Here is a 287726-nt window from a genome sequence, read left to right as displayed (position 1 = left end):
GTAAATGTGTCTTGAATTGACGAATTGTGCAGATGAAATTTGAATGTCTCTAATGAAGGGGCGTGAAGAACCAATGATCAAGTTCTCTAAAACAGGTCAATCTCTCGAGGTGAATCTCGTGAACCTGTAATTGGCATGCCTATATAAAGGGCAAAACACAGATTTACAATTGTTGAACAACCAGGAAATGAACGTGGTCAAGAGCCAAGAATAAGAATAAGGATGCATGCTGGAAGGGTAAGGAGGCAAAATAGAGGAAGAGGAAGAAGAGGCCAGAGACATAGACACATTTCTGATGACATTAGAGCCACTATTGTGGACCATGTTGTCAATCATGGCCTCACAATGGCTGGGGCGGGTCAGAGGGTACAGCCAAATATTGGGAGATCAACTGTTTCTTCAATCATTCAAACATTTCGTCGAGAGAACAGCTCTGTAATCCATCAGTGTGGACTGTGCTGTTATAGTGTATATACATTCTGTAACACACAAACGTGTAAATATATCTGAAATGTATTAGTGTATTTTTTCCACACAGGACTGAAAGATTACCTCGTAGGGGTGGCAGAGGAATCCTTTTTACACCTCAGCAGGAGGAGGCTATTTGCACCACGGTCAGAGCAAACAATGCCATTAGGCTAAGGGAAATACAGGGGGCCATTGTAGAAGACAACAATGTATTTAGAAACATCCAGTCTGTTAGCATCTCAACTATTGACAGGGTATTGAAAAGACACCACATGACCATGAAACAGCTGTACCGCGTACCATTTGAAAGGAATGGGGACAGAGTGAAGGAGCTACGGTACCAGTATGTACAGGTAAAACTAATTTACATAAACTTATATTGACTTATATATATTACAGTATGTGTGACCTAAACACATTTGCTATAGCTTTAGGAAAATAACACGCAATATGTGTGTACATTTGATATAACTGTATCTTGTGAAATGAAATGAAAATGCATAACTAATTGGGTATCTTCTGGGTTGTAGCGTATAATGGAATTGGAGTCAAGTGAACCACCTTACACCTTCATATACGTGGATAAGGCAGGCTTCAGTCTGAACAGAAGCAGAAGATGTGGTCGAAATGTCATCGGCCACAGAACTACTGTTGACTTGCCAGGCCAGCGGGGAGGAAATATCACTATGTGTGCTGCTATTTCAGAGCAGGGTGTGCTAACTCATATTCCCCTTATAGGTCCATACAACACACAGCATCTCCTCACCTTCCTAGAGACCCTCTATAGGGCTCTCATCCCTGATGATGAGAGGGGTCCATTTCAAGATGATTTGCCAAAATATGTGATACTTTGGGATAATGTGAGTTTTCATCACTCAAACATCATCAGGCAATGGTTTTTGACCCATAACAGAATGTTGATGCAATTCCTCCCACCCTGTTCCCCATTCCTTAACCCAATTGAGGGGTTTTATTCAGCATGGAGATGGAAGGTCTATGATTGCCAGCCACATACTCAGATGACCCTTCTGGATGCCATGGGTGCAGCATGTGAGGATATCACAGTGGAAGCCTGCAGAGGCTGGATTAGATATTCCAGAAGATTTTTTCCACGCTGTATTGCAAGGGATGATATCTGTTGTGATGTGGATGAAAACCTGTGGCCTGACAGACTGGGACGTCAGGGGGTATAGACAGACAACGGCATGCACAGGTGTTTCCTATGTTTACCTTTTGTAATTTTATATTTTTCCCCATTGTGCTTTTGTGTCCTTTTCTTTTCTATCACAACGACATTATATGATGTTATATTGTAATTCTTTTTTTTTCAGTCCACTAGTAAAGTACAATAAAAGTGTGAATCCTGTTCGGTCTCTTACAATCAATATCCCACATACAGTAATGTGTAAATTTGTGCAGTTGAAATTCATAGATCCCATACAGAAGAAATTCAGCCTTTTGCATTGTCACTCACTGTAATCCAAACCATAGTTTATATCAGGAAATCCTGAAACTGTCATTCTGACAACATGACTAAACATTTTGACTATACCGTATATAAACAATGACAAAAGGACTTGTCATTCTGATGGCGATGACATTTTCACTGACACAAAAACTTACTTTTGAGAGAATACCTAAGGATTTTGAGTAAAATACATGCTTTTGCAAGAAATCCAATGTGTTGTGCTGTTTGTACAAATTGTTTTGAGAATGCACTTACTGGTTTGCAAATATTAAGGATGATTCGAGAAATGCTCCAAAGCAACTGAGAAAAACTGTAATACTTTCCAGAAAAAACAGTTGTATATAATCTGATTCTCGTCTTCTGCCCCCTGGGGGTTGATCCATGCTCTGCAGTCAATAGCAGGCAACCAATAATTACTTATCCTGCAAGCAATAATTACTTAATATGAAGCAACCAATAATTACTTAATATTTTATATAGAATCTTTGAAAATATGTGCATCAAATATGATACAGCAGGTATTTAAGGTAATTTATCTCAATCATTAATGTACTGCATTTTATGATACAGTCTGTATTATTCCTACTGCACTGCCAAAAACATTGTTTTTATTATTTAATTAAACTAATTAAAAATTGCAACATTGAGTCCATATTAGTCGAATATTAGGATATTTCTATGTAAGTTTTTTTTACATGTACCCCAATCTTGCTATTGATTGTATTTTGTTGTGTTCATTAAAAAAAAACAAAAAAAAACAACAATAAATCGGTATATATCTGTACCAAAAAATTGTGTAAAAAGTTTTTGGTATTTTGTTTAAAGGCCCAGTAAATGCTTTAATTCCCAAAATATAGAATCTTCTGTATGTATTTTACAGGGTTAAATAAATAAGTAACAAATCAAATGAACAAAGATTCACAGTTATCTATGAGTATACATTTAGTAAAAAAATATAAATTTTCATCCTCTTTTTCTCATTCTTCTTCTTATAATAATAATAATAATAATAATAATAATAATAATAATAATAATAATAATAGTCTGCTGTTGGTCTTTCAGCCATACCAAAGTCCCGTGATCTGTCTGAGTGTGGTGTGGATGATGTAAGTTGTACCATGATGCTTAAATTCAGTTGCAGAAGTTTAACATGCAGTGGTCTGAGTTAGGCTCAGCGTGAACTGTGCAGATTCAAAGAAGGTGTATGCAGACTGCATTGTGAATGGACTTTCAAAGGCATGTAAAACTGCAATAATGAGGATCTTTGTAAGAAAGATAAAAATATTAGGTAGTGCACAGAAGTTGAAAAGACCAGAACAGAAATTTGGAGAAACAACATAAAGAGCAAGCACAAAAAGAGGAATTTAGCTTCCTTTGGCTGCTTTTGATGTGTATACAGCAAAGACATTTGCAGTGGAGGAGTTTAAAGTAATTTTGAAATTTAGGAAAGAAGATGAGCAAATAAGTCTTAGCCCAATAACATTGCTCAGGGAACTTAAAAGAAAAATAAGAGACATGGAAATGGCCAAGGTACTGAGGGACGGGAGCTTATTGATAATATGTAAATCTGAAGAACAGAAAAATAAAGCCATGCAAATTGAAAATATTTAAAAGTGGTGTCATTGTGGAGGACAACACAGAGTAACATACAATGGTTGTAAAGTTAGAAAGAAAGCTGTGGAAATCCAGCAAGAGAGAGCTGTCAACAAAATAAGCTATGCAGAAGCAGTGAAAAGGACCCAAATAAAGTGGGAAGAAATAACATTAAAAAAAAAATTTTTTTTTGTAGTGGGAGCAGGTAAATGAAAGGTTTGAAGCAGAAGGGAAGCTGTTGATAAAACAAGTTGTGGATTTTATAATGGAACACAAGAAGTGTAATAGCAAATGGGCAAGAATTTAGAGGATGTTTTAAGAAACTAAGAGTAAACCCAGATGTGAATCAAATTGAAGCTTTTTTGTTGCTGTCCCAGGTGCTAAATTCATGTCACAGCCAATTTACATTTACTAAAATGTTTGTCAGGACTGGGGCTCGAATCCCTCTCAGTGCAACTGAATGAAATTCTTTCAGCTGAGTGAAAAAATTGCTGTAATTCTACAAAAATTGCTGCACACAACTTTGTAAACTATAAGCACAAAGACAGCGTGCAGTTCATGAAAGACTTTATGTAAACACACATTTATGAATAATATATAATGAATTCTGTAAAGAGAGACACACAACACCAAAGAAATTGTTGATGAATTTATTTATTTGACATTTTAAACACTAAAGAGCAGGTAATATAAAAAAAAGCAATAGTGAAAAAAAACACACCAGAGACTGTACTTATACAGATATTATTGCAAACTTTAAACACTAATTAACTTAATACACATTAAAATAAAGACAGAATATATACAAAATATAGCTAAAAATATATAGCAAATATGTCTAAAAAATATAAACCAAATATATCTAAATAAGTTAGGTAATTACTACAAATGAACATACATTTACAACAGAACATTTATTTTTGTTTTCATTTTTCTGCCACCCATCAATGTCTTTCAATTTCATAAAAGGAAGACGTCTGAAATTCCTTCCAAGTCATTTCTTTTTCCATCCCCTAATGTTGATAAATGGAAAACAATTTTATAGGACATTATATATATTTCCCAGGAATTCCAGGGAAGTCTTTGTGTACATGGACTGTTTGGACCCTGCTTTAGTTCCATTCTACAAAACATACAAAGGTGTCCAACATGGGGAGCTTCAGGTCTCTAGAGCCCTTTGTGTCCACATACTGAGTTTAGACATGCATTCTTCAATTTTACTCCATACATTTAAGTTTTCACTGCTAATCATATTTTTTTTTGATAATTTGAGCCCAGTTTGTTACAGTTTTATTTATACCACCCTCTAGTGGCTAAAGTTATGATTGAACTTTAACAGACCTATTTATAATCCAAGCAAAGATTAAATTGAAAGTTTTACTCAGAATATTAAGCACATTAGTCAGATATGCAGCATTATATATATTTAGCTAGTGAAGCCATGTGAGCTTCTGATTCCTGAACTTTCTACCCACATCACTACCCTCATCTCTATTCCGTATTTTAATAAAAGTGCATTTACTGTATATCCTAGTTGTTCCCATGATCAACACTTGTGATTTGCTCAGCCAAACTGCAGAATACCTTGCTACACATCACAAACCCCACTTTAAGACCCAGTCAATTACTCATGCTTCCTCATGGGTTATACACCGATCAGGCATAACATTATGAGCAGTGAGAGGTGAAGTGAATGACACTGAAAATCTCCTCATCATGGCACCTGTTAGTGGGTGGGATATATTCGGCAGCAAGTGAACATTTCGTCCTCAAAGTTGATGTGTTAGAAGCAGAAAAAATGGACAAGCGTAAGGATTTGAGCGAGTTTGATGAAGGGCCAAATTGTGCTGGTTAGACAACTGGATCAGAGCATCTCCAAAACTGCAGCTCTTGTGGGGTGTTCCCGGCCTGCAGTGGTCAGTATCTATCAAAAGTGGTCCAAAGAAGGAACAGTGGTGAAACGGAGACAGAGTCATGGGCGGCTAAGGCTCATTGATGCATGTGGGAAGTGAGGGCTGGCCCGTGTGATCTGATCCAACAGACGAGCTACTGTTGCTCAAATTGCTGAAGAAGTTAATGCTGGTTCTGATAGAAAGGTGTCAGAATACACAGTGCATCATGGGTCAGGGCTGTTTCGGCAGTAAAAGGGGGACCAACCCAATATTGGGCAGGTGATCATAATGTTATGCCTGGTCGGTGTACACATGTGCAGTGATCTACATGATGTTGAATTAACAACTACATGCATCCAGAAGGACACAAATGAACTCTTAAGTGCTCACAGTCTCAAAATTATCTGGTCAGTTATAAATATATAATTATATATCATCATATAATTAATTTTTGTTTTCAGTGTTTGAGATTTAGAGTTCATACATTTGCATATACAGGCCTTTTTTTCATTTGTTTCAACATATAACCATTAATTTTAAGCTTGGTCTGCTGACATCTCCAGGTAGTATTGCAAAATATACATGTGTGGGTGTGTGTGTGATTGTTTTAGTGCTGAAAAGAAGCTGTTGGTATGATTGGAACTGAGTAAATATTAGTTTTCCTGATAACGAAAAACAAAGCACAGGGAATAACTAGCTTGGCAGAAACATAATGCAGCGCTTGACTGTGAGGCTTGAGACCACAGACAGCCTTATGGAGTGCTAGATCTAATGTGCTATGAAGTGCAACTGTTTGTGTGCTGTAGTATGGTATGTGAAAAATGAGGGATTGAGACTAAAAACGGCTTAAAAGTCATAAGTCATTTTGAAATATCTGGCTCATGATTGGATAAAAGTTTGCATTCCAGGCGAATAAATAGATAAATCTCAATACGGCTGCAACAATATACATGCACTCAGGCACACCTAGCTTATCTGGCATGCCCATTCTATCATATAAACCTAGCATATAGGTGCAGTTTGTAGGTGTACCCCGTCGACCCTCTCTAGCTTGGAAAAGAACCACAGAAGAACTACTGCTAACCACATACACTTTATTGCCAAAAGTTTTGGTACACCCCTTCAAATCATTGAATTCAGGTGTTGTTTTTCAGGGGTTGGGCTCGGCCCCTTAGTTCCAGTGAAAGGAGCTCTTAATGCTTCAGCATACCAAGACATTTTGGACAGTTTCATGCTCCCAACTTTGTGGGAACAGTTTGGGGATGGTCCCTCCCTGACTACGAGCCAGACCTTCCCGTCCAACGTCAGTGCCTGACCTCACAAATGCGCTTCTAGTGGAATGGTCAAAGATTCCCATAAACACACTCCTAAACCTTGTGGAAAGCCTTCCCAGAAGAGTTAAAGCTGTTACACCTGCAAAAGGGTGGGCCAACTCCATATTACATTCATGTGCATGTAAAGGCAGACGTCCCAGTTTTGGAATGGCTCACGCTCTAATTCATCCCAAAGGTGTTCTGAGGTTGAGGTCAGGACTCAGGACTGTGCAGGTCAGTCAAGTTCCTCCACACTAAACTCCCTCATCCATGGCTTTATGGATGTTGCTTTGTGCACCGGTGCGCAGTCATGTTGGAACAGGAAGGGGTCATCCCCAAACTGTTCCCACAAAGTTGGTAGCATGAAATTGTCCAATATGTCTTGGTATGCTGAAGCATTAAGAGTTCCTTTCACTGTAACTAAGGGGCTGAGACCACCTCCTGAAAAACAACACCTGAATTCAATGATTTGGAGGGGTGTCAGCAATATAGTGTATATTTCACACTCAAGTCTGAGAAAACGGTCACACAAACAGACAGACTATGTTCAAAATTCACGTTTTTTAAAATTTGTTAATGAATGACATCTTGTTTGCTTTTTTTTGTTAAATAATTTAATACAGTGGAACATCTAGAAAATTTAGATCCAGTGATCACTAAAAGTAGTCCCTGTTAACACTCAGGTAATGTTATAGCTCTCTAACCAGCCTTAAGAAAAGTTTTATGTGCTCTAGAGACTTTGCTGAAAACCTGTTGACTGCTTAAAGCACTGAGACTCAACATTCCGGCCATAAATCTCGAACAGACCTTGCCTTACAGAAAACTTACACCAAGCTCATTCTTCTCCTTCATTATGACATTACGTGCGGCGTCCTCCGCGTAGCCCCCCCGTGAAAGAGCCGTTACTATGGAAACGACGACGTATTAGAAACGCGCGCAGTAATATTTTTACATCTGTGATTTGAATTACAGCCGGGACTATTATCGGGAGCCTCTGTAATACAAATTAAACAAAACAATCTGACCAATCAGAATCGAGAATTCAACAGCCATGTAAATAAACAAGAACTCTCTTTCCATAAATCCGCCCCCGCTAAAAAAAAAAAAAAAAAAAGCGCCCTTATTAATTGGTCTGTGCTTGTGATTGACAGGTGAGAGAGCCAATCGTATTGCAGGGAGGCGTCAGTGGAATTTCAAACCTCAGGAAAAAGGAAAAGAAGAGAAAAAGTTTCCGAAGTGCCGGTAACAGCCTGTCACTCACTCCTAACCTCCATCCCTGAGAGCCAGCTTGTGGTTGTCATGTGTGGGCGAGATTTTCCACCGCGCTCCTAGGATTTCGGTGTAATATCCACATGTTTGGTTCATTGTTTTATTTTAAACACGACTAATTTAATCAGGAGGACGGCTCCGCTTGAAGCTGGGGAACTTATTTTTGGCTGCCTGCTTGCGTTTGAAGTTCTTTTTGCCCTGTTCACGCGCACACACACGCACGAGAGAGAGAGAGAGAGAGAAAGAGAAAGAGAGATGGCGGGTGTGACACTTCAGGTAAGAATGATTAAAATGATTTGGGTGTCAGGAGGGAAATAAAACAAACCTTTTACAAGGAGGATAAACTTGTTCATTTGCTTAAATGGAAAGCTAACAGGTTAGCAGGCTAGGTAAGGTTAAGGTTAGCTCACTTAGCGTGGGTTAAACCCTCTGAACCACTGTTAGTCATTAACGCTAATAAAATGAATAATTCACTAATTATATATATATATATATATATATATATATATATATATATATATATATATATATATATATAATTAACGCTAATAAAATGAATAATTCACTAATTATATATATATATATATATATATATATATATATATATATATATATATATATATATATATATATACTTATGGAACGATTTTACTTAATTGTACATACTATTCTAAATAAAATGTATTGTAAAAATGTTGTTATTATCTAAACAAAACAGTGGAGGATTGTGACTCCTGGATTGTGTATTTTACACTGTTTTAATTCTTTAATATTTCTATTAATTTTCTTTTGTACCTTTTGGAGGTTATCCAGGTGAACATGTTTAGTAATATCACCTGGGTTCTAGATGATTTTCTCTTCACCCCAGGACTCAAAAACAAAACCCCCCCACTTATAAAGGATAATTAATAAATCATATTTCCCCAGTATTCCCAGTTGCATTTAAGAGAAGCACACATTCTGAATGTACGCCTGTAAATCACTGTGTTTTTCCTTTGCGCCGTCACTCAGTTGTCATTTCTAGGATTGTTGTATTTGTCCAGATCTAGTCTTCGGTACGAGGTTTCAGGTTAAACAGGTTTCACCAGAACTGGCTTCCTCTTGTATGGACTGTTTTTGTTTTTTTGTTTTTTTTAAACTTCCTAACCTTTTCCCTTGACCCTGGTATCAGATATACTAAGCTTTGTTTCTATAAAACATTTAAACATAAAATTTATTTATGCTTCAGCCACTTTTGCTCTTGCATTTTCTGTTATTACAGGAGTTCACATGAGGAATTAACTCGTGTTATTTTTTTTTTCATGACATACGCCTTATCAACACGCCCCACAATATACAATACACATTATATACACAGGATCAGATGTGTTATAGGTCACTTCAGATGTGTTGAAGCTCTCCAATGATTTAAAAAGACCTACACCAATCAGGCATAAGATTATGTTAGTGTTTGGGATATATTAGGCAGCAAGTGAACATTTTGTGCTCAAAGTTGATGTGTTAGAAGCAGGAAAAATGGACAAGCGTAAGGATTTGAGCGAGTTTGATGAAGGGCCAAATTGTGATGGCTAGACGACTGGATCAGAACATCTCCAAAACTGCAGCTCTTGTGGGGTGTTCCCGGTCTGCAGTGGTCAGTATCTATCAAAAGTGGTCCAAGGAAGGAACAGTGGTGAAATGGAGACAGGGTGATGTGCAGTCAAGGCTCATTGATGCACATGGGGAGCAAAGGCTGACCCGTGTGATCCGAATGGGGAATACATGGCACCAAGATGCACTATGGGAAGCCGGCAGAGGCAGTGTCATGCTTGTGTCATGTTCTGCTGGGAAACCTCTAGCAGAGTCCATGTCTTGATGAGTCAGGGCTGTTTTGGTAATAAAGGGGGGACCAACACAATATTATGCAGGTGGTCATAATGTTATGTATACATCATCACCAAAGATTTTAAAATTCTGTTAAAAAATACCTAATATCTCTTTTGAGTAACCAGTAAATTAAAAATATTGCTCTCTGCTTAACACAAGCTGATGTTCCATTGATTTGCTCACCTTTCTGCCCCATTTAGCTCCACAGAGTTTATGATTGCACCTAGTGATTCAAAATACAAACAACAAGAAGCACTAATAGAGACACATAAGGACAGGAATATGCCCCACTCTGCCTCATGCTCATTATATTAACATTTTCGGTAAAGGAGGAGCAGCAGACAGGGCTGCTAGAGCCAATTTTTTTTTTTTTTTTTTTTTGGTTTGTTTTTTACTTTTCACACCAAATTGGTTAGGTTTCATAATATTCTGTTTCTGCAAATATCTTGTTATAGCGAATAATGAGAATGAAATCTAATGAATTTCCTTAAGAAAGTAGAAATTAGGTACTGCAAAGATTGAGAGAGGGAAAGGAGGATTATGGAGCGGATAATGCACATACATCTGAAATGCGTTGTTTCACATGCAAAGGCTTGGAAAAAGAAGGAAAAGGAGTGACTCCCTTTTCCAGAGCATAAATTCCAATGCCTTTGTGCTAGTTTCAGGTTATTTGTATGGATTATGAGCTGTAGGTGGGGGTTGATATTTTGCATAAAGTATGGCAAACCTGGTTAATGATTCTTAGCTCTTCTGTGTGTGTGTGTGTGTGTGCGCACCTCGGTGGTCACAAGAAACATACCTGCCTTTGAAAAAAGGATAAAAATCTGCTTGTCTAAAGCTGCTCTAAACAAGTTGCTAGACTATACACTGGCTGTCGGTGTGGTTGTTTATCTTCAACCGGTTCACACACAAAAAATTCATTCATTCAATTCACACATATCAGTGTGATAAGGCTCTCGCCGTTCTTTTGTTTGAAGCAGTTTTCATAGTTATATTTCATGTTGTGGAACGTCTGCAGAACAAGTTAATTCCTGTTATCAGTTACCCGTTTCCTCACCATCCTCTTTTCTCCCCTCTCTCTTAAAGTCACATTACTGGGAACCCTCAAGTCCTCTGTACTAAACACTTTCCTGAGTAAGAAAACTTCACTGTTTCAAAGTGCTTTTGCTGGGACGACCTTTAAAATGTTCCATAAATGTTTAAGAAAAATAAAAATTAAATGGGAAATTCTCTTCCCTAATTTCGTCTTGCAAAGTCCCACCCGCTGGCTAACTCTCTCCATAGTGCAACTACTACCAGACAGGGAGGTTGAGGGCTTACAGCTGCTTCCTCTGAGACAGCTCTGCATCTTTTCAAAGTGATAACCGCCCGCTTTCACACACATGAGCTCACAGATGCCCACAGTTGGCAGGTGACACTGCTTTGATTGACAGAAGAGAGACCCATGCCATTCGTTTCACCCAAAGAGCTAAGCAAATTATGCTGCCTTGATTCCTGACCTCAGTGGATTTAAACTTGAGATTGCCTTAAAGCCTTTTCTGTTGAACATTTTTGTTTTTATTTAAATGCAAGCATATTATCATTTTCTATTTCACATAATGTATGTACTGTATGTGGGTGTGTTTGAGTATAACTTATTAGCCAGTGATATAGGCTGTGTCTGTCATGGCACTAAGATTACTCAACTTATATATTCAGGAAGTCAAAAGTATCCAGAGTCAATGATTTTGATATCTAACACGTTCTTGTAGGCTGGCTGCTTGCGGGGTCTGCCTGAGGGCGACCTGCTTGACCCGGTGTTCCAGCAGCGGCTAGAAGACGCCCGGTCCCTGCTCAGGCAGGAGATCCAGCGAGAACTGAAGATCAAGGAGGCAGCAGAGCGGCTACGGCGTGCTGTCACCAACAAGAAGAGTGCCGCTGATGTGGAGGGTCAACTACGCGCCTCCACTCGTAAACTGGAGCAACTTCACTGGGAACTTCAGGAGCTGAATGCACGTGCCATGGCTACAGAGAGAGACCCCACCACAGGTGAGGTATTGGGTATATAATGCAATATAAACAAATTTTAAAATACATATATGCACAGCAAATATACTGAAAGGACAGTTCAATCTTACGTTCTCAATGAATGGCTCTTAGCTTAATTATTTCCTAACGGGTTCCTAAGATTTTGGGTGGCCATGACCTAATGAACACATTTGATTAACACCACCACTTAAGGAAACTGAATAAATATTGGACAAGAATATGGGGAATGTGTCATGACTGCTTTTCCCTTCCTTTTTCAGCTTGCTACCTTCAGAACCAACCGATTGTTTCTGCTTGTGCTTATTTAATGTCTGCCATGTATTTGTGGTTAAAATGACTTATCAGTATCTGCCTCAGGGAATAACAAAAGCAGTGCACTTTTATTGCTTTCATATTTCAGGGAAAGTTTTGAATGCAGAGTTATATTGATCTAATCAGAGTGTGTGTTTGCTTAGGGCACAGACATTATTCAGTTTCGACTCCCTTAGAATAGCTTTCATTGCCTGGTTTTCCACAGATCCTGCCATTTCTCCAGACCCGTGCCACTGGGAGGACTCCACGTCTCCTCTGGGCAGTCGCATCCGCACTCTGAAGAAGCAGCTCAACATGGAGCTGAAGGTGAAGCAAGGAGCCGAGAACATCATCCAGATGTATGCCAGCTGTTCAGTCAAGGTGAGGCACTAATGCCGTATTTTGTCTAGTTAGCACTTCATCATTTCGGTGTCCTGATGGAATTTGCATGCCCATGCTCACGCTTCAGGTTATCATCTTAGAGGTCACTTAGTTTTGGTAAGTTAGTGGTATTTTCTGATCTGATAGACAGATGTATTTTTATGTCTCTACTGTGTGTGGTGCTAAATTACTCTAGTAACGCATGTAAATGGAGGATCTGACTTGCATTAAAGCATGTGTCAAATTAGGGTGGGGGGGATTTTATTCAAGTGTTTGAGGCCACAATAAGGGTTTCCCCAGTTACCATGGCAACAGAAAGTCCCTAAACTTTAAAAGGGAAAGTAAACTCTGGAAACCTTTCCTGTGTGTCATGTTTCAATGTAGTCCATGGCTGATGGCCAACACTGTTTTATATTTAGAATATTCATATAAATAGCAGCTGTAATCGTCCCTCTCAAGGAATCACATTTATTTTTTTGCTTTTATTTCCTTTTTGGGAAATGCATTTAAAATCTGAATGCAAATATACCGTATTATGCATTCTGCTTCTGTTTTGGATTACTATATTCTTCCTCCTCTCCTGTTTCTTAAAGGTTTCCTACCTTTTTACTACCTGTACCTGTTTTTAGATTGATGAACACATGACCTCTAGTAAAGCAGAGACTGTGCTTTGCCAGTCTGCACATTCCTGACTCCCTTTCTGTTGCTACTGCTGCCCTGTAAGTACTAAATGTTCTGGCAGACTCTGATTTATGGTTTCACTGCCATCCGGGATCCATGCAGCACTGAGTTCTGAGCCTCTGTCTCTCTCTCACACACACACTTACCTTTAACACGTACCTCCTGTCCTGGGCCTGGCGACAGCATTGGGCCATGTGACTTTGAACGAACCAATGCTGTAGCTCTCTGATGTGGGCTAGCCAAGCTGGAGAGAACAGCAGCAGCACCACCACACAGCTATATAACTCTACTGAAGAGAGGGAGAGGGTGGGAGTGAGAAGAGAAGGACTGCGAGACTGAGCTCTATAGAACAGGCACTTTGATTGAGAGAAGGGGAGTGAAAGAGAGAGAGAGAGGCAGAATGCAAGGACACTAAACCATAATAAGAAGGTGAGGAATGGCTTTTCAGCCAGTGATGCCAGATAAAATGAGAACTCAGCACCTTGGCTCAAGGCACAAACAGCCCAACAGCGTGACCGGGTACGACTAAGGGTGATAGAAGGACGCCAGGAGCAGGAGAGAAAATCCGATGGGGAGAGTGAAGGAAAAAGGAGATGCCATTCAGCAGTCTAAAAGTCCACCAAAGATGACTGATGAGCTGTTAAACTGCCTAGAAAAAGGGAGAGCGCTGTGGACGGTAGTGTTCTTTCGTATGTTTATGCAGTGTTATTTGCCTCTCAGTTTGTTCTCCGCTTTTACGTTATGCATGCTTAAGAAATTATCCAGGTACAATAGGATGATGGTGAAAAGTTAATCAAAAAAAACATTCTTTTGCTATTATGACCTCCAGACAGATGTTTTACCTCCTGCATGAAATTGCAATCTCTTCCATTCCATTCAGTCCAGAAATGCGAGCGAAATTGCATAAAAGGCATTGAAGGACATACACCGTCCATCTCATATTTCATATTGTAGCTTTATTTGCACCAGGCTTTGGATTTTGGTAAACGAAGACACTGTTCAGAACCTGCAGATGAATGTTGCATTCACTGTTTGATCATTGTTTACACTGGCTTTGCTTAAAGCTGCATTCTGTTACAGTTCAAACACTGCCCTCTATATGTAATACATCCCAAACAGTGCATGTGTCTGCCATCTGAGCTGTGCTGTTTCTTATTCTTTGCTCACTTCGGATTGATTTTATTTCACTTTTTTAATTCCAGTTAATTACGCTATGTCTTTTGTTATTTATCGTGGCTAATAAAACTTTGCAGTTGTTGGTACAGCATGTGGTTTGGTTTTCTAGACACCTGACTGGATGCAATGAATATGTTCACAGAAAATAATAGGAAGCTATAAAAGGCCACCGAACAGTAACTGATCTGTTTGTCATCATATTACTGGAGGAAGGTCATTCTCTGCTAATATTGTTCTCTCTCCTATTTACACTCCCTTTCATTGTTGCACATGTTCTTCCTCCCTCTCTCTCTCTTTCTCTGTCTGCCTGTCCAATTTCTCATCCCCTGCCTATTGACTGATTGCCTGTCTATGTCCATCTCTAGCTCTCACTTCCTGTGTCTTTATCTTACTTTTACTCATGTGCCAATCTTCCTCTCCAGGACCGAAAGATGCTGTCCACAGCCCAGCAGATGCTGCAGGATAGTAGGACCAAAATCGAGCTGCTGCGCATGCAGATTGTGAAAGTGACTCAGGCCAGAGAGGGAGAGCGTGAGGCCTCAGAAACAGAAGGTGAGCGTAGACAAAGACTTCTACCTTTCACTGTTCACTAAAATAGAAAGCCCACAAAAGGCAGTGACCGTTAAAGAGGCAGAACTTATTAAACAAAACTTGCACATGGGGAAATTTTTGTCATTCTCATCACTTGAAATCCAACAGCACTGTCAGTGAAGAAATGAATTTTTAAATGCTGAAAATGCTCTGAAGGGCTTATATCTTCTGTGTGATATCTTAAAATAGACAGATACAGATGCAGCATCATGTCCCGGGAGCAAACGGCTGTCACTCATTTTCTGTCAGCTTTTTGTATTTCACTTAATTTCCGTGATTGATTTAGCGGGTGAGTTCAAGTTACCAGCCTACGGCTTACACAGCCTCCAACAACTACAAAATACACTTCTTCCCAAATAGTGCAGAGGAACAGTGTTTTCTCTATGCATGACATATTCCATTGTAATACGGAAGGCTTGTTTCTCGTTTGACCCCTTTTTTTTTTTTGTACATAAGCTCGAATCATGTTGGATGGTGGTGTAAGCAGAACATTGTAATTTTCTTTAATCACAGGTCTATTGTGAGACGATCTTCATTGTATTGTCTGACATGGAGTATGCAAGTTCTCACACACGCTGTTATAGAATTCAGCCAAGAGTTTGTTAGGATCATCTCATACAAGGCGACAAGTAGTAATCTTAAAGACAGCTAAAATTACACGGTGTAAATAAAGCAGCCTTTGCACTCTCAGGTCGTCCTTCGGAGACCATCACCCCCCTGGAGCTGAGAATGGAGGAGCTTCGGCACCACCTGAGGATCGAGGCTGCGGTAGCTGAAGGAGCCAAGAATGTGGTGAGGCAGCTCGGAGGCCGCAGAGTTCAAGACCGCCGCGCCTTGGCTGAGGTCTGAAATTTGAAATCTTTTAATTATGTTCTGTTAAGCAGAGTTAAAATTCTTCCATGTTTTTACTCTATCATGAAGGATACTGCTTATGTAATAATCACATAGCTGTTTATAACAGTGACTGGTTGTTTTGGACCTGCAGGATATTTACTTAGAATGAATTTTGTAGTACTAGGATTAAGAGCTGCTCCTAATCCTAGGCACATTTACTTGCTAGAATTGTTAGTCTTATGAGGTTTATGTGAGTCACACACATGACATTGCATCATCAGCTTCTTGGATTCTGCAGTGTAATCATTGTTAGCATTCATAAACGCTTTGCACTGCTTTCCACACAAATTATTGCTTACTTATTCTGCAAGCCTCCTGCGGCAGGATCCCATGCTCTCATTCCCGCGGCCCGGGTTTGATTCCCCGGCAGGGTGCTAACCCTGCCACTGAAGAGTTAACTCTCAGTGCCGGTCCCAAACCCGGATTAAATGGGAGGTTTGCGTCAGGAAGGACATCCGGCATAAAACCTGTGCCAAATCTAAACATGTGGACCAAATGATTCGCTGTGGCGACCCCGAACATGGAGCAGCCGAAAGACCACCACCACCACCTTACTTATTCTGCAACCGATCTTTCCATTTGCTGAATATCATAAAGACACTTTATTACACAATTTTGTATTTTTCAAAAGTCTAGCAGTTTTTCTGTGTATCAGTATATTATAGTTTAGGTACTTGTGTGTTGTTAAAAAGTGGAAATGGTAACATGTATTTTCAGTAGGATTGTTATGTACTGTTTTTTTTTTTTTGCACAGTAAAACCTTTTTTTCTTTTTGGTGCTGCATTTAAATATATGAAATATCTGCTCAGGCTCAAGCTCGTCTGCAGGAGTCCTCTCAGAAGCTGGATCTTCTGCGTCTGTCTCTAGAGCGGAGGCTCCAGGAGCTTCCTTCAGACCACCCCAAACTGGCTGACATAAAAGAGGAGCTGACAGTGGGAACCTCACCTATTCTGGGCCTGCAAAGGGACCGTCAGCGCTCTTCACCATCTGCCTCCTCATCTTCGTTCTTCAAACCTGCCAGTCTTACAGGTCTTTTTTGTTTTCCACTGACAGAGTTCTGTCATGCATTTGAGTAGCTATCTCACTATAGGCATGCAGCTTCACATAATTCACAGAAGCTCTTGCATAATTAATCTACAAACCATCTCCATATTTAAAGATGATACAGCATCACACAGATATTCAGAACGATCACACTTGTACAAAGGAAGGCCTGATTAAAATTATTGGTGGACATTTTATTCAAGAGTATACTTAAATACACTTAAATGCTAGAAATATATTGGCCAGTTCCTTGCAGATATTGTAATGATTGTGGCTTTGTGTGTGGCTGCATTTGCTGAGCATGGTTTATGTGCGTTTGTGTAGGTCGGCTGGAAGTCAGATTAATGGGCTGTCAGGATCTGTTGGAATCTGTGCCAGGCCGCTGTCGCGTGGCCTGTGCTTCCTCCTCCCCCAGCAGCCCCTCTGAAGCCAAGTCCCTGAGAATGAGGACCGGCCTGTCCACACGCAGCACCAATGGCAAGATGACCAAACCTGATGAATTATCCAGTAGGTCCTGCTGCTTTGCTGATTAAAACCACATCAAGGCATAAACTGATCAGTTTAAGATGTATAACCACATTGGGAATATATTACTTTCTGATTCAGATTTAAATACTGTGGTATTGCAGAGTTGGTTTGTGTATTTGATGTCTAAAACAAAACAAAAAATCTTTGTGTGCAATTTTTACCCCAGCTGAAATCAGTGCAGTGTTGAAGGTGGATAATCGGATGGTTGGTCGAACAAACTGGCGGCCTGTGGGCAAAGAGGCCTGGGACCAAAGCTTCAGTATTGAACTGGAGAGGGTATGTGGCAAAAAGATTGTGTTTTGATATTTTTTTTAAATTGTAGAACTGATTAATTGACCCTCAGGCCTTCTTTTGTCTCAAATCCTGCCCAGTCATTCTTTTTCTAATTGACTCTTTGCTAAGTCTTGCTTTTGAGTCCAGCATACCAGCTGTCTCTTTTGTGTTTTCATGGTAGAAATGAATAACCCTAATCGTCTTTGGAACAGAATACATTAAACGTTTCAGGGAGGGAGAGACAAAATGGTCTCTCGTGCATTTGGAGTCAGCATTGGATTAAATAAATGTGCAATTATGATCATTTCAAGAATAATGTTTAGTGTGAATTCATCATGGCCATGTTGACAGTGATTAGACACATTCTCATGTTAAGATGTTTGCTAGAAAAATGTGTGGGTTGGGCAGTTAGTCATTGGCCAAATCTACCTGCTAGCTCTTTTGCTCTATCACGCGACAGCTAACACCTGCTTCCTCCAGCAACACACTAAGACAGCCACTGCATCTTTTTGACCTGCTGCTCATGATGCATCCCAGGGAAGCATAACACTCTTCCTCTCACACGCCTATGATTGGATGGGGAAGAGAATAATGGCAACCCTCCCACTTAGAGAGCAGGGCCAATTTATCTTGGACTTCCAGCCAAGAATGGTTGTGGCATCATCCGTATTTCAACTGATCTCTCAGTCGCAGGGTTTTTCTGTGGTGTCACTCGAGAGTGTCCACAATGTTTAATATAGATCATACACCTAATCTTCACTTGTTTCGTAGCGCTCAAGTTTTAGGCAGTTGCCTTACAACTACACCACTCGTATGAAATCTGGTTAGTTGTTTCAGTCCTGACCTCACTAATAGTGTTTAATGCAGTTTATATGGACTTTTCTACTTATTTTTTAATATGACTTTGCTAACAAAGTGTAATCAGCTCCTCAGAGCCTCACATTATCTGCTGTAATCTGTAACTTTATTCTCTATCACTAAACTCCCATTGGCCTGAGGCTAAAAAAAAAGCAACTGGCCAAGTCTACTTTCAGTTTTGGTTCCAAGATCACACAGGCCAATTCAGTAACGTCTTCAATGAATGAAAACACATTTCAACCCGAAGGAAAACATTACTCTGCTGATTCAGTTAACATTGTCCTAGCCCACTAGAGTTAAGTTGTTTCACTTGTAAGAGAATGTGTTTTTTTTTTCCAGTAACATTGTTAATGAATGTTCTGAAATGGAATACTGGAGCCAAAAGATGTGCATATTTGTGTCTCTGATTTTGTAGTCCCGTGAGCTGGAGATTGGTGTGTACTGGCGGGATTGGAGAGCTTTGTGTGCTGTGAAGTTCCTGCGCCTGGAAGACTTTCTGGATAACCAGCGGCATGGCATGTGCCTTTACCTGGAACCACAAGGCACACTGTTCACTGAGGTTGGACACTGTCGCTGAAACAAACTGCAGCTTTTGGATATTTTGTATTGCACAGGTTTTCTAGGGCAGATAAATCCGTATCCTGGGGCAAGCTGATTTTGTTTCAAGGCGTTTAGGTGACAAGTGGGCTCAAGGGCCAGAAGAACACCACTCTAACTTCAATTAACTTTCACAAAACAAATATTTTCAGATGTACCAATAAGCTGTAACTATAGCGAACAATTTCATGGTTCAATCTGGTTGTCACCACTAATTTGGTGATTTTTATTAAAGCATGTTTTGTTATCGTATACTAATCATGAGAGGATATGGTCAGTGGCTGCCCAGTCATTCTTTGCATGGAATTTATATAATTCTCTTAATCTGTTTATTTATTTATTAAAAAACATAAATTTCTCATTTGTCCATATATATATGCAGGTGAGATTCATCAACCCTGTCATTGAGCGGCATCCGAAGTTACAGCGGCAGAAACGTATATTCCCCAAAGAGAAAGGTACTTTTTATTTATACAGCATTTATTAGAGGTACAGGCTTTTTAGTCACCGTAGCTGTGGACAACTACCCATAGACTTCCAGTTTTGTTTAAACATTCATTTTGTTTCATCTCAGTACAGGAAAATGTCGACTCATTGTCTGTAGTAATCCCTTCGAGACCTTCCAACACACAGCAGCCATAAGATATTTCAGGATCGAAAGAAGAACAATAATTCCTTATTTTCCTTTTAGGTAAAAACTTCTTACGGGCTGCACAGATGAACATGAACTTTGCCACGTGGGGCCGTCTGATGATGAGTGTGTTACCACCGTGCAGCAGCAACATTACTGCAATGAGCCCCCCGCTGGCCTCCACTGACCTGCCCTCTCCACCTCCAACCCAACAGCCTGATCTCACTTCCCCTCCATCTGCAGAAAAAACCTCCACATCCACCCCTCCTCCACCTGGGTGAGTTCAGAACCCTGTTTCAAGTAAGCTGATTTGCCATCATTGTGAGTATTATTTCAGATTTTGGCACGTTGCTTTACCGTCAACGTTTAAGAACGTGCAGGTGTTGTATTTCATGCTGTATGAATACTGATCCTCTCAGTTTGTGTGATTGGCGTGAATACATTCTGCTTTTAGAGACTCTGCAGTTGTTAAACTGAATTTCAGTGAGGAGCGACCTCCCAAACCCCCTCGTCTCTATCTGACAAGGACCGAGAGCCCTGCGTCCGTGGTAAACTCGCACTCATTCATTCACTGCTATTAGGTACACTCTATAAGTAACTTGTATTTTTTTAGGTTCGCATAAGTCACTATTGTTGCATCTTTTGCCATGTTTATGTAGAACTTGAAAGGCAACCAAGCTGAAGATTGTGGAGGCAGAGCTGTGCTGCAATCCATTCCTAAGTAAGTTGGCTATCTGCAATACCTGTTGAACAGAACTCTCTCTCTGTCTCTCTCTGTCTCTCTCTGTCTGTCTCTCACATTCACACTTCTCTCTTCCCCTACACATTTCATTTCATCAAATCATCACTCTTCGGTTTTATAATGCCTTCCTTTATGTACATCTCAACTTCTCAGTTCACACACCCTAACGGTCTGTCTCCTGTCTCTATTTCAGGCAAGCACATGAGCTGCAGATGGATAATTTCATCTGTATCTCTGTCCTTGGCAGAGGCCACTTTGGAAAGGTATATCCTCCCAGCGCTCAGCTAATCTTTTCAGAGTTTAACCTGTTGTTTTCAGGAACAGTGCAATAAAGTTTTTCTGTCTGTGATTATTATAGGTGCTGTTAGCAGAGTATAAGAGCACAGGGAAGTTGTACGCCATAAAAGCCTTGAAGAAAGGGGATGTAGTGACACGTGATGAAGTTGACAGGTAACTATAAACCATGGTCCCTGTGCAATAACAGAGGTGTAGTCTCTATGGGAAACATAAATGGATTAAGAATACTATCTAGCTACAATCCTGTTAGAAAGGAAGATGCACAGTAAATTGGTACAGCTACATAAACAATACAAAACTATTGATATTTAATATAAATTGGTGCTTCTTTTTAAAGTGCATAGTGTAGAAATAAGTCTTCAGTCTTAATATGAAGTCAGAGACAGAGCTCTTCAGACATCCAGGGAGTCTTGAATCTGGATTGATAGTCAGTAGCTATGATGGAGACCTAAGTGGTACAACATGATGTAGGGCATTAGGTAAGTTTGTGATTTTATGTAATTATTAGACTAGTTCAACTTTTACCATTTTAACCACTTTAATGTTTGTATTGATGTGAGCTCTCTTCTGTTTTCTTATCAGTCTAATGTGTGAGAAGAGGATTTTTGAGACCATTAATGCATCCAGGCACCCATTTCTCGTCAACCTTCATGGCTGCTTCCAGACATGCGACCATGTGTGCTTTGTTATGGAATATTCACCTGGAGGTGACCTGATGACCCACATACACTCCAGCATCTTCACTGAACGCCAGGCCCGGTATATAATATACAAACACACTAAAACACCGGGATGCACACGTACAACTACATACTGTCTTTTTTTTTTCTAATGCATATTCAAACACATACCTAACATGTACTACATACCTGTGCATCTCACATCAATAAGGATTCTATTCTAAATAAGTACAGCTTTGATAAATATGCTTTTTTCACTTGAGCTGCATGGCTAATGGAGTGCAAACGTAATAAAAGTCTTATCCAAATTCTTTTCTGTAAATATATCCCCCGACAAAATATATCCATGTCACACAGAGTTGCTCATGTGCTTTAGGAAATTATATTACAGTATTACAAAAAATGTTAAAATAAACTAAATGTGGCCTTTAAAATGTTCTTAATAACAATTAGACTATGTATATTAACAATAAAGTAAGGGGTACACAAAACTGGGAAGGTGTTCTTTGACTTCCATTACTTTTAGTGTCTCATAGAAGTTCAGCAAAACCGAACAAGCAACCATCAGACAGCAACCACATCTTACTGGTGGAATGTACTGGAATAATATTTTTCTGCCACAAAGCAGAAAACCACTGAAAACTAAACATAGCGAGCTGAATAAAAATAAAAAAAAAAAAGTGCTAATTTTCTCACTTTCTTCACATGTGATCCTCTGAATCCTCAAGACAGCATTAAAAATAGTCCTGTTCTATCTGCGTTTACATAACCAATCTGACTTAAAGCCTTCTTTATGTTCTGGTCAGATTTTATGCTGCCTGTGTACTCCTGGGTCTCGAGTTTCTGCACCAGAACAAAATTGTTTATCGGTAAATATTCTCTTTATGGTCTTGGTTTATAAATAGAGCCTTAGTCACTTTAAAGAAATACTGAATTTCACCAAATTCTTCAACAGGGACCTGAAACTGGACAATCTGTTAATGGACGCTGATGGCTTTGTGAGAATAGCAGATTTTGGACTTTGCAAAGAAGGTAATGCCACAGCATTGGTGTAAAAAGTATTTTCCTCATGAAAGGTTACAGTAAAACCACCAGAATGTATTTATGTCACTTAACAAGAAATAATATTTAGTGTAAAAGTATGAGCAGTTCTGCAGTTCATACGGTGCCAAAAATGTCTGCCAACATATTGTGCCAAAAAACCTGTGGGTACTATTTATTGCTGTTTCTCACCTAGATTTATTTTGGTTTCATTAATGCCTTTTTTTTTTTTTTCTTTTCAAATACCTTTGCATCAACACTGATGCACATTGAACGTTGCCGTAAAGGAGAGAAAACTTCAAAAATGATCATTTTTATTCATTAATGTTTTTAGGGATTGAGTATGACTCTTGTTTCATACTTTTCAGGTATGGGCCACGGTGACCGGACATCCACCTTCTGTGGAACCCCAGAATTCTTGGCCCCTGAGGTTTTGACAGACAGCACTTATACCCGCGCTGTGGACTGGTGGGGCCTCGGCGTGCTCATCTACGAGATGCTAGTGGGAGAGGTCAGTTCAAGGCCAGCTATCTGTTTAAAAAAAAGATTTAATTTATAAAGAAGTAATGTAAATATAATTGGCTTAACACTGACCGTCCAGTTATGTGCAATCTAACTTTAGATTAGAACGTTAGCTTTAGATGAAAAACTTCCCTATAACCCCAGGGCATGTTTGCTGCATTTTTCTTCAGGAACAGTAAACGTTAATAGAGTCTTGGTGCTTTATCTCTGTTGGTAATGGAGCTGAAAATGGCATTTACAGCTTCCTCTTCCATTTCTATGTAATATGAGCAGTGCTTGGTTGAAAATGAGATTCAATGCAGCAAAATAATGCAGTTAGGAAAGTAAAGGGCCATGCGATTGGTCTAAAATTTATTAACTAATTTGCATAAAATCATTTGTTTGTTTTCCCCCTAAATATAATTGTAACAGCTTGAGAGGTTTGGAAGCAAAAACATGTGATGCGATGCAAATTGAATTACTTATCATTCCCTGTGATCATGGCTATTAAAATATACTCAATTATACGTTATTTTCATTTAGATGTGAGTTTAATTCTACAAAATAGTCAGTTTTAATGATGGCTTTAATGTGACTTTCATTGATGATTCCTACGGCACATATGTTGTCAGCTTGCCTAGATAAAATATAGCCTTTCTGATGTGCCGACAATGAAATACATAAACACTTGACAAAAATACATGACTATCTGATAGACATGATCATAACGCCAGCTATGCCTTTGTTCCCCCTTCAGTCTCCCTTCCCAGGTGATGATGAGGAGGAAGTGTTTGACAGCATAGTGAATGATGAAGTGCGTTACCCCAGGTTTCTCTCCCCTGAGTCAGTCTCTATCATTCAGAAGGTAAGTGTGCATCTCCATCTCCTCTTTTCGTAGCAACACTAAACTGAGGACAGCCTTACAGGACTGTGTTGTAGGATATCTGCTCACATGGAGCATGGAGTTAATCTATTTTACCAAACTCTCTGTGAGTGGATTCTGTAAGCATGCTGAATGGCCGAGGATTATCTAAGTCATATCTCAGGCCCTGTCTACTTTTGTAAGACTTTTGTAGCTAACTGATGTCTGAAAGGTTCACATTGACACTGCAGCACGTGTGTTTTTTGGGAATTAATGAAGGTCATCATTGCAGTCAAAAATAATGGTTATTCAGGAGAGAGATGATGGGTGTCTTATTTAAATTGTACGCTGGAAATCTTGGCTAATTTTGCAGGCTTTTTGTCCCAATGCCCAAGAAAATTCTCATTTCTGACTGGTTAGTGTTTTTTATTTTTATCAGGACACTTTTAAAGGGGATCTTCTAATTACATAAATACAGGAAGCAACACTACATCGACACCATCTCTTACTAAACTAATAAGCCATACAATATTTCATACCTGTGTATGGATGCCTTTTGTTTGATGTTAGTTATTGGTGGTGATTCTGCAGTGTTGTGTGGGTGTGTTTTCTCAGTTTGGTTGTTTCCACTAAATTTTCACACTGTTATTTAGGCCATTATAAATCATTCACGCATTCCAATCCTGACAGATCACAGGTTTCCAGAACCCCCTGACCTGCACACACCTTAATGCACTTCAGGGAAAGTGCTAAAATGTGCAGGGTGTGGGCTAATCCAAGCCCAGGTCAAGAATCTATGGAGTAGATTGTTGGATGTTGACCTATTGCAGTGTGTTGTGTGATTGCTTTGGTATTTGAGCGTCTCTGGTATTCGGTACTTTGCTGTCAGACAGGATTTATACAATGGCAAGACTGTAAATAGTGCTGTTTTTTTCCAGGGATACAGCTGATGTTTACTTACATGCTCCATTTCAAATGTTATTGCATTTGCAAAGCCCATGGCAGCGTGTCTGATGATAGCAATGAAGGCATAATATGACTTATTCTAATAGTTTATTGTTGTTGTTGTCCCCCCACCACTGCCTTAGTGGTTCAGTAAATGAATGTTTTCAGTGACATTTGCTCATCTTTCTCATAGCTGCTGCAGAAAAACCCAGAAAAACGTCTCGGTGCTGGAGAGCAGGACGCTAACGAGGTGAAAAGGCACAGGTTCTTTCAGGTGACCTTCCTGCACACTCAGTATACGCCTTTTCTAAATATGACTAATCATAAATCATGTCAGTAGACTGAGTAGTTTTGTAACTGCACAGGGAGTGGACTGGGAAGCCTTGCTGGCCAAGCGAGTGAAGCCTCCGTTCCTGCCGAGCATCAAAGCCCCGGGTGACGTGAGCAACTTTGACGAGGAGTTCACGCGCCTGAAGCCCGTGCTCACCCCTCCACACACACCCTTCTTCCTCACAGCCGAGCAGCAGGAGATCTTCGCAGATTTCGACTTCTCCTCGCTTCACTGACTGCCTGAGACTTGATGGACAAGCGGAACGCGACACATCGAGGCTCCTGTCCTAATCCTGCCTGAGCTCTTTCTTCTCATTCTTTTTCTCTACCTATGCAGTTGCGCCGAGTGAAGCTGAGTCACTGTCACAAAGTCTGTGTGCTTTTTCTGCTGCTGGCTGCACTTGAGCTACATCTGAGTTTCTTCTGATGAAAGAAAGCAGCACTTGCAGTGTAGCTATAACTCACTGCTGTCCTGCCTCCAAAATGAAAGAGAACCTGTCATCACTGTGAGCTAAGCCTTTTTCCTGTCCTGCAATGCGTTGCTACTGATTGTGTGCGTGTGCCTGCTATTACAGTAGAAGGTCCACGCTGAATTTAATTTTCACTCCTTTACTTTCAGCCTCCACAAAGCACTGGTGTGTCTGCACGTCTTTCTTAGATCCATCAACTGTTTAATCAGTTGATCCTGAACATGAGTCAACTATTACTTGTGGATCCTTCTTGGCTAGTATGAAACCCTGATCTCTAGAGCTCTGGAGTCTGCACACATGACTGCACCAGTCATTACTTGTTACATTTTTTCCTTTTTCCAATTCATTCTGTAGTCCGTGTATTCAGAAGTCTTCCAGCTCAGAGCTGTAGAGCTTTGATACACTGAGTATGTATGGATTTTTTATTTATTTTTTTTTTTTACATAATTTACACCTGAATGAAGCTTTGTATATATAACTACCAGATCTAAATGGTTATGATGACCAAATGCTTCAAAAAAGGTAAATGCAGTTTGATCTCATCTGTCAGTTGCATCAGTAGTGTATGTGAGATTTATCATAGACAGCGGAAATTTCTCTACTCGTTAATTTAATAGTTGGCATTCTCACAGGTCCAGGGTCATGGTTATTGGTGTTTCTGGTCTTAGCTCCAGATCCATAGCAACCTTGACCATGGTGAAGCAGTTACATTGAAGATGATACCTTATACAGGAAGTCTAAGGACAGCTGTCGAATCTTGAACATCTGTCTAATTTAAAAACTAAACGACTTAAAACATCGTTTCCAACTACCCTTGACTGACGGTTGCATGAAAGTGTTCTACAGTTTTGCATAAATATTTATTGACAGGATTCAGCAACTGCTGAGACTTTTGGAGTAAGAAGATTTCCTGTTTTTCTCAGCACAGATGTCTGTAGTAATGTTACACATCCAGAAGTCTGTCAGCTGAACGTCCGAAATTTTACTGAATTCAAAATCTTGCACATCCTGATAAAGGTTAAAGGTACAATAAGTTGTTTTGTTTACTGACATTACCTGCTCTCTGGCATCCAAAGTAATCAACCACAGGTAAAAATAATCACATGACTCTTCTAACACGCCATAATATTTATAATACTTAATATTTCATTAAGCAACTTTTTCTATATCGTATACATTTTGGCTAGTTGACTCTATGTTCAGTCCATTGACTCAGCATGAAGTGTGTGTGTTTTTGTGTGTGGAGCATTTACAATCTAGTTTGTTTTAAGCATCTAATGTGTTTGTGGCCTGTTGGCTCTGAAACAAGCCCTGTATCATGCTGTACTCGAAAAACTGTAAACATCCAGTAGTTGTATTTGTCTATATTTGCGTTACGTGTTTGCCGTAAGACGCTACGATGCGGAATTCTGAAGTTAATGGTTTACTACTGAACAGTGATACTGTGAGCAGAAACACTAAAGTATTTAAATGGGATTTTCCCTTTGTACATGCCAAATGAAGGAAAAAGGGAAAGAAAAAAAAAAAAAAAAAATCCAAACATGATGGAAGGGGATGAATGTATTTTCACAAATAAAATACAATAAGAGTACATTTTTGTTCAGTTTATTGAATACTGCCACTGTGACTCAGTACATCATTTTGCATGTCACAAGAACATTGCATAAGCAACCGGAATCGAAGCCGAGTCAAATCCGTCGGAATTTCCGCACAAATACCGGAACAGCCGAGTGCAAAAGTATTGGAAGTGACTCGAAAAGGAGAAATTAGTTATTGCTTGTTCCTCTGTAAGGTTTAAAAAATCTCTCTATATTGCACAGAAGACATTCTAACGGTTTTGATCTATAAAGGAGCGACCGTACAGACTGTATTGCAACCATTCGACGAAACATCATTACAAAATAGGTTAAAAACCGAAAACATTCCAAACCGTACGCATGCTCTCTCTCTCTCTCTTTTTGTTTTTTATTTTTTAAATTGCTTATTGATTAGATAGTATGAAAAGAACAGGCTATATATTTATACAAAAATAAAAGATAGGCTTGTAGTTTTCTTTTTTTTTCCGTTTTTATTATACAAACCCTGTGTGACTGCGGGTGGGATTTTTTTTTTATTATCGAAAGTTGTTTTGTGGCATCATTAAATACTTTACCTTCTTATTTTTTAAAGGATCTAATTTCCTATGGCTGAAATTGAAGAAGATTGATTGTCAATTTCTGAAACTCAAACCACAGAAACAGCAACATGTATAGAAAACCAAGCCAAACGACCCAAACACATGGAGCGTAAAGTACATCGTCTTCGGGTTCGATTTCACCCGATGTTCCAGAGGATTGCAGGAAGGAAACTGAATGATTTCACAGCTGTTCATGATGAGGAGTGTACACGAGTTTAAGTACATTTCAAATGAACTGTATTCACACCCAAAAGTGTTACAGTATTCCTGTAAAATTTTCACCGATGCCTAGAAATCTCAAGGACTCATAATACCAGCTGATTTGTTTGGCCCTAATAATATTTTGTGATTAAAAGACTGAAGAAAGTTCCTGTTATTGTGGCTATAAATCGCATCTTGACCATCCTTTTAATTTTTTTTTAATTTTATATTCAAGTTAATTAGACAAAAATTGTAGCTTATAACAGGAAAGCAAAAAAAAAAAAATCCATATCCTTTAACAGCTTCACTGTTACAAAAGCACCGACGCGGCAGATCACATCGACAAATTTATGCATTGGATCTGCCTCTGTGGGCTGTTACTATAAAAACGATAATATTAGAATAAACGCATTAACTACCGTCAGAGCCATGCTTATAGAAAACCGGTCAACACATTCTGACCAATCAGAATTGAGAAATCGTTAGTGGTGGTCTATTATGAAAAAATAATATAAGCTCATTCAAGTGTGCATACTGCAGTCATGATAGCAAAATAGTTGAAATGTGTGCGTGTAATCGTATCAGCTAGTTAATATATACAAAGATCAGGCATTACATTATGACCACCTGCCTAATATTGATTGTTGGTCCCCGTCATACACTGTGTATTCTGACACCTTTCTATCAGAACCAGCATTAACTTCTTCAGCAGTTTCAGCAACAGTAGCTCGTCTGTTGGATCGGATCACACGGGCCAGCCTTCGCTCCCCACGTGCATCAATGACCCTGTCGACGGTTCACCACTGTTCCTTCCTTGGACCACTTTTGATAGATACTGACCACTGCAGACCGGGAACACTCCACAAGAGCTGCAGTTTTGGAGATGTTCTGATCCAGTCGTCTAGCCATGACAATTTGGCCCTTCATCAAACTCACTCAAATCCTTACGCTTGTCCATTTTTCCTGCTTCTAACATCAACTTTGAGGACAAAATGTTCACTTACTGCCTAATATATCCCACCCACTAACAGGTGCCATGATGAGCAGATGTTCACTTCACCGTCACTGCTCATAATGTTATGCCTGATCGGTGTAGGCATTTAGTTATAGTAAATGTGTGAAATTTTATAACTAATATACCTGCTTGCAAATAAAACCAGTTTTTCCAAATCTACTGTTCAGCTCCAAAACAGTGCCAAACAACCTGATATTACGACTGCAGTCTGCGTCCGCTACTTTGTTCAAGTGCTTTACGTGATGCTTTTTTCTACTAAAAACATGTTTGATTTAGGGGCTATCCAGAAATCCACTAAAATGTCAATAAAAATAGATTTTGTTTTTATTAGTTTGCTAAAAACTAGAGAGGGAACTGATGCTGTACAATTTCACGAGTCATTTACCCTGTTTTTTATGGTCACATTAAGTGATATTGTGCTCGTTAGCGTCTGCTTTTATTTATTTATTTTTAATATATACAGACGTTCCTTTAGTAAAACGTGACACGAGGTAAGCGTTTAAAGAACTGTGAGTTCTGCTGTAATAAAATGACTATATATTTTTATATCTCAATTACAAGAAAACAAGCTTTAATATCATGTTTGTTTACCGACTCGGAAAAAAAATAAATGGTTATTTCTCGCATTGCTGAAGTATTCTTAACTTTAAAAGATGTTAAAAGTGCAGCTGTGACTCGATAAGAAAATTTCCCTACAGATCTATTCACAGGAAAACCAGCAACCCAAACCTCTTGATCAATTCTCGCTATAAATGAGGCTCTACATGGTTCTAACTACAGCTATGTCCATGCAGTTGAGAATCTAAAGAACTGGAGCAATAATAGGAATGTATTTGGATTGTATTTCTAACCAAGACATGATATTTTTATATACTTGGCTATGTTACCAGAAAATGTTCCAGTCACTCGCTGGGGGGATGTGGTGCTTTAAGCAGGATCGCAGTCTTGCCTGAAGTACATCTGCTCCCACACCACCGTGCTCCACACGCAGAAGAAGCTCCACAGATTGCGCAAGGTCCCGCGGTCAAAGGGATTCTCGTCGATGCCGCAGTGTTTGAGGTAGGAGATGCGGTGGCGTGACATGAACTCCCAGGTGGTGGTGTTCAGAGACACCAGGTAAAGGTGGGAGCCCAGGAGCAGCAGCACGGTCAGCGCCAGCAGCGCCACAACGCCGCACGTCACCAGCAGCACGCTGTTCGATTTCAGCCACACTGACCACGTCGCAGCGTCACTGAAGCCTGACCTAAATAAGAAGCAGAAGGTCATTCTGGTGTCTCTGATCATCTGTGTTTCATAATTATTGGTGTGGTATGAGAGAAATAAAACACTGAGACGTAGTGGAAAAGAACTACATCAAGAAACATTTTAATAGTTACTCTGAATTCAGGTGGTGTTTTTCAGGGGTTGGTCTCGGCCCCTTAGTTCCAGTGAAAGGAACTCGTAATGCTTCATCATACCAAGACATTTTGGCCAATTTCATGCTCCCAACTTTGGTGGAACAGTTTGGGGATGACCCGTTCCTGTTCCAATATGACTGCACACCAGTGCACAAAGCAAGGTCCATAAAGACATAGATGAGTGAGTTTGGTGTGGAGGAACTTGACTGGCCTGCTCAAAGTCCTGACCTCAACCTGATAGAACACCTTTGGGATGAATTAGAGCGGAGACTGAGAGCCAGACGTTCTCATCCAACATCAGTGTCTGACCTCACAATTGCACTTTTAGAGGAATTCCCATAAACACACTCCTAAACCTTGTGGAAAGCCTTCCCAGAAGAGTTGAAGCTGTTATTCCAGCAAAGGGTGGGCCAACTCCAAATTAAATCCATGTGCAGGTAAAGGCAGACATCCCAAAACTTTTGGCAATACAGAGTACGTACACTACTATATACAGCTGACATTTATTTAACATTTTATGGCAGGAGTGAGTGGAGAGTCAGACATGAGAAAGTCTTACATTTACGCCATTTGGCAGAGGCTCTTATCCAGAGTGACTTACAGAAGTACTCTGAATTAATGAATACATCGATTCTGGTTCACAAGCTCACCAGTTTAGTGACCCAAGTTAAGCTTAGTCTTGATATCAAGATGTTCTCTGACAGAGGAGAGGTTTATTAACATTTTTGGAAGGAGTATCCAGCGTCAGCGCTGTCTAACAGTCAGAGTAATGCTTTTAAGGTTTTCAGACTTGGACAAGAGATGCCAAGCATGACAAGCTGTGCTTTTTGTCGTGTTAACTTCAAGCGAGAGAGAGAAAGAGAGAAGGAGAGGCTGGTGAGGTTCAACCAGACAAAAAGTACCACGTGTGTTCATTAATAAATTTAAAAATGTCATCATAGGGAGGTTGCTGTGGTATAAGAGGAATAAAACGCTTCCGTAAATGAATCACTTTGGACATCTCACCATATAGAATAAATATAGATGTGCGTGTGATTATTTTCCCGTAACAACACGCTCTATTGTGTTGTGTTTGCTGTGATCCACACACACTCACCAGGCCATGTGTAGCCCCCAGAGCAGCACGACAAACTGCACAGCCAAGTAAAGCACAAACCAGCGATGGTTCCTCTCCCCTACACAGTTCTCAATCCACGGGCAGTGATGATCGTAGCGGCGCACGCAGTGCTGACACGTCTGGCAGTGTTTGGATCTCATTGGTTGCTGTGCGAGGAACGTGGACATTAAGAGTACAACGTGATTGGTCCTATGTGATTAAAAGAATGAGCTTCATTGGTTAGAAAGACGAATAGCACACACACACACACACACCTGCAACAGGCAATGACCACAGCGACGCTGACGGAATGGTTTGCTTTGTGGAATCATGTCCTGTTGCTCCTCAGTGACACCGAGTGTGAACTGAAACAAAGAGAGTGTTAACAACAACAACAACAACCCATAGCATCACAGTGTTGTTGTCAAACAGCATAACAAGTAGGGGAGTAAACCTCGAGCTTCTACACACTTTATACTCTTAAGGTAACGATTCAGTAGTTAATGGATACCACAGTATGATTCAGTTTGATCCAATATGCTACACATCAATTGTCTTTTTGATGATCATGGTTGTTTGACTCTTTTACCGTCTTTTAATTCAAGGCACTGACCCCATCATCTAATCATTACACCATTCTAACATGAACACGCACCAGTGGTGGACCTGGGATTTAAACTCTTCCGATCAGTAGTCCAAGGTCTTAGCCACTAATCTACCCCATCCCCACATCAAATAAATTGTGACATTTTATAAAATAAACTAACTATGGTTTTTTTTTATTCATTACATATCCAAGCCAAGACTTCTCTTGGCTGAAGCTGAAGAGTGCAGGGCTGCAACTGGACACCTACAGGCTTCCAAACGGACCGTTACAAATGCAATTACAGCTGTAAATAGGATATAGCAACCCACAAGGACTAGCCTTGAAAAGCAAAGAAGCAGCCAAGGTTTCCTGGAATTATAAAAACTAAATCTGTCATGTTAAAAATAGTGCTAATAAAAATGAGTGTAAACTTTAACCTTTAACCAAATAATCTATTGCATATAGACTCAGGTTTTAGTGGTGCATGTTTGTGCGTTCTTATAACCATGGCTTTTAATAATAATAAAAAAAAAATACCCCAGAAACGTGACTAATTTGCAAAACTGTCATACAGCAGATCTGCCTAGCTTCTTTGTTTCACGCTGTTTACACTTCTCCAGTTTCTCTAATTAGCTGTGATTATAGCTCTGATCAGCTCTGTGAAAACTCACAAGGCGTGCACAGATTCGACAGCAGGGGTGGGATCAGTTTAGGGATCTTTGTGGCTGGTGAGTTTACACTACAGCTGGAACACGGATAAAGTGAATAAAGAGTGGGTCTGCAGTCCAGCCACTGGTGCAGCTGGAGTTTTTGGAAAGAGCTTCTGACACATGAAGCAGTCATTTTGTTGTTTAGGCGGTCAGGCGCAAAGCCGTCAAATCAGATACAGTCTAGAGCAGGGCAAGCCATGATGTTCTTGTTCAGTCTTTGTATTTTAGGAATGGATGTTCTCTGGCTCACAGGCTGCTGTTGATATCATTGTAATATAACCAGGATGCTGCAGGTTTGGATCAGAAAGCAGAATAAATCTGTGTGTGTGAGAAAAACTATTAGGGTTTTACCTGTAGGTCGCAGTCATCAGCCAGAACGAACCCGGGATCCATTAGTGACACAGCAAAGTAGAGCAGCACAGAAAGCAGCACGAGCAGCACGAAGACTACCGGTAACGTGAGTCGGCCCGCTTCTTCCTCTCTACGGAGGTCTGTTTAAGAAAAAGAAGAAAAGTTAAAAACTTCTGCTTGTGGATTTAATGTTAACATGAATGAATACACAGATCAGGCATAACATTATGAGCAGTGAGAGGTGGAATGAATAACACTGATTGTCTCCTCATCATGGCTCCTGTTAGTGGGTGGGATATATTAGGCAGCAAGTGAACATTTTGTCCTCAAAGTTGATGTGTTAGAAGCAGGGAAAATGGGCAAGCGTAAGGATTTGAGCGAGTTTGACAAGGACGAAATTGTGATGGCTAGACCACTGGATCAGAACATCTCCAAAACTGCAGCTCTTGTGGGGTGTTCCCGGTCTGCAGTGGTCAGTATCTATCAAAAGTGGTCCAAGGAAGGAACAGTGGTGAACCGGTGACAGGGTCATGTGCGGCCAAGGCTCATTGATGCACATGGGGAGCGAAGGCTGGCCCGTGTGATCCGATCCAACAGACGAGCTACTGTTGCTGAAATTGCTGAAGAAGCATTAGCTGGTTCTGATAGAAAGGTGTCAGAATACACAGTGCATCATAGTGTTGTTGTGTTTTGGCAGCAAAAGGGGGACCAACTCAATATTAGGTCATAATGTTATGCCTGAACGGTGTAAATGCATATATGTAAGGGTCACTGCTGGGTTGAAGTTGTGGTCAGACAATTACCGTTGATAATCTACAATCTCTAACTGTAGCCAGGAGGTGGATTATTGATGTAAATGTGTTTATTAAAGTGGATAAAGTATAAATACACTATCTAAAACCCCAACTACACTACAGTGCCTGATGCACTCATACCAGCACCACAAGCACTACCATGTTCACCACAAAACAGCAAGTAATTGTGAAAACAATCAGTGGTTTCTTTCCACTGAGGAATTAAGTAAGTGCTTGGTAATTACTAAAGCGTGCACAGCAACAGTAAGGATACAAAGTGCACCTATACCAGATCAAATAGCCAATGTATGTAGGTTTAACTAATAAACTGGCTTCCTCACGTCTGAAGGAGCTGCATGAAGATATCCTGTTTACGGGAAGCGGACAGTTGAAGACTGATGTGGTCTTCTGCTGTTGTAGCTCATCCACCTTCATGTTGTTTGCGCATGCAGATATGTGCTTCTGCTCCTCAAGGCTGTCTATTTGTGGTGAAGGGATGTGCTAGCTTAGTGGTTAAGGTGTTGGACTACTGATCAGGGGGGTTGTGAGTTCAAATCCAGGGTTTGTGGGATGCACAAAATAAAACGTACATTAAAATGCAACAAAAAAATGGAAATGTAATGTATTTGAGCTACTATAGACTTCCTTGGAGGCTTGAATCATTCTCCTCTGTCCACTCTTATCTGCAGAACTGACCACTCCATTCATGATGTTTTGTTTTTCACAGCCCTCTGTATGACTCTACACTGCAGTGTGTGAAAATAAAAAAGATCAGCAGCTTCTCATATACTCAAACCAGCCTGTCTGACACCAAGATCCCTCATTGTGATGTCTGAATAATTGCAATAAGGAGCAGGGGGTTAAATAATATGGTTCCTAGTAAACCCATATATATACAGGTGGACTTACCGGTGTCGTGCAGGAAGAGGATCAGCGTTATAACCCATGTCAGGAAAACATGAGCGGTTCTGATGAGGAATCCTGAGCCGAACACATTTTTAAACATCCTAGCATACTTAGTCGTGCATTTCACATACCCGCTGATCACAATATTCCGCAAAAACATCGAAATAACATCACAGGTCGCACCGAATCGACGCCTGCCGAGCTATGAAAATGTACTTCCGCTTGCTTTCAGTCATGGCTCGAGCTCAGCTTTCATAAACACTGCCTCGTTCACTCCCTCACTCTAAAGCCGGATATTCGCTCCTAGGACAGACAGAATGATTAATTCCCCCTGATACATAATAAACTGATCTTATATTCAAATCCGAATGCTTTATTTATTTTTTTATTTATTTATAACGCTTCGTTTGCAGCTTCTGTGTATTATTGCTTGTTGGTATTTCCGCTCCGCTTGACTGCCGTCAAAAATCAGCGCCTCCTATTGGTCAGAATCTGTCACATGACCGCTGGGTGGTTGATAAGTAACGTTTATATTGTTATAATATAGAAATACAGGAAAGCATTAATAGAATAGATCATTTATTAAAGTTGCTTTTCAGTTGATTCCATTGATATATCAAGTAGAAGTTTCAAACGTCATGATTGTATAATAATGCATGTAAACACATGGACTATATTAAAAAATATATATCCCTTGTACAGACCAGGGGCAGACTTGATTAGTGATTAGTGAGTGTATGTGAGTGAGTGTGTGAGTGAGTGATTGAATGAGTGTGAGTGAGTGAGGTGGTGAGTGAATGAGTGTGTGAGTGAGTGAGTGTGTGAGTGAGTGAATGAGTGAGTGACAGAGTGTGAGTGAATGAGTAAATGAGTGTGAGTGAGTGATTGAATGAGTGTGTGAATGAGTAAATGAGTGTGTGAGTGAGTGTGAGTGAATGAGTAAATGAGTGTGTGAGTGAGTGACAGAGTGTGAGTGAATGAGTGTGTGAGTGAATGAGTGTGAGTGAGTGAATGAGTGAGTGACAGAGTGTGAGTGAATGAGTAAATGAGTGTGAGTGAGTGATTGAATGAGTAAATGAGTGTGTGAGTGAGTGAATGAGTAAATGAGTGTGTGAGTGAGTGAATGAGTAAATGAGTGTGTGAGTGAGTGAATGAGTGTGAGTGAATGAGTAAATGAGTGTGTGAGTGAGTGAATGAGTAAATGAGTGTGTGAGTGAGTGAATGAGTAAATGAGTGTGTGAGTGAGTGAATGAGTGAGTGACAGTGTGAGTGAATGAGTGTGTGAGTGAATGAGTGTGTGAGTGAATGAGTGAGTGACAGAGTGTGAGTGAATGAGTGAGTGACAGTGAGTGAATGAGTAAATGAGTGTGTGAGTGAGTGATTGAATGAGTAAATGAGTGCGTGAGTGAGTGAATGAGTAAATGAGTGTGTGAGTGAGTGAATGAGTAAATGAGTGTGTGAGTGAGTGAATGAGTGTGTGAGTGAATGAGTAAATGAGTGTGTGAGTGAGTGAATGAGTGTGAGTGAATGAGTAAATGAGTGTGAGTGAGTGAATGAGTGTGTGAGTGAATGAGTAAATGAGTGTGTGTGAGTGAATGAGTGTGTGAGTGAATGAGTGAATGAGTAAATGAGTGTGTGAGTGAATGAGTAAATGAGTGTGAGTGAATGAGTAAATGAGTGTGAGTGAGTGAATGAGTGTGTGAGTGAATGAGTAAATGAGTGTGTGAGTGAGTGAATGAGTGTGAGTGAATGAGTAAATGAGTGTGTGAGTGAGTGAATGAGTGTGTGAGTGAATGAGTAAATGAGTGTGTGAGTGAGTGAATGAGTGTGAGTGAATGAGTAAATGAGTGTGAGTGAGTGAATGAGTGTGAGTGAATGAGTAAATGAGTGTGTGAGTGAGTGAATGAGTGTGAGTGAATGAGTAAATGAGTGTGAGTGAGTGAATGAGTGTGAGTGAATGAGTAAATGAGTGTGAGTGAGTGAATGAGTGTGAGTGAATGAGTAAATGAGTGTGTGAGTGAATGAGTGTGTGAGTGAATGAGTAAATGAGTGTGTGAGTGAGTGAATGAGTGTGTGAGTGAATGAGTAAATGAGTGTGTGAGTGAGTGAATGAGTGTGAGTGAATGAGTAAATGAGTGTGAGTGAGTGAATGAGTGTGAGTGAATGAGTAAGAGTGTGTGTGAGTGAATGAGTGTGAGTGAATGAGTAAATGAGTGTGTGAGTGAGTGAATGAGTAAATGAGTGTGTGAGTGAGTGAATGAGTAAATGAGTGTGTGAGTGAGTGAATGAGTGTGTGAGTGAATGAGTGTGTGAGTGAGTGAATGAGTAAATGAGTGTGAGTGAGTGAATGAGTGTGAGTGAATGAGTAAGAGTGTGTGTGAGTGAATGAGTGTGAGTGAATGAGTAAATGAGTGTGAGTGAGTGAATGAGTGTGAGTGAATGAGTAAATGAGTGAGTGAGTGAGTGAGTGAATGAGTGTGTGAGTGAGTGATTGAATGAGTGTGAGTGAGTGAGGTGGTGAGTGAATGAGTGTGTGAGTGAGTGAATGAGTGAGTGACAGAGTGTGAGTGAATGAGTAAATGAGTGTGAGTGAGTGATTGAATGAGTGTGTGAATGAGTAAATGAGTGTGTGAGTGAGTGAATGAGTGTGTGAGTGAATGAGTAAATGAGTGTGTGAGTGAGTGAATGAGTGTGTGAGTGAATGAGTAAATGAGTGTGTGAGTGAGTGAATGAGTGTGAGTGAATGAGTAAATGAGTGTGTGAGTGAGTGAGTGAATGAGTGAGTGAGTGAGTGTGAGTGAATGAGTAAATGAGTGTGTGAGTGAGTGATTGAATGAGTAAATGAGTGTGAGTGAGTGAATGAGTAAATGAGTGTGTGAGTGAGTGAATGAGTAAATGAGTGTGTGAGTGAGTGAATGAGTGTGAGTGAATGAGTAAATGAGTGTGTGAGTGAGTGAATGAGTGTGAGTGAATGAGTAAATGAGTGTGTGAGTGAGTGAATGAGTGTGAGTGAATGAGTAAATGAGTGTGTGAGTGAGTGAATGAGTAAATGAGTGTGTGAGTGAGTGAATGAGTGTGAGTGAATGAGTAAATGAGTGTGTGAGTGAGTGAATGAGTGAGTGACAGTGTGAGTGAATGAGTGTGTGAGTGAATGAGTGAGTGACAGAGTGAGTGAATGAGTAAATGAGTGTGTGAGTGAGTGATTGAATGAGTAAATGAGTGTGTGAGTGAGTGAATGAGTAAATGAGTGTGAGTGAGTGAATGAGTAAATGAGTGTGTGAGTGAGTGAATGAGTGTGTGAGTGAATGAGTAAATGAGTGTGTGAGTGAGTGAATGAGTGTGTGAGTGAATGAGTAAATGAGTGTGTGAGTGAATGAGTAAATGAGTGTGTGAGTGAATGAGTGTGAGTGAATGAGTAAATGAGTGTGAGTGAGTGAATGTGTGTGAGTGAATGAGTAAATGAGTGTGTGTGAGTGAGAGTGTGTGAGTGAATGAGTAAATGAGTGTGTGTGAGTGAATGAGTGTGTGAGTGAATGAGTAAATGAGTGTGTGAGTGAGTGAATGAGTGTGTGAGTGAATGAGTAAATGAGTGTGTGAGTGAGTGAATGAGTGTGAGTGAATGAGTAAATGAGTGTGAGTGAGTGAATGAGTGTGTGAGTGAATGAGTAAATGAGTGTGTGAGTGAGTGAATGAGTGTGAGTGAATGAGTAAATGAGTGTGTGAGTGAGTAAATGAGTGTGTGAGTGAGTGAATGAGTGTGAGTGAATGAGTAAATGAGTGTGAGTGAGTGAATGAGTGTGAGTGAATGAGTAAATGAGTGTGTGAGTGAATGAGTGAGTGTGTGAGTGAGTGAATGAGTGTGAGTGAATGAGTAAATGAGTGTGTGAGTGAGTGAATGAGTGTGAGTGAATGAGTAAATGTGTGTGTGAGTGAGTGAATGAGTGTGTGAGTGAATGAGTAAATGAGTGTGAGTGAGTGAATGAGTGTGAGTGAATGAGTAAATGAGTGTGTGAGTGAATGAGTGTGAGTGAATGAGTAAATGAGTGTGAGTGAGTGAATGAGTGTGTGAGTGAATGAGTAAATGAGTGTGTGTGAGTGAATGAGTGTGAGTGAATGAGTAAATGAGTGTGTGAGTGAGTGAATGAGTGTGAGTGAATGAGTAAATGAGTGTGTGAGTGAATGAGTGTGAGTGAATGAGTAAATGAGTGTGAGTGAGTGAATGAGTGTGTGAGTGAATGAGTGTGAGTGAATGAGTAAATGAGTGTGAGTGAGTGAATGAGTAAATAAGTGTGAGTGAATGAGTGTGTGAGTGAATGAGTAAATGAGTGTGAGTGAGTGAATGAGTGTGAGTGAATGAGTAAATAAGTGTGAGTGAATGAGTGTGTGAGTGAATGAGTAAATGAGTGTGTGAGTGAGTGAATGAGTGTGTGAGTGAATGAGTGAGTGTGTGAGTGAGAGTGAGTGAGTGATTGAGTGAGTGAATGAGTAAATGAGTGAGTGAGTGATTGAGAGTGAGTGAGTGAGGTGGTGAGTGAATGAGTGTGTGAGTGAATGAGTAAATGAGTGTGTGAGTGAATGAGTAAATGAGTGTGTGAGTGAGTGAATGAGTGAGTGAGTGAGTGAATGAGTGTGTGAGTGAATGAGTAAATGAGTGAGTGAGTGAATGAGTGTGTGAGTGAGTGAGTGAATGAGTGTGTGAGTGAATGAGTAAATGAGTGAGTGAGTGAATGAGTAAGTGAGTGAGTGAGTGAATGAGTGTGTGAGTAAATGAGTAAGTGAATGAGTAGGTGAGTGTGTGAGTGAATGAGTAAATGAGTGAGTGTGTGAGTGAGTGAATGAGTGTGTGAGTGAATGAGTGTGTGAGTGAGTGAATGAGTGTGAGTGAATGAGTAAGTGTGTGAGTGAATGTGTGAATGAGTGTGAGTGAGTGAATGAATGTGTGAGTGAATGAGTGTGAGTGAGTGAATGAGTGTGTGAGTGAGTGAATTAAGAAATGTGTAAGTGTGTGAGTGAATGAATGTGTGTGAATGAGTGTGAGTGAGTGAGTGAGTGAATGAGTGTGTGTGAGTGTGAGTGAGTGAATGAGTGTGTGAGTGAATGTGTGAATGAGTGTGAGTGAGTGAATGAGTGTGAGTGAGTGAATGAGTGTGTGAGTGAGTGAATTAAGAAATGTGTGAGTAAGTGTGTGAGTGAGTGAATGAATGTGTGTGAATGAGTGTGAGTGAGTGAGTGAATGAGTGTGTGAGTGAGTGAGTGAATGAGTGTGTGTGAGTGTGAGTGAGTGAGTGAATGAGTGTGTGAGTGAGTGAGTGAATGAGTGTGTGTGAGTGTGAGTGAGTGAGTGAATGAGTGTGTGAGTGAGTGAGTGAATGAGTGTGTGTGAGTGTGAGTGAGTATGAGTGAATGAATAAATGTGTGAGTGTGTGTGAGTGAGTGAATGAGTAAGTGTGTTTATATTGTTATAATATAGAAATACAGGAAAGCATTAATGAATTGATGAAGAATAGATCATTTATTAAAGTTGCTTTTCAGTTGATTCCATTGATATATCAAGTAGAAGTTTCAAACGTCATGATTGTATAATAATGCATGTAAACACATGGACTATATTAAAAAATATATATCCCTTGTACAGACCAGGGGCAGACTTGATTAGTGATTAGTGAGTGTATGTGAGTGAGTGTGTGAGTGAGTGATTGAATGAGTGTGAGTGAGTGAGGTGGTGAGTGAATGAGTGTGTGAGTGAGTGAGTGTGTGAGTGAGTGAATGAGTGAGTGACAGAGTGTGAGTGAATGAGTAAATGAGTGTGAGTGAGTGATTGAATGAGTGTGTGAATGAGTAAATGAGTGTGTGAGTGAGTGTGAGTGAATGAGTAAATGAGTGTGTGAGTGAGTGACAGAGTGTGAGTGAATGAGTGTGTGAGTGAATGAGTGTGAGTGAGTGAATGAGTGAGTGACAGAGTGTGAGTGAATGAGTAAATGAGTGTGAGTGAGTGATTGAATGAGTAAATGAGTGTGTGAGTGAGTGAATGAGTAAATGAGTGTGTGAGTGAGTGAATGAGTAAATGAGTGTGTGAGTGAGTGAATGAGTGTGAGTGAATGAGTAAATGAGTGTGTGAGTGAGTGAATGAGTAAATGAGTGTGTGAGTGAGTGAATGAGTAAATGAGTGTGTGAGTGAGTGAATGAGTGAGTGACAGTGTGAGTGAATGAGTGTGTGAGTGAATGAGTGTGTGAGTGAATGAGTGAGTGACAGAGTGTGAGTGAATGAGTGAGTGACAGTGAGTGAATGAGTAAATGAGTGTGTGAGTGAGTGATTGAATGAGTAAATGAGTGCGTGAGTGAGTGAATGAGTAAATGAGTGTGTGAGTGAGTGAATGAGTAAATGAGTGTGTGAGTGAGTGAATGAGTGTGTGAGTGAATGAGTAAATGAGTGTGTGAGTGAGTGAATGAGTGTGAGTGAATGAGTAAATGAGTGTGAGTGAGTGAATGAGTGTGTGAGTGAATGAGTAAATGAGTGTGTGTGAGTGAATGAGTGTGTGAGTGAATGAGTAAATGAGTGTGTGAGTGAATGAGTAAATGAGTGTGAGTGAATGAGTAAATGAGTGTGAGTGAGTGAATGAGTGTGTGAGTGAATGAGTAAATGAGTGTGTGAGTGAGTGAATGAGTGTGAGTGAATGAGTAAATGAGTGTGTGAGTGAGTGAATGAGTGTGTGAGTGAATGAGTAAATGAGTGTGTGAGTGAGTGAATGAGTGTGAGTGAATGAGTAAATGAGTGTGAGTGAGTGAATGAGTGTGAGTGAATGAGTAAATGAGTGTGTGAGTGAGTGAATGAGTGTGAGTGAATGAGTGAGTGTGTGAGTGAGTGAATGAGTGTGAGTGAATGAGTAAATGAGTGTGAGTGAGTGAATGAGTGTGAGTGAATGAGTAAATGAGTGTGTGTGAGTGAATGAGTGTGTGAGTGAATGAGTAAATGAGTGTGTGAGTGAGTGAATGAGTGTGTGAGTGAATGAGTAAATGAGTGTGTGAGTGAGTGAATGAGTGTGAGTGAATGAGTAAATGAGTGTGAGTGAGTGAATGAGTGTGAGTGAATGAGTAAGAGTGTGTGTGAGTGAATGAGTGTGAGTGAATGAGTAAATGAGTGTGAGTGAGTGAATGAGTAAATGAGTGTGTGAGTGAGTGAATGAGTAAATGAGTGTGTGAGTGAGTGAATGAGTGTGTGAGTGAATGAGTGTGTGAGTGAATGAGTAAATGAGTGTGTGAGTGAGTGAATGAGTAAATGAGTGTGAGTGAGAGTGAATGAGTAAGAGTGTGTGTGAGTGAATGAGTGTGAGTGAATGAGTAAATGAGTGTGAGTGAGTGAATGAGTGTGAGTGAATGAGTAAATGAGTGTGTGAGTGAGTGAATGAGTGTGTGAGTGAGTGATTGAATGAGTGTGAGTGAGTGAGGTGGTGAGTGAATGAGTGTGTGAGTGAGTGAATGAGTGAGTGACAGAGTGTGAGTGAATGAGTAAATGAGTGTGAGTGAGTGATTGAATGAGTGTGTGAATGAGTAAATGAGTGTGTGAGTGAGTGAATGAGTGTGTGAGTGAATGAGTAAATGAGTGTGTGAGTGAGTGAATGAGTGTGTGAGTGAATGAGTAAATGAGTGTGTGAGTGAGTGAATGAGTGTGAGTGAATGAGTAAATGAGTGTGTGAGTGAGTGAGTGAATGAGTGAGTGAGTGAGTGTGAGTGAATGAGTAAATGAGTGTGTGAGTGAGTGATTGAATGAGTAAATGAGTGTGAGTGAGTGAATGAGTAAATGAGTGTGTGAGTGAGTGAATGAGTAAATGAGTGTGTGAGTGAGTGAATGAGTGTGAGTGAATGAGTAAATGAGTGTGTGAGTGAGTGAATGAGTGTGAGTGAATGAGTAAATGAGTGTGTGAGTGAGTGAATGAGTGTGAGTGAATGAGTAAATGAGTGTGTGAGTGAGTGAATGAGTAAATGAGTGTGTGAGTGAGTGAATGAGTGTGAGTGAATGAGTAAATGAGTGTGTGAGTGAGTGAATGAGTGAGTGACAGTGTGAGTGAATGAGTGTGTGAGTGAATGAGTGAGTGACAGAGTGAGTGAATGAGTAAATGAGTGTGTGAGTGAGTGATTGAATGAGTAAATGAGTGTGTGAGTGAGTGAATGAGTAAATGAGTGTGAGTGAGTGAATGAGTAAATGAGTGTGTGAGTGAGTGAATGAGTGTGTGAGTGAATGAGTAAATGAGTGTGTGAGTGAGTGAATGAGTGTGTGAGTGAATGAGTAAATGAGTGTGTGAGTGAATGAGTAAATGAGTGTGTGAGTGAATGAGTGTGAGTGAATGAGTAAATGAGTGTGAGTGAGTGAATGTGTGTGAGTGAATGAGTAAATGAGTGTGTGTGAGTGAGAGTGTGTGAGTGAATGAGTAAATGAGTGTGTGTGAGTGAATGAGTGTGTGAGTGAATGAGTAAATGAGTGTGTGAGTGAGTGAATGAGTGTGTGAGTGAATGAGTAAATGAGTGTGTGAGTGAGTGAATGAGTGTGAGTGAATGAGTAAATGAGTGTGAGTGAGTGAATGAGTGTGTGAGTGAATGAGTAAATGAGTGTGTGAGTGAGTGAATGAGTGTGAGTGAATGAGTAAATGAGTGTGTGAGTGAGTAAATGAGTGTGTGAGTGAGTGAATGAGTGTGAGTGAATGAGTAAATGAGTGTGAGTGAGTGAATGAGTGTGAGTGAATGAGTAAATGAGTGTGTGAGTGAATGAGTGAGTGTGTGAGTGAGTGAATGAGTGTGAGTGAATGAGTAAATGAGTGTGTGAATGAGTGAGTGTGTGAGTGAGTGAATGAGTGTGAGTGAATGAGTAAATGAGTGTGTGAGTGAGTGAATGAGTGTGTGAGTGAATGAGTAAATGAGTGTGAGTGAGTGAATGAGTGTGTGAGTGAATGAGTAAATGAGTGTGTGAGTGAGTGAATGAGTGTGTGAGTGAATGAGTAAATGAGTGTGTGAGTGAGTGAATGAGTGTGAGTGAATGAGTAAATGAGTGTGTGAGTGAGTGAATGAGTGTGAGTGAATGAGTAAATGAGTGTGTGAGTGAGTGAATGAGTGTGAGTGAATGAGTAAATGAGTGTGAGTGAGTGAATGAGTGTGAGTGAATGAGTAAATGAGTGTGTGTGAGTGAATGAGTGTGAGTGAATGAGTAAATGAGTGTGTGAGTGAGTGAATGAGTGTGAGTGAATGAGTAAATGTGTGTGTGAGTGAGTGAATGAGTGTGTGAGTGAATGAGTAAATGAGTGTGAGTGAGTGAATGAGTGTGAGTGAATGAGTAAATGAGTGTGTGAGTGAATGAGTGTGAGTGAATGAGTAAATGAGTGTGAGTGAGTGAATGAGTGTGTGAGTGAATGAGTAAATGAGTGTGTGTGAGTGAATGAGTGTGAGTGAATGAGTAAATGAGTGTGTGAGTGAGTGAATGAGTGTGAGTGAATGAGTAAATGAGTGTGTGAGTGAATGAGTGTGAGTGAATGAGTAAATGAGTGTGAGTGAGTGAATGAGTGTGTGAGTGAATGAGTGTGAGTGAATGAGTAAATGAGTGTGAGTGAGTGAATGAGTAAATAAGTGTGAGTGAATGAGTGTGTGAGTGAATGAGTAAATGAGTGTGTGAGTGAATGAGTGTGAGTGAATGAGTAAATGAGTGTGAGTGAGTGAATGAGTGTGTGAGTGAATGAGTGTGAGTGAATGAGTAAATGAGTGTGAGTGAGTGAATGAGTAAATAAGTGTGAGTGAATGAGTGTGTGAGTGAGTGAATGAGTGTGTGAGTGAATGAGTGAGTGTGTGAGTGAGAGTGAGTGAGTGATTGAGTGAGTGAATGAGTAAATGAGTGAGTGAGTGATTGAGAGTGTGAGTGAGTGAGGTGGTGAGTGAATGAGTGTGTGAGTGAATGAGTAAATGAGTGTGTGAGTGAATGAGTAAATGAGTGTGTGAGTGAGTGAATGAGTGAGTGAGTGAGTGAGTGAATGAGTGTGTGAGTGAATGAGTAAATGAGTGAGTGAGTGAATGAGTGTGTGAGTGAGTGAGTGAGTGAATGAGTGTGTGAGTGAATGAGTAAATGAGTGAGTGAGTGAATGATTAAGTGAGTGAGTGAGTGAATGAGTGTGTGAGTAAATGAGTAAGTGAATGAGTAGGTGAGTGTGTGAGTGAATGAGTAAATGAGTGAGTGTGTGAGTGAGTGAATGAGTGTGTGAGTGAATGAGTGTGTGAGTGAGTGAATGAGTGTGAGTGAATGAGTAAGTGTGTGAGTGAATGTGTGAATGAGTGTGAGTGAGTGAATGAATGTGTGAGTGAATGAGTGTGAGTGAGTGAATGAGTGTGTGAGTGAGTGAATTAAGAAATGTGTAAGTGTGTGAGTGAATGAATGTGTGTGAATGAGTGTGAGTGAGTGAGTGAGTGAATGAGTGTGTGTGAGTGTGAGTGAGTGAATGAGTGTGTGAGTGAATGTGTGAATGAGTGTGAGTGAGTGAATGAGTGTGAGTGAGTGAATGAGTGTGTGAGTGAGTGAATTAAGAAATGTGTGAGTAAGTGTGTGAGTGAGTGAATGAATGTGTGTGAATGAGTGTGAGTGAGTGAGTGAATGAGTGTGTGAGTGAGTGAGTGAATGAGTGTGTGTGAGTGTGAGTGAGTGAGTGAATGAGTGTGTGAGTGAGTGAGTGAATGAGTGTGTGTGAGTGTGAGTGAGTGAGTGAATGAGTGTGTGAGTGAGTGAGTGAATGAGTGTGTGTGAGTGTGAGTGAGTATGAGTGAATGAATAAATGTGTGAGTGTGTGTGAGTGAGTGAATGAGTAAGTGTGTTTATATTGTTATAATATAGAAATACAGGAAAGCATTAATGAATTGATGAAGAATAGATCATTTATTAAAGTTGCTTTTCAGTTGATTCCATTGATATATCAAGTAGAAGTTTCAAACGTCATGACTGTATAATAATGCATGTAAACACATGGACTATATTAAAAAATATATATCCCTTGTACAGACAATGTTTTATGTTTCAGTTCCCTTATTCCAAAGTGACTGGTCTGAATATAAAAAAAAGATCCTGAAAAGAAAATAACCTGATCTATTTATTTAATTCTTCACGTTGTTGTCGTCAAGCAGAAATGGAGATTTCAAGTTCTTGTGCTTGAGCAGATTCTCCAGGCCCTGAAACACAGACGTGGGGAAAATTGAGTGAGTGAGTGCATGTGTGTGTGTGTGTGTGTGAGAGAGAGAGAGAGAGAGTGTGTGTGAGTGAGTGAGTGAGTGAGTTAGTAAGTGAATGAGTGAGTGAGTGAGTGAATGAATGAGTGAGTGAATGAATGAGTGAGTGAATGAGTGAGTAAGTGTGTGAGTGAGTGAGTTAGTAAGTGAATGAGAAAGTGTGTGAGTGAGTGTGTGTGTGAGTGAGTAAGTGAATGAGTGTGTGAGTGAGTTAGTAAGTGAATGAGTGTGTGTGTGAGTGAGTTAGTAAGTGAATGAGTGTGTGTGTGAGTTAGTAAGTGAATGAGTGTGTGTGTGAGTGAGTTAGTAAGTGAATGAGAAAGTGTGTGAGTGAGTGTGTGTGAGTAAGTGAATGAGTGTGTGAGTGAGTTAGTAGGTGAATGAGTAAGTGTGTGTGTGAGTGATTTAGTAAGTGAATGAGTGAGTGAGTGAGTTAGTAAGTGAATGAGTGAGTGAGTGAGTTAGTAAGTGAATGAGTGAATGAGTAAGTGTGTGTGTGAGTGAGTTAGTAAGTGAATGAGTGAGTGAGTTAGTAAGTGAATGAGTGTGTGAGTGAGTTAGTAAGTGAATGAGTGAGTGAGTGAGTTAGTAAGTGAATGAGTGAATGAGTGTGTGTGTGAGTGAGTTAGTAAGTGAATGAGTGTGTGAGTGAGTGAGTTAGTAAGTGAATGAGTGAGTGAGTGAGTTAGTAAGTGAATGAGTGAGTGAGTGAGTTAGTAAGTGAATGAGTGAATGAGTGTGTGTGTGAGTGAGTTAGTAAGTGAATGAGTGTGTGAGTGAGTGAGTTAGTAAGTGAATGAGTGTGTGAGTGAGTTAGTAAGTGAATGAGTGTGTGAGTGAGTTAGTAAGTGAATGAGTGTGTGAGTGAGTTAGTAAGTGAATGAGTGTGTGAGTTAGTAAGTGAATGAGTGAATGAGTAAGTGTGTGTGTGAGTGAGTTAGTAAGTGAATGAGTGTGTGAGTTAGTAAGTGAATGAGTGAATGAGTAAGTGTGTGTGTGAGTGAGTTAGTAAGTGAATGAGTGTGTGAGTGAGTGAGTTAGTAAGTGAATGAGTGTGTGAGTGAGTTAGTAAGTGAATGAGTGAATGAGTAAGTGTGTGTGTGAGTGAGTTAGTAAGTGAATGAGTGAGTAAGTGAATGAGTGAGTTAGTAAGTGAATGAGTGTGTGAGTAAGTGTGTGTGTGAGTGAGTTAGTAAGTGAATGAGTGAGTGAGTGAGTTAGTAAGTGAATGAGTGAGTTAGTAAGTGAATGAGTGTGTGAGTGAGTTAGTAAGTGAATGAGTGAATGAGTAAGTGTGTGTGTGAGTGAGTTAGTAAGTGAATGAGTGAGTGAGTGAGTTAGTAAGTGAATGAGTGTGTGAGTGAGTTAGTAAGTGAATGAGTGAATGAGTAAGTGTGTGTGTGAGTGAGTTAGTAAGTGAATGAGTGAGTGAGTAAGTGTGTGTGAGTGAGTTAGTAAGTGAATGAGTGAGTGAGTTAGTAAGTGAATGAGTGTGTGAGTGAGTGAGTGAGTTAGTAAGTGAATGAGTGAGTTAGTAAGTGAATGAGTGTGTGAGTGAGTTAGTAAGTGAATGAGTGTGTGAGTGAGTTAGTAGGTGAATGAGTGAGTGAGCGAGTGAGTGAGTTAGTAAGTGAATGAGTGTGTGAGTAAGTGTGTGTGAGAGTTAGTAAGTGAATGAGTGAGTGAGTGAGTGAGTTAGTAAGTGAATGAGTGAGTTAGTAAGTGAATGAGTGTGTGAGTGAGTTAGTAAGTGAATGAGTGTGTGAGTGAGTTAGTAGGTGAATGAGTGAATGAGTAAGTGTGTGTGAGTGAGTTAGTAAGTGAATGAGTGTGTGAGTGAGTTAGTAAGTGAATGAGTAAGTGTGTGTGTGAGTGAGTTAGTAAGTGAATGAGTGTGTGAGTGAGTTAGTAGGTGAATGAGTGAATGAGTAAGTGTGTGTGTGAGTTAGTAGGTGAATGAGTGAGTTAGTAAGTGAATGAGTGTGTGAGTGAGTTAGTAAGTGAATGAGTGAGTGAGTGAGTTAGTAGGTGAATGAGTGAATGAGTAAGTGTGTGTGTGAGTGAGTTAGTAAGTGAATAAGTGAGTGAGTGAGTTAGTAAGTGAATGAGTGAGTGAGTGAGTTAGTAGGTGAATGAGTGAATGAGTAAGTGTGTGTGTGAGTGAGTTAGTAAGTGAATAAGTGAGTGAGTGAGTTAGTAAGTGAATAAGTGTGTGAGTGAGTTAGTAAGTGAATAGGTGTGAGAGTGAGTTAGTAAGTGAATGAGTGTGTGAGTGAGTTAGTAAGTGAATGTGTGTGAGTGAGTTAGTAAGTGAATGAGTGAATGAGTAAGTGAATGAGTGAGTGAGTTAGTAAGTGAATGAGTGAGTGAGTAAGTGAATGAGTGAGTGAGTTAGTAAGTGAATGAGTGTGTGAGTGAGTTAGTAAGTGAATGAGTGTGTGAGAGTTAGTAAGTGAATGAGTGAGTTAGTAAGTGAATGAGTGAATGAGTAAGTGTGTGTGTGAGTGAGTTAGTAAGTGAATGAGTGAGTGAGTAAGTGAATGAGTGAGTGTGTGTGTGAGTTAGTAGGTGAATGAGTGAGTTAGTAAGTGAATGAGTGTGTGAGTGAGTTAGTAAGTGAATGAGTGAGTGAGTGAGTTAGTAGGTGAATGAGTGAATGAGTAAGTGTGTGTGTGAGTGAGTTAGTAAGTGAATAAGTGAGTGAGTGAGTTAGTAAGTGAATGAGTGAGTGAGTGAGTTAGTAGGTGAATGAGTGAATGAGTAAGTGTGTGTGTGAGTGAGTTAGTAAGTGAATAAGTGAGTGAGTGAGTTAGTAAGTGAATAAGTGTGTGAGTGAGTTAGTAAGTGAATAGGTGTGAGAGTGAGTTAGTAAGTGAATGAGTGTGTGAGTGAGTTAGTAAGTGAATGTGTGTGAGTGAGTTAGTAAGTGAATGAGTGAATGAGTAAGTGAATGAGTGAGTGAGTTAGTAAGTGAATGAGTGAGTGAGTAAGTGAATGAGTGAGTGAGTTAGTAAGTGAATGAGTGTGTGAGTGAGTTAGTAAGTGAATGAGTGTGTGAGAGTTAGTAAGTGAATGAGTGAGTTAGTAAGTGAATGAGTGAATGAGTAAGTGTGTGTGTGAGTGAGTTAGTAAGTGAATGAGTGAGTGAGTAAGTGAATGAGTGAGTGAGTTAGTAAGTGAATGAGTGTGTGAGTAAGTGTGTGTGTGAGTGAGTTAGTAAGTGAATGAGTGAGTGAGTAAGTGAATGAGTGAGTGAGTTAGTAAGTGAATGAGTGTGTGAGTGAGTTAGTAAGTGAATGAGTGAATGAGTAAGTGTGTGTGTGAGTGAGTTAGTAAGTGAATGAGTGAGTGAGTTAGTAAGTGAATGAGTGTGTGAGTGAGTTAGTAAGTGAATGAGTGAATGAGTAAGTGTGTGTGTGAGTGAGTTAGTAAGTGAATGAGTGAGTGAGTTAGTAAGTGAATGAGTGTGTGAGTGAGTTAGTAAGTGAATGAGTGAGTTAGTAAGTGAATGAGTGAATGAGTAAGTGTGTGTGTGAGTGAGTTAGTAAGTGAATGAGTGAGTGAGTAAGTGAATGAGTGAGTGAGTTAGTAAGTGAATGAGTGTGTGAGTAAGTGTGTGTGTGAGTGAGTTAGTAAGTGAATGAGTGAGTGAGTGAGTAAGTGAATGAGTGAGTGAGTGAGTTAGTAAGTGAATGAGTGTGTGAGTAAGTGTGTGTGTGAGTGAGTTAGTAAGTGAATGAGTGAGTGAGTGAGTTAGTAAGTGAATGAGTGTGTGAGTGAGTTAGTAAGTGAATGAGTGAGTGAGTGTGTGAGTGAGTTAGTAAGTGAACGAGTGAGTGAGTGAGTTAGTAAGTGAATGAGTGTGTGAGTTAGTAAGTGAATGAGTGAATGAGTAAGTGTGAGTGAGTTAGTAAGTGAATGAGTGAATGAGTAAGTGTGTGTGTGAGTAAGTTAGTAAGTGAATGAGTGTGTGAGTTAGTAAGTGAATGAGTGAATGAGTAAGTGTGAGTGAGTTAGTAAGTGAATGAGTGAGTGAGTGAGTCTACACATTCATATCAAATGCTGTTGTTTTTTTTTTTTGTTTGTTTGTTTTTGTAGTGGCTACAGAAATTTCTAGAGTTTTGTTATAAGCTGGTTCTAATATACAGAACCACAGTGCAAAGCTTAGTACCTTATCAAACGTTACCCGGATTCATCATCATCATCAGTTTGTTACACAAACTTCAGTACAGTGGCTTCTCAATAAGACACAGGCTCAGTATAAAATAAAGGCACTGAAATGGAAATGTGCCTTAGCTTTCACTTTTGCAATTAATTTCTACTAATTACAAACATTCATCATTATACACTTACAATAAATGAATCGTAATAATGCCAGTGTTTGTGGGATGCATTCAGACTCATAGCAACATATAACAAAATAAAATGTACATTAAAATGTAACAAAACTAAATCACAGCTAATTAAACATTAGCTCTCAGGCCAAGCTTTCACTGGTGTGCAGAGCTTTCTGGTTTTGTACAAATGTCCACCACACTACTATCTCTTTTTAAAAAACACACACAAAAGAATTAAGGCACTGAAATAAGGAGATGTATTTTTCCTCACTTTCTTCGCTGCAAAAACTTAATCGAGGTCATTTTCCACCTGCAGTTGCAGCTTGTATGCTAGCATGCTAGTCAAGAGAATAGTTTTTTTTTGTTTCTGTTTTTTAACCCAAGCCAGTCTCTCCTGATTCGAGGTCATATTTAGATCATGTTTTTAGCTCATATTTAGAGGAGACGAGTGTGAGCTTGTTGAGTTTACACAAGTTCTACACCTCATTTAGTAGTAATAGGAGGAGGAGGATAGTATAAAATCTCTATCAATGTACTGGTATGTACAGATGCAGATACCGTATTCTCACACGCACAGGTTAGCCCAGGCTTCTTAGACTTTAAGAGTGTAAGAGATAAATACATGATAATGTGACATTAGTTAGTTCCTACAATGATGCCTCTGTATGTATAAACTCTTACTTCATTCATTAATACTGCTGAAATGAACAGTTCTGAAGTTGTATCAAGTGCTGTACCCTTTACTCACACATTTTCTAACACATGGTATATGGTATGCTGCAGTATAAGGCATTGTCAAGACTCAATCCCATACAGAAACAACCGACGTGTCAAAGATCTCTCACCTCTCCAAAATAAGACACAAGTGGAGAAATTTCACACACCGCTGGAGGATCACCATCCTGAGCCGCCCTGTAGATTAATAAAACACAGATCAATAATCGAACGTTTTCTTAGATTATTTTGAACTGTATTTTAAAGAACGACAGAGGTCTAGTAAAATGTTAAAATAATAAATACTTAATATATATCGTCTTATACTTCTAGACACATTTAGTTCACAATTCTTCATCTACAGGACAATATACACAGCATATTTGCTTAACATAGACGTCTCTTACAAATGCCGGTGTCCTGAACCCGTACTGCTGACTTTTCTGTTCAATTCAATTCTTTTTATTTTTTATTTGTTGTGCTTTTATTTTATAGCGCTTTTTAACAAATGGACATTCTCTCCAAATCTCCAACGAGCAAGCCAGAGGCAAGGAAAAACTCCCTAAGACATATATGAGGAAGAAACCAAAGGAACTAGACTCAAAAGGGAATCCATCCTCATCAGGGTGATGCCAGAGAGTGCGATTATGAATAATGTCCTCTCTACAACTGAATATAGTTAAGTGAAGTTGTGTAAAATGGAGCTTTGGTAGCTCCAAATTGTAACCTGGGCGGTGGAAGCTAAAGTGGTTAAGACTCTTGGTTGTTTATTGGAAGATCAGGGTTCAAGACTCAGCACTGCCAAGCTGCCACCATTGCAAGGCCCACAACCTTCTCCTGGGGTGCTGCATCATGGCTGACCCTGTGCTCTGACCCCACTGTGCAGTAATGTATATGTGACAAATAAAGGCTGCTTACTTACTTACTTAATTTTGAGCAATATACTGTATAAATATGAGCATCAGCATGATTTCTGAATGATGTGATTCTGATACTTTAAAGTGATGCTGTGATTCACTATTAAACTACAATTAATATCCTCTGGCTTTATGACGCGACACAAAGCATGTAAACAAGGAAAGAAACGAATAAGCATTTTTGGCACCTGCATTCTGAAGTGATGGGGTTGTCGTGCTCATCAAGGAACACGGCCTTGGCTTGCAATGCCCAGCGATAGTGCTGAGCCAGCAGAGAGCGCCTCACTGTGGTCGGAGTATCAACAGGCGCACCATCCGCATTTTTCAGCGGTGAGAACTCGTCCTCCCTGAGAACCTCAAACGCAACAAATTTTCTGCAACGAGAAAGGCAACGTCATGTCGTAAACCTATTTTAACGATTTTAAAAAACGACCTTAAACTTTTTTTTACTGATAACAAGGATAACAGGGATTCACTTTGAAAACTGGAAGACGTCGAAGACAAACTTCTCCATTTTTATTCCATTTGGTTTTGTCGGTTTCACAAAGTTCCCTCCTTCATCCACAAACGGCACTTTCTTGATGGCTACATGCTGCTTCAACTGGTCCTGATAATTCCTAAGAAAAAGAAAAAAAATGTTTAAATGCTAAATTAAATACTGTACAAATAATTTTAATGATGATAAAAATTGCAGGGTGATTAAACATGCTCTTGCTGTTCAGTATTCAGATTCACTCAAGCAGCACATCAACGGTGAAAATGTCGGATGTTTGGAACCATTTCAGTTTCTACGAGGGACAGTAGACAAGCGCTATTTTATCACTGTTCACGTCAAAGACGGAGAGGACTTCACCACTTTGACATGAAATCTGTCTCATGCACACTGTACAGAACAATATAACAAAAAGGAAAACCCCTGATAGCGACACAACCTGCAGTTTTTGGAAAGACAAAATCACAACACAAAAACATCTATGCAACAGTGGTAAATATAATAAAAAATAGAATTCATTGCCTTGAATGATCGACCTTTCTCTGCTGCCAAGGATAATATTGAGCTTCATCACACTGTGCTAGTCATTTTTTTCTGTCTGGTAGTATGTTGAGCTGATCATAATGGACAAACACTATACACATCTATCATTTTAATTTTTTTTTACCTGAAAAACAAAACAATATCAAAACCATTAAATAAAATGATAGGCATATACACAGTGTCACTCACAGGGCCACCTCCAATAGAAAGTCTCTGGTGAAGAAATGGTTGCAGATGTTTCCAGCATTGTACACGAGCTCTCCCCCAGGATGGCGCTGCTCTGCTGTCTCAGGCTCCAGCTCGCTGTATTCCACCACCTGGTACATGCCATCTACACGGCATACTACACCCACAGGCTCGGATGGATACGCCTTTTCTACCACCTCAGCAACACACAGGGGAGAAACAAAGGATGATGCATGGCAGAAATCCAGGAAAAACTAAATATGATGGAATATCGATCCTTAAATTATTATGAGTGCGGCATGTAGAGAAAGTATTATGGAGAACTTCTTATCGTGCTGGAGCTTGGGAAACTAGTACCTCGTCTACTGTGATAAAGACAAAGACTGGTAAGGATTTACACCACTAACTATTCCAGAGACTTGTGACAAACACATGCTCATATCTTTGAGTAAAGAAGTTGGACTATGGGCTGTATTGAGTCTCTGAAAATTGAACCATTACATTCCAGTCAGAGAGGAGGACAAGGTACTTTATTCTGTCCAACACACAAGTGCACAAGACACTGAAGAGTGTCAATATTGATACAACACCTTATAGGAGTGAGCTGAATGGTCTGGTAATAACGATCTTATTCTCAAGATAAAGACAATGGAGATGGTTGTGGACATGATTAGATTAATTCAATTCCACCCACTATTGCTGGTTGGACAGTATGAGAACAGTTACAACTTTCTGGGAATTTACACTGCTGAGGATTTATCCTGGGCCACACTGGACACATGGTGTATTTGGTAAAGAAAGGTCAACAATAGCTATAAATATAAATAATTTTTTGGCATCTCTGTTGGAATCTTCATCTAGAGGTTTACAAGATCCCAAGTTCGGATCCTTACAATGTCACACCCCTCCGTAGTCAGGCTCTCTGAGAGGGAGAGATGGCTTTACTGTCTCTCTCCTGACAATCATAGTGACTGTAGCCAGTCCTGGGCAGCTGTGAGCTGATGTATGCAGAAGGGGGCAGTAAACACTTTCCTCTGAGTGTATTTAGCTGCATGAGCAGTTTAAAAAGAGTTACTAGCTGGTTTCACGTGTCTCAAAAGTAGCACATGATTGCTGTCACCCTCCTCGCTTAGCAGCTGTAATGAGATTAAGGAAAGCTAGCTAGTGGGTGGGAGGAAAAACTGACCATATGGAGGCACATTTACGGAGTTTGTTAATATATTTCCAGTAAAAACAGAACTAAATATAATTGTGGGAGAGGACCGGAACTTTCTTCAGGAGTGCTCAGGATTGGTCAAGTTCATCTATTCATTCTATATTCAGTTTGGTATACGGTACCAAAGTGAATATCTAGACTCCATCTAGACTGTCAGACTCTGTCACGCTCTACCATTCCTCCTTCCAGGATGTCCTTTGCTATATTACACTGTATACCATATAATGAACTTTATACACTTGCAATGTGTGTAGCTTTGTCATTCTGAGGATATGAAACAACTTCACATAACTGCTTATGTGAATAAATGCCCTATGTACCAAATAAGTTAGCAATAACAATGACCGTAGTATAATAAGTACAGGTAAAATCAATTCCCATCCATTGTTACAACGTCACACATCACCCCGACCCACCAACAATGTGATCAGATGAAGACAAAAAGTAAAAACCTCATATTGTACACGTAGGTTCATTTGTACCTTAGCACCACAGTCGGCTCCTTTCTTCACACAGAAGCCAATAAACAGTGGATCAGCCAGTTTAACCAGGATGTTATCAACACAGTAGACATGAATATACTGCACCCCCCTTCTCTCCATATCCTCTAAGACCTTGTTGTCTACAAGAGCGCGATAAAGGCCTCCATTTCCATCTGAAAAGCAACAAAACAAACACATATTTGTTTAAGTGTTAAATATATTCCACAAACGATAATATAGAATATGTAATGTTTAGATAAAATGTTGTTTGCTCATCAAAATTGTGGGACAGTGTTTGAGTAACTGTTAAAATAATGGAAATAAACAACATTATAGTGAATCATAATACATTTCAGACACTTTTAATTTAACTAAGTACGAAAAGTACTAGACAGGAGCAAATCAAGATGATCTTTGATTGTGTATTTGATTGTGCTGCATATTTTGTTTAGATACAGCTATGTTGATTATGCATTGTTTTCAAAAAAATATCTCAAACCTGGAGCCATGGCTATCTTATTCTTCTTTTCCAGAATAATCTTCCCATCAAAGTCAACAGCTGGAATCATCCTCTGCTCGAACATCACCACATTGGAAGGATCCAAGTCAAAGTAGCCGTTCTCTTTGAAAAATTTCTCTGTGGGCTCCAGGGTGAACTCGCTGGTCATTATATACCTGTGTCCACCCAATATAAAGCAGACAAAGAGTTACTGGAGCTGATGGCTGTATAGTTAAAGCCCTCGGTTTTACCAGAGTGCAGAACTTTTAGATGATGGAATGAAAACATTTATGGGCTTTTTGGGTATATACACTATATTACCAAAAGTTTTGGGACACCCAGGGGGAGGAGACACTTATTATACTTTGCACTCACTGACATTAACTGCATTAACCTGGTCTGATTATCCAGCCAGATTGAAAATATACACTGTAGTGGGACACCCATCCAAATCATTGAATTCAGGTGTTGTTTTTCAGGGGTTGGGCTCGGCTCCTTAGTTCCAGTGAAAGCAACTCTTAATGCTTTAGCAAACCAAGACATTTTGGACAATTTCATGCTCCCAAATTTGTGGGAACAGTTTTGGGGATTCCTGTTCCAACATGACTGTGCACCAGTGCACAAACCAAGATGAGCGAGTTTGGTGTGAAGCATTAAGAGTTCACTGGAACTAAGGAGACAAGCCCAATATTGTGTATAGCATTATAGTGTATGATTGTGATTGAGGTTGAGGTGAAATTCACCAAGGCACTGTGCACTTGAGACCAAATTTCTCGCTTGCCAGGTTCTGCAACTTCCGAATACGCTCTGCTTGGATCTGATACAATGTTTTGCCACTTGGCAGCCCGACGTCATACATTCCTTTAGGATACGGAACTCCGAGTCTGGTTCCCTGCCCACCAGCTAACAGCAGCACGGCCACTTTGTTTTGAGCTATCTGTGAAAAACCTGCAAAGAAAGAAAAAAAAACAACAAACAAACTTTCTTTTATTGTACGTCATTCGTTTGATTATTTATAGCACTTGTCAATCAATGTAGTTTCAGCTTTAGTAGCAAACACAGAGTACTTTATAAGCTCTCTGTTTGCTTTATATTTTCACCACATTTTTCCAGTATCATAGTCAAAACAGAGCTGTTTATTTTTCAGTAAGGAACATCAGGATACAGGTTATGTCAGGTTATTCCTACACAGAGCAGTAAGTGTTTAAGACCACAGAGTTCTCTTGTTTAGTACAGTTGCTTTACAGCCTTATTTTTCCCCCTCACTATTTATACTCTGAACTCTGCACACATGTATTTCTTCACACATAATTCTTTCCCTGTAATACTTTACTATTCTAACTAGTCATTTTTATTCATATTATGATATTTTAATTAAAACTACCTTCCTACACCCATCAGGCATAACATTATGAGCAGTGAGAGGTGAAGTGAATAACACTGATTATCTCCTCATCATGGCACCTCTTAGTGGGTGGGATATATTAGAGGCAGCAAGTGAACATTTTTTCCTCAAAGTTGATCTGTTAGAGGCTTGACAAGGGCCACATTTTGATGGCTAGACGACTGGATCAGAGCATCTCCAAAACTGCAGCTCTTATGGGGTGTTCCCGGTCTGCAGTGGTCAGTATCTATCAAAAGTGGTCCAAGGAAGCAACAGTGTTGAACCAAGGACAGGGTCATGGATGGTCAAGGCTCACTGATGCACGTGGGGAGAGAAGGCTGGCCCGTGTGATCCGATCCAACAGACGAGCTACTGTTGCTCAAATTGCTGAAGAAGTTAATGCTGGTTCTAATAGAAAGGTGTCAGAATACACGGTGCATGATGGGTCAGGGCTGTTTTGGCAGCAAAAGGGGGATCAACACAATATTAGACAGGTGGTCATAATGTTAAGCCCGGTCAGTGTATACTAACAATATTGTGCTCTGCTTTAGGCTGACATCTCCTGATACTGTTATTTCCTTTGAAATGAATCACCAAAAATAAAGACAGGACAGCATGAGAAATATTAAAAAGTCATAAATACACCAAAAACAAACATCCCTGATTAGTTTGGAGTATAAATAGTAGGTAAGTAAAGCCGGACCTTCCTCCTCCCACTCCTGCAGTGAGCCCGGATCACTTCTCCGCACTCCGCCGATGAACTCGCGCTCTACCGGCTCCATGCGCCCGCACAGCCGCTCCTCCTCACCCGAGCTCTGTCTCGCGGCCTCGGCGGCGCTCCGGCAGTGTCTCACCAGCTCTCCGGGCTCCAGCTGAGACAGCTCGGCCAGAAACGCGTCCCTGTCCTCAGCCGAAAGCTCGGGCCAGAACCGCAGGACGTGACTCTGACCCGCGGAGTCTAATTTCACTTTAGCGTCTTCATACGACAACATGGTCCTGGGCACAATGTCATCAAACCCTGTCAGGAATTCGGCAGAGAAGACACCCGTCTCCTGTCCTCCTCTGGTCTCACCTGACTAACTGACTGACTGACCCTCCTCCCCTCACGAGGCTGAAGTTATTGTCTATTCGCAGTTTATTTAATTTCGCCGTTCCTCCTTAAATATTGAGATTATTTCGCCTCTAGATGGCGCTATTCGACCTGCGTGGAGATTTGCACAACTTTGCAAATGTATTACAATTTTCATTGTTGAGAAATATTTATTGTTGGAACAGTTAACAGATCATCCGTCAGATTTTCTATAACACTTATCCTATACAAGGTCACAGGGAGCCTGGAGCCTATCCCAGGGGACTCCGGACACACAAGGCCGAAAGCACCCTGGATGGGGCGCCAACACATCGCAGGGCACAATTGCATATACTATTGACAATTTAAAGATGCCCCATTGACAATGCGTGTCTTGGACTGGTGGAGGAAACTAGAGTACCCAGAGGAAACCCTTGAAGCACAGGGAGAACATGCAAACTTTAAACACAAAGGCCTAACTGGATCATGTTAATTTAAAAAATTTCCCGACATGAATATATGTTTTAAACCACTCGAGGTTGAACTATCCTGAGGCCCAAAAAAACTCACAACAATATGAAATAATCTTAAAATAGTATAATTTGCCTTCATCTTGGCCCAAAGTCTTATTTCCCCTTAAAAGTATCATAAGTCTTTAGATAAAATCATTTTCAGACCACTCTTTGAAAGGCTCAACAACCTGAGACAAAATATGACTACAATCAGAAATAGCATACATATTACTTTTACAAAATAACATCCGTCCATCTGTCCAGTCTCATTCAAAAGTCTTCATACTTAAAAGTGTTGATAATATTTTGCCTAAAATACCACATTTTCCAATAATGAACCAAAGTCCACCCTAGTGGTTAATGGTTTTAAATATTATGCACAATTATATATATATATATATATATATATATATATATATATATATATATATATATATATATATATATATATATATATATATATATATGTGTGTGTGTGTGTGTGTGTGTATGTATGCATGGTTCCTGCGTGGCGCAAAGTCTTTGTTAATCTTAACGTTTCATATACACTATATTGCCAAAAGTTTTTGCCAAAACTTGACTGACCTGCACAGAGTCCTGACCTCAACCCGATAGAACACCTTTGGGATGAATTAGATTGGAAACTGCAAGCCAGGCCAAAACTGGGATGTCTACCTTTACATGCACATGAATTTAATATGGAGTTGGTCCACAGCTATAACAGCTTCAACTCTTCAGGGAAGGCTTTGCACAAAGTTTAGGAGTGTTTTTATGGGAATTTTTCATTCCACTAGAAGTGCATTTGTGAGGTCAAGCACCGATGTTGGACGAGAAGGTCTGGCTCGCAGTCTCCACTCTAATTCATCCCAAAGGTGTTCTATTGGGTTGAAGTCAGGACTCTGTGCTGGTCAGTCAAGTTTTGGCAATATAGTGTATATGAAACGTTAAGATTAAAAATGACTTTGGGCCAGGCAGGAACCATGCATAGTCAAGGCCAGTCAAGTTCCTCCACATCAAACTCACTCATCCATGTTTTTATGGACCTTGCTTTGTGCACTGGTGTGCAGTCATGTTGGAACAGGAAGAGGTCATCCACAGTGCCTTGGTGAATTTCACTTCTACCTCAATCACATTCATACACTATAATGCTATACACAATATCGGGCTTGTCTCCTTAGTTCCAGTGAACTCTTAATGCTTCACACCAAACTCGCTCATCTTGCTTTGTGCACTGGTGTGCAGTCATGTTGGAACAGGAATCCCCAAAACTGTTCCCACAAAGTTGGGAGCATGAAATTGACCAAAATGTCTTGGTACACTGAAGCATTAAGAGTTCATTTCACTGGAACTAAGGGGCCAGGGCCAAGCCCAACCCCTGATAACAACACCTGAATTCAATGATTTGGAGGGGTACTTTTGGCAATATAGTGTATATTTTCAATCTTGTTGGATAATCAGACCAGGTTCATGCAGTTAATGTGAGCGAGTGAAAAGAGTAATAAGTGTCTCCCCCTACAGGTGTAAAAGGGGATCATTTAAGGTGGAAAGGCGAAGTCGACTAGAAAGATACATTTCTGCATCACAGCAGAAGAAACTCGTGACCGGTGCGGACAAAAAAAAGTTCAACAAACACTTGTGTGAGCCGAAGTGAGCGGTCTGATTAAACTTTAGAAACTCACATCTGGAGGTCAATCAAATTAGCAGCTGGCTTGTGCTTGTGAGATGGACAAAAACTGCCTGATATCTTTGCTAAACACAATAACGGTACTCGGCTCACTTCCGCCACTCACTTCAGTCATGTGACCACTCGCGGTGAGGCGCGTGCCTGGTGGTCAGCTGATGGGGATTGAGTGTATAAGTTTAAATTCAGTCTACAGGTTTAAAATCATTTACATAATAAATAAATAAATAAATAAATAAATAAATAAAAATGAATAACAACATTAAAACAACAACAATAATAATAATAATAATAATAATAAAAACTGTCAGAAAAGTGTCTTAGCACTAATCATTCACTCATGCTTAAAGATCTACTGTAGAAATTTTGGGGAACAACATTAATTTAGCTACTGATTTATATTTTTAAATGAAACTTCCAAATGAATGAAAGTGAGTTAGGTATTTGTGTAATTAGCTAAGTGTTTTATTTTTGATTCTGTGGGAGCGTTAGGCTAACTGCGGCCAGGAGGTCTTGCTAACTGTGGCCAGGCAGGTAGCTGACCCTGGCCCAACAAACCTACTTTGACCCAACAACCAAGGCAAAGTTGAGCCAATGTTCAAAAAATGAGCACATTTAATAATAATAACTCTTCCAGCACTGTTCTAAGATCAGTGTGTTACCTTTGCAACATAATGTGGTGTTCGACACTAATGCTCCATTATTTAGCATTATATTTGTGTTTATATTATATTTTGTGTTTTTACCCCACCCTTGAGGCGACACAGTGACTTCCCACAGTCCATAGACATGCTTCTATGCTGATTGCAGTCTCTAAATTGCCTGTAGTGTGTGACTGCCCTGCGATGGGTTGGCACTCCATCCCAGGTGTATCCTGCCTTGATTCCTGATGACTCCTGAGATAGCCACAGGCTCCCCGTGACTCGAGGATAGATCGGATGAGCGGTACAGACAATGAAATGAAAAAAAAAAAAGATGTGGCCACAACTTAATATATAAATAGTATTTAATATATACACTAAATTACCATATTGACATTAATATGTAAGCCACAAGCTAATACAGTGTGTCCTTGGACTTAATATTTTAAGGCCTTAAGTATGTTGTGGACATGAATTACCACCAGTGTGTTAATGGAATCTTTTACCCTTCCACTAGAAGCACATTTGTGAGGTCAGGCACACAGGTCTGGCTCACAGTCTCTGCTATAATTCATCCCAAAGGTGTTCACTTGCTGCCTAATATATCCCACCCACTAACAGGTACCATGATGAGAAGTGTTATTCACTTCACCGCTCAGTGCTCATCGGGTGTAAATAAATATTTCTTGTGTTGATTATTTTAGCTAACTGGCTACATTATTATGTCATGAATGCAATCTGACCAAAGACATCAGCTAAGGAGTGAGGAAAATGTCATTTTTGATTTCTAAAAAAAAATATTGTATATAATCCATACATTAGCAACAGTAACGGAGGATGTTTACCATTCGTCTGAAAGCAAAAGACATTGGATTGAAATAAGAATATCTTTATTGAACTTTGTTCTTATATAAACATAAATATACTTATTCTGCATTCATTCACTTTAGGCATCCAGTCAGGAACATCACAGACTCCAGTTACACATTTGTATTGATTATGACATTTTTGCACAGGGTCAACTTTAGCCTTGGGGTACAGATATTAACATACAGTCCAGATATTAACATACGCCTTGTGGTAGAATTACCCCAATTCTTATCATCAGATATGCATCTTTTTTTTTTTTGGACATGTAAACAGCAAACTCATGTAGCCCAGTCATTGCATTTGTATTAAAGACCACAGTCATATATATATATATACACACACACACACACACACACACACCCCCACACACCAGTGCTTCATTGCATCATATCCAGTTGTTTAAATGCATCCTCAGACAATCCCCTGGATTTACAGCAGCATTTTAGCATATTTTCCAGGTTTGCTAAAGCAGTACATATTAATAAAGGCTACCAGACAGTGGCTGCTGAAAGTAAGGCGCTACCACATAGCATACACATCAGGCAGCGTGTTAACGGTGTGGATTCTTCTCGTATATGCGAGTCTTGGTAATACTGAAGTACACCACCAATCTATTGCCATATAAACACCTGCGATCTACCAATTAAGCAATCACTTCTAGCATACAGGTTGCCTCGAGGGAGGGAAAAGTGCAAAATGCAACATAAGCAGAAGCGAAGGCATCCACTATGAGGCAAAGCTGTTAGTAAAGCCCTGTTCAGTATTCTGCTTTATCAATTAAACACATTTCTACCACAAATACATGCATAAAAACAACAGGAAGAAGTTAAAGGAGGGGGGGGGATACTGTCCTGAATATTTTGGTTGTGAATCTGCAACTAGTTTTGCTGTGCAAAGATATAACTGATTGGTCTAATGTGAGCTTAGACCGAATCACGTATGGTTCCTGCACCATTTATACTCCACTATACCACTAAGCATGCCAATTAGAAGCCACTTTACATCCATACATTATTCTGGGGGAAAAAAAAAAAAAATCTGTTCATGTTCCACCTTAGAATCACTATATTAGGAAACCATTCACTTGCCTTGCTCTATTTCACGACTTGAAAGCCTGTGAGCAGCACATAACGCAAACCTAGAAGAAACTATTCGAGCATCTCGTACACGTTCATCTATGGAGAATCTTTCAGTGGTTTAAAGGAAAGCTGTAATCTCTTACAGGAGCTGCTGGGACACCTGAGCAAGTTTTAAATGCGATATCTGTTTGGATGGAGATCGACTCTAAACTCTTCATTCATGCACAAGGATTTACAATCCAAAAGTACAAAGTTAATCTATTGCCATTTTTTTTAAGGATCTTTTTTCTTTCTTTCTTAGATTATGTGACAGGGGGGGAAAAACACATTTCTGGAGTTGCTGTCTAACACACATCCTCAAGGGCCACATCCTTGTCTAACATTTGATTAGTAATGAACGTGTTTAATCTTGTCTTGGAGCGGTGAGAACATTAAATTAAGGCGAGGCCCTTGAACCGTGTAGCAGAGCATTAGTCCATTTTTTTTTTCCCTCTACAATACATTTCCCTTTCAGCCCTGTTTTCTGTGAGCATCCCATAGATAACCTTAAACTTCCTGAGGTTTTTTCCCCCTAATTGATGCCATCCACAAACACATTAAGAACACAACAACACTAAGTGAAATGCAAAGGCAAGGCTTCACATAAGGTGCAAAACAGCAACTTGATTCTGAATTCGATTGATTCGAAACTGAAGGGAATCGATTCCCATCACGGGGTGGGTGAATGGATTTTTGCAATATATTCAACCCCATACAGGAAATACAGCAACATCACTGAGACTTGTCTTAACCTAAACCAGTTCTTTATCCAGACTGGTGGACGTGATTTCTAACTGATAAGCCAATTACCAAGTGTGTGATAATGAAGGCAAACACACACACAAAAAATAAGAAGTCTTTCTAACGGCTTTCTAATAATTAAATAAATAGATGTTTACAGCATGTATAACATTAACAAAGGATAAAAAAACAAAAAAAAAAAACAAAAAAAAACAATCATGGGTTTTGAAATAAAAATGCTTCAAAATCTTCATAGATCAGCTACATAGACTGTGGTTTGTTTGTGAAGGAAACTGAAGGTTCTGCATGAGATAAACACCTGAACTATCTCAATAAATTAAGTAAGACAATGACAAGTGTAGTGCTTAAATATATGGAACGGAGGGTAGGATTTGGTCTGGTCTTAAGCCCTTGGCTTTTCAGCACTGCCACCTACTGGATTAAAAGAGCACACACGAGCAGCTAAACACTGTAGGTCTCCTTAAGATACCACAAACGATGGTGCATCTTCTTGGTCCGTAGTGAAACAGGTTACTACAGTCCAGGAAAGAGATGTAGGATTCCTGGGTGTAATAACACATGTCCACCTTCTGGTTTGGATTCTTAGTGTTTGCTCTTAGTGTTCTTTGTTCCTACCCTCCTTGGTCCCTCTGGCATTCACAGAATGAGAACATCAACTCAAACCTCAGGTTTTCTCACCACCCAAGATTGCCTGTCTCCTTCTCCTCAGCGCCAGGTCCATTTTGCATCCCAACAACAACAACAAAAAAATTCTAAAAGAAAAAGATCTGGCAGTCCCTCACCGGGACTGGACACCTAGTGTGACTTTTAGATTCTCGTACACCACGTAGCTGATGCTGACTGCCGGGATGACCTTCATGAAGTTGGGCGCCAGGCCTCGGTAGAGCCCCGTCGCACCTTCTGTCCGGACAATATGTCTGAACAGCTTGCTCATGGACATCTGAGGTGCTCCATCCAATGTAGCTGCCAAACAGATAGAAGGAGAGAGGTCAGTAAAAAAAAAAAAAGTAGGGGTCATTTTAGTGAGTGTTGTTTTGGTGCAATAATGATCTCTGCTCGTGTGTCCACAAGTCCACTCTCCAGTGAGGAATAAAGTCATGGACTCTATTTGAAAATCAATACTCAGTTTTTTCTCCTCAGTCAATGTGTCCAGGTATTGTGAGAAAGTGTGACATGACCTCTTGAGATCAATGTGATCCATTGATCGATGGCACATGTACGTCTGTTTACACTAGACATGACGCAAGCAGGTCAAGGTTTTTTTTTTTTTTCAACGCTAGTGAGAGTAAAGGCTGTGTGGGTGAGTGAATTTGGGAGGGTGAAAGTATTCTCTCGTTTCTACGTCACAGAAAGCAAAAAACAATCCTCCAACAAGTAAAAATCACTTTTGCACATATAAAATGCACTTTTGTTTACCGCTAGTTCTTCAAATACAAAATCAAGAGCCTCACCTTGAGCTTGCATGCGGGTCCTCACCAGGGCTAAAGGGTAACTGGCTAACTGGCCACAAGTGCTGGACATGGTGCCGCAGGCTAGCAGGACAAACACGCCAGGATCTGCGCTGTCTGTGGCATACCTCTGTAGCCAGGAGTTTTTCAGAGTCTACAAGAGAGAGAGAGAGAGAAATACAGACACATCTAAGTTTGGAGGAACAACAGAAAAAGTTCAAACCTTTTGCTTTCTAAACACTTCAAGCTCAAGCTTTGCTGTAAATAAAGTACTTCATATTTATAATTTAGTGTTAAGTATTTAGTGTTATTTTATTTTTTAAATGTACACATTCATAATACAATGTTTAAAATGCTGTTATATTAATGCTGTTTTTAATAACACTGGTGAAAAATGCTGGAGTATTCCTGTAAATGACATGGAGCATGATGGAGACATAAAAACAGTGATGTGTCTCTTGGTATTAATTAATCAAACTAATTAAGCATAAGTAGGAAGGAACATTACCTCGTAGACAGCCAGGTCTATTCCAGCGTAGGGAATAATGCCGAGCATGTTGGGGATGTAGCCCTTGTAAAACGCTGCTAAGCCCTCTTTCTTAAATACGTGTTTGGCGCAGTCCGCGATGCCGGAGTACTGACCCGTCCTTCCTAGGGCTAGTCGAGTCTTCAGAACCTTTAAGAAACAAAAGAGTCTTGGTTTAGATCTTTTCAGAACATGCCATTCCCCCCCCCATATAATACCACAAATGCCAGCCTATTAACAGTGTGAATTACAAAAGTTTGAAAGACCTTTTTGGAAGTAGAATACTACAAAATCTACTAAATAACATCATAACTCTGTAAGAATGGCATAGTCAGCTGTACATAAAGAACAAGCACAAAACATGCCATGATTTTAGACAAAGTTGAAGAATTACGCCTACTTCAGAGCGGCTTTGGTAATGGAGCTGGCATTTCAAACCAGGTGAACATGGTTTTCTCCATACACACCTGTGCAAACATCGGTCAGTTCTCCAAGCAGATGGACAATTAACAGCATTTTAGCACATTTTGCACTAGTCTCTCACCTCCATTGGGTAGATGCTGCTCTGCGCGATGGCACCAGCCAGCGATCCTGCGACCAGTCTCTCCAGAATTCCCAGCGTCTCCTGATTGCTGCCAATCAGCCGCTTGATCTGATGGGGATCAGAGCAAATACAGCAGATGAAAAACACCAAGTGATTTGCACCTGATTACCTTTGCTGTTAGCGTTTCCTGCTTAACTGTAATTTGATAATGTCTCAGTGGTAAGGTTATGACACCCTTACCTGCTCATAGGCCATGAACTTGATGGCGGACTCGGGTGCAATCTTGAGGACGTTGATGCCATTTCCTCGCCACAGTGACCGAATACCACCTTCACGGATCATCTGAGAAAAACCACTCGCAATGCACATGGTGTTCATGCGAGAGGAGTGTACCTATAAATGTCAGAGAAGGAGCAAACTGAGCGAGTGTACACATAAATGCATAATTACACACAAATATTAATCAGACAATTAGTTTGTAGATGTACATATGGTCATAATGAGGGCTACAATTTGAAGAGATGAGTGTTACTTCCCAGCTAAGTGTAATACCACTACCTTTGCCCCCACCCTCCCTCCCACCCCAAAAAGAAATGAAGAGTTAGATAATAATTTCACTCAATATCTTCCAAAGTCCAGCTTTCACTGTTGAGCAGAATTCCAAAAGGCATTTTTATAGTTGATTGCTTGTGAATGGTGTTGTCTGACAAACCAGAGCCGGCAGTTATAACCTTTGACCATATGTCTGACGTTCTGTCCTATAACGGCACGCAAACTTTGGCTCACCTTTCCCCTATTTATCCACATAACCATTATACAAGCCATTCAACATCCCATAATTACATTCTACGACCTCGGCCCAGCATTTTAAACGTCATCACATAATAATGTGGAGTCAACTTAAACATGGTTTTGCAGGTATGTCTAAACCTTATTATTTAATACGTTTAGGGATTTTTACAACCAGGGGCTCCCTTTTTAACTTAAAATGTATGTATAATAATTAACCCATGAACCCTATTAGCATAGAATTATTTGTATTAATCCATTATATAAATTTTAAATTTTTTATAAATTTTTAAAGAATTTCAAAACAAACAAAAACTAGAATCCAACATTTGAAACTATTAACATATGCAATAATATTTTGACAGTTATCAAAATTTAGTTATTAATTTTAATAATGATCACCACCACTATATAAATGTTTTCCCTGCTCATTTTCACTAAGAAAATGCAAGTACAAGTCTGTCATGCTTCAAAAGAGATGCGTGTAGGAGTGGAGATGATTCCATTTGCATAATTATATTTGAATACCAAAACAAGTTTCTTCATCATCAAAGGCGGCGACTTTTCTTAAGCCATGTTGTGCAACACAGAAGTCGAAAGGTCACTGGCAAGCTACTTTAATCTTGGTGAAGGTCTTTACCTGCATGAGAACTTTGAGGCGATCGAGGGGAGCTGTGCAGGTGCGTGAAACAGCGCCAGCTCCGCCTCCTGCCACTAGGTGGCGCCACCACATCCCCGTATTCTTCTCCTCTGCGGTGAACTCATCAGGCACCATTAAACTCTCTCCTACATCAAATATCTGCAGAGTAAAGTGGGCAGAAAAATCAGCCGGAGAGCAAAATCTGAACAATGTGCAAGATGTTTACTGTGTTAATGCAGTCTGCTGTTATGGAAACCAACTAGCTCAAATCAGAACACGGGTTTATGTTAAATTTGCGTTTTAATTTCTATAGTAACAGTTCATACACAGGGACTTCATATATGACCGGCACTTCATATAAACCAAGTCTAAAAATAAAGGAATTATAAATGTTGAAGCATTCTGTTAGGAGATATCTATTTAATATTTATGCCAGAAGTCTCCTGAAGGTGCTGTGAAAATGGCAGTAAATGTTCCGGCACAGGAAATTCTTTTGGACACTTTGTGGTTTCTCTGTAAAATGATTGTCTTATTAAACTAACTAACAATAGTGAGGGGGGGGGGAAAGTAAGTGCGGTGAGACAACAACGGTTTATAGCCTTTTTAACACAAGTTGTAAAATTTAAGAAAATTTCTATACATGTCTATATCCAACAGCTCACTCAGTCATGTTTAATTTCTTGCTTAAAGATTTTATATACCCCAATTACAACCAGGAGCCAGGGTATGTTTCTAAGTGATAAAGACATGCCTGCTTTATCAGGGGCAGATGTGTGTGTGTGTGGGTACTGATGTACACGCACCAGACTTTGGCTCGATCGCCCATAAAGAACATTTAATAATTTACATTAATCACATCACAAGTCTTGGAAATTATTATATTAACATAGTGATCTCAAAAAAGTCACTGAATCTTAAGGCTTGCATAAACTTCCTTTTGTCATTTGGATAATTTCTCAGTTATGTAAGAACATTCACACAGCATGCTCAGTGGACATCAGTGATCAGAAAGCAATGCTCGGGTCATTGTAACTGGATAATGTCTGTGTAAGTGTATTTCAACTTAACTGAAGCTCAACAGCTGTGAGTGACTCGGGACACGATGTCCGAGACTATGTTTAAGTGAAAGCACAACTTCCATCAGCTGTACTTTCATAACATTAAGGTCAAGTGTCAAATTAAAGGTCAAAAAAAAATGTGCTGCTTTCTTTAGAGATTAAATGTATAAAAATGTACAAGAACACCACAGCCTAGAAATACCCAGACAACACACTTCCCATCTTCAGAGGAAGGATGTCATCCATATTTAAAGGAAAAATGCACAAATTTAGCTTACCGTCGAATGCTTCCAGTACAGGATGATCTCCGGGATGTTTTCTGCAGGGTGAAGCAGGTGGTAGTCCCGCCATTCGTTCCAGTCGATGGTCATTGTCCCATTCTTGTCCATGCTGTTTAGGGGGGGGGAAAGAAAGAAGGAAAGATCAAACCCAACATCCACTTCCTGTTATGGCTTACAAGTCAACTCCAGACACGTCTCAGAATCTTCATAAACCCTAACAGCAACAATTCATCTTGTTCACAGCCATGTGGATGGAAAACAGGTTATTAAACATGCACTGAAATTTGAAATTCAAAACCCTTCTCTGAGCTTAGGTCCAAAAACCATTTTCCTTGGGCATCATTCAAAAACATCACAAAATGTATTATCTAGCGTTAATCTCTTACTTATCCTCATATCAGCATTGAGCCAGATAAAAAGAAAGCTTGGTTGAGAAAACAAAACAGAACAGAAAGAACAGAGATGAAGTAAAAGATGAGGCAAGCCAGGCAGAGAGGCAGAGAGTGAGAGGACAGTTTACTTACTACATTATGGGAGCAAACACATGGCCACTCCTAATTCTGAGAAGACACGGAAAAGAGGAGGGGCAGAAAGACAGTATGTGAGGAGTGAGAGAGAGAGAGACGTGGATGCAGAGGGACGAAGGAGATAGACAGATGCACCAAACACAATCATACACGTACAGAGTTACCCGTCCTTACAGATGCACCTGAACATACGTACATATATCACACCATATATGTATACTTTACTACTGTTACTTGGTTAGTAATGTTTTTAGTCACTTTATACAGGTCTCATGCCCTGTATAGAGGTGGTGAACGGACCTCTTGAGGATTTTCTCAGCCTGTTGCTCCGAGATGTGGACCCCCAGGTCTCTGAGTGACTGCATGATCTCCTGTGAATCGATGCGACCTAAAAACACAAAGAGAGAGAGAAAGATAGAGAGATTTAAAATTTCTGTTTTTGATGATCTCCACTGCCCTTAGGGGGATTATAAGGTTCTGACACAATATGATGCAAATGCAGCAAAATTTCAAACTTGATCCTTACCGTCATTCTTCTTGTCCAAACTTTTGAAGACCAGCCGTAGCTTCTTTTCATGGTCCCTCAAGTAATGCACAAACTCCTCAAAGTCCAGCTGGCCATCCAAGTCCTTATCACCGGCTTTCACAATTTTCTGAAAAGACACGATGTGCAAAATTAGTCATATGGAACAAAGGTGGGGAAAACATCCCGTGTAACACACAAGTTTCTCAAAGTCACAGAGATGATGGACTTTGGAGAGCTGCTGCCATATGGCCTTTGTTTGGCCAAGGCTGCTTTGAAAGGTCTGCAGACTATCAGCCATTAGTACTGTTTGTACCCAGAGCAATCCAAAGTTCATTTAGCGGAAAAGACATGGGCTTTTAGGAACCGAGTGCTTCGGGGATTACTGGTTCGAATCGTTGACTATAAAGAGCTTGTACGATAAACAGGAACGGAGATGGAGGATTAATTTTTAACTCCGTGCTCCCCTGGATGAATGACATCATTACTCTTATATACATATTTATTCAGATCCTACCTGGAATATGGCATTATTCCAAGTATGCCATACAATTTAACCAATCAATGATTGGTTAAAAATGATTTAATCTTTTAAACTAACAGCTTGATTGAAATGCTCAACTATTTAACAAGCATAACGCTTCCACGAGAATGGTTAACACCATTACTTATAAAGCTCAAAGTAAACTGGCAGAACTCCAATACTGCTCATATCCAGGGTGAAGACAGCAACCTTGACGTAGGTGTTCCATCAACTTGCTGATCTCTTTTCATATTCAACCTTGACTTTCTTTATTCTGTGTTCAGCTGTGGGTTATACAACAGATTCCTTCTACCTCAGCACTCTGACAGACCTGCAATCAGCTGAAGTTCACAACGTGTCCTGAGTGGCTTATGAAATATTGTGCAATTAATGAACTGACGAACCCTAAGAGCCCAAGGCACTCAGCTGGAATAGGATAATCAGGTGACCTTGAAGAAGAATAATGAGAAGTCCTTCAAATGATGGTTGGCATAAACATAAAAAAAATGTAAAACAGTAAACAAAATAACGGCAGATTTTAAGATAGTCGTATGTCTCATGTCACTTTTCGAAAGTGTGAAGAGGTCTGTGAAATCAGCTGTCAGCCATTTCAAATGCACATGTTTGACTGTCGCTTTTATTGGTTGAAGACAGCTCATTTTCGATGTACATTTGAGTGATAACCCGTACCACAGACTTTAATGTTAAAATGCAGAACTGACACAACATGAGTTAGGGTTTGCAGGTAATAATAACAACAACAGATGTGAGAACTGAGTCAGGGGTAATTATATGCACTGAACCCATTAATTGACTGGATTACAGGGCGTCATTCTTACCAGCACACAGCGCAAACTTGATAAAAAGCTCTCAGAGTCTTAAATGCATCAGTATTTAATATACTGAATGGGACATTAAGTGTTTAAACACTATAGACCTAAATAAATGCACCATTAAATGACAAACTAGTTTGTCCAGGCGACAATAGCTCAGCCGACAGATTAAATACAACTACTATACAGAAACAGGAGAAAAGTCGCAGATCACCTGTTGTATAGTTCTAGCCAGGACCCCTAAACTAGTCTTGCCAAATTAAGCTCCTTTAACACGTGAACACTGTTGCGTTCTGAACATAAGAGACCAAAGCTGTCCTTGCACATCGAGTGCAAGTTCAACACACAGAGAAACAGGTCAGGGTAACGTCCAGATTAAAGTACAGACAGCTATAAAAATTGAAAGTGCTTCCCGGGCAAACTCTACTGATCTACGAAGCGCCTTAACAGAAGACAGTTGTATAATTTCTCTAGTCTTGCGTACATCTTAAAACATTTACACAGTGTTAGAGTAAGCAGGAGTGATCAGATTTGTGTGGGAAAGCAAGTGGACATGTACTATAGTACTCCAGTTCTATAATTCGATGGAAATTAAGATTCATAAAATGGCAAATTATTTACATGTAGCCACTTTACACCTGTACCTGTGTCACTTTTACGTCATTTCATATTCATTTTTTTTTAAACCAATTTAACTTCTCCACTGATATCATTTTTTGTTGAACGTACTCAGATTTTGCCCATGTGTCGTATATAATTAGTATATTCTCTTACAAGTAGGCAATTCACCAGAGACTCTCCACAAGCAAAACACACGTCTCGACATAGTGCACAAAAGAGAAATAAACTTAACAATGGTGGTTACGGCATCTTTAATAGGAGTAGGTGGTAGGAAACATTTACAGTGTAAACCTCTTTAGTAATTGTACAGATCATGTTGATGTCAAACGTCTGATGCCACCGTAATCTGATTTAGTGCAAGAATAGATCTGAACCGAGTCTAAACACAGATAATCTGGATTAACCTGAATCACCTGTGGGAATGAATGGAGAAGGGTCTAAGCACGAGAGTGAAGGGTTTTTGTGTCTTATGTCGAAGCTTAAACCACAGGAAATAACCAGAAACACAAACTGGGTATGTGAAACAGAAAATACTCTAGAGATGTGAGTTTTTTAAAGGAGTCTACCTGTCTCCAGTTCCGGTATGTGTTCAGCTCCTGAGACGGAAGAACTAAACTCAGCTTGAACAGAGGGTTCAGTTCAGCCGGCAAACTTCTCGACTCGAAATATTCACATTCGGTCGGGAGCGAATTAGCGACAGGCACGTACAAAGAAAGGCACAGCATTTTAAGTAAAAAAAAAAATAATAATAACAACAATTAACGAATAAATAACCGGTTAAATAGACATGAATAAATACGAGTTCAAACCCGCTCTGCGGTAGTGCGCGTGCGAAAAGCCGGCTCGAGGACGGACGTATTTAAAGCCGTGCGGAAAAACCCCGCCTTCCAGTGACGCACGGGAAGAAACTCTGTCGCGTGATTGGTCAGCGCGCACCCGCCTAGGGTGACGCTGTCCGGACGTTGTGCGCGTGCTCCGGTTACGTCGAAACCGCTCACTGACAACTTAGTTTCCGGGTACACGCACCACGTGTTTCCCTTTCACACTGAAAAGACACGTTTGAGGGAAAGAATGTGTGTCGAGCTCATACTTGGACATATTTGGTATGAACAAAAAAAGAAAAACCAAAACAAACAAACAAAACAATAAATCTCTATAGATAGATAGATAGATATTACAAACTTTTGCGAGTAGTTATTACTGTATATTGTTATCAACATTAAGATGTCTAACACCATTCATAATTATAATTGATATTATTATTGCTATTAATGATTATTTATCAATTATCCATTAGTAAACTATTTATCTTAGTCATGATGGATCCGGAGTCAATCCTGGGAAAAACTGTAGTTGGGAATATTGGAAGGGACGCAAATCCACCCACTGACATCAAATTACCACACTTAGAGGCAATTTGATGTAGGCAATCCACCCACTGACGTGTTTTTGTGACGTGGACAATAAAAGGAGAACTGGAGGAAACTTGCATATACAGGGAGAGAACCAGATAAACACCACACTCATAGTAAAATTCACACACACAGTACAGGATAGAACCCAGGACTGTGGATCTACATGGCTGCACTGATATCTACTGCACCATCATTCATCCCACTTCTAAAGCTATTTCAGCATATCGGCATGGCTGTCAGTCGACGTAGGCTCAAAGGTGCACGCAAAGCCCCATAGCTAATAACAGCCGTTCTGATATAATTCAGAATAATTGATATTCACGAAAGTCCCAGAATGTCATTCGACCAATCAGATAAGTGGACTGGAACTAACTGTTGTATGATATACTTTAAACAGTAGTTTTAATTTAATTTAAAGCTCTACCAAAATATCTAGGCAGATATAATAATGTTAGTCCCTGTCTGTGCAGCCCAAATCAAATACATAAGCAATAATAATAATACAATGCTCCACATACACCACCCCCAACACACACAAATTCAGGATCATTCCAGCACGTCACGCCAGACTGATTAGCCCTAATCCTGAGTCATGTTCAGAGTGGTGTCCTTCATGTTCGCAGAAACATCCACGCACTCGACGCACCCTCCTCACCTGAAATTTTCACACAGGTCTTAGTGTAATTTAAGCCGTTAAGCAGCACCTTGACCTTTCTCCTTGTATCAACTCATAGGACACATCACCATAAACATTATACATTTATAAATCTCAATATGATCTCTACATGGACTGTAGATGTGGGCAGAACGGAATACAGTTACCTTAATCATGAATAACATTCTCATGTATCTTTTGTGAGCTGAATATGAACAAAGCTATATGAAACCGTGTTCTCTGTGATATAATGATGCCACACTGAGGCGTATCCTATTTTTGACCTCAGCTCATTCAGAAGCTAAACGAAAACAATGAATGAGTGTGTAATATTTACAGTGGCGAGCGGATGTTGACAGGAAGCAGGCTGAGAAACATAAGCTTCAGGAACACAAGCTTGCAGTTCTGTTACAGCTGATGAGCCACATGAAGTAAAATAACGCCTTTATATAAACTGATTAGAGTAAAAGTGAGATTTTAATGCCAAGAACAGAAAAAGTTATGCTATGCAGGCTTATTGAGAAAGCAGGGATTCTTCTCATCAATGTATTACTGGGAAAGACATGTCCACTTGTAAGATAAGTATCCAGTGTCCATAATTCTGTTCAGTGCTGAGAGGGTGAGAATCTGTTACTTAAGAGATTATTTGCTCTTGAAAACTGATTACAGTGATCACTGTAGCCTTCATTTACCTTGTCTCCTTTCTCATTTCTCATAACCTACACAGAGTGCCGTGAAATGTTCAAATCGATGGAAACAAGAACACATTTCATGCCAGTTGGGCTTTGCAGATGTTCCTTCAACTTTCATAGTATTTAAGGATGTGATATAAATGTTGACGTCAATTCCTCTTGCCTTTAAATGCTTCTTTCTTGGATTTTTCCCCTGATTTTCTCCCTAAAAGTGTTTAAAACATTAGTAATTAAAAAAAAAAATCTTAAAGTGCATATTTTCCAGTTAAAAACCGTCTGCAGTAAAGCTTACTCAGTCAACTGCACAATGCAGCCATTTTTAAGCCTCTTGAGCTGAACAGGACACTATTTATTCCTCATCATATTATGTAAAAAGTCTGAGTGACTGGCAAGTCTGCCAAGCTGAAATTTGAAACATGACATTCTGTCCTAGTACACTCTTGCAAATGAGTAAGGCCACCTTCACTATGATAAAAACTTGGATCATGTTTAGTGTTGACACTGTGCCTCAGGTTATTTAATAATGCAACAGGAGGGAATATGATTGCTTTTCGAGCAACATTTTGTTCTCTTTCACTGTGGCCATGCACCTTTGAAAATGAACCTGATTTATTTGTTCTGACAGCAAAGTATAGAATAAGGATAAGCATAATGATCAGTGGTACCTTACAAGTCCTAAATCTGAAATAATCTGATTATTCAAAACCGATTTATAAGCCAGTTTTCATCTTCTAAAAACACTTGTACCGGTTTTTAAATATCCATTCCCTCATAAGAGTGGAACGTCTGCCTTTACATGCACATGAATGTAATATGGAGTAGACCCGCCCTTTACAGCTATTACAGCTTCACCTCTTCTGGGAAGGCTTTCCACAAGGTGAAGGAGTGTGTTTATGGGAATTTTTGACCATTCCACTAGAAACGCATTTGTGAGGACAGGCACTGATGTTGAATGAGCCTGGCTCGCAGTCTCTGCTCTAATTCATGCCAAAGGTGTTCTATTGGGTTGAGGTCAGGACTCTGGGCAGGCCAGTGAAGAGGGGTGTCACCAAAACCTTTGGCAATATGGTGCATTTTCATATTTAGTACATATAAAATTAATACCATTAATAGGAAATGACTGGGTTTCACAAAAATATGTGTGAAATATAGAGACTTTAACTCAGTGTTATTATTATACCCAGAGCTAGTGAACTAGCATGAGGATGCAAAGTTCATAGACTACAAAACACTTTATAGCTTAACAATTAATCAAGGTCTACATTAATTACTCTCATTATGCCTAAATTCACACATACTCATGTGCATGAATATGATACAAAATGAATATAATTTCAAATTAATTTATTTACATTTTATAAAAAAATTATTTAAACCCCACCCCCCCTTTTTTTTTTTCCTTTTGTGACTGAGATAGCAATACCTGCTGAAGGTCCTTAGGGGGTGCCATTAGTAGCAGCATTGTGGTTTTCTTTGCTGGCGTGGGGCCATTCTCCTGCTTTTTCCCACCTGAATCTGCCAGCATGCTGTGTTCCTTTTGCACGAGATTTGCAACATTTTGGTCATTCTGCTCAGCTGGCGACGATCCTGAAAACCACCGGCGCATGGACGACCACATTTCTGCCAGCATCTTTAATAAGATAACTGGATTTCCTTCTGTGAACGTGTTGGTGCGAGAAACGGACACGTGTGGTGTGCAACTTTCCTACGGCAGAAGAGCTGTTTCTCCGTGTTTATCGGTCGATCCGGGTCGTCTACGCATTCGCAAATTCACAGCTGCCCCGGTAAGTGAGATTGGGTCAGGAGGATGAGGGCAACTGAGGACACCAAGAGACTGCAGCTTCCTCAGCAATCACAAATATACGCACAGATAAATCTTCAGGATAAGCTCCAAGAAACCACCAGCCCTTTACTTTTTAAATTCAGCCATTGGCACAAAGCATCTGTTGTATCTTAATGATTTTAAAAAAAAAAGTCCACTTGTACAAAAAATGTGGAATCTGGCATCAAGTAACCAATTAATTATGTGGTCAGTGAAGCAGCAAAAGGGAATCCTCACACTGTCTTTAAACGAGCGACGAATAACAATATGCAAGACAGGCTTCTTTCTCTCTCTTTTTGCAGCTGCTGCTCCTGGTCAGTCCCACGCCATCCACCTCCACAGCCGGCAAAAAGTGATGCAGGTTGAAATAAAAAGAAAAAAAAGAAAAAAGAAAAGAGAAAAAAAAGGCTGTACGAAAGCTGCAAGCTCACTGCAGCCTTACTGCAGCCTATCAGAATCCAGCACACTGCCAAGTCCAGCCTCGACAGTGCCTACACAACCAGTAAGATGCCTGCAGACTGATGAGTAATAGATCAATCGATGGATCAGACCATTCAGCAGTGTGGAAATCTGCTGACACTTTATTTCCCCCCTCTCTTCTTTCCCCTTAGTCACTCTGTCATTGTCAGGATCTCCATGGAAACCCCAGGCAATAGGCAGGCGGAGACCCTACTGAAGACATTTACACAGCTGTGTGTGTATAATTATATTTTTATTATATTATTATTATATACACACACGCACACACACACAGTAATCCCCCGTTAAACGCAATACACGGATGCCACCCCCAAATGCTTTTTTTAAATTTATTTTTTAAGCCGTAAATTACCCTCCCACACTCTTTAAACACACACAGAAAACATTTGCATATAGCGAGATGGGTAAATTCGTAGAAATATCACGTTTATAGTGAGTACTGTATGTATGCATGTTCCTTGCCAGAAGTCTAAGGTGCAGAGCGTTTAGGCGACATAATAGGGCTCGCAACCAAACACTCTGGACAGTGACACGAGAAGAACTGGGATGCTGGAGAATTCTGCTTCCCTTTCCCCAACTGCACACATAGCCAGCAGCCAATCACAACCATGATTATATAAACGGGGCATTCCGAGTGGCCAGACTCGTTCCTCCAGCCGTACTGTATTTAGATTTTCAGCATCTCCGCACCGCGCTTTCCTAAACAATGCTACGTGTTCTTTGCTGAACAGTATTTTATATATTATTAACGTTTTACTTTATTTTAATGAATGTTTATATTTTGTAATTAATAATTATATTTTTTATTAATAAATTACCTTATTTCAACATAAAAAGAATTCACTATAAGATTTGCGGATACCGCGATAGTTTAATTGTATGTAATGTATGTATAATTGTAATTATTATTTAATTAATTATGTGATTAATTTTAATAAAATACAATAAATGTATTCTACACATTTTTGCAATAAATAGTATATGCACATATGATTTATATATAATAAATACATTTAAGAAATTATATAAAAAGCAACAAAGTATACAAGTATATATCGAATCTTACTGTTTTTTAATCTACTATTTTTTATTTCATTGCTTGCAGATCTTTTTGTTTAATACTTTTCACATAAAGACTCGCAATGTGCGTATACATACATGTGTACCATGTATCTGTGTGTGAATGGGTTCTGCTCCACACAGGGTTTATCAGCTTCGACTTAAACAGATGTTTAAGTCCTGCTCTACACTTCACACTGACTTCTCCTTTTCTCTTACACAGACGCTTACGTAATAACTGTCCCTCGGCTGAATTACTTCAGTTACCCAGGATAACCAGGATAAGAGGATCACACATGACATGAACCTACAGCGTTCTATACAAACACTCAGTGGACAAGGGCGGCCTCTGTTGGCTATCGCTCCACATGACATAGACTTCCAGTTTAGCCTCGTTCATTTACAAGAAAGAAAAAAAAAAGAAAAAGCATCGAGTCACTGAGAAAGTATTTCAGTCAAGGACACAAATACTTCCTTGTAGCGAAACCCAAACACACTCAGCATGCCTAAATTTTTATGGTTCATCTCACACCTCTGTTGCCTCAGGCAACAGATACACTCCTGTTTTTACCCAATTAAATCAACACCAACTCTGTAGAGACTAGTGAGTGACTCCAAACAGCTTCACACACACTGCAAGTGCTCTACCCGGTAATACAAAGTCAGAAGCAAATACAAAAATGACGTCAATGAATTCAACACAGAATTCATTGTCCGTATGCTGTGTTTGTTTTTACACATCGCAACCAGACATACTGACCAGAATAATACACAAATATGACATTTCTTCACGGTAACTCTTTCCTGTGAAGTCAACTGTTTTAAGTGAAAACATTTAAGTGAACTGTTGTAAATGAACACATTTAGAAGGTCTTGTTGTACATATGATCATAAAAACTACAGTTAAAACAGGATTCATTAGGTTCCTGAGTGGCACCAAAGAAAATAAATCACTCTATTACTGGGAAATTATGACTTCCTATTCTGACAGTACCACAGCTATCAGTCAAGTGAGGAAAAGAACGTGTTCGTGATCCGTGGTGGAAACTCGTGAATGCAGAAGCGAGAGGACAGACAGATAGCAGCCTCTGGGTGTTTTATGCTGGCTGTCCAACATGAGCAGCAGTTTGAAAAGATGCATTTGGCTGGCTTCACATGTCTCAGAGAAAGCTTGTGTTAGCTATGCAACAGGGAGAGCTCTGGCTGGTGAATGGGAATTGGCAAATGATCAAATTGGAGAGAAAGGGGGGGAAAAAATATTATTGTTCGTTTCCAAATGCTCTTTAAGACAGGCCTTGGTGAAACAAAGATGAGTCAAGTTGCTAAGATCCTAAGCAACACCAAAATCCATGAATGACAAAAGTGGTGTGAAGTTGGTGGTGTGAATTCTAAGTAACCGACTTCTCCGTGTGAGAATCAGTACTTTCTGAGAATCAGTATGCTCAAAACAATAGTCATGATTAGACGCCTGCTCGGATTTCCACCATCATCTAGCAGACATTATCTCTCAGTGCTGCATAGACAAAGCGATTTACTGGAATAATCTGGTCGATCAGGAATAGGGGTGTTGGCGTACCATGTGGAAGGATGACTCAGCCGTGCAATAAAATGCACCGCAGTAAAATATGGTCTCAGTGTGCTTACTCACAGCAGCTTTGTTACATAATGATGAATTGGGGAACACAGTCTGGATTTTTAATGAGGATCTAGTATGGGAACTTTTTTTTCATTATTATTTCTGGAATAGTGCAGAATGTCCACCATGTGGTCATAGGTGCAGTGGTAGCTCAAGTGGTTAAGGCTCTGGGTTGTTGACCGGAAGATCAGGGTTCAAGCCTCTGCACCACCAAGCTGCCACTGTTGGGCCCTTGAACAAGGCCCCTAACCCACCCTGCTCCAGGGGCGCTGTATCATGGCTGGCCCTGCGCTCTGACCCCAACCCCCAAGGATGGGATATGCGAAGAAAGAATTTCACTGTGGAGTAATGTATACGTGACAAATAAAGACAACAATTTAGCTAAGAGCATGTAAAATTAGTTGCATCTTTGATGCACCCCACAGCCAATGTACTAATCCTCCTAACAGGAACTGTGCTTTATGCTGTCATTTGTTACACTCAGACAGCATTTACTGCTCATATTATTATTATTATACTATCCACATTATTGTTTTAAGTGTGTTTCTTGGTTAATGGTCGGTCAATAATGAAGGTTCTGGGTAACTGATCAGAAGGTCAGGTTTCAAGACCGGAACCACCACACTGCTGGGCCCTTGAGCAAGGCCCTTCACCCTCTCTGCTACATGGGTTCAGTATCATGGCTGAGTCTGCACTCTGTCCCCAGACTCCTAATAAGCAGATATACGCAAAGAACAAACCTAACTGCATGACAATAAAATTCCGAATATGAATCTGCTGATTATAAACTGAATGTTTACAAAGCATGATTAAATCACACAAATCAAGCAGTGATGAACATCAGCTTAATACTTTTATCATCCCTGTGTCACAACTGCACTTCATTACTTATGAAATACTCAGGATGTAACTCTGCTTCATGGCAGATGCATTGTGGGAATAAAGGGTCAATCTCATGGGTTTCCCTCCATGCTCTCTAGAAAAAACATGTCACATTTGGAGTGACAGATTAATTGACAGAACTATCATTCACCTATATTTAAAATCGCTTTAATTATGTCTTGAACATGCAAACGCCAATATTTATCTCCCAAAATTTCCTTCAGCCTTACAGAAGGGGTATGTGGTCTGACTAATTTCAGGCAGTCCATTTTTAGACCACCTAATTTGTGAAGTGAGCATTCAGGACTGAGGTTATTTACATACGGTAGCCTTAAAGACACAGTCACAAAAACAGCCTGTTTCACTTCTTCTACAAAACTCCAATATATACATAACACCTACAAACCAATCCCAGTGAAATTTGTTTATCAGAATAATCTTTCTGTAAAGCCTCATGATTTCCCAATAGATAAAAAGATCTCGGACAGAGTAAACGATTGCGCTGTGGTCAGTTGATCATTAAGGAGGATCTTACATCACTCTGTGTACAATGGACAAATCTGCTCTTGTACAGAACGTCTTATGCAGTACAGCTCACTGCCTTAAATCATGCAATACATTAATAAGAAACTAAAACAGTCAGCTTAACGATAGTCGAGGGCAAAGATCCAGGGTCAAAGATACAAGCGCACACACACACACCTACCTATACAATGCATGCTATTGTAGAGGAAGGACAAAAGTTCAGCAAAAGTTTAGCTATTTTTTCAAATAGCTTGTGTCCTGTTCAGCTAGGCTCGGTTTTACCACTAAAAAAATCCTTAATTTAAGTAATAAACATGGCATGATCATGTCATCTGACTGTCCAGAGCCTCATTTCCGCATCTTTTTCACTGCACATACAGTAACCTGCTGACTTTTTTTTTGTTATGCCAAAGTCTACCTACTTTATATATCTATTTAGACATGTATTAATTAAAGGCGACTGCTGGCTTCAAACATGCGATCTTCCAATGATGATGTGAAAGATTACGCCATTGTGCTACTTTAACCTTTCCAGAGTGAACCGGAGTCAGTAGCTTCAGCAGGCAGCTGTGGCTGGAATGAAATTTGCAAACCCAGTTTATGGAAGGCAATTCAAAAACATTTTATTTGCAAAGTCTTTGGTTAAGCAAGTGACATCACTTCTCAAACGCCAGCAAAGCCCGGCTCGCTCCTGACCCTTCAGCAGTGTTTGCATATGAAAAAGCAAATTCCCTCTTTCTCTCCCTCACCAGTCACCTCAACAGAGGCACATCTGTTGGATAAACAGCTGTTAAAGCCGAGTGTGCTAGAACTTCATATTGTTTAGCGTGTTTTAGTGAATTGCTGATCAGGAGATTTCTGTAGCGAGTTCATCAAAGTCCAAGTCACCAAAGTTTCAACAAATAAGTATTAAGTGCTTTAAGAGACTACTGTATATAGGTTCTCAGTGTGCTTCGGGGGTTTCCACTGGGTACTCCTGTTTCCTCCCCCAGTCTAAAGTCATGCTCTAAACTGTCCGTAGTGTGAACGATTGTGTGAATGTGTGGGCAATTGTGTGCCCTAAATAGGCTCCGGGTTCCTTGCAACCCTGTTTAAAATAAATAGATGGATGGATAGATATATATATATCCATATATATATATAATGTCTCCACCCACATGAAGCTTCTGGTACCTTTTGTACATTTCTTTTCCGTTCGTGAGCTTCAAAATGCTGAAGGTTGCAATCTAATTGTCTCTCAGAGGGTTTTCAGAGGGTAAACAAACTTTCAAGCACACTATAGTCACTAAAGATTACACGATACTCTGTTTAAAATAATGAGTGATGTGTGGTGAGCAAACAAGATAATGATGATAAGATGTGTGTTTGCTGATGGCCTGCAAGAAAATGTTTGTGGTTGGTCAGTCAAAAAAGCCCCTGAATCTTTGCTGAGTTTATTGACAAACCGCACAACGGCTAATGAGACTAGAGTAGAGCAGCGCAAGCTGTTTTTCCTCCCTCGAGATATACGGTATAAACGTGAACAACCTTGTCAGAGCAATATACCAAATTAAAGTGAGCGGTAAAGTTTAGAAATAGCTGACCTGAAATGAATGCTATGAATACTGACCGAGATTCTGCTTTCGTTACACAAATTGGGTTATGTTATGTGTTACCAGTTATATATACACAGCCCCTGTGAGTGACATGCTTGGTTTATACAGAAACCTAATCCTGAGACTGGGACATTATCTCCGAGTGGAGTTAATTATTGAATTCACTGCCTTGACTGATTTTAAGGAGAATTCTGCACCCCTAATCATTGGCACTTTCAGTAGTCTAAGCTAGAACACGCTGAACGAGTGTACATGGAACATTGTGTCTGGATGGAGTCCCAGTGGGCATCTGTTTTCTGCCTTACTGGGTGTTCTTGTTATATTTCACTTAGCTGTGAATCCTGAGGCAAGAATCACTAAATATTTTGATCACGTGTGATGCAATTCCATTTGGAAAGGCGGAAGCTTCTGCTGATAATTACAGTCACATTCCTAAGAAACATCCCACCATATTTGGGTATCTAAACTTGGACACATGTCTCTTTGCTAGTGGGTATGTCTATAGTCACAAAAAAAAAAAAAATGATGCAATGCAAAATGTGAACATGAAAAACTAAAATGAATAGAGAACATACTGGTCTGGTTAAACTTTCTGTCTGAAATGATGGACAGAAGCTTCAGTTGGACCATTTTATGACACAGCAGCTTCACGGCTTTTGTTCTAAATGCTGGGAAGTCCTTTTGTCATCACTGGCAGCTGAACACACAATCAACGGTGAATACTAATCCCGAAACACTGTAGGTGGAACCCAAAGAGAGTTTAAATGCAGAACATCACCAGTTTATAAAAATGAAAACAAGAGTCATTTCAGGGACTAAAATCAGGACATTACTGGTTATGTCCCTTCTGGGTGGCAAAGGCAACCAGTCTAACACCAATTTCACCTCAAATGATATTACTCTGATATGACAGACATTTTCTTTACAGTATGATTAGACTACACTTCTGCTTTTATTAATTTATAGTTAGATTTATTGCTGTGCAACATCCATGAGAGAAGTTAGTTCCTGGTATCGCTTTTGTTATAGCAGCTAGAGTCATTTTATCACCAGAAAGCCTAATCAGTTCAACATCTATAGGGTTTTTTATCGTGAAGTAACATTATTTTAATCTGCTGTTGTTAGTCATAAAATATGGGAAGGTCTACTCCACATTACCTAACGAATATGTGAATAAGTTGTTAATGACAACATATCTGAACAAGCATATTAATCACATTGAGAGCTGCTGGTACAGAAAATTAATCAATACCACCCAATCAGTTAAGAGAATTCAGCAGTGTTGATGATATACATAGATTTACTGTAGTACCAATTTCTCATTTCTACAGATGTGTGTGTCAGGCATTCATACACAGCTCATGCATGTGTAATAGTCTATATAATCAATGTTTGCTAAAATAAATGGACTAATTTATCTCCTCTTATTTATGCAGCACTCTCAACCCCCAGCTCATAGAAATGATTCAAAAAAACCTTCCAGATGGATGAATTCAGTTCCTCTAGCTATATTTGTGTCATGTTTTGTTTATTTATGCTAAGCTCTTGGAAACTGGATACTGCAACCAAATAAATGAAATTCAGTCTGAGTGGTCAGCTCAAGTGATCCTCTACACCAATGATTCTGACTACCAAATATCATAATCTATTCCCTAAGGCTGTGTCCAGCAACATATAAAAGAGTTGGTTGATAAATTAGGTTCAAAAAAGTTCCAAGTAGAACTCCATTTGGAAGCAGGAACTCCTAAACATAAATTGTATCAACATTTATGTGTCGTAATGGAAGGAGACTTAAGAGGTACTTAAGTTGTATCGTGTAATTACACATGCTCATGGCATAAAATCTGTCTAATCCATTCCAGCATTACAGCCAGGTATACAGACAGGTACAAAGGGATTGTTATACACTCTGAACACTGTACACTCCTGATACACTTTTACAGGACGTGCACAACGTGCCCAAGGGTACAACACATGTTATACCATTCACAGTTCTTGCATTTGGCAGACGCTCTTATCCAGAGTGAGTTACAATTTTATACAACTGAGCAACTGACTTTTATACAACTGAGGATCAGGGCCTTGCTCAGGGGCCCAGCAGTGGCAGCTTGGTGGACCTTGGATTTGAACTCCTTCCGATTAGTAGTCCATGGCCTTAACCACTAAGCTACCACCTATGTCTGGTCCACTACAGAAATGATATCTGCTCAGCTGTGGTTTTATGGAGGCCCCTTTCCACTAATAAATTTGATGGGGGGGGGGGGGGGGGGGGATAACCGTGCATGACTAATGTCCAACTAACTGCACAGCAACAGATGGTCTACAGTCAGTTAGAGTACACCTACTATGGGCACTTATATGGTACAATGGCTTATGAGTGAAGATGCAAGGTAGCTGGACTATGTAAAGTGGCCTTTAAGTGCATACTCTTCAGAAGAGAGGTCTTCTTTTGGGGTTACCCTGAAATGCTTCATGTAGGACAGGGCTGTATGAAGATAATGTAGTTAATCGTGCTGTATGATGGGATGATTACCTCATCTGATTAAAATGCATACGGGCAATTGTGTCAACCTGATAAAATTCCACACTCGGGTGTTTTCCCCCCCTTCTAGTTTCTCACTAGACTCCTAAATCATACCACAGCAACCTATTGTTCTGCACTGAAAACCATTTGGCTTTGTTATCGTTACCTCTGCTGCTACTTCTAGCAAGTTTACCATACATGAGGGCTATCAAAAGCACAGAACACCAAGAACTACATAACATCTATTTCTGCCTAAACAGTACTGAAAACTAATTTTTTTGTGTGTGTGTTCGGGTTCAGTGCTACACCTTTTCCTCTTGCTCATAACACGGAGGTGTTAAATACTGACAGCATAAAAGAAAAAAAGTTTCTGGGAAAGTAGTTTTCAAAAAATATCCTTGCTATGAACTGTGATACCATGAAACTGTGATATTTTTAGACTAGGTTGAAACTGTACTCTAATGAAGAACCATTTTAAGAGGCCAAGACCTATTAACTCTCCAAAGATCTCCTGCATTAACCTTTAAAAGCCTTCCTGCTAGTATGTTGGTGTAGAAAAAGACTTTAGAGTTAACTCAAAATGTCCTAAAATGTGCATGTGTCACATCTTTGGCTGTGCCTTTCTCGAGAAAACATGTTCGGAGATAAAGAACTATCTAATGAACCCTTATTCTTCTTAGCACGTGAGTGCTGAAAAGGCTATAAGGGTCATTTACATTTATGAGCTTTTTTTTTGTTGGGGGGGGTCTTTTTAACGGTTGCATGCTGAAAACCTTCAGGAGGGAAAGTAGATGTAGACTATGTAGAGAAAATGATTCTTCGTAGGGTGGTGAAAATGACTTTGTGGGAACTTTTCGGAGCGGCGCGTGCTCAAATCACACTCACCCTAAGCTCGTGCTCGGTGCGATGGAGCCCGAGTTTCTTCAGGCCGATCGTCAGGTCATTCACACAGATTCCTCCGTCTCGGTTCACGTCCAGGATCTGGAACAGGACCTTGAGGCGATGCTCCTGCTCGGGGCCGCCGCACACGGCGCAGACATGCGGCTCGTCTTTCGTCGCCGGGATCAGAGTATTAACACCAACATCAACGCCACTAACTCCGCCGCCTGGGTCGGAAAGCCGATACTCCTCGGAGCGGCACTGGCACAGCACACCGCCCAGAATAGGCGAGACAAACGAGCCCTGCTGGTGCATCATGCGGGGGAAAAAGCGCGGGATTGTAGCCGATGAAATGAACAATAAAACCAACGAGTTTTCGCAGTTTGGTACGGGGAGGAGAAATGTTTCACGGAATCCAGAGAAGTGTTCAACTTTATTCAACAGTCTTGAAAGTCTCTTATTTCTCTGTGCTAGCTAACCGGCTAGCTATTCAACTCTCCGCTACTGAGATGAAAGGGAATATTCACAAATAGTTGTGATAAGGTGAAACATATGGGATGTTACATAACCATACTCACATCCGATTTTTTCCTTTACACTTGAGTTCCACAAGAAACCAAAAAAAAGACTTGGTTTAAAAGAAGTGATATATCCGGATTGTAATCCGTTTGAAAAAGACGAGCCACTATAAAGGTTTACACTGAAGTGATGAGGTGGATGCTAGCCGCGGTTAGCCGCCAAAACGCCGTTTTTCACGCCGATAAGTTTACAATATTTCTTCCAACCAAAAGGACACTTGCTTAAATCTAATTCAGTAATAAATTAGTAAAATAAATATCCATTTCAGGTGAACACCGCCGAATAATCCGGTTTGAATTGACAGCTGATGCAAAATGCCGGTAGACCGGGGTGGGAGTGGGCGGAGCTTGGAGTAAAGGAAACGAGTGACTTGCCAGGAAAAGGGCAGGGTAAGCGTGATGGATGGGCTTGCTACCCAATCACATTCTTCGAACGGCTCCGCCTTCGACCGTGCCCGCCGGTTAGTCACGCGCGTGAATTTACTGGCACCCTCCTTTGCGAAAAGAATGTAGCGTGGCACGTGCAGGCAGGCGAAGTGTTACAGTACTCAGGTTGCATCTGTTGGTGATAATAATATATAATCATTTAAAAAAGAGAGAACAAATAAATAATAGAAAAAAAAGTACATTAAAGTAATTTAGGAAGTGGTAGAAATTTTACAAAGTGTTTTCCATTAAAATTAATTCATAGTCATCATATAACTAATCTAGTCCTTACCTGGACTGGTTTATTTTCCCCCTGATTAGACACTAGGAATGATTAACCTATAAACTTATGGTGTCTGGGAATAACTGGGAATTTTTGTTAAAAAAAATGAGTAATAATAACGTAATAATAATATAATACAATTGTACTTCGGCAAACAAAATTAAATGGGTGAACAGAAACTTCTCTTCAATAGTATTTTATTCATGTATTAATATATTAAACAACTAATGTCTTGATGATGATGATGATTATAATGTATTTATACATTATATTGTAATTATAATGCACATATTGTCCATTTCATAGATTACACCTAGTTTATCTATCTGCCTATCTACTTATATATATTTATATATACTATATACTATCTGTATAAACACTGTATATTATCTCTGTTACTGTTGTACATAATGCACACATTTTTTGCACAATTTATAATTACACCTGACACTTTATCGGCTGTAAATACAACTTGCACATACTTCTTTATGCACATTCTGACATAGCTTTATTTATTTATTGATGTACATATTTATCTGCACTAGTTCATTTGCACAATTTCTACAATTTGCACTTCTGGTAGATTCACTTAGCACCGAAAAAGAGAACATGTGCAATGAAATGTAAAGTGCAATGAAATAAAATGAAATAATGTACATTACAAGTCCTATCTATCTATCTATCTATCTATCTATCTATCTATCTATCTATCTATCTATCTATCTATCTATCTATCTATCTATCTATCCATGAGGATGAGGATGATTACTGCATGTTGCCAGCAGATGGCGGTACACGCTCATTATTTTTTTTATTCTTATACGCACTATTGATCAAAAATACGTTGTAACATACAAATGTAAAATAATTCATTTTCTCAGCATTTAATTGGAAATTAAATCTATATATATATATATATATATATATATATATATATATATATATATACATATAGCCACAATAAAATCGTTTCATTATAATGTATTTCAATAAAAGCACCAGAAATGATCTGGTGACTATTTATTTATTTTGTTTGTTTGTTTGTTTTATCACATATTTATAAATTAAATAGGGCTGAGAAATAAAAAAAGTGGTTCAGTTAGTTCGCGTTTCCACAGAAGAGAAGTGTTTGAATACATAACTGCAATTCAGTACAGTAGTATGCAAATATGGTATTTAAAGGAAGTCGACGCGTCACCTTGGGGGCGGGGCTTGTTGAGAAGCTACGTTTGAAAACGCGTACTAGCGCACTAGTGAGTATGTGCAAATAAAACAGGCGGCCGCGAATGGCCGCGCGCACTCTTTAGTACGGAAGCATGCAGTGCGCTATTGAGCACAGTCAGAGATTGAACTTGAGTAGCGCTGCTTTGTCGCCTTACACTCCGAGCGTGCTGCCCGAGAGTCAGGTATTCTCTCTGCTTAACATGTTTGATTGGTGAAATACATTAAAAGCAAGGTAAGTGCTTTTGTTTAGGCTTTCTTTCTGTACTTGTTTTGACAGGAATAGTCAAAGCGCCGTCTTTCTTTCTCCATTAACTGCCCTTGTTTGGTGTTTGGTGTTTGGTGTTGTTAGGGACGACGGTCCTTTTCTTGTCTTTTTCACATTTCCACTAGTCTGTTTGCCGTTTTATTTTTCCATATTGGAATTTTTTGGGTTTGTCTGTAAATCGATAATAAGTCGATTTGCTTTTCGTTGCAGGGAGTTTTGTAGACCTTGGACTGTGCTTAAAGGAGAAGGAAAGCAGCACAGACTGTCCTTTCACGCGCGTTCAGGTAAGTTTGCTTGCTGAAAGCCGAGTAATATTAATGCCCCATTGTTTACATTTGGACTTCCGTGTTTGTGCTTTGCATTTATTGATCTTTTCTTATCTCTTTAGAACTTCGGGATTTACTGTTGGAGATGCTGAACCGAGTTCTAGGCGTCAAGAAGGAGGATTTCCAGGCGCCAGATTAACCGAGCCGACCATTACCTACCTCTTTATTTAAATCCACCCAGCGGCTTCAAACTCCCAGTTTACAAACACCATGGCGTTTTTAATGAAGAAGAAGAAGTTCAAGTTCCAGGTCCATTTCACTCTAGAAGAGCTGACGGCTGTGCCGTTCATCAACGGGATGCTCTTCTGCAAAATCCGACTTTTGGAAGGAGGAGACTTCGTCATCTCTTCATCTAGGTAGGAGAAAGACCTGAGATTTCTGTTGCCATCATGAACCTTGGACCCTTCAATGCTAGATATCTGTCTCATGGGGGTTTCTCGATCGAGACCTTTTCAGAGCTAGAGATAAGAAGGCTGTGTAGAATATCGGGTCTCTTGTTGGGAATTGGATTATAATTTACTGAAGATGCTTGGTCCTTTTTCATCATCTCCAAGATAAGCCTTCGTTAGCGGAGATCTTCTGATATGAGACCTATGAAATTTTGTGATCTGATCTCACCTTTATCTACGTCTGAATTCATCTAGGGTTATCTGTATCTTTGTAGAAAATCTGGACTTTCTAATCTCTTGGAGATGTCTGAATCTTTCGAGCTCCTCTATTAGTGATCTCTGGATCTTCTATTAGGATTTTTCAGTCTCTGAGTGGGAGACATTTGGATTTTTATATTATCTGTTAGTGACATCTAGATCTTCAGACCTCAACCCGAGCTTTCTATATCTTCGGCTTTGTATTATCGATGTATTTCGATCTTCGCTGTTATGCACTGTAACTTTTCATCTCTGCCAGTAAGATATTTGTCAGTTAGTTCAATCAGTGAGAAATATCCGGCTCTTCTGATCTCTGTTAGTGAGAAATATGTGCAACGTCTGATCTCTTTTAGACAGAGCGCTCGGGATCTTCTCATCTTTCAGTTTATTTAATGGATTATGTTTTTTATTTCAACCTGCGCACCCTTTTAAAACGCTAAATCGAAGTGTCGCCTCACAAATACATGCAAAATATGTTGTGTTGTTTTTGTAGCCCAAATACAGCTGTTTCCGCTCCGCCGTCACTGAGTGTTGAAATGAATCAGGTGTGATGCAGCAGGTGAAATGCCAGACTGTGACGAATGGGTCTGAAATTATCTTTTACGGGCTGTTCAGTAAACCACGATATAAACAAAAAACATTTCCTTCTCTGTGTCATCGTTTCCCTGCAGTACAGTAAGAGGAGGCATGTTTAAAGCTTACTTGAAGCTGTATTTCTTTAATTATTTCCTGTGCTGTAATCTTCAGTACACTCACTTAACAGAGATTTTTTTATTACTATGTTTTGAATCGTGTGGATTTGAGACGAGTAGTTCACTCTTAGCAGACAGACTCCCAGGTGCAGATTTGCAGCATTTTTGCATGGAGTGTTAACCGGGTTAACAGTGCACCTATGTGGTTTTGGGTATATAAATGCTTCTCACTGGAAATTTGTTTTTGTGTGCCGTTCAGCTGCATGCATGCAGTAACGGGTATTTTTACCATCGTGGGTCACTTTAGGTGAGCATGCATATTCATATCGGGTCTAAGAAGATGTCTATTATGTGCAACTTGCCTGAAATGGGGGTTTTGTCTCAGTATGTGGGTGTTCAGATGGTATTTTTGCACATGGCATAGCGTGGTAGTGCTGATTCCCTGGCAGTGCCAGGCACGTTTGTGTACTTGTTGCACTGCAATTCCCCACTGCATTCATCCTGCACAATGCTTCGTCTGTCTCCTGAGCCCAGGCATGTAGGGGTTATGTCCCGAACTCATTACCATTCCTTCAAAAGAGATGGAGAGATGGCAGGAGAGGGCAGCGTATGCAGAGCAGACCGAATGCATGTTGCTTTAGAGCCACAAACCTAAAAGAAGCGAAGATAAAGGCCGTCAGGAGAGAAAGCACAGAAGCAGCCTGGGAGAAAAAGAGAAACGCATTGAGACTCGAGTGATACTACACACAGAGGGCTTTTTGTCCCTCTAAGCCACACTGTTCCATCTCTTTCTCTCTTTCCCTCCCTGCCCAGTTCTTTTCTCTCATATTTCTAATTCCCTCCCTCTTTATCCCGGTGGCTTGTGCTCGCGAGGTGGCCGATCAACAAAAGCCGAGCTCCTTTTTGTTTAACAGCGAAGACATGCATGAGTTGACATGGTGAAAGAGGAGCTCGGCACTTGAGATGAAGACGAAGTATCCGCTTCAGATTTTATCCAGAATGGCCATGGCTGGGAGCTGGGGAGAGGGAACTGCTTGGACTGTTAGGGTTGCAGTTTATCGGTTCAGGAACGTTTACGTCTATAAAAAAAAAATTAAATTTATCCTCCATATCAAACCAGCATCAATAAGAGGGGCTGTTGAAAGCCTGGCATAAATGAACTGAATGTGGGTGAGCAGCAAAGTGAAACAACTCCAAATAAAATAAAAAAAAGAAGCAAAAAGGAAGTGGGTGATTGATTTGAGTTTCAAACCTAACTACTAAACTCTTTTCTTCTGTAATTTGGTCTTGCTAAATCATACTCATTAACTAACTCTACCCTATCTCACAACAGCCACCAACAGAGGATTGTGAAGGCAAACGTGCTTCCTCTGAGACATGCGAAGCCAACATCTGCATCTTTCTGATACGCTGCACTTGCTTTGTCACCAGGCGGTGTGCAACACTCTGAGGAAAACTCAATCTGCCCTCTTCCTCATTCACAAGCTTACACCGATCAGCCGTAGCAATATGAGCAGTGACAGATGAAGTGAATAACACTGATTATCTCCTCATCATGGCACCTGTTAGTGGGTGGGATATATTAGGCAGTAAATGAACATTTTGTCCTCAAAGTTGATGTGTTAGAAGCAGGAAAAATGGACAAGCGTAAGGATTTGAGCGAGTTTGGTGAAGGGCCAAATTGTGATGGCTAAAGGACTGGATCAGAGCATCTCCAAAACTGCAGCTCTTGTGGGGTGTTCCCAGTCTGCAGTGGTCAGTATCTCTCAAAAGTGGTCCAAGGAAGGAACAGTGGTGAACCGGAGACAGGGTCATTGATGCACGCGAAGAGCGAAGGCTGGCCCGTTTGATCCGATCCAACAGATGAGCTACTGTTGCTCAAATTGCTGAAGAAGTTAATGCTGGTGTCAGAATACACAGTGTGTGACAGGTCAAAGCTGTTTTGGCAGCAAAACGAGGTCCGACACAATATTAGGCAGAGGTGGTCATAATGTAATGCCTGGTAGGTGTACAGACGATGCACATGAATCGAAGAGGGCCTTAGCCGGCTCAAATCAATATCCTTTGAATATTGTGGTGTTTGTTAGACTTTGCGTTAATTTCTGTTATCACAAAATTGCAAAATCCTGGCAGAACTCTAATATTATACATACTGTTCGTGTCACGGCACATGGTTAGATTGGCGGATTGGCACACCAGTAGATCGACTGCATGTTTGTGGTCGGCGATGCAACTTCAGGAGAACCTGATGGTACGTCATCAGTACAACACGTCCGAAAAAGACACGTCAAAGCACGTTAAACTGTGCTCCTCAAAATCCTCATCAACTAAGGAATAGAACATGTCAGGGCTTGTACTATTTGGTCAGTAATCAATGATGAAGCAGGATGGCTTAGTGTTTCTTCATCTAACACTGCAGTTCTTCAGTTCAGTTCTCTCTATCGGATACACGGCGCACATTTGGGTGTTCGTGAGACAGCAAGTTCCTGTTCTCGCTCACTCTTTACCAGCGGTAGACAGTCGTTGCCTCAGCATCCTTTCCTTTTTCCTGTCTCTTGAAGTTAATCAGACAACAAAAAACCGCAGCATGTCCTGTTACTAAGAAACCAGAAAGCGCAAAATCCTCTGTCATAAGACTGTAGCACTGTGGTTTAACAGGATATAAACAAGTACAAACAAATAACACACACTTTTGTAGAACTCTTGTGTTTTGTTTTGTTGTGTAAAGACTGATGTGTGAAATGGTGCGTTGAGCATTGTGTATACACTACACACAATTAGAAATGTGCCTTTTTATGTTAATAAATATGTGTGAGTCTGGCTGATTCGGCTGGAGGTTTCTGGCTTCAAGTGGAGTGATGAATGATTAAAATGTCTTCTGAAAATCAAAGCTGTAGATTTATAGCAGTATGGCGATGTGTGTAGTGGATGGGGTTGTCTAGGAAACCCTCTAGCAAGAGTGTGTGTGTGCATCTGTGTGTGTAACTGTGTGTGTATGTATCTCTCTGTCTGTGTCTCTGTCTCTCTGTGTGTGTGTGTGTGTATGCATCTGTGTGTGTGTGTGACTGTGTGTGTCTGTATCTCTGTGTGCGCGTGTGTGTCTGTGTGTGTGTATCTGTGTGTGACTGTGTGTGTCTGTATCTCTCTGTGTGCGCGTGTGTCTGTGTGTGTATCTGTGTATCTCTGTGCGTTTCTGTATGTGTGTGTCTTTTCATGTGTATGTACCTGTGTGCATCTCTGTATGTGTATGTATCTGTTTGTGTCTCTGCATGTGTATCTGTGTGTATCTATGTGCGTTTCTGTATGTGTGTGTTTCTCTGCATGTGTATACGTGTGCGTCTCTGTATGTGTATATGTTTGTCTCTGCATGTGTGTATGTATGTGTGCGTCTCTGTATGTATATATATCTGTGTGCGTTTGTGTGTGTGTGTGTATCTGTGTGTGTTTGTGTGTGTGTATGCATCTGTGTGCGTTTCTGTGTGTGTGCGTGTGTATGTATCTGTGTGCGTCTGTTGTTGGACCCCACTGCGATGATGCTAGACTGCAAATGTAATCACTCTAGAGTTGTTGCCCCAGGATATTTCCTGTTTTGCTCCCTCTCTCTCTCTCTCTCTCTCTCACTCTCACACACACGCACAGAGCAGTGATTCAAGTGTTTGTCACATTTTTTGATGTAACAGCATGGACTCTATTCTATCCCTGATGTTGATGTAATTAAAGATTGTGCCACACACACACACGAAATCCTGCTTACGTAAAAATGTAAATAAATTATTGATTCATGTATCTGGAATATGGTTACTCACTCGGTCATGATCAATGGCAGAACACCCAGTATCAGTTCAGTACACACCTGTACACACCCAAAGCAAACAAGCATCGGTCATGATTGTCGTTCCAAAAGGGCAACAGTGCAGTCTGTGCTGAAATTGATCATATTTATGATCTAGTTTTTGATCTATTTTTCCACCCAGCTGCATGTGATCCCGCTTGTATCTTTTCTTATGGGTTCTGTTATGCGATCAAAATGGATAAAGCTAGCGGATCAGGATACATCTTTTAGGTTTAAATCACTTACAATAGTAGATCATAATGACGGAAAAGCACAATAAATCTAGTGGCTGAGAACTAGCAGTTTGAGATTAGGATTCAGATTAGAGCAGAACTAAACCAGAGGATCTGCTTATTGTGATGACTATCATCTCATTAGTCTCTCTCTCTCTCTCTCTCTCTCTTTCTCTCTCTCTCTCTCTCTCTCTCTCTCTCTCTTTTCTCTGGTTCTCTTTCTGTCTGTCTCTTCTCTCTCTCTCTCTCTCTCTCTTTTCTCTGGTTCTCTTTCTGTCTGTCTCTTCTCTCTCTCTCTCTCTCTCTCTCTTTTCTCTGGTTCTCTTTCTGTCTGTCTCTTCTCTCTCTCTCTCTCTCTCTCTCTCTCTCTCTCTCTCTCTCTTTTCTCTGGTTCTCTTTCTGTCTGTCTCTTCTCTCTCTCTCTCTCTCTCTCTCTCTCTCTTTTCTCTGGTTCTCTTTGTGTGTCTGTCTTCTCTTTTCTGCTGCTGTCTCTCTCTCTGTTTTTGTCTGGTTCTCCTTGTCTATCTGTCTCTTCTCTTTTCTGCTGCTGTCTCCCCCCCCCCCTCTGTTTTTGTCTGGTTCTGCCTGTCTCTTCTCTTTTCTGCCTTTTCTGCTGATTTTCTTTCTCTCTCGCTCTCTCTTTGTGTGGTCTCTTTGTCTGTCTGTCTTTTCTCTGCTTCTGTTTCTCTCTCTCTCTCTCTCTCTGGTTCTCCTCGTCTGTCTGTCTCTTCTCTTTTCTGCTGCTGTTTCTCTCTCTCTCTCTCTCCTGTGTATGTCTCTGTCTCCTTTGCTCTGTAATTCTTTTTCCTTTTCCCAGATCAGTAGCTATCTAATGTCTTTCATTTTCCAGATCAGTGAGCTTCTGTTATAGACAGAGAGAGACAAAGAGAGAAAGATAAATTGAATCTTTGCAAAGAGCAGTATGAGAATAGAAGGTTGTTCAAGTGCAACCCAGCACAATAAAACAAGAAACAGGGCTGAGCATTTGGCACTGAGATTTAAAGGTTTATAAATCCACACACACACACACTCATGCCTTATCTGCCCTTAGCGTTTTGCTGATTTGGCCCCTGCGGTGTTGTGAAAAGCCTCTAGGCTTCCCTTATCTCTGTCCTACAAACACCACAAGCCCACATTACTGACCGTACCACACACTGGCTGTTATTCCCAGCTGATTAAAAAGAATGGAAAAAACTCCATTTATCACTTTATCAGACGTGTCTTTAACGCGTGCATGGCAAACATTCACAATCCGTTATGCATGTGCGCCGTTTCATTGCTCCGTGTCGTGTGTAACTTCTCGCTCTAATCCACCACTAAGACTTCTCAAAACAATACTGCAAACATGCTTTTGACGATAGACACAGAAACATGGAGAAGGGTTATAATTTATCTACATGAAGCACACATTAGATTAGGATTTGAGTAGGAGTGAAGCTGCTGTGTTCCTGGAGTGTAGTTTAGGTGTGTCTGCTTCATACTAACATCCAATTTTCTGCTCCTCTCTTTTCATCCACCCTCAGAAATGCTCGATCTGCACACCCCAGTGAGGTGAGGAGGATCTGGACGGTTCAGTTTAAGGGATATTCTGCCATTGGTAGTAGTTTCTGATTTCATCGCTAAGAGAGGACCAGAAAGCCTGTTTTTACTCCAAGTGCATTTTTACCATGTGCTGAATTCTGTCAGTAGACGTTGATGTAAAATGTCTGACGTTTGCGGAGAGTATTTATAAATTTATAAAAAACTTCCTGAAACTCTCAATTCATCTATTTATTGTAGGTTAACCAGAATTACTAGAGCTTGCTAAGCAGTTATTAGTTAAGGTGTTTCATGCCTTTTTCTGCTATCTGTTGCTGTACTATGAAGTCGCCAGTAGGCGTTCTTACTACTGGTTGCCATAGTAATTTTTTAAATAAGCAAGTAGCTTAACACTTAACAACAATTGTTTTCCTGCCTTTAAAATGACACATCTCCGGTTCACCACTGTTCCTTCCTTGGACCACTTTTGATAGATACTGACCACTGCAGACTGGGAACACCCCACAAGAGCTGCAGTTTTGGAGATGCTCTGATCCAGTGGTCTAGCCATCACAATTTGGCCCTTCGTCAAACTCGCTCAAATCCTTACGCTTGTCCATTTTTCCTGCTTCTAACACATCAACTTTGAGGACAAAATGTTCATTTACTGCCTAATATATCCCACCCACTAACAGGTGCCATGATGAGGAGATCATCAGCGTTATTCACTTCACCTCGCAGTGCTCATAATGTTATGCCTGATCGGCGTAGCGTCTTCATTCCCGCGGGTAGACGCTATACCAAAAACGCTCCTCTTATCCGTTTATTTAACCTTTATTAAATACCATCTAGTCATCAGTCATGTTGCTGGAAGTCGCCAGCTCTCATTGGAAATCTCTGGTCGCTTTGTCGCTGTGAATCAGTGTATGTGTGAGCGTAGAGTAACCCATTATCTTTTTTTGTGCCTTGGTCATTTAAAGAGAGGGGGCTGCTGTAATGTAAGTGATAACAGGAACTTGTCTCGCAGATATTTCACAACATTACATGGAGCTCTAAATGGCTAAGAATTGTGTGCTCTTTATTGATAGGTTAGAAATCGTAATTTTTAGTAAATCCCTGTGGTGTAAGAGGAATAAAACACATCAGGTTGTGCTGTTATTGGAAAATAATCAACTTCTGAGTGGCATCACTCTATGCCATGGCAGAATTTTGGCAGATTTCAACAACTGATCCTAGATTGAAGAGAATACAGATGTGGTGGTCAGAGAAGAGGACGACAAAACACTGGAGTTAACCAAAAAAGAAATATGAACAACATATAAGAAATCACAGATCTGTCATGGGTTTAGCAATTTGACCTTACTCGAGTAGCCTCAGGAAGCCGTTATTTTTCCCTCTCTTTTTTTGTGTTTTCTTTTTTTTTGTTTGTCTCCAAGACTCTGTCTCCAGTTTATATTCCTCTTCACGTCTTTCCTGTGAGGGAGTTTGGTTTGAGCGTAGCCCACAATCCTGGCAGCCGGTTACTGAAAATATATTCTGTCGAGTGTTTCCCTCACACACACACACACACACACACACACACACACTGAACCTCTAGAGCCATACACTTATGTGTATTTTTATGTAAGATGTGGATCGAGCATTTATTGAGCAATATAAAAGGGCAAGTTATTATTAGCATCTTATTCGTGGAGCTATGCTGTGAGATTAGCCTTCAATTTGCTCTACATGCTATTATAACTATAATAACTTGTAAAAAAAAAAAAAAAACCCTGCGTCTGTTCATTTCTACACTGCTTTTATTCACTATATGCTAAGAATACCTCAGAACTCATGGACTCGCTGGATTCGCCAATCTGATTGGTCGTATGTTGCTGATTACATTTCTGTGACAGTGCAGCTATAAAATAATGCAGACTGAAAGATATATTGATGCACACAAAAATCAGGCATAACATTATGAGCAGTGAGAGGTGAAGTGAATAAGACCGATTATCTCCTCATCATGGCACCTGTTAGTGGGTGGGATATATTAGGCAGCAACATTTTTTGAACATTTTATCCTCAAAGTTGATGTGTTAGAAGCAGGAAAAATGGACAAGCGTAAGGATTTGAGCGAGTTTGACAAGGGCCAAATTGTGATGGCTAGACCACTGGATCAGAGCATCTCCAAAACTGCAGCTCTTGTGGGGTGTTCCCGGTCTGCAGTGGTCAGTATCTGTCAAAAGTGGTCCAAGGAAGGAACAGTGGTGAACCGGAGACAGGGTCATGGGCGGCCAAGGCTCATTGGTGCATGTGGGGAGTGAAGGCTGGCCCGTGTGATCCGATCCAACAGACGAGCTACTGTTGCTCAAATTGCTGAAGAAGTTAATGCTGGTTCTGATAGAAAGGTGTCAGAATACACAGTGCATCACTGGTCAGGGCTGTTCTGGCAGCAAGAGGGGGACCAACACAATATTAGACAGGTGATCACAATGTTATGCCTGATTGGTGTATGTTCTAATATAATATCATTGTTTCTTCAGTAACAACTCATTCTTGTGAACATAGCTTGAGACTCTGAGATTTTCTTACGTAATGTTCAACATAGGGAAACGTTGTTGAAGCTGGCTGTAAGGAGGCCTTTATTTAACTCTTTTTATCAGTTCGCTAGTGTTAAGTTCCACTTGTGGAGTGGAAATTGACATAAGCCGACATTTTCAATCAGTATAAACAAATTTTACTTCTGCAAGTCTTTTATAAAATGAGTCACTGTTGGGTTTCAGGGTGAAATGTTTTTTGTTTTTGGAAAGACCGTGTCCACACTAAAACCTTTTTGTTTAAAAACGCATATTTTTAATTTAGTCAACGAAAACGTATCTTTTGAGAACGCTCTCCAAAGTGGATAAATTTGAAAAGGCACTGTGAAAACAGAGGCTTTCGAAAACGATGAGAAATTTTTAGTCACCTTACCAATTCAGCATATATTCAGGATACATTCTCGCTTGCAACTTTATACTCCTGTGTTACTCGCAGCAACAACTCCCACCTCATTGTCGGTCCATTTAAAAAACAAAAACAAAACAACCCTGTGCTTTTCCTCGACATATTGCTGTGACGGTTCAAAAAGCCAGAAAGTAAATAAGCACCAGGCGGAAATGATGCAGATCGAAGCGTCTTACAGTTTATTCCTGCGCAGTACAGGAATGCAAGCGTTTTCAGAGCTATCAGTGTGGATGAGCAACTTTTGGGAAACAACTAAAAACGATAATGTGAACACGCAGCGTTTTTAGAAGAAAACGCCGTTTCAAATTTATCCAGATTAGTGTAGACTTTAGCTTTAGTGGTTGAAGATGAGCACTTCTCAGAGAGCAGAAATGGGTGTGAACTCGCCATTTACTTAACTGACCATTTTTCTGTGAAAATATTGCCCCTAGAAGGTTGGGTAAAAACAGAAATACTCATGAAAAACTACAAAATCTTAAAGCCCTGAGCGTCTACTTTCATATTAAGCGTAATTTTATTACTTATTAACATTAATGTTATTATAAATGTAATGTAACATAATGGAGAAATTCACTGCTGAGCATGGACACAACAAAACAGGGTGCAAATTACATTTTTTGACCCCTCTGGTATTAACTTAGGACTTTTTTTTTAGTATGTGAAATGATTTTTTCGGATTATTATTTTGAAGACGGGAAGAGATGGACTCTGAGGGATTGTTAAGGGAACAACTGTTGAGCCGTTATAGTGAAAGTGGTATCAGGAACTTGTTTTGCCGACGTTCCACAAAATTAACTATAACTATAAATGGATTCACATTGACGTGGGGCTCTTTAGTTCTTATTATCAGAGTAAAGATTATGACTTTTCATTTGTTAAACACTTTTAACATGCTGTTGGAAAGAAAAGAATAAAGTTTGGGCTGGTTATGGCATCGTGTGTTTTTTTTTAGTGTCTAACTAGCTAGTTAACAGCGTGCTTCCCTGACCGGGAATCGAACCCGGGCTATGGCGGTGAGAGCGCTGAAGCCTAGCCACTAGACCACCAGGGACACACAGCCCAAGGTGTGGGCCTCAAGTGGCTGGACGCAGTACCCCTTACAGCCTTCTGGCTGAACAATTATGCTGGATGTAAGGGGGTTTAATCAGCGGTGTAGATTGTGTATTCATTATATTATAATGCATTAAAAAAAACACAGATAATGAAATATGAATTAAAAAACACACTAATGATAAATTGACTTTTATAATAAACATTAAACTATATATTATAACAGATTTATTTAGCATATTTTAACATTTTTATTTCTTAAAAAATGACATATTTAACTGAAAAAATGCTAAAAAGTATTAAATACGTTTAACAGATTAGATTTATATATATATATATATATATATATATATATATATATATATATATATATATATATATATATATATATATTGTAAAGGTTATAATTATCCTTATGCTCGGTGACTCAAACCCATTTCAGGACATCAGTAACAGCTGTAAGACGGACGTCAGGCTTCCCAAAGTTCTGAATGACTGAAAGTCTCCGTTTTAGATGGAAAATGTGAATCTAGCACTGCGGTTAATAATTTGACCCAAACACCAAATTAACTAATCAGCATCAGCCTTCCAAGCGGATTTATCTGTTTAAAATGCCACTTTTTTTAAACAAATCCTCGAGACAGAACAGGCACAATGAAACGACCCACATAACTTGGTGTCGTTTTGGTCGTGTTCATCGTTAGCTGTTTAAAAGATGTCTGCGATACTTAAATCAAAACAGCTGAAATTCTTCTGAAGATAAGCAAAATTCGGATCTCTGCCGTGGCGTTCAGCAGGCTGCCACGTTTCTTTTCTTCCCTCTCTATCTTTCTTCCTCTCTAATATGGGACTGTTATTATTCTGCATAAAGAAAGGGAAGCCTTGATAAAGCCCGGGAATCTGAGTCTGGAAGCCAGTGCCAAAGAGAAGTAGGTTAAATGTAGTCCCGGGGGAATAGGAGGAGAGAGCAGGAGGAAGAGGAGAAGGCAGAAGTTGTGCGTTTTACTCTCCCATTTTAGTTTGAACACCACTTCTGACTCCTCTTGAAAGGAAACCATCTTGTTCTTGTTACTCAAGAAACATAAAAGCATGGTGCTTTGAGCAAGAACACAAAGGTAGCGTGAAGGAGTGCAGCTCCAAGACTGCAAACAAAAGACAGACTGAAGTCTTCCTTCTGTCGTCGTGTCTTTTTAAGTGCAACTTTTGCTCACTCACGGGTTTCACAGAGGTCAGGGTTCACAGGTCAAATTGACAAAGTTTTCCACGTCCCGAGTGTCGGTTTGCCGAGTTGCGATTGTGGAGTCGACTCTTGGTTAACCCTCTTCTCAACCCTTCCCCCATTTCACTCTACCAGATCCAGTTTAAAGGACAACTCTGGGATTGTTCATCCTGAACTGCGTCCACTGCACATATGCGTGGATTTTGATGAACAGATTTTCTGTTGTTTCTTATTTCCGTGAATTGTTTTGTCTGTTAGTCACATATCTGTCAGATGGAGTAGGGAGTGATTTGGTTTCATGGGCAGCGGGAGGCGGGGGTGTGTGACTTTAGTATTCCTTTGAAGTCTGGAAAGGTGATGCTTTGAAAATGCATGAGTACATGCGTAAATATTAATGTGTTAGATTCTCACATTGCACAACTGAATTGGGCGAGTTAGTGTGTGAGCGATCGTGAGGGCCGTGCTTCTAAGATACAGTCCTTTTTCCCGTAACTCAAGCCCCTATTATATGACACTGCTGATTATTTATCATGAGTTTGTGTTCATCATGGGTTGGTTGTCTGAGAGAGTATTTCAGAATGAAACTAATATGGAGAAAGTTTTTAATAAGAAAAACCCAAAGAATGCAAACTTCCCATGCACACTGGGAGGAGGAGAGATCTAGTTAATGACGAGGGAACCTTAGGTTCAGACTTCTCAAATTACTAAAATCCCATACGCAGCTATCGTCCTCGCTGTGTGGACAGCACGGCATGACGGAATACTTCAAGCAAGACTGGAAATTTATCAGCCAGCATTCCGATTTCCATCATCTTTCCACCGAGTTCATGGATTCGTGTTTATCACCGCCTGTGACGATCCCAATTGCAATGCCAGATCACTGTGTTTATTCTCAAGAAGGGGGATTTCCCCCCCCCCTCTCCCTCCCCTACTTGTGCTCATCTGCTTTGCTCCAGATCCTGAGCAGGGAGTTTCAGGTCCATTTCTCTTGACAGCTGAGAGTCGGATTTTAGGCAGAGTGCAGAGGAAGTGCAGCTCATAGTTCCTTTTCCTCCAGAGTCACAGAATAGTTTCCTGACTGTAGTGGGAAGTGATCGACTTGAATGTCAGGGACGGGTTCTCTGCTTGATACTTTTAGTGGAAGCTTGTCTTGGTCGGATGGTAGATTTTGGCTGTGTAGGTTTGCGTTAACATGGAACTGAATGGTTTTATTGAATTATTTGTTTCTTGAATCCAACTCTTTTGGCTGCCGTCGACTGGGAAACAGCTCATACTTCGTTACTAAAAAAACAAAATAAATGCTGAAGTGTGCCTTTTAAAACGCTACTACCTTTCTATAATTCTTTCTATAACGCAAGAGGGTAGAGTGCATAGTGTGGAGTAGGCCATTTAGAACAGAGTTATTGTTTGTCTCAGTAATAACAGCTGAATAAATCTGCATTAAATATGAAAGCTGGAAGTCATGTGACGCCAAGCTGTTTTCTGGGGAAAGTGATTCAGGTTTCTTTAAAATTGGTTGTTACTGTTCTTTTCGTCTTCAAAACCGTAAACTTTAAACCTCTAGGTTTAACAACCGATTTTGTTGCACACTGTTCATGTGTTGTGAATGAAGAATGTGACGTCACTTGAGAAAACTCTGTTCCTGGAGACGTACGCAAACAAGTTTCACGCATCACTTCCGAGAACATGTGGCGTCCAACACTCCAAAACTCCTGTACTCCAACACTCCTGCACTCCTCCCCCACAATGCTTTTATCATCATTATCCTCAGCCTCTCGTCAAGGCTTTCTGTCAAGCTTTTAATCAAAGGCAGCTGTGTTTTTTTTGGGGTTTTTTTCCCTCCTCAGAAACACTGCCCGAAGCCTCTGTAGAATGCCTGCATGTTGGGGTGAGAAAGAAATCAACACATTCCTGGCATGATCAAGCTCCTAGTTGCTATGAGATTTCTGCTGGTTTGCAATGTAAGCAGTAGCTCAGGGGTGTGTGAGTCACACCACAAACCTAGTTGACATTTACGACAAGGCTTGGGATTTCCATGGGCACAGATAAACACACACACACACACATGTATATATGTGCATGCAGTGATCTCATGCATGATCTTGCACATTCGCTCCCGTTCTGAGAAAGCAAAGTGAACTTTGGTATCATATTCAGTATACAGTGTGCGTATTTGACTGGACTTGTCCAGTTTTTACCAAGTATAGCATGACTAAGGGAAAAGGACAGAGAAAAAGTGAAAGCGAGGCATCTCAGCTGAGCTCAACCCCAATCCATGTGCACCATCTTGTGTCATCAGTGTGAGTTTTTATTTGGAGTTCCCCAGCAGTGTGGACAAGATTTTGTCTACAGTTCGCTTTTGCTTCTCCATTCCCGTCTGCCTCTCTACCTGTTTCTCAACAGCTGTTACTCTGTCTGTCTGACATCTGGTGCAATCACAGCACTCATTTCTCCCAATAACCCTAACCCTAACCCTAACAGCTACAAACAAGAGGGGGGGAGAGAGAGAGAGAGAGAAGGGGAGGCACACACACACACACACACACACACACACAGACACAGAGAGAGGGGGGGGGCAGAGAGAGAGAGGGAGAGAAGGGGCATCTGGTGCAGTCACAACACTCATTTTTCCCAATACATCAACAGCTACAAACAAGAGAGAGAAGAAGAGAGAAAGAAAAGGAGGAAGAGAGAGAAGGAAAGAAAGAGAGAGAGAGAGAGAGAGGGAGAGAGAAGTAGGGAGAGAGAAGGGGAGAGAAGCAGAGTGAGTAAAAGAAGGAGAGAGAGAGTGTGAGAAATGGGGGGGGAGAGAGAGAGAGAGAGAGAGAGAGAGAGAGTGCAAGAGAAGGGGTGAGAAGGAGAGTGAGTGAAAGAAGGGGAGAGAGAGTGTGTGTGAGATGGAAGAGAGAGCAAGCGAAGGGAAGAGCTAGAGAGACAGAAGGGAGAGCAAGAGAAGGGGAGAGAAGGAGACTGAGTGAAAGAAGGGGAGAGAGTATGTGAGATGGGGGAAAGAGGACTGGAGTGAGAGATGGGGGAGAGAGAGCGAGAGAGAGAGTTACATAAATACATACGGTTTTTTTTATTATATGACACATACCACAGAATCCTCTGACAGCCAGCCAGATTTTTTCAACCTATTGCTCATGCTGCGTCACAGAGCTGCATAACGCACAGAGAGGAAAGTGCTGTCTGTCCTCTTCCACATACATGGCCTCACAGATGACCTCACTGAGATTGAGAGGAGAGAGTGAGGATGCTTTCACTCAAACCCAGAGAGCATGGACAATTTTGCAGCACTTGCCCCCAACCACAGAGAGCTATGTTGTGACACTCAGAATCCCTGTTTTTCTTCTATTTTTGTGTCGAGTCGTGAGAGCTAAGAATTGGAGCACGGGAGTAGTTTTAATTCATATTATAAAACCGATCCGAGGGATTTTCCAATTTGCCAAAATTACTGCCTCGTTGCGAACCAGCATGTAAAACGCTGAGCTATCTGCTGCTGTATCACTCGTGTGAGTGCAGCCAGTTTACATTTCCTCTTCTGTTGGCGTATACACACAGTTAACGTCTGGCTCCTGTGATTGATCTCACGCAGCGACACCTCAGTCTTCTGCTTCAGTTCAGGTCATTGGATATGCTGGGAAGAACCTTCTCTACATATACCTTGGCAAATTCGTAGCTCTGATTTATTGATGGTTTAGTAATAGAATTGATTGGCAGTTGAGTTTAACACCGCAGCTATGTGGGTTGTGTCTGAGTACAGGTCTATAAACAGCAGTGAGAGGATGTAGCTACAGTTCAAGACTGAAACTGGAAGAGGTTTAAGGTCATGAGATGAACCGATGGAGAGAAGTGTGTGTGTGTGTGGTTTCTATGGTTATTTGCAGTTATTTGTGTAACTGCATGCACGCTGATAAGGTGCAAACACTTACATTGTGTTTGCTTAGCTTTACACTGGAAAAGACCAAGGTTGTGTGTGATTAAGTGGTGGCGTGTGTGTGTTCTCCAGCTAAAGGTCATAAAATACAAGGGTTTTGTGATGAGATAAACTTCAATACTGGTGACCAATTTTTTAATAAACTGCAAGTAAGTCATTTTATATGAATGAATTACATTGGAGACTCATAAACACCATCTTTGAGATATTCTGTAAATTTCCGTCAAGTCAGCGAAGCATTTGTTATAACATTTAAATGTAATAATATTTTAATGCAAATCTCTGAGAATGAGCAATTATAACCATGTTTTTAGCTGAAGATTATACTATTAGGTCGTTTTGTTCGGCTTTAAGGAGTGAGCGATGTATGTGATCCCTGCTGTATGTGTTTGAATGATATGCTGCACTTCTTTGTGTAGAATTTCTCACTCCACTTTGTCTGCTTTTTAACAACTTTTAACAGCTCACAGTAATGTATTCCCTAAGATCAGGTCATTGTTTGAGTCAAGCAGAGGTACAAAAACACAGCTCAATGGAAAGTATTTGTGTGTGTGTGTGTGTGTGTGTGTGTTTGGCCAAGCCTTCATTTGTTTCCATCCTAGTTATTCATTTGCACTATGACGTCTACAGGGAATTGTTCCTGGTTTCGGACATGACGGGTTGCAAGTTTTATTGGAGCCTCCTGCACTCCACAAACAAAAAGCACATCACGGTTCCCACAAGTGCGAGGCTAAATCTCAGGATTTAACAGCGTGAGATAAATCTGGCATGTAGCCCGGTTAGCTGGATGCCTCCGCCTGTATTTGTTCCTCTAAGCTCACAAGATTCAGTCAGAATAAAAGGACCGGTCAGCTGAGTATCAAGTTTTATACCACTTGTTTTCTTGAATCTGATTGGCTAGATGTTAAGAGAACAATATATGAGGCAAATCACAGGATTATATTAGTGTGCTCATTCTAATGTGTTATTGTTTGTTTATATAGGAACTGATTCGCAGGACATTCACCAAAAATCTGACAAGTGGTATATTTTTTTTAAGACTGATAATAAATGGGTTTTTATTTTCAGAGACAGTTAAATAAAATAATATTGATGGAAAGAGTCAGTGGTAACAGGTCAGTCGTTTTTTCTTCAGGTTATAAGGCTTCAAAAGAGAGAATAAAAGAAGACTAGTGAGGGAACGATGGTTTATAGCAGCAATAACGTTACATGAGGAGGGTCTCAACAAGAGGGTTACTCAACAAGAGTAACTATGAAGGGTTAAATGTAGGATGTGTTGCTCATTAACAAACTATAATTCGATGAATTAAATTTCTTTACTAGCATTTGTTTACAAATTGCTGTCCTGTGATAGGAATAAAGCAATGGTACACTTTGGAACATCAACACTTCTTGTCATTGATTGTTTTCTTAACACAGCATGCCCCTAGTTGTTGTGTTCTGTAATGAACGTGTAAGCATAGAACTCACTCACTCACTCGCAGTAACTACTTTATCCTGGTCAGAATCGCAGTGCATCATGGGAACAAATGGGAGGACACCACCAATCCTGTCTCGGTACCATAAATACACACACACTCATATATTTGCACACACGCATTCACATATAGGGGCAAGTAATCTTGGCCAGTCCCCCTACTGGCATGTTTTTGGGAGGTGGAAGGAAACTGGAGAAGCCAGAGACATGGATACAGGGAGAGTCTACACAGAAACACAGTAACTTGAGCTCAGGATTAAACCAGAGATCCTGTAGCTGTGAGGCAACTCTACACACTACAGTACTGTTTATTCTACAGTCATTATTTATCATCAGAATCTACCGAAATAAAATACAGACTGTCGATAAATTTGGTATGTTTTTAATCTTGCTTTTATAAACTTTTATGTGTGCTTGCATTCTTAATATACCTCTTTTGTATCCCACAGCATTCTCTTGCTGCTCATCATATTGTGTAAGCTAATGATGTCTTAGGCTAAAACACATGCACAGGTTACTTTACTGTCTGAACAAATGCAGCCATGAGTACGAGTTGCGTTCACATTCACGAGGGTCATTTTACAGTGCAACCGAACTCACAGGTAGTCTTGGGTCCTGTACCACAGTGCACTTCTTTCTGTTTTGGACACAACTGCCAGTGTGAAAGCCACCACTTTCACTACAGACACTATAGCTTAGATGAATTCGACCCTGATTTCATGATTTAGGGATTAAGCCATAGAAATGACAGGATTTATCCTTACATAACTTCTGTTCATGCCCAGCTCCAGTGCGATACCTGCACAATCCTGCATAAACATGTATACACACTGCTATTGGGTCCATGTGGGCAGTGTTGCATAAGAGTCCTTCCCTTTCTCTGCTTGTCTTTCTCCGAGTCAGCACAGGTGTAACCTAATCTCAGTGAACAAGGCACAGTTTGGACACATGTAGTCTCCGGCTCTGTAGATCTTTCCATTGTGAGTGTTGTGCAACGCATGCAGTGGCCTTTGTGTTACCGAATAGGGCCTGGAAGAATTCATTTGTCCTTGCAGAGAGACATGCTTGTGTTTAGAGCTTAAATGTACTTAGGTGTTATTGCACTGGTGGCCTGCGACTTTTCATTACAATGGCGGACCATAAAATTCTTTGGTGCTGCGCATGTGTGCAGTGAGTGTAGGTCGTTGTTTTCATCCAGATGTTTTCTACTGGCAGGCTGAAGGAAAGACCTTTAATGAAAGCCAGGGAGAGAGTGTATGTGTGTAATAGATAGAGTTTGTGTGTGTGATAGAGGGAGAGTGTGTGTGAGTTAGAGAGATGTTTAATTTGGACGTCTCAAATGAAAAAACTGAAAGAAATAGTATAAATCTGTAAGTTTAGGCATCATTCATTGTTTAAATATATTTTCTCGCATTGATGAAGCTGAATGCATTAAAAAGCTGATGATCGAGCTAACTAAATGGGTTTTTTTGATGCATAATGGAGTAAAAAATAATGTCACATTCTCAGTCGTGAATGTTTTTAAAAGCAATTTGTAGTGCTTGTGTACATTTTGTGTATTCTTATAGACTCCAGTACAATAGTATATCTGGATGATAAGAAATATGTTGCAAATGTCCTCCTTTTAATTTTGTAGTTGATCATTTCTTGGAAAAAAATTATTCTTCATGATTGTTTACAGTTAGTTTAATGTTTAGTTAAACGTCCTGTAGAACCATACTCATGTCCCACTCGTGCAGGTGAGTCTTGTGCTACAAAACTAGACATAAATGGATGAAAGTCCCTCCAGCAGTGGGTCAGGAACCCCGAGTGTGTATGTGAGAGAGTGTGTACACTTAGAGAGCTCTAGCTCTGGAATGACTGGCATGCTCTCTCCCAACTCACGCCAAGTGGATCTGCACCAAAACGCTCGAGAGATTCCATACCAGCAGAACTGCCGAGTATGAAACCGCTCCTGCTCATGTGTTAAAAACACGATGTAGGCGAAAAAAGATGGAGCTATAGATAATTCAGTGGAAAGGATGTGCTCATGAAGTAGGCTTTTGTTTTCCTGATCCCAGTCAGTCTCCAGAGGTGCCATGGGTCAAGTCTTCAATTTTAAAACATCATTATCAACTTGCATTCCTGAGATGAGCATCCTGGGATAGGCATGCTGGAATTTTTTTTTTTTTCTCCACACTTTATATTTTTATTTCTTTTGCTTAATGTCCTCTTCTGAAATAAAAGTTAAGTGGTCTCACTTCATTGTTTATTTGAAAAAAGCTTTATTAGAGCGTCGTATACTAAAAAATGATGAGGCAAATTTTCATAGTTAAGTTTTTATAGTATTGATGCATTGTTTTGGAGTTGCCTGTGCTTTCAATTAGGTTTTTTTGTCTAAGCAAATGAAGCTTTTAGGACTGAAGTCGGAGAGAAAGTTTCTGTTGAAAGCTCTGGAGATGAATGACAAGCATACAAGACTCGATATGATGCAAGATTTTTCATCAGTAAAAGATCAGATATGTAGCAAGACATAAAATATTGACTATTGAACACGTCTTGCAATAAAATGACATTTAAATCATTCTGTCTAAACATAGATGATAACGTATCTATAATTTGATCTTTCCTCACCAACCAACTTATCTTATAGTATTATTTACGTTTAGGTTCTAGCACTGTTCTAGCACTACATGGCTCCATGTGCTGCTATCAACCAAATTACAGTAATGCTCTCTGTGGCATGACTGCTGTAAAGCACCTACACATGCCTTATATCAAACACGCATGGCTGGAGCTGCTAGAGTCAGAGGCAGACCACCATGTAGCCCCTCCATGATGGATGACTGTTATTAGACGCAATCTTTTGCTGGAGTTTATTCAGCGGAGGTGGACCCGCTCCAATCCTTTTTCTGTCCCCCCCCATTTTACTGCAACTTGTATATCAGCTTTGTTTTTATAGGACACCATAAATTACGCACATAGAGGAATAGCAGTTACCTTCACTGCTGGTGTTGCATTAAGAAGACAGTGTAGCCTGTACAATTACATTAAGTCAACTCACATGAGCAGTGTGAGAAATTTGTGCAGCGTATACCTGGCTTTTGTCAAGAACCCAGGCTATATTAAACCTACTATTGTTTTGTAACACAGGTCTGACAGATCCGTATGCGTCATCTCCCAAGCCCTCTGATGCTCTCCTCAGTGCTTGTTTGTTGATCTTAAGTAGCATCATTACGAAGAATGAATGTAGTTGCGGTGAAGGTAAAGTACACCTGCACTGGCTTAAGGTTACAGTGACGTGTGGGTGTGTGTGTGTGTGTGTGTGTGTGAGAGAGGCTGTGTTTGTTTGACTAGCGTCTAGCTTGTTCAAGTCAACCTTGTGGATTAACTCTGAGAATAGCGTGTGACTTGCTCGCAGGTGTGTCTGTGTGTGAAGTGTTTTATCTTGTAGTTAGTTTGTTCCTAGTCCATGCTTTATTTCTTTATGCAGTCCAGATGAGGAATGCTTCTAGAGTTTGCCATTTTTTCGATTTGACACAGATGTCTGGCTGAGAGTATGTGCATGCGCCAAGAGCGTGTCTGCCCTTGAATGTATGTATGTATGTATGTGTGTGTGTGTGTGTGTGTGTGTCTGCACATGAATACCCCACACACGTGGCTATGTATGCCCGTCTTAACCGAATTAGAAACCCAGCGAATGTATCATTTCAGTCTCTTTTTCTTTGCATGCATTTGGCTGTGAATTTTCTGCATGCTCAGACACGTTTCTTTACTCACGTGATCTACACACACTGTCATAACCTGCCTTGCATTTGTCTAGTGCTTTTTAAAAGACCCTTTTGACTTGACAGATAGTTGAGGCAATATACTTTCTAAGAATGTGGATGTCAAAGGTGTTGGGAGTAATACAAGTGCTACAGAAACACCATCCATCTAATGTAGGAGCGCTGCAAACATGAGCTGTAAAGCAGTCCAGATATGAATAATGCAATCTGGATGCACAGAGATGTTGAAATGTCAAGATTCTATGACTATTTTTGGCAGAAGTTATAAGAGATTTACATCCTAGAGAAACAGCCTTTGTGAGAGGTTTTTTTTCTTTTGGAAGTAATGTACAAGGAACTAGAACGAGACCACGCCAGCCTGATTTAATTAAAAAAAACTTGCATAATCAACAAACACTAAACCAGAAGTTATGCTTCTGTGTCTAAATCCACAGCAGCTTTTCCACAATAAACGCAATACTTGAGACATCTTAAAATATAGCAGCCTTCAGATCTCACAGACTGATTAAAATTGTTATAACGAAAGCTACAGCATTTGGAGCAGCTTCTGGAATGAGCGGTTCTATAAAACATTATTAATGACACAATCACTAACACAAATCTGTTTTTTTTTGCTGATCTCATCTCTAGTATTTGTGCAGATTGGTGTAAAAACACATGCAGAACTGGGTGGATATGCTTGAGGGAGATCAGAGGGAAGTGGTTGGAGCTGATAGGAAGGCTTCAGTAACTGAAATAACCACTCTTTACAAATGTGGTGAGCAGAAAAGGATCTCAGAACACACAGTATGATGATCGTTGAGGTGGATGAAGCCCATGTAAGGTTCCACTTCCGAGAAGGGGAATCTGTGGCGGTCAGTCGGCATAGGCTCACTGAAACTGGACGAGATCGGAAAAAAGATCGGGCAAAGCTTTTCCGGTCTTTCAGACATTTGAATGATGCAGGATTGGCTGATTTGGATAATTGAATGAAGGAGCAGGTTTTCGTACTAAACTGGCCAGTGAGACTATAAACTTTATTCAGTTTATTCAGTGTAAAGATTCTACCTTAGAAGCCAGTGTCTCCTGTTCAGAGAAACTTTTTAGGGCGTCTTAACTATACAAGGAATCCACAATAGGTCCTGCATTGTATCTGTTATAATTGTTATAAAGAGTAATATTAAAACTGCAGATAGACTGAATATGCTAAGGACTGTAAGTGCAGAATGTAGTCCTGATAGCTGTTTTTTTAAAGCTTTATCCAGCAATGCTGTACCCCAAACCACCAGCCTTCCAATTGCAAGCCCACAAAGCTACCGTTAGCATAGGGCTTCCCATTATAATGCGAGACCACACAAACATTTCCCCATGTGTACACATGTACACTGTAGAGTGTAGAAAACCGTGTTAAAGAAAAAGGGACAGAGTCTGTAGCGGAAGAAACACGGGACAGCGAATAGACTTACGATAGAAACAGGTCTCCCACAACAAACCACACACATGCAGGCACATGCCATGGTTCCTCGGCTAATTAATAGCCTGGCTATTTTAATCCTGTGCATTTAAATACACCGAGTGACCCTAATGATGTGATTCTAATCCCTATTTGTGAACTGTTGGTCTGGAGGGAGTGCCTTCTTGTTTATAAGACTTTTAATTAAGTCTACCAGGATTTAGTCTCTAGTGTGCAAGCAGACACGTGACAGGATTATAAAGTTAAAAGATATATAGCCAAATGTTTGCGGACACCTGACCATCACACCCAAATGTGTTTATTTTTTTTTTTTTTTGCTGTTATGATAACCGTCACTCTTCTGGGAAGACTTTCCACTAGATGTTGGTGCGTGACTGTGGGAATTTGTCCATTCGGTCCAAGAGCATGGTGACGTCTGGCACTGATGTCAGATGAGGAGATCTGGGGTGCAGTTGATGTTCCAGTTCAACCCAAAGGCATTGAGAAGTATGCACTGGAGTAGAGAAGACATGCTGGCTCTTATTTCAATTAAACAATAATCACAAAGTGTACAAAAAGCTTCCATTTATCATTCAGGGAATGCTTAAAATCTTGTGAAAGGTCACTGTTCATGTGCAACGAGACTATACAAGTAGAATCAGCCAAACATCTTTCTTTTTTTTTTCTTTCACACTAGTAGAAAGTCACTAGTACATGCAGCCTGTAATTTTCTCAGAGGAGGCCTGAGGAAAACACTGGCATGGCCACTTTAGGTGGAAATAAAGTCCTGTAAAATGAAGAAATTACGCCAGTACCCATGTGAATTCAGTCACATCAATATTAGATTTCTGATGTAATAGTAGAAAATAATTGATAAATGGTACATGTGATGTTTTCTTTACCCACTTTAACATAAAAGATGTGATTCAAGTCTGGTTAGTGTCTATTTTGGTGAGCAAGGTGATCTAGCATGAAGCTATAATGACAGATGTACACTCCACTCATTCCAGCTTTTCCACATACCGACCTGTTCCTGATTCTGTAAGGATTGACTATGGCATGTTAATGAATCCACCCAGCAGGTTTGTCTTGTCAAAGTAATCGAAGTACGGTATTTTGTTTCTTTGGTTTTTTGAATGATTGTTAACGTACTTGTCAGCTGGGCAACTATCAGTTTAAAAAGATAGCTTGCACGTATTATCTTCTGTTGACACCCAGGCTACTAAATTTCTCCACACGTTTCATTCATGTCGCTGAATATACTTCTGCAATGCATGTGATAGAATTTTTACCCTTGAAGGACAAAGTTAAGTTAATAACTAAAAATAGATAATGTTTTGTTATTTTAAAAAAAAAAAAGTCGAAGGTTTTAGTATTTGAAGGTCAGTACTGTGCCAGATTGTGATTAGTTATGACTGTAAATCCAATAACTCTCTTGGATTTTTTTGTGGAAGATTAGATTTCGCTGTTCTCGATATCTGTTCTTGTCTCTGTAAGTGTGTGGTTTCTTGAATCTTCTGTTAGTTAGAGTTTATTACCGCTATACACTGTGTATGGGAGACGATTTTCGTCATAAATATGTGAAAAAGATCATCTCAAAGTGTTACAAGGTTGGTGATTATTGTCCAGCCATGGAATAATGTAATTAAAACTCATAGCCTTGCTGTAAAGTTTGATAGAAACAAATAAAATCCCAAATTTTAGGAGATTTCACTTGAACTGACACGACGAATCTGTAGTCTGGGCTAGAAAGAAATCAGCCCCAGTCTTGCTTCTTGTTGTCGTGCCTGGTTCATTTCGTTACAACAGAATATTCTGATGTTTGTGTCAAAGATTAAACCTTACATTCATCTTTGAAAGACAGGCCCGAAAGAGCATGTGGCATTGCTAGCTCACTCATACCTGCTGGAAATAATCATAATGTGGGTTCAATTTGTTTAAATGAAAATTAACATACGATCATTTTTACGACAGCATTCTGAATCAAATGTAAAAAATAAAGTGAAGTTGCATTGTTGGGTAACTGTAGGTGTTCTAGTTCTACATGGCATATTTGTTTTTGTGTTTAGAGATGGAGGCTTGTTATGTCTGTGTAATTGTGTTGTCTGATTCTCCTGAGGGACTTCAAACCACACCGCCATGCCCCACACATGGAACGAATTTCGGGACAAAATACAAGCAATACTTTCTCAGGAAGCTTTTTTTATCATTATTATATTGTTGCTTTCAGTCTAATGAACTTTCATTCACCCCTTTCGACGTTTATGGAGTTTTTTAATGGCATGACCTTCTCACAATTGCGCAATTAGTAAGACTAAACATGAACCCAATGAGGTTAGGTAATGGTTTTGGGTTAGGTTGCACAGAGGCCAGTTTAATAGCTCTTAATGATTACAGTTCATGCCATTCTTGCATGAGATCAGGTTGGTCTCTAAACTATGCTGGCAAAAAAAAATATTGCAGCATCTTATTGCACAATATCAACTTGGCATAAAATGGCATGGTCACTTGTCACATGCACTGACACACCCATGTTCCAGGAAAAAAGGTACAGGATTCAGCATGCTCATTCCAGTAGAAAATTATTATATGGATCAGCCACAAACTCTAGCTGAATTGCACTAGGCAAGGAAGGTGTAGGCTAAAGCTGACCGGAACATTCTTACGAGGCTGGTGGAAATATTGTGTAAGTATTAGGGGGAAAAAATGACCAGTGCATTTTTTTTTTTTTTTTTTTTTTTTTTTTTTTTAATTGCTGGGAAGCTTCTTAGAATTGCATAAACTAGGTAAATATTATAGTCCAGTATCTGATGAATCAGCTAAAAAATGTAATAAAACAGCAGAATTAAGGGAATAGTAATAAAGTTTTCTTTTCACATACTCAAAAATGTTATCCCGCCAGGAGACATTCCCCCTATTTTCAGCTTGCCCTAAACAAAATCTAGGCCTCATCCTTTCCACTCCACTGCTGAGCCTCCGCTTCGTTTCCTCGCACTTCCTTTTCCCATCATCCTCAGCTTGTGTTGATTCCACCCACAGCGAGGATCAAACGCTGCAGTGTTGTGATGTTACTCTGCTACAGAGACCATAGGTAATAAAGCCGAGGACTCGTTACAGATGTTCCTGTGAGCTCAGTGCTATAAAGAAACCAGGTGGGTCTTTTGCTAGCCTCCTGACAGGAAAGAAAAAAAAAGTTAAGGGCATTTATAGTGAAATGCCAAAAAAGATCACAGGTGGTGGTTTGTGCCAGGTGTCCTGCTTAATGCTATGTTGGTGGGTCTATAAAACTAGCTCAATTTCCTTTCCCTTGCAGCTCATTAAACCGTATGCATCGACTTGCAGTAAAGTGGGACAGGAATCAGAAACCAGGCCAGCTCGCTCTGAACACATTTATGAACGCTTTTATTAAAATGTTTCTTGTGGAAATGATAATGCTTTTTCATTAATCGAAGATAATGGATGCTTACAGACCTGGCTCTGCCTAATAAACGTAATAAGCAGCTATTTAAGGCTCCTAAGCCACCAGGGGCTCTTCTAATAAATGTTGGCCAATGGCTAAATGTACCAATAAAGTTTGAAACAGAGTGCGACTGATGGTATGAGCCGGGGGAAAACGAGGGATATCTAAATGTTACTATACAAATGAGTTCAGTTCAGTGGTGAGACTGAAATATGTGGTGCACGTGCAAGGGGAAGTGATGCATCTGCTGGAACTGCCGCTGAAATAATGATCTAATATAGGCGATATGCAAATGAGATGTTTGCATTCTGTAGGACCAAATGAGGAGAAAATGCTTTTTAAACTATATATAATTTTGACTAATATTGTGGATTGTTCCTTCTTGCTGGATACTCATGTTGTTCATTTTTATTTATTTTTTAACCTGTGATTAATTGAGTTACTGTAGCCTTCCTGTCACTTGCAACCCATCTGGTCATTTTTCCTTGACCTCCGTCATCAACAAAGCATTTCCACCCATAGTGCTGCTCCTCACTGACTAAATGTTTTTTTTCTTTGGTATTCTGGATTATATTTTAATTTCAAAAGCTTATTCACAAGCATAAACTGCATCATTAAGAGCTGAAATGAGGTGTTAACTGTCTGGTCTGCAATCTCACTGTCTGGTTCTTCTCGTGAGCCATGACTAAGAGTGTGGTATGGCTGAGGACCAGCTTTGTACAGGGTTATGTGTGTGCTCGGTTGACTGTCAAGATAGTCTGACTCCATGCTAGCAGATAACAGTGGCAGATGCCATGGCATGATGCCGACTGGAATGAAGAGTGGCTTAGGCTTCTCAGAAGCGGGACAAGGGACAAGCTGTTGCATGAGCCTCCTAGTGTCATTTACACAACATGGACAGTTTAAGGACTTGCAAATGCATTTTCTTATTGAAGTTCTAGCAAGCCTAGGATCTACTTACGGATTTGGTTTACAGATAAGACAGTCCTCTAAAAATGATTGAGGGATAAATTGGGGAGAGGGTTATAAGGAAATGTAAGAACACAGAGTAAACACTGATAAACATGGTGATAGTGGAAGCAAAGAGAAACCGAGAAATGTGTGGGAATAAAACAGGAAGTGAAGGACATGCTGACCTACTTTTATCATTAAGCAGTGCAGTGAGGGGAGGATAATGGAATAAAAGACCAGAGTAATGGACTATGTCTTTTTTATTCCTTTAGTCATCCTTGAAAGGCTGTACTTGCACTGACATTAGCCTTTAAACATCAGACTGAAGCATCAGAGAGAACATTTTGATCTGGAGGACAGTCCAGCATTGAAAAATTTATAGTCTCATAAATGCGGTACACGTCATTTCAAGCTAGGGTTTTTTGTTTTTATTTATACTTGGCACATGTGGGTTCAACAAACAGGAAAAAAACAACTTTATTGACCTTCTTAAAACAAATTTCATTTGGTTTGTATCTAGGATTAAACATGATGCATTTCATCATGACGTACCTCAATGTTATAAAGTTGCACTCGTTCCTGAATCCTACCACCTGCTGTGCCCCATGTATCTCCTGAGATGCTGATTATCTGTCTGCTTGTAGATCAGACAAAATAAAATTCAGAAGATAAAGATGTGACTAGACCAGTCTCCTATAATGTAATGTAATATAATATGATATAATATAATATAATATAATATAATATAATATAATATAATATAATATAATATAATATAATATAATATAATATAATATAATAGGTTCACAACACAATGCTTTGTACACAGTGGAACATATTATTTAAGAATTAAGAAATTGCTAGAATATTTTTAAGCAGGTGTTGCATTTATATTAAATAATTGCATGCATATTAATTAATTATTAATAACTTTAAATATTTTCATGGACCCCAATTTCAATAATCCAGCTTTATTTTGGTATATTATATATATTATATATTTCTGGCATTTGGCAGACGCTGTTATCCAGAGCGACTACCAATTTATCTCATTTTATATATCTGAGCAATTGAGGGTTAAGGGCCTCGCTCTGAGGTGGCAGCTTGGCAGACTTTTAGTCATTCCAGTTATTCCTTGTATTGCGTAAAAAAGATTCTTTCCAAACACTTCTTTCTGGTATTGTTGTGACGCAGTGTTTAGTGTTCAGTGGAACTTTTTACTAGCTAATATAAGTGCTGCTCTTTGTTCAGCAGACATATGAGCAGTGAGTGAGCAAGCGAGCAGGCGAACGCTGTAGATCCAGCAGTGTTTCCTTTCCTGGAAGTCATTTGACCGGTGTTACACATTACAGGAACATTTTGTGCACATCTGGAGGATTAAAAGCTGTATCCGCCAGAGGCTCGTTCAGCCAAAGAAATATGGGATGCGTATTTGTTGCAGCATGGACACCTCATACATTATGTTTTTATTTTCCCTTTAAACATTTCCACTCGCTCACCGTGACCTACTTTGCTTCAAACTAATCTAGAAGATCGGAAGGATTAGGATGTAAGATGTAGACTTTTAAGCGAGAGGTTTGTTTAATTCAAACGCTAAACCATTATGTAGGGCAATCATGCAGATTGTAATCATTTGAGACTCTACTGCGAGTTCAGACAGTTACAGTATATTTAATCTGGTGCTGATGTCACATCATGATGTTTTATAGCTTTTCTGTTGGTGTTCACACACAAGGAATGAAACATGTCAGGGCATACAGCTATAGGGAAATGTTTTATTCCTCTTCTACCACAGCAATTATTCAACATTACAAATGTATTCAATTACATGTACTTTTTTATCTGTTTATGGTTACTTTTAAAAGAAAGGGTTCAAGCCCCAGCACCACCAAGCTCCACTGCTGGGCAATTGAGCAAGGCCCTTAACCCTCCCTGCTCTAGGGGCACTGTATCATAGCTGCCCCTGTGCTCTGACCCCAACTTCCTCAGCTGGAATACATGAAGAAAAGTATTCCACTCTGCTGTAACAAATGTGTGGCAATAATAATGGCTTCTTGCCCTCAGTTCTTCATAGAAAAAGGCTGTGGTAGCTCAAGTGGTAAAGGCTCTGGGTCGTTAACCAGAAGATCAGGGTTGAAGCCTCAACACCGCTAAGCTGCCACCATTGGGTCCTTGAGCAAGGCCCTTAACCCCACCTGCTCCAGGGGTGCTGTATCATGGCTGACCCTGCACTCTGACCCTAACCCCCAAGGATGGGATATGCGAAAGAAGAATTTCACTGTTCAGTAATATATGTGACAAACTTAGTTATAGAACATCCTTGATACTATATGTGTTTTCCAAATTGCATACTTGTGCACTATTCTATGCCATTGTGTAGTATAAATACTGTGAGTAGAGAAGTGTGTTCACATTTGAAAATTCCAACATAAAGAAATGCACTTCAAGTAGTCGGATGACTTTATTCAACTAAAAAACACTCAACATTCGTAGTGGAAGAGGGGTGGGGCTATAGGGGGAAAAATTCTCCGGTGCACAAGACATCCTAGTAATGTCTTTTAAATTAGCTCACGTCGTGTGTTCTTTCAACATTTTTTAAATATTCAGTGTATTCTGATAAAGCTTGCACCTTCACATGCTATGTGCATTGATGTCAGTTGCCGACTAGGAAACAGCTTATACTTAGTTAGTAAAGTAAAAAAAAAAAAAAATGCTAGGGTTCCATTTGATGCCATACTACTCTTCTAAAAATAGACACTAGAGTACATAGTGCACAGTGTAAGTGTATAGTATGTAATACTTACAGTGTATGTTATATCTGCTATGAACAGCTTTCGCTTCACCAGCCTGCCTCTTCTCTCTCTTTCAGAATGTGAAGCTAAAGAATTGTAGAATGAACACCTTCTGACCAATCAGATGAAATAAATATCTAGAATTAAATTAACACTTTATCTGAAGTATGCAAGTAGCAACTGTTTTCAGTGCAAATGTTAATGTGGTGAAAATGGGGATGATCCTAATTCCTTCTCTCTCTCTCTCATTCTGTCCATCCACAGGCAAGAGGTGCAGGAGAACTGTGTTCGCTGGCGAAAGAAGTTCTCCTTCGTGTGCAAGATGAGCGCTAACCCTACGACAGGGGTGCTGGACCCCTGCATCTGCCGAGTGTCCGTGCGAAAAGTACGTTAACCTTCTGTCTTAAACGATGCAACACACAGCAGTTACTGTGCAATGTTTCAGAAGAGTCTGGAGCTTCTTTTGCTTTATGCATGAACTCGGTGTCCTCACTACCTGTCACCATGGCAACAGCTGACCGATTACATAACGCATTCTATCTCTCACGTCTGTGTCTGTCTGTTTTCTCTCTCTCTCTCTCTCTCTCTTTCCACTTGTGCAGGAACTAAAGGGCGGAAAGTCTTTCTCAAAGGTACGAGTTTGACGTTCTTTATTTCTAATTGTCTTGAAATGATTTTTCAGTTGTTTAGTAAAATGGTAAAAAACAAAACAAAAAAAACGTTTACTTGTAGTATAATAATAATAATAATAATAATAATAATAATAATAATAATATGCATTTACATAGTTAAGTGTTAATATTGCTAGATATTTGAGATTATTAAACAAACAAACAAAAACAGAAATACTATGAAAATTAATAAACACAAAAATAAAAACTCGAGCATCACAGAAAGCGAGTCGCTTCCCTCACATTGTGCTTCTGTAGGTCTAAACAAATTTCTCTTATTATCTCGAGTCTTGCCTTCGTCTGCAGTCTCTCCATGCTAAGGAACAGAGCATTGTGTGATTGGTCCGACTGCTAAATACATAAATAGATGGATTGTGATTGATTTTAAGGATTATTTAAAAATATATATATATTAAAGGATTTATTAAGTTTAGCTAAGCTCCTCGTTTTAATTAATTAAACGAGGAAGCCAAACATCACAAAATACAATTTTATTTATTTATTTATTTATTTATTTATTTATTTATTTATTTATTTAGCAGCACTGTCTCAGTCAGTCACATACATTCCACTGGAGTGTGTGTGTGTGTGTATTCAAACAACACAATTTCCAAATGCCATTATCTTTCCAATGTCTTGAATAATTGCAGTGCTCATTGTGTAAAGATTGTTGGTTCATAGGCAGAAATAGAAAGTTCTATTATGTGTTGTCTGAGGGATTTTAAGCTGTGTGTGCCTGTGTGTCAGGTCTTAACTTGTGTTGGAATGAAGGTCCTCCCTAGAATTCCTAGAGCGGGTGTTCTTTTGTGCATGTACTGTACTTGTGTTTATTTTTGTACCACTACACTGTATAATTTCTCGAAGACAGTTTTGAAGCAACGCAGCCGGGAATGTCTTTTACAGAGATGCTTCTGCACATAGAACTTTCAGCCTGGAAACTATATTAGTAATCAGACCAAGAGTATAAGCTTTTCCCTTCCACGTTAAGAGCTGAAAATATTTTCTGGGTATATTTCTGGAATTTGTATCAGATTTAAGCCAACCATTCTGTAAGCATTCTTATAACTATCCTCTCTTATGCCATATTAAACCATTAAAAACAACCTAGTAACTTTTCCATCATCAGTAAATAAGCCAGTGTCTTTAATATACACGAATATGCCGTTTCCCTCGTCACATTTTATACAACAGAAGCCAAACCTGTCATGTACGCTATCATAACAGGTAAGATTGTGTTTGTTGTTTTCTTGGCTACCTGGTTACTTAAACACACAGTTTACAACCTGCAGACTCCCTGAAGCATGCAGGCCTCTAATTGTGGATGTTATCGGAACACATCTGTAACGCTGATCATGCTGATCATGACACCACACTAGCCAAGACCATATATACAGATAAATGCAACAGTTTAGGCACCCCTCTGAGGCTGCATAATAATTTGCTCTCTCTTTATAAGAAAATATTGTGGTAATGTGTCATTCTATTTCTAGAGGAAAAGCTGGATGTTTTCAGAAAAAAATGACAAAGATTTTTAATGTAGCAGTAATGAGTTGAATAAAAGAATGCAACACACAATTGATTTGATTGGCTCAATTACGTTTACCAGTCATGAAAAAGGATATTTCAGGTAGCTAATTGTTAGTTTGTTTCCCCCTGATTCTTCACTAGTAAGTAGAAACCTAAGAAGTGGAACAATTCGTCAATATGATTTAGGAGAAGGATACAAAAAGTGTCTCCACAGTCAGAAATGTAGTTAGAAAAGGGAAGGTGACAGGAACAGTCCTGGTGAAGGAAAGATGCGGTATAAATAAACGCTGTTTCAGAAGGGAAGTGCTACTGTTTCTATAAGTTAGAAATTATATCCAAATTGAAACTGCTGCTCGGAAAGCCCTGCGGATTATAAATTGAAAATATAATGATGATTATCGGGGGTGCGCAAACTTATGCATAAAGCTGTAACACTCACTGGATCAATTCAGGAATATTGTTACTTCTATACTGGTAAGAAATTTGACCAAGCACCAATCTATATATAATCAAACTGTTCTTTTGCTGTAAACACGATCACATGTTTGACTCGTCATGTGCTTCAGGTCACCTCTGACTTGTTTACTACTTGAGTCAGTGTCTTCTTTTTCTTATCGTCTCCTTCTAAAGGAGGTGTGCTACTCGTAGCACTTATCTGTTGGACGCTGTGATATGACCATTACAGTTATTGATTAATAATGTGACACTTTGTCAAACACAATCCAGTTTGGTTTAATGTGAAGAATGAATAAAGCAGGTTTTGCATTAGTTGAGATTTTATTGGTTACTAAAACTTGCTGAGAAACTGAAAGCTGTTGCTTGCTTTTCAGTAAAAAAAATGGCAGCTAGATACGTTTACATCCTCTCTGAGGTAGCTACTTTTCAATTGTAACATGTCAAGCTAGAGTTACATCTCATATAGCTAAGCTACAGCAAAATTACTCGTAATAAAATAGCTAGTCTGCAAGCTACTAAGAAATAGTAGTTCACTACACTTGAGTCTAAATGTAATTTTTTTTCACCTGTCAGTACATCTGTGCTATAATTATTTGAAATCTAGAACTTTGGATGCACATTGTGTGATATAAAAACTAAAAATAATGTTGATGTAGTTTTGTGAAAAGGGAGCAGATGGTATAGCATTCTGTTCACGCTACATCACTACACTGTGAAAATAGTAGCTTGCTATTGAAGAAAAGCAACATGTTTTGTAAATACCTCAGCGTCTGTCATACTAGTTATATACAAGTAGTGTTTTTACTTGTAGTTGATCCCCCTCACACCTAGCTACGTCTATAAAACTGTATGCAATTTCGCACTTTTTGTCCTAGCAAATTTTTACCATAATAGCTTGCCAACAGGTCAAGTGTTGCTTGTCTGACTCAAGTTTCTTAGCAATGATTCCATTTGATCAGGCAGTGCTCTGCACTGTTTCTAGCTCCATCCACACCTCCCTGATTGGTAGTTTAGCTGCTCTCTTAATGAACGGTAATCAGGCTCCTTTTCACTATACATCTCACAACAAATACTGCAAAATGTTTGGATCATAGATTATAACACTCTCTCACGCACACTGCCCAGACACTTTAAAGTGTGGGCCGTTACGAGAAAGCCAGGATTTAGCTTCGTTCTTTTCTAACACCACCTGAGTACTTGGTGTTGTTTTGAGACGAGACAGAAATACTCTTGGATGTTACAGTACATTACGCTGTTCCTGTCAACAACTCAGCAGGTGAAGGATAGATCATAGCGGCTGCAGGATGAAATGTGCGTGTGGGTGTTAGTGACCATGTACTTTGACTTTTTCCTCGTCTGCTGATGCAGAAGGAGAGCAACACAGCAGAACGTTCTGCTGACTGTGCAGAACAAGGGAATAAGGGGGGTAAAGGGCAAACCTTTTGGACCCGGGCTGGCTGACCGAGACTCCGAAAGACGGAAACGAGGCCCAACGAGCGTGCGTCCCAGTTCCTGCCGCTTTTCAAAATGCTGATAATGCTCGAAAAACGTCGCTATAGTTTATCTCCATGTTTCTGCTCAGCTGACTGAAGGGCCTCGGGAAGTATGATGCTTTAAGAACATAGGAAGCGTCTGAAGCCCAAACACACATCCTCATAAATCCTGTCTGGGAGTCAGGAAGCTCCTGAAAACGGAAGTTGAGAGGAAGGAGCTTGCATCAGAGAGAACGTACATGCAGAGCTGAGCGTAGTGTACAGGGGCTATAGTGTAAAATGTGTTTGTGTGTGTTATATAAGTTATATAAGAAGTTCCAGTAGCACTGTTTCTAGTGCTGTGCCATTCAATTCAGTTTTATTCAACAAGCATCATTTTCACAAAGCAGCTCTACAGTTATTCAATTCCATATATATATATATATATATATATATATATATATATATATATATATATATATATATTTTTTTTTATTTTTTTTTTATTACATGTATTAATGTACGCCTGTTGAGCATGCCTGAGGTGACTGCAGCAAGGAAAAACTCTGAGACAGCATAGTTTGATTGACCCCATACCTCTTCCACAAGAAAAACCCTATGTCATTTGTTCTCATTTATTCCCCAAACACATAAGAACTTTCTACATCTCAATCAGGACAGCATTAAGAACTTAAGACAAGGCAGAACAATCGTAACTGGTTTAGCTGATTGTAAACTGACGTGTTTTCATGGTGTTAAATAAGAAACCAGCACATTTCTGTTCAGGTTTGAAATGAAGAAAAGGCTAATTGCTGCTGATTGTAGTTGTGAAGTTTCTAGCGTAACATTGTTAGTTTTTTCACTGAATACCAAAGTTTGACCAACATTACTAGCAAGGGCTCTCAAATATTTCACCTATCTTGGTCATGTGGAATATTTTGTTTGTCTTAATTAAATTTTCTCTGATGCAGAATTATTCAAACCCCATTTTGTCAGTCGTCAGTTTGCATCCTCCAGCTAACTGTCCTATATCGTATAGGGGATATCAACCAGGAAGTGTTATGACTCCCTGACTACATGAGCTCAGAGATGTCAGTGTCACTCTGATTAACAGGTGATAGAGTAATGCTCCGACTTAGGCCACCAAGTCGATAATTTTTCTATAACAACATTTTTTATTTCTGACTTAAAGATTATCAGTCCCCTTCCTATGAATATTCCTGGCTCATGGGCGTTCTCAGTGAAATCTGTCGGAAGGTCAGACATTATCATTGAGGGAAGAATCAGCTGATGTGTTTCAGACTCAACACAAAAACAAATATTATGGACTTGGGAGCAGCGAGTTAGAGACAGACAGGAGGTCAGACAGTGAGACTTATGTGTACAAGACTACTCTGTAGCCTTAAAGCTGCTTTCTGTCAAAGCTTCTTATCAGCAAGTACAACAAGAGGTGCAGGAACTACACCTGACCTTTTCCCAGCCCCAGGCAGCAAACCAGCTTAGGTCTAGACTCTTCTTATGCTGTGTGTTACATGAATAGATTGAGCTCATTTTTTTTGTTGATACTATAAAATACAGAGGTTTCGATACATGCATACAGTCAGAGCGTATAGAATCTACAGAATCAAGAATACAACTTTTAAAGGGAAAAGGGAATGGATTGGAAATCACTGCTTCTAAAGAAAAAAAATAGCCATGCAAATCCTTTTAGAGCTTACAGCAGGTTTACAAAAATGAATTGAAATGAATAATTTGCATTGTTTGCTTTTGTGCTTTTATGTAATCCACATGCAGATCTGTAAATAGAAAAAGTTGTCAAGATGTAGATTAGAGCGAAAAGGTTGCTTGCAATTGTTCCAGAAAAGAAATTGTGTTTAATGAGGGCTAATGGCAATATCTCAAAAATCATATAATTGGCTAAAAGTAGTTTCAAATTCCAAGGGTTAGCAGTTTATCATTTTTAAAGGCCACCATTTTTGATACTTGTGTCAGATATGGCGCTGTACTAGAGTTGTCTTGGCTGGAAACAAGCAGGAGGCAGATGGGAATGTAGAGAGTGTGTGTGTGTGTGTGTGTGTGTGTGTAACTGAGATGAAAAGATTATTCAGTTGGAGAACATTGTGTCTGTGAGAGAGTGTGTTGGCAGAAGTGTTATCACGAGAGAGAGAGAGAGAGAGAGAGAGAGAGAGAGAGATAGGACTCCTCATAGCCGGATGACCTTGCCGGTTTCAAATTCCGTTAGTTGCATAACATCACCAGCTTCCTCTTCTCCTCCCTGCACAAACACAAACAGTAAATGAAGAAAATTCTTGTGTAGAACAGACACGGGTTCCTGTAACACAGCAGGAATTCGCATGAAGAATCTGATACAGCCAAAATGACTTGGCTCACAACATTTAGTTGATCGTAAATGAGCTGGTGTCCAAGAAGCTCCTATCATCTTAAATATAAGTAGATTTTATCGTGAGCAAAAAGCATAGCAATTTCTTATCGCTCAGATCATATCGCTGTGAACTGTTAATTGCAAGCTGTCATGAAATTTGCCAGACAGATTTTTTTTTCAACAGCGTTAATATCAACTAATCTTAAGGTTTATACTCTGTGAAGGTCATTGTTGAGAAATCTACTTTAATAAGTTTCAGTAAAACACTACGAAGCTGCACTGCATATAGATAAATAAACACTAAAATCTCTTTTATTAAAAATGACACCTTAGTGCTGTTAAATGCTCGATTCTGATTGGTCAGTAGGTGTTGATTTAGTTTCTAACTCGTTGTGGTTCTAGTCCTGGCTGCAAGGCTTATATAAATGTGCTACAGGATAGTTTTTATACTAAAACAGCTTATACAGAGACTTGCAGCATCTTTAAAAATGTATAAAGTAAGGAAATGTTTATAGGAATTTATAGAACGAGTCTCCAGTGTGAGCTCTCTGTGACTATCAGATCTGAAACTATCTCTCAGAGTTTTCCAACATGGGGAAAGTCTTCAGGAAAGAGGGCTTTTCCTGTTTCTCAGTAACAGGACAAGCTCCTTTACTCTTATTAACTTCGTGAGAGAGAAAAAACAGAGACTGATGAGGAAACAGATGCTGTAACGTAAGTGAGAGCAGGAACAAACTTGTTTTTTGGTCGTACTGTAACCTACACATATCTACAAATAGACAGAATGTCGGATACGTTTTCTTTAATGAATGAAAAATGCTTGGAAAATTGCTTGTGGTTGTAGGAGGAGAAACATTTGTCGTTGTAGGAAAATAATCAGCTCTGGACATGTTGTAAGAGAGTTAGTATTCCACTTCAGGTCAGGCTGCTTCACACACCCTCATTGCTGGTTATTTTCCAATAACCGCAGCTTCCTGTTCAAGTAAGCCATGTTTGTCAAACAAGCCTCATCTCAAGTCAGTAAAGGATTAAGCAGCGAGGTAAATTAGCAAGATATCATCTGAGCTTAACGTCAGCTCTACTGCTCATAGATAATGTAGCAGTCTTAATGTCAAACAAGCGGTGCACATTAGAAGGCAAATACATTTACAGCGTCAGCTATTTTAGTTTTTCTACCACTACCAGGGCCAAGCTTACTCACTAAAAGAAAAGAAAAAAAAACACATCTTTTATTATTTCTTGCCAGTTACTGAAGTTTCCTATGGGGCTTCTTCAGTGAAGCCTCCAAACCAAACCATAGATCCCATAAACCTTTGGTTTTGAACCAAATCTTAGATCCTGTAAATCTTTTGGTGTGGAACCGAGAGGGGAGAATATGAAAAGCAAGACAGTAACAACCCCCCAAAGATGAGGGATATGAAACGCACTTTCCATAGTCCACAGAAAGACTGCAGAGGTGCAGCACAGCTGTGTGAAGACGAGGTTTTGGACAGAAAGACTAAACCATCAAAGCCTGCGGTGGTTTCTTGAGAGCCTAGTGCCTTCATGGGAAATCTTTCGTGAGAAGACGTGTATTGTTTATCTTGGCTGATATATTCTCCTAGGAAAACTTCAACTTGTAATAAATAATTCCCGTGCACTTCACTTATCTATCTAACGCATCTCCCTTTCTCCGTCCTGCACACAGCTGGGCTTTGCTGACCTCAACATGGCGGAGTTTGCCGGTTCAGGCTCCACCGTGCGCTGCTGTATACTGGAGGGCTACGACACCAAGAATACTCGACAGGACAACTCCATTCTGAAGGTGCGTGAGAAAAACCCGGCTACGATGCCAGCAGCCTGTGTTTAAGCTGTTTAAGTAAAGGCCTTTTTTTTTTTTTTTTTTCTTTTTTTTTTAACCATGAACTATATATGGAAATCTCCATAACTACCATTTTCCCTCCACAATCACAGCACTCATTTGCATCCACACGCTGCCTGTGTGGGAAACGTGTGACTCGAACAACCCACTCACAGCTAAATTTGAATCCTTATGCCTTTATTTAGCCTGACTCATTGTCTGCTGTATTGTCTGGAAATGAACATTTTGCACATTATGACAAACAGAACTGGTGTTAATTGTGTTTCTGTATTTTCTTAGTAGTTGTGGTGATCTAAGGTAATCGTATTTCTTGTATTTGTTTCCATTAAGGTTACTATTGGGATGACGCTTCTCTCCGGGGATCCTTGCTTTAAAACGTGAGTCATCTTTTTTTCCTGGACCGAAGTTAGGAAGCTTTTTAATAGATCTTTCCAGAAAACATGTCTATTTATACATGAAGCTTAGGAATAAACATCTAACCAGGGCATTGTTCAGCTATGGATGTATGATCGTACATCCTAATATGATGGTTTGTTTCCTGAACTTTTCCCATGTTTACTTCTGTAGTGCCACCTGCTGGCATGCGGAAAGGTGTCCTGGATCGGGTGATGATTATAAAGTCATTCCCAGCATGATAAAATAGACCCGATTGTATAAGGGCACCCGTAGTTGGTTCACAGTAGTCCCAGGAATTTTCCAGAAACAGTAATCACAATACATTACAAGACAAACAACGACGACAAGCGGTTATCTTTTAGCTCGTTATACAATAAAAACAGTCACAGTAAATGCAAATGAAGACATGTTATTATAGCTAAACAAGACGGATAACATTATTAAAATGTTAAAAATAAGGAGTTAGCATATGCAGTTGATCAAATCAACTAGTCTCAGTTATGTGCGTATCGAACGTGTACTTATCAGAATCACATTTATTTTCTCCATAAATGTGCATGTGCATGAATTTGGCCCTTTTGTCTCACTTTTTGATTGAAAACACATCACCTTCAACACATTCACCACTTTTAAGAATAGAGCTTAATAATTCATAAGCTATATTTTATTTGTACCACAGTGCTGTTGAATTCTCGATTCTGATTCAGAATTCAGAATTTGTTGATTAAATTCATAGAAATATAAATAATTATGCCTTGTTGTAATACATTATCACTTCTATAGTAGCAAGTGATTCACTAGCTCTTGTTTCACATAATATCTAATTAGAAAAAAATCTGACCTAAAGAGGCTTTTGTTTAGCATTTTTGGAAGGAGTCTTCAGTGTCTGTGCTTCGTAAACAGAGGTGAAGCTGTAACTTGTAGGTTTTCCACCAGGTCTTCAGGACAGATGACTTCTGTAACATGACAAGCTGCATTTTTTTGTCTTAATTAATGTTAATAATGAATGTGGCGAATGAAGGGAGTGACTATTTATCTGCACATCTGCTATGACAATTGATGACATCAAATGTAATTATAAACATTTAAAAAGGTATGCACTTGTATAGATATGGAAAAAATAAAACACTCCTGTATGGTAAGTGGTGTATATAAAGTACGAGGCACATAAATGTGTCGATTTCTCTCCAGGCCCCCAAGTACAGCTAAAAACACAGCCCTCGCTGGTCAGGACCCATCTCTACAGCTGGACTGTAAGGGAGAGGGCACTGGCAACAACCTGGCTCCACCCACAGGCATCAGCCCCGGAATCATCTCCACCAGCCGCACACTCAAACCCAGAGCTTCAATGCTGAGCTCAGGTGAGCCTGTTATTACACACACACACACACTCTTACTCATTCACAAACACACACAGTCACTCACTCTCAAACAGAATCTCATGTTCTGACAAGAATGCACACACACTCACTGTGTGTTTGTGTGTGTGTAGGTCTGCCAGAAGTGTTAGATGAGAACCTCTCAAGCCCGGAAGAAGTGTTCCACACAGGCCACTCGAGGAATTCTAGCTATGCCAGTCAACAGAGCAAAGTTTCAGGTGAGGCTCTCACACGGCTGTTTACGTGTATATATCTCCTTTGAATATGTTCATTGAAAATACTAAATCTTATCTAGTGATGTCTGTCCTTGCTACAGGCTACAGCACAGAGCACTCGGGCTCATCCAGTCTGACAGACCTGAGCCAGCACCGTAGGAACACGTCCACCAGCAGCAGCAACGCTTCAGCTGGGACCACCACGGCTACTGAGAGCTCAGCAGAACCGGACAAAGAGCTGGCAAAACCTGAGAAACCTCCTCGCCCACCAAGGCCTTCCATCCTCCCTAACCGACCTTCTAGGTACGAAAACCTCTGACTTGAGCACAGAGATGTTTCTGGATGCTTTAGTGATCCTCACAGAGGATTTTTGGGAGGAACAACTATGTTTGTGATGCATAAGAATGATGCTTTCTTCTGCACATTCCTCTTCCCTTCCTTGATGATTTTTTCTTTTGTTTTTTAATCTTGCTCTTCTTTTATATTAAAGATCTCCTGTGCTCTTCCTCTTCTTCATTTTTAGAATAAAGATTCTTCCGTAAAATGGTTTATTTGTTTGTGACAGATTTATCTGGCCATCTTTAAGTGTTCAGTATTTCAGCTTTTGCTATATTCCTACTTCTCCAGTAACTGGGTGGTGATGGGTATTAAATAATAATAATAATAATAATAATAATAATAATAATAATGGGGTGGTATTAAATAATAATTATAATAATTGTTTATTTATACAGTGCCATTTCTTCTAGGAGAAAGAAGGACTCTGTGGAGAACCACCCGACCTGGGTGGACGACACGCGCATGGACGCTGATGACATCGTGGAGAAGATCGTCCAGAGTCAGGACTTTGCTGACGTCAGCAACAATGAGGGTGTGTATGAAAGCTCACACATCTTAAAGTATCAGTTTTCCAAAGTGAACCCTTGGGCTGCGTCCCAAATGCTTTTACTACGTGCTATACACTTGCACTATGTACTCTAGCAGAATACAGTGGAAGAATCACACAAAGTAGTATTCATTTAAAAGACGTTTGTAAGTTGCCTGGTCCAACGGCGTGGCATCAACACCTGGTAGCCCCACCCCTCTTCCACTACATAAGCAAATCTTACAGTGTTTACTGCATGAAGTGTCCAGAATTTCACATGTTGAATAAATGCATTATCTGGGTACATGAAGTGTGAACTATGTCTTGTTGAAAACACACTGTCCATACTGTTTATACTACAAAATGGCCTTCAGTGCACAAGTATGCCATTTGGGACACACCCTTTGTCTAAGAATGCTTGGCTTGCTTGACAGATGCTCATGTTTCCCAGTTAGATCTTAACTGATGACTTTTTAATAATAGCTGTGCTAATGTTAGGTAATAGCATCACAAACCCATGTCATTAAAAACTCCTTTTGTCCTCTCTTACAGATAGCAACTTGCAGCTGTTTGTCAGTCGGGACGGTACCACTGCTCTTAGTGGCATCCAGCTGGGCAACAGGTGAGTCGGTCCAGGAGCGGCCTCCTCCACTTTAGACTTATTAACCATTTAAATTCCAATGATCCTGAATGGCAAGCATCACAAATCATGAACACACCTGTTTCATTTTCTGGCAGGGTGTCGGCGGGTGTGTTTGAGCCTGTCGTGATTGAGAGTCATTAGCGGAATCGGTCACACTCCTCCTGAATTACAAAAGACGGCCGAAATGAATGAGGATGAAGAACAAGACAGAGGGGAAGTCCTGCATCGCACTAACCAGATGTTTTGCTACTTGCAGTCTTTTTTATTGTCCTCACTGATCAGTTTATTCACACATTATAATGAGAACACCCAAAATCCTACATTGTAATAAATGCAGATGGTGGTGGGTATTTATTATTATTATTATTATTATTATTATTATTATTATTAATATTATTATTATTAATAGCCACGTGATCAAAACGATGTGTTAATGACACCCTATTTGCAAGTAAACAAACTACTTGAAATACCTGAAGTAGTCAAACACTGTGAAAAACTGTCGCTGGCCTAGGAAACATCGTATTTATGGCCTAAACGGCAGCCCTTAGGATTTTTAAGTAGAAATACGATTCATATAATGCTCAGCCTTTCAGATATTATTTAATGGTTCTGATCTGTGTGGGGTTTTTGTTTTTTTTTGGTTTTTAACCATATTTGTTTGTCTGGTTTTGCCTGCATTCGTTACACACCACTAATTGTCCCGTTTTAGTTAACCACTATCTTTTCCCTGCACTGGGAACGAGCTTATAGGAAAATTACAATATTTGGATTTTTTTTTAGCAGTGCTTTAAAACATTTTTGTTGATTGTCCACTTTTAAAGTAAGACGTATCACACATTATTATTCCACCTGGCATAAAACCCTTTTATGGTTTCGGATTTTTGTTTGCCTGCAGGTTGAAAAGATGTTTAATATCCTTACAACAGATTTTTTTGTGCAGTATTTTCCTTCAAGCAAATCATCCAAATTGTTTTAAAGCACTACAGAGTATGCATCAAATAGATTTTTGCTATTAGTTGAAATTTTCAAACCATATGACACAAAGATGAATAGACACAGAGCTGTATGGCTGGCCATACCGACACATATCATATTCGGGGTAATAAGCTTCTAGCCATTCCTCCATAGATTCCAGCCTTCTAACGTGTTTTTGTCGTATTTGTGTGTGTGTGTGTTGGAGGTATTGGATCTTTCCTCCTTCTGACTCATATGTTCTCCAGCTGGCCTGGGGAATCCCATTACAAGTCAGATTTCTTCATATGCGTAAATCCCCCAACCGAGCGTCCACGCTCATCCCACTCCCCTTCACTTTGATTATGTCCGTGCTGCAGGATTCAGCCGTGCATAAGAGTGTTAATCAAGTGTTAGTATTTTACTGCAGCGCAGTGCACCCTCATCGTCCCCTTGTGGATTTTTCTACTCCGTTTCGAACACAGAATGTGCCAGTCGTGCTGCAAAGGAAATGCGTTCATCGTCGCGGTGCAGAAACCCGTGATCTCACATGCAGCATAACGGATTGCATGCGAGAGGACGATGGAGGACGCGGTATGAAAAACCGCTTTTGTTTTGCAGGCTTAGATCAAATGATTCACAATCGCGCCACTAGACTTGGCAACAGCTTGCATGTCTCCCACTGCACCTGGTGTGCATCCAGAGACCGAGGAGTTCCCCCTCTCCCCTCCTGTGTGTGTGTGTGTGTGGTTTAGTGTTTTAAAACTCTGTGTACTGTTTTGTATTCAGTCTGAATGAGCTAACCATGAGAATGGTCATTAGAGAAAGATTGTCTCAGTTGATCTGAGCAGAAACCTTTGCACAATTTAGTTCCCATATCTTTACAGATAAAAGTGCAATGTGGGCTTGATTCAGAGAGGATCTCATGCTTCAATGCTTTAACATGTGATTTCAAGCTGGAGCGAAATTTGACAAATATACAGCATATAACATGTTTCCTTTGCATTCATATAAGGCTTTATACAATGAAAATTGTTTTCTTTTTCCATAGAATGCTCCTAACAGATAACAAGCTCTTGTATTATATCATTTAGCTGTTTATTTTAAGTCCCCGAGAAACCACTCCGTACAGCTGACATGTTAACTCAGGTTCTTCGTTTTTACTTTGAATAAAGCGGTGAGAAATGGAACCTGTTTTTGGTTTTCTAAAGATTTTGATGATTGATAGAAGCTATCTGAATGATTATACGGTTTATCGCAGTCTAGAAGCTGTAAAGGAAATGAAAAACGGTTCTTCATACAGCACATTTTTGTTCTCCAGACAACAGCTGATTGTCACCTTCCTTTTGAATATGCGATCAGATTAAATCCCTGAGAAAGTGCACGGGTCAGCTGATTATTTGGCATAGGAGCTCCACATTTTAACACCGTAATATCACCAGAAATATCATTTAAAAAATATATCAAAAGAGCAAGCTTGTTTTTATGATCAAACGACCCAATTGGCATATAAATTGTGAGATGTTTTGAACTCGTGTGTACAATGCAGTCTGTTTTGTAATTGGTGGATGTGACAAAAATTCCCAAATATGTCTGAGGAGCTTCTACTGTATAACATATAAACAGTTAGATAAGTGCGTTCGTCCGGGACGCTTCATCTAAATCAAGGGAACTTATTTTCCAAACCTAATCCTGTCTCTCGTCATGCCACACACTTTCCGTTTCCTCTATCTATTTGCAATCAGTTTTTTTTTTTGTGTGTGCCAATCCTGCTCTCAAAGGTTATCATCCACGTGCTAATGCAAATACTGTGCTGTCTTTTCGATTTTTCCAAACCAGCAGGCTGGTTTATTTTTCCGATAGCTCCCCCCCCATCTTAATTCTTATTTTCCTTAGTGATTAATAAGTATTGTGAGATGCAGCATGAGAGATGATTAATGTACACACTACTTTAAGAGGCTATATCTGCTTGCTCTTTTCCTTCTACTTTGAAAAGAGCCTCGTGCCATGCGGTCGTAATAGACTGTGATGATTTTATTTTATTTTTTATTATTATTTTTTAATCACAAACATTAACGTAATTTGCTGTGTGAGTACATTGTTGGGATGTATGAGGGGCAAAAAAAGGATGCACCATAGATAGTGTTTGTGTAATTTGCTGTTGTGAGTTCTAAATACAACGTTATGCTTGAAATGCAAAAAGTAATTTGGCTCATCGTGATGCAAAAAAACCCCCCCACACTCTGATTTACAGGCTTTTTGGTTTTCCGAGAAACGGTAAATGGTTTGTGGGTAAAATGTGGCATGTGTAGACCTTTTTATGTGAATCATTCTGGGTATTAATTACGAAATGAAACGATAAACTACACTGTGATGTTTTAGGGATGACACACACACCACACACAACAGCACTTAAAAACTAACTTACATGTAACGAAGATATACACCTTTCTGTCCGTAACTAATAACTCTGTGTCTCTATTTTGTAAATGGTTCTAAAGCTATGCACTCGGCTGAGTTCAGCCAGAAAGATTCCTTTAAAGTGGTTCATTTTACACCACTATATTCCATACAGTTATCAAATTTTTCAGTATATATTGGAAAACTTAAGATGTCTATTAAAAAAAACATTATATTTAACTCTACCACAAATTACTTTATTTTTCTGATTATATTAAATATAGAATTATGGATGAACACGTATATATTTTTTTTTTCCGATCACACGAATATTGTCTCCAAAGTTTTCTTGACCTCATGTTGTATTATTTCACGTATTATTGTTTCATGATGGATCTAAACTGTATTTCTACACTCAGATATGGATGTTTCGTATTCTGTCCTGTAAATCTGTTTATGGATGCGTATTAATGGACCGTTTGGGAGGAAATAAAGGAAATGTTGGGCATCGTATAATAAATGTTGGACTTAATGTTATTCTTTTTGTTGATTGATTATTGCTATGAAGCATCATGCAGTTTTTACAAGCTCTTTCCTGAATGATATAAAATTATTTATTCAAGTAAAAGTGTAAATCTTTAAAGATAAGAAGAGGTTAAAAGGAAAATATATATCTAAAGATCTAAAATAAATACTCTGGACATTTCACAAGAAAGTTTCACGAAGGAAAAAGACAGCTGACTAGAATGCAACAAGATGTTTTAATCGTATTTTGAGGTGGTCTGGGGTGCAGTCAGTGTTCCAGTTTATCCCAAATAATGTTCAGTGGAGTTGGAAAGGCTCAAGTTTGTCCACTCCAACTTTGAGTGTTCATGGATCTCGCTTTATGCCTCTTAGTTCTAGAGAAACTGTAATGCTAAAACATAGGAACACATTTTACACAAGTATGTGCTCTGAACTTTGTGGTTTAGGGAAGAACAGTTTAGGGAAGAAATGTGACAGTGATGGTCAGATGTCCACATACATTTGGCCATATTGTGTCACTCTGACAATATAAGTTAGCTGAATTAAATATATAAAGTATGTGTAGCAGCAGTTGCCTTACATTTATAGATATTAGGCTTAATTCTCCCTGTCAACAACCTGAAGCCTGTCTTACTTCAGAGAAAAGGAGCGACGTAGTGTTTGAAAATGAAGAGATTTTCTTTGCAATGTAGTATGCAAAAGTCAAAAGTTTAGTACACTATGTGGGGAATTAAGGGGATTTTGGACAAACAGGAGTGTGACACATACATATAAAATGTTTCACAAAAAAACATTCGGGACAGAAGCAAAAACTAAACTGATCAGGCATAACATTATGAGCAGTGAGAGGTGAAGTGAATAACACTGATGATCTCCTCATCATGGCACCTGTTAGTGGGTGGGATATATTAGGCAGCAGGTGAACATTTTGTCCTCAAAGTTGATGTGTTAGAAGCAGAAAATATGGACAAGCGTAAGGATTTGAGCGAGTTTGACAAGGGCCAAATTGTGATGGCTAGACCACTGGATCAGAGCATCTCCAAAATTACAGCTCTTGTGGGGTGTTCCCGGTCTGCAGTGGTCAGTATCTATCAAAAGTGGTCTAAGGAAGGAACAGTGGTGAACTGGAGACAGGGTCATGGACGGCCAAGGCTCATTGATGCATGTGGGGAGTGAAGGCTGGACTGTGTGCTACGATCCAACAGACGAGCTACTGTTGCTCAAATTGCTGAAGAAGTTAATGCTGGTTCTGATAGAAAGGTGTCAGAATACACAGTGCATCACAGTTTGTTATGTATGGGGCTGCAAAGCCCATGCTGACCCCTGTGCACTGCCGAAAGTAGCAACAATAGAGTGTCGTGGGCAATGTTCTGCTGGGAAACCTTGGGTCCTGCCATCCATGTGGATGTTACTTTGACACGTACCACCTACCTAAGCATTGTTGCAGACCATCTACACCATTTCATTGAAATGGTATTCCCTGATGGCTGTGGTCTCTTTCAGCAGGATGATGCACCGTGCCACAAAGCAAAAATGGTTCAGGAACGAGTTTGAGGTGTTGAGCTCCAGATTCCCCAGATCTCAATCTAAATCGAGTATCTGAACAAACAAGTCTGATCCATGGAGGCCCCACCTCGCAATTTAGAGCACTTAAAGGATCTGCTGCTAACATCTTGGTGCCAGATACCACAGCACACCTTCAGGCATCTAGTAGAGACAGTGCCTCGACGGGTCAAGGGCTGTTTTGGCAGCAAAAAAAGGGGGGACCAACACAATATTAAGCAGGTGGTCATAATGTTAAGGCTATGGCCTTAACATTGGTCGAGTTGTGCTCTGTCGCCATCTGGTGGCGGACCCTGCATCTTAATTCGCCTCCTATCCGCCCTAAACAGTACCGAGATCAGATTTAACACGTCCCAAAAGTTCCCGGATGTTCTACTATTTCCGGTAGATTTTCGAGGAAAGATCCGTGGACACGTTTTCAACTAAAATTGTCCACAACTCCCTTGCTTCGCTGCAAAAAAAAAAAAAAAAAAAAATCAAGAGAATGTTGAACTAAATTACATGGTAAATAAATTCTATAAGGAATAATGAATAAAGATGCTTAGATGCGACAAAGAGGATGATTACAGCGAGTAGGCGTAACTAGGCAACAGCGTTCACTTCCGTCACATGACGTGTCAGTGTGTCCCAGATACTTGCGTATCTTTTTTATTTTTTACTACACACATTTAAAATGATATTTTATTATCTTTTATTAAAAGAGTTCGTACTTTAAGTGCGTAGTATACACAGGCGAAATGACCCACAGCATACATTTCCCAGTGTTCATTCGGTAGTTGACCGGAAACGGGAAGCGCAAACCGGAAAAGGTGACAGGTTCGACATGGTAAGGCAATAAAAACCTTATTGTTGTGTTTACGCTTATTTACTTACGTGTTATTTAGACGGGGTTAAAAAATGTTGCACATATTTATCATGTATAAATGTACTGTTAATGGAGTGCTGGTTAACTCCTTGATCAGCAGGTTTAACATCCTAGTAGTGTTTATTATGTTTAAATAACTACTCGGATCTGAATGTCCATCATTACAGTAACATCATTACAGCATTACACTCACAATTACACATACATTTTATAAACTGGAGGCATGTAGTGATAATGGAACTTAATAAAAAAGATGAGAATTATTTCAAACTAACCAAATGAGCTCCTTTAAGTTCAATTCTGACTTCATAAATACATTTCATATAGAAATGAAGCCATTTGTCTATAAAGGGACATAAAACTGACATAATAACGAGAAATGATTCATTCTATACATGTATTTTATAGTTTCGAATGGACACCGATCAGGCATAACATTATGACCACGCGCGTAATATTGTGTCCCCCCTCCCTCCCCCCTTTGCTGCCAAAACACGACAAACTGTTATGCCCTGTGTATTCTGACATCTTTCTATCAGAACCAGCATTAACTTCTTCAGCAATCTGAGCAACAGTCTGTTGGATCGGATCACACGGGCCAGCCTTCACTCCCCATGTGTATCAATGAGCCTTGGCCGCCCATGACCCTGTCACTGGCTCACCACTGTTCCTTCCTTGAACCACTTTTGATAGATACTGACCACTGCAGACCGGGAACACCCCACAAGAGCTGCAGTTTTGGAGAAGCTCTGATCCAGTGGTCTAGCCATCACAGTTTGGCCCTTGTCAAACTCGCTCAAATCCTTACGCTTGTTCATTTTTCCTGCTTCTAACACATCAACTTTGTGGACACAATGTTCACTTGCTGCCTAATATATCCCACCCACTAACACAGAGGTGTCCAATCTTATCCGCAAAGGGCCAGTGTGGGTGCAGGTTTTCATTCCAACTGAGCAGAAGCCACACCTGAGTCTACTGAAAGCCAAGATCTGTTGATTAGCCAGTTGGAATCAGGTGTAGCTTCTGCTTGGTTTGTATGAAAACCTGAACCCACACCAGCCCTTTCTGGATAAGCTTGGACACCCCTGCACTAACAGGTGCCATGATGAGGAGATAATCAGTGTTATTCACTTCACCTGTCACTGCTCATAGTGTTATGCCTGATCAGTGTATGTTGATTAAAAAAATGCTTCCAACACAGATTTTAAGCTGTTGGTGTCCTAGGTCTGTGACCTATTGAACCAGTGTTAATGTATTCATTGACAGAGATTTTAAAGCACTCTTGTAAGTCGCTCTGGATAAGATCGTCTGCCGAATGCCAGAAATGTAAATGTAATGACTCAAAGTCTGTATAAACATCCATGCATTTTTGGATAAAACCCTGGCTGTAACATTGTAATAATAACTTTGACCTTTGTCTTTTGAAAAGGCAAGCGGAGCAGATCAAGCTGTAGGTTTGGGCCTCGTTGGCTTCAGTCTCTTACTGTTCACATACTACACCATATGGGTTATTGTCCTGGTAAGTGGAATAAATATTTGCACAGTAAAATGACTTTCTAAGTACCTTTGCTTTCAAAATGGCATTTTTCCTGTTTGCCTTTTTGTTGTTGTTGTTTTAGTTAAGCATCATTTCTTCTTAACTGATATGAAAATGATCGTAGAGGATGTTTGTGTTTACGTTATAGTGGATAGTGATTTTTTTTTTACTGCTGGATATCCTTTCTTTGCTGCATTATTTTAACTTAACCACTAAAATTTAAGGTCAAAATATTCTGCCCAGATATTCATCAGTCTAACATAATACTGAATGAACTGCATGCAGATGAGAAAATTAGAATATAATTGATGAGTGATGACATGTCTGTGTAGTATCCCAAATGATAATTCTTGCACACTGCACACTCATGCAGACTGTGATGTGTACTCATGAAGAATAAAATATGCAAGGATTTTGCTCATTTTTAAATGATTTTAATGCAAATCCCAGAGTGTAAATGATCCATGAATGTCTCCTTTCTTTTCAGCCATTTGTCGACAGCGATCACGCGATCCACAGCTATTTTCTTCCTCGAGAGTACTCTGTCATACTTCCTGGTGTAGCAGCATTGATACTCTTACTCTGTGTTGGTAGGTTCAGCAAACAGAAGGTCCGTCCCAAATCGCATACTTATACGCTGTTCTATATTGCGGTGTAGTGTAAATAGTGTGAGTAGTTTGTTCCAGCAAGAAGTACCAGAATGGTGCATTTATTCAACTGTAATAAAGAATAACAGAATAAAGAAAGCATGGAATGTTGGACACTTCATGCACTCATGCAACATAGTGGAAGAGGGGCGGGGCTGACACTGGATGAGAAAACTTTTCAAGCTGGCTGAAGACACTCCGATGGACAGGATATCTCACAAATATATTTTAAATGAAGTCATGTTTTAAAACTAGACCATAATGTGCGGTTGACATCATTTGGGAAATGGCTTCCTATTGGGAAGAAATCGTTAGTGTTTCATTTCAGACAACCCTACCCTTCTTAAATTAATACACTAGACAGTAGAGTAAATATGTGCAAAGTGTGAGTGTATAGTGTGTAGTATCTCATTTGGGATGCAGCTCTATTTATTCATTCATTTATTAATTAATTTATTTTCAAATAAAAACAATATTCCTATAACATGCCCCTTACTTGATACACGTCTTGCTATATGACTAACTTCCATGTTTTTCAGGTACCTTCATCGGAATAGTAACATGGAAGAATCGTAAACCAAAGAAAGCCGACTAGGACTCAAATAAGGGACGTGATGATGACTCAAAAAAGGACGTGATTATAACTCAGCCTGGGTACCAGCTCCTGCGCGAAAGTCTCATTAGTGTTAAACCGTTCTCTCAAGCTTCCTGGCTTTTCATGTAGCAGACAGGAAATGACCAATGAGTGTAAAGGAGCCTATTAGAGACCACAAACGGTAAAAATGTTTACTCATTAATGTATATGTGGAGACTTCATTCTAATCCAGATGAAAATAAGCATTACTCTCCTATCTGCTGTTACACTGTGCACAGTTTTTGTGTTCAGTAACCACTAAAACATTACTGTTATGCATTTTTGCCCGCCTGTTAGGTTGTAAATAGAGATAAATGTGTGCTAGTAAAGTATAAAAAGGCACCACATGCTCAGTGCTGATTGATGAGATGTTAATAAGAGATGGTACACATATCAGTTTTTTTTGTACACGCTGCAATAAATGATTATTACATAAATCTGTGCATTGTGTCTTACCTTTCTATAAGGTTGCTAATATGGTTATATTATTAATCTGCGAAATGAGTACGAATGTCCAGTTTGGACTGTTGCTTGACAGAGACATGTCCATGTTATGCTGATATGCTTATTGAGGGATTTTCAACGCTGTGTACGCTTACTGGCCATGTTATTAAACACAATAACCTTGAAAGTCTACATTGTGGTTTAAAAGTAAAAGTCTAAAGCCAGTTTAACATGCATAATTTGTGTTATTTATCTGCTTGCCCTTCATCAGTGTGATGGAAAAAATATCTGCTCAGTCCTGTTGGTCCAGTCACTAGCTGACAAATTGAATTGAATGTACAACTTCAAGTAAACTTGTGTCGTAGATGTTGTTGTTGAAATGTTTAGCTACAAGGCACAACTCTACAAAAAAAAAGGATCGCAACATGGGGTTTTACTTTCATTACTTGTTTGTAGGCTAATATTCAGGGGTGTGGTCACCTGGAATGAAAATAAACTCTACAACCACATTTCTCACACATGACACATCCATTAGGTCTCTGCAGTGCATATAATGAATCATATCTTGCTCTTGTTGATTTAAGTAGTCAGTGTAGCACTGTATTTTCAAGTCACTTGAGTATTTGGACTTGCAGAATAACTAAAGTCGGTCATCTGCTTTTAAAAACAACAAATTAGACATTTCTTATTGATAGCCCAATGCTTAAAAACATGCACAGGCCACGGTTCATATTTAAATAGTAATTTAATATATAAACTAAAATATTTGACAGCTCAGTTTGATTGAAAATTGTTAAAATGAATACACATCTAATTCATGAATGTAATGCAGTAGGGTGAGAAGTGCACGAGAGCGGCGCCTTGTGGGCGGAGCTTTCACCTTTCGATTCCAGATATAATGGAATCGACTCAGACTCGCATTGCAGGAGTGAACAGTCGAAGGAGTCATTTCTAAGATTCGATTCTCAATTTCCCAACTTAAGCTGTGGACAGCAAATATCTTAATGAAATTACAAGTACATCATTTTCTCACCTTTTATACCTGTAGCTTGAGGTCTGCTTGAAGTAGATTGTCATTGTTGTTTAATTAAATTTTGGTGTTGGTTTTATGATTTTACACCTCTGTATCGTTGCCCAGTGTAAAATAATGTGCATATTTTTGTGTTTTCTGTTTTGGAGATGAGAATATCTCTCAGCCTACTGTTGTCTGATAGGATTTGAACATCCTGTCAAATATTTTTGTGATGGTTAACATAACACATTTACAGTACCGTCAATTACACTATATTGCCAAACGTTTTGGGACACCCCTCCAAATCATTATATTCAGATGTTGTTTTTCAGGGGTTCCCTTAGTTCCAGTGAAAGGAACTCTTAATGCTTCAGCATACCAAGACATTTTGGAAAATTTCATGCTCCCAACTTTGTGGGAACAGTTTGGGGATGACCGCTTACTGTTCCAACATGACTGCACACCACTGCACAAAGTAAGGTCCATGGATGAGCGAGTTTGATGTGGAGGAACCTCACAGAGTCCTGGCCTCAACCTGATAGAACACCTTTAGGATGAATTGTAAGCCATACCTTCTCATTTAGCATCAGTGCCTGACATCACAAATGCATGTCTAGGGGAGTGGTCATAAATTCCCAAAAACACACTCCTAAACCTTGTAGAAAGCCTTCCCAGAAGAGTTGAAGCAGACGTCCCAGTTTTGGTCTGGCTCGCAGTCACCGCTCTAATTCATCCCAAAGATGTGCAGGCCAGTCAAGTTCCATCCATCCATTGTCTATACCTACTTATTCCTAATTAGGGTCACAGGGGTCTGCTGGAGCCTATCCCAGCACACAAAAGGCAGGGGTACACCCTGGACAGGACACCAGTCCATCACAGGGCCACATATAGACAGACAACCACACATGGGCAATTTAGAATTACCAATCAACCTGATATACATGTTTTTGGACACACAGGCACAGGGAGAACATGCAATCTCCACACAGAAAGGCCCCTGCCTGTTCAAACCCAGGACTTGAACCCAAGACCTTCTTGCTGTGAGGCAACAGTACTAACCACTGAGCCACCATCAGTCAAGTTCCTCCACACCAAACTCCTTCATCCATGTCTTTATGAAAGCTTCCTGAAAACTACTCGCCTGGTAGCTATTCTTTAAAAAAAAAAAATAGTGACATCAAACTGAAGAACTGTGAAGTACTGAAAGTTCATTTCAAGAGGAGAAAATAAGAGGTAGATCTGTATTTTTGTAAGATATGATCGTCATGGTTTTTATTTTACATGTTGTTAATTAACGCCATTTTATTCAATTAACTTTAATAAAAGGTAAAGACAGCGTTATCTATATGGCATGGTTGCGGGAGGTCGAGTCTTAAACGATTAAAAAACACTTTTGTGCCATTACCGCTACTATTACTGTTTGCTAGCCAACTAAAATGTATTTAGGTTTAGGTGGTATATTTCCTCATAGTCTAAAGTCAATTCTTGGCAACGTCCAAGCTTTTTCTCTGCTTGGAGTCGACTCTTCAGTGCCAGTCGTTGAAGAATCGACTCTTTTTGGAATCGACTCCCAGGCTGAAACGGTGTGCCAGCTGAGGACAGAAAGAATGCGCTGAAACCGCAGAGTGGACATGAACCAGTGTCTCCATGATGAGTCAAACTGAGGTAACATCTTTTACATTTTCTTCCTCAAAGCTGTTTCCTGTTTTAACAGACGGGATTCTTCCATTTTTTTATGCTGAGCTGTATGTTCATTGTGTGCGCGCGCCTTCTATCGAGTTCAATAACAGGGAAAAAAAGATCAGGCTCTTCTGTAGGAAAAGGTAAGATAGGTTTTTTTTTCAATCTAAAAATATTCCAAAACCTTACCAAATAGTCCAGAATGAAGTACAGTTTAGTCAGAGTCCATATAACGTTACGTTTTTATGTCAGTGTTCATGTGTGTGCTTCATGCCAGGACACTGTTATGGAAAGGATACAAAGCTGTTAACATACACTGACCCTTCATATCAAGGAGCTGAGTTATCAGATTTAATCTGCTGCCTCTGGGCATCTGATTCCTATCACTGCAGACAAACAAGCCTCTGTGAACCGGCCAGGGACCACTGCTGAATCTGCATCTCCTCCAAACACTCAGAACATTCACTAAGGATATGCACTGATTTATTTTTTTCCCATACAAAATATCAATGCTGTGAGAATGGGATTGATCGTGACACTCTTTTAGTAACTCTAAAAGTCTCGTAGCTTCTGATTCCCAGCTATGTGGGATGGCAGTAGGCTTTTAGACAATTTGTGTCATTATTTTCAGTGCAGTTAGCATGGTGGTGTACTCGGCAGCATTGCTGGCACACAGCTCCACGGTCCTCGGGCTCGGTCCTGAGCTTTCCGTGTTAATGTCCATGTGGAGTCTTGCATGTTTCCCCTGTGTCAGTTTAGGTTTCTTCCTGGTTCTTCAGGTTTCCTTATACCTTCCAAACATTCGCCAGTTTGGATAGAGTAAATTGTTGCCAACTGTAATGGTTTGCAGTGTCTGATGGACTGGTGTCCCATCTACAGTGTATTCTTGCCTCATACCTATTATACCCAGGAGAGGACAGGCTTGGGCACAAACCTGACCAGGATAAAGTGGTTTTATCGTTATATCAGTCAACGACACAGATGTTCATATGATAGATGGTGTCAGTGAATTGATAATTATATCATAATATTTTTCGAGCATTGGCGACTAGATGTGGGTGTGTCCAGAGATGCGTCAAAGTTTAGCTGTATAATTTTGTATAATGTTAACTTTATACAAAAAGCGCACGTGGTCCCTGGCAGAGAGGACACACTGCTTCTCCTTTATCCCGTAGGATATGATGCATATATACACTGCTGAATTTTATTATATACAAACACAAAGTCATCCTCCGGAATTTTTTATTTTACCGTCAAAATTGCTTTGTTTTCAAATTTGTAACCCTAATTGCGCCACCCACTGATAAACGTTCTTACTATGGCAACCAGTAGGTGTAACGCCTACTGATGACTTCATATTACATCGACTGGTGACTTGCACTGTGCAATGTGTGATCATAGCTTTATTTCTAGTTCCTGCCTACCTAGGATGGTTTCTCCCAAATATAATACCTTGGTAGTGACAATATATTAAAGTGTCTTTTGAATATTATAAAATATCTAATTTCTAGCCTTTATGCCTCAGAACAGCAGCACTGAGAGCAGTTGCAAATTTGATAATACTCCAATCAGGCATAACATTATTAAGTGAATAAGACTGATGATCTCCTCATCATGGCATCTGTTAGTGGGTGGGATATATTAGGCAGCAGGTGAACATTTTGTCCTCACAGTTGAACCAGGATAAATGGACAAGCGTAAGGATTTGAGCGAGTTTGACAAGGGCCAAATTGTGATGGCTAGATGACCAGATCAGAGCATCTCCAAAACTGCAGCTCTTGTGGGGTGTTCCCGGTCTGCAGTGGTCAGTATCTATCAAAAAGTTGTCTAAGGAAGGAACAGTGGTGAACCGGCGACAGGGTCATGGACGGCCAAGGCTCATTTATGCACATGGGGAGTGAAGGCTGGCCCGTGTGATCCGATCTAACAGACGAGCTACTGTTGCTAGATTGCTGAAGAAGTTAATGCTGTTTCTGATAGAAAGGTGTCAGAATACACAGTGCATGACAGGTCAGGGCTGTTTTCACAGCTTAAGGGGGAACAACACAATATTAGGCATGTGGTCATAATGTTATGCCTGATCTGTGTAAGTCACATAACCTAATATGTCATAGATTAGATTAAATCACACAGTCTAATATTTTGTCGTTTCTATAGTAACAGTTACACAGGCAATTAGATTACGGATGCTTCTCATTGATATGGTGAAGGTTTTATTTATTTATTTATTTATTTATTTATTTATTTATTTATTTATTTATTTATTTATTTATTTATTTGTTTGTTTGTTTGTTTGTTTATTTATTTATTGAAAGGAGTCTCCGGTGTTAGTGCTTTGTAAAATTCAGAGGTAAAGTTTGCCATCATCTGAAAATCCTCAGGACAGAGTGCATGAGAGGACGGTGGTTTCTGGTGTGTGAACTGTTGTTTATAGCTGCTATAACTAAGTCATTACAAGTCATAAAAGTAAATAACAAGTTCTTTAGTGGACGTTCCACACAGTTAAAGAAATAAACATGCATGTCCTTCATTTGTAATGTAATTAATGGAAAATTCTACTAGCTGACCCTGGTTATAAGAAGAATAAAATATTTCGGGAATATTTTCAAAAAAATAATGGACGTCAGGGTGGAGATGCTCAGCTCTGTAATTTGTAAGATGTACAGTATTCTTTGTTACAATCAGCTCTTTGGAAATTGTATTCTTCTGTGAAAAAAGATTACGTTCTATAGTTCCACTTACTAATGAAACTCAAAATATTATCTAATGGTTGCTAAAAGCCGACTCATTCTTGATGCAATTACAGACCTAAGAGATATTCCATGTCTTACTGATTGAATTGTATCCTTAATGGTAGAGTTGCCAGTTTTTATCCAGATAGATGCTACTTATCAGTGCTTTTCTGTGTCCATTCTGACCGTCTGAAGTACCAGGGTTATTACTGATGGCCACAAATATCACAGATGACCATTAGGACCGTGGTTATCACCCCAGATTGTCACCACATGGTCTCCATCAGAAACCGCCTAATCCTACCACACTGCTTACTATTAGGAAGCTATCTAAAGTGTCTTGAATCTTTTCATCAAGATGGAAAACACAGAATAAAGTCAATAACTATGACTAAACCACTAGAAACCAACAGAAACCTCTAATGGTCTCTGTGAATGCTTGAGCTGGGTAGATTATTCAGGCCATTAGTGGAGAACACAGGGCGTGCTCGAAGTGAAAACACACTCCATTCTTTACCACTTGTCTTGTTGTCAAGGAGACGGGCAGCAACAGGTCTGTCATCTTCTGTTAGGATTCACACACGCTATGTGTGAGAGGATATCACACATGGATTTGCAGCATCACTTCAGAGTGGGAAATTATTGCAGCCGCAACAGAAAATAAAGATTCAATGTCTTTTTGCTTTTGGGAAAAATTAGGACCAATATTGGAAAAGACAAATGAGCTATAAACACATAAAAGGATACATAATATATTATGATATAGCCAGGTAGTTAGAATAGTAGTTTGTAACTACAGCAATGCAAAGTTATATAACAATTGAGAGAAAAAGGCAGGTGCTGGTATGTGCCACATACAACATACACTGATCAGGCATAACATTATGAGCAGTGTGAAGTGAATAACACTGATGATCTCCTCATCATGGCACCTGTTAGCGGGTGGGATATATTAGGCAGCAAGTGAACATTTTGTCCTCAAAGTTGATGTGTTAGAAGCAGGAAAAATGGACAAGCGTAAGGATTTGAGCGAGTTTGACAAGGGCCAAATTGTGATGGCTAGACGACTGGATCAGAGCATCTCCAAAACTGCAGCTCTTGTGGGGTGTTCCCGGTCTGCAGTGGTCAGTATCTATCAAAAGTGGTCCAAAGAAGGAACAGTGGTGAACCGGCGACAGAGTCATGGGCGGCAAAGGCTCATTGATACACATGGGGAGTGAAGGCTGGACTGTGTGGTCCGAACAATATTAGGCAGGTGGTCATAATGTTACGCCTAATCAGTGTACACTCAAATAAAAGCACCTTTCTTGCTGGGGTGGTGTCATAAATCATTATACATCATTTTATACTTCTAAATATAATTCTAAATATAATTTACATGACGCAATTGGACCATCTCTAGTAAAAAAGATACATGCTATAGGTACTAAAGGTACTGGATCCTCTTCAAGGAAAAGTAGAGATGGTTACCATTATTTCTGAAACTGAAGCATAGCAATCAGTGGATACTAAACAAAGGGCCTCTCTAAACTTTGACGTCTCTTTTCACTGTTATGCAACATTAGCCTTGTCATGTATAGGATGCTGATCATATTTTATGTGTTTCAGGTTTATCAGGAACCAGTTAATCAGGAAATGAATGCTAGGCATCTTTTGTTATTTCTCTGAAGTTGTTGCTGTTTTGGCTACTCCCTGTTCTGGGTTACCACAGCAGATCATCTGGTCCACATATTTGATTTGATGCACTTCTTGATGCAACCCTAAATAATTTACTCTGAAGTAATAGTGTTGTATTTTGCATGTGGACTCCGCAGCAGATGGAGATGGCAGGGCCGAGCAGCAGCTGCAGCTCGCGAATGATGAAGAGGAAGGCATGGGGAGGCCTGCGGCAGCGCTGGAAACTCCTAGGTGTGTTTGAAATCGACCAGCAGCACGAGTTCTACCTGCTCACCTGCATGATGAAGGAGGGACTGGCGGCAGCTGTGCAGAACACCATCGACAACCCAATACCTGTGAGTAATAAGTACAAACCACAAAAACTAAATCTCCACATTTCCGTCAAAAATAATAAATACATCTTTACATGGATCCTCTAAGCTGGTAGAACATGAATGGGAGGGAATATCAACAACAGGCTTCATTAACACAATTTCTGTTTAGGCAAAATGCCCTATTAACTCTTTATGGTTAATGCTTTAACAGTTGCTGCAGCTGTTTAAGATTGATAAGTGACCCCACTCCACCAGAAGAAAGCATTAAACATGAGCGGTTCGTGCCGCAGCTGTTATCTTTCAAATACGTCAAATGGCAAATATTTCGAATTACAACTATTTACTTTTCTACTTAAACACTGCAGCGAAATATAGTGTACAGGGCATATCTAGTTTATCAGTCTAGTCTGAGTAGATTTCAGGACCAATAACAGGGAATATAAATATAGACTCTTATAGAAAAAATTGTGATGGATGGACGACTGGATCAGAGCATCTCCAAAATTGCAGCTCTTGTGGGGGGTGTTCCCAGTCTGCAGTGGTCAGTATCTATCCAAAGTGGTCCAAGGAAGAAACAGTGGTGAACAGGGTCATAGGTGGCCAAGGCTCATTGATATGTAAGTTTATATATAAAATCAGAGGCGGCACCCGGTTTCCTCCGGGTGCTCCGGTTTCCTCCCACAGTCCAAAGACATGCTTCTAGGCTGATTGGAGTCTCAGTGAGTGAATGAGTGTGTGTGTGTGCCCTGTGATGGGTTGGCACTCTGTCCAGGGTGTATCCTGCTTTGATGCCCGATGACTCCTGAGCACAGGCTCCCCGTGACCCGAGTATAGATCGGATAAGTGGTACAGACGATGAAATGAAAAAAATGAAATATAAAATCAGCAACTATTAGCAAATTCTAATTATATCACAACATTGTATGAGCTCAATTTTTAATAATAATAATAATTAAGTGGTTTAACTCATTTCCAGCTCATGCTTTTAACCCTTTAAAGTCATGGCTTATGAATCAATAACTACCCTGAAACTTTTAGTAAACGATTTTGTCTTAACAAAACAAGTCCGGACCCATCGTCAGTCCTGATATTTAATACAACATTATTAATGACACAATGGACTCCAACATTGTGTTTATAAGTAATTATTGGGTTGATTAAGTCCCGGAGAGAGAAGCGTGTTTCGGTTTGGTCCCATAGTGACCATGTGTTTACGAATATGAACTTGCTCTCCAGTGTGCTGTATTGTTTTGGGTGCTCACGGTGCCTGGCCCCCTGAGAAAGAAGAAGAGAACATCACAGTTCTGCTGACACAAACACAATTGTGAAGCCTTTGTAGGAGAGGGGTGGAGAGATACCACAATGCCCCAGTCTCCACTGCACAGAGCAATAGGCGGAGAACAATGTAGTAAAGTCTTGTTTTTTTGTTTGTTTAAAGGAATACTCTAGCTTTTTTCAACCTCATTTTACTACCTTTGTTATGTCTGTGTCTAATGTCAAGTAGGTTGTAGGTTTAATAGACCAGTAACACTTCAATAGCTCCTCTCAACCCACTTATCTGGGTACATTCTCCATGTACAAATGGATTTAGTTTAATCTCCAAAACAAATACAAAACTTAAGGAGAGATGCCTATGATTTATTAATTTATTAAAATTATTTTGCTAACGAATCATTCGTTGCAGTCTCAGTTCTTTGTGGGATGGGTTCCTCAAGGTGTTGGATACCTTTCTATAAGATTGTGGTCTGTGTTGACAGAATTGCATCACATAGATTCATCAGTTGCGCATTTCATGCTGCAAATCTCCCACATCCCAGTGGTGCTGGTGATTGGGGAGTACACTGATCTCATAGGGTGCAGCTCAATCAGCTCTCTTCCAGTGTACTAGAACTTTTGTGATGTAAAGTTCAGTAGTTGGTAAAGATCAGTGGTTACGGTGTTGGAAAGTTGCGAGTTTAAATCTCAGCTCTGCTGGGCTCCTGAGCGAGGTCCATAACCCTCAACTGCTCAGTTGTATAAAAGAGATAAATGTAAGTTGCTGTAGATAAAGGCATCTGCCCAATTCTGTAAAAAATCCCAAAATACCCCCCCCCCCCAAAAAAAAAAAACAAACAAAAAAAAACAAAAAACAAAACAGGAAGCATTGATGCTTGCTACATTCCCTTGCTGGAAATGTGGAAATGCTGTCATGTTTTCTGAAGCCTCTCAGACTGAAAAAACCTCTCAACCAACTTCATCTACAAATATACATAGCATGTTACCATTGTCAAATGGTTACTTTAGTTGACGTTCTATTCATACAGTTTGTTTAAGTCTAATTTCCTTAACTTCAGCTGGCAGGAGTGGAACTTGATGTGTGTCTTTACAATCTGTATGATGTTGCTTGGATATAATAAAACCATACCAGATAAAAGTGAAAGAAATTTACAGAAGTTGAATGGCAAAACCTAAGAGGCTTTATTAAGACATTCTCTCATGGGTATCTTGTTCTAAGAGATTTGTTGTTAATGGTTGTAGTATTCATTAAAATGTATTTTTATTTATTTATTTATTTATTTTTATAGTGACTTTTATAGTATCCTTTATTTATATTTATAGCATTAAATCTGGTTATTTTAACCAAGATTATGCTGCAAGATATTTTTTTTTCAATTACATTTAAGTTCCCTGTTATAGGCTAGGCTGCAATTTTGCAAATTCCCAGTTTATTCCCATTAATTCCCATATATTCCTGTTAATTCCCATGGAAAGTTTCCAGCCTTGAAAATTCCCGGAATTTTGCAACCCTAGCCTTGAGCAAGCCTTGCTTAGTTTTATAAATGAGATAATTGTAAGTCCTTGTGGATAAGGAACTTTACCAAATGCCATAAATGCAAATCCTTTGGCGTTGTATCATGGGAGACATTAAGGAATTAAAGGATGTTCTTGTACAACACTTTAGGAACTCTGTGCCAAGCTATTCTGCTAATCATTATCTTTTTATCTTCCAATGTTTTCGCTTCTATGCTCATGATATAAGAGCTAATAGGCAAGGAATCTATAAATTCTCACCCACATACTCTGTTACTCTGGCATGGTTTTGCTAGTCTAGTATATGAAAAGCATATGTGTAGGTTACACACACACACACACACACACACACACACATACATACATACACACAGTCATATGTTTAACCCAGCCTGCTTACGCAGCAGTTTAATTATAAACGATAGTGAATATGCAGTCTGATGTTTCTGACTCTACCTCCATCACATACAAGAAAAACTTAACATTCCCAATATTATCTGATGCGTAGGTTTAATAACTGTTTAATAAATAAAATATGGGGCTCAAAAATGCATGTTCTTACATTCTTGAAGAATGTGGGGTTTTAGTGGTACAGCGAGGCACATGTTAAGTGTTACATGATCGTTCTTTTTAAAATGGTGTGTGTGGGTGTGTGTGTGGGTGAGATTCTGTTAACTCTGTTCATCTTAATGCAAACCATATAAAGCTTTACAAGTCTTGTGAGTCTCATGTGATGATGATTCATGTCCAGTGTTGGGAGTGTAACATAGTAGAGACAGGATGCTAGTGCATACACATGGTATATGTTGGTATTATTACTGGGCAAATCCAAGAAGCATAGATAATATCGGGGAGTCAAAACACAGTCAGGCAAATGAAGATCACTTGCAGTCTAAAATGATGGAAACAGGCATGGGTCTATATCTGGAAAAGACTTTACAGTGAACATTGCGACACAGAGGATATAAGAAAAGTAATCAAGAATTAACACAGAAAAGGTGAACACAGCTGGGAACCCAAGCCAAAACAAACATGAGAATGTGGTGTTCATCACCATGGAAAACCCAATGTAACGGGACAACCATAACATAGCTAGCTAAGTTAAAGGGAGCTCAACAAAGTTCTAGCTGTTATTAAACCTAGAGTACAAGGTATATGATATGTACATCACCTACAATAAACCTACATGTTGGACTACTGATTGGAAAGCTGTGAGCTCGAATCCCAGGACCACCAATGCTGGGCCCCTGAGGAAGGCTCTTAATTGCTTAGTTGTATAAATGAGATAACTGTAAGTCCCTGTGGATAAAGGAAGTCTACCAAATGCCCTTGTATCATGGGAGAAATTACTTTATGTCTATGCAGACTTCAAATAATAATTATAAGAAGCTACATCAATCTTGTACTTGATGCACATTTAAATATTTGCCTGTTCTCACAAGACTCGCCCCGATGAAGCTTGTTCTGTAAGATCTATCATCCATTATGTAAGACAGTTACAAGAGACTCATCATGATTAAACAGTCTACCTGCAAGTTTTGCGCATTAAATGTATGTGTGGTTTTTATGCAATCCCAAATCACCCTTACCTAAACACATTCCAGTGTCAGTAGGCAGTAATATTCCATTATAAAAACCATTAAAACCATTATAATCGTGGTTGTTTTATCTTTTCTTTTTCAGAACGAACTCTCTGAAGATGATTATCAACTCGAGGTGACACAAGTCCATAAGGTACATATGAATTGCAGTGACTAGATGAAAATGATGAAGTCTGTGTAGCATTTAACAGCTATCGGAGTCCGTAACAGTGTAAATAATGTATATATGGTGTTATTTTGTCTATATTAAGTGGCATTTATCTGCTTACGGTTATAATAGTGTTGCTTTATTGTACATCTGGGCTACATAATGGTAGATGTAGTGAACATGGTGTTTCATACAGTGAGATAAATACAAATGTCTTTCATCAGGTGAGCTAGAAATTTGTTTCAGAGGCTGTATGATGTAATACATGTTGTTGGAATGTCTATATCTTTCACCTCCAACACTATTCTTACACACCTGATGAAGGACCTTTGTTCAAAATGTCCTGTCCTGCCTTTACTACGTCTCCTATTATTACTGAAGCCCACTGCGGCTACTCACTGCAGTAACAGATTGCCTAGAGAATAATCTAGAATATGTCATCATTTGCTCATGTGACTGCCTGTGTCCAGGACTTTAGGATGGAGACGTTCGCAGGGCCGGTGTTTGCCAGCCTGCGGCGCTCTCTGGGGATGATGGAGAAAGAGTATCAGCATTCTCTGTCCTCTGAAGGCTGCTACCTGCAGTTCATCAGCAATTCAAAGAGCAAAGCTAATTTCTTCCTAACGTGAGTCGGCACTAACAGCCTGCGGTATAGAAACACCACACTGTTCTGTGTATGCGTGTCTGTTCTTTACTATATTATGGAGAATTCTGTAGCCTACATTGTACACTACACATTTTCACTGAACTGATGTGTTTTGGGTGAAGTGGTTTGGCTTAGTGGTTAAGGTGTTGGAAACCTGATTGGAAGGGTCTGAGTTTGAATCCCAGGGCCATCAACCTGCTAATGTTGGGCCCTTGTGCAAGGCTCTTAACTCTCAATTTGCTTAGTTATATAAAATGTAAGTTGCTCTGGATAAGGGTGTCTTCTAAATGCCCGAGATGTAATTTTCAACAAACACAGTAATGAAAATAGTCTCTGTAAATGTTACTAAAACTTTTACACAGTGAATGTTACACTTTGATCAAGTTGGTGCATAGCTCCACTGACCAGGCATAACATTATGACCACCTAGGCACCCTGAATGGTCTGCGGCTATGCAGCCCCATACGCAACAGATTGCAATGCACTGTGTATTCTGACACCTTTCTATCAGAACCAGCATTAACTTCTTCAGCAATTTGAGCAACAGTAGCTCGTCTGTTGGATCGGATCAGCCTTCGCTCCCCACGTGCATCAATGAGCCTTGGCTGCCCATGACCCTGTCGTCAGTTCTCCACTGTTCCCACCTTGGACCACTTTTGATAGATACTGACCACTGCAGACCGGGAACATCCCACAACACCTGCAGTTTTGGAGATGCTCTGATCTAGTCGTCTAGCCATCACAATTTAGTCCTTGTCAAACTCGCTCAAATCCTTACGCTTGCCCATTTTTCCTGCTTCTAACACATCAACTTTGAGGACAAAATTTGCTACCTAATATATCCCACCCACTAACAGGTGCCATGATGAGGAGATAATCAGTGTTATTCACTTCACCTTTCACTGCTCATAACGTTATGCCTGATTGGTGTATTTGCCCTAGTTCATCAATTTAGTTGGTACCCAGATACTGGCTGTCAAAATATCAGTGATATTCCTACTCTGCAGTCAGAATAAAATCCCTGAAAGCATATTTTATTTATATGTACTTTGGGTTGAGACACACAAAAAAAGAGAAACTAGTTTTCAGTTTAGGAAAGGATCCTAATACATATTTATTTTTCAATGCTAGTCATGGGGTTCTTATGCAAAAAAATAAATATAAAAGTTATGCTGGTGTAAATTTGAACAAAGCTCTTTCTCTTACACACTTACTGCTAAGCTTTTAGGTGTAATATTTCATCATATTTCCACCTTCCTCTTATTACAGACACGATAAAAGATTCTTCCTGAAGACACAGAGCAGAAGGGAAATTCGATTCCTCCTCTCTCACCTTAAGGGTTACATGGAACATCTGGAGAAGTATCCCCACTCTCTCTTGGTTAAGTTTTTAGGTGAGAGGTTCACAACTGTAAATGTACCCTTCTTGCATTCAGTGCATTTTCTGCTTAATATACTCTAACATTTTCACACTTTTCATACTCGCAGGTGTTCATAGCATCAAGATCGGCCATCGGAGGAAGGTAGAGAGTTTTTGCTTTTGTGCTGTTCAAATGTCTGCGTGGTGATAAACACCGTATGTGCAACATCATGAGCAAATCTGTTTCTTTTTGCTTTGCAGTATTTTATAGTGATGCAAAGTGTCTTCTATCCTGATGAAAGAATATGTGACAGGTAAAGGACTAATGAAATATTGTGAGTATTGGAACACAGTCTGTAAAGTCAACATTGCGATTCATCCATCCTGAACATTAAAAAAAATTAAGATATTTAGACGAAGCCATCTCTAAATAAAGTCTCCATCTTTAGATACTGTCTAAGGTCTCTATTAAAGCTGACACTGAAAAGCCTGTAGGATGTGCAGTAAGCCATTAAGCTTAAGCCTGTGTAGATATTCATACAACCTTTTCCAAGGCTTTATTATCATCAGTGCACCAGGATCCGACCGTTGCTGACAAAAGTAACGTTTATTTAAAGGCCATATGACTTTAGGATGTCAGTCAGCACCACCCTTAATAAAAACAAACGGCGCCTGTTTGCAAATGTTCTTAACCTAAAGCTAATATTCATGCATGCACATTGAATATTCTTCCTCTTTAGATATGATATCAAGGGCTGTGAAGTGAGCCGGTGGACGGACCCAGCACCCGAGGGGAGTCAGGTCATCGTTGTTCTCAAGGATCTCAATTTTGAGGGAAACTTTATTACATTAGGTAATGCTATACTCGTGTAAGTGGTGGAAGTTTACTGATTTTAGCTAGACTACATACACAGCATTCGTATTATAGGCAGAAACAAGATCATAAAGGATATCAACTGCTTCGTTTAGCCTCTGTGGGTGTGTGATGGCATTGCATTGATAAAAATGTCAGTGATACATCAGGTACTGTATAATCAAGTAAAAAAATTACGACTATTAATAATACAGCATTTTACTATAACCTCATGTCACAAGTGATAGATATTCATAGAAAAAATCAGTGGTCATGTCATGCAATGCTTAGCACGTGAGAGTTAAGCATAAATGTGAGTGTTAGCTAGTGAATACATGCTTTGTGGCTAAGAGGGTCTCCAGCTTTAGAACTCCTTAAAATCAATTAAAATTGACAGACAAAAGACAAATTCTCTAACTACAGCAAGAATATTCATGACCAAACCTTCATAATGAACCTGCACATTGCCCCAAGTGTGTGTGTGTGTGTGTGTGTGGCAAGTCTGACATATTTTTCTATATATAAAGACAACTGGAAACAAGCCAGGAAAATCTGGTCATGAACCCAAACAAGGCAAAGTTGCAAACATGGTAAATGGGAAATTCAGAGTTTTTTAATCAGGAAAAATTCTTTTAACATCTCTGGGGTTACTTGAAGCAAATCATTTAGTTTGAAGGGGTTCACTCAGTTGGGAAAAAAAATGGAAATCCATGGATTGATGCAAAGGCAAGACACAACACAAACATTTACACACCAAAGGCTCATTAAATAAATAGATAAATAAACACAATCTAAAATATAATATATAGGAATATATTTTTATAATAATAATATAATTTTTATATTATATATTATAAGATAAGGTTTATCTTATCTCAGGTTTATCTAATAATATATAATATAAAAAAAATATTCATACATGAATGTATTCATATAATACATAATACACATTTTATATAATATTTTCTTTTAAAAAGATTCTATGCTCCTGTAGTGTCTTGCTTTAAATATTGATTAAACACCCTCTTAGTCATAATCCTGAACTGCATGTTTGTATGCTCGTGTGTGTTTCTGTGTGTGAGGCAGACCAACAACGGCCCTGGCTGTTACGTCAGGTGCAAATCGACACGTCTTTCCTCCGGACCCTGAATGTACTGGACTACAGCCTCCTGGTCGCTCATCAGCCCCTGCATCAGGACGAGCGCCACCCCAGCTTGTCCTTCGCCACCCTCATCATGCGTACCAAGAAGTGAGGATTTATAAACACACAACCCTGTCTGGATTTATAAACACACAACCCTGTCTGGAGGTTTAGTCAGAGACATGAGTCCTACCGAGATTATGCGTGAAATCAAACCCTACTGCTTTAGAATTGCTTGGCTGTTTGGTCAGATACATTGTGTTGTGAATGTTTTAGACAAGTATTTGATTAAATGTGATAAGGCATTTGATTAGAATTAAACGTGAATTTTATGTAGTTTAGAGTAATCTATGTTGAAATTATTTTTAGTGAAATAATCTTCTTTCTCAAAGTTGTAAAAGCAAATGTTGGATTATTGGACTGTTTCTTTAAATTGGCTCTGGCCTTTGTCGCCCTCTAGTGGCCAGTTTAGAATTAGAGCGTGAGATTTAATTTTTTTTTTCGCCCACCTTTCCAAATAAATACCTCTTACAATCGATAAGGTTAAGGATCTTAATAACAGTTACATCATTTTTTAATGTTCAGTGATCAGCAAAAGGTCCACACACAAATGAATGTTCTTAGTTGCTTGTTTTTGTCAGTCTCACTTCCATGTTCACCTCTGTTTCCAGATCCCTCACTTTGCTCTCTACAAGGCCAGTGGCAGGCAGGCATGTAGCTGAGACATTTCAGCAAAGTATCAAATAACCAGTGTGATAAAACACTTAACCGTGCATGAGCTTGCTAGTTACATTACTCATCCTGACATGCCGTTTTCACAGCACAGAAGTTTGAAATGGACCGAATTGTTGAAGATAATCCAAGTGTGCCAGGCAAACAAACTAACCAGCTGATGCGTGTGATGTTGCTTTGTATTGCTTTGGCTGACTTTGTTTTTCTGCATTAGGTCAGTAAACACATGCTCCAGTGCTGCTGTCCCAGGGGTGGTGCCTGAGGACGACTCAACCATCCAAGCCACAGAACTGGATTCGGAGTCGTCTCTGCGTGGCAGATTCACAGAGACGTCTCAGGCTGAATTTGGAGAACAGAACGAGGGCGCTTCTAAGGCTGGATCAGAATCGGCTGAACTGCTGGAGTTTCAGACGCAGAACCGAAGGCTGCTGCCTAACTTCAAAAACCCGATTCACGTAATAGACGGGCCAGAACAGCGCTATTTCGTCGGCATCATTGACATCTTCACTGTTTATGGCTTCAAGAAGAGGCTTGAGCACCTGTGGAAGAGCCTGAGGCATCCTGGACAAAGTTTTTCCACTGTCAGCCCCTCTGCTTACTGTCTGAGGCTGTGCCAATGGGTACAGGACCATACCAAGTAGACTGTGATTTTGGGGGACAATAAGCTGGTGCTGAAAACACGCTGTAGTAAATAAGAGTTTCAGCCTGCATGTAGCCACAATGCAAACATACGAGCATACTGCTAAGGGTTTTTGTTAAAGAGAACAGGATTACACTACAAGCACTACAATACCCTGACAAAAATACTTGAATAGTCCAAGTGTCAGTTCTATGATTATAGTGAAGTTGGAATTTAATTTGTTAAAAGGTTTTCATCATAAAATTCTTTAAAAGTGCTTTAAAATGTCATTCATAAAAGTTGAATACAGAGTGTGATTTGCGGTTCAGAAGATCGTATAGAAATGTTAAAAAAAACAGGACTGATCTGTGAAAGTATTCCTTTTTGTGCTAACATTGTGGCTACATCCGGATTTATAATGTTTGGAAAAAAGAGGAATGAGGAATAATTTTTTTGTTAAATTCCACACAAAAATCCAAAGAGACGATGATGACGCATCCAGCTGCAGCATCCATTTTCCAAAGCCATGCAAATGAGAATACTTTATATATATATATATATATATATATATATATATATATATATATATATATATAAGACCTGATATGCAGTACAATAAAATAGTAAGCATTTTCAGTTGTTTCAGTTCTTTCATTTATTTATTAATTTTCTATTATAAAAAGCTGAATATGCAAAATTCAAAGGAACTGAACACTTCTACTCATTTATTCGTTTTAAAATAAACAGACCCTGTGATATGAATGTGTACCAAAATGATGTTTGAGTCACTTCAAAAACATAAGATCACAAACTGTTTTTAATGTTACTGATGATGCTAAAACAGTGTCTTCACTCGCTGTTCACTTCAGGTATGTGTTGGATCTGCGTAATTGTGGTTGCATGCGTGTGAGTGTGTGTGTGTGGTCACAATTTTACATTTCATAGTTTATCTGTGAATATGATCACAGATTACAAGTTCTGTAATTGAAATAAATGTAAAAAAAAAGAAAAAGAAAAAGCTTTTAACAAAAAAATCCAGTTTATTTTATTACAATCACAAGTACAATTACAAGTTTAGTGCTTTATTCTAACAGTTAAGCCAGAAAGAGAGCATTTGGCTTCATAAATAAAAATATTTAAGGAATTAGAGGAATAATTAAGGGATACATAATAGCAGGTTATTTACAGGAAAATAATCAGTGCTGTGGTCAGATACTGTCTAATGTAAAGTCGATTGTGGAGGAGAAATTACTTGGCCATATCATGTCAGAAATGTCAGTCAATTTTTCTATTTATTAAACTGTTTTGTAAGAGAAATATTCTCCTCACTATTGCGGTGTACTGGTTCTGACTACCTGTGGCACTCAGGTATATTCAGTATAAGTTAGTTCCTGTCATTGGTTACATTATATACACCGATCAGGCATAACATTATGAGCAGTGAGAGGTGGAATGAATAACACTGATGATCTCCTCATGATGGCACCTGTTAGTGGGTGGGATATATTCGGCAGCAAGTGAATATTTTGTCCTCAAAGTTGATGTGTTAGAAGCAGGAAAAATGGGCAAGTGTAAGGATTTGAGCGAGTTTGATGAAGGGCCAAATTTTGATGGCTAGACGACTGGATCAGAGCATCTCCAAAATTACAGCACTTTTGGGGTGTTCCCGGCCTGCAGTGGTCAGTATCTATCAAAAGTGGTCCAAGGAAGGAACAGTGGTGAACCGGTGACAGAGTCATGGGCTGCCAAGGGTCAATGAAGCACGTTGGGAGTGAAGGCTGGCCCGTGTGATCCGATCCAACAGACGAGCTACTGTTGCTCAAATTGCTGAAGAAATTAATGCTGGTTCTGATAGAAAGGTGTCAGAATGCATAGTGCATCACGGGTCAGGGCTGTTTTAGCAGCAAAAGGGGGACCAACACAATATTAGGCAGGTGGTCATAATGTTATGCCTGATCGGAGTATATTATCAGCTCGATTTCTCTTTTTTTTCCCTCATGCTTTCTCATACAACACAGATTATTTGACACTTTTGCCATATAGTCCATTTAATGAGCTGTTACTATAGACATGTTCACGGGAGCGCATTAATATATAAACCTGTGATTTCAGCCTGAACTATTGCCAGAGATGCTGTTATGTAAGGAAGAACAGCTCCAGGCTGCTCTGTTAATACCAAAGTGATGCGCTTCATACCGCTGAACCATCTCAGCCTCCATCCATAATAAATGTTTAATTTATTAAACATTAATAAAGTATCAATTATGAATAAAAGACACCTTAACGGTTTAATGATGTGGACGTCCGAGAGACAAGTTAGTTCCTGTTCCCGTCTACGTTACAGTTTGACAACAACAACAAAAAAAACTTTACATCAGCAATTAAAAGAATTACTTTGTTAAACAGAAATGCATTTATAATTAGTCTTATAATTATAATAATTAGTCTTATAATAATAATATAACGCTTTATTTGTGTCCCTGTGCATGAGCTGTTACTATAGTAACAGTAACACATTAGAAGGAGCGCATTGATATTATCGTCCGCGTTATGGCCGGAACTACGTGCGGCTTTACAGGAAAATAATGTACACCTTCTGACCAATCATATTCCAGCACTCAATTACGCTATTATGTAAATAAAATCGATCCACACTTGTACCACTGTAGTATAAATAAAGATAATGCTACACATTTGCTTAATATTCGTACCTTACATTATTATGCTCATAAAATAAACTGAATAAAGAGATCATTTGAAACCGGAACAATTGACCGCTGCATTAGTGTTATATTGAGCAGGTGTCCACTGCTTTGCGGTTTGGGACGTGAACAGGACCGTGTCCCTTTAAGCAGGCTGTGTGGATGATGCCCGATCTAACTGATGAGAAGGCGGATTAGCGACACTCTTCCTCCAGCCTGTTTCACTCCATCCATCCATCGCTGTCGTCAGCTCAGCTCCCGTTGCAGGAACATTAGCCCGGCCCATGTAGGCTTGGATCATGGACTTTAACGTTAAAAAACTGGCGTCCGACGCTGGCGTCTTCTTCACGCGCGCTGTTCAGGTGAGCTATCATGTCGCCTTTGTTTTTTTTTTTTAAACAAAAATACCTTTAAACCAATATTTATCTTGCATTTGCTTTTGCTCACTTCATTTGGGATGATGAAAGCAGCAGGGGATCAGGAGGCAGGACTACAGGAGCGTGTCGCTCATTTTTCCATTTCATTGATTGTTTTGTTTTGTAAGGGCTTTAAAAACAGTCAGCTGGCACGCGCTTGTGGTGGTTTCTCTCTGTTTTATTTCCCCGTTACTGTAAACCGATAAGGACAAGCTAAAGCCCACATCTATTATTGATCGCTGTGTGCCTAAGTGTATGTTGCCCGAGGGTGCCTGGAGAGAACCATGGCCGCAATACACAGACGCACACACACGCACGCGCACACTCCATAGGATCACGCGCTAATCAAAAGCAGGAATCTAAATCAATAATGAAAGTACTAACCATTTTACAATTAAACACTGAAATAAATATCCTTTTAAGATCTCAGATAGATATATAATCTATCTATCTATCTATCTATCTATCTATCTATCTATCTATTCTTGCTACCTGTCCATCTAGGGAGGTTATTGTTATTTTGTCTATATACATAATGTTTTTTAATGCAGCTCCTGGCTTATCTGTGAGATGTCAAATGGAATAATAAATATATGTTAATATTCAATAAATTATTCTTTAGTTATAGACTGTGGAGTGTTAAATATAAAGTCAAATTCACAACATAACCCGAAATCATGAAATGATATCAGCATAATATCATACAAATAATGAGTCAAGTGAAAATAACATTACAATTCAACTTCTGTCTTTTGTTCATTTGTTCGTCTTGCATTTGTTTGCACTGCTTTCTCCTGATCAGGATCCCTTATCCTGCAGTGAGTCTGGAGTCTGGAGCACTGGACACAAGGCAGTGACACACCCTGAATGGGACACCAGTGCATCGCACGGCTTCATGCACCCAAATATTTCGGATTCACGTTAGCATCTAGATGAAATTTAGTGACGAGCATGATTTTGGGTAGTGAAAGGAATAGTTACTTTATCTTAGGATCGAACCGAGGGATGTGGAACTATGAAGAATCGTACACACACAAATTCACATAACTATTAACATGCAGGGGCCATTTATTGTCATTAGGCCACCTGCTGGAATGTTTTTGGGAGGTGGGAGGAAACCAGAGAACCTGGAATTTAGCATTTTTTGGATAATAAAGTAATAAATTACACCTATATACAGCACCATTAGCTAGCTCTAACATACACTGTATGGCTAAAGGTTTGTTGACATTTGACCATCGCACCCATATGTGCTTGTTAAACATCCCATTCGAGTTGTAGTCCGTTTTTGTTAAATATCAGAACCTCCACTCTTCTGGGAAGGCTTGCAACAAGATTTTGGATCGTGGTTGTGAAGATTTCTGCTTATTCAGCCCCGAGCATTAGTGAGATTAGACACTGATGTTGTCCAGGGAGGCTTGGAGTGCAGACAGTGTTCCAGTTCATTCCAAATATGTTGGGTGGGGTTGAGATCAGGACTACAGGCTACTGAAGTTCTTCCAAACCTATCTTCATGGACCTCATTTTGTGACAGGAATATAGTCATGTTGGAACAGGTTTTAGTCCAAGTGAAGGGAAACCGAGACATCCTTTTTTGGGCTTCCAGCTTTGTGGGAAAACTTTGGAGAAGACCCATATATGGGTATGATGATGAGGTGACCACAAACATTTGTCATACATATTGTGCATAAAGATGCATACATGTCAGTATTACAGTACAGCATAAAATCTTTAGATGCTTGTATGGTTTGTTGTTCCATTTTGACATGTGAACATGAGAGACAGCTGTGATTGGCTAAGTTATTCACTCTGCTCTTTCCTGGTAATCCTACAGGCTTCACCTTTGGCATAATTTCATTAAAATCTCTATTTTTGAGATTTGAATTTTGACATTTGCATCGTAAGTAGTAGTAAGATTAGTAAGATGGATACATCCCCATCCCCGTAGGCTGTAATTTCCATATTATGTCCTAAAACATTGGCAAAATTGACATTTATTAATTGCACCTCAGAAAAAATGTGTATACATGTATACAACACTCATATACAGTATACACTTTTGTCAGCGCTATACCCTCTACATCTACGACTTATATAATTGGACTTTACAGACATTTAACTCCATTAGACTTTATACAGAAGATCTAAAGCTATGTATCATTGCTTTCATTTGCAGGTTTCTTTATGCCTATAGCACTGAAAGGCTGGTTCACACCTTTTGTTTGGTTTAGCTTTAATGTAAAAAGAGATGATGGGGGGGAATGAAACACTGTACTGGTGTCACTGATCACAGTTACTGGCTGTAGTCAGTCTGCACAGTTTGTCATCCCTCTTTTACCCCATACGTCGGTGGAGGTCAGACCACCTCTAGTGAGATTTTATTTAGGGTTGGATTGTTCTCAGCCCTGCAGTGACACTGTCATGGTGTGTGTTGCTGGTTAGAGTGCATCACACACACACAACGGCTTTGCTGGGGGCTTTTAAACACTGTTGCCATACTGACACTCTATCTTGTTAGAGACAGGGTGAGACTATACTTCATTTGAGAACGAATGTGAATTATATCTCCAGGGTACTACCAAAGACTACATTACATCCGTCTTATTACATTTTAACATCAAATGCTTTTGTTCTGATTTTCATAAATTTTACTGATCTTTTTTTTTATATACTATTTGTATTTCTGTTGTTTCTAAAAAAACAATAAACCTAAACAAAACATCCAACACTAAATATAAAAAGTGTATGACCCACGCTAGAGTTCTTCTTTGTGTAACAATACAGTGAATAATAGACAAGGCTTTGTGATAAAAGATGTGTGTATGCCTAGTTTTGAAAGAGGCCAGCTGCTGTGCTTGTGTGTGCTTTGTGGTTGAGTTTAAGCGTGCATATGACAGAATAAAAGAGAGACCTACAGCAATCAGCCTTAACATTAAAACCACTGACATTAAAACTAATAACGGTGTCAAGAGGTGGGATATATTAGGCAGCAAGTGAACAATCAGTTCTCGAAGTCAAGATGTTGAAAGCAGGAAAAATGGACAAATGGATTGATGATTGGTTCAGGTATGCATTGAATGGTACCTACCAAAATCGATCCATGAAACAGTGACGGTCATGGGCAGCCAAATGTTTGGGGAGTGAAGGCAAGTCTTTCTGGTCCAAACCCAGAGAAGAGCTACTGTAGCACAAAAAGTTAACGCTGGCTCTGTTGGAAAGGTGTCAGAACACACAGTGCATCACAGCTTGCTGTATCATGGCTGTAAAACCCCGAACTGATCAGAGTGCCCAGTGTCTGATGAATCATATTTTCTTTATCATCACGTGGACAGCCAGGTGCGTGTGTGTCACTCGACTGGGGAAGAGATGGATACACCAGGATACACTATAAGAAGAAGACAAGCTGGTAGAGGCAGTGTGATGCTCTCACCAAAGTTGTGCTGGGAAACCTCAGGACCTGGCATTCATGTGAATGTTAGTTTGACACATACCACCTACCTAAATACTGCTCCAGACCAAGTGGCAAGCGTATTCATTAATGGCAGTGGATTCTTTCAGCAGGATAATTCTCCCTGCCACACTGCAAAAAATATTCAGGAATGGTTTGAGGAACATGCTAAAGAGTTCAAGGTGTTGATCTGGCCTCCATTGAGCATCTGTGGGATGTGCTTTACAAACAAGTCTGAACCATGGAGGCGTCACCTCAGAAATTGCAGGATTTAAAGAATCTGCTGCTAATGTCTTGGTGTCAGATACCACAGCACACCTTCAGAGGTCCATGGCTTTAGGGGTCAGAGCTGTTTTGCCAGCAGAAGGGAAAGAACCCTACAGAGTTTTATATAAAATGCTTGTAATAAAAAAGAAAGCACTCTTACCAAGGTTGAAAGAAAGGTGGTTTTAATACTATGGCTGATCAGTATGCACTAGAGGAATCGCTGAGAATAGTCCTGTGTTTTCTGTTGTATCAGAGGATTTTCCGGTGTGTGAGTGGCATAATTCACAGCAGGAAATTCCTGAATGTGAGAGAGGAAATCCATGTTGAACACTGTTTTAGTGTCAGGCTATGGTAATCTGATGGTAAACACTGACGGGAGAGGATGAGTACACTGGCAGTCACCATGAGGCATGTGATGCAGTAGCCTCATGCTTTCATGCATTAAATCTCTCGGATAAGAAGCATGTGAATAGTCATGTGCTGGGGAAATCTCATGATGCTGTAGTGCAGGTTTCACCAAAACCCTTCAAAAAGGCCTCAAGGAAGGAAGTCAGCTGTCACTGAAAAGTATTGCAGTTATTAAATACCCTAAGCATGTCTCTCAGTCTCATAAGGACAGATGGCAGACAGGAATTTTCAGATGATTTTTATATTATGTCAGTTTAGTGACATCATCCTACTGAATGATAAGTAATGATGATACTGAATGATAAAGTATTTTAATTTTTTAGGTGTTAGCTTCTTAATTAAAGCAATGGCATAAAAATTCTCCTACTGCTACCCCAACTACTACTGGTACTACTACTAGTACTACTCCTACTATTACTCGTACTTCTGGTACTACTGGCACTCGTTCTACTACTACTACTGGTACTTCTACTACTACTACTACTACTACTACTAACTACTGGTACTCTTTCTACTACTACTACTACTGGTACTTCTACTACTACTACTTCTGGTACTACTACTGGCACTCGTTCTACTACTACTAATGGTACTACTACTACTACTACTACTGGTACTCTTTCTACTACTACTGGTACTTCTACAACTACTACTACTACTTCTGGTACTATTACTAGTACTCCTACTACTACTACTGGTACTCCTTCTACCACTACTACTACTACTACTACTACTACTACTACTACTACTACTACTGGTACTCCTACTGCTACTAATAGTGGTACTACTGGTACTGCTACTACTCCTCCTGCTCCTCCTTCTACTACTACTACTGGTACTCCTTCTACTACTGCTACTACTACTGGTACTACTACAACTCCTATTACTACTACTGGTACTACTACTAGTACTACTACAACTCCTACTACTACTACTATTACTACTACTGGTACTACTACTACTACTATTACTACTACTGGTACTACTACTACTACTACTACTACTACTACTACTACTACTACCGGAACTCCTTCTAGTACTACTACTACCACCACTACTACTACTGGTACTCCTTCTACTTCTACTACCACCACTACTACTACTGGTACTCCTTCTACTACTACTACTATTACTTCTACTGGTACTCCTTCTACTACTACTTCTTCTTCTTCTTCTTTCAGCTTTTCCCTTCAGGGGTCGGCACAGTGAATCATCTCTCTCCACCTATCCCTATCTTCTGCATCCTCAACACTTACACCCACTAGCTTCATATCCTCATTTATTCCATCCATATACCTCCTCTTTGGCCTTCCTCTTTGCCTCCTGCCTGGCAGCTCCATGTCCAAAATTCTCCTACCAATATACTCACTCTCCCTCCTCTGAACATGTCCAAACCATCTTAACCTGGCCTCTCTAACTTTGTCCCCCAAACGTCCAACATGAGCTGTCCCTCTGATGTACTCGTTCCTAATCCTGTCCAACCGTGTCACTCCCAAAGAGAACCTCAACATCTTCAGCTCTGCTACCTCCAGCTCTGACTCCTGTCTCTGTCTCAGTGATACTGTCTCTAAACCATACAGCATGGCCTGTCTCACCACTGTCCTGTACACCTTCCCCTTGATTCTTGCTGAAATTTTTCTATCACACAGAACTCCCGACACCTTTCTCCACCCATTCCAACCTGCCTGCACTCGCTTCTTTACTTCTTTCCCACATTCTCCATTACTCTGGACTGTTGACCCCAAGTACTTAAACTCCTGTACCTTCTTCACCTCTTCACCCTGTAATCTTACTGCTCCACTTCCCTCCCTTTCATTCACACACATGTACTCAGTCTTACTACGACTGACTTTCATTCCTCTTTTCTCCACTGCAGACCTCCACCTCTCCAGGTTTTCCTCCACCTGCTCCCTGCTCTCACTACAGATCACAATGTCATCTGCAAACATCATTGTCCAAGGAGACTCCTGTCTGACCTCCTCTGACAACTGGTCCATCACCATAGCAAACAGGAAGGGGCTCAGAGCCGATCCCTGATGCAGTCCCACCTCCAATCTGAACTCCTCTGTCTGCCCTACAGCACACCTCACCACTGTCCTGCACCACTCTGACATACTTCTCTGCTACTCCTGACTTCCACATACAGTACCACAGCTCTTCTCTTGGCACCCTGTCATACGCTTTCTCCATGTCTACAAACACACAGTGCAACTCTCTCTGACCATCCCTATACTTCTCCATCAACATTCTCAGAGCAAAAATTGCATCTGTTGTGCTCTTTCTGGGCATGAAGCCATACTGCTGCTACTACTACTTCTACTACTACTAATACTACCACCACTACAACTACTAATGGTTCTACCAGGAGAAGTGGTAGCTCAGATGTTGATGCTCTACCAGTAGAAAGGGATCTCAGTTCCCACCTTTGTCACTTCTGGGCCTCTAAGCAAAGCCCTTAACCCTCATCTGCTCAGTTGTACAAATAAGATAAACATAAGTTGCTCTGGATAAGGATGTCTGCCAAATACCATAAACGGTACTCCTTTTACTACTACTACTACTACTACTACTACTAACAATTGTTTGGCTAGTTAGTAAAATGTCTTTTAGTGCTTTGTTTATTGTTCCCAAATTTTTCTCTGCCTAATGATACTGAGTGCACTATTTTCCCTACATAATTTCTCGTGTTCTCTGTGATTTCCCTTTCACGTTGCTTAACCATGTTCTCTGTAAGCTTCACATGTGGTAAGTCAAGCAGTGAACACAGTAATTATATGTTTTTTGGAGAGTGTATTTGGCACTCTGCAGTTTGGAACCATTGATTTGCGAGAATGACTCAAGCTTTTTGTTTTCTTTCCCGGTGTTAGATATTCCTTGAAAGCAGATCAACTAATATAGTGGTAAAGAGTAGGCTACTAAGAAAGAAACAGAATCTCTCCGCTTCAGAATATTGACTAAAATATGCACAAATGACCATAGTGACCTTCTCGGCTATTCAATTATCTTAGTCATGAAACAAATCTTAGCAGATATTGGCATATGAAAGTATTAGAAGAAATTCATAACACTGCACCAATATAACCTTGGGTGTAAGTAAAAACCTTGCCAGTGGTCTTAATTACACTGTTCCTTTTTTTCACCCTCTCAGTTCACGGAGGAGAAGCTGGGTCAAGCGGAGAAAACTGAACTGGATGCTCATTTGGAAAACCTGCTTGCTAGAGGAGACTGCACCAAGAACTGGACAGAGAAGATCTTAAGGCAGACTGAGGTGCTGCTGCAGCCAAACCCTAGTAAGAATACCCTCTTATTAATTACCGTGCATGTCAGGACTACACGGTTCATTAATCCACGTCACATTGGTCGGCATTATGGTCGTGAGCAGCCATATTATCTCCCTGCTCTATATGTTTAACACCGTAAAGCGGTGTGCTGTGTGTAGGGAAAGCTTAAAAATTAACTTGGCGCTTTTAAAGAATGCCAGATTGTTATTTTGGTTTATTCCATAGTCCTGATTAAGAAAGTCTTGTACGGTAGACACCATGTATGCATTTTTTTTTTATAACGTGATAACAGAAACTTGTTTTCAGATATCCCACAGCATTAAACATAAATATAAATGAAACATTTATGCTCTTTTATGAATAAAACATTAAATTGCATTACCAAGTGTTAATAGAGAATTAAAGCACTGCAGGGCGTGCTGTTATAGTAATGGCCTGCTGCCGATTTATAATCCAGGACCAATTATATTTTATTCCTTGCATAAATCTTTCTCGTACAGGATATCAGTGTCTACATAATACCCGACATGTTGGTGATTAATAATCTACAAGTAATTATTTAATTAGTATTACTCATAAAGTTTTCATTTTAGGCTGTGTATGAAAAAGCTCGGATCTTCCTTTGACAGGTTTTGTAGAAAGTTGAAATGTCTTTTTGCTGAAAGCTATTTAACAATTATTACTTTTCAATTTTACTTTTCAGTAAGAATCCTTTAAAAGTACATTTGTAATGTAATGACTATTTTTTATTGTAGTTAGTGTTGACTTGCTAAGGTCAGTTAGAGAACTAGCGATCTATTTTGGTTTAAAACCTCACAACCAAACGTAATGGATTTCCCACAGTTCACTGTGGTATGGTCTCACATTCCCAAGCCCACAAAAAGTAAAACAAATAAGAGGCTTAATAAAGCTGACATGATGTGATCAAGTGTGCTTAATAAGGTTAATATAAGCAACATTATCCCAGTAATCCCAGTTTGAACATGAACCTCTCAACTCGGCTTCCTTCGTCGTTGGCATTCTGAGGCTTTGGCAGTTCATCAGTTTCCCCTATGAGCAACTATGATGTCTTTGTGACCGATGTCAAGTCTTGTCTCGTAAGTGTTGGTTCTAGCTGAATGTTTGACCTTGTTAAATGTTGTAAGCTGAATGTTTGTTAAATGTTGAGTCTAGTATTATGATGTCCGTAATAAGATTAGCAGGATTGGAGTACATGATCATTATGGAGTGTGCAATAGAGAAGGTTGCTCCAGATTATATTACACGCCTGGGATGTGATGACTGGCCCATCACTGCAGTGTAAAGTAATTAAGATGAGAGAATACATGGAGAGAATAATCATAAATGTTAAAGGTAGGCATCATGAGACATTATGTTCTTGGTTCTCATATAAGTGTTACCAGGCTAGATTTTTTCTTTTTGTAATAGTCTAGAGTTAAAGGCTTAAAATGGTTAAAAAATGTCAAGAGGACATATTATAGCACCTTCCTGAAATATGCAGTGAGTAACCTGATAAAACGTCTTAAACATTGTGTGATAAGGCAAGAGGCAAATACTAACTAGGCAAGAAAATATATCTACAGACAACTCCAGGTCTTTGGATACAACAGAAGCTCTTGCCCAGTATGTTGTTCTTGACAGTGAGAGATTCTGGCACGATGAATACAATGAAAAATACTTTACTTATCGCTGAACAGAAGCGCATTATCAAAGTGAAATAAAAACCCATGCTTCATTGCAACCTTACCCATGTAGCTAGCTAGTGCACTTCAAAATCCATTTGGAATCAGGTAGCTTATGATAAAATATAAGCCTAGTGTAGTGTACATTGAGTAGAGGGAATTGTATTTGACTGCATGCACTGAGAGACGGTGATGTGAGATGGCAGGAATCCACCTAAATGATCAGGCTGAGAAATAAAACAGTGTGTGTTGTGTTGAGAGAAGAATTGAGCTTCATCATGCAGTAGATAGAAATCTAATCAACGGGAAAGAACCCTGCAGAGTTTTATATAAAATGCTTGTAATATAAAAGAAAGCACTCTTACCAAGGTTCAAAGAAATGGGATCTCCAACATTTGCAGGACAGGACACCTAGAGCTCTGACTGTAGTTACAGTGTAAAAAGCTTGATATAATGTTTATGAAGTCAAACATGCACAGATTGGTATTTCTTGCAAATGCTGCATTATACACCATTGGGTGAGTTTTGTAGATCTCAGGGTGTGTGTGCATTCAGGAACTGTAGATATCTGTGTTTCACACCACTCATGGAGGTTAAAGAAAGGTGCAATAGAACTGCACTGGTCAAGTAGCAAATTTGTCAAAAACATCAAATACTTGCTCAGTTGAAATATTATTAAAAACTTTCACGTTTTGAACGCATAACTCAGTTGCCATTTTATAGAAGTCCTCTGGTCCCTTATGAAAGTTTTCTGGGGTTTAGAACATGTTATAAATGCTTTTTGAGTTTGATTTTTTTATGACCAAGAGTCTAAAAATGAGGATAAATGAGCTTCTCCTAAATCTGACAGATAGAGACTATTTTTAGTCTTTGGATTTTCAAATAAGGACTTTTTAAGTACATTCTAAATATCTATTGCACTTTAACCCTTCCAGGCATGCCTAGTCGCTTTCACGTAAATTGTCATTTATTTTGTGTAGGTAGTTGCAATATGGTAAAATATGTAAATGCGTTTCCAGATGAAGGATATTAGTTCTGCACTTTGGAATCAGCTCAGAAATAAGAACCGCAGTAAAAGTTTTAAATATAAGTGTAAAGGTTTTCTCTTGGAAAGTGCACAATAGTCTATAGTCTTCCATCATTTTCTGGTTTCATACAAAGAATACAATAATAATTTGGATGAAGTGCCGGAGTAGTTGTGTTACCGCAGTGGATATCCACTTTGTATCCACCAAAATGTTTGTCAAATTTTTGGTGATTTTGAATGTATCAGAGGAGTGAATTTGATAAAGAGGCATCCGGACTTGTTATAATCTTGAAGATGTTTTGCCACTCACCTGAGGGGCTTCCACACATGTTTTACAGCAGCCTCTTAGATAAGTGGTGAAATGTCTTCAGTTAAATGAGACTCTAACATGTAATTTTCTGACTCTTCACATGCTCCAGTTGACAACACTGGTAAGTCTTACTGTATTTGCAGTTCCCTATGCTCCAGGTCATTACCTCAGCCACTTTTCCAACTCTCCCATTTTGAGTATTGAAGCTAATGACCACGGTGCTGGGAACTCATCCAGAAGGTCTGAGTGCTTTTGATTTTTTTTTTTTTTTTTTTAATTCACCCATCCAAATGTAGAACAATCTCTGATTCCCCTTGAGCACCTGACTAGATTGGTAATCCAATGCAGTTTGTAGACTTCCCATTAGGAGTTTTATGGGTGGCATCTTAATTAGAACCAGTGTTTCTCAGCCACCTGATTATCTTGATAATCTTTTATTTTATAGTGCTGGTTATAAAGGCAAGCAATTGTCTTCTCCTTTGTTTAAAATGTAGATAATAACAAGCAACATCTGGACGTGGTGGAAAAGTACTTCTTTTTCTTTTATCTGCAAGGGTTTTCCATTTCATTATCTTTGACAGTGACGTTCTCATGAATTTTTCTCCATTCCTGATCTGCTGTGGTGTGATTTGACCTTTTGTTCCAATCTGTGGCAAGGTTTTGCCGTTTTCTGTGATCTGGTATTCAATCGGCATACAAACAAGCACATATTGTAGCTGAACTGTTGTCGAAAAATGATCATCAGGCCATCACTAATGGCTTTACAGTAAATGGTCAGTGTCAGTAGAATAATTTGGGTCAAACAGAATATTAAAGGAATTTGAAGAAATGTGTTTAGGCTCAGTGTCTATTTAAGTATTTGTGATGAATCAAGACCATGTTTGTGTTCAGATGAAACATCAGACATAAAAATGCATATTTTGTTTTATTCTGCTTCTGTTTGTGACTTTATGTTTAAAATATTGACCAGTTAAATGTGACCTGGTTAGTCAGGTTTACTATCAGGCAAAGTGTGAATCACCTGGATAAAATGGGTCCCTATTTGATGTGGAACCGACATGCCATATGACTAACTGAGTTGTTTAGAGAAATTTTCAAGAAGGCTATTTTATGTTTAGACAAAAAAAGAACACCCACTCTAAAATCTTTCAACAACGACAGATAAACAGTGGCTGTGGCTTGGTCTGCAGGAATCCTCTGCAGGTTTAATGAAAAGCTTTCTATTGAAGAATGTGGGTGATTTGACTTGAAAAGTGGGTGGATATAAGAAAGCTCAGCCACAATGTTTCCAGAAAGTCATCTGGCAGCCAATGCACACAAGCTAAGCTTTTTACCCAAGTATACAGTGCAAGGGAGAGAGCCCACACTCTTTGTTGGGAATTTGTACTGGATATACCCTGCTCCTTTTAAGAAGAGTGTAATAATTGAGCCCTAAGCGAGGTACCACCCAAGCTGATGCACAGCCATGGCCAACACATACACTGGATTGATAAGATGCATAAGCCCCAGGTGGAACAAGGCTTCACATATACATTGCAGGACAGTGAAATCCTTTCTTCGCAGATCCCAGCTTAGGAAGTTGGGGTCAGAGCACAGGGTCAGTCATGATACAGGAAGCTGGGGTCAGAGCACAGGGTAAGAGAGAGGGTTAAGGGCTATGAACAATTTAATGGTGCATGAGCTTGAACCCCTGACCTTCAGATCATTAACCAAGAGCCTTACCTGTTTGAGCCACCACTGCCCAGGTCCTAGGAGTGCTTGTGGTCAAGAATATTTTCTGAACTGCAGGTTTGCAGTCCTGAATTTGGGGGCAAATTCACAGGTATATTTGACCTGGAATCCAAGGCCTTGTTGGTTGTCTTGGGGCAGTGAGGTGGCCTCTGTGGCCTAGTTACTGAAATCTGTGCATCTTGAAATATCAGCAGTCGAAGAAGAAAAGGTAAAGTAGTACACCAGTGGGCCAGTTCATCCTGTTATAGCAGGCTGTCAAGCTCAATCAGCAATGAGTTTACTTTGTTAATTGTTCTCCTGATCTTGGAGACCACTTTTGGGTGCAGATGCCAACAGCTTCATTTTACAGTCCCTAGAGAGGTGAGCTACTCTCTGTGAGGCTTCTGAACACCTTCTGTACAAGTGAAAGAGAACCAATAGACCCATATATAATAGATATCTGCATCTGAACACATCTGACTGTTTCAGCATTTTCAGATTGGTCTCATTGTTCCAGTGGATCTAGATGTAATGGTTCATCTGGTAAGACTAGCAATAGTAGACATGTGGCCCAGGCCAATTAGTCATATTAGCTAGAGTGTGTGCCATGGAGCCCAGACACAACAAAATCTCCTGTAGACACGGTAACCTTTTGCGCTTTAGCTATAAGGATGAGATTCCGATTTGCGTGGCCTCCATTTCTTAATCATCCAGTTCATCCGCCACCAAGATGATTGTGGACAACTGCCAACAAGTTGTCCACAAGCCTAGAAATCACTTTTTGTTGTGAGGTCTTACTAAGCATGTGCGTATGTGTGTAAGACGATATCCAGGTGATTCTCACCACTCCTGGAAGTTAGGAAGGGTGAAATAGAAGATGTTTTCCAAGGAAACTTTAAAATCTGTTTGGCTGTAAGACTGAACAATGCGAATTAGAATTTCTGTAGTCTGTCTCACCTCACGTGTGATCTTGTATTCTGTGTGTCTGTGTTTATTGGTTTATTTGTGTTTCTTCATGTTGCTTGGAAAGTCCAGTGTAGCTCTAGGTTTGCCTCCCACTCACACTACACCTGTTTCCACTTATTTAAATAACTGGTCTCAAGTGAGCGCCAGTTTGTTTAGAATAAAAACCTGCAGCTACACTGGTCCTTCACAGACAAGTCTGACATTTGGTGAACACGATACAGTCAGCATTTCATGCCTCTGAATATTTGTATTAGTCAAGAGAAATTGATTCACCTTGAATATTGTTCCATGCAGGGAATAGTTCCAAAATTGAATGCCCTTATATCTTTCTCTCTTTCCATTCTCCTGTATTGTGCATTATGAGATGCCTAAACCCGTACTTTTAAAGATATTTTCTAGCTGAAACAGCCATTGCAGCTGAGAAATCATACTAAATTATTTAGGTATAACCTTGTCTGTCTTCCCAAATGAAACATTTCTTTCCTTCTCTTATAGTTAGAGCTATGCTAAAGGGATCAACATGACTTTCTTTCACTTATAGTTAGACCTATGGTGAAGGGATCAATAAATAACCACATACAGTACATTTTGTTAGTTAGGATATAGTTAAACATTATCCATATTAATATAGCATAAGATTACTTCCGTTACTGTTCAATGAAACTGATTGTTACTCCAGTAAATTGGGGTAAACAATACTGAATGAAACCGATATTTTAATGTTCTTTATATTCCTGAGGCTAAAATGGAGTAGCCTACTTTTTAAAGCTTATTTTTTAAAAACACATAAACAGTGTATCGTCTTCTGCTGGCAAATTACTGCGCACTTGGGTGTTTAGATAATTTTGAAAATGACTCAAATATTGGATTATGGATCGGAATGAACCTTGTTATGGTTTATGGACCTCATGATTGAATTCTGGTGCCATGTTTGGATCTTAAACATAGAATAAAAGTGAAACATGTAAAGTGTATATTAAAAAAAAATCATATTCATATGTAAAGACGTATAATGATGCATCTAAATCTTAATTAAAAAAAAAAAATTATATATATATATATATATATATATATATATATATCTGTTTTTTCACATTTATATTTTTTATAAAATATATTTTGTATACATTTTACCATTCTTTGGCAGAAGGAAGCAGTTTGGTACAACTCATAGCCTCTGTGTAAAAAAGGTGTTATCTTTAGGCCATCTTTTAATGCGAGTGTCCACTCAGGTGCCCGCATTGAGGAGTTCTTCTATGAGAAACTGGACAGAAAGATCCCATCAAGAACAACCAATGGTGAGCTGCTGGGACAGTACATGCAGGATGCTGCTAAGGACTTTGGACCTGGAACTGCGTATGGTATGTAAAGCTGAACCTGTGCTCACAGAGGGAAGGTTTGGTGGGAGTTTTCTTTCATATTATTTATTTAAGAAAAGGTTAATATGTGACACCAGTGATGAATGAGATGGGATCAAGGTCTAATAAAGCCAGTTCTCAACAATGAATACTTCCGTCTCCTTTAAAACACACACTGGCTTATGAACTGTATTTACTTTTATGCTATTCAGTGGACAGTAGATGGCACACTTGTCTTCTCTGTCATACAAAAAAAACAAAACAAAACCATGGAACGGGACTACTGAATACATCTCGAAACATGCCCTAAATAAGAACAGGTCATCAGCATTAGAATGATGCACTAAATAGTAAATAAATAAATACACCCTGCTGTGTGGAGTGGGAATAGTAATTCTCCTTTAAATTACCTTAAAATTTCCTGCACCTTTAAGTGTGGATATGTCTGCAGCACAAATATGTAGACCAGCCATATAATGATTTATGTCAATGCTGACAAGTCCCTCAGGAATTTTACACTCTGTTTTAACACTCTATCATGTTCTGTGTGAATAGGCCACTTTTAGTGTCTTTTAAACATGCAATAACATCCTAGAGATTTTTATTTACCTTAAATATGCTGCTCATATATAATGAAGATAGAAAAAAAAAATCAGCAAATTTATTCATCAGTACTAACGCAGCATTAAATGTAGCTGATTTGATTTGTGGGGAAAAAGCACAGACAGCAAGAAAAAGAAAAACTTGGTTATACGAGTGTTCACAGCCGTTTCCAAAAGGGCATATAAATGTGTTTAGACTTAACTAATGACATTCAGATTCAGGTTTCAAAGTAATTATCATGCACGTGTTATTAATGAAAGTGATTCTGATTTAGACATAGACTTTCTTGACATCATTTTGGTTCCTTTTGACTACTGGATCAACAAGAAGTGGAGAAAATGTGATGTGAAGAAAATCTGTCAGGCTTATGACAACATTAAAGGAACTACAGGAAATATCTGGCAAATACTGGACACTCCCTGTGATAACAGTCTCTCATTTTCACACATCTGGGCTATGGAGTGGCTAAATGGAAGCCCTTTCACGTGAAAAAAATATCCCAAACCATCTAAATCACCCTAACTAATCACCCCATCTAAATCACACCATATTCTTTGTCCTCTATTTTTTTATGTTGTTAGTTTCTATATATCACAATGATAATGTAACTAGATTACCTGATGTATATATATTTTTTTAATTTTTATAAAAAGATTTTTTTTTTTTTACAGTTTTTACAGGGGTGTGTATTTATTTTATATCTAAATAACATTAGAGGCATTTAACAAATGTGCATTAATTTAGAAGGAATTTGTTGTTTAGTTTTAACTTTGTTTTAAGTTTTAGCTTTGATGAGTCTTCTTCACATTGTATACAGTGTTTAGTGACCATAAGAAACTCTCAGTCACATGGATTCCCAGAAATTTAAATCTGACCTGTCTGTCTACCTCTGCATTGTTTATGCAGAGGGCAGGGTGTTCCATCCTGTCTGAGTTCCTGAATTATTTGTATAACAATTTCTTTGTTTATGCTTGTACGATATTTTCTCCATGATACCTGGACAGCTTCAGCAAGATATGATTTAAAGCTTTGTCTGGGTGGCCGGGTGGCGTCGTCTGCGGCTTTAATGACTGTTGAGTCAGATTGTTGGAGGTCATGTACACAATCAGAAATTCATTGTTCAGTTACAAACTGAAGCGTTGATGTGTTGTTTGGAGGTCAGCTTGGCAGGGACTCGTGTGTTATAGCCTAAATCTTAGTTTAAAAAAGCAGCACCCTTATTTGATATATGTGATCTCTTGCTCCAGATGGGTTAAGAAGCTATGTATTTTCTATAAGTGTTTTGCTTAATAGCTAAACTGAAGTCGGTCCAAGTGAGCAGGAATGCCGGATTTAAGCTCTATAAGCTAATCTTAGCCTTTCAAAGCATTTTGCATTTACAGGGTTGGAACTATTGCAAGATAGAAGGTGCGGTAAACATGTGTGAAGACACCTGCCAGTTTATCAGCATACATCCTGAGCCCACATCCAGACCCTCTGCAGAGTTTGCTTTGCTTGGTTGGTTGAACTTGTCAGGAAGTGTGCCATTTGATGGATGTTGGTACCTGTTTCCTTTATGTAATAGTTTTTACACCTTGCAACATACAGTGGGGGTTTTATATTTTATTTTATGTCTCACTCTACCAACTGATGCACTCATAAATTTTGCTAGGAAACATACAATTGGCATATATTTAGACACCTGGCCATCACACATATGTGGATCTTCCACGAAGATAAGGCCAAACCTGTTGTAGCCATCCCCTGTGAACATAGCGAGCACCATAAAGACATGATTTGCTCAGGATGTCCTTGAAGAGCTCACATGGCCTGCACAGAGCCCTGAACTCAACCCTGGGATTAATTGGAAGACTGATTTTTCACCAGGTCTCCTTGCCTGACATCAACTTCTGACCTAACGAATGCTCTTATGGCTGAATGAACACAAGTCCCACAACCACACTCCAAAATCCAATGAAAAGCCTTCATAGAAGAGTGAAGAAGCCTTTATTGTTACCAAACATATATTACAGCACAGTGGAATTATTATTATTATTATTATTATTACTATTATTACTATTATTATTATTTGCTGGTGCTTGAACCTCAACATTCTGATCAACAAACCCAAAGCTTTAACCTCTTGAGCCCCCACTATTACCATAATCACCTAAACAAGACCCAACACATTCCAGTAACTCCTACTCCCCTGACTAACAAGACACACACTTAAAGGTTAATGGTCATTCCCCTGATATTACTCATATTACACTTACACATACCTTTGTCCATACTCTATTGTGTAGCTAGCATAACAACAGGGGTTATATAATGTTTATTTTAGTTTTAAACAATTAAACATTATTTAAGTGAATGTAATAATGCCCACAGGAAGTAAAGTCATATTCCTTGTATGTGTAGTAGTTTCCTTCACAACATGTTTTGCACATTCTTTGGAAATATTTATTACATTCTTGCTTATGCCTATAGTAGGAGCAGTTTCTGGAAAAAAAAAAGTTTACAAATAGTAAATAACTATTTTTAACTTGGGAGGTAAAATCCGGCCCTATTAAGCAAAACAGCTTTTCTGACGCTGTTCCTTTAATATTATTTTAATGCATCTTTGCTCAGGATTATTTTGGGCTTGTATAAACATTGTGCATTCTTCTTAAACCACAAGAATGTTTAACTACTGGAGGTCACATTTCTGAAACTAGGATGATGATAGTTTTATTTTCTATAAATGGTTTGCACCGGATGAAGATATGGAGTGGGCTGGATGGCATCTCCTGCTCATGTGTTTCACCAGAGGAAGTCCATTATTTCCTGTGTTTAGAATTTTCCAGTGATTAAAGGCTATGGAAATGGTCCTCCTACGCAGTGGGTACCAACTTGGATGTTACATGAAAGAATTACTCATAATTTCTGTCCCCACTTCTTTGTAGAAAGGCATTGAAAGTTGTGGAAATATGAATGCAATCTACAGTTCAACACATGACTTCGTTCCCTCCTCTCTCCAAATAAGGGATTTATTGGACTGTAGTTAAAAATGATGTGTATTGATTGCTGAAAATCTTTCCTCCTCAAAATGAATGAAATTAATTATGAATATAAAACCTTAATTATAACCAGTGTCATTATTTATAGGACATGATCATTTTGTTATATCTAGGACATTACACACAGACCAGGCATAACATTATGACCACCTGCCTAATATTGTGTTGGTCCCCCTTTTGCTGCCAAAACAGCCCTGACCTGTCACTGTGTATTCTGACACCTTTCTATCAGAACCAGCATTAACTTCTTCAGCAATTTGAACAACAGTAGCTCGTCTGTTGGATCGGATCACACGGTCCAGCCTTCGCTCCCCACGTGCATCAGTGAGCCTTGGCTGCCCATGACCCCGTCACCTGTTCACCACTGTTCCTTCCTTGGACCACTTTTGATAGATACTGACCACTGTAGACGGGGAACACAAGAGCTTCAGTTTTGGAGATTCTCTGATCCAGTCGTCTAGCCATCACAATTTCGCCCTTGTCAGACTCGCTCAAATCCTTACACTTGTTCATTTTTCCTGCTTCTAACACATCAACATTGAGGACAAAACTTGCTGCCGAATATATCCCACCCACTAACAGGTGCCATGATGAGATCATCAGTGTTATTCACTTCACCTGTCAGTGCTCATAATGTTATGCCTGATCGGTATATCATGAAAGATCTAATCTAATATAAAGTAATAGTTCATTCTTTGTGTGTTTAGGAAGTACTTTGTACACCGTAGGAGACTATCAGAAGCGGCTAGGAAGTGCTGAGAGAGAGTTCTTACAAGCATCAGCTGTCAGCTTTCTCACTCCTCTCCGGAATTTTCTAGAGGGTGACTGGAGAACCATATCGGTAAGATCAGCTTGTTTGGAAGGGAGTTAAAACAGACTGCACCCAGAGAGAATGAGAGAGAGAGAGAAAAAGAGAGAGAATGATGTGTGAACCATTATATCATTAAAATGATCTGTATAATGCTTTGTTTTTGGGAGACACAAATTCTTTTTATTTTGTTTAAACAGCAGTAAAATATATGATTTTAAGTTTTTTCCTTTTTCTTTTATTTATTTATTTTTTGATTCTTCATTACCCAGCTGGAGTAGTCTGTCATTAAGAAGGTCAAATGACAAATGTGGTTAGATAAACTGTATATCTTTCAGAAAGAAAGAAGGCTATTGGAAAACCGGCGCCTTGACTTGGATGTCTGCAAAGCACGCCTGAAGAAAGCCAAGTTGGCAGAAGCAAAGGCTGCTGTGAGTCATGTTACCACTTGCCTAAATTTTTATTTTTTATTTTTGGCTGGGCCACCCCATCTGGATTCCGCCCCCTCTTGCCCCCGTTTATACAGTCATTTGCGATTTCCCCACTTGTATGGCTTGCATTATTCAGGAAACCAAATGAATGGTGCAATGTATCCCTGTGAATCAGTATGATGATGAAGTAGAGTCACCATGTGAGCAGTGTGTTTAGGTTTGCACTCGTGATTGAGTTGCATCAGGACATCAGGAAATCTTCGTGTGAGCTCTACCAAGATCATTACTGGAACTGCTTTCATAGTAAGGGAAGTCATTGCGTTGGAGTCCAAAAATAGCTTTTAGTCACAGCTTCTCCAGATGCTGGGATGTTTCACTTTTTAGCCCTCATAAAATTTTCACAGGTGATGGGCGATTATGTCATCATGTGTCATACTCAAGTCAGTCTTTCACTTGATATCAAAAACCCTTAATTTTCCATTGTTATATGCCTGGTGAATCATCAGGGGGTGCCTCTGGAAGGTAACCTAAAACCTATTTCCTTCACAAAAAAACATTTCAATATGCTAGAATATCTGAATAGTGGCATCAGGACCCGTGACTCACTCTATCATTACAGACATGCAGATACAGTTTCTCATTTCGGGTCAAATGATTTTGATAAAGTGCTTATGATTGCTTTATGATAGCTTGTACTTAGATTATTAGACTGACTAATACTACTACTGTGGAACAGAAAACACATTGCCTGTCGCTGATCTCTGTGTGTGTGTGTGTGTGTGTGTGTGTGTGTATATTTGTTTGCAATTCCTTATCTTTTTTTTTTATGTGCATTAACATGTTTCTTTGTTGTCATTTGCACAGTGTGAGGGAGATGTGAGTACCAGTGTCTGTGTGTGAGAATGTGTTTGTCTCGTGTATTGTTTCTCTTTTGGTGTTTTCTCTGGTTTAACCTATATATTAAGTTTCTCAACTTTTTAGGAAGTCTTGTGGCTATTCAAATGTTTAGTCATAAACAAACAAACAAACAAAAACACAGACATACAAATGGCTTTTTTTCTTTCAAATGAACACAGATTAAGCAGACATTGCTTAGGTCCTAACATACGTCTCAGACCATCATAAACAATCTTCAGGTCATCACTACAGAACCACCGAATTACTACTATGAATATCGACGGTACTTAAAAGTGCATTTTTCAATTTGCTTTTAATCCAAGTTATATGTTTCATCATTGTGATTAATAACAAAAATAGAGCCTTTAGAATGTCTAAATGTGCCAGTGTGTATGAGCATTGGCACAGGTGTCTCCCTCTGCTTTCTTCATCTTATTATTGAACATTTCCACAGCTGGTAGCAAGAATGTTTGAGGGGTTTGTCTGTCTACAGAAGGGATTTCCAAGGAAAGAGTTTAAGTGGAGTTTAATTCCTTATCCTTTACACACAAAAACACACAAGAGCTCCAGAAGATCCTAATGTTTCCGTTTTGCAATTTACGTGGACGCCTAGTCAGGTGAGTCAAAGGTTAGCACCTGGCCAGTCTAAGTTGTACTAGTTTCTCGTTTTCAGTCTCTAGGATTGATTTACGCATATCTGCTAGAGCCAACCACACAAGACAAGCAATTACCTCCACTTAAGCAAGCAGCCACACAATTGAAAGGATATGACATAGCATGTAATAAAGGTCTCTAATCTTATCTCCAGAAGGGCAGGTGTGGTTGCAGGTTTTTACTCTTTCATCAGCTCATCTCTTATCTATCAAATAGCAGCTGAGGCTTCTGATGCACCTGTGGTTGGAATAAACACATGCAGCCACATATCCCTCTTTGGGGATATGTTTTGACATCCTTGCCATATAATATGGTTATTTATGTCAGGTCAAATGTTTTTACTGTCATTCCAGCTTGTACACAGTAGAACAGAATGATGATGGTGCAGTCATATAACAATACAGCGGCACAGGAGTAGATAAACTGCATAAACAATAAACAAATAAATACACAGGACAGTTCATGTCAGATAGACAGGACTGCAGAACAGAACCGAGTTGAAAGAAAACCAAATTAGGTAGTTGGCTCTGGGTTGTTGATAGGAAGATCAGTGTTTAAGCCCCAGAAGACAGGGCAACAGAACAATAGACAGGATCCTAAAAGCTGCCACAGTTGGGCCCCTGAGCAAGGCCCTTAACCCTCTCCAGGGGTACTGTTTCATGGCTGACCCCATGCTCTGAGCCCAACCTCGAAAGTTGGGATAATCGAAGAAAGAATTTCACTGTGCTGTAATAATGTGCGTAATAATTTTTTTGACCGTAGTAGTCAAATCAATCAACTGTGGTACTAGCCTATAATATATATTACACAGTCATAATATAAAATATCTTATATAATATTGTAAAGTTGCCAATAGTAATACTGTAAAGTGCAGGTGTGCAGTGATTGATCTACGGTGGTAGCTGTTGGGAGCATTTCTTTTGTCCAGTTGAATATGGAGAGGAAAAAGTATGCGGAGGATTTCATCGTGAATTTGTTGAAAGTCTTGGTGAGAAAGTATCCAGGTCAGTCTCAAACCCCGGGTGGACAAGCAGGATCAAATTGAACTACGGTTTCATGATGTACCAGTCTCTTTAGGATTTCAATTTTTTGTCATTAACGCAGTCAAAAATGCTTGATTTTGCTGTGGCAGGTGTCAAAATTTGTGATGCAGAGCTATTTGTGCTTTCTTTTTTTTAAGAAAACTACTTAAATTGGTGAAATTACAAGCACAAGATCCTTCTTTAAAGCTGAAAACAGTGAAGACACATATGTTGTAATTACTTCCTCTGAGTGCTCTACATACACTACTCGCAAAAAGTTAAGGATATTTGGCTTTTGGGTGAAATTTTTAGAAAATGTAAAAAGTACACGCTACAGTGATATTATGTCATGAAAGTAGGCCATTTAAGTAGAAGCATGCAGTGGTGATTTCCTCATCTCAAACAATTTATTGAAACAAAAGCCAACAACAGTGGTGGGTATACCACAACAAAAAATGGCAACGTCTCAATAATTTGTCATGTGCCCCTGACCATCAATTACAGCTTGACAACAACGTCTCACGCTGTTCACGAGTCGACTAATTGTCTAGCTGAGGCATGGCATTCCACTCTTCTTAAAGGGTGGCCTTCAGGTCATTGAGGTTTTGGGGTGCAGGGTTACGAGCCTCTACACTGTGACTCCCGCTAGGTTTTCTATGGGATTCAGGTCTGGAGAAAGTGCAGGCCACGCCATCTGAGGTATCCCAGCCTCCAGCAGCCGTTCCCTAATGATGCGACCTCGATGAGCTGGAGCATTGTCATCCATGAAGATGAAATTAGGCCTGTGTTGTTCATGCAGGGGCACAATGACTGGATTAATGATGTTATTCAGGTAGTATTGGCTTGTCACTGTACCATTCACAAGATGTGGGGCAGTTCTGTAATGAGTAGACACACCTGCCCAGACTGTAACACCACCACCACCAAAGGCTCGTCTGGTGACAACAGTGGCTGATGCATAGCACTCTCCTTGACGTCTCCAACATCGTTGGCGGCCATCATTTCTGCTCAACATGAATCGACTTTCATCAGAGAACAGCACTGGGGCCCACTGGTCCCTCGTCCAGCGTAAATGCTCCCTGGCCTGGTGGTGTGGTCAGGTACCCTTGCAGGTTGTCTAGAACGCAGACCACGCTGATGTAAACGGTTTCGAATGGTCTGACGTGACACTTGGGTGCCTCTCACCTCCCTTAAATGTGCCTGGAGTTGAGTGGCATTCATCATCCGGTTCCGCAACGCGGTCATCAACGTGGGATGTGGCCAAAGGACGTCCACTTCTATGCCTTTCTGTGACTCTTCCAGTATCTCTGTATCTCTGTCGCAAGCTGCTGATGATACTCTTTGACACTCTAAGCTCAGTGGCCACTTCCCTCTGAGAACATCCTGTTTGAAGCCTCACAATGACAAGGTACTGTTAGGTGTCGTCTTGGTCTCATGATGTCAAAATGTGAACAGCATGATGAAGAGGACTGTTTAAATACCAATTCTAATTGAACCAGAAAATGTATTGGTCGATTCATGGATCAAACACCAGTTGTGAATTTTGCCGTTAAGCACCTTGTTAGAGAACAGCAAGTTATGCAAAAAGTACTGAAACACTGAACAGTTGGACATGTGCATTCAAAAGTGTAGAGAAGGTCAAATTAAGTTCACCTATAAAGGTTATAGTGTATTTTAGGTGCATCCTGAAATTTCACCCGAAAGCTGAATATCCTTAACTTTCTGTGAGTAGTGTATGTTTGACGTGAAGAGGGCATTGACTGAAGTGTTGTGATCCAGTCACATGATGTGTCTTGGGCCAGGTCTCTGAATATTGCAGAGTTTGCTTGATTTTGTGTTCATTTCTGCGTTCTCAAAATCTTGAAATCCTGGAGTGACTGATATAAAGGTTTATTTACAAACCACCTTGTAGACAGACACTCTTCAAACATTTTTACACAGTGTCCAGGTCAAAGGTAGGGCCAGAGGATTTGAGGGAGATATTTGTGCTTTTGTGTATTGTGCACATATATAACTGTGTACAGTGGAATTTCAGCATACAAATTTTATTCATTATGGAGGTGAGTTGTTAAGGCGGAAATCAGATTGTGATATATGAATTTTACTATAAGAAATAATGTAAATGCAGATAATCCGTTCCAGCCACCCAAAAATATGACCAATACGAAGCGTATGTAAACTGTATGGCTGATTACAAAGAACTGACCTAAGCTAATATGTGGAGTTTTTGGGGAGTCTGGATTTCTGTTCAGAAATTAAGCCTAGTCATGTACAAAAAGCTTTATATCTAATATACCTGTACTCTTTATCCTTTAATACTAACCATGGTATGTTAATCTTTAAAAATGAAGTAGTTCTTGACACAATACACTCTCATTGAATGGTACAACCCAGCATGTGAAACCTTTCATTTGGCAGTGAGTTTCCCTAATCCTTTAGCTAATTGCTGGATCACAGTATGATTAAAAAAAAAATAAATAAAACTTATGCATGAATGCTAAAAATTGCACAGGCTGCATTGTGCACAGACCCAAGACATAAGAAGCAGTAAGGGTTTTTTTTTTTCCTTCCCGTTTTCTTTTTATATGTTGATTATATAAAGAATTATGGATCAGTGTATAACAAGACTGCGGTAATGCCTGACCTCATTGTCACACACACAAAAAAAGGAAAGCATGGCGAGAGAGGAGGTGCTGCTAAATGTTAAGTAGGATATTACAATATTAACACGTCCCTCCTGTCTGAGGCTGCCTGCTTTTTGCAAATGACAAAAGGATTACCATTTAACTCTGCATCTCATCTATTTGCTTTGCTGCTTGCTTGCTTTTGTTTGTGTTTCCTTAGTTGTTACTAAGTGTGCTGTGTGCTGAGGCAGTTTATCTGGATGCATGATTCTGTGTAAAATTCTGTTTCCCCCCTTCACTTTTAGGCTGCACCTGATTTTCAGGAGACTAGGCCCCGCAATTATGTTCTGTCTGCCAGTGCATCTGCGGTAAGAGTGCTGCAGAAAATAATGGTCTTTCTCTTCCTGTCCCTTTTCCTCTCAAGGAACTAAGTCCCAACTCCTAAACGACAAGCACAGCACCTGGTTTACATAAAAAAAATAAAAAAAATAAAAAAATAAAAAAATAAAAAAAAAGCTTGCCACTAACCCTCCCACATACTGACCTTAAAATCTAGATTTTTCTGCTGAAATGGTCCCTCTCTCCCACGTGCATATTTTGTTGGAATATGTCTTGTTATAGTGAGATTAATCGTTTGCCTTCAAAGGACCGCTTTACGCTAGATAATCTGAATTTTAAGCAAATTGCTTGGATTTCAGCCAGTATGTTTACACCAGTCGATAAATATCAAAGAACAGCATTGGAAAATGGACTGAGGAAGGAATGTGTGTGGGTGGGTTCCTCTTTTTAAATGTCTATTTGTCTGGCCTCCCCGTCGTTGTCCGTTCAGTGACCTTTTTGTGATCGGTTCATTTGTCTGGTGAATTTGTATTTTTATTTATTTATTTATTTATTTTTGACCTTGTTAGAGTAAGAGTTCAGATTTGAAAAGGTCTGAACCTTTAAATATTAGATTTAATCTCAGAAATACAGTAGATGCTTTCAGAGTGGTCAAAATCAGGCCAATCACAGTCATCTGGAATGGCCAAAAAAGGTGGATAAAAACAAATTGGAACCAAATAACTAACGTTAGAATAGCCTAACTAGCTAAAACATTATCTAAATAGTTACACTGGGTGCAAACTGATTATGCCTAATCTCACTGAAGAAAATTAATTTATCGAGTAGAATCTAAAAGGTTTAGACACATTTACCTCATGCCAGTTCATACATCTTTTATATTGCTCCACTCCACAGACCTTGGTGTGACCGTGCCAGACACTCTTTGATTAGGCCTAAATCCAACCTCTCTGAAAGCTTCTACTTTTCACTGGGAATTTCAGAAAGAATCATCTTTGACCAAATTTATAGAATCTTTTTTGACATTTAAATATTTTGTACAAAAAACTTCTTGCATCTTCTCTTTTCAGTTTGAATTTTGAAAGCAAAGTGATATGGTCATGATTGAGGGCAAAGCCAGAGATGGTTTGGTGATGTAGCTTTGTTACAAATCCTGTCAAGTCTAGAGTTGAGCAATATTGGATTAAATTCCTTGTTTAAGAGCCTAAAAGTGTCAGTGCAAACCTGGAATTTAAAACCCTATCCCACTGATAAAGTCACTTTGACACAACTTTAACCAATGTGTTTGCCAAGACCACCATAAACCCTGTCTGTTTCTAAGTTGATATTAGAAATTTCTGAACAATGTTCTGGCCATTCCTTCTAGATCGTTACATCTATGCATGTTATATATACACCAATCTGCCATAACATTAAATCCATCTACCTAATAGACCTCTAAAGGCATCTGGCACCAAGATATTTGCCACAGATCCTTTAAGATGTAAGGTGGGGCTTCCGTGGAATAGACTTGTTTGTACATTACATTTTATAGATGCTTGTTCAGATTGAGATCTGGGGAATTTGGAGGCCAAGTCAGCGTCTTGATAATCTTGAACAAATAAACATACAACCTCTTGACCTCTGTCATGCTCCTCAAACCATTCCTGAGTTTTTGCAGTGTAGCTAGGAGCATTATTCTGCTGAAAGATGACACTGCCATTAAGATAAGATAAGATAAGATAAGATAAGATAAGATAAGATAAGATAAGATAAGATAAGATAAGATAAGATAAGATAAGATAAGATAAGATAAGATAAGACAAGACTTTATTGATCCCACAGTGGGGAAATTCAATTGTCACAGCAGTTCAACAGACAGTTAACGTGCAGGTTTTTAACCTAAAGATAGAAAGAAAGAGAATTAAAAAGATGGATAGTAAAAGAAAAGAAATTATGTAAAAATTATAAAAGAAAAGAAATAAATAAAAAATATTGCACAATACAAATAATAATAAACTAAATAACAATAAGAGTAGTAAAAGAAAGTAAGATTATATAACATTATAAACATATAAAAAATTATAAAATTATAAAATGGTAAAATATTGCACTTTGGAACATCACTGTAATGTGGTGGTGTAAAGTCTGACAGCCACTGGTATGAATGACCTGCGGTAGGGCTCCTTCCTACACTGGGGGTGTAGCAGTCTGCTGCTGAAGGAGCTACACAGTATCTCCACTGCCCAATACAGTTAGGGAATACTGTCGGCATGAAAGGGTGTATTTGGTCTGTAGCAATATTTAGGTTGGGGGTACGTGTCAAATAAAATCCACTTGAATGCTAGCACTTGGGGTTTCACAGCACAACAGTGCCAAGAGAATCACACTGCCTCCATAAGCTTGTCGTCTTCCCATGTGACTGTCCACATGTTGTAAAAGACACTCCAGGCCACATGCACAGCAAGCGACAATGCACTGTGTATTTGTTCATCTTTCTATCAGAGCCAGAATTAAAATGTTTTGGCAGTTTGTGCTACAGTAGCTCTTCTGTGGGATCAGACCACACAGACTAGCCTAGACTTCCCATGTGTGTCAGTGAGGCTTGGGTGACCCTGTTGGAGCATGTTTGGTAGGTACAAACCATTGCATACCTGAGAACACCCCACAAGACTTGCTGTTTTGGAGAAGCTTGGACTCAGCCGTCTAGCCATTTTTCCTGTTTTGATAATGTTCCCAGCACTTGACAGTAACAAAATATAATTCTCCTCACGCTTACTTTCTAGTGAACATTATGAATAGCTTTTTTTTCAGCATGTGTGTTTGATGGAGACACTTGTTATTATAGGCCTTGTCTAGTCTCTTAAGCACTTGAATTGTGGGTTTGTTTTATGCACTGAATTCCATGCTATTGCATCATCAAGCAGCTCAGAGGATATACAATGGGTTTAAGTGTCTTTTAGCGTAGGAGTCTTGTCATGCTAGTACATGAGCTAGTGATAGGTTTTAGTAATGTTGAGAGTGCTGTGGTTATGTAATAAAGAAATAAATTACTATTTTCCCCCCAACCTGACACAAGCTTGTCTCTTTAAGATGATTGTTTATGGATGAACACAGTCAACAGTGTTTTAATATCTATAAATATCGTATGATAATTTATAGCTTAGCTGTGTGATGTAATTTTGAAGAGGCTGTTTGTTCACTTTCTCAATGTCTGATGTCAAGTGTTTTATTGAAATGGGATGAAATTTAAAACACATCTTTTCCATTTCGATGTTAATCCGCTTGATACAGATGTGTCACCCATGTTCAGACTGTAAGCATGCTTGGAATGCATTTGGTTTGGATTAATGGCTGGTTGTTAAGCTCCATATCTGGTGTAAATTTGAGATAGTATTTTTGAACACTTTGACTTCATTTACATTGCAAAAAAAAATTGTAAAATTTTTGTAAATATTTAGCATGTAATTGCACGTGTGTGTGTGTGTGTGTGTGTGTGTGTGTGTGTATATATTCAGTAAGGGAAAAAATTATTTGATCCCCTGCTGTTTTTGTACATTTGCCCACTGACAGAAATGATCAGTCTGTAATTTTAATGGTAGGTTTATCTGAACAGTGAGAGACAGAATAACATCTCATTAATCTCAATAATCATGGGATTAAGGTCTGGAGACTGGCTAGGCCACTACAGGACCTTAATGTGCTTCTTTTTGAACCACTCCTTTGTTGCCTTGGCCGTGTGTTTTGGGTCATTGTCAGGCTGGAATATCCATCCACGACCCATGTTCAATGCCCTGGCTGAGGGAAGGAGGTTCTCACTCAAGATATGACGGTACATGGCCCCGCCTATCGTCCCTTTGATGTGGTGCTGTTGTCCTGTCACCTGGGGATGGTGTACTTGGGGTCATAGGCAGCATTCCTCCTCCTCCAAACATGGCAAGTTGAGTTGATGCCAAAGAGCTGGATTTTGGTCTCATTTGACCACAACACTTTCACCCAGTTCTCCTCTGAATCATTCAGATGTTCACTGGCAAACTTCAGATGAGCCTGTACATGTGCTTTCTTTAGCAGGGGGACCTTGCGGGCGCTACTGGATTTCAGTCTTTCACGGCGTAGTGTGTTACCAATTGTTTTCTTGGTGACTATGGTCCCAGCTGCCTTGAGATCATTGACAAAATCCTCCAGTGTAATTCTGGGCTGATTCCTCGCCGTTCTCATGATCATTGAAACTCCATGAGGTGAGATCTTGCATGGAGCCCCAGACCGAGGAAGATTGACAGTCCATTTGTGTTTCTTCCATTTGGGAATAATCGCACCAGCTGTTGTCACCTTCTCACCAAGCTACTTGGCGATGGTCTTGTAGCTCATTTCAGCCTTGTGTAGGTCTACAATCCTGTCCCTGACATCCATGGACAGCTCTTTGGTCTTGGCCATGATGGAGAGTTTGGAATCTGATTGATTGATTCCTTCTGTGGACAGTGTCTTTCATACAGTTAATGAGCTGAGATTAAGATCACTCCCCGAGAGTGCTCCTACCGTAATCTCAGCTTATTACCTGTATAAAAGACACCTGGGAGCCAGAAATCTTTGACTGATAGGGGATCAAATACTTATTTCACTCATTAATGAAATGCATTTTTCTGGATTTTTTTGTTGTTATTCTGCCTCTCACTGTTCAAATACACCTACCATTAAAATTACAGACTGATCATTTCTTTGTCAGTGGGCAAACGTACAAAATAAGCAGGGGATCAAATACTTTTTCCCCTCACTGTATATGTATGTGTGTATATATATATATGTGTGTGTGTGTGTGTGTGTATATATATATATATATATATATATATATATATATATATATATATATATATATATATATATATATATATATATATATATACACACATATATACATATGTGTGTATGTATGTATGTATGTATGTAGAAATGTTTATCTGGATTTCAGTGTTCTGGTCCTCATGTCCACAGTGCTGTTGTCTTGTTGCTTTATTATCTAGCAAAATTTACTAGCTGAAATAAATGATTTGTTAATGCCTATAGATGATGGAGTCCTGGAACGTAGCCTCTCTCAGCTGGTCTAGAAAATCACACTATATTTGACCAGGGTTGCTTACTTTTAGCTGTATGAATATGCAAGATGTCTGCCATGCAAATTCTGTGTTTGCATGTGCACATTAACGCAGAACGATTGTAAACAACGGGGACAGTGAAGCAGTGAAGCTGCAATGGTCTGATATACTATCTGTGTTTGTGCCACTGCCATGGCTTCTGCTAATATCTCAACCTACACATCATCACAGCCTCATCCACTCTGGCCATCTTTACTGTTAGACAAAAATAAATAAAGTGAAGTAAGTGGTCAAAGAGTGGACAGGTGTGTGTCTGAGACAGAGGTGTGGCTCTGCTTTGACCTCTAGTGGACAACGTTTCTAATGTTCCAGATGTAGAAATGTAGACAAGTATAGCTGTTGTGCCCAGGAGTGGATTTTACAAAGGCTCCAACCAGGAAAAAGGCTGGAAAAAGGCTGTATTAACATAACACCTGAACTGCTATAATATTGTGAAGGCAATATATGATGTAATGGCAACTAAAAAAAATGAGTCAGGACTCTGTTGACTTTCAGTGTGAGATGTTTTTACCTCTGTTGGGAAAAAAAATCTCACACAGTATATTAGTGTTTGAAAATGACACATTCAATGCTTATGAACAAGCACTTGGGGCATCTCAGAGAGCAGAAATTAGTCTGATATCACCATTTGTGTGAAAAACAATAGCAGTTTGGGGTTTTTCTGGAACTTTACCATGAATATATTGCTCCCAGTAGGCTAGATAAAACAGAAATACGTCTGAAACAAATTCTTAAAGCACTGAGTGTCTACTTCCATATAAGTCATCAAACTGCCACTGTAGAGTGTGACATGAGAAATAAATTCAAAACTGAACATTGGCCCAACAAAACAGAAGCAAATTCTATTTTTTTAAGAGTTAAATATTCTCAGCTAGGGGTTGTTGTATGCTGCTGCTGTTCTGTTGATATGTTCTAATACCTTTCCAAATAAAAAAAAAATCAGCTAGCCAGTCTCTCAGTATGGGGAATAGTTGGCAGACACAGATACTCTATGTACCCTATGTACAGGATGTTGTATACTCTGTGTAAATATTCAGTATATTCAAAGAGTTTTACTAACTCTGATATATATTTGACTAATTAGTTCTCCTTTTTGACATTCATGTAGTTTTACAATACAGCATGTCCCAAAAGTCTCCATTGTTTTCCATACTTTAGTTTATATTATATATATACACTTTTAAAAAAATCATTCTCATTGCTGGACCAGGAAACTGTTGTAAAGTTGCGATGTGTTTTGCAAATAGAGTTACATTTTGCGGAAAAGTGTTAATTTCCCCTGTGTATGGCACCCTGTAGTTTGGTCTTGCTGTTTGTGCATTGTTGTGCATTATTGTCTCAGGTGAAACTGAAAGAATATGAAACTATAGTACAAAAAACATGCTCCAGCAGTCAGTGGCAATATTTCATTGAAAGTTTTCCAATTGCTGGATTGAAAGTGTAGAAACTTGTTTATACAGTGAGGGGAAAAAATTATTTGGTCCCCTGCTGAGTTTGTACGTTTGCCCACTGACAAAGAAATGATCAGTCTGTAATTTTAATGGTAGGTGTTTTTGAACATTGAGAGGCAGTATAACAACAAACAAATCCAGAAAAACGCATTTCAGAAAGTTCTACATTGATTTGCATTTTAATGAGTGAAATAAGTATTTGATCCCCTATCAATCAGAAAGATTTCTGGCTCCCAGGTGTCTTTTATACAGGTAACGAGCTGAGATTAAAGTAGGAGCACTCCCCAAGAGTTAAGCTCCTTAACTGTATGAAAGACACCTGTCCACAGAAGGAAGGAATCAATCAGATTCCAAACTCTCCATCATGGCCAAGACCAAAGAGCTGTGCAAGGATGTCAGGGACAGGATTGTAGACCTAAACAAGGCTGGAATGAGCTACAAGACCATCGCCAAGCAGCTTGGTGAGAAGGTGACAACAGCTGGTGTGATTATTCCCAAATGGAAGAAACACAAAAGGACTGTCAGTCTTCCTCATGGATTTTCAGTGATCATGAGAACGGCGAGGAATCAGCCCAGAATTACACTGGAGGATTTTGTCAATGATCTCAAGGCAGCTGGGACCATAGTCACCAAGAAAACAATTGGTAACACACTACACCGTGAAATCCAGTAGCGCCCGCAAGGTCCCCCTGCTAAAGAAAGCACATGTACAGGCTCATCTGAAGTTTGCCAGTGAACATCTGAATGATTCAGAGGAGAACTGGGTGAAAGTGTTGTGGTCAAATGAGACCAAAATCCAGCTCTTTGGCATCAACTCAACTCGCCGTGTTTGGAGGAGGAGGAATGCTGCCTATGACTCCAAGTACACCATCCCCACCATCAAACATGGAGGTGGAAACATTATGCTTTGGGGGTGTTTTTCTGCTAAGGGGACAGGACAACAGCACCGCATCAAAGGGACGATGGACGGAGCCATGTACCGTCAAATCTTGAGTGAGAACCTCCTTCCCTCAGCCAAGGCATTGAAAATGGGTCATGGATGGATATTCCAGCCTGACAATGACCCAAAACACATGGCCAAGGCAACAAAGGAGTTGTTCAAAAAGAAGCACATTAAGGTCCTGTAGTGGCCTAGCCAGTCTCCAGACCTTAATCCCATAGAAAATCCCTCTGTGGAGGGAGCTGAAGGGTCAGCCACAAAACCTTAATGACTTGGAGAGGATCCTCAAAGAGGAGTGGGCCCAAATTCCTTGAGATGTGAGATGTGTGCAAACCTGGTGGCCAACTACAAGAAATGTCTGACGTCTGTGATTGCCAACAAGGGTTTGCCACCAAATACTAAGTCATGTTTTGCAAAGGGGTCAAATACTTATTTCACTCAATAAAATGCAAATCAATGTATAACTTTTTTGAAATGTGTTTTTCTGTATTTTTTTGTTATTCTATCTCTCACTCTTCAGATAAACCTACCATTAAAATTACAGACTGGTCATTTCTTTGTCAGTGGGCAAACGTACAAAATCAGCAGGGGATCAAATAATTTTTTCCCTCACTGTAGCTTCTGATTCAGGGGTCTCCTTTCGCCTTGGCTGGCCGTGGCCTTCGTCCACACACAACACAGCTCTATGATTCATAATATAAACTGTGGCTTTACAGAGTAAAACCAGGCTCCGTGTGACTCTTTCTAATTTAATGTCATCACTGCGTGGGTAAATAGCTAATGACTCCTCTCTTGTCTGTTGTGCTGCATGAAATCAGCTCTGGAGTGAGGAGGTGGACAAAGTAAGTGTACACATATTACAAACAGGGATTAGTGAAATTGCTTGGACAACATTAACGTTACTTCTACCCTCATTTACCACCACCACCACCAGTGTAATCATTAATATAGAGATTCTTGTTTGGATGTACAGGCTGTGCTACCTGATTTGAAATTTGTGTGTGTGTGCGTCAGGCAGAGCAGGAATTGCGTGTGGCTCAGACTGAGTTTGACAGACAAGCTGAAGTAACCCGTCTGCTCCTAGAAGGCATCAGCAGTACACATGTAAGTCAAATCTTATCGCAAGTATCTCTATGGTTCCACAATATGGTTCCACAGTGGAGGCAGGATCATAAAAGCTGCTCCTGGCTTCTGTCAATATTTGCATGAAATATTCCATTAAATATGGATTGTTTTGTTTTCTCCATTTTTCCTATAACAGCTGGTTTTACATAGGTTGTGACGCAGATGCCTCGCAAGCAGAAATGCTCACGGCAGTGTTCCTCATTTAATTATTTAATTATATTGCCGTGTAATATATCGCCCTGTGCTCCCATCATATTTTGGATATCTTATGGTTTATATGGATAGATAGATATATTGACAGTTTAATCTATAATAGATGTATGAAACATTTGTAATCATACATAAAGGCTAGGGTACCAGATGCATTCATCCAGGTTTAGCCATTTGGAAATGAATTGAAATTTTATATGCATTATTTGTAGTGTAGCTCCTGAGATTTACTTATAAACCCTCCCAGTACTGCAAATATGTCAAACAGAAATCTCCCATGCTGCTCTGTACACAATTTCTAGTGATTCCAGCTGGTTTTTGTAGTTCATCTTCCTTTACTATTCAGCTATTAGTAAACATTTTTGTGCTGATTAAGTTCATCAGGCATAAGGTGTTAAGAGACAACACAATGGAATAAAATTAGATGTCCTCTCATCTCTGTCTGTTCAGGTAAATCATCTGCGTTGCCTGCATGAATTCGTGGAGGCCCAGGCAGCTTACTATGCCCAGTGTCAGAAGCACATGCAGGACCTTCAGAAGGAGCTCAGTAGGTGAGTTGCAGAACAAGTGACAACATCTTAGTACGTTCATTTTAATTAGCGCAGTTAGACTAAGGAGCACGGGTGTTCAATACACTGGACTCTTCTTGCTATGTTAGAGTATGCACATATATTGTGGCTCGATTAGATTAGGGGTCAGGCCTGGCCCATGGGCCGTATGTTTGACATCTCAGAGTTACCAGTATATGTGTGAGTAACCAGTTCCAGTGCTAACAGCACCAGTGTTTGAAATTCAGTCCAAAGATTTCCATTGATTTTACAGAGGATTATTGGTACATGACTGTTTTTGAACCTAAAACCATGTTTATTCCATCATTGCCAGTTTACAGTTGATCAATGAAAAGCAGGAGCTGGAAAAGGTTTTATCCAGTATTGCTTTTGCTCGCCTGCTTTGTTTGGCGTTTTTTTGAGGTTTTTTTTCAACTTGTAGGACAGTTTTCTCACAGTTGCAACAGTCTTGTTCACACAGAGGTAAACAGGTTTGTTTCAGTCTACACAGATGTGTGGATGTTTTCTGCAAAAGGGTTTTGAAGTAAAAAAAAACAAAAACAATCCCAGTCCTTCATCAAACAGTCTGATCTTCAGATGGCCATATATGCCAGGGAGATCACACAGATCTGTTTAGAGCTACGGGAATTCGACTGTGCACATGTAGGGGTACTGTGAGGATCTGAAAGCTGTTTAGAGGATATGAAAAATGTTTGAGACGCACAAAAACAGTTAATAAAAGCTCGGGTGTTCTTTAAAATAGGGAAATGCAGAGGTTTATAGTGAGACCATTTTGTTTTCCTGAACACCAAAGTTCGTTTATACATATATTAGTCATGTAGGATCTTTTGCATACCTTTTAGAAAAAAATGTTAATGTTAGCAACAAAGCATTCAGTATTCTAGGATTCACAAATACTTGTTCATCAGATCTCTTTTATAAATAACATCCATTTTATTACATTTATTTTGATTTGAATTGAATGTTCATATATAATAATAACACACACACACACACACACACACAGGCATTAATCATACTAAATATTACGCCTGGAATATTTTGCGTATTTGGTCATATTTTGTCACAACTGTTCAGCTGGATAGTAATGTGTACCACGTGGGGACGGCTCAACGTAATCCAAATAGTATTTACTAAATATATAATCTTTATGTGAGTTTTGTGGATTTAAGGACACATGAAGTCATCAGCGTTTACATTGTTTATAATCCCGATTGGCCTTCAGTAGCGGGAAGACACGACACTGCTTGACTGAATTAAATACAAAAATAACTGAATGTTTTCTTTCTTTCCATTGCACTCAGCATAGATCTCCTTCTGTGTGACATTTTTTGAAGATGTTCAAGGACATGGGAACATTATTTATAGAACTTCATATTTTTAAAAATAATGGGAATGTGTCTGTCTGTGCTCTGACTGAAATGATTTCCTCTCTCTCCTTTCCTTTGGGCTTTCAGTACAAATGGAGATACGTAAGTCATTTCCTTTCTTAAACACGCAGCACCAGAATAAATCTTGAAATTTATGATTTCAAAATAAAAGATCACTCTATGCTTATGACACAAAATACACACCTCTATAGGGGTAGAGTGTAATTAAATGACTGCATGGTAGTTCCCAGTATTTATGCTTTGCTGTTTCTTTTTTTATTTTTTATTTGTAGTATAATGCAAAGACTTGAAAAGACATGTATCAGTAAATGTTTTTTCCCCCCCAGATACTATGTTTTGGGAAATCGCCAAACCTGGTGCTTATACTAACATGAGTCACCTACTTAGTATTAAGCAATCATGGAACATTTTCCTTAGCTCTGTTTACGTTCACTGCTGCTGTGTTCTGCTTACAATTAAGTGCTCCTGCTGAAATTTCTGTTTAAGGGATTTTAAACAATGTGCTTAACAGAAACTTCGAGCTGAAAGTGCAGAGCAATATCAGAAAGGGTGATTAATTCCCACAACATAACTATTTCAGTTAACTATTTTGTAACTGAAATAGTAAAAATAGAAGTGTAGCCTGCTTGTGGACCCACTCGTCTATAATAATTGCAATTTTGTCTTTCTTGGCCAGGTTTCCCAATGCCTTTGCCGCGAACCCCTCTGCATCAGCGATTTCCACTTCCTCTACTCTCTCCAGTGCTGCTGTGCCCGGGGTCTCCAATCCGGCTGCCTCCTCCAGTTCTCTGGACACACTAAAAATCGAGGAGGTGAAGGCTCCAGCCACTGGCACGCGCAAGGCCAAAGTCCTGTACGACTACGACGCCGCAGACACAAGCGAACTCTCGCTGCTAGCTGATGAGGTAGGCTACACAATGAGCTGCACACTGCATACAGTTGTAGTTTTGCTACTCACTTATGCCCAAATTTTCCCACCATTTCCCATAATTTGTGTGCCCGAAGCTGTGCTTGTCAGCATTACTTGCTGACGCAAACAAGGCAGAGTAATCAGATATACATATGCACATGCATTTGAAATTTAGATGCATCAGATAAGGCGGATAGCTGTCACACAGTGACTACAGCTTGAAATCTCATCACTGTAAGCTGATAACCAGTCTGCAATCTTTCCATATCTCATTATGCTGTAGATGGTTCCACATGGATTATCTACAGACTTCCCAAAAACCAGTTCTGACCAAGGCTTCTCCATGCGTCAGTGGATAATCTCACCCGGGTCTTGTAGATTTGTAGATAAGGAACTTCTGCTGTAAATCTTGTGCTCTTCCAGGGCTCTTACTGTACCATCTTTTGAACATACTTATTACTATTTGACTTAATATAACAAAGTTATAGATGTAGAAGAGTACTGATTTCTAATACCACTGCCTGGTGTCACGTAGTAGAGGACAGCTTCCTTTTTGTTTGGGTTTTCTTTCTCATGCTGTGATTTTTGTAGCTGGTTTTGGCTCAGATTTTTTTCAGGTTTTTTTAATGCTTCCACCTTCAGATGATTGAGACGATTCTGAGAAAGTATGTAGGATTTGTATGGAATTATTATTGTAACCAGAAGATGAACTGATTTCGGAATTGACCCAGTCAGGGCCAAGTTCACACCCTTTCTGGATGAATTACATTTACAAATATTTTCAGCATCAGTACAATGGAGACGGCTTCTTTATGTGTATTTTCCTGTCCCTGGTATTTCATTATTTGTTTAACTTTGGAATGACTTATATGGAAAGAATGCTTGATATGTAAGCGTTGTCTTCTTACTTTCTCAGCTAATTACAGTCTACACCGTCCCAGGTATGGATCCAGACTGGCTGATCGGAGAGCGGGGGAATCAGAAAGGCAAAGTGCCAGTCACTTATCTGGAGCTGCTAAGCTAAATGCCCAAACACAACATCAAACACACACACACATGCACAGACAAGTAGCTGTGTGGGAAAGTAATGGAAAATTTGCATGAGCAAAAAAAACTATTCAATCAGATCTGAACACTCTGGGACTTGGACATGATTATTTTGTGTTAGCTAGGTTCAGCTCATTCAATTCCTACCCCATAATTTTTATAAAGACCTAAGCAGTCAGCTTACTATGAGGAATTTCATAAGGAATATTGTTTAAAGATGTCAGCTTCCAAGATAGAGATAGAATGTAAATACGATGCAGAAACACCCTACTTCTGTTCTGCTTCACCTGCTTCACCTGTGTCTCTTCACATCTCTGGTGCCCATCAGAGATATTCTTGTGATTTATCATCTACACTGTAGGTTTTATGTTTCAAAAACTGAAAAAAAGTAAAATATTTTAATTGTAAATTGAGGATCGAAGAGTGCTAAATACCACCGGGGTTAAAAAAACGAACTAATAACTCTACATGTAGAAATGGAAAAGGAAACAGAAATCTGAATAAAACATCAGATTTTCGAATTCCCATGTCTTTCCTTTTTGTCCATCTTGTTTTTCATTGCTTGTCTTTGCTCAAGAGGTTTAGTAGCTGACTCAAATCTGAACAAGAGATATATATAATTTAGAGATTGTTTTTTTTTTTTTTTTAATGTTATGTGGAAATTATATGGTGGATCACCCTTCACAATACTCCATTATAAATATTTATTTATTTAAAGGAATAAAAACGCTATAGAGTGTGCTGTAAAATGAAAATAATCAACGACCATGAAGCTGATTTATTTTCCTCTAACAGCACAGTTATACCTCTTATACCACTGAAGACTTATACCATTGGCATCAGTTATATATATTTATACCATCTGCCAACTATTTTCATTTTCCCTGTTTCAAGTATGATCCATTACACTTTTGAACAGTATCTAGCTGCCTTAACCCTCTAGATCAGATCTGAACAGTTCCCCCTCTTTTATTTGAAGTTAATAAGACAAATAAAATGCAGCTTGTTGCTTAGAAACTGCAATACAACATCCTTTGTCAGTTACAACACACTGGCAATCGAGACTCCTTCCAGCAATGTTTTTTGTTTATTAAATAACTTTAAAAATTAGATTCTCCAGAGAGTCTGGCAAAAACAGACCCGGACACGTAGTTATATACTTTTACTCTAAACCCCACTGATGACAAAATGTAGTGTGCGTGTAGACATAATCTGTTCAGAAAAACATAATTGTCAATTCTATCAAGTCTAAAGACTAACTCTTCCAATTTGATGTCTAATTTAAAAAAATTCTGCCTTTGTAGCCTTAAATGCACGTTGTTTTTTTTTCCCTCCAATCAGTTCTTATTTCTATCGTCATCTCGTACAACTAGAAGAAGCTATGTAAAGAACACTAACAATAGCTTAATTGCATCATGTGATGAAATTGGTAGTGTTTGTGTGTGTTTGTGTGTTTTTATTTTATCGCCTGAAACTAGATTGTTTTACACTGGCAGGAAAAAAACAAACAAAAAAACGGTTTAGACGTTGGCTATCTAAAAAGTCTCTTCGTTTGAATTCAGTGTGACTGTAACTTTGGGAAGATACGCATTTGTGGTGTTTGTGGGAATTAAGTTTGTAAATGTTGCTCAAAATGGGTCCAATTACATTTAACGTGATATTTTATTTTTGTTCTTCAATGACTTCCCTGTGAAACACCATTACTCTCGCGTTTTACTCTTTCTTTATTCATCTGTGTAATCGATGCTTGTTTAAAAAGAAAAAGAAAAAAAAAAAGCAATGCATACTGAATGACTGAAACTTGAACATAATAAAGAGAGCTTTATTGAAATGCCTTTTGTTCAGAATCTCTTTTTGAGAGACAGCATTCTCTTTATTATATGTTAGTCATGCGGTTTGTCTCTGATATCCCTTGGAGTTAAACTTGCGGTGTAGCCTCACTCATATTTGAGCCACATGTGCAAGACAGAATGATTCAGTTAGCCTATAAACTTTCAATATGTCTTCCTGGGAATATAAAAGGATTAAAAATAAAAGGGGAAATGAAGCATTACTTATTGGAACTTGGAGTTGCACTCACAATCTTCCAATTAGTAGTCCAATGCCTTAACCACTAAGCCACCCCAGGGTACATCTAAGTTGTGTCTGACTTTCAGTCAGCCTATAAACTGTGCTTTTTCAATATGCCTTGCTGCTGCACTTGAGTTTATTTTGATAATACTGTCTGATAAAAATAATAACAGTTACAATTGTTATATTTTATATTTTTTACATCAAATAACGACATATTTTATAGCTATATGAGCAAAATGATAAAATTCTATATCCTAGGGATATTTGGCATACATTGACATTTTTACATTTCTGGCATTTGGCAGATCCCCTTATCCAGATTGACTTACATTTTTATCTGATATTATACAGCTTTTAAGGGATATAGAAAAAAACAAACAAGAGAGCAAAATTGCATTACTTGGTGTAACTTCGAATCAAGCTTGCAATCTTCCAATCACCAGCTCAATGCCTTAACCACTAAGCTGCTACAGATATATCTGAGTTGACTCCTGAAATCGAGGATTAAAAACTTGAAGCATAGCCAATGAATCGTGTACACTTTAAAATATGAATATAAAAATATATAAATATGTTAATATTCTAACACAAGACTGTGTCATGTTAATAATATATATTATTGAGCATAAAACTGTTTGAATATAAATAATTATACTGTCCAGGTGAGATGCCTCAAAACACACACACACACACACCCATGTGGGGCCAGTCAAGTACCCACTGATAAACCCATAATGGGCCCTTGTATATACCACATGGGCTTCACAAAGTGGGACCAATATGGGCCTCATGTATGTTGCCCAGTTGGGCCTCACATTCGCCCCAGTCAGAATATACGTGAGATTCATATGGGCTAATTTAGATAGGGCCCACATGGAACCCACAGACAAACCCATTTAGGGTCCATGTTTCAAGCCCATGTGGTGCCAACATTGGCCCCACTCTGCAATGTTGGCTGGGTTTGATCCTAAAGTGTATTATTTTGAATATATTATGAGCAAGAAATTGTTTTTGTTAGCAACCAATATTAAACTTAAATTAAATGAAGGGCTTCGCAGCAAGAAAACAACAGACACCAAAACAAAATAATAGTTTGCTTGCAGTTATTGCCACTGCAGCTGAGGTAACCAGTTATGAATGAGTCAATTCATTTTTATATTTACATTGTTACATTTCTGGCATGTGGCAGATCCCCTTATACAGATTGACTTAAATTTTTATCTGATTTTATACAACTTTTAAGGGATATGCAAAAAAAAAAAAAAAAGTAAGAGGGGTAGTATGTGGTACCACTTGGTGTAACTCGGAATCGAACTGGAAATCTTCCGATCACCAGCTCAACGCCTTATCCACTAAGCTGCCACAAATATCTGAACACCGACCTGAAATAGACGTTTATAAATGGTTAATGTGATGCAGCTAAATAAAGTAAACGTACTGTCATGAAATAAACAAATAAAATACTTTCAATCAATTTGAAACAGAAAAAGCAAATAAAGATAAAAAACAATAATTTCCAAAACAGGTCAACCAGCTGCATTCACAAGATGTTTCTCCAAATTCTTTCCATAATGATCAACTTCCTGATTTAGTTTTCCACAAAGTGTACATTTGATCCTAAAGTGTATTATGTTTGATATATTATGAGCAAAACAAGAGTGACTTACATTTTTATCTGATTTTAACTTTTAAGAGATATGCAAAAAAAGTAAGAAGAGGGAATGCGGCGTTGCTTGGTGTGACTCGGAATTGAACTCGCAATCTTCCGATCGCCAGCTCAATGCCTTATCCACCAAACTACCACAGAAACATCTGAGCTACTATTTGAAATAGACGCTTAAGAACGGTTTGACGCTCTTATAGTATATATAGTAATTATACTATATATATACACTATATATAGCTCTTATAGTATAAATATAGTAAACATATTGTCTTACACTGAAAATTCCACTAGATTAAGGTGTATAAAATCACGAAGTGGTAGGCCACGTAAACTGACGGGGCGGGGTCAGCGGACGCTGAGGCGCATAGTGCGAAGAGGTCGCCAACTTTCTGCAGTCAATCGCTACAGACCTCCAAACTTCATGTGGCCTTCAGATTAGCTCAAGAACAGTGCGCAGAGAGCTTCATGGAATGGGGTTCCATGGCCGAGCAGCTGCATCCAAGCCATACATCACCAAGTGCAATGCAAAGCGTCGGATGCAGTGGTGTAAAGCACGCCGCCACTGGACTCTAGAGCAGTGGAGACGCGTTCTCTGGAGTGACGAATCGCGCTTCTCCATCTGGCAATCTGATGGACGAGTCTGGGTTTGGCGGTTGCCAGGAGAACGGTACTTGTCTGACTGCATTGTGCCAAGTGTAAAGTTTGGTGGAGGGGGGATTATGGTGTGGGGTTGTTTTTCAGGAGCTGGGCTTGGCCCCTTAGTTCCAGTGAAAGGAACTCTGAATGCTTCAGCATACCAAGACATTTTGGACAATTCCATGCTCCCAACTTTGTGGGAACAGTTTGGAGCTGGCCCCTTCCTCTTCCAACATGACTGTGCACCAGTGCACAAAGCAAGGTCCATAAAGACATGGATGACAGAGTCTGGTGTGGAGGAACTTGACTGGCCTGCACAGAGTCCTGACCTCAACCCGATAGAACACCTTTGGGATGAATTAGAGCGGAGACTGAGAGCCAGGCCTTCTCGTCCAACATCAGTGTGTGACCTCACAAATGCGCTTCTGGAAGAATGGTCAAAAATTCCCATAAACACACTCCTAAACCTTGTGGACAGCCTTCCCAGAAGAGTTGAAGCTGTTTTAGCTGCAAAGGGTGGACCGACGTCATATTGAACCCTATGGATTAGGAATGGGATGTCACTTAAATTCTATGCGAGTCAAGGCAGGTGAGCGAATACTTTTGGCAATATAGTGTATGTTTTTGACCAATCAGCTTTCTTAAGTTTACAATTACTCTCATTGGTTGGTGATTATTGTTTCGCGCGCAGTGAGCAGCGGATAGAAAGAAGGGTCTACCTAAATAAATATGATATTTTAAAAATGTCAGAGACCGTCAAACATATTTTCATTTTTTTTTAAATCCACAAGAAAAGCTGATGGTGTGCCTGATCAAAAGAAATGCCGAGAAGATGGAACTGCACACCTGGGTCAAGATAGCGGGAGACAGAAGCAAAGCGAGTTACAGAAATAACGGAGAACGCAACCACGGTGACAGAAACGTCCACTGATCAGATAAATGATATTAAGCACAAAATACTAAATCGCATATGGTAGCAGCATGGGCGTCGCTAGGCCATTCCCTAACATTTCTATTCAGTGCTCCTAAAATTCTGCGATTCTCAATAAACTCTACACAAATTGGTGATCGTCTCAGTCCCCTTTAAATTTCATATGATAACGGCGGCAGACTTCGGCTCGTCCCCGTCTTTCAGCGCGTTCTTCAATCCGCAGACCACGGCGTCGCAGAGCGAGGATCAGAGGACAAGTGTGTGTGTGTGTGTGTGTGTGAGTGTGTGTGTGTGTGTGTGATATTTGGCAGTACAGTGACCAGGTCAACCTACTGACTTACCAGCCAACCAACCAACCAACAAACAAACAAACAAACAAAAAAAATACTTCCATTCAATTTTAAAACACAAAAGCAAATAAAGATAAAAATCATACATTCCAAAACAGGCCAACTAGCTGCATTCACAATATGTTTCCCCAAATTCTTTAACATTCAGTAATCTCCATGTTCAAAGAGTCCATAATGATCAACTTCCTGATTTAGTTTTCCACAAACTGTACATTTAATCCTAAAGTGTATTATGTTGAATATATTATGAGCAAAAAAGTAGTATTTTTAGCAACCAATATTAAACTTAAATTAAATGAAGGATGTGAAAAAGAGGGTTTAATAAGTAAATAAGTTTCTGCAAAGCAACAATGAAACTGAAAATTGCTGTGGCCGTTGAAAATGCTATATGTAGCTACGCAGCAACAAAACAACAGAACACCAAAACAAAACAACTGTTTGCTTGCAGTTATTGCCACTGAAGCTGAGGTAACCAGTTATGAATGCAGATAAATAACGTAAACATACTGTCTTAAAAAATAAACAAACAAAATACTTTCAATCAATTTGAAACAGAAAAAGCAAATAAAGATAAAAAACAATAATTTCCAAAACAGGTCAACCAGCTGCATTCACAAGATGTTTCCCCAAATTCTTTCCATAATGATCAACTTCCTGATTTAGTTTTCCACAAAGTGTACATTTGATCCTAAAGTGTATTATGTTGGATATATTATGAGCAAAACAAGAGTGACTTACATTTTTATCTGATTTTAACTTTTAAGAAATATGCAAAAAAAAAAAAAAAAGTAAGAGGGGAGAGTGGCGTTACTTGATGTAACTCGGAATCGAACTCGCAATCTTCCGATCACCAGCTCAAAGCCTTGTCCACTAAGCCACCACAGATAATTGTGAGCGTCAGCTTGAAATAGACGCTTAAGAACGGTTTGACGCAGTAAAATATAGTAAACGTATTGTCTTACACTGAAAATTCCACGAGATTAAAACTTGAAGCATAGTAGCCAACGGATCGTGTAAACTTTAAAATATCAATATAAGTATATGAATAAGTATGTTAATATTCTAACAGGAGACTGTGTCATGTTAATAATATATGTATTTAAAAATATAAATATAAAAGTGTTAAATTACCTGACCAGTGTTTTAGCAGTATAAATAAAGATAAAAATCATACATTCCAAAACAGGCCAACTAGCTGCATTCACAATATGTTTCCCCAAATTCTTTAACATTCAGTAATCTCCATGTTCAGCTCATAAAGAGTCCATAATGATCAACTTCCTGATTTAGTTTTCCACAAACTGTACATTTGATCCTAAAGTGTATTATGTTGAATATATTATGAGCAAAAAAATAGTCTTTTTAGCAACCAATATTAAACTTAAATTAAATGAAGGATGTGAAAAAGAGGGTTTAATAAGTAAATAAGTTTTTGCAACCCAACAATGAAACTGAAAATTGCTGTGGCCGTTGAAAATGCTATATGTAGCTACGCAGCAACAAAACAACAGAACACCAAAACAAAACAACTGTTTGCTTGCAGTTATTGCCACTGAAGCTGAGGTAACCAGTTATGAATGAGTCAATTCATTCACATGGTTGAACGATACTTGTGTATCAGTATTTCATAAAAGGGAAACTTCTGCGTTGTGACATTCATAGGCAATGTTTTGGAAACATAGTTTTCTGTCACTCAAGGGAAAGAAAAAGAAAAATGAGATACGAGTAAGAAAATCAGTGTCTGAAACAATGAATGATGAAACGATGAATTTGGCTCCACAGAGACTCTATCTAGAGAATCTAGAGACTTTGATTACTGCGTTTTTTTTTTGTGGCCTGTACGTTGTTGTATGAAAAGTGATCTATCACTCAATATCTTGTTTTATGTTCTGAAATCCAAACATTTTTGGTATCATTTATTATTTTTGTTGGAAAAATAACGTTTGGAAATATAAATTATTTTGGTACTGACTCAATCTAACTAAAATAATAATAATAATAATAATAATAATAATAATAATAATAATAATTAAAAAGAAAATTCTACAAAATGTTTAATTGGTAAATATTCACTCCTCTTTCTTTTAACACTCTAAATTAGAACTAATATTTCATTTTCTTGAACTCTCACACTAAATATAGTAAAGGCTAGATCCTGCTCTCATGAGGATCAAGGAATTGACCCTGAATCTTTGAGAAAAGGTTTATAAGATCAGCAAAGCTTTGAACCTTCCTAGGGTCACTGTGATATCTACTCAAACACAGTTGGCACAATGCAGACACTACAAGATCAGTTCCAAGTTGATCACATGGGCAAGAAAAGCAATTGATAGAGAAGTGTCCAAGAGGCCAGCTATAAATATAAATATATATATATATATATGGAACATCATTCCAGGTGAGGTGGTGGCAGAGTTAAACACTGTTGTTGTATTTCAGCAGGACGAACTGGAAATTTTTGTTACTTTCAGGGCCAAAATGGATGAAACCAAACACATGTAAATTCCTAAGGAGAAAATGCTCTAATCAACAATGAAATATGTGACTAGGATACAAATTCCGCAAAGGGCTAAAATCACGCCTTGCCTTCAGGAATGACGGCATCAGGATTCAACTGGAATGCTGTAGCATGACCTCATACTTATTTTCATTCTAATTCTGGAGAGTTAGAATAAGTTTGCTACGAGGAATTGGAGGACATATGACAAATTCACAGAAAGCTCATAGAGATGACTAATCTAACGTGGAACATCCGAACAACAAAAAACACCTGTCGGTCCAGTTCCAATATTTTTTGCACCAGCTCCATAATACAGCTACGTGATTTGTTTTCCACTTCCGCAAGTTCATCCACACCACGCCTGGTTACCATCCTTTCACTGGTTTCCTTTAGCTGATAGTTGCCTACAGCAATAATGATAAATAACTTAGAACACTTATCACACCCTGCTGTGTGCCACATTCCATAAAGACCATAAAGAAAACGAAAGACCTACCTCTTTTTTTCAAACATTAGAATTCAATATTAACCTGGTTAATACGTTATTATGCAACATACATGATTAATATTCAGTCACATTTGCAATTCAAAACACTCTTACTTTGCCTGTTGTCATTCCAGTGAGGTTAGTGTTACCATAAACAGAAAGCAAGTTAACCTGGCGACAGATTTCAAAACAGTCACCATGACATCATTAAAATACAGGCCTAGTTATTCCTAGTATACCTGTACTGTATTTACCTGGAAACCTGCTGTTTGGAGATACCGTTCAATGATGATGTCACAGAATTATTTGCTTGATGACGTTATAGAGTTCCTAGTTAACTCTCATGCAGTGCACATTCAGAATAACAGGGGAACCATGACTGTAATCTGCTTATCAAATACTTTGTTTGGCATGAGCAGTAGACACTGAGGGTGGGGAGATGTAGACAAAGTAAAATGGAAGAAGAGATGTGTGTAAGGGGAATAGAAAATTACTCAGCATAGGGAAAAGCCACAAGAAAAGAATGTTGGCAAACAGAAGATAGTTGCTAGCTAAATGAAGAGCAGCAAAACTAACAAGGGCAAACTGGGATTTTTATTGTATTCTACAAACAGAAGATAGTTGCTAGCTAAATGAAGAGCAGCAAAACTAACAAGGGCAAACTGGGATTTTTATTGTATTCTACAAACAGAGCCTGTGATATAGGCCTTGTTAGAATAAAACACACTTGCCAAGCTAGAAAATAAAAGATCAGATTGATATAGCTCCACTGGAGTTCATATAGACGGACATTCAAAGGACATGATGAATGCTGAATTTATGGTGAATTTATGACATTAGACCTAATGTCATATGTGAAAATTTCCTTTACATAGGATCACTGACTACAGAAACTACTTGTTCGGTTTCTTTGCAATTTACCAAAGTTGGAAAGTCCCCTTTTGTCCTTAATATTAATTAAATATTTGTTTATGATATGATGTATTATGAGAGGAATTATTTCTCTATTTCTTATCTAATCTTATGGTACCTTACATGTACACACAATGTGTTCATGTCATTACCAACAATATAATCCAGTTACCATTAGAGCACATTTATTTAATAGGGGTCAAGAACCAATCCCTACTGTTTTTGTTTACATTCTCCTTCCTCATATTATTCTATGTAGGTAGTCTATGACTCCTAGAACAAAATGGTCATACAAAATAATGCCACATTACCTGGACAAAGCAGCAGTTTTGGGCTCCTGCCCTCAATTGAGGCATTTTCAAGTTACATTTTTCCCCATATTGTTATAACAATAATCCCTGATTTATGCCAATTTCAATGGACTCCATGATGCTATTTTTAATGTATTAAATTGCCACAATTTTACTTTGAGCTTCACCAAGTTTATTTACAGATGATTTTGAGACTGAGCTTATTAGAAGGTTTTTTTTTTTGCTATTCAAAAGCATTCATCTGTATCATACAAGTAAATCTGATAGTAAAGCCACCAAACAGAAATTGAGCCCTTTACAATGACAATGGCTTTATACACTGATCTGAAAGCCAAGAATGCTTATTGTGATCACACTCCCAAAGATCCACCGAAGACTTTCACATAATTTGAGCACTAAGGGCATTAAAACACGAAAACCCATGTAAAGTAAAGAAATAATCTTTGTTGTAATAATCCTATTAAGATTTCAATCGGTAAAATAATTTTTGTTTATTTTGTTTATTAATGTTCCACTGAAGAACATTTTTTTAAAAATGGCTGCTATCCCAACAGGGATGTAGACTTATGGTATTCTTAGTCTGTGACATAATGAACCAGTGTCACTGTATTCATTCATAGAGGCTTCAAAGCACTTTTACGTGTCTCTACGGATAAGGGCATCTGATCTCAAATCAGAATGTTATAATTTGTCATCTGATTTCCTGGAGCCAGTGGCTTTAAAGACATTTCTTTGTACATTTGCAACAAAATACAGCAGACATTGAAATAACAACAATAAACATGACGTCATATGTCTGAAATGCTAGCTTACATGTCCTAAGGGAGGACAAATTGGTCGTGTTATTTGACCCCATGTTGGGGTGATGCAATGCTTGAACCCAATATTCAATATTCAATATTTATACTGCATAGTGTTCAATATTTATACTGCATTTTGAATATTTATATTTTATTCTATGTAAATGTGAGAGATTCATTACATACATCTTGACTGGAAGTGACTATTAGAGCACTTGCCTAAATTCTTCTTGTACCAGCCTGCGTTGAATCAGTAATGTGGAAACAGCTAAAATAGCTCAGTTACCTGCCAAAATGGAGGTCAGCCCACTTGTATTACACACATGCACAGTCATGTTTTGTACTGTATAATGCAATACAGATAGGGACCTAAACTCCAGACAATATGGAGGAATACTGATTTCTGTTTCTTAAAGAAGTTTACTATAAAGTCAAAACAACTTTAGTTTGATTTTATTAAATATGACAAAACATGAGAATGCTTTGCTTTGAAATAAAAATTAATAACTATGCAGTGAGTAAGCAGGAATAAAGGAGTAATGTTATATAATCACTTCAATGGGATTTTGGGATGTGGCTGTGGGGATTTACACATTCAGTCACAAAAGCATTCGTCATGCCAAGGAACTGATTTCTGGCAGGGAGGCTCAATGCACAGGCAACATTCCAGATATTTTTTTGTACTTTTGATGTAGTCATTTACTCCTCTCTCTTAGCTGAGCTATTCAACAGTATTGTTACATGTTACTGAAATGTAACATACAACCCTCAAAACATTTAAAATGCAATTGACTTCAGTAAAAAACTGAATGAAAATGAAGAATTTAAGGACTTGGTATATGGGTAGTGTTGCTGACACACCAGCTGTGTCCAAGGTTTCGACCCTATGCTCTGTCTCTGTCGAATTTATCTGCATTCTCTGTTTATCATTGTTATCCTTCCATGTTCCTGAACTATCGCAATAAACAATAAAATGCTCCATGATGAACATCCAGGGTGTTCCCCTCTAGCGTCAACCACAGCTCTTTCTTACTAGAGTACAATGGAGAGTGAGGGAGGACCCTTTGCGGCATCCTTGATTACAGTGGGACGTGCAAAAATATGTTTCAGCAATAAACATGTTACTTAACATAATTAACATTAAGTTGAGGTGAAATATTACTTAATTGAGGAAAGGCCTAAGTACACTATAACACAAAGATATGTTCATCCAGAATAGGAAATATAAATCACCAAGAAATCTCTCTGTTATAAACCATTCCTGATTCCAGTTCAAACTTTTGCTTCCGCCTTGTTCTTTCAAATGTTCAGGAAACACAATGCTTTTTTCTTATCTTTCATTATTCACCATGTGTAAGTTTATATTACTTGGCAAGCATTAGACCATACTTTTCCCACACTACTAATAAACCCAAATTTGCTCAGATTCCTCAAGTTCATTCATTCACCTGTAAAATATATCTCTGTTCTTGTAAATGAAAATTACAGATTGATAAAAAGCTTTACATATCACCGAGAAAGCACTGCACACAGGGGTATGCGTTACTATTTTAAAAGCTTCTCTTTTAGTAATAATATTAATTGATATTATTTAAGTAAAAAAAGATCCAGGGTGACCTGAAATTACAGCATCACTGGTGACTAACACTTTTGTTTTTTTACAGAGGTGATCATTATGGAATAAGTGTGGGAGGCATGCTCTAACAGTGACATCATCAAACTTTGTCTCTTAACTGCTGCAGGACACAGACAAAGACAAAACATTAAGGGCTTGGTGTGTTTCCTGTATATGAAAAAAAAGCCTAGGGAGAGCAATGAGTAATCAATGATGACTTCATAGTCAATATCTGTTTTTGACTGAGAGACTCACCTTGGGGTGAAAGTCTGGTAAATGTAAATGGTTGGTCTAATGTGATTTTAACTTTTACCAAAAGAGAGACAAGGTGCTTTTGTTTTATTTGGATTGTTTTATTCTATGTTGCTTTATTGTAAACTTGCGATTTGCACTTCTTAATCATTACTCTGTTCAAGCAGATGTTCCACGGATGATCAGCCACAGATCAAAAATCTTTTGATTGATTCGGTAATCTATCTATCTATCTATCTATCTATCTATCTATCTATCTATCTATCTATCTATCTATCTATCTATCTATCTATCTATCTATCTATCTATCTATCGGTTGCATAAAAATAAAGCAAGTTCTACATATAAATGATGCAAAAATGTTCCTCATGCAACTTGCACCTGTCAATATAAAGATGTTTCCATTGCTTAGGAAGTAACAACCATAGTGTAGATGATGGACCAATTTAAGGGGAGCATTATTAAACAATGATTGAGTAGAAAACGGTAAAGAGCCATAACAGAGACCATAAATATCGCTGTCGTTACAACGGGTTCAGTAATACGCAGTCGGAAAGTACACAGGAGCCACAAGTAATCATTTCTGGACAGGTGCATCATGCAAGATGTTATTTGTTTATGTGCTCTTGGAATAATGATAAGGAAGGTAAGAAAAAAAACCCAGCAGTCACTCCGGACGAAATGAAAGCAGCAGGAACATACTACAATGTAAGAACAATACTACAATGTAAAACTTCTCTGTTATAAAAGAAGCACATGTCAGTGCATTTAGTCAACGCTTTTCCAACAATCTTCTCTGGTCAGATGAAACACAAATAGAAATCTTTAGCAATAAGTCACCTTGTCATGAATGGAAAAAGATTCTGGGGACAACATATCCACAGCGAAGTGTTGAGGTAGGAACATGCTATGGGGTTGTTTATCTGCAACAGGTAAATGACATTGCTTGGAAATGATGCTGAATAACATTTCTCTATATAAAGCCTAGAGTGCATATAAGCGCAAAAACAAGCAATGAGTTGTGCAGGTGAGTCAGAGGAAATGCTTTGAAAGGAGAGGTCGGAGGAACAAACCCTGTTCAAAGGTCTTATTCAAATAGCATACCAAAGAGCTGATACAAATGCTAGAGTAAGTCAATTATCCACACCAGTGAACAGAAAAGCATCTCAGAATGCAGAAAACATTGAACCTTGAGCCACATGGGCTAAAACAGCCCGCCAGGTTCCACTCCTGTCAGCCAAGAACAAGAATCTGGGGCTACAGTAAACAAATTTTACCAAAACTGGACAGGCTTTTAAAAATGCCGCCCAGTCTGCTGATTTGTTTTATTGCTGCTGCTCCAAGCAGAAAGTAGACCCAGCACTTCCTTAATCAACAGTTCACTACACTACTGTTGAAAAGTTTGGGATCACTTAGAAATTTCTGTGTTTTCCAAAGAAAAAGCCATTTTTATCCATTTCAAAATGCACAGAGGCCCATTATGAGCAACCATCAGTGCTTTGTTTCAGTCTCATGCTAATCCAAGTGATCCAATTAGTTCAATGCTAACTGAATATTAGAAAACACTTTTGCATTGTGCTAGCACATCTGAAAACTGTTGTACTGATTAAAGGAGCAATAAAATGGGCTTTCTTCATGTTAGTTTAGTATTTGGAGCATCAGGAGTTGTGGGTTTGTTTACTGGCACAGAATGGCCAGAAAGAAAACTGGTCATTAACTAAGAACTTATTTTACCATGTCGTAAACTACTCTCTTCCTAGAACAGTGGAAACTGGTTCTAACAAGAATAGAAAAAGGACTGGGTGCACAACTAAACAAGGAAAAATTTCAAGTGATCCCTAAATTTTAAACAGTAGTGTATGTGAAATGAATGTTGCTGATGCTTTTATAGCCACAATTTACTGATCGTAATATGGTGATGGTGTAGCCATCTCAAAATTAATTCACTAATTGGTATTATTAATTATTGTATACTGTAAAAAAAATATTGTATATTAAAATATCTAATAATAAATATAAAAATTTGGATGGAGAGCTTGAATTGTTTTGCTTCATCTAGTTGAAGGCCTACACATTTTTCTTTCATTCTGATTACCTTCAAATTTAACTGTGGATGCATGCTGATACAGAGTACTTAAAACATGAGAATATGTCACCACAAAACACACATAGTACATAGCAGTTGAGGAGGTTGAGATGTTCCCTCAAGTTCTCAGTTGTATAAATAGCAATTCAATCTTATCTTATCTTGTCTTAAATAAGATAAATAAAAGTCACTCTGGATAAGGATGACTCCCAAATACTGTAAATGTAAATGATTCCAAATACAGCACTGTAGGGATGTGGGAGTACAGGAGATTCACAGCATAAAGCTTCAGCTGAAAGATTCACAGTGATTGTGTTATGAATCATATGAAAATGGACCAGAAGCTCAAAGGGATGTTTTCCACAGCTTGTGGAATCCATGGCATGAAGAATTAAGACTGTTCAAAAGATTAAAAAAGACTACATCCTACCCAGTATTAGTATAGTGTTCCTAATTATGCTGACCCCCCCCCCAAAAAAATAAATAAATAAATAAATAAATAAATAAATATTAAGTAGAAATGTTTATACTTGAAATGTACTACAGATGTTTATACTTTTTTTCCAAGAGAGTTGAGGGTTAAGCACATGCCAAAAGGGACTTTCTATGCATAAGTTTTCCAGTGAAGTTAAGAACTGAAAATGCTATTAATCAAACAGTGTTCAGAGTTTTGGAAGTGTGTCTTCTGTCTCAGGTTCCTCTCAATATTTATATCCCTTGTCTCAGTCATTACTCTGGCTTATACTTAGAGCCCTTAGACTAAGATTTTTTTTTTTTTTATCTGTAAATAAAATTCAATTCAGCTGAATTGGATTGCTACTGCTGTAAGAAATTAATTATAGAACATTCCTTACACCTCCATCTTAACTTGTTGTCATTATACCTGGTGGATAAGATTTTTTTTCATATCCTGTTATTGAAATTCATGCCATGAATAAGATAAGATAAGATAAGATAAGATAAGATAAGATAAGATAAGATAAGATAAGATAAGATAAGATAAGATAAGATAAGATTGTTCCTTACTACACAATCTTAATATGTTGTCATAATGCCTAGTGGATAAACTTGGAAAAGATTTTTTATAAAGAAGATAGGAGAAGATAAAATAAGTTAAAATAAGATAAGATAAGATAAGATAAGATAAGATAAGATAAGATAAGATAAGAACGTTCCTTACTCCACCATCTTAATATGTTGTCATTATACCTAGTGGATAAACTTGGAGAAGATTTTTTTCATATCCTGTTATTGAAATTTGTGCCACAAATAAGACAAGACAAGACAAGACAAGACAAGATAAGATAAGATAAGATAAGATAAGATAAGATAAGATAAGATAAGAACGTTCCTTACTCCACCATCTTAATATGTTGTCATTATACCTAGTGGATAAACTTAAATAAGATAAGACTTATTTTATAAGATAAGATAACTTTATTTAATCCCGAAGGATTAATAATACACACAAATCACATTTTAAAAACTTTTTTCTCTCTTTAACACAGTGAAAATGTACATTTAATCGACTAAACAGTGTACTCATGTGTCACTGAATTCCCGCGCAATGAAATCCGTGTCGGTTTTCATTCATTTGCATACCACGCCCTTTTTCCTCACTTGACTCGAGAAGAGCGGTTCCTCAGACTGGCTTCCAAATTCTTGCGTCATGATCTTTCCCCTGATTATCAGGTCCTCTGAGGGGCAGGGCGCGTTCACGTTTTGGGGCGGTCCATCTGACAAGCGCGTGAATAAAATCAGGACCATGGAAATGAGCAGGACACAGAATAGCAACATAAAGGAGAAGTGTAAAGCCCAAACGCTAGGATTGCGACTTGGCCGCGAAACAAGGGGAAATACTGCATGCGACTATGCAGCACTGTCGAGCCACGAGGCGACACGAGCCAGGATTGCGCCGCGCTACCGGATTCCTGATCCTGATGCTCTGGCTCCAAGCATCACTACGCGTCACTCAGGTAATGTACCAGACTGCACTCTAGAGTACAGAAGAGACCCAGATGTGGTTACAGATGTTGTAGATGCGCAAATAACACATACAACCGCATACAGCATTCCGAGAGAAATAAATAACTTCTGAATGCGAATTATTTTTCTCATGTTTACACGAGAAAAATAAAAAAAAAATCATCAAATACTGTAGGGATAGCCTCGACATCTCTAGGTGGTATGTTTTTAGTATGGTTATTTGAAAGTAGTAGGCTACCTTTAAAAAGAATCAAAGTAAAATACTTTAAACTACTTTAATATATCATCACTGGACGCTATCCTACTAAATACAAGTACAGGATGTCAGAATAGAATACTGACTTCATAATACTATTCATTCATACTTTCTGACCAAAAGCTCACGTAGGACCTTGTAAATTAATATAAAACCTACCCCGTTTTGTAGGTTGAGTAATGTTGAGTATTGGAACCTTTGCTTGAATATTCTCTACATGTTAAAGTTTCTCACAATCTCCTTCTTCTTCTAGGCATCAGTTATTCATCAGCAACCCAATGGTAAGTTTTTATATTCTACTATTCAGAAGTTCTTTCTTTTCCGTCGAATTGAAATACAATTTAAACTGTTATGGTGTGTATATTTTGGGTGTTGACTCTCTGTTGTTATGCAGATATCCAGGCAGGTGACCAGCAAAGTGTCCAGCCATCTAAGAATGTTAGACGTGCTTGGGAGATAGCGCATCTACTGAGTAAGCAACTCAATCCTCAGTTACTCAAACTCAATCAAGTCACTCTAGTTCAAGTTCAAGAAAACACTTTATTCTTTCTAAATTGTTTATGCCTTTACTTGAAAATCTGTTTATGTGAATTGAAGCCAATCTGAGCACTAAACCTAATTCTTCCTTCTTCTCTTAAAGCTGCAATAGGAAACAATGGGAAAGTGGCTCCTTTACAGAAGGATGGCATTTACATTTGGCGGCTGTACCACACAAGAGGCAACTTCAAACTGGAGGACAACAGCACAACCCTTGTTGTGCCTAAGAATGGCCTGTATTTAGTGAATCTGAAAATGTACTACTATATACCGAATGATCCTATGTGTAACCAAACGTTGTTTCTGAAAACCAAAATTGAGCAATACAGTTCTGCTTACCCTGTGTGGATAGAAGTCATGAAGGGTGGAGACACGATGCAATGTGTGCAAGACTGGCATCAGTCTGTTACTTTAAGTCAAGTGGTTAGGTTTGAAAAAGGAACAATGCTAAGAGTTGTCATAAATGAGAAGAATCATCATTTTATAGTCGGGGATGCCAGCACTTACCTCAGTGTCACTCGTCTGTAGTATGGTTCCTACTTTAAATCAAAACTCACATTTTGGTGTTAATATTATTTTCTATTATTGCATTTATGTGCAAATCACGAAGCAAAAAAGGGACCATTGCTTTTTAAATATATAATATTTGTTTGCATTTTGCTTGTTTTAGTAGAGGTTTTTTTTTTAAACTACAAAGTAGAAATTCTTGTAAAACATGTTTCCTTAAGGAATTTATATGCTGAATATCATATATTGAATAAAAAATAAGGCCTTTGTGTTATTTGTCTTTTTTGATGAATAATGGCCCAGAATTTGAATGGTTCTCATTGCCAGTTGGCGATGGACGTGTTTTATATTAAAACGTCTTTTTGGGCTGATGTTTGATTGTGATAAATTGACAGTTAAATAAAAGTCTCTAAATAAACTCTTTATTTTCTTCATTTTCTTTTGAAAACCAGATAAAGATACTAAAATGTAATATGGAATTTAAAAGATGTTTTTAGGAGAATAGGAGATACTGTGCAAGAGTCTTTGTAGCTCTGCAGTGTGCAATTCAACGATTATACTGATGATTTTCTCTAATAGAAATAGCAATAAATAATCCATGATAGTATGCATACATTCTTGTTAATCTCTCTTCTACACACACACTTTCTTTACAAAAGGATGATGGATGATTGTCCAATAACATCCTATTTCTCTTAGTGTATTCAATTTATTTATCTTCTCTCTCCATCTCCCAGTTTTTCTAATCATCGTCACTTCTAGACTTTCAGTGAGTCTGCCCACTATAACCTTAGCTTCCTGTTCCAGGATTTAAACTTGATATGGTCATTTCCTTTTTTGGCCCATCTGCTTTAAGGTCTTTAAGGCTTTTTTTGCTCACCATAGTTAAAGAAGGTGGTCTTATCTGTTACTTGAGGTCAAGTCTGGACATTGCCCTCTGACCTCTCTTATAATGATGAAATTTCCTCCTGTAGAATTACTGCTCACAGGATGTTTTCATCCCAGGAGCAGTACAATTGTAACATAAGATCCATCCATCCATCCATCCATTTTCTATACCTGCTTTATTCCTAATTAGGGTCACGGGGATCTGCTGGAGTCTATCCCAGCACACATTGGGCGAAAGACAGGGGTACACCCTGGACAGGTCGCCAGTCCATCACAGGGCCACACATATAGACAGACAACCACACACATTCACACACACTCCTATGGGCAATTTAGAATGACCAATCAACCTAATGTACATGTTTTTGTACTATGGGAGGAAACCAGAGTGTAACATAAGATAATATTTCTAATTGAATCTTATTAAAAAGACTTCTTGATATTAGTGTTTTATGATATTAAATTAAAGTTTTCATTGCCTGTGTTCATTCATTCATTCATTCATTCATTGTCTATACCCGCTTATTCCTAGGACTCCTAGGGTCACGGGGGTCTGCTGGAGCCTATCCCAGCGCACATAGGGCGAAAGGCAGGGGTACACCCTGGACAGGTCGCCAGTCCGTCGCAGGGCCACACATAGACAAGCCTGTGTTATTTACCTTAGAATTTTTGTATACAAGCAGATGTGTTTAGCAATTCACAGAGAAACTTGTAGACATGCTTTTCCCTACCACAAATAAGTGAAAAATCAAGATATAATAGATAAAAATGAGTTAAAAGCATGATAGTATGGATATATGTACAGGATACAGCCAAACTTGTATAGATCTTCAAGAAGATCTTCTGGTGAGCCTATGAATACTGTAACCTCTGAGTAATTCTTGCTTTACAGAAGTGGACCACAATGTAATGCTGCTGTTGTAGCTCATCCGTTTTGCTGTGGCTTGTTTGTTATTATCGGATGCACTAAGTGGTAATTTTAGCAACCATCGTTTTCCCGTCACTTTAGTCTGACTACTCTCCTTTGACCTCCGCCTACAGAACTGCCGCTCACAGGATGTTTTTGTTTTCCACACCAATCCCTGTAATCTGTTTCAAAATCCCAGGAGGTCAGGAGTTTCTAAAATATTCATACCAGATCACATTTTCTCCCATGTTTGCTCTTGACTGGTATCCTTTTATTTTATACTTTGTCCTGCACTGAATAATTTCATGAATGAGCAGAGGTGCAGGTGTTATTAATTAGAGGTCAGTAAGTAAACATACATACATACATACACTCACTGAACACTTTTATTAGGAACATTATACCACACCGAGGGTTAGGGTTAGAAATTCAGAAATTATGCTGATTTACAAGTTGCTCAATAGCTCCATGTTACACAACTCCGTTTGACTATATACAGTTGTAGAAAGGATGTTATATATAATAACACTCTCCAGATCTATAATCACACTCTCCGGTCTCCCAGATGAGGATGGATTTCATTTTAAGTCTGGTTCCTGTCGAGATTTCTTCCTCATATTGTATCAGAGAGTTTTACCTTGTTCAGGAATGCATAACATTCATGTTCAGGTTTTTGTGTGTTTCCTTGGATGTCTTTATAAATAACTGTGACACCTTCTCTGCCAGTTAGACAAAGGTAATGTATATAACTGTATCCAAATGGACAAGCTTCATTTAATGCTACAAACTCACAGTAAATCCAAATTTCTGTTAAACACAGTACAGTGAACTTCTAATATTTAACAGACCTAGCTTCAGATCTAAACGCACGACCTTTGTGAATTGCATGTTAATTTGGTAACTAAGTACTTAAAAACTTTAGTAACCAAAGTTTCTAAGTATTTCTACATTTTCTACATTTCTACTTTGCCTTGTTACTTTTACGTAAAACTTTTACACGTTAATTACATAGTTCTTGCTGTACAAAGACAAGAGCAATGCTGATGATGTTGTTATTGTGGTCCCTCGGCTGCTCCGTGCTGGGAGTCGCAACAGCAGATCATCCGATCCATGTATTTTGATTTGACACAGGTTTTATGCCCCCATTTCATCCGAGACAAGAGCAATATTAAGTTACAAATAGTGAATAAAAAATGAATCATTTCTGTGATTTCATGGAACATATGGTAGTGGAAAAATGCAAATACTATTGTGCAACAAATTGTTTTCCATTCTTACAAATCTAATTATAGTTCCTTGCCATTCACACTAAAATTACAACACAAATAAATTTAAGGAAGATGACATGGAAAGATATGGTAGCCACAAATGTATCAGCTAGATTAGACATGAAGCACAACCTTCTATCTTGATAATTCATCTGTTTTACATTGTATTTGATTTTAAATTTTACAGGAAGTTCACTCTATTGAAAAGAAGAATTTTAAAAGTAATTTCTTGCAAATTGTCTTAATGTGGATTGATCATTTCATATTAATAACAGAAAACAGTACTTCACTTTTAGTTCCTGCTGTTTTAATTCGATTCTAGATACACATGAGCCCTCAATTTGCAGAAGTCTGCATTTTTTTTTCATCAAAAAAGGAAGTGAAAAGGAAAATAGAGACTGTGAAAAAAAAAGGGAGTAATCTGAGGTTCATACATGTAAGAAAGGCTTTACCTTTGACATATTTAAACACGTGTGTGACTTAAACATTGGGCAAAAAATAGTATGGCTTGCTTTTTTGTACAAATGCCCACAGCCATGTTCCAAAATTAAATGCATACGTTCTCCCACACCACCCCACTGCTGCTTTCCCTCCACTGGCTTCCAGTAGCTGCATGCATCAGATTCAAAATGCTGATGCTTGCCTACAAAGTCAAGAATGGACCAGTACCATCTTATCTCAAAGCTCTTATTACTCCTCGCACTGCACCTTGTTTATGTGCTTCAGGAAGAGGTAGGTCTTCCGTCGTTCTTTGAAGACAGTTAGTGACTCGGCTGACATCTGACATACCGGAAGCCAGAGGAGGGAATGCAGCAGTGGGGTGGTGTGGGAAAACTTAGGCAGGTTGAAAACAAGCCTTGCAGCTGCATTTTGGATCATTTGAAGTGGACGAATTGCATTCAGAGGAAGACCTGCCAGTAAAGAGTTGCAGTAGTCCAATCTCAAAATGACCAGAGACTGAACAAGCACTTGAGTGGCCTATGTGGATAGAAATGGTCGAATCCTCCTGATGTTGTAGAGAAGAAACCGACATAAGCGAGTCACATTAGCAACATGGGAGGAAAAGGACAGTTGATTGTCCATGGTTACCCCAAGGTTGCGAGCAGTGGCTGAAGAGGAGATCATTGAGTTGTTCAGAGATAATGCACAATCCTGGGCTGGGGGTGAATTCAGACCGGTCTGAACCAGACTGGTCCCACTATCTAGTAATTATTGCTTTACAGAAGTGGACCGCAATGTAATGCTGCTGTTATAGCTTATCAGTTTTACGTTTGGCATATTTTTCATGATCGGATGCACTAAGTGGTAATTTTAGTAACCATTGCTTTCCCATCACTTTAAAACTGTCTGACTACCCTCCTTTGACTTCTGACTACAAGGCAGGGTAAGAGGTAGGTACACATCTAGACTCTTCTCTTTACTTGCACCTCGCGGTGGAATAAACTTCTCCTAGATCTCAGTACATCTGAGTCACTGACCGTCTTCAAATGCCGGATGAAGACCTACCTCTTTTTGAAACACTTAAATTAGCACTTATAGTGTCGCAGTTATGATAAGCTAGGTGCCACGCAAAAACCCAGACATGACTTTAACACATTTGAAGTTATTTTTACTAACCTAAATTATGTAGCCACAAATATTAAGTTCACAAAGTTGTTTCCACTAATTATTATTTACAGACCATGCAGGGCCTTTCAAACAATCAGCTAGGAAACTAGAACCTAAGTGGCATCAAACTAAATTGGCAATATTTCAGTTAGCGTCAAAGGAAAGCCTTCTGAGCTACAAAAATTCTCTTAGTACTGCTAGATCAGCGTATCTCTCTACCCTAATCGAAGATAACAAAAACAAGCCTAAAGTTTTATTTAGTACTATAGCAAAACTAACTAGGAGTAAAACCTCTGTAGAAAAGTACACATCTTCTATGTGCAGCAGCAACCATTTCATGAATTTTTTCAATGGAAAAATTGACAATATCAGGCAAAAAATTCATTTTAAACCAAACTCTTCTTCTTCTTTTGGCTGCTCCCTTTAGGGGTCGCCACAGCGAATCATATTTCTCCATCTCAATCTGTCCTCTGCATCTCCCTCTGTCACACCAATCCCCTTCATGTCTTCCCCCACCACATCCATAAACGTCCTCCTTGTCCTTCCTCTTCTCCTTTTTCCCGGTGGTTCCATCCTCAGCATTTTTCTTCCCATATAATCCAGCTCCATCCTCTTCACATGCCCAAACCATTTCAATCTCACCTCTCTTACTTTGTCTTCAAACCATCCCACCTACGCTGTCCCTCTAATACACAAATTTCTAATCATCTCCATCCTTGTCATTCCCAACACAAATCTCAGCATCTTCACCTGTCTTTTTGTCAGCGCCATCTTCTCACCACAGTCTAGTAAATTTTCCCCTTCACTCTTGCAGACACCCTTCTATCACAAAACACTCCTGCCACTCATCTCCACCCAGTCCATCCTGCCTGTACACTTTTCTTCACTTCTCTACCACACACTCCATTACCATGAACAGGTGACCCAAAGTATTTAAACTCATCCACCTTCCTCACCTCTCCTTGCAACTGCACCATTCCACTGCCCTCACACTCATTCACCTGCATGTACTCTGTCTTGTCCCTACTGACTTTTATTTTACTCCTCTCTAGTGCAGACCTCCACCTCTCCAGGCTCATCTCAACCCCTTCTCTACTCTCACTACAGATCACAATGTCATCTGTGAACATCATAGTTCATGGCGGTGATCCACTTTTTCTCTCTGTAGTTACTGCAGGTCCGGACATCTCACTTATTCTTAATAAACGGTACCAGTACATTTCTTCTCCACTCCTCTGGCATCCTTTCACGTTCCAAGATTTGGTTAAACAACTTGGTTGAAAATTTCACTGCCATCTCTCCTAAACATCTCCATGCTTCCAAATTCAAATTAAAATTTTATTGATCACATACATAATCGTACACAGTATGATATGCAGTGAAATGCTTACATGACTGTTTGACCCTTGAAAAGGAAAAAGGAAAAGAAATAAGGACAGAAAAAAAGACAAGGATAAAAAGTAAAATATAAAAATACGAAATATAAAATATAAAAACTATAAAAACTATAAAACCTATAAGTCCACAGTAGGTAAATAAAAATAAAATATAATATAATATAAAATATAATATAAATAGAATAGAATATATGTGTATATAGAAAATGTATATAAAATATAGAATATATATAAGAAATGTAAACTGTAAACAACTGTATTTTACAAAACTATGTAAAGTGAATAGTGTGCAATAATGTGCAAGGTGCAGACAGCAGCAGTACGGGGTGGTCATGTAGTGAAATAAGGTGATGAGATGGTGAGAAGCAGTGTATGTTATGTTTTATGTATTGTGCATTGTGTGCCACAGTCCTGTAATGTAATGTACGACGTGGTTGGTTTGGTGTTTTCCAACACATGTATGTAGGAAGGATAGCGATCAGTCCAATCAGTTGAGTCAAATGTGGAGTTCTGGTTGAGAGTCTGTATAGCCTGCAGGAAGAAGCTTCTCCTCAGTCTCTCTGTGTTGGCCTTCAGGGAGCGGAAGCACTTCCCTGACCTCAGCAGAGAGAAAACTCCATTGTTGGGGTGGCTGAGGTCCTTCATGATCTTCCTGGCCTTGGTCCAGCACCACCTGTAGTAGATTGAGTGCAGGTCAGGGAACTTGGTACAGGTGATGTGCTCAGCTGATCGCACCACATTTACATTTACATTTACATTAAAGAGCACCACCCTCTGAAGAGCTCGTCTGTCCTGCATGGTGCTGTTCCCGAACCAGGTTGTGATGCTTCCCATCAGGATGCTCTCTTTGGTGTAGGAGTAAAAGTTCCTTAGCACCTTAGTGGGCAGTCTATAGTCTCTCAAGCGTCTGAGGTGGAAGAGACGCTACCGGGCCTTCTTCACCACTGTGTTGATGTGACAGGACCATGACAGGTCCTGCGTGATGTGAACACCAAGGTATCTAAAGCTGTCTACTTGCTCCACTGGGCTCTTGTTGATCACAGGGGTCTGGTATGTCCACTGGTATGTCATTTTGGCCAACTCCCTTTCCACTCTTCATCCTCCTAATAGCTCTCCTCATTTCATCCTTATTAATCCCCTTCACTTCCTGATTCACATCTCCACATCATCCAGTCTTCTTTTACTCTCATTTTCCTCAATCATCAGCTCCTCGAGATACTTGATCTACCTTCTCAACACACTCTACTTGCTTGTTAGCACATTTCCATTTGCATCCTTTATCACTCTACCCTGCAACACAGCCTTCCCAGCTCGGTCCCTCTGTCTAACCAAATGATACAAATCCTTAACTCCTTCCTTAGCGTCCAACTTCTGATACAGCTCTCATCTTTTCCATAGCCTTTGCAAAATCTCTCTTCACCTTGCTCCGCATCTCCTTGTACTCCTGTCCACTTTCTTCATCTCTCCACCTATCCCAGTTCTTTTTTGCCAGCCTCTTTCTCCTTATACTTTCATGTACTTCCTCATTTCACCACCAAGTCTCTTTGTCTTCTTTCCTCTTTCCAGATGTCACACCTAATACCTTCCTAGCTGTCTCTCTCACTGCTTCTGCAGTAGTTGTCCACCTGTCCCATCTCCTCTCTGAATTTCACACAACAGTCTTCTTCCTTCAGCTTCCACCATCTGATCTGAGATTCAGACTTTGTTCTCCTCCTCATCCTTACTTTTAAATTCATCCTACAGACTACCATCCTGTGATGTCTAGTTACACTCTCCCCTGCCACCACCTTACAGTCTCTATTCGCTTTCCGTTTGCATCTCCTGCATAGGACATTGTCCACCTATGTACACCTTCCTCCACACTTATATGTCACCCTGTGCTCCTCCTACTTCTTAAAATATGTATTCAAAACTGCCATTTCCATCCTCTTTGTAAAATCTACCACCATCTGTCCTTCACTCCTTTCCTTGACACCATACCTACCCATCACCTCCTCATCACCTCTGTTCCCTTCACCAACATGTCCATTTAAGTCTGCTCCAATCACCACTCTTTCTTCCTTGGGTACACTCTCTAACACATTCCAAAAATCTTCTTTCTCCTCCTTTACACACCACACTTGTGAAGCATATGCACTGATGACATTCATCTCCGTCAGACACTCTCTTTACTTCTACTACACTTTTACTATACTCTTCCTTCAGGATTACCCCTACACCATTTCTCTTCCCATCTGCACCATGGTAAAACAGTTTGAAACCACATCTAATACTTCTGGCCTTATTCCCCTTTCACTTGGTCTCTTGTACACAAAGCATGTCTACGTTTCTCTGCTCCATCATATCCACCAGCTATTCTCCTTTTACTAGTCATAGTGCCAACATTTTAGAGTTCCAACTCTCACCTTCACACTCCTAACCTTCCTCCAACTGTAGCACAGTTTCCACTAGAACCCTGCTGTCCAACTGTACTGGCGGTCGTTGGTAACCTGGGCCTCGACCAATCTGCTATGGTAATCTGGTTTATGATCCACATATTAGATCTGGCACAGGTTACGCCAGATACCCTTCCTGACGCAACCCTCCCCATCTATCTGGAGCGAGCATCCCAAGTGAGCACTGGTGTTATTTGATCTTAGTGCAGCTTTTAAGACCATTCACCAGACTATTCTACCATTCACCACACTATTCTACTTGATAGGCTAGAATATGTTGTTGGTGTTAAAGGAACAACCCTCTCCTGGCTCAGGTCTTATTTGATTGATCGTTATCAGTTCATAGATCTAAATGGTGACTTCCCTATACATACCAAGGTTATGTTCGGTGTTCCACAAGGTTCTGTCTTAGGCCCACTGCTTTTCTCCTTATATATGCTACCCCTTGGTGCAATTGTATTGTATTGTAAACATGGTATTAGCTTCCATTGTTATGCCGATGACACACAGCTATATGTTTCAGCTAAGTCAGATGAGAGACACCAGCTTATTAAGATTGAAGAATGTGTAAAGGACATTAGTCAGTGGATGGTCACTAACTTCCTCCTGCTTAACTCTGACAAGACAGAGGTGCTTGTACTAGGACCACATGAAGCCAGAAGTAAACTTTCTGATTACAGAGTAACTCCGGGTGGTCTTTCTGTTTCGTGTTTAGCAGTAAAAGATCTTGGTGTGATTATTGACTCTGGTCTTTTGTTTGAAGCTCACGTAGATAATATCACTAGGGTAGCCTTCTTTCATCTCAAAAATATTACTAAGATAAAAAATATGAAGTCACTTCATGATCAGGAAAAACTAGTTCATGTTTTTGTTACCATTACTATGCCTTACTGTCTGGATGTTCCAGTAGGAGCCATAACAAGCTAAATTTATTCTAGAACGCAACAGCTAGATTCATAACTGGAACCAGTTTGATCTTTTGTTATTTTTTGATTCACTACGTGAATAGGTGCAGGTTATTTTCTCTGTTGGTTTTATGCATTGTTGTATGTTTTATGTTGAAAAACAAAACCTCCCACCACAGTTTTTAAGGTAATGAAGGCTTTACAGAGCATCAGTAGCAGACATATCTCAATATCAACTGTTCAAAGGACATTATTGTGTATTTCGGCCGCCTTCAGCATTGTCAAGTAGCAAAGGCTACAGCAGAGGCCAGATGCTTTATGTCCCGGGAAGCATTTATGTCTGTCACCTTCTGGCTCTCCCTTTCAGTTATGCTGTCATAGCTAGTCCTGCTTGCACTTTACACATAACTACATTGTCTTTAAACATCAAGCATACTTAATATCTTTCTCTCTCTCTGTCTTTCTCTGTCGAGCTCTACGTACCAGTCCCGAGCTCCCAGTGTTCTGAGTTTCCACTGTGACCACTTCTTCTTTCCAGACCTACCTGATCCATTGAGACGCTCTAACCCTGATTGGAGTCTTGTAGCTTGGTGGTGCTCACTGCTGCTCTGAATAGATCTGTGTGGATAGCTTGTGACCAGGAGATAGCCAAGGACAGAGTCACAGATATTCCGTTACATCTGTCAGCTTGTGACAACAAGGAATTAGAGTCTATAATGATCTCAGAAACTACACTGACCTAATAGCTCCTCATGAGCCTTTGGCTGCTGTTGTAGAAAGGAGTCTGAGTCTGGCTCCTCTCAAGATTTTTTCCTTTTATCATCTCAGGGAGTTTTTCCTTGCCACCAGACTTCCTTTCCTTGCTCATTAGGATTTTTTTTCATTCTCTGTTTCTATACTTCTGTAAAGCTGCTTTGAGACAATGTTCATTGTTAAATATAAAAATTAATTGAATTTAATCGAAAATAAATATTTTCTCTGTTGGTTTTATGCATTGTTGTATGTTTTATGTTGAAAAACAAAACCTCCCACCACAGTTTTTAAGGTAATGGTATCCTAGGTCTGTGAACTATTGAACCAGTGTTAATGTGTTCATTGATAGACACTTCAAAGCACTCTTGTACTCTATCACTCACTTGTACTGTCACTCTATATAAGACGGAAATGTAAATGCAGCCTATAGTGAATTGTCCACAAACCTTTGGCCATTTAGTTTAGGTGCAACATTAAGATCTAGACAGGTACACTACCAGTCAAAAGTTTGGACACACCTTTTAATTCAATGTTTTTTTGTTTAGGGATTTATTTTCTACATTCTAGAACAATACTGGAGATTTCAACACTATGAAATAACACAAATGGACTTAAGTAATCCATATGTAATGACAACAAAAAACAGTCAGTTGTTATTTTAAGACGCGAAGGTCAGGTGTTCTGGAATAGTTCTTGCAAGAACAGTATTGTCAAGTGCATTTGCAAAACCCATCAAGCACCATGATGAAACTGGCTCACATGAAGACCATCCCAGTAAAGCAAGACCAAAACTTACCTCTGCTGCAGAGGGGAAGTTCATTTAGAGTTACCGGCCTCAGAAATCACCAATTAACAGCACCTCAGATTAGAGCCGTTATGAAGGCTTTACAGAGCATCAGTAGCATTTCAGCCGCCTTCAGCATTGTTTTACAATGTAGAAAGAAAAAAACATCAGGAAAGACCATGGAATTAGATGTGTCCAAACTTTTGACTGGTAGTGTATGTTGGTGCTGCAGACAGCCTGATCACTGTCAGGACTAATGTCCAGTTATGGAAATGAGTCATTGGTCCAGGTCACATAATGTCCCACATGCTTTTTCTAATCATGCTAGGACATCCCATATACACACAATTATTCAAAAAGGTTCATATTATGCTCAGGATTAAGACAGGGATCCCCCCCCCCCCCCTGAAGCAGTCACCAGATTCAATCCAAAGACATTCCTTTAACCAAATGATAGCAATAGATGACAATCAACGGCCAAATGAGGTAGCACGGGCCAACTGAGGTTAAGCTGGGAGTGTCAGTTATGAGGTAAGGTGAACAGATAGAATTCGCCGCACTGCAAATATACTGTACAAAACAAACAGGTGGTTCTGGATGAGCTCCAGGACATACTTAGCCAGCTCCTTCTGCTCTTGTGCTAAATGCACAATATTCAGATTGTATGGAGTTTAGAAAAAGTTTAGAGTTTACTGCTTATCCAGTGTCAAGTACTGAACTGCTCAGTCGGATATGTGCAGCTTTTTATTCTGTGACATCGGATTTAATTAAAAGTTGTTGACAGATTCCCTTTACTCTAATTTCCATCCAGAAGTAAATACAGCCTACCTGCGTCAGAGCAAACAATGAGGTTGAGGCAGTTTCTGACCGCCTCCCTGACCGACCTCATGAACATTTCTTTATATACATACTGTTGATATGTTTTCTGGTGGCATGTATACTGTTGATCATGGTGATCATTATGCTGTGCGTTCCTAGAAATGCATTCCCATGTCAAACTGGGCCTCAACATTCTCAACAGTGTTTTTATACTGATGTTACTCTTAGTCCCTGATCTAGTGAACTTGCATGAACATGTTTTTTGACAGAGACTTTGAAGCAGTTCTCGATCTGCTCACTTAATGCTGTAAATATAAATGCAAATAACAAACTCCAGCACAAATTGATCGAACAGGTTAAAAAGTAAGCAGTCAATTAGACAAAGATGTCCAGATGAGGGCTACAGTGTGTGGGTTTCTGTGGTCAAACCAGTACTAAAGAGTGACAGAGGGTTAATCAAAGGGAAAATGCAGAGAGAAAGAGAGAGAAAGAGAGACAAACAGAGAGAGAGAGAGAGAGAAAGTACAGGAAACTGTATTTTCTCTGACGCATAACAAGACAAGACCTTAAGAATTTGGCTTTGGCCCGAATGCCTGCTGTTGCCACGCTTAACAGTAGTGATATGAGCAGCCTAAAGATCTTTCCCTAATCAATGCTGATTCTGACTGGTACCCACATCAAAATGGTATTTGAATACTGAAAAGGTAATAGGTTAGGTTAGCTAGCAAGTTAAAGCTACATTTCTTTATATCTATATAAAAATAACGGTGACGTTCAGTGTAGCTCACTTAAATATTTAACATTAGATGGGAAGAGAAAATCGAAACTTTTTTCATATTAGGTAATTAGTTAGTTAATCAGTTAGTTCTTTTGCACCAGACAGTACAATATTTACTTGAGAAATTGTCTTGACAGCATTAACCCGTGAATTATTACGATAGTAGAAGTACTTTGACTCAAGTTGGTGTGTTTGTAATCAATCCACCTGTTCCACAGCTGCTTCCTGCTCAGGGTCACCACATGGGATGATTCATTTACACCTGATGCAACTGATGCAACCCTCTCATTTTATGCAGGTTTGGTACAGGCACTTTCAGGGGCTGGCGAGTTTCCAGCATTGAAATCAGACACAGGCCACAGCGGTGAGAGCGTGGGATCTTGCCACAGGGCCACGAAAGATCTTTCCACCACTGCAAATAACTTACATAAATTATTACATTCCATTATGTTTGCACTGAAAACTGGAAAAACTGGAGATAATCTGAAGATGAGTGAATGAATGAAAGACCTTTAGAAGACCTCACCCATCTCTTTGTTTAAATATCAGTCATTAGAAAAGATGATTATTTTAATGTCTTGTTCCATCACCTGGGGCAAATAGCATTTATATCTTTAGACATACAGCATACGCTGTTTGCTTTTACACGCATATTTACAGAGAGTTTTTGTTGGATACATTTCCAAAGCAAACAACTTTCCCTACTGCTGTCTCTACAATGGTATGTGTATATCATCATGGACAATTTGACCGCTAGTCAAATTTGCTAGTTTGCAAGCCGAATCTCTTTTGTTAATGTCAAACATGCTGTTTCAGTGTGGGAGTAAAAGATCAATTACATCTATCACTTACATATCCTTAGATTTTACTGCTTTCAATATTTTTTATTATTATTTCATTATTACATGATTTCTGCAGAATCAATGGGCTTGGTGAGAAAACAAAAATAACACTTATTTATTTTTATTTATGAATAGAACTTTTCTATATATCGTATACACCGATTTTCTGCGAAAATAGCCCTGACCTGTTGAGGCATGGACTCCACTAGATCCCTGAAGGTGTGCTGTGGTATCTGGCACCAAGATGTTAGCAGCAGATCCTTTAAGTCGTTGTGAGTTGTGAGGTGGGGCCTCCATGGATCAGACTTCTTTGTCCAGTACATCCCACAGATGCTCGATTGGATTGAGATCTGGGAAATTTGGTGCATTTTAGTGCATCCTGGAGCCATGTGTTCCCCAGGTAAGTGATGCACACACACCCGGCCATCCACGTAATTTAAAAGAAAACATAATTAATCAGACCAGGCCACCTTCTTCCGTTGCTCCGTGGTCCAGTTCTGATGCTCACATGCCAATTGTTGGCACTTTCAGGGGTGCACAGGGGTCAGCATGGGCACCCTGACTGGTCTATGGCTATGCAGCCTCATACGCAGTGTTGGGGAGTAACTAGTTACATGTAACAGCGTTACATAATTTAATTACAAAATAAATGTAACAGTAATTCGTTACAGTTACTGAGAAAAATGTGTAACTAAATAAGAGTTACTTATGAAAATGTTAAAGATTACAAATAGGGTTACATCTGAATATTTTCTTTAAAAAACTAGGATATGTTGAATAATATTAATTTGTTGCTAGAATTTGTTAAAGCGGTGCTATTCTGATGCTTTTGATTGGTTCTCTGGTTTGAATTTGGATATCAATATAAATCAGTATAATCTTAATTCAAGTGATGAAAGATATAAAATTCTAACAGTAAACAGAGTTGAGTACTACTGTAAGGTTAACCCTGCCTGGTATAAATGTTTGGAAATGATTTAATTGAAAATATCCGTTAGAAACTTAATCAAACTTTAAGTAATCAAAAAGTAATCAAATTCAATTCAATTCTATTCAATTTATTTGGTATAGTGCCTTTTAGAGTGAACATGGTCTACAAAGCAGATTTACAAAAGAAGAAACACAGAGAAAGGGGAGGGGGGGGAAATGAAAATACAAAATAAAAACAGGATCACAGGATTAATATAAAAATGTAAAGTGAAATGTAAAGTGACATGTGCAAACAGGACAATTAGTGCGTGTGTGTTATGTATGTATGTGTGTGTGTCCGTGGCCAGCACAGTTCAGTTTCCTTCGCTCATGTGCAGTACGATAGGAACGTTCCACTATTCATGAATCATGGGGGGGGCACATTTGAAAAGATGTAATAACATAAAAATCTTATAGTTATAGACAGACCATACGATGATAGAAAAGTAATAAGTACTATATGATTTGTATAGGCTTCTTGGTATTGGTCGGGGCCCTAAGCTTACCTCGCTTATTGGTTAAGTCCGCCCCTGCCTGAACCAGCATTAACTTCTTCAGCAATTTGAGCCAGCCTTCGATCCCCGTGTGCATCAATGAGCCTTGGCCGCTCATGACCCTGTCATTGGTTCACCACTGTTTCTTCCCTGGATCACTTTTGATGCACCAGGTGCACAAAAGCTGCAGTTTTGGAGATGCTCTGATCCAGACTTCTAGCCATCACAATTTGGCCCTTCGTCAAACTCGCTCACATCCTTACACTTGTCCATTTTTCCTGTTTCTAACACATCAACGTTGAGGACAAAATGTTCACTTCCTGCCTAATATATCCCACCCACTAACAGGGGCCATGATGAGGAGATAATCAGTGTTATTCACTTCACCCCTTAGTGCTCATAATGTTATGACTGAGATGTTATTGGCAGAAAATCCCTGTTATGCTCCCCTCCCATATGTTTTTGCTGTTTGCCAGAATTCAGTCACAGTGATATATAATCATATAATATAAAACTCACATAATTACAGGATTTTCAAGGTAAACATGCTTGTTAATTTAGTTAAAGTACACCATGTTAGATAACACCACTATCTTTGCATCCAAGAGTAAACAGATTTGATAGCATGGCTGTGATTTACAGCAGAACAACTATATTAATCACTCTCACTCAGATGGCCAGTTTTACTCCCTTGGATCCCAGGCACTGATATCACAAAATATTGTTTCAAACTTTAACATTAACCAAACTAACTGCTGTCACTATTCTATCTGATACAGTATAAGATTTATACTGTATGTAATGCATTATTTTACCTCTGCTGTTAAAATATTGAGCGTTCTCGACTTCTGCTTTTCACCACATATGATTAGACTTACTGGGCTTATGCAACATCTCCTCTTATCTGTAGAAACAGTCAGGCTTGCAAGTATTTTTAAAATGCCGAAAGTTTCAGTACTCACTAGCAGCAGAGAGGAAGGAATTACAGAAACTTACATAATGAAAGGAGATACCCTTTAAAACACAAGAAAGGAAGTCAATCTGCTCCACATCATATCCATTTGCTCATTCTGCTCTACCTCCCTTTCCTGCATGTCACTAACTAGCCATGCGTCACCCCACTTATCACAATCGTCACTCCATCTGTCCTTCCTCCATCGCTTACATCCCCTCCAGACCCATTTCCCTCATTTTCCTTTACTTAATAAATAACCCAGTAACACATTTTCCTGCATTCATCTACGTAATCTCTGCTGTATTTTGTCTAGACCTGGGCAAAATTTCTCACCCTTAGCAATCAGACATGGTATGCAGTAATCTGGAAAGACGTAAGAGAAACTGAGAGTCAGTGGAAGAAATCACATTATAACTCATCTCTCTCACACCAGGCTTTCCTGTCCAAGTTCTCTTAGAGCTGCTAAGACATGCTTCTGCAAGGCAAACCTGGAAGCCTCTGCACATGATCCTCTTCAGTTTCACTATCCACATCCATTCCACAATGATCAGATCATCTCATGAGACCTTCTCCCTTTCATCTTTTCCATCATGTAACGTCAATAACCAGCAAGTATTATTCTCATGCTGAATAAACCTACTCTAGCATCTACAGTATAGGGCCAAATGTTTGTAGATACCTGACCATAAAATGCACATGCGCCTTTTGAACATCACTATTTCACATTTAGTCCATCTTTGCTGCTTTGTTTGGAGTGTGGTGCCACTCTGCAAGTCACTAAGATCCTTATGAGGACTGTAGTCAGTCCTCATCCTCCTCAACCTCACAGAAGCCTTTGACAGATTCAATCACACCCTCATGGGTTTTGGACATTGCAGCAAGACATGATAATGGCTTGCTTCATAACTAGAGGGACAGTCATATCAGGTGAAATGAGGTCTCTACACCCACTTTCTCAGTAAGGACAAATCCTCACATGGGCTTTCAACCCACTGCTATGCTGATTCACTCTCAACTCTCATCTTTTACTCACCCAGACTCCCTTATCTTTCTCCATGGAACTCAGCAAATCTTTCAGAGATCTTGTTAGTGTTGGCAAGACATAAGCTGAAAATAAGTGCCAGCATGACTGAGCTACTATGCAGGAAAAATCCTGAAAAAAAAACAACAACTATTGTTTTGGTTTTCTTTTCATTTTCTTCCTGAAGTTACTTCTAGTGAACTTGCATCTTGCAGACTGCAAAGCAGGAAGAACTTTATATTAAACCTATAATGAATTCATGCTTAAGCTCATATACTACTATATAATATTACAAAAGTTTATAATAAATAAAATAGCAAGTTGCTCAAAGCAAGTTGCTTGTTACACAATTGCACTTGAGTACACACAATCATAAAATGGAAATAAATCACTAACACACTATTGTTTTCAGCCAGATGAGATTGGTTTCCTTTTGAGTCTGGTTTCTCTCAAGGCTTTTCTTACTCATATCAAGTTCCTTCCTTCTGACCTTTGGCTCTGGCTTACTCATTAGGGGGAAGTATACAAATTTTCACAAAATTTAACTTTGTGATTTCTTTTACTCAAAATAAAATAAAAAATAAAAAATCTTGGTTTGCTGATTTTGGACAATGTTAAAAGTGTTATACATATAAAATTTTTTTATCTCTGCATAAAGCCATCTGCCGAATGCTGCAAAAATAAATGCAAATAATAAACACAGCACAGACAAACAATCAAACAAATATATAAGATCATAGCTAGTTGATAATGATCAAGTACTGCAATATTGGCCAGCACACAATTTATTAATAAATTTTAAACGATTTATCATTATTAAAAAATGCAGTAATTTCTTACATTCTGTAAAATGGCTGTTTATTAATTAATAACTCATCAGTAATAGGGTTTCTTCCCTTCGCTGTAACAAATAAAGTATATATGTTGAGGTCCCATATCACACGATTAATCAGCATATTGTTATCAGCTGAGGAAGAAAGGAACAGTGGTGAACCGGCGACAGGGTCATGGGTGGCCAGGGCTCATTGATGCACATGGGGAAAGAAGGCTGCCCGGTGCCCTGCTCAAATTGCTAAAGAAGTTAATGCTGGTTCTGATAGAAAGGTGTCAGGATACACAGGGCATCACAGTTTGTTGTATATGGGGCTGCATAGCAGCAGACCGGTCAGGGTGCCCATGCTGACCCCTGTGCACTGCTGAAAATGCCAACAAAGGGCACATGAGCATCAGAACACGGAACAATCGAAAAAGGTGGCCTGGTCTGATGAATCACATTTTATTTTACATCACGTGGATGGCCGGGTGTTTGTGCATCACTTATCTGGGGAACACATGGCACCAGGATGGGAAGAAGTCAAGCCAGCGGAGGCAGTGTCATGCTCTGGGCAATGTTCTGCTGGGAAACTTTGGGTCCTGCATTCCATGTGGATGTTACTTTGACACGCACCACCCACCTAAGCATTGTTGCAGACCATGTATACTCTTTCATGGAAACGGTATTCCCTGATGGCTGTGGCCTTTTTCAGCAGGATAATGCTCAGCAACAATGGTTCAGGAATTTTTTGATGAGCACAACAACGAATTTGAGGTGTTGACTTGGCCTCCAAATTCCCGAGATCTCAATCCAATCATCTGTGGGATGTGCTGGACAAACAAGTCCGATCCATGGAGGTCCCACCTCACAACTTACAGGACCTAAAATATCTAATAAAACAATAACATCTTTGTGCCAGATACCACAACACACCTTCAGGGATCTAGTGGAGTCCAGGGGTCAGAGCTGATGGGTCAGGGCTGTTTGGCAGCAAAAGGGGGACCAGCACAATATTAGGTAGGTGTAAATATAAATATAAAATATTTTTCTTGTTCCGAATACCATGAACACCAATATCTCTATTTACATTAGAACTTACGATTGTCATAACAGAAGTAATAACAGAAAATTTGCTTAATTTTACATTGAATCCTCTCTCTCCTTCTTTTTTATTTATTTATTTATTGCTTAAGTTCTGCTATTATTATTATTATTATTATTATTATTATTATTAATACACATCTATACAATAAATGCAAATGATCTCATGAGATAATAAAGATTTGTTTTTAGATTCATGTTCCATGTTTAAGTGTATTTCAAAATATCAAAGAGATGTCAAGGCACAAACACTGCCACTACACCGCAGTGTATGTGAAGTCAGATTAATGCAGTTTCCCCAGTCAAGAAAGAATCAGTATATGAACCGTGTGAAAACTTCATCAAACAACCTTCACTTCCGCCCAAATTCATCTACGTCACACAGCCAGGACTCAGCTACTCCTTCACTAAAGCATCTCTCAACCATAGCAGCAGAAGAGGTTTTGCAGATCATTCACTCCTGCAATCCCACCACCTGCCCACTGGATCCAATCCCTTCCACTATGTTCCAGACCATCTCACCTGACCTCCTGCCCTTCATCACCACAGCCATCAATGGATCCATAACATCAGGACAGGTACCAACTGCCTTTAAGCAAGCAATAATTACAGACCGGTATCACTTCTCTCCTTTCTTTCAAAAATTCTTGAACGAATTGTTTATAATCAGTTGTCTGACTATCTCTTGCAGAATAACCTCCATGATCCCAACCAGTCTGCCTTCAAAGCAGCACATTTCAGAGAGACTGCCCTTTCGGCGGTCACTGAGAAACTACATGCTACTAGATCAGCCAAGCTGTCATCGTTCCTCATCCTCCTCAACCTTTCTGCAGCATTTGACACAGTTAACCACAAGACTCTCTTGTCCACCCTCAGGAGTCTTGGAATTTGTGGAACAGCATGGGAATGGTTTGCTTCCTACCTGGATGGTCGCTCATATCAGGTAACATAGAAGGGATTGACATCTGCCCCACGCAGACTCTCTACTGGTGTCCCACAAGGCTCAGAACTTGGTCCTCTCCTTTTCTCCCTCTACACCCACACTCTTGGCAAAGTTATATCCTCACACGGCTTTTCATACTACTGCTATGCTGATGATACCCAACTTATCTTCTCCTTCCCTCCCTCAGATATCACGGCTTCTGCTCGGATCTCAGCGTGTCTGGCAGACATTTCATCTTGGATGACAGCTCATCATCTGAAACTTAATCCCAGCAAAACTGAACTGCTGGTCATACCAGGTGATTCATCCCCAGCCCAGGATCTTGCATTATCTCTGAAAAACTCAACAATCTCCCCTTTGTCCACTGCTTGCAACCTTGGGGTAACCATGGACAATCAACTGTCCTTTTCCTCCCATGTTTCCAATGTGACACGCTCATGTCGGTTTCTTCTGTACAACATTAAAAGGATCCAACGATTCCTATCCACACAGGCTACTCAGGTGCTTGTTCAGTCTCTGGTTATTTCGAGACTGGACTTCTGCAACTCTTTACTGGCAGGTCTTCCTGGGAATGCAATTCATCCACTGCAAATGATCCAAAATGCAGCTGCACGGCTTGTTTTCAACCTGCCTAAGTTCTCCCACACCACCCCTCTGCTGCGTTCCCTCCTCTGGCTTCCGGTAGCTGCACGCATGAGATTCAAAGCACTGATGCTTGCCTACAAAGCCAAGAATGGACCAGCACCATCTTACCTCAAAGCTCTTATTACTCCTTGTACTGCACCTCGCTCCCTCCGATCCACTAGCACTGCCCGACTGGTCCCACCATCTCTCAGGGCAAAAGGTAGGTATTTATTTAGACTCTTTTCTGTTCTGGCACCGAGGTGGTGGAATGAACTTCCCCTAGATTTTTGTACAGCAGAGTCTCTGACTATCTTCAAACGACGTCTTAAGACCTACCTTTTCCTGAAGCACTTAAACTAGCTCTTATCTTTCCCTGTTTATGTATTGTTATATGTTTAAAAAAAAAAAAAATCCAATTTTAGGCTAATGGTATCCTAAGTCAGACTGTAACCTATTGAACCAGTGTTAATTTTTTCAGTGATAGAGACTTAAAGCACTTTTGTATGTGGCCTTTTTCAGCAGGATAATGCTCAGCAACACTTTTGTACTCTGGATAACAGCGTCTGTCAATTGCCAGAAATGTAATTGTAATGTAAATGCGTAATCGCAGTCCAAGAAATCTGACCTGCTGTCTAACTTTCCTGATCCAGCTGATTAGAATTGCAAGTATAGTTGGTACTTTGGTGGATTTTTGACATATGAAGAAGACTGTAGGGGTAATTCCATGTCACATCAGCCTGGGGTAGAAACCATGACGAATCAGCTCTTTGTGCACGAATGAAGCAATTACCTTTTCACAGGTTTTGAGTCAGTTCTCACTTATTAGGAAAGCTATTGTGTGTGTGTGTGTGTGTGTGTGTCAATTACAATGAAATTGTAAGAAAAACAATCTATCATTTTGCCAATCACTATATAGAAATATAGATAGTAAGTTGGAATTAGTCATCTCACACCTGATAAACCATAGCTGAACAATTAAACAACTAAACTAAAAACAGAACTGTCTTTCATAATCACTGCTTAATGAAAGTCACCCATAAGGCAACAATGGAACATAGTTGTTAGTGATGCTCTTTGGAATTCTAACCAAAATCTAAGGTGTCAGGATACACTGGGCATCACAGTTTGTTGTGTATGGGGCTGCATAGCAGCAGCCCGGACAGGGTGCCCATGCTGACCCCTGTGCACCGCTGAAAATGCCAACAAAGAGCACATGAGCATCAGAACACAGAGCAATGGAAGAAGGTGGCCTGGTCTGATGAATCACATTTTCTTTTACATCACGTGGATGGCCGGGTGCATGTGCATCACTTTCCTGGGGAACACATGGCACCAGGATGGGAAGAAGTCAAGCCAGCGGAGGCAGTGTCATGCTTTGGACAATGTTCTGCTGGGAAACTTTGGTTCCTGCCATTCATTTGGATGTTACTTTGACACGTATCACCTACCTAAGCGTTAATGCAGACCATGTACACTCTTTAATGGAAACAGTATTCCCTGATGGCTGTGGCCTTTTTCAGCAGGATAATGCTCTGTGCCACAAAGCAAAAATGGTTTAGGAATGAGTTTGATGAACACAACAACGAGTTTGAGATGTTGCCTTGGCCTCAAAATTCACCAGCTCTCAAGCCAATCGAGTATCTGTGGGATGTGCTGGACAAACAAATCCGATCCATGGAGGTCCCACCTCGCAAATTGCAGGACTTAAAGGATCTGCTGCTAACATCTTGGTGCCAGATACAACAGCACACCTTCAGAGGTCTAATGCAGTCGACGGCTCAACTATTCCAGTCTTAAAATAACAACAGAAAAAACAAGTTTTTTGTTGTCATTACATATGGATTACTTAAGCCCATGTGTGTTATTTCATAGTTTTGAAATCTCCAGTATTGTTCTAGAATGTAGAAAATAAATCCCTAAACAAAAAACATTGAATTATATATACACTATATTGCCAAAAGTATTCGCTCACCTGCCTTGACTCGCATATGAACTTAAGTGACATCCCATTCCTAATCCATAGGGTTCAATATGACGTCGGTCCACCCTTTGCAGCTATAACAGCTTCAACTCTTCTGGGAAGGCTGTCCACAAGGTTTAGGAGTGTGTTTATGGGAATTTTTAACCATTCTTCCAGAAGCGCATTTGTGAGGTCACACACTGATGTTGGACGAGAAGGCCTGTCTCTCAGTCTCCGCTCTAATTCATCCCAAAGGTGTTCTATCGGGTTGAGGTCAGGACTCTGTGCAGGCCAGTCAAGTTCATCCACACCAGACTCTGTCATCCATGTCTTTATGGACCTTGCTTTGTACACTGGTGCACAGTCATGTTGGAAGAGGAAGGGGCCAGCTCCAAACTGTTCCCACAAAGTTGGGAGCATGGAATTGTCCAAAATGTCTTGGTATGCTGAAGCATTCAGAGTTCCTTTCACTGGAACTAAGGGGCCAAGCCCAGCTCCTGAAAAACAACCCCACACCATAATCCCCCCTCCACCAAACTTTACACTTGGCACAATGCAGTCAGACAAGTACCGTTCTCCTGGCAACCGCCAAACCCAGACTCGTCCATCAGATTGCCAGATGGAGAAGCGCGATTCGTCACTCCAGAGAACGCGTCTCCACTGCTCTAGAGTCCAGTGGCGGCGTGCTTTACACCACTGCATCCGACGCTTTGCATTGCACTTGGTGATGTATGGCTTGGATGCAGCTGCTTGGCCATGGAAACCCATTCCATGAAGCTCTCTGCGCACTGTTCTTGAGCTAATCTGAAGGCCACATGAAGTTTGGAGGTCTGTAGCGATTGACTCTGCAGAAAGTTGGCGACCTCTTCACACTATGCGCCTCAGCATCCACTGACCCCGCTCCGTCAGTTTACGTGGCCTACCACTTCGTGGCTGAGTTGCTGTCGTTCCCAAACACTTCCACGTTCTTATAATACAGCTGACAGTTGACTTTGGAATATTTAGGAGCGAGGAAATTTCACGACTGGATTTGTTGCACAGGTGGCATCCTATCACAGTTCCACGCTGGAATTCACTGAGCTCCTGAGAGCGACCCATTCTTTCACAAATGTTTGTAAAAACAGTCTGCATGCCTAGGTGCTTGATTTTATACACCTGTGGCCATGGAAGTGATTGGAACACCTGATTCTGATTATTTGGATGGGTGAGCGAATACTTTTGGCAATATAGTGTATATATATATATATATATATTTATACATATATATATATATATATATATATATATATATATATATATATATATGTATGTATATATACACACATATATATATATATATATATATATATATATATATATATATATATATATATATATATATATATATAAGACAGAGAACATGGACATGGTCTATGGTGTAGTGGCGATGTGGAGCCTTGGGGTGGCATCATCATTCTTTTTGAAGGAAACAAATAATGCAAACACTGGATGCTGAACAATGAAATTTCACATACTTCATTTTTATATATTGCACTGATGTTTTTGTGTCAAAAGTATTTTTGATTAATAAATCTTAATAAAATCTCTCAATAAAACATTTCATTAGCATACATTATTCATTTTGATTCATATTTGTTTTTTTTTTGTTTTTTGTTTTTTAGCAAAACACACACACACACACACACACACACTGGGTCATCTGTGCCATAATATACAAGAAAAATATATATCATACATTCTGATAACAGTGACACTAACACTTTCAGGGTGGTGCAGTAGGTAGTGTTGCTACCTCACAGAGTCCCCTCCAGGGTGTTTTCCCACCTCATGCATGGTGGGCCTCATTTACTAATCTTTCAGTAAAGTTGTATGTAAATGTTAGCAAGCCAGACTAAAATGTTTTACTGGATTTACAGAAGTTTTGTGTAAATTGCTTTGTACTCGTAGGGGTATGTTGATGACCTGTAAAGTCTAAAGCATGCTCCTGACACAGAATGAGAATGGAACATTTATAATGATTTCAATGATAAATGTAAAAGAAAAAAAACCCTCCTCAGCGTGTCCATTTACCAAAATATATACAGAAATGCAGAAATGTACAAAGTACAGTTAATAGCTTATTTAGTGTTATTATTATTATTATTATTATTATTATTATTATTATTATTATTATTATTATTATTATTATTTCAAGACAGATCTTCACTAATAAGGGCACTTGAAATAAACTCGGTAAAACCCCATATTGCATCATCAGTCAGATCAGGTCCTTTACTACATTCAGCTACAAACAAATCTTTTTAGATCATTTCACCTTTCTATTTAGTTGACCATTAAACCCAGCTGAGTGGCGTCAGATTCTCATTTTATTTTTCACTTACGCAACCATACACAGTGCGAAACGCGGTGGTCCTCGACTGTCCATGCCATGAAAATGGAATCAATAAAAAAATTTTTTTAAAAAAGAACAAAATAAGGAAGAAAAATATAACTGAAAATAAAATTTCAATAAAACAAATAGTTGGGGAAAGGGAAGAAAGTATATGGAAAAATATGAAATCGGTGGAGGACAGTATGACTATAATGAATAAAGTGATGATGTGTGCAAAAGTCATGCAATCTATGTGCAATAGTATGTTGTGCAATATGTGCTGTGCGAAGCAAGTTTGAGGATTATGTAGGACAGTTCTGTTTTTTTGCTTTTTAATTGTTCAGCTTTGGTTATTAGCTGGAAATGACTAAATCCAACTTGATACATGCAACATATTGGCAATATACAGAATGTTGTGCAATATATTGGCAATTTACATTATGTTGTGCAATATAAGCTGTGGAAGAAAAAAACACGAAGTCTGGTAGTGACACTACCAGGTCTGATAGTGTGTGTGTGTGTGTTGAGCAGACAAGTCCAGTAAAATCCAGAAAAGTCTTGTAAAGTCCAATCATGTCCTGGTTGAGGCCTCAGTTGACCTGCAGGCAGAGACTCCTCATTCTCACTGTGTTTCCTCATTGTCAAAGTTTTATCCACTTCTTGATAACTTAATCAACATGTGTAGATCTTTATTCACAAATGACACAAAAGCAAAATCTGCTGTGAATAAGGAGCAACTGTTGTCTGTGTTCAGTGAGTTTAAAAGCTTTTATCTATAAAAGGAATGCACAACATTGCAATTTAAAGGTTTATTGAAGTTATTGCGAAACCAAGATTTCTGGCAAGATTTTGTGCATTACTGCTTGAATGGCACAGCAAGGATTTATAAGTTTCACAGGAATCAGGAAGATTTCGCAGTTGCAGCTGAATGGAAGTTGGTCAGAGCGCCTGTGCTGGAACTGGGGACACCCAGTCAGAGATTATGGAAAATACACTGCTGTAGTCTTCAATATGGTTAATAAATTTGTGTCATGATAAACCAGTCCGCTATTTTTTTCTGGATAGAGAGGAAGGAAAAATACCAGAGCCCATTTGTTCCAGTTCCTTCTTTTGGTTGCATGGGAAAAAAATATCTTGGCTACTTTCTAGATGAAACGATCCAGCTGGCAGTGCAGTTATAAAAACTCTCACTCATTCCCTTATTAAATTATTTGTATAATATCAGTAACAACTACTCAAGTAATTCTTATGTGTTATTTTGTGCCATTAGGTTATTTTGGTAGCTTATTATATAGTAATTTTTCCATTTGTTTAGAGTCAGAATTTGCTATTTGAACAGTCAGACAGATTAGATTTCGGTTAGAATTCCGAAGAGCCTCACTAACAACCATGTTCCATTGTTGCCAGATTTATATTATTACTGTCTTATGGGTGACTTTCATTAAGCTGGCATTATGAAAGACAGTTCTGTTTGTTCAGCTATGGTTTATCAGGTGTGAGATGACTAATTCCAACTCACTATCTATGTTTCTATATTGTGATTGGCAAAATGATAGATTGTTTTTCTTACAATTCCTTTGTACGCACACATACAGTAGCGTTCCCAATAAGTGAGAACTGACTCAAAACCTGTGAAAAGGTTACTGCAGTCATTTGTGCACAAAGAGATGCCATGGTTTCTACACCGGGCTGATGTGACCTGGAATTACCCCTACACTCTTCTTCATATGTCAAAAATCCACCAAAGTGCCGACTATACTTGCAATTCTAATCAGCTGGATCAGGAAAGCAGGTCAGATTTCTAGGACTGCGATTACACATTGTTGTTTGATGAAGTTTGCACACGGTTCACATACTGATTCTTTCTTGACTGGGGAAACTGCATTAAAAATTTCCCTGGGCTCCTGAGAGCATCCCCAATTTATAGTCAAAAAGAGGAAAACTATTATTATTATTGTTGTTGTTGTTGTTATTATTAATAGCAGAACTTAAGCAAATAAATAAATAAATAAATTAAGCAAATTTTCTGTTATTACTTCTGTTATGACAATCGAAAGTTCTAATGTAAATAGAGATATTGGTGTTCATGGTATTCGGTTCAAGAAGATATTACACCTACCTAATATTGTGCTGGTCCCCCTTTTGCTGCCAAACAGCCCTGACCCGTCAGCTCTGACCCCTGGACTCCACTAGATCCCTGAAGGTGTGTTGTGGTATCTGGCACCAAGATGTTATTATTTTATTAGATATTTTAGGTCCTGTAAGTTGTGAGGTGGGACCTCCATGGATCGGACTTGTTTGTCCAGCACATCCCACAGATGATTGGATTGAGATCTGAGGAATTTGGAGGCCAAGTCAACACCTCAAACTCGTTGTTGTGCATCAAACCATTCCTGAACCATTTTTGCTTTGTGGCATGGCGCAGTATCCTGCTGAAAAAGGCCACAGCCATCAGGGAATACCGTTTCCATGAAAGGGTGTACATGGTCTGCAACAATGCCTAGGTAGGTAGTACATGTCAAACACTCACATGGATGGCAGGACCAAAGGTTTCCCAGCAAAACATTGCCCAAAGCATGACACTGCCTCCGCCGGCTTCCCATAATGCATCCTGGTGCCATGTGTTCCCCATGTAAGTGACACACATGCACCTGGCCATCCACATGATGTAAAAGAAAATGTGATTCATCACACCAGGCCACCTTCTTCCATTGCTCCATGGTCCAGTTCTGATGCTCACATGCCCATTGTTGGTGCTTTCAGCAGTGCACAGGTGTCAGCATGGGCACCTTGACTGGTCTGTGGCTATGACCCTTGGCCACCAATGACCCTGTCTCCGGTTCACCACTGTTCCTTCTTTGGAGCACTTTTGATAGATACTGACCACTGCAGACCGGGAACACCCCACAAGAGCTGCAGTTTTGGAGATGCTCTGATCCAGTCGTCTAGCCATCACAATTTGGCCCTTGTCAAACTCGCTCAAATCCTTACGCTTGTCCATTTTTCCTGCTTCTAACACATCAACTTCGAGGACAAAATGTTCACTTGCTGCCTAATATATCCCACCCACTAACAGGTGCCATGATGAGGAGATCATCAGTGTTATTCACTTCACCTCTTAGTTCTCATAATGTTATGCCTGATCGGTGTATATATATATATATATATATATATATATATATATATATATATATATATATATATATATATATACGGTGTGTGTGTGTGTGTTTTGAACATTGTTTTTATTTTCTTAACACATGTTAAATATTATTTAGTAGTCCCTACTGTGTTGCTGTAAGTTGTTTAAAACCAATCCAGTTAAACATGACATTACTCTCAATTTAAGCCAGTTCTTTTATTTTTTATTTCCTGATTGCACCATAATGTGGTTACAGTGAGCGTTTGCATTAGACTTTCCTCTAGCAGAACTGCACTTTGACAGGAAAGAGACAAATTGCAACCATAAAAAACAAATGGTCTCTCTGCTCTTAATTACCCTATTTTTAGTACAGTAAAACCTTAAATATGCTTTTACAACATTTTCCGTCCTACAATTTCTAGTTGTGTTGCACTTTTCTTTTCTTTTTTTTGCATCAGTTCAAATCAGGCTGTGAGGGTATACAGTAATTCCAACTCCTACTCTCTCTCTCTTTCTCACACACACACACACACACATCAAAATTTCTCACACATGCTGTCAAACCTCATGCACCACATCAAACTCATTTAAGTCTAAAAATGAATGAGAGATGATTTTTAAAACTTAAAAATAGTTGCCGTGTCAGAGAATATGAGCTGAGTGAGAGAGTTTGATGGGTGTTTAAGGAGGTGTAAAAGACTTTAAAGCATGATGTGTTAGACAGTATGACAGTGGGTGGGTGTATAAGTATGCATGACAGTGTAAAAAATAAGGAAAGTGCTTGTCAGCAGTGTTGAGTGAGGATAAAAACCAAGTGCGTGACAATAGTGTGATAATATATCTATGATAGTGTGGTAGTGTGTGTGTAAGAGTATACCAGTGTGTTTGAGAGAGCAAGGGCATGGCTGTGTGTGAGATCAGGATTGTGTGTGAGAATGTGATAGTCAGTACGAGAGAGGATGAACATTTGTGAGAGTAAGAGAGTGTGAGAGTGAGAGTATGAGTGTGTGTGTGAAAGAGTATGTGATTAATAACGTGAGATTATTAGCGTGAAAGGGGAAGATGGTGCGAGTACGTGTGCAGGATTAAAAGTGACTGAGAATATAATTGCTAGTGAGATTAAAATAGCACATAGGAGAGTATAATGGGGTGCAAGAGCATAATTGTGAGTGAGTGTATAATTGTGTGTGAGAGTATAATTGTGTGTGAGAGTATAATTGTGTGTGAGAGTATTATAGTGAGAGTATTATTGTGTGAGAGTATAATTGTGAGAGTATTATTGTGTGAGAGTATAATTGTGAGAGTATAATTGTGAGAGTATAATTGTGTGTGAGAGTATAATTGTGTGAGAGTATTATTGTGAGAGTATAATTGTGTGTGAGAGTATAATTGTGTGAGAGTATTATTGTGAGAGTATAATTGTGTGTGAGAGTATAATTGTGTGTGAGAGTATTATTGTGAGAGTATAATTGTGTGTGAGAGTATAATTGTGTGTGAGAGTATTATTGTGAGAGTATAATTGTGTGTGAGAGTATAATTGTGAGTGAGAGTATAATTGTGTGTGAGAGTATAATTGTGTGTGAGAGTATAATTGTGTGTGAGAGTATTATTGTGAGAGTATAATTGTGTGTGAGAGTATAATTGTGTGTGAGAGTATAATTGTGTGTGAGAGTATTATTGTGAGAGTATAATTGTGTGTGAGAGTATAATTGTGAGAGTATTATTGTGTGAGAGTATAATTGTGTGTGAGAGTATAATTGTGTGTGAGAGTATTATTGTGAGAGTATAATTGTGTGTGAGAGTATAATTGTGTGAGAGTATAATTGTGTGTGAGAGTATTATTGTGTGTGAGAGTATAATTGTGTGTGAGAGTATAATTGTGTGTGAGAGTATTATTGTGAGAGTATAATTTTGTGTGAGTATAATTGTGAAAGTATAATTGTGTGTGAGAGTATTATTGTGTGTGAGAGTATAATTGTGAGAGTATTATTGTGTGTGAGAGTATAATTGTGTGTGAGAGTATAATTGTGGGAGTATAATTGTGTGTGAGAGTATAATTGTGAGAGTATAATTGTGTGTGAGAGTATAATTGTGTGTGAGAGTATTATTGTGTGTGAGAGTATTATTGTGTGTGAGAGTATAATTGTGAGAGTATAATTGTGTGAGAGTATAATTGTGTGTGAGAGTGTAATTGTGAGAGTATAATTGTGAGAGTATTATTGTGTGTGAGAGTATAATTCTGTGTGAGAGTATAATTGTGTGTGAGAGTATAATTGTGTGTGAGAGTATAATTGTGTGTGAGAGTATAATTGTGAGAGTATAATTGTGTGTGAGAGTATAATTGTGTGTGAGAGTATAATTGTGTGTGAGAGTGTAATTGTGAGAGTATAATTGTGAGAGTATAATTGTGTGAGAGTATAATTGTGTGTGAGAGTATAATTGTGAGAGTATAATTGTGTGTGAGAGTATTATTGTGAGAGTATAATTGTGTGTGAGAGTATAATTGTGAGTGAGAGTATAATTGTGTGTGAGAGTATAATTGTGTGTGAGAGTATAATTGTGTGTGAGAGTATTATTGTGAGAGTATAAGTGTGTGAGAGTATAATTGTGTGTGAGAGTATAATTGTGTGTGAGAGTATTATTGTGAGAGTATAATTGTGTGTGAGAGTATAATTGTGAGAGTATTATTGTGTGAGAGTATAATTGTGTGTGAGAGTATAATTGTGTGTGAGAGTATTATTGTGAGAGTATAATTGTGTGTGAGAGTATAATTGTGTGAGAGTATAATTGTGTGTGAGAGTATTATTGTGTGTGAGAGTATTATTGTGTGTGAGAGTATAATTGTGTGTGAGAGTATTATTGTGAGAGTATAATTTTGTGTGAGTATAATTGTGAAAGTATAATTGTGTGTGAGAGTATTATTGTGTGTGAGAGTATAATTGTGAGAGTATTATTGTGTGTGAGAGTATAATTGTGTGTGAGAGTATAATTGTGGGAGTATAATTGTGTGTGAGAGTATAATTGTGAGAGTATAATTGTGTGTGAGAGTATAATTGTGTGTGAGAGTATTATTGTGTGTGAGAGTATTATTGTGTGTGAGAGTATAATTGTGAGAGTATAATTGTGTGAGAGTATAATTGTGTGTGAGAGTGTAATTGTGAGAGTATAATTGTGAGAGTATTATTGTGTGTGAGAGTATAATTCTGTGTGAGAGTATAATTGTGTGTGAGAGTATAATTGTGTGTGAGAGTATAATTGTGTGTGAGAGTATAATTGTGAGAGTATAATTGTGTGTGAGAGTATAATTGTGTGTGAGAGTATAATTGTGTGTGAGAGTGTAATTGTGAGAGTATAATTGTGAGAGTATAATTGTGTGAGAGTATAATTGTGTGTGAGAGTATAATTGTGAGAGTATAATTGTGTGTGAGAGTATTATTGTGAGAGTATAATTGTGTGTGAGAGTATAAGTGTGTGAGAGTATAATTGTGAGAGTATAATTGTGTGTGAGAGTATAATTGTGAGAGTATAATTGTGTGTGAGAGTATAATTGTGTGTGAGAGTGTAATTGTGAGAGTATAATTGTGAGAGTATAATTGTGTGAGAGTATAATTGTGAGAGTATAATTGTGTGTGAGAGTATAATTGTGTGAGAGTATAATTGTGTGTGAGAGTATAATTGTGTGTGAGAGTATAATTGTGTGTGAGAGTATAATTGTGAGAGTATAATTGTGTGTGAGAGTATAATTGTGAGAGGATAATTGTGTGTGAGAGTATAATTGTGTGTGAGAGTGTAATTGTGAGAGTATAATTGTGAGAGTATAATTGTGAGAGGATAATTGTGTGTGAGAGTATAATTGTGTGTGAGAGTGTAATTGTGAGAGTATAATTGTGAGAGTATAATTGTGAGAGTATAATTGTGTGTGAGAGTATAATTGTGTGTGAGTGTGTAATTGTGAGAGTATTATTGTGAGAGTATAATTGTGTGTGAGAGTATAATTGTGAGAGTATAATTGTGTGTGAGAGTATAATTGTGAGAGTATAATTGTGAGAGTATAATTGTGTGTGAGAGAATAATTGTGTGTGAGAGTGTAATTGTGAGAGTATTATTGTGAGAGTATAATTGTGTGAGAGTATAATTGTGTGTGAGAGTATAATTGTGAGAGTATAATTGTGTGTGAGAGTATTATTGTGTGTGAGAGTATAATTGTGAGAGTATAATTGTGTGTGAGAGTATAATTGTGAGAGTATAATTGTGTGAGAGTACAATTGTGAGAGTATTATTGTGTGTGAGAGTATAATTGTGTGTGAGAGTATAATTGTGTGTGAGAGTATAATTGTGTGTGAAAGTATAATTGTGTGTGAGAGTATAATTGTGAGAGTATAATTGTGAGAGTATAATTGTGTGTGAGAGTATAATTGTGTGTGAGAGTATAATTGTGAGAGTATTATTGTGTGAGAGTATAATTGTGTGTGAGAGTATAATTGTGAGAGTATTATTGTGTGTGAGAGTATAATTGTGTGTGAGAGTGTAATTGTGAGAGTATAATTGTGAGAGTATCATTCTGTGTGAGAGTATAATTGTGAGAGTATAATTGTGTGTGAGAGTATTATTGTGTGTGAGAGTATAATTGTGAGAGTATAATTGTGTGTGAGAGTATAATTGTGTGAGAGTATAATTGTGAGAGTATAATTGTGTGTGAGAGTATAATTGTGTGAGAGTATAATTGTGTGTGAGAGTATAATTGTGAGAGTATAATTCTGTGTGAGAGTATCATTGTGTGTGAGAGTATAATTGTGAGAGTATAATTGTGTGTGAGAGTATTATTGTGTGTGAGAGTATAATTGTGAGAGTGTAATTGTGTGTGAGAGTATAATTGTGTGTGAGAGTATAATTGTGAGAGTATAATTGTGTGAGAGTACAATTGTGAGAGTATTATTGTGTGTGAGAGTATAATTGTGTGTGAGAGTATAATTGTGTGAGAGTATAATTGTGAGAGTATTATTGTGTGTGAGAGTATAATTCTGTGTGAGAGTATAATTGTGTGTGAGAGTATAATTGTGTGTGAAAGTATAATTGTGTGTGAGAGTATAATTGTGTGTGAGAGTATAATTGTGAGAGTATAATTGTGTGTGAGAGTATAATTGTGTGTGAGAGTATAATTGTGAGAGTATAATTGTGTGTGAGAGTATGTCAGAGTATTAATTGGGAGCATCTGGTTACACATCTCCAATTGACTGTATAGGCCTGAAGAAAGGATGTTATTTATAGTCACACTCTGGTGTTTATAATGATTTATAATCACACTCTCCAGTGTTTATAGTGATTTATAGTCACACTCTCCAGTGTTTATAATGATTTATAGTCACACTCTCCAGTGTTTATAATGATTTATAATCACACTCTCCAGTGTTTATAGTGATTTATAATCACACTCTCCAGTGTTTATAATGATTTATAATCACACTCTCCGGTGTTTATAATGATTTATAATCACACTCTCCAGTGTTTATAATGATTTATAGTCACACTCTCCGGTGTTTATAATGATTTATAGTCACACTCTCCGGTGTTTATAATGATTTATAATCACACTCTCCAGTGTTTATAATGATTTATAAATACACTCTCCGGTGTTTATAATGATTTATAACCACACTCTCCGGTGTTTATAATGATTTATAGTCACATTCTCCAGTGTCTATAATGATTTATAACCACACTCTCCAGTGTCTATAATGATTTATAACCACACTCTCCAGTGTTTATAATGATTTATAACCACACTCTCCAGTGTTTATAATGATTTATAATCACACGCTCCAGTGTTTATAATGATTTATAATCACACTCTCCGGTGTTAATAATGATTTATAATCACACTCTCCAGTGTTTATAATGATTTATAGTCACACTCTCCGGTGTTTATAATGATTTATAGTCACACTCTCCGGTGTTTATAATGATTTATAATCACACTCTCCAGTGTTTATAATGATTTATAAATACACTCTCCGGTGTTTATAATGATTTATAATCACACTCTCCGGTGTTTATAATGATTTATAGTCACATTCTCCAGTGTCTATAATGATTTATAACCACACTCTCCAGTGTCTATAATGATTTATAACCACACTCTCCAGTGTTTATAATGATTTATAACCACACTCTCCAGTGTTTATAATGATTTATAATCACACGCTCCAGTGTTTATAATGATTTATAGTCACACTCTCCAGTGTTTATAATGATTTATAATCACACTCTCCAGTGTTTATAATGATTTATAATCACACTCTCCAGTGTTTATAATGATTTATAGTCACACTCTCCGGTGTTTATAATGATTTATAGTCACACTCTCCAGTGTTTATAATGATTTATAGTCACACTCTCCAGTGTTTATAGTGATTTATAGTCACACTCTCCGGTGTTTATAATGATTTATAGTCACACTCTCCAGTGTTTATAATGATTTATAGTCACACTCTCCAGTGTTTATAGTGATTTATAGTCACACTCTCCAGTGTTTATAATGATTTATAGTCACACTCTCCAGTGTTTATAGTGATTTATAGTCACACTCTCCGGTGTTTATAATGATTTATACTCACACTCTCCAGTGTTTATAATGATTTATAACCACACTCTCCAGTGTTTATAATGATTTATAATCACACTCTCCAGTGTTTATAATGATTTATAACCACACTCTTCAGTGTTTATAGTGATTTATAATCACACTCTCCAGTGTTTATAATGATTTATAACCACACTCTTCAGTGTTTATAGTGATTTATAGTCACACTCTCCAGTGTTTATAGTGATTTATAGTCACACTCTCCGGTGTTTATAATGATTTATACTCACACTCTCCAGTGTTTATAATGATTTATAACCACACTCTCCAGTGTTTATAGTGATTTATAGTCACACTCTCCAGTGTTTATAATGATTTATAGTCACACTGTCTGGTGTTTATAATGATTTATAGTCACACTCTCCAGTGTTTATAGTGATTTATAGTCACACTGTCTGGTGTTTATAATGATTTATAGTCACACTCTCCAGTGTTTATAATGATTTATAATCACACTCTCCAGTGTTTATAATGATTTATAGTCACACTCTCCAGTGTTTATAGTGATTTATAGTCACACTCTCCAGTGTTTATAATGATTTATAGTCACACTCTCCAGTGTTTATAATGATTTATAGTCACACTCTCCAGTGTTTATAGTGATTTATAGTCACACTCTCCAGTGTTTATAATGATTTATAGTCACACTCTCCAGTGTTTATAATGATTTATAATCACACTCTCCAGTGTTTATAATGATTTATAGTCACACTCTCCAGTGTTTATAGTGATTTATAGTCACACTCTCCAGTGTTTATAATGATTTATAGTCACACTCTCCAGTGTTTATAATGATTTATAACCACACTCTCCAGTGTTTATAATGATTTATAGTCACACTCTCCAGTGTTTATAATGATTTATAGTCACACTCTCCAGTGTTTATAATGATTTATAGTCACACTCTCCAGTGTTTATAATGATTTATAGTCACACTCTCCAGTGTTTATAATGATTTATAGTCACACTCTCCAGTGTTTATAATGATTTATAACCACACTCTCCAGTGTTTATAATGATTTATAGTCACACTCTCCAGTGTTTATAATGATTTATAGTCACACTCTCCAGTGTTTATAATGATTTATAGTCACACTCTCCAGTGTTTATAATGATTTATAGTCACACTCTCCAGTGTTTATAATGATTTATAACCACACTCTCCAGTGTTTATAATGATTTATAGTCACACTCTCCAGTGTTTATAATGATTTATAGTCACACTCTCCAGTGTTTATAGTGATTTATAATCACACTCTCCAGTGTTTATAATGATTTATAATCACACTCTCCAGTGTTTATAATGATTTATAACCACACTCTCCAGTGTTTATAGTGATTTATAGTCACACTCTCCAGTGTTTATAATGATTTATAGTCACACTCTCCAGTGTTTATAGTGATTTATAGTCACACTCTCCAGTGTTTATAATGATTTATAGTCACACTCTCTGATGTTCACCCAAATGAGGATGAGGTTCCCTTTTGAGTCTGGTTCCTCTTAAGGTTTCTTCGTTACCTCAGCTCAAGGAGTTTTTCCTCACCACCGTCTCCTCAGGGTTGCTCATTAGGGCTAAATTTAAAAGGGAGACAATGTCCGATTGTAAAAACTTTAGAATTAATATTGAATGTGAGTATGATTGTAAGTGAGAGTAGAATTCTGAGACTATTATTGTGACATTATTTTTGTGAGAGTGTTATTGCATGTGAGAGTATTCATTAAGAGCTCCTGGTTACACAACTCCAAATGACTGTATAGGCCTGAAGAAAGGACATGATTTAAAATCACACTCTCTGGTGTTTATAAGGATTTATAACCACACTCTCCAGTGTTTATAATGATTTATAACCACACTCTCCAGTGTTTATAATGATTTATAACCACACTCTCCAGTGTTTATAATGATTTATAATCACACTCTCCAGTGTTTATAATGATTTATAACCACACTCTCCAGTGTTTATAATGATTTATAGTCATACTCTCCAGTATTTATAGTGATTTATAATCACACTCTCCAGTGTTTATAATGATTTATAACCACACTCTCCAGTGTTTATAGTGATTTATAATCACACTCTCCAGTGTTTATAATGATTTATAACCACACTCTCCAGTGTTTATAGTGATTTATAGTCACACTCTCCAGTGTTTATAATGATTTATAACCACACTCTCCAGTGTTTATAGTGATTTATAGTCACACTCTCCAGTGTTTATAATTATTTATAATCACACTCTCCAGTGTTTATAATGATTTATACTCACACTCTCCAGTGTTTATAATGATTTATAACCACACTCTCCAGTGTTTATAATGATTTATAATCACACTCTCCAGTGTTTATAATGATTTATAACCACACTCTTCAGTGTTTATAGTGATTTATAATCACACTCTCCAGTGTTTATAATGATTTATAACCACACTCTTCAGTGTTTATAGTGATTTATAATCACACTCTCCAGTGTTTATAATGATTTATAACCACACTCTCCAGTGTTTATAATGATTTATAACCACACTCTTCAGTGTTTATAGTGATTTATAATCACACTCTCCAGTGTTTATAGTGATTTATAACCACACTCTCCAGTGTTTATAATGATTTATAATCACACTCTCCAGTGTTTATAATGATTTATAACCACACTCTTCAGTGTTTATAGTGATTTATAATCACACTCTCCAGTGTTTATAGTGATTTATAATCACACTCTCCAGTGTTTATAATGATTTATAACCACACTCTCCAGTGTTTATAATGATTTATAACCACACTCTTCAGTGTTTATAATGATTTATAACCACACTCTCCAGTGTTTATAATGATTTATAACCACACTCTCCAGTGTTTATAATGATTTATAGTCACACTCTCTGATGTTCACCCAAATGAGGATGAGGTTCCCTTTTGAGTCTGGTTCCTCTTAAGGTTTCTTCGTTACCTCAGCTCAAGGAGTTTTTCCTCACCACCGTCTCCTCAGGGTTGCTCATTAGGGCTAAATTTAAAAGGGAGACAATGTCCGATTGTAAAAACTTTAGAATTAATATTGAATGTGAGTATGATTGTAAGTGAGAGTAGAATTCTGAGACTATTATTGTGACATTATTTTTGTGAGAGTGTTATTGCATGTGAGAGTATTCATTAAGAGCTCCTGGTTACACAACTCCAAATGACTGTATAGGCCTGAAGAAAGGACATGATTTAAAATCACACTCTCCAGTGTTTATAATGATTTATAACCACACTCTCCAGTGTTTATAGTGATTTATAATCACACTCTCCAGTGTTTATAATGATTTATAGTCATACTCTCCAGTGTTTATAGTGATTTATAATCACACTCTCCAGTGTTTATAATGATTTATAACCACACTCTCCAGTGTTTATAGTGATTTATAGTCATACTCTCCAGTGTTTATAGTGATTTATAATCACACTCTCCAGTGTTTATAATGATTCATAGTCACACTCTCCAGTGTTTATAATGATTTATAACCACACTCTCCAGTGTTTATAGTGATTTATACTCACACTCTCCAGTGTTTATAGTGATTTATAATCACACTCTCCAGTGTTTATAATGATTCATAGTCACACTCTCCAGTGTTTATAATGATTTATAACCACACTCTCCAGTGTTTATAATGATTTATACTCACACTCTCCAGTGTTTATAGTGATTTATAATCACACTCTCCAGTGTTTATAATGATTTATAGTCACACTCTCCAGTGTTTATAATGATTTATAACCACACTCTCCAGTGTTTATAGTGATTTATAATCACACTCTCCAGTGTTTATAATGATTTATAACCACACTCTCCAGTGTTTATAATGATTTATAATCACACTCTCCAGTGTTTATAATGATTTATAACCACACTCTCCAGTGTTTATAATGATTTATAATCACACTCTCTGGTGTTTATAAGGATTTATAACCACACTCTCCAGTGTTTATAATGATTTATAACCACACTCTCCAGTGTTTATAATGATTTATAACCACACTCTCCAGTGTTTATAATGATTTATAATCACACTCTCCAGTGTTTATAATGATTTATAACCACACTCTCCAGTGTTTATAGTGATTTATAGTCACACTCTCCAGTGTTTATAATGATTTATAACCACACTCTCCAGTGTTTATAGTGATTTATAATCACACTCTCCAGTGTTTATAATGATTTATAGTCATACTCTCCAGTGTTTATAGTGATTTATAATCACACTCTCCAGTGTTTATAGTGATTTATAGTCACACTCTCCAGTGTTTATAATGATTTATAACCACACTCTCCAGTGTTTATAGTGATTCATAGTCACACTCTCCAGTGTTTATAGTGATTTATAACCACACTCTCCAGTGTTTATAATGATTTATAACCACACTCTCCAGTGTTTATAGTGATTTATAGTCATACTCTCCAGTGTTTATAGTGATTTATAACCACACTCTCCAGTGTTTATAATGATTTATAACCACACTCTCCAGTGTTTATAGTGATTCATAGTCACACTCTCCAGTGTTTATAATGATTTATAACCACACTCTCCAGTGTTTATAGTGATTTATACTCACACTCTCCAGTGTTTATAGTGATTTATAATCACACTCTCCAGTGTTTATAATGATTTATAGTCACACTCTCCAGTGTTTATAATGATTTATAGTCACACTCTCTGATGTTCACCCAAATGAGGATGAGGTTCCCTTTTGAGTCTGGTTCCTCTTAAGGTTTCTTTGTTACCTCAGCTCAAGGAGTTTTTCCTCACCACCGTCTCCTCAGGGTTGCTCATTAGGGCTAAATTTAAAAGGGAGACAATGTCCGATTGTAAAAACTTTAGAATTAATATTGAATGTGAGTATGATTGTAAGTGAGAGTAGAATTCTGAGACTATTATTGTGACATCATTTTTGTGAGAGTGTTATTGCATGTGAGAGTATTCATTAAGAGCTCCTGGTTACACAACTCCAAATGACTGTATAGGCCTGAAGAAAGGACATGATTTAAAATCACACTCTCTGGTGTTTATAAGGATTTATAACCACACTCTCCAGTGTTTATAATGATTTATAGTCACACTCTCCAGTGTTTATAATGATTTATAACCACACTCTCCAGTGTTTATAGTGATTTATAGTCACACTCTCCAGTGTTTATAGTGATTTATAACCACACTCTCCAGTGTTTATAATGATTTATAACCACACTCTCTGGTCTTTATAATGATATACAACCACAGTCTCCAGTGTTTATAATGATTTATAGTCACACTCTCCAGTGTTTATAGTGATTTATAACCACACTCTCCAGTGTTTATAGTGATTTATAACCACACTCTCCAGTGTTTATAATGATTTATAACCACACTCTCTGGTCTTTATAATGATATACAACCACACTCTCCAGTGTTTATAATGATTTATAGTCACACTCTCCAGTGTTTATAGTGATTTATAGTCACACTCTCCAGTGTTTATAATGATTTATAACCACACTCTCCAGTGTTTATAGTGATTTATAGTCACACTCTCCAGTGTTTATAGTGATTTATAACCACACTCTCCAGTGTTTATAATGATTTATAACCACACTCTCTGGTCTTTATAATGATATACAACCACAGTCTCCAGTGTTTATAATGATTTATAGTCACACTCTCCAGTGTTTATAATGATTTATAACCACACTCTCTGGTCTTTATAATGATATACAACCACAGTCTCCAGTGTTTATAATGATTTATAGTCACACTCTCCAGTGTTTATAGTGATTTATAACCACACTCTCCAGTGTTTATAGTGATTTATAACCACACTCTCCAGTGTTTATAATGATTTATAACCACACTCTCTGGTCTTTATAATGATATACAACCACAGTCTCCAGTGTTTATAATGATTTATAGTCACACTCTCCAGTGTTTATAGTGATTTATAGTCACACTCTCCAGTGTTTATAATGATTTATAACCACACTCTCCAGTGTTTATAGTGATTTATAGTCACACTCTCCAGTGTTTATAGTGATTTATAACCACACTCTCCAGTGTTTATAATGATTTATAACCACACTCTCTGGTCTTTATAATGATATACAACCACAGTCTCCAGTGTTTATAATGATTTATAGTCACACTCTCCAGTGTTCACCCAAATGAGGATGAGGTTCCCTTTTGAGTCTGGTTCCTCTCAAGGTTTCTTCCTCACCTCATCTCAGGGAGTTTTTCCTCACTACTGCTGCTTCGTCCAGCGTTAAAAGTGTGTGAGAGAATCATGGTTTGTGAGCATAAGAGTGAGAGTATTATTGTTTTATTGTCATAGAGGAAATAAAACCAAAAAAACAGAAAACGTCTCAGACTAAATCCATGATAAATACACAGTGTTCAGATGCAATTATGAAATGAATTTATCGCTTTAAATAACAAATAATTACAAATATACCAAAATGCAGTAGATAAATAGAATATTACTGAGCTATTTGAGAACAAAGGCAGTAGTCCATTTCAATCGTTCAACATGAGTGTATCATTCATTCTAACAATAATAATAATAAAACAAAAAACAAAACTACTGATATACAATCAAATCCGTCTGTCTGAAGAGTAGTTGCTCAAATGTCAAATACTGAGAAAATAATTAATAATAAAAAATATTAAGTCATGAAATAAAATATTAATAAGACATAAAATAACATAAATAAAATAAAATAAAATAAAATAAAATAAAATAAAATAAAATAAAATAAAATAAAATAAAATAAAATAAAATAAAATAAAATAAAATCATTTATACAGGGACTTTCTCACTTCTTCATCCAAGGGTGCCTTACTACAAGAAACAAAACAAACAAACAAACAAAAAAAAAACACAGAATAATGATTTTAAACAGATATCTTGAGAATTCTGATCAGCTGACCCTAACTGTATCTGGACCATACAGGAAGTGGACTGTTTCCTTATTTCCTTTTCTGCTGACTCGTAACACACCTAAAACAAGGAAAATGGTTTTGTGTCTCATGTATCTATTCTCGTAAAGACAACATCGAGAAATTGGAAGATGGAGAATTGTCAAGAGCTTATTCCAAACAACCTGGAGAAAAGATATACCACTCGAAGTGCCAAAATATCTTAATATGGATTTATAACCATGCATGATTTCAGCTTTATGGCTGTTAAATTAGTGTGCTGTGGTATGACATACCTCACTTTCTTCCATTTGTATAAATCTTCATAAAAAAAAAAATACTGATTACCAAAAAGAAACCGAAGAGAGCATCGCGGATATTTCGAGGTGTGTTTAGAAGTGTTTAAGAGTAAAAATAGATATCTTTTGTCCTGAGGCATAGAATTAAAAAGAAAAGAAAAAAAAAAACATTATTAGGATGAAAGCATTACTAGAACTTGCTTGCTTGATCATTTATAATAATAATAAGGTTATTGTGGGAAATAAATAGATCAAACAAAACAAAACAAAAACACAATGAGGATTAGGTAATGGTGATTTTCACATATTGCTGAACTGTCATATTGTACTGGGGATTTCTCCAGATTGTTGGTGCACATTTAACATTTTAAAACACAACAGGACGTCGCTCTAAGAGCGGGCTTCAAAACATCACATTGGTTTTCAAAATAATCGGAAGAGCAGGTTAAGAGAAACACCATCCCAAAAAAAACAAAACAAAAAAAACAAAAAAAAAAAAAAACCCTTTCCCTCGTTTCACAAACGTAATGAGGCGTCAATTGCAGCAGCTAGTGGAAGTGACATTAACATGTGTGTGCTCATTTCGTCAAACCGAGAAATGAGGAAACGGGCATGATGCTCTTTCTCAACTGAGTCATAACACATCCGAAACAAAGTGAAAATCACTTTTGTCTCTAATGGGTGGAAAATGTGTCATGCTTCTCAGAAAATCATGAGTCGGGAACATTATGCAACAAGGGGGAGGGGGGGGTAGAAAAAAACAAACAAAAACAAAACAAAGACAAAATTACTGAGATAAATATTGCACCTCCCTACGCAAAAATCCCAAATTTGTTGAGTTGTCATATTTCTGCTGGTGGTTTAACATTTGTCGATTTTTTCTTCGTGGAAGCCATCGGTCATGGTCACGGACGTAACTTCTGTTTTGGTGACTTAGGTAGCAAAAGGGAACATAGCTGACAAACATAAGATCATATTTACGAAGTCACGTGACGCCGGATCTCATCACTCTGCTCATCCTGACCAGTCAGCATACCGCACGATGGTGATGAAACTGGAGAACGGACGGACATCGTTGTACTTTATCCTCTCCTTCGGACGCGCTTTTATGGAGAGTCTGTTCCCATCCTTCATGTGGAGCAGGAAGAATTTGGAGAGATGGGCGTCTTGCTCCTTGTCTGTGGGCTGCCGAGTGTCGAAGGCGCCGATGAATTCCTCCATACCCTCAGGATAACCGAACTCCACACGCATACTAAGGTCTACTCTAGGGCTGTTTTTCAGACTGTACGTCAGCTGTACGTAGACCAGATAAACACCCGACTCATGCACGGTCATCCACTTTTTGTTTCCCTCCAGGGAAATGTTGGCATTCCATACCTCTTCCCATCTCAGGTATTCGTCGGTTTTGTTGTCGTGGATCACTGGATGCCAAACAAAAGACTCACTTGTGAGAAAGGACTCACTAAATCATTATTATCACTTCCTCATTAGGGATAAATATCAACTGAGTTTTAAACATTGTTTTATATTTCTTTAACGGAGCTTTAAGACGTATATCGGCAATAATAAACAAGCAACAGTGTGTTTATGTTGAATATCAGGGGCTGGAGGTAATCACAGCCGTGTCGATATTCAGTAAAACTGTGAGTGCAGCAGTTAATATAACAGCTCTAGAAACGAGATCAAGTCACATTTCTGACCCAGTATAAAAATACGTTGTGTTTATTTTTTGCGACCGATCCTGAAGAAGCTACGCTCACCATCATATAGTTCAAGTCAATCGTTAAATTCCTGCAGTTGTTCCTGCCATGTCTTTCAGTGATGTGGTTAAATTTACTGCACCAAACCTTTTGAATTAGGAAGCGGGATTTTATCCATCCAGACAAAGCTGTGATCCAGTGTGTTTATAGGAACCCTAAAGACTCTAAAAAACTATCAGGTCAGTGGATCAAAACTGCTGTGTAACTGCAAGCAGGCTAAGTGTAAATTCACCCAGGATTAAATGCTAAAAGATCTGAAACGAAAGTGAGAGGATACGGTACGTTGTTGTTTATTTACTACACAAGACAGGGCTTGATGACACATGACTTATACGCATTTAAGATAGGCAGTAGCAGTTTACTTTACGTCTAAACGCTAGCGTATCTTAGCATGAACAAAAGACTGATTCATACAGCTTGAAAATGAACAGCTAGAGTGACGGAAGCGCATAATCTCCGACATACCTCACTGTCATCACTATAGAGGTGCTGAAAGATCTGGCGATAGTTGAATAACCTGCTGGTGGTGTTAGGACAGCATGAACAACAAAAGATGGCCAAAAAAAACAAAACAAAAACAGTTTGTATTTAACTGCAGATATGCTCAGATTGTAGATCTAATAATAAACTGTACTGAAAGATATTGGCTGATCGATCAGCTGACTAAATAGTGGTGTAATAACATCTGGTTTTTGATTGGCTGACAAAACCAAGACTAGCGACTTTGCAGCTCAGATAATAGAAGTCGGCACAAAGCGAAAGCAACCACTATCAGAAACAAATGTGTATCTTTCACGTCCCACATCCTTTCCCCTTCAATGAACAGGCTTTTCTACTGGGTGAATTTTATTTGCGTTTAGTCTGACTGACGATGAAAGGAGAAAGAAAACCTTAAAAGGTGTAAATGCTGGCACCTGTGCAGCTACACGCGTCCTTTACTTCAGTTACTGAATCATTTCTAGTAGTTTACACTGGAAACAATTCAAAGGTGCTTGTTGACCACTGACCATTTTTTTTCCCTTGAACCCTTTCGAGGAACATTTTTACAATGGTGTATAAATAGTCTGATGGATAAACTTGCACACGTATTATGCCGAAAAACCGTGACTCTAGGCGTTAAATAGCCTCCTCAAGCATTGTTGAAGGTAAATGACACTTCTCTAAATTGCTCAAACCTCAAACCTCACCTTTAAAAAGAGAATGCGGTCTGGCAGCTGGACCTCTGAATATATCTGCCACCAATGCACCTGGGAAAGGAGAAGAAAGAAGAAAAAAAAGAAAAGAAAATCTGAACTGATGTGACGTATTTACAGGTTAATAGTAACACAGTCACAAAGGAAACCCATGCGTCATGCCAAGCAACGTGCTAGAAACAGCAAAGGGAGAGAGTTACGGGAAACAGCTCTACAGCTCACCACAAGCTTGCACGACAAATAAACAAGACACACACACACACACACACACACACACACACCAACACCAACACATATTAGCAACACACAATAAACACATACAAACACCTGACTCCTGTTTATGAAAGAACCTCGGGTACTACTTTGTTTTTTGATTTTTCAGATTATCGGCAAGTGAAAAACATTTCGAATTTACATACTAGGGAAAGAGTTTCACTTGATAAGATCTTGACAGGAAAAAAAAATGACACAGACCACCAACACACGACCCTAAGATAAAAAGCGACTTCCTGTATATGAGACGGAGCATCCTGCAATAAGATTCTGAACATAAATGTCAGTGTGTCTTAGGGTAATAAAAGTGTTCAGTTTCAGTGATGTTATGAGACTTATTTTTATGTAAAAAAAAATTATATTTTATATATATATATATATATATATATATATATATATATATATATATATATATATATAGAAACTGAAGGTCTGTGCGCTAAGCTAACGCTCGAGAACACAGTCAACCTCACGTGGCATGTGGTGAATAAATCTTTAATAAATCTTAGTAATCTTAATGCATGCCAACAATTGAAAATATACCTCTGTTTCTTTCTGTATTTTATAGTCGACCTACAAAACACAATTCCATATTCATTTAAATGTGTTTTACAACTTGCTAAAAAATAATAATAAAATGGCATAAATAATATGGCACTCATCACTGCATTATTAATTAATTAATTAATTATTTATTTAGTTATTTATTTTTAAAAACAACAACTATTAAATCCTGTCATGAAAACACATTCTAACACTCAAAATGTTGACCTCAAAGAGCTGGACAATGAAAATATAATAAATAGAAATATATACCAGCGTTTAGGCGTACTATCAGAGTATGAAAAACCTTAATGAAGCATCGTATCATTTCAAAGGAAGACTATTCAAGCCCTTTGCATTCGACTTGTCCATAGCCAGGGGGAGTGGCTAGATGTGTGGCACAGGGTAGCAGCTCCCCACCAACCAACTAACCAACTAACCAACCAACACCCGCCTCCCTGAAGAGAAGCTTTTCCATCCATGACTGACATCAGATCACATGCATTCTTACTGACTCATGCAATGGTCCTAAAAGGTTCGAGTTCCTAAGGAACTTCTTGTTGTAGGCTTGTAAATACAGAACCTTTTACTCATTCCCACCAAAGAAAACAAATGTGGAAATGGTAATGGAGTTTTTTCTGACTCCCAAACAAGAATCACTGTTAAGATGATTCTATTGTTTTACTCAGAAGCAAGATGGAATGGGAAATTCTTCACGGTTCAACCACAGGGACAACTTCCGACATTCAGCAAACACCCTTATCCAGAGCGGCTTACATTTTAATCACATTTTACACAATTAAGGATTAAGGAGCTTGTTCAGGAGCAGCTTGCTAGAGCTGGGACTACCTCACAGTAGTCTAACCGCCTTAACCACGACGCTACCACATCCCAGACAAGTCAACTTCCTAATAACTAAGATAGGTTTGACATTTTATAGTTGGTGTTTTTTTTTGTTCATGAACATCTAGGCTGCACTGCACTGACCTACTTCCATCTGGAAAGAAAGCGACATTTTTCACAGTACAAAAATAAAGAAAGAAAGAAATGAATGGCGCAGAATGGAAGCTTGTCCAGTTGTTTTAGTTGAAGGGATTTTAAGTGTAAGAATTAGAAATAATAATAATAATAATAATAATAATAATAAAGTGCAAATGGGATTAGATACAAATCAGGTGGAAACCTACCGTTGAGGATCCTTACTTTAGTATCCTAAAAGAAAGAAAGAAAGAAAGAAAGAAAGAAAGAAAGAAAGAAAGAAAGAAAGAAAGAAAGAAAGAAAGAAAGAGTCAAGAAGTTTTTCCAGATTGCAAAAGCCTTTTTTGGGGGGGTGCTGGACCCTGATATATAAGACGGGCATACTCCTAAAAAGATTAACACTATTTACAAGGTTGGATTGCAGTTTGTTAAAAAGAATAAATAAACTGGATATGGTTTAAAAACAACAGGCGCAGCGGCACAGGAACTTGTTTACGGACACGCGTCTCGGCGCACACGCCCCCAAGCTGTTTATAAACACTTTACAGCTTTTTTTTTTAAAAAAAAAACATACAAGCAACATTATTTTATTATTTTTGCACTAGCAAAAAAAAGCAACGTACAACCGTTTAATGAAAATTAATAGTGAAATCGATCGCTATCAATAACGCCCAAAATCAGTGATCGGGGGTTTCAAAGTGACTCACTTCAAAATAACGCACGAATATCCAGAGCGCACTTATATATAAGGAAATAATATGAAAGCACTTACCCTGGACATGATGAGCCAGGTTACACACGAGACTGTAACAGCTACAATGATCACTGCGGACATCCAGGTAACATGCGCTCTGGTTTCGTGCGCCATCCTCTCTCTCTCTGTCTCTCCCCTCCGCAGCCGCAACACGGACTGGAAGCGCAGTGTGCGCCTACATCTGAACAAATACAAAGTTAAGGGGATCTCCCACGCATCCAAGCGGCCTTTCACTCCCCTCCACTCTCCCTCTCTGTGGCTGAGACTTAAGACGTGCGTGGGTGGCAGTGACACACACACACACACACACAACGCGCACTACCACACAGGCGCTTCCACTCAAACTGGGAAAAGATCGAGCGATCTGAGGTTTCGGTGTGACAGCATGCGTGCATCCCGCAAAACAAGTGCTGTTCTAACTACATACAGCTTAAAACCAACAGCTCAGCATATGCGCAAAGAAACGAGAGTGGAGCATGAAGCACACTGGAGCAGGAGTTCTGAGTTATTTCCTTGTAAAAAGAAGACGACGACGACGACTACAGCACATATTTCTTTTATGAGTCTCATCATTAAATTATTCATATTGAGTAACACAGAATCATACACTTATTCTCCAAGGGACAGTTGAGTTCCCAAGCCAGCTTCTAGCGAGTGTGGGAAGGTGTGGGAAGAACAGAGAACCTGCAGTAAGAGGGAGGAAACAGACAGAAAATGGGAACTCGGGAGATATGATACAGCAAATTAAACTGGAGCTCTGCCTCGGCGACGCAAACCACCGCCAATGTGTCCTCACATTGCACAAAGCTCGAACATGCAACATTAGTCATTTATTTAGCGAAAGCATTCGAGCTTTTCTTTTCTTTTTTCTTTTTCTTTGTATTTTTAACCTTTCCAACCACAACCACAATCCTGTTAAAAGAGACAGAACATTTAACACCATATTGGTAACACCTTCTCGAGTTTCTTTACTTCTTAAGGTTTCAGCAGAATCAAGTTTTTTTTTTTTTTTAATGCTTATTAGTTGGATTCTAGGATTGGATGTAGAACTTCACTTCTTCTTTTCTTTTTTCTTTTTTGCACACATCATTGCACTACAGAATGAAGATTAATGACATGAATCTACGCAAAATAATCCGCAACGGCCAAGAAATAATTGCGATTGTGTTCCAAAACAATACAAAACTGAGATCTCTTTTTATTTACATAAGTAGAAAAGTAAAAATTCCCATTGGCTAAGGCACTCTGAATTAAGCTAAGGTGCATCCTGTTTGACTATCCTGAAACAGCCCTAGAACATGACTGGTGTTCTAGAAAGGCATAAACCTGTCCGTATAAGTTCCCAGAGTTCATACCAGTCCAAAATAACAAAGCCATTAAAACAACTGACCATTCCTTGAACCTCCACATGTCTTGTATGAGACATGCAGTGGATCTGAGGAAGAGTATAAACCCTTTCTATCATTTTAAGGTTACTAGCAGTACAGCGGGATCCACTGTGGAGCTTGAAAGCATCAGGACTCTTCATCTAGCCAAACTCAGTAACCAGGCTAGAAGGGTCTTAGTGGCATGGCCACTCTGACAAAGCTCCAGAAGTTATTAATAGAGATCTCTGGTATTCTCATCAATCAGGCCTTTCCGGAAAAGCAGTTAGACAGAAGACACACCTGGACAAAAGGCATAACCTGTCGGTACTTAAAGCATAAGAATAGATTCGCTGTAGTCATGAGATAGAAGCAGAACTCCAAATCTGTTGTGTATGGAAAAAGTTCCAGGAGATCAGCAGTTTCTGAAACACTGAATCTAACCCTCCGGCACAAAAACACACAGAGCTCCCTTTTTCACCGTCTATTCATCACATCGGATGAACCTGTAGCTATACAGCAGTATATTATGTAATATTTCACACATCATTGACTGACTGGATAACTGAATGCATGAGCAGATGAATCTGTGCATTTATAGCTATTTATAACCATTACATGAGTATTTGCTCATCAGCTTTAGTGTCACATTCATCATTAAAGCCTTACACTTGGTTGTCACACGATGGTGGTCTGTGGAACCTCGCCACATTAGTCATTATATAGATGAACATGTGTCATACGGCATGCAGGCTGTTTCTTGCACGCTAATATTTTGGAAAATCAAACAATATTTCAGTAGTGACAAAGCACAAAAGAAGCAGGTGGACACACACAAAGCAGCTCCTGTTTGTAGTTCATGCCAATCCTGAAGCCTAATAATATTAGGCTAATATATATGCTGTGGTTTTTATTGTGCTGAGAATGAAAAATACATTATGACTTCAAAGTTTTATGATGAAAGTTTTGACTCTGACTAACAAACCTCACGGGAAGTTTGACATTTCTACAGCATAGGAAGAACCGAGAAACCGAGACCTATTTGCCAGAGGCATGGATTGCTATCTCAATAAACTCATCGGCTTGCACACTTTATCTGTGACGTGATCTTTGAAGAAAGTGAATAACATTATCTAGTAGAACTGTACCATATACAAATGGAACATGACAATAACCATTAACCTCTGCGAGAACAAACCGCAGTGCTTCAAGGAAAGGCTAGCTATGACACAGAATCCTTCCTGATCAAAAGCGGTTGTGTCATAGCTGGAGACAGCAGTGGGCAGATCATGACAGCTCCAGCTCAGCCAGCTGGGTATCGAAAGATCTGAAAGCAGTTTAATTCTCAGAATACTCGAAATGGCCTTGGCACAGGAGTAGAAAGTACACGCTCGTCTAGGGACCACCATCCTCGGTTTTTCCCCCAACATCACACATCAGATCGGAAACAATCCAAAATCAAATCTCTGATTACTTGAACAAACAAAGAGTCAGCATAAGCTCAAGTGTGGGTGTGAAGCGCACGCCTGCACTAGCTTCTGCCATGTGTATGTGTGTTCAGGCACTGATCACCTCTATTCAGCCGCAGATGTTTGATTTCCTGTCATATATTTTTAATATGACTCATGTTTATCACTCAAATCTATTTACACAACAAACGTCTTATTTCCAAGATGGGGCTATTTCCCATACCTTCTACCCAGCACTTCCAGTCAAGTAGGAAGCCACAGAATGTTCATTCTTATCCTTCATAAGTCTTGATGATGTCAGTATACTGCAATTTCCACTCTACCATTCCACTGACTAGCAGGGTCAGCTTCCATTGCAGAACAGGTAAACACGTCTAAATAGGTGAAGGCCATGGAGTCACCCCGATCAGTTCTTGACTCTGAGAAAAGATTAATCAAAGGGAATTCATCTCTCAGCCATTCATCATGGAACTGAAACCATGATCATACAGACACCGTATATCAGCACACTATCAATCTGACTCCAGTGAGATCTACATATTTTAAATGAACTCATCATCCTACTGTCTGGCAAACTGAATGCATTTCCTGTTTTTCTCTAATGCTAGACTTCCATGCTTATTTGGGGTTCTACATCAGAGCTAGCCGTACCGGACACTCGGGTAAAAGTCTGGTATGTGTACTATAACACTTTTATTTTTCTCCCTCAGGACAATATCAGTAGTGGAAGCTACATTTTATGAGAAATTAACACCTTTTAAGGTAACTTAAACGTGGATGAGGCGACTAATTTGGTTAGTCTTGAACCAACCACCAGCACCACACAGTTCCTTTTGGGATCCAGAATCCATTTACAAACATCATCATCATCAAGAAAAAAAGAAGAAGAAGAAGAAGAAGAAGAAGAAAAAAAAAAATTTCTTCCTATGTGTCACAGTAGAAGAGTTTCACAAGAAGCTGAGAGAGACAGGAAAGCCTCTGCTCAGTTTCCACTCGGTGCTCTCCATTATCGAAATGGAAAAGTAGTACAAACTGGGGCAGGGTATGAGAGATTAATATCAGCAAGTGTCAGCTTTCTCATTCTCTGACATACAAGAGACAGGTAATTAGAGCAAGTAACATTAAACTTTAACTGTAAAACAACAACAAATGCTATTAGTCATATAGAGCACATCTGGGACACCAACACAATGTGGTTAGCTCCATGTGTACTTACCCACACTTTAAAATACAAGGTCTTAAATTGTCATCTGAAAGGTCGCCACATTACACCAGTGATCTTAAAGCAGAGCTCCGCCCCTTAAACACGATTCATTTATAGTGAACTATTGGTGATGTGCTTGCAATTCTGGGGCTAATGCATTGGGATGATGTTGGACTTTCGGTACTTTTTATTTTTTGTGAGAAGACCCCCGTCATCTGGCGCTCTGACATCATGGGAAAATATTGCTGTTGCACTTACAAAAGATGTTGAATAGGAAAAAAAACGTTAGCGCCTACATAGATTTTTTTTTTCCCCCCTCCATTTCTCAGTGACGTTCGTAAATGCTGGATTCAAAGCTCCAGAATGCAATGCACCTATACGATGCAACAGCGTTAAACGGAGTAAGGTACGGATTCTGAGATGAGTAGAGTGATGTTTGTTAGCATGAAAGCTGAAGCTTTTGAAAGCTGGCCTGTTTGAGCAGAGTGTATAGTAGATGAGGAAGTGAGAGATCCGGACAGAGTAAAGCATTAAAGCACTGCTGCATCACTGTTCCATAGAAATTATGCAAGTGGTAAATCCCTATTGGTGCTACAATCAGCAGGTTTCATGGGTCATGCTGTTAAACTAATTTGAAAATAGTTAGTATGAGAATCTTGGTAATTATTACATGTACTGTGTAATCATTCCGGTTGGACTTTTCCTTTAAGATGTAAACAGCCTCCTTGTACAGGAATGCACTGACAACATAGTGCTGGTTAGAGCGCTAGTTACCCTGGAATCTTGAATATGTGATCTCACATGTCAGGGCTGAGATTCAAAACATTCATGGGCTTGCCTGTTCCACTGCACAGTGATTCATGGAAAATATTTATGCAGTTGTCTGAACATTACACACACCTACCGTGGCTTCATGCTACTCATGAGATCATATAAAGAATCAACATGTATATGTAGAAAGATTAAGTAAAGAATTAGTTTAACAGCAAGGCCTAATTCCAACATGTGAAATATGGCAAGGTTGTGCTTGTTGAGTGATAATTATAACATGTACACTATATTGCCAAAAGTATTCGCTCACCTGCCTTGACTCGCATATGAACTTAAGTGACATCCCATTCCTAATCCATAGGGTTCAATATGACGTCGGTCCACCCTCTGCAGCTATAACAGCTTCAACTCTTCTGGGAAGGCTGTCCACAAGGTTACGAGTGTGTTTATGGGAATTTTTGACCATTCTTCCAGAAGCGCATTTGTGAGGTCACACAATGTTGGAAGAGAAGGCCTGGCTCTCAGTCTCCGCTCTAATTCATCCCAAAGGTGTTCTATCGGGTTGAGGTCAGGACTCTGTGCAGGCCAGTCAAGTTCATCCACACCAGACTCTGTCATCCATGTCTTTATGGACCTTGCTTTGTGCACTGGTGCACAGTCATGTTGGAAGAGGAAGGGGCCAGCTCCAAACTGTTCCCACAAAGTTGGGAGCATGGAATTGTCCAAAATGTCTTGGTATGCTGAAGCATTCAGAGTTCCTTTCACTGGAACTAAGGGGCCAAGCCCAGCTCCTGAACGTCCATCAGATTGCCAGATGGAGAAGCGCGATTCGTCACTCCAGAGAACGCGTCTCCACTGCTCTAGAGTCCAGTGGCGGCGTGCTTTACACCACTGCATCCGACGCTTTGCATTGCACTTGGTGATGTATGGCTTGGATGCAGCTGCTCGGCCATGGAAACCCATTCCATGAAGCTCTCTGCGCACTGTTCTTGAGCTAATCTGAAGGCCACATGAAGTTTGGAGGTCTGTAGCGATTGACTCTGCAGAAAGTTGGCGACCTCTTCGCACTATGCACCTCAGCATCCGCTGACCCCGCTCCGTCAGTTTACGTGGCCTACCGCTTCGTGGCTGAGTTGCTGTCGTTCCCAAACACTTCTACGTTCTTATAATACAGCTGACAGTTGACTGTGGAATATTTAGGAGCGAGGAAATTTCACGACTGGATTTGTTGCACAGGTGGCATCCTATCACAGTTCCACGCTGGAATTCACTGAGCTCCTGAGAGCGACCCATTCTTTCACAAATGTTTGTAAAAACAGTCTGCATGCCTAGGTGCTTGATTTTATACACCTGTGGCCATGGAAGTGATTGGAACACCTGATTCTGATTATTTGGATGGGTGAGCGAATACTTTTGGCAATATAGTGTATATATATATATACAGTGAGGGAAAAAATTATTTGATCCCCTGCTGATTTTGTACATTTGCCGACTGACAAAGAAATGATCAGTCTGTAATTTTAATGGTAGGTTTATCTGAAGAGTGAGAGACAGAATAACAACAAAAAAATCCAGAAAAACACATTTCAAAAAAGTTATACATTGATTTGCATTTTATTGAGTGAAATAAGTATTTGACCCCTTTGCAAAACATGACTTAGTACTTGGTGGCAAACCCTTGTTGGCAATCACAGACGTCAGACATTTCTTGTAGTTGGCCACCAGGTTTGCACACATCTCACATCTCAAGGAATTTGGGCCCACTCCTCTTTGCAGATCCTCTCCAAGTCATTAAGGCTTTGTGGCTGACCCTTCAGCTCCCTCCACAGATTTTCTATGGAATTAAGGTCTGGAGACTGGCTAGGCCACTACAGGACCTTAATGTGCTTCCTTTTGTTCAAAGGAACCGCTCCTTTGTTGCCTTGGCCGTGTGTTTTGGGTCATTGTCAGGCTGGAATATCCATCCACGACCCATTTTCAATGCCCTGGTTGAGGGAAGGAGGTTCTCATCCAAGATTTAACGGTACATGGACCTGTCCATCGTCCCTTTGTTGCAGTACAGTTGTCCTGTCATCTGGGGATGGTGTACTTGGAGTCATAGGCAGCATTCCTCCTCCTCCAAACACGGCGAGTTGAGTCGATGCCAAAGAGCTGGATTTTGGTCTTATTTGACCACAACACTTTCACCCAGTTCTCCTCTGAATCATTCAGATGTTCACTGGCAAACTTCAGATGAGCCTGTACATGTGCTTTCTTTAGCAGGGGGACCTTGCGGGCGCTACTGGATTTCAGTCTTTCACGGCGTAGTGTGTTACCAATTGTTTTCTTGGTGACTATGGTCCCAGCTGCCTTGAGATCATTGACAAAATCCTCCAGTGTAATTCTGGGCTGATTCCTCGCCGTTCTCATGATCATTGAAACTCCATGAGGTGAGATCTTGCATGGAGCCCCAGACCGAGGAAGATTGACAGTCCATTTGTGTTTCTTCCATTTGGGAATAATCGCACCAGCTGTTGTCACCTTCTCACCAAGCTGCTTGGCGATGGTCTTGTAGCTCATTCCAGCCTTGTGTAGGTCTACAATCTTGTCCCTGACATCCTTGCACAGCTCTTTGGTCTTGGCCATGATGGAGAGTTTGGAATCTGATTGATTCCTTCCTTCTGTGGACAGTGTCTTTCATACAGTTAATGAGCTGAGATTAAGATCACTCCCCGAGAGTGCTCCTACCGTAATCTCAGCTTATTACCTGTATAAAAGACACCTGGGAGCCAGAAATCTTTCTGATTGATAGGGGATCAAATACTTATTTCACTCATTAAAATGCAAATCAATGTAGAACTTTCTGAAATGCATTTTTCTGGATTTTTTTGTTGTTATTCTGCCTCTCACTGTTCAAAAACACCTACCATTAAAATTGACTGATCATTTCTTTGTTAGTGGGCAAACGTACAAAATCAGCAGGGGATCAAATAATTTTTTCCCCTCACTGTATATATATATATATATATATATATATATATATATATATATATATATATATATATATATATATATATATATATAAAGTGTGATGTCATTCTTTAATGTGATGAGTGTGATGAGTCATTCTTTAATAAATGCAATAAGTATAATAGTTGGCAAATAGCTGTGGTAAAAGCAACATAACATAAATATCACAATAGATGAAAATAATAGGCTGTGATTCAGGCCGTATTGCTCCAGAATGAATTATAATTGTAGAAAAGTACGATCTGCTGTGTGTTTTTCCCCCACGTATACCCCAGGGCAGCAGGAACCTTGAATCTATTTGGTCAGAAGTTATGTAATACGTGCTAGACCAGCACGGCTCTAGCAGAGGTTCCACCAGCCACGTGAACAGCAGGTTAATATTAAAGTGCTCGACGGAAACAGCTCCTACAGAGTGCCTTGCACTGTGCAAGCATCATGTGACCCTAGACTAATAATAAACAGATTAAAAGCATGTTTTTGTTTACATGGGTAAAATGTACAGTCATCTTCAAGAGGAAGTTTTTCTTAGGAGATATTTAGTTAACATTTATGGAAGAAGTATCAAGTGTAACCACATTTTCTAACAGTCCAAATTTCCCAGCTCAGGAAAGTCATAAGACAGGGGGAGATTAGACTTTTTTAATTTCTGGGTAAAATAACTGTGGTTTTTGAGGGAGAGAGAGAGTGGGAGAGAGAGAGAGAGACTAGCGAAAAAAATGCTTATACAGCTATAACAAATGAAAATAGGAAGTAACTTGCATCTTAGACATTGCACAACATTAACTGATACAAACCGATGAAACGTATGGAGTTGCCTTTTGTTATTAAATAATCATCAGATTAAAACAATTATTAAATGACATCAGAATCGTTGGCAGGTTTAAGGGGAAGCACACGCTCCAGACAATGCTGTTGGGCAAAAATAACGCAACTTCAGCCTAAGCCAGCCATGACTAAGGTAATTAAACGGATGATAAAAATAAGCTCGAATCACACGTCCATTCTCCAGTTCATCTGCTACTCTTTGTTTGATGCTCTTATTTGTTTGTTTGTATTTGTTTGGTGTTTACCTCAGAACTCCACCACAATCCTGGTGTATTCAAATATCCAAGTTCAGACATTTTTATTTTTTTTTAACTCTGCTGATTCCCCAGTGTCCGGTTCAGAATGGACTCGAGCCTCCTGCGCTCATCTCCAAAGATGTACTCGGACATGGTCTAAGTTTTCAAATAAAGGCCGTGTTTTGTTTTTAAATAATAATGTAAACTCTTACCAGGATTTCACTGACGACAAGGAGAAAAATAAATGATTCATAGCTCGTAATAATTACAAATGACTTGCCGATTCTATTTTTAGCACGGTAACGTGGTGAAAAATAGTACCTTGTATTTTAGGGGAAAAAATGATCCTAAAGAATTTAATACAATAAAGTGTGGGAGACGATAACAAAACACAAATATTTACTCGGCTAGGAAAAGCTGTGGAGAGGAAAATATTCGACTGCCTTGAAAACTACAGAAACGACCAAGAGTGGATGTTTGTACTTGTATATTAAACATGATATTTAGCAACTGATGCCCTTAATGACTCGTACAAGTACAGGCAAAGGATCATGTGAAGAGGCATGCCCCGACTTGCTTCGACACGTTTCGACGAGATGAGTACAACCAGTGGTTAAAAAAGGTCACAATCACGGATTCGCAGGAAGACGAAAGACATAATTCGACTCTATATAAAATCGTACAATGACTGATGACATATAACGTACTGCGGTGTACAGAAAGAGCAGGTGTTATTATGATTCATGGACTGCTTTCAGGTAACTCAGTCACCTACAGTTTCAATTGCGATCGGAAGAAAGAAAGAAAGAAGAAGAAGAAGAAGAAGAAGAAGAAGAAAAAACGCAGGGTGTTGGGCGATTTTCTGCTGAAATAAGTAACATCTTTTCCACTTCGTTTGTTAGCGTATAATAATCGAAGTTCATTTACAATTTAGATCATTCATTTTGTTTTGACGACACGGTCTAGCCTTTAAGTGTATTTGCATGTACGTTGAAGAAAACACAGATCATTTGGAAGGCCCTTAAAAATGTCAAGTATAAGAGCAGGGAAAGCACCAAATTGAACTAGCTGATCAATAAAACATTAACCAGCAGATGTGCTTACATTATTCATACGAATCCAATTTCTCAAAATAGTTTAAGTCACACTATGCACATGGGAACAAATAAATATATATATATATATATATATATATATATATATATATATATATATATATATATATATATATATATGTGTGTGTGTGTGTGTGTGTGTGTGTGTGTGTTTTTGAGAGAGCAGAATCTTTTGTTTGTGCATAAATATTTTTTTGATATTGCTGATATGATATCTGCCTCACAGCTTTCCACATTCTCGCTTGCGAATGACGATACGACATTGTGGCTTTCTGTTGCACACCACAGTGTCTATATCACAACACATACAGAATCGCATCACCATGCGGCAGTCGAGATATGGTTCTGGTTTATCTTTAAGAAATACTTGCTAAAAAACATGAACAAGGAAAGCCAATCGTTATCTACGGACTACTTATCTTATGAGGTAGCCTTACTAGAATCAGTGATTAATCACAGAAGGCAGCTTTTCTTTTTTTTTTCCCCCTCTCTCTCATTTTTGTTTTAGTTTTTTGCTACTCATCAAGTCCGTCAACTTATAACGCGTTACACTTTCAAAATCCGTGAACGACGTCAGGGAAGAATGTTTCACGTGATTTCCAGGATCCTGACATTCCCATACTTGTGAAATCTGCTAGTCAAGTTAGAATGAAGTATTACTGAGAAAAATAAAGAATCTAATCGCATTGTGGTCATTTCTCACTTGAAGGAGAAACGTATTTCAGCACTGAATGCATTCAGCTCTCTCTCTTACACCCAGTTTTAGGAGATAACCAGGACAGTTAATGACACACTTCTAAGCCACCTTAAATGATCTCAGAAAGCTGGATTCTGTTGATGGTTAATATTCTGTGCAGATATTCATTTAAATGCCTTTCTGCCTCCCAACACAACCACAGTAGACAGACAGTATTAATTACGTTTGAGGAACACCCTCTATTCTTCTTCTTTTTCCACCGTCCCTGCTAATTCTCACCCACTAGTCACATCTTCATTATCATATGATGGCTAACAATCACATGCTTTAACTGGGAATGTGCTTTCTGCCCTCTTCCACATACATGAGGTAAATGTCCAGCTTGTGTGCAGATTACTACTTAGGTAAATAACTTCCCACTGTCTTGTCCCACTGCTTAATAAACTAGATTTTACCTTGTAATATAATCATTCAGATTAAAAAACAAACAAACAAACAAACAGATACTTTCATTAAATGTGTGACTTCATTTGACATAACATGCTTAAAACATCCTTTCCGTTTGAAGCCGGTTATGTAATATGTGTTACTCCCACAACACTCACTCAGCTCTGTTACCTGAACACATTCACCTCTATCTGGAAGCCACATGCTCAACAGGAAGTTACATCACCTGAATTTCATGGGAAGAAGAAGTCATTTTGTTTAGATTCTGCAATCATGCTGTGATACTGATATAAAGTCATCATTTTGAACGTACAACCTCTTTTAGTCAGTTTGTATTGATTTGAAGTAGATTGTATGAAAGTCCCCGAGTGACTTCATGCCATTCATACGGATCCTATGCTATACAAATAACAATTTTAAGAACGAATGCAGCCATCATCAGTGTAAAAATGCCATATTGTCTATTCTTTTTCAATGGTTAAATGCTGAAAACATATAAATTTGTGAAGACGGCATTGCACAGTAAAAGTCAATCACGACTCCGTGTCAATTTGGTCAAAAGAAATTTTTTTATTGAAATCATTCACAGAGTTAGTTGTGTGGTTGATTGCACGGTCTTGCACGTTTTACGACAACGCCGGATAAAAGTTAGCCATCCTTTCACTGAGATGGTCTGAAATCTACTGTGTGTGAACGATAGATATATATGGTATCTCCCCCCCATCGTACCTATAGAATACAATAGCAGCATCTTTATTTACAACTGTAATTTCTCTGTACAACATACAGTATTTACAGAATGACCACACCCCAGGTGTGGGGGAGAACCTGAACGTGAGAAAGAGAGATCAGATGTAGCGGATAATGCAAGATGGGACATGGTGTCATGTACACACTGCTCAGTGCTTCGGTTAAAAGCTGCCTAAACCCAACAGTTCACTTGTGCTGTGATGCCAGTGAATCCTTTTTTAATACTCCCAAACCCTTAATTTTTATATAGCTCTAGCTAACTTTGACTTAAAAAATTTCTGATATCTTCCTATCAGCCACCCCATTGACTCACTACAGACATGTTTATTTCTTTACTCACTCTCTCACACACCATTAGGAGTAGAAAAAAGGTGCTCTTAGCCAAACTTGCATTTCTTGCCCAGACAGTCTGACTCATGACACAACACGTTTTCCATGTGAGAGCTTCTACCTCCGTGCTTCAAAAGCAATTTCTAATTAGTCAATTCTAGACTTTAGTGATTAACAGCAGGAATCTGAGGTGTCAGTCAATCTAAAAAAAAAAAAAAAAAAAAAAAAATCTGACAAGCTGAACCTCACTTACTGCAAGACAATAATATCAATGTACAACGCAAGAGAGAAGCTACAAAATAAAAGCAGCTCACTGGCCAGCCATGAGGTTCACTCGAGAGAAGCGTATCTGATCTGCTGGTAATGCCACAGAGAAACAGTTCCTGCTCTTTCTCTGTAAGGATGTAGTGCATCTTCTGAGAGATTAATGGCTTGCGCGGGGCCCAGAAGCGCTGGAGAGCTTTTTAGCTCCTGATTAAATACTGCCCTCTACAGGCACACCTGTGGAATAACAGTGATGGGGGGGGGTGATTCGACTAAAATCATCTCCTGTATATTCTCATATACTAAAATTTGTCATAAAAATCAGCATTACTCTGTGATCTTTTCGTCTTTTAGTAAAACTGTGGCTAATGTAGACATGCTTCTACTGCATATGTTTCGGGTTTCATTTCATAGGGTAGTGCTCCAGCCCCAAAACGTCACTGCAATATGGATGGAAATGGATGCCTGAGTACCATCATCAGTGTTAACACATGGCTTTTGTCCTGCAACCACATGGCACAATAACTCAACATCTTTTCCTCTTTGTGCAATTCTTTTATGCGTCTCCCTTATCTTAAGGTTTATACTTATGTGTGTAGCTTCTTCAGGACAATCTAAAGCATCAGTGCATGTCCGGTCCCACAACACCTTGGTTAAAGTTAAATAAAATAAAAGTTCCGAGTGCCGGGTGCCACGGTCACACCCTGTAAAACCTGGCTGAGCTGCTGAGACCGTCCGATGGAGGCGGTCTCGCTTTCCACGTCCTCCATTGTCCATTTCTTCACATGTATGTGTGTGTACACTTCCTGTAAAACCAGAAGCATCAAAGCATGTCCCTTTTTCTCAACCATAAGCTGAACATTTAAACAAATACAACCCTTCGTTATGGCAGTGTAATCCAGACTCACTATGCTGATTAGAAAATGCAAATTCCAACACGTATTTGTGATGTCATTTCCTGTGTGGGTGTGCATGATTTTTGGAACTCCGAAGCATGTGACTGGCCAAATGTCACAGCAGAATCTGCCTCTGTGAAATATTAAGAGCCAGATTTTGATTTAATGCTCAGAAACCTGGTGCAAGAGAAATGCAATTCCAAATACGGGATTGAATCGCAATTTTTTAATCAGCATCCCAAATCGATTGATTAGTCGATATTATGCTACCATAATTCACCGAAGGTCATGTCACGGCATGTATAAACTGCCCGGGCTGTTGAGGGTGAGCTGTCCGTTGGAGGCTGCCTCGCACGCCTCATCGTCCAAAAGGCCCGAGGCGTCTGCGTTGGTCAGGCTGTCGTGGTAGCTGCTGAAGCTGATGTTGTCCTCCTTCAGCTCGATTGTCCAGAAGGGTGCGTTGATCTTGCGGTTCTGGTACTGGCGGTAGGTGTAGATACCGCCTGCTGCTCCCAGAAGTGCCAGTATCAGTGTGATGAGGACGGCCAGCACGATTATGTTGAACTGAGCCCAGGAGCTCTGTACAATGGTTGTGCTGTTGGCAGAAGGGCTCAGGCTGGAGAGGAGTGTCGTGGATGAGGTGGGGAGCTGATCAGTTACATTAGGGCTGGGAGTCATTGTGGAATAGTATACAGGTGTAGTGGGCACTGGAGAGAGAGAGAGAGAGAGAGAGAGAGAGGGAGGGAGATTTATACTGGTAGAACAACTTTTAATTTAAGGATGAAATTTAAGATGAAATAGTCTTGGTCTTAGCTGTATATGGAGCATGAACAATAATAAAAAACAAAGTGATTACGTTAAGCTTTTAACATTAATCTGTTCACCAGACGAACTGCTGGTTAAAAATAAAACCACAGAAAACATGATTTTAAAATTGCTCTATTTTTTAAAAACATACATTCCTATGATGGCACCGAAGACTTGTTTCTAAATGCAGGACGTTTCGGTAATCAAGTATTCGGACTGTTTTAGATTATTCTGGAATATTTCTCATCCTTGAAAAGACGAATAAAAAGAGTTAGGATACAGTTCTCACTGTATCCTGAGAATTATAGATCAGTAACTTTCTATTGATTTATTATCCTAAAAATCCAGAACTCATTGTGATTTGATGTTATTTAATGATTGATAATTACATGTGATGAGCAAATATAATGGGAGGCATGAAACCAGTAGCTCTTAAACCATTAAACCCTGTAGCAAAATGATCAGTGCATCTGTCTAGTCTTTTGGTAGCTCAGTGGTTAACTTCATGATCAGAAGGTTTTGAGTTCAAATCCCAGGACCACCAAGCTGCCACTACTGGGCCCACTTTTACCCTCAACTGCTCAGCTGTATAAATGAGATAAATGCAAGGCACTCTGGATAAAGACATCTACCAAATGTCGTAAATGTTATTATACCACAGAGGTATCTAACCGGATAATGAACCCCATTGAACAGCAGTAGTAATTTTGGGTTCAGGGAAGAAGGGAGATAAAACACAGACAGACTATAAATAAAGTGACATGTTTTTAAAAAAAAAAAAAAAAAAAAAAAAAAAAAAAAAAAAGGAATTAATATTCAGCACCTTGTGTAAACAAATTGCCTCTGAATACTATTTAAGTCTACCCAGCTGACAGAATGGGGGTATGATGTGTATAGAAACAAGGTGGGGATGTTTAATGCAGAGAGGTCACTCATTTAGTCCCTTATTTTAATTCTCCTCTCAGTTTCAGTCTCAGGGTAGAAACTCTAGCTTGTGATCCAGAATTTAGTGGCTACCTAATGTGTAAAATATCTAACTTTAGCACCTTAGTAGCCATCCAAGACATTTAAGCCAAAGGAAGAGAATCTGGAGCGTTCTGCGGATAAATCCGCGTCAATATTATTACTACTCTGGATTTTTTATCCAACTCAGCATTTACTTAACAACAACAGAACCATATCAATGACATCGGATTGTATTTTGCCTCACATGTTGCATTTGACAAAGCATTTGTCAGATTAGTCATAAAGGCCAAGTTCTCAGTACTCACTCACACTAGAATGCCTTCTGCCTTTGTGAAAGCACTCAGTAGTTGTTGTTGTGGATTAGATAGCAGTTTGATATGTAATTGTTTTGTACCCCGACTGGCTTACCGATGGCTGTGCAGTTCCTGGCAAGCGCGTCTCCGGTGAAACCAGGGGCACAGTGCTGGCAGTGAGGCCCGGTGGTGTTGTAGCTGCAGTTCAGGCACACTCCGGTGTCTGGGTGGCAGATGCGGGGTGCGCTGTTCGGCTCGGCGTTCCCATTGCACTCGCACGGCACACAGATACTGTCGGCGTTGTAGTAACCATCTTGGCAGTCCACGCAGGTGAAGCCCTTGTACTCAGGTTTACACTGGTCACACACCGGCTGGCCAGTTTCATCTGTCAGAGCAGAAGAAAAAGAAATATAGTATAATATAATCAAATATAAACTATGCATTCATAAGGCACCCATACCTATAATTTCTTTATAACAAAGTTATGTGCAATGAGCAGTTTTTCTAGCTGGAGTAAATTTACACATGTTCCAGTACAACATAATAGAGGACTAACAGAGTTGGTTTTGCTTTTGCAGTCAGTGTTAAATTTACCAAAGAAGTTACAGATAACAGTAAGAAGTTAATAATGAAAATAAGTTGGCGAGGCATTAAAGATTACAATCGGTTTCATGTGTTTTTCATCAACTGTGATCTTTAATAAATAATGTGACTCAGCGAAATCATTTGTTTCGGCATGCATAACGCATATGTGCAACAAATCAATGCTATCGTGCCTCTGTTGAAAGGAAAACTAACAATAGTTTTCTTCTTAAGAAGAAGAATTTGCAAATTCCAACTCGAGTAATGAATTTCACTATAATCTTGAGTCATCTTACTCATACTATAGACATGATGTTTTATTTTTTTCCAGAGTGCACAGAGGACAAAATTGTGATAGGAAAATATCGACGAGAACAAGGGGAAGGTGTACAAGACAGTGGTGAGACCGGCCATGCTGTATGGTTTAGAGACTGAGGAAGAGACAGGAGTTAGAGCTGGAGGTAGCAGAGCTGAAGATGTTGAGGTTCTCTTTGGGAGTGACACGGTTGGACAGGATTAGGAACGAGTACATCAGAGGGATGGATCATGTTGGACGTTTGGGGGGACAAAGTTAGGGAGACCAGATTAAGATGGTTTGGAGGAGGGAGAGTGAGTATATTGGTAGGAGAATGTTGGACATGGAGCTGCCAGGCAGGAGGCAAAGAGGAAGGCCAAAGAGGAGGTATATGGATGGAATAAATGAGGATATGAAGTTAGCGGGTGTAAGTGTTGAGGATGCAGAAGATAGGGATAGTTGGAGAGAGATGATTCACTGTGGCAACCCCTGAAGGGAAAAGCCGAAAGAAGAAGAAGAAGAAGAAGAAGACAGAACAAAATCAGCTACTCTTGAATGATCATTTTTGTGTGATATGAGGACAGAACTTGACAGCTCAAAGCTGAAACGCTTTCCGACTTCCTCGTTCTTTTCTTGATATCAGGACGCGCTACATCGCACACTTTGTTTTGACCAAATTTGTTTCCTTTGGACGCCATTAACATGTTCAATTAGGATTTTACATTAGAATTTCAGCCTAGTCTCAGACTTTTGGCCCAGACTTTTGTTGTTGTTGATCTTTCGGCTGCTCCCTCGTGTGTGAGGGGTCGCCACAGTGGACCAACTGGTCTGCACAACAACTTGGCACAGGTGTTACTCCGAATGCCCATCCTGACGCAACCCTCCCATTTTAGCCCGGCTTGGGACCGGCACTGCATCCAGTGGCTGGCTTTACGCATGGAAACCTACCACTGAGCCACCAATGCCCCTATTTGGCTCTACCTGTATGTATTTAATTTTAATCCTATTTCAAATACCATTGTTTGATAGAAAGCATGCTTGCCTTCGGTGCCTTGTTTTAAATGTTAATTTCTTCGCATCAAGAGACACAAGGCACCACCATAAATGAAAATCTCCTTCTTTTGTTGAATCCGTTCACATTATTTCCAGTGACTGAGCATTTAAATTGGTATACGACAGAATACCTCCGAGCGAACCCAGCAAGCTAAACCGAGATCATCTGGCCTAAGCACTGCGGATTACTGATGTTACATCCTGTTCTCTAAGGTAGCTGTAGTGCAAAGTAACATAGCGAATGAACAAAATGACAACCTCGGGTGCTTCCCTGAGCTGTCTGCACTGGACGAATTCAATATTACAGTGAAGTGTATTCTCCACAGACAGCGGAAATGGGGAAGGCACCATCCAGGTCTGCATTTTAAAACATTTCCCTTCACCACAGTACAGGCAGTTCACAATGAATAATAACAGCAGTAGAGATGGCTGGAGGGATTCCCCTGGGACATACCACACGGCTTGCTTTCTGTCACACACTGAAACTTGTCTGTTTTCATGGAGATATGCTTATTTTTCTAAGAAAGCGACATTAAAAGAAATAGTGAAAGGAATAGAGGAATAGAGAAATAATAGTCATTTTGTAGTGGGATGGAAAGAGCTTTCATCTAATCATTTCAATGTCACATATAGAAACTTGTTTAATTACAGTAAATAATCGAGTGCTTTTGTAGTGCTGCGAGTTTACTGCTGATGAAATGATCGTCATTTTTTTCATCTGTTCAATAAAACCGGATACATGAACAGACTTGCTGTATACACAGAATTGATTGAATTGCCTATGGATATTTTCAAGCCCAGACATTTGACGGAAATTCACATAAATGAGAATGGAAAATTGTGTAGCAATTCACGCTTCCTATTGTAACTCAGGCTTAGCACTTATCCTTTGGCATGGAGGTCTAGGAAGTGGTATAAAATCATCAGGGACTTGGTCAATTGGTTCCTGCTTCTCTCCCTGTACTGCTGTAACACAGAAGGGATTTTCTGCACAAGCTCTGACTGATAAGCGTGAAAGTCTTAACAGGATTGCTTCCAAATTGATTAGACTCCACTTTACTCCCTGTGGATGAATCACAAAAGTACAGCAGCGAAATGGAGAAGGCTGAGATGCCCTGAACACCAAAATGCAATGTTTAAATAGCTAACGCATGCTGAATAAATTATCGAGGTTATAAAGTTCAGTTTGCCATTAAAACAAAGAGGAGTTTTTGAGATTTCTGTTCGTATATTCATCAATTCCAGTATTCATTTTTGACAGAAAAGGTACAGAGAGGGGCAGCTCGTCTTGAAACAAATTATTATTATTGTATGTACTCTTTTTATAGTACAGACTAACATGTCCAACGATACCTGATGATTTTTATTTTTATAAATTAAAAACAGCACAGAGGAAATTTTATGTATAAGTGTCAGGAGGGGCAAAGAGGAGAGAAGAGAATAAATAGGCAGAAAAATGAGGAATTAACAGGGGTAGTATATACCTTCAGGTGTAATAATAAAAAAATACATACAGTCTCACTACTGCGTTTATTTTAAATATATATAATGGTTTTTTTTAAAGGATAGTGTCTAAGCTGAGTTAAATGCATGCGGTGAGGATATCATACTAAAATAATACTGCTATGGCACTGGAGTTGTGTCTTGGTTACATAAGATTCAGAATTTGAACCCAAAATTAGCCAATTTTTCCATTTTAAAATGCTTTTCTTTTCAGTCCACATTTTCTATCCCTGATTTTTTTTTTTTTGGGGGGGGGGGTCTTCAAGTCGATCATTTTCCTCAACAAAAAAAAAAAAAGGAAAACTCTGACAAACCCTGAAAGTGTGAAGATGATCTGAATGGAGAGACCAGATAATCAACAAAGTAACCATGGAAACAAACTGTGAATACAGATAACTTTTCCCACTTACATACTTCAGTCACCGACTCTGAATATGACTCGGTAAGAGTTTCAGCTTCTGTGAGCACTCCGGCACCTACGAAACTAAGCTGCAGAATTTCATACTAATAAAAAAAAAAGAAAGAAATGAAATGAAGGAACCAAATTGTGGCATTTTTATTTCTCTATGTCTATAGTTATATATAAAAGCAGATTTGTCTTGGTATGTAGGTTCCAGATTGTTCGACTTTTTCTCTGAAATTTAGAAAGAAAGTTGTTATAGTTAAAATACATTTTAGTTGGGAGTATGTCTCATGCAAACTACAGAATACATCGGACATTAAAGTGTGGATTGCATTATATTGAAGATAACTGACTATACAATTTCAAAATAATTCTACATTAAAGCAACATAAGTTTCATTTTTTGTTATTATAACTACGGCTGCAATAACTGCTTTAAAAGTGATTTCAATCACTGTCAATCACAGTGACTCTAGCCAATCGTGTGCATCTGTGAGGTCATGTATGCGGAAGAGGGCAGGATGCACTTTCCATGTGTTTTATGCGACGCTGTGAGGCAGCAGGAACAGCAGTTTGAAAAGATACGATGGTCTGGATTTGTAGCACGTGCTAGCCTTCTCTCTTCCTGGTTTCAAGGTGTTGTGTAATATTGGAGAGATGGATGGTGACCATCATCAACTACACAGAAAACTGAGGGGGGTATTTTTTTTTAAATATATAACTGTATCACAAACCACTGAAGGGGAATGCGCATCAAATCAAGAACAATATGTAGGAGATATTTGATCCAATCAGCAAAATCCCTAAAAAAATCCAGAAGAAATAAGTAGTTTCAGTATGCGACATTTTGGTTACATATCAACATGAAGAAATCTTACTCATGGCTTATGTACACACAAACACACCCATAACTCTTTGTTAGTTCATACTCTGTTTACCTCGGGCAAGGCTCTTTCCCCTCTCTCCAACTGGGTGTTATGTTAGCTCTCCTCCTCTGCACCGATCGACTACGGAGGATTTCCAGACTTGCTCTATAACAGTGCATTGGGGATTCAAGCCAATCAATCATTAACCTTTGGAAACAGAGCCGCCTGCAACGTCTGCTGCATTTCCGCATGTGTCACTCACACGTCTCTGCTGAACCCTTAACACGCTGTTCCCTACACTGAGCAAAACGGAGACTTCAAACAGACCAAAAATCAAAAAATATTCTTCACTTTCTTTATTTCCTTCTTTAAGTCAGTCACACATCATCACCTAGCTACTCTGTGGTTTTGGCTCAGTTACTGTAAAACGTATTGTAGATGAGGAGATGAGCGCAGGAGAATGGAGAAAAAGGAGAATCCTAGTGCTCGATGCTTAGCGAGGTCTTTCCAAAACAACTGATTTGTCTCGAATGGAAAGTTCTAATCAGATGTCACCGGTGGAAAATGCTGTTTACTTTTATTTGCTTTCTTAGAAACATTAAATGTTTCAGCCTCTGCTACAAAAATCTGTGGTTATGTTACTCATCTCCATGACAGCCATGGCACTGTGGTCACATCAAAGCTTTTTGTATGCAGTCTGAACAACAAGCCAAGTCGACGGAAAGCATCACGTTATCGCCGATATTTTTTGCTGTATTAAAAATAAAGAATGTTTAGATTAAGACAACAGTACAGGATCGGTAAAGTTACTATTGTAAAATAAAAAATGACTTGCGATACAACTGCATTAACCGATCTAAATCTCCTCGAGCTGCTGTCGGGAGTAGCTGTAACGATCGAGCTAAAAATAATCAAGAGGCGAGGCTTACTGTGCCTTCGGTTAAATAACAAAACTAATAAAACTTAAGAAAACTCTTGTTTTGTGTAAGCAGGACATATTTTCTCATGTGGAAACAACACTGAAAAATAAAGTAAGTTTGTTTTTTAATGCCGATACGGTAATAAACAAGATCACTATTTATGTTTTTTTTAAACATAATGAATTTTTACAAGTTAATATTTTGCTGATTTATTTTCCCTTTTTTGTTATTATTATTATGTTTATTTATATAAAATATTTTAACTTATAAAATATTTATAAAAGTACCATAAAAAGAGCTTTTTAGTGTTCTACCATGATCTATTGTATATTTATATTAATATACAGGGGTTGGACAAAATAATGTGAAAGAGGTTAATATTATTTGTGTAGGCTACTGTGAAAATTAATAATTTATGACATTTATTATAATTATGTTATATTATTGTTATTTAACATATTGTGATTATCATTTATTTATTTTTCATTGCTATATATTGGCTAGGAAAATACTGCAGACTAGATGAAGCCAATTCTTCAGTCAACAGCACAAGATGGTGCTAAGATGTCTACGTCTTTTATTATTTATGTTATGCTTCACTTTAATAATGTAGTGGAACAAATGTATGAAATTTGCGAGGTGAGCAGGACTGTTTTTAATTTTAGTCCCATCTGTTCCTGAAGAAATACACTTATGAAATAAAGCTTTTTGTTTTGTTATGATCCAAATAGGTTTCAGTCTCACTGTCCAACTCCTGGATTATAGAAAGGCTGGAAAATCCTCTCTGATGCTCCTGATCCTCCCATACAGCCTGAATTACAATAGCTGTATGACTCAAAACTACTGTTTTGAGTGTAAGGTCAACTTATAATGCACAGATTTGCATTTTATATCAAATACACAAAACTCACAGCATTTAAGACAGCAAAGTTTGAGTAAGAGCTGTTTATATTCATAATTCAGAGGAAGTGTCCAACAGCCAGACCATGTGATTTAACTAGAATTCTTAATATCTGTTTAAGCTTCGTCTTTGTCCATTCAATTAGCCTGCATGTGCGAATGTGTGTCTGCACGGATAAAGCGGCGTCTTTCTTGTTGACATGGCAAAATTACAACGCTGAACGGAAGTGATAGAATTGTTTTGTGCCACGCATTCAAACAAAATGGCACTCGCATTAACATAACAATAGCGAGGAGCAATTATTACTGCAGGCCAAGTCGTCCTACATAATCAACTCGTGCTCATTTGCAGGAAATAATTTATTGAGGCATTACCACTGGCAATGATTAATTATTCACACAAAACCAAATCAGCTTTGTTACAAGCAAGCAAATAGGAGATGTAAAAAGGAGAGAGCTCCAGAAGAGCTATTCGATAAATTTTTATAATAGCTCTCTGGAAAATTCATTTCACAAACACGTTTACATTCAAACACTTAATACTTGGCCACAGAAACAGTAGAAAAGTTAGAGACTTCTCTCTTCAACTGAATATGAGAGAGAGAGAGAGAACTGAATAAGGCATATGTACTGTATTATATGTAATATACAGTTATCAGGCATAACATTATGACCACATGCCTAATATTGTGTTGGTCCCTGTTTTACTGCCAAAATCGATCCCTGAAGGTGTGCTGTGGTATCTGGCACCAACATGTTAGCAGCAGATACTTTAAGTCCTGTAAGTTGTGAGGTGGGGCCCATGGAACACAGTTTTGGAGACGCTCTGATCCAGTGGTCTAGCCATCACAATTTGTCCCTCATCAAATTCACTTGAATCCTTACGCTTGCCCATTTTTCCTGCTTCTAACACATCAACTTTGAGGACAAAATGCCTAATATGCCTAATATATCCCACCCACTAACAGGTGCCATGATGTTATTCCTGATAGGTGTTATACCTGATAGGTGTATAGTATATAATATATATTTATTTTATAAATCCGTGTATTATATTACATTAATATGGTGTGTTTTTGAAAATATTGAAAAAATAAATATGATAAAATTAAAATAAATAACAAAAGGAAGGATTATTTTACTAAATCAAGAGATAAAAAAATATTCATTGTTAATATTATTATTATTTATATAATTATTATTATGGTTAATATTATCACTACGTTCTAACAATCATAATAACAATAATTATTGTAGTTGCTGTAATTATTATTATTATTATTATTAATATCATTATTATCATTATTATCATCATCATCATCATCATCATCATCATCACAACACACTTATAAAATGCTTTACAGTAGATATTTACAGAAGATATCAGACACCTTCTAACTCTTACTAAACCCTGATGTTAAATCTCAACTGGTCTGAAAAATATCTACTGCATCTCCAAGAGTGCTGCTTCATCAGGGTTTAACATACTGTACAGCATGTTCTAGTAGTTAGCAAGCAGCACTAATACTGGTAGTTCTCTCCAAAATAGCACAAGAACCAGGCAGAAATTTTATCATAAATTTCAAAGCGATAAGCCACAATGATTACAGTGTTAGTGATTTTATCAACGTGGTTTATTACTTGGATTAAAAATCCAAATGCTATCGTTTGTTATTAATATCTATACCATAGCATGGTTGGATTCTCAAATCTGATTGGTCAGTTGATGTGCATTACACTGTAAAGCAAACACAGTCTGGAAACTAGTTCCTGCTAGCTGTCCACTAGCTCTAACATGAATGACAGGATATTATTAATCCGCTCGTTCTGTTGTTTCTCTGGTAACAGTGAATTTTTGGTGGGAATTCCACATAACTAAGAATAATAATAAGACCATGCTGCTGTGAGTGCAAATCCCAAGACCGCCACTGTTGGGTGCTTGAGCAAGGCCCCTAACCCGCAAATGCTCTGCCGTATTAAAGCAATAAACGTGTCTATAAAATGATTGACAGGAGGCACAT

The 287726-nt window shown here is 39.0% G+C and overlaps 11 protein-coding genes and 1 long non-coding RNA gene across 32 annotated transcripts in view; 6 read left to right on the top strand and 6 right to left on the bottom strand.

Annotated features, from left to right (window-relative positions):
- The first annotated feature begins 7951 nt into the window (after positions 1–7951).
- On the top strand, positions 7952–26188 carry pkn3 (protein kinase N3). Of its 2 annotated transcripts, XM_058383354.1 has the most exons (22): positions 7952–8279; positions 11621–11897; positions 12415–12569; positions 14849–14978; positions 15709–15860; positions 16721–16940; positions 17280–17462; positions 17650–17759; positions 19030–19173; positions 19594–19669; positions 19903–20119; positions 20297–20390; positions 20502–20563; positions 20778–20847; positions 20943–21034; positions 21464–21640; positions 22368–22430; positions 22517–22593; positions 22971–23113; positions 23861–23968; positions 25104–25184; positions 25276–26188. In XM_058383354.1, the coding sequence occupies exons 1-22, from the start codon at positions 8259–8261 to the stop codon at positions 25474–25476; spliced, it is 2853 nt and encodes a 950-aa protein (XP_058239337.1). In that variant the 5' UTR covers positions 7952–8258; the 3' UTR covers positions 25477–26188. The 2 variants fall into 2 exon arrangements, with proteins under 2 accessions (XP_058239337.1, XP_058239339.1); XM_058383356.1 differs by lacking the exons at positions 7952–8279; positions 11621–11897; positions 12415–12569 and adding an exon at positions 13272–13926.
- A 1111-nt stretch (positions 26189–27299) lies between these two features.
- zdhhc12b (zinc finger DHHC-type palmitoyltransferase 12b) lies at positions 27300–35414 on the bottom strand. The gene is made up of 5 exons (XM_058383357.1): positions 34946–35414; positions 33243–33382; positions 31871–31960; positions 31596–31762; positions 27300–30345 (listed from the first exon to the last, which is right to left on the bottom strand). Exons 1-5 carry the CDS (start codon positions 35100–35102, stop codon positions 30030–30032), a joined length of 870 nt encoding a protein of 289 aa, XP_058239340.1. The 5' UTR covers positions 35103–35414; the 3' UTR covers positions 27300–30029.
- A 10408-nt stretch (positions 35415–45822) lies between these two features.
- Positions 45823–58096, bottom strand: uap1l1 (UDP-N-acetylglucosamine pyrophosphorylase 1, like 1). Its single transcript, XM_058383952.1, has 9 exons — positions 57667–58096; positions 56323–56527; positions 55580–55755; positions 55081–55253; positions 53386–53579; positions 52637–52777; positions 52349–52534; positions 51375–51441; positions 45823–46135 (listed from the first exon to the last, which is right to left on the bottom strand). Exons 1-9 carry the CDS (start codon positions 57953–57955, stop codon positions 46061–46063), a joined length of 1506 nt encoding a protein of 501 aa, XP_058239935.1. The 5' UTR covers positions 57956–58096; the 3' UTR covers positions 45823–46060.
- A 3643-nt stretch (positions 58097–61739) lies between these two features.
- slc25a25b (solute carrier family 25 member 25b) lies at positions 61740–87007 on the bottom strand. 3 transcript variants are annotated; one of them, XM_058383486.1, is made up of 10 exons: positions 86100–87007; positions 69956–70082; positions 69730–69817; positions 68900–69011; positions 67564–67722; positions 66375–66527; positions 66135–66242; positions 65573–65740; positions 65068–65218; positions 61740–64579 (listed from the first exon to the last, which is right to left on the bottom strand). In XM_058383486.1, exons 1-10 carry the CDS (start codon positions 86409–86411, stop codon positions 64395–64397), a joined length of 1563 nt encoding a protein of 520 aa, XP_058239469.1. In that variant the 5' UTR covers positions 86412–87007; the 3' UTR covers positions 61740–64394. The 3 variants fall into 3 exon arrangements, with proteins under 3 accessions (XP_058239469.1, XP_058239470.1, XP_058239471.1); XM_058383487.1 differs by lacking the exon at positions 86100–87007 and adding an exon at positions 76115–76826; XM_058383488.1 differs by lacking the exon at positions 86100–87007 and adding an exon at positions 72496–72772.
- Positions 87008–88680: 1673 nt separating this feature from the next.
- On the top strand, positions 88681–133478 carry eeig1b (estrogen-induced osteoclastogenesis regulator 1b). Of its 4 annotated transcripts, none has more exons than XM_058382771.1 (13): positions 88681–88836; positions 89080–89153; positions 89258–89551; positions 119452–119572; positions 119790–119819; positions 127384–127500; positions 127888–127934; positions 129145–129314; positions 129446–129550; positions 129649–129850; positions 130297–130418; positions 130965–131034; positions 131151–133478. In XM_058382771.1, exons 3-13 carry the CDS (start codon positions 89406–89408, stop codon positions 131194–131196), a joined length of 1176 nt encoding a protein of 391 aa, XP_058238754.1. In that variant the 5' UTR covers positions 88681–88836; positions 89080–89153; positions 89258–89405; the 3' UTR covers positions 131197–133478. The 4 variants fall into 4 exon arrangements, with proteins under 4 accessions (XP_058238754.1, XP_058238753.1, XP_058238752.1 ...); XM_058382770.1 differs by having other exon boundaries at positions 130282–130418; XM_058382769.1 differs by having other exon boundaries at positions 129628–129850.
- Positions 114750–119456, bottom strand: LOC131348127 (uncharacterized). Its single transcript, XR_009203890.1, has 3 exons — positions 119200–119456; positions 116948–117032; positions 114750–115156 (listed from the first exon to the last, which is right to left on the bottom strand). It is a non-coding gene; the product is annotated as an uncharacterized LOC131348127 (long non-coding RNA).
- A 3706-nt stretch (positions 133479–137184) lies between the features above and the next one.
- dpm2 (dolichyl-phosphate mannosyltransferase subunit 2, regulatory) lies at positions 137185–140621 on the top strand. Its single transcript, XM_058382517.1, has 4 exons — positions 137185–137323; positions 138792–138881; positions 139387–139489; positions 140086–140621. Exons 1-4 carry the CDS (start codon positions 137321–137323, stop codon positions 140139–140141), a joined length of 252 nt encoding a protein of 83 aa, XP_058238500.1. The 5' UTR covers positions 137185–137320; the 3' UTR covers positions 140142–140621.
- A 2563-nt stretch (positions 140622–143184) lies between these two features.
- pip5kl1 (phosphatidylinositol-4-phosphate 5-kinase-like 1) lies at positions 143185–158489 on the top strand. Of its 4 annotated transcripts, XM_058383969.1 has the most exons (11): positions 143185–143301; positions 147863–148060; positions 152513–152563; positions 153049–153203; positions 154494–154618; positions 154713–154747; positions 154846–154898; positions 155325–155437; positions 156524–156686; positions 157250–157288; positions 157525–158489. In XM_058383969.1, exons 1-11 carry the CDS (start codon positions 143284–143286, stop codon positions 157949–157951), a joined length of 1377 nt encoding a protein of 458 aa, XP_058239952.1. In that variant the 5' UTR covers positions 143185–143283; the 3' UTR covers positions 157952–158489. The 4 variants fall into 4 exon arrangements, with proteins under 4 accessions (XP_058239952.1, XP_058239948.1, XP_058239949.1 ...); XM_058383965.1 differs by lacking the exon at positions 157250–157288; XM_058383966.1 differs by lacking the exon at positions 157250–157288 and having other exon boundaries at positions 143196–143301; positions 147866–148060.
- A 2241-nt stretch (positions 158490–160730) lies between these two features.
- Positions 160731–200523, top strand: sh3glb2b (SH3-domain GRB2-like endophilin B2b). Of its 11 annotated transcripts, XM_058383374.1 has the most exons (13): positions 160737–160993; positions 168319–168460; positions 171580–171591; positions 175379–175507; positions 179853–179986; positions 180292–180384; positions 185887–185949; positions 194259–194282; positions 194455–194544; positions 195226–195326; positions 196802–196816; positions 197412–197640; positions 198562–200523. In XM_058383374.1, the coding sequence occupies exons 1-13, from the start codon at positions 160931–160933 to the stop codon at positions 198667–198669; spliced, it is 1203 nt and encodes a 400-aa protein (XP_058239357.1). In that variant the 5' UTR covers positions 160737–160930; the 3' UTR covers positions 198670–200523. The 11 variants fall into 11 exon arrangements, with proteins under 11 accessions (XP_058239359.1, XP_058239367.1, XP_058239357.1 ...); XM_058383376.1 differs by lacking the exon at positions 196802–196816 and having other exon boundaries at positions 160731–160993; XM_058383377.1 differs by lacking the exon at positions 194259–194282 and having other exon boundaries at positions 160738–160993.
- Positions 200524–214667: 14144 nt separating this feature from the next.
- On the top strand, positions 214668–216866 carry LOC131348628 (uncharacterized). The gene is made up of 4 exons (XM_058383753.1): positions 214668–215287; positions 215807–215834; positions 215948–216025; positions 216194–216866. The coding sequence occupies exons 1-4, from the start codon at positions 215183–215185 to the stop codon at positions 216616–216618; spliced, it is 636 nt and encodes a 211-aa protein (XP_058239736.1). The 5' UTR covers positions 214668–215182; the 3' UTR covers positions 216619–216866.
- A 40941-nt stretch (positions 216867–257807) lies between these two features.
- Positions 257808–264545, bottom strand: si:dkey-220k22.3 (uncharacterized protein LOC796870 homolog). Its single transcript, XM_058382652.1, has 4 exons — positions 263760–264545; positions 263197–263221; positions 261188–261247; positions 257808–259661 (listed from the first exon to the last, which is right to left on the bottom strand). The coding sequence occupies exons 1-4, from the start codon at positions 263853–263855 to the stop codon at positions 259255–259257; spliced, it is 588 nt and encodes a 195-aa protein (XP_058238635.1). The 5' UTR covers positions 263856–264545; the 3' UTR covers positions 257808–259254.
- Positions 264546–276157: 11612 nt separating this feature from the next.
- Positions 276158–287726, bottom strand: part of si:dkey-220k22.1 (multiple epidermal growth factor-like domains protein 9) — an 83174-nt gene continuing 71605 nt past the window's right edge. For both annotated transcript variants that reach the window (XM_058383435.1, XM_058383434.1), the window contains 2 exons: positions 279300–279569; positions 276158–277825 (listed from right to left, as the gene is read on the bottom strand). In XM_058383435.1, the coding sequence (XP_058239418.1) occupies positions 277410–277825; positions 279300–279569 (686 nt within the window). In that variant the 3' untranslated portion in view covers positions 276158–277409. The remainder of the gene's footprint in view (positions 277826–279299; positions 279570–287726) is intronic.

This window comes from Hemibagrus wyckioides, linkage group LG28 (genome assembly GCF_019097595.1).
Source record: "Hemibagrus wyckioides isolate EC202008001 linkage group LG28, SWU_Hwy_1.0, whole genome shotgun sequence".
In the NCBI taxonomy this organism is placed as follows: domain Eukaryota; kingdom Metazoa; phylum Chordata; class Actinopteri; order Siluriformes; family Bagridae; genus Hemibagrus; species Hemibagrus wyckioides.
Note: the sequence above shows the minus strand (reverse complement) of the source record. Positions and strands in the feature narration are given on the sequence as shown.

Bases quoted from the DNA above. Each gene is read 5' to 3' on its own strand.
- pkn3 (XM_058383354.1), top strand. From the start codon at position 8,259: ATGGCGGGTGTGACACTTCAG. The intron at 17,463-17,649 runs GTAGGTCCTGCT...TTTTTACCCCAG, and splicing joins CAAACCTGATGAATTATCCA to CTGAAATCAGTGCAGTGTTG. The intron at 25,185-25,275 runs GTGACCTTCCTG...GTAACTGCACAG, and splicing joins AAAGGCACAGGTTCTTTCAG to GGAGTGGACTGGGAAGCCTT.
- zdhhc12b (XM_058383357.1), bottom strand. From the start codon at position 35,102: ATGTTTTTGCGGAATATTGTGATCAGCGGGTATGTGAAATGCACGACT. The intron at 33,383-34,945 runs GTAAGTCCACCT...TTTCTTAAACAG, and splicing joins CCTCTTCCTGCACGACACCG to ACCTCCGTAGAGAGGAAGAA. The intron at 31,763-31,870 runs GTGTGTGTGTGT...TTCCTCGCACAG, and splicing joins GTGGTCATTGCCTGTTGCAG to CAACCAATGAGATCCAAACA.
- uap1l1 (XM_058383952.1), bottom strand. From the start codon at position 57,955: ATGTTGTCGTATGAAGACGCTAAAGTGAAATTAGACTCCGCGGGTCAG. The intron at 55,254-55,579 runs GTTTGAGATATT...GTTGCTTTTCAG, and splicing joins TAAGATAGCCATGGCTCCAG to ATGGAAATGGAGGCCTTTAT. The intron at 53,580-55,080 runs GTACAAATGAAC...TGTGTTGCTGAG, and splicing joins GAGCCGACTGTGGTGCTAAG to GTGGTAGAAAAGGCGTATCC.
- si:dkey-220k22.3 (XM_058382652.1), bottom strand. From the start codon at position 263,855: ATGGCGCACGAAACCAGAGCGCATGTTACCTGGATGTCCGCAGTGATC. The intron at 263,222-263,759 runs GTAAGTGCTTTC...TCTTTCTTTTAG, and splicing joins CCTGGCTCATCATGTCCAGG to GATACTAAAGTAAGGATCCT. The intron at 259,662-261,187 runs GTGAGGTTTGAG...TTTGGCATCCAG, and splicing joins ACCGCATTCTCTTTTTAAAG to TGATCCACGACAACAAAACC.
- LOC131348628 (XM_058383753.1), top strand. From the start codon at position 215,183: ATGCAGCACTGTCGAGCCACGAGGCGACACGAGCCAGGATTGCGCCGC. The intron at 215,288-215,806 runs GTAATGTACCAG...TTCTTCTTCTAG, and splicing joins CATCACTACGCGTCACTCAG to GCATCAGTTATTCATCAGCA. The intron at 216,026-216,193 runs GTAAGCAACTCA...CTTCTCTTAAAG, and splicing joins GGAGATAGCGCATCTACTGA to CTGCAATAGGAAACAATGGG.
- slc25a25b (XM_058383486.1), bottom strand. From the start codon at position 86,411: ATGATGCACCAGCAGGGCTCGTTTGTCTCGCCTATTCTGGGCGGTGTG. The intron at 69,818-69,955 runs GTAAGGATCAAG...TTGTGTTTTTAG, and splicing joins TTTGGACAAGAAGAATGACG to GTCGCATCGATTCACAGGAG. The intron at 66,243-66,374 runs GTAAGGGTGTCA...GATCCCCATCAG, and splicing joins AGTTCATGGCCTATGAGCAG to ATCAAGCGGCTGATTGGCAG.
- pip5kl1 (XM_058383969.1), top strand. The intron at 148,061-152,512 runs GTGAGTAATAAG...TTTCTTTTTCAG, and splicing joins CCATCGACAACCCAATACCT to AACGAACTCTCTGAAGATGA. The intron at 155,438-156,523 runs GTAATGCTATAC...TGTGTGAGGCAG, and splicing joins GGGAAACTTTATTACATTAG to ACCAACAACGGCCCTGGCTG.
- dpm2 (XM_058382517.1), top strand. The intron at 138,882-139,386 runs GTAAGTGGAATA...CTTTCTTTTCAG, and splicing joins CCATATGGGTTATTGTCCTG to CCATTTGTCGACAGCGATCA. The intron at 139,490-140,085 runs GTAGGTTCAGCA...CATGTTTTTCAG, and splicing joins GATACTCTTACTCTGTGTTG to GTACCTTCATCGGAATAGTA.
- sh3glb2b (XM_058383374.1), top strand. From the start codon at position 160,931: ATGGACTTTAACGTTAAAAAACTGGCGTCCGACGCTGGCGTCTTCTTC. The intron at 185,950-194,258 runs GTAAGAGTGCTG...GCATGAAATCAG, and splicing joins TGTCTGCCAGTGCATCTGCG to CTCTGGAGTGAGGAGGTGGA. The intron at 197,641-198,561 runs GTAGGCTACACA...TTACTTTCTCAG, and splicing joins TCTCGCTGCTAGCTGATGAG to CTAATTACAGTCTACACCGT.
- eeig1b (XM_058382768.1), top strand. From the start codon at position 89,406: ATGGCGTTTTTAATGAAGAAGAAGAAGTTCAAGTTCCAGGTCCATTTC. The intron at 129,315-129,445 runs GTGAGCCTGTTA...GTGTGTGTGTAG, and splicing joins AGCTTCAATGCTGAGCTCAG to GTCTGCCAGAAGTGTTAGAT. The intron at 129,551-129,627 runs GTGAGGCTCTCA...AATCTTATCTAG, and splicing joins TCAACAGAGCAAAGTTTCAG to TGATGTCTGTCCTTGCTACA.